The following is a 285,232-nucleotide window of genomic DNA, read 5'->3' on the forward strand; positions in this document are numbered from 1 at the left end:
TTCTACATGCATTCTGTTCTCACAACCTACTGTCCTGTGGTCCTGAGAGCATGCCGGCCAAAATGGTGTTGTAGCATTTTCTTTTCAGGAATGCAGTGGCCTGTGGGGTCTGCTGCACATGACTGGCTTGAGCTTTGGGACCCAGCTTGCTCTGGCACATTGACAGTAGACTCTGAAGTTAGTTGTGGTTTAATTTCTTCTTCTCCCTGGATATAAATTTATGAATAAACTGGAACTCCCCACTTGGAGAGAGGGAGCAGCACTCTAAGGGTATCTATCATGCATACAGAGAACTTCCCAGGCATTCAACTCGACATCAGCAGATAACCGTACAGATGCAGATACCTCTTGGAAACAGTCAAAAGACTACATTTTTTTAACAGAAAGGATTCAGTTAAAATGTTAGCTGAGTAATCTGCTAATAGATAATCACACAATACAAAGAAAACGTTTCAGTAAATACTTTGGATTTCTGTCTTCTGCCATAAGTTCCAAAAATGATGGCAACTCAGAATAAAAAGGATTATTTGAGGCAATGGTATCCCAAGTACCCTGATTTGATCATTACATATCATATGCTTGCATCAAAATATTAAATGTACCCCACAAATGTGTACAACTATTATGTACCATATTTTTTCTTAAAAATGGTGTTTAATCCTAATGCACCAAAATTCTCTGTTTATTCCCAGCACATTGGTATCACTTATGAAGCCTCTCCTCTACACAGGATTCTGTTTGGGTGTGAAAATACTGACCAAAATTGAGGCAATACAGCCATTGCTCTTAAAAAGCCTAAAATCAAGAGGAAGACAATAAACATATGAACATTTTAACTGGGACTGACAGTGAGAAGGGGGATAGCCTTGACACACAGCAACAGAAAACACCACCATGACCAAATACAGAGGATTGCAGCCCCTCGGGGAACTGAAGCAGTAGCATCCCACCCCCTCCACTGCACTGAGACATGAATGCTCCTCCCAAGATGAGTGGAGGAAAAGAATGGAAATAAAGACGAGGGAGGAGGAAAAGCTAAGAGAAGAGAAGCTGAACAAACATAACCAAGCTCCTTATTTGCACATCTTAAATAAAGGGCTAATCTAGGTTCCTCCTGCCAATTAAGGTAAATGCGGAAAAATCTGATTTCTGGAGTTGGATGCCGACCTCCCCCATCTCTCTACTGCTCCGTTTCGGAAAGCACAGCTAACTGAATGATAGATGGTGAAGTCACTTGGGCAGTAGCCAGGAGCTATCTCCTTCTGTTCTGAGACCTGCATCCAAATTTGAGCCTGTGAAATGGCTTGGGTGATCTTAATTTGACAGTTGTCAACATTTCAAAATCATTGCCAAGTTCAACCAAATGGAAGTCTTTGATCAGGCATGGCTTTCTGTGTATGTGTGCATGTGAGTGTGGGTGTGTGCCTGTGTGTGTATATCAGAGAGTTGCCAATCTGAGCCCAGATAATACACCTGTGCACCCTTCTTCCGTCATATCTCATTAGCATCTCTCTACATGATGAATTCTGTGGGAGGGTGAGAAAAAAATGGCACTTCAACTTCAATAAGTTTGGTCCAAGAAGGAACAAAAAATATGCACATAAAAATTTTGGATAATGGATTCATTTAAGCATCACAATCTGAAAATAAGTACATTATTGCACAGAATATAAAGAATATAAATGTACATAAAACAGGATATAATCATGGACAAAACACTTCTTAGTATTATTGACTCCGTGCATACATTTTTCAGCACAAACATCTCAGCATAAGCTAAATTTCAGAACCATTTAACCAATTCAGCATCAGTAGAAAAATCATTAATAAAAGGAGATAATAATCATAAAAACAAGGCCTGGTGTGGTGGCTTACACCTGTAATCCTAGCACTTTGGAAGGCCAAGGGGGGTGGATTGCCTGAGGTCAGGAGTTAAGCCTGGCCCTAACATGGCGAAACCCCATCTCTACTGAAAATACAAAAATTAGCCGGACATGGTGGTGGGTGCCTGTAATCCCAGCTACTCTGGAGATTGAGGCAGGAGAATCACTTGAACCTGGGGGTGCTGAAGTTGCAGTGAGCCAAGATCACACCACTTCACCCCAGAATGGAGTGAAACTCCATCTCGGCGGGGGGAAGAACAATGAGATTTACCACATACAAGATATCTCATTTGAAAATGAAACTTTTGGCACAGTAAATATGGCATCACCTTAGGGAAGTTATTGAAATAAAAATGCAAAAATATCTAAATCCTCCATGTAGGGAATATAGCTGTGGGTTTACGAATCTTTTTTCTTTATTATCTAAGGGGCACTCACAGAATCTAAAGGTCATTTCTATTAGTGCCAAATATCAAGAAAGCATTACTAGAAGATAAAGGATATGTTTTTGAGGCTTTCCCTTTTTTTGGTTTCAATATGTTGAAATGATTGCTTCCCAAAAAATTAAAGTCTTCATAAAAGTTGTGGATGTATAAACACAATGTTTGTTTGATAAAAATAGGTCAGAATGGCCTATTTTTGGAAGTATCTAATAAATGTTTATGGAATAAATAAATGGATGGCCAATGAATATAAACAAATCCATATAGTTCCATAAAGCAATAAAAATGTCTTTAAAAGCTGAAATTTCTGGTTAATTCTATGGTAAAAGTATTTCCAAAACTGTCACCAGTTGAACTGTGCTAAGTTCATAAGTTATGGAGATATTGCCAATGGACTTTGACATCCTATAATCAGCTCACTGGAATAGTAACTAAGCATCAATCTCTGAAAAGGTCTAGAATCTTGTCCAATAATCCTAATCAGAGCCTCTGAATAGCTCAGCCTCTGGAGTCAAATACTCACCTGTGATTCGTCACGAGGTGTTTCTTATGCAGACGTGTTGACCAACATAAGGATCCACCTGTCAAGAGACATCAAAACTTCCTCAACTGCCTTTTCCACCTGGCCTTACATGGGTGAACCTGGAGTGACCAGATGTTTTTTAGAACTGCCCCATGACTCAAGGTAGAGTCATGCACCTCCATCTTGTGATTCTATTGCAGGGCTAATTAAGTTTTGTGAAGGAAAAAGAACTCATAAATTATTGCAATGGTTTAGAGAAAGAAGTTTCTTCATGGCCATGGATCCACGTTTCATATTGATGATGGCTATTCATTGGAGTGCCTGCAATGGTCACAGGGTTCCAAGTTTTCCATCAGCAACCAGATATGACTGCCCCAAATAGTCAATGAACTCCAGAAAGTATAGAGATGATTGTACCCGTGATAAAAGTTTTGCATGTTAGAAATGGAAGGAATTATTAGTAATCCTAAACATTTGTATGCCAATATTTTTGGGAGGGTTGATTAAACTTTTTATTTTGAGATAATTGTAGATTTGCATGCAGTTGTAAGAAATAATACATAAATCCAGCACTTTGGGATGCCAAGGTGGGCAGATTACCTGAGGTTAGGAGTTCAAGACCAGCCTGGCCAACATCATGAAACCCCGTCTCTACTAAAAATACAAAAATTAGCTGGATGTGGTGTTGCATCCCTGTAATCCCAGCTACTTGGGAGGTTGAGGCAGGAGAATCACTTGAATCCAGGAGGCAGAAGTTGCAGTGAGCCGAGATCACGCCACTGCACTCCAGCCCAGGTGACAGAATGAGACTCTGTCTCAAAAAAAAATAAAGGAAAGAAAAGAAAAGCAATAATACAGAGGATCCCTTGCACTCTTTCTCCAGTTTCCCTGAATGGTAACATCTTTCAGAACTAGAGTGCAGCATCCCACCAGGATTAACCTAGCCGGGATGCAGAACATGACCTTCTCCACAACTCTCCCTCCTTTCACCCTTTTACAGACACACCCACGTCCCTCCACACCCACCCCATCTTTACCAGTGGAAACAAGCTGTTCCCCATTCCTATAATCATTTCTAGAATATTATGTCAATAAAATCAAACAGCATTTAACTTTTGAGTCTGGCTCTTGGAAACAATTCTCTGGAGATTTGTCCAGATTGTTGTGTGTATCAATAAGACTTCAGTATATTGCTGGGTAATGACCCAGCAATGGTGTGGCTGCTGCTTCTAGGGTGAGGTTACTATTAACAAAGCTGCTATGAACATCCATGGACAGTGCTGGTGTGAAAATACGTTGCATTTCTTTGAGATACATGCCCAGGAGTGTGACTGCTGGATTGCATGTTAAGTGTGTGTTTCATTTTTTTAAGGAACTGCCCAACTTTTTTCTAGAGTGGCTGTACCATTTTACACTCCAACCAGTAATATATGAATGACTCCATTTCTTTGCATCTTCACCAGAATTTGATGTCGACCCTATTTTTTTATGTTAGCCATTTTGATAAATGTGTAACGATATCTCATTGTGGTTTTAATTTGCATTTCCCCAATGGTTAATGATGTTGAACATATTTTTGGATGCTTATTTTCTATCTGTATATCTTCTGGGGTGAAATAGCTGTTTATGACTTTTGTCTGTTTCTAATTGGCTTGTTTCCTTACTGTTGCATTCACTCCCAACTCACTGACTCCTCCTTCCCCTCGTTCATCCCTTGAGCCTGTCCATTGAAATTTTATTCCACTTATTGTATTTTTCACTTTTAAAATTTCAGTTTGCTTCTTTATACCTTCTACTATTTTGCTGAGGCTTTCTATTTCTTTGCTGGGATTTTCTATTTCTTTTCTCCAACTTTCTGTTTCATTCGTTTGTTTCAAGTGTGTTCATACCAGCTCGTTGACACATTGTTGTAGGGCTTCTTTCAACCCATTTTGAATAATTCTAACACGTGTGACCTTTGGTCTTGGCAGCTTCTGATCATCTTTTCTCATTCCATTTGGGATCTCCCTGATTCTTCGTATGACAAGCGGTTTTCCATTGAAACACAGACATTTTGGGCATTGTCTTATGCGGCTCTGGGTCTTCTCTAAACCTTCCTTTTAGCTGGCTCCCTCTGGCATCCCTCCAGTGGGGAAGGGAGCCACCACCACCTCATGACTGCCAAATGAGAACAGAAGTCCAAGAGCCTCAGCTGCACTCCACTGACACCCAGGGTGGGGCTGGTCATTACTGTGGTGGAGGTGGTTTCTGCCTTCCCACAAGCCTCTGCTGATACTTTCCTGTCCAGAAGGGTCTGGAAAGCCGGGCATCTGCTCCGTTCACAGCCTTGAATGACACCAGCACTCTGACCCCAAACCAGAGGGGCAGCAAGGAGCCTCCTTACCACTCAGACTGCCAAAGACTGGGCATCTTAAACCACAGACAGTAATTTTCTCATAGTTCTGGAGGCCAGAAGTTGAAGATTAAGGTGCCAGCAGAGCCCATGTCTGGTGAGGGCTCTCTTTATGGCTTGCAGACAGCAGCCTTCTTGTTGTGTCTTCACATGGACTTTCATCTCTCTCTTCCTCTTTTTTATAAGGACACTAATCCTGTAGGACCAGGGTCCCACCCTTATGACCACACTTAACATAATTATCTCCTTGTAGAGCCTTTCTCCAAACACAATCATGTTGTGGGTTAAGGCTTCAGCATATGAATTTTGGAGGATACAATTCAGTGCATGGCAGGAGGGGAAGTCCAGGTTCCCAAAGTGGTCTGCACTGACACAGGCATCATTGCCAGCCAGCAAGATGAAACTCCCATCTCCTGGAATGCAGACTTCTCTGACACCACCCTAGTGGGGAATTGGCTGCCTCAGCCCACATGTCTAGGTTCTCCACCAGGCCTTTTCTGGTGGGCAGGGCCACAGTTTTCTTGCAGTGTTTCACTGATGGAGTGGTTATTGACTAAAAGTTATCTGTTGTACTTGGCTGCCTCTTTCCTGCTCCTCTGGCAAGAGAGCAAGTTTTGTAGGGGCTGCTTTCATCTGAGCATGTTGACTTTTCCAGGTTGTCAGCTTCTTTAGCTCTAAGTCTGGGATGTATAAGGCAAAAGGAAAACCCAGAAAACCCAAGGTCACTGGGAAGCCAGCCTCCTCTCTCTTGCCTTTCACAGTCTTTTTTTTTTTTTTTTTTTTTTTGAGACAAGTCTCACACTTTCACCCAGGCTGGAGTGCAGTGGCGCAATCTCGGCTCACTGCAAGCTCTGTCTCCCGGGTTCACACCATTCTCCTGCCTCAGCCTCCCGAGTAGCTGTGACTACAGGCGCCCACCACCACGCCTGGCTAATTTTTTTATATTTTTGGTAGAGATGGGGTTTCACTACATTGGCCAAGATGGTGTCGATCTCTTGACCTTGTGAACCGCCTGCTTCAGCCTCCCTATGTGCTGGGATTACAGGCGTGAGCCACCGCACCTGGCCAGTAGTTTATATTTCTTAAAATAATTTTAGAAACATTTGTTTTTAAGTGTATTGGTATAAATACATTATTCTTTTTTTTTTCTTTTTTTGAGATGGAGTCTCACTCTGTCACCTAGGCTGGAGTGCAGTGGTGCGATCTCAGCTCACTGCAAGCTCCACCTCCCAGGTTCATGCCATTCTCCTGCCTCAGCCTCCCAAGTAGCTGGGACTACAGGTGCCCACCACCACGCCTGGCTAATTTTTTATATTTTTGGTAGAGACAGGGTTTCACTACATTGGCCAAGATGGTCTCGATCTCCTGACCTTGTGATCCGCCCGCCTCAGCCTCCCAAAGTGCTGGGATTACAGGCGTGAGCCACTGCACCCGGCCCACAGTCATCTTATGTGTGTTGTATATATCATGTCCAGAGGGGTTAGTTGTGCTTAATGGGAGGAATAGAGAAAACTATATTTACCCCATCTTTCCAGGCACAGAAGTCTCAACCATTGTTTGTTAAGGAGTTCCAATTAGATGTCAACATTTACAAATTTTCTATAACTCTGTTTCTATGTTTTCTTAAACAATCAGAAACACTATTCCCTGAGAGCAGCAGAGGCAAGACCTACGTCATGTCTGCTCCCTTGAAAAGGTCACAGTTACTCTGGTAGCTTCAGTTCTCACCTGAACGTTCACACACATCGATTACTGGCCCAGCCCTCATGGAGAAGGCTGAGCCAAGCTTGAATGAGGGTCTGGGCTATTGCTGGGTGTGTCAGTCACGGTTCAACCAGAAAAATAGAACCACTGGAAGAGACAGACAGACAGATACAGATAGAGAGAGATGGAGAACTGTGTGTCAAGAATTGCCCTGTGTGATCATGAGACTGAAAACTAAATCTAAAATCTCGTAGGGCAGGCAGTCAGGAAGGGTGTCCCCAGTGCAGGGTGAGCCATGAACACCCTGATGCTATTTGGAGTCCAGGGCAAGGAATACCTGAGCCTTCCTGTGCAGGGCTCTGCTGATCACACCCACCAGCATGCTCCACTTACTTAAGGTCAACTGAGAAGGATTCAATGGCTTCTGCAAAATCCCTTCACAGCAGACCACAATGAGTATTTGGTTGAATAAGCAGGCAAAGTGTGTGCATGCTACACAATGGCAGCTCCTCCTGCCTCCTGTCCTCATCCAGCCTAGCTTAGTTGATGTCAATAAACATCATATGGGTGGAGGAACAGGCACACCAAGGGAGGGCTAGTGTCCTGCACACTCACTTCCACATGCTGTCACTCATTTCTCATTATCACAGACATAACAAGCATCATACCAACCTACGCTCATTTTTAAAATTTTTCAAAAGGTATCACTTGCTCCACTCCTAGGTATATACCTAAAAGAATTAAAAACAGGTATCAAACAAGTACATGGATAGACAGGGTCACAGCAGCATTGTTCACAATCACCAAAAAGTAGAAATGGCCCAAATGCACACTGATGGATGGATGGGTAAACAAATTGTGGTATAGCAATACAACAGAATATTATTCAGCCATAGAAAGGAATGGAGTACTCACACATGGTACAATGTGAATGAACACTGAAAGCATTATGCCAAGTGAAATAAGTCAGACACAAAAGATCATATGTTGTGTATATGATATTTCCACAATAGGTAAACCTGTGGGGACAAAAACCAGACTAATGATTCTAAGACTAGTGGGTAGGAGGCAAGGGAGATGGACTGCTGACTGGGTACGAGGTATACTTTTGGGCAGGTTAAAAGGTTTGGGGACCAAATAGGGGTGGAGCTTACACAACATTGTGAATGTATTGAATGACACCAAAGCGTGGACTTTAAAATTGTTAATTATATGCTAATTAACATAAATGTATATATTCTAAACAGTATCACTTTAGGAAAATGTACTCAGAGGAAGAAAGTTCTCCCTGCTGCCCTCTCTGTGAACCTGAAATACCTAATGCAGGCCCGACCTTTCACATATGAGGATGCTAAATCACCTGCCCCAGGCCAAACGGGTAAGGAGACAGAGACAGGGCAGGGACATCACTCTGAAAAATGACGACTCTTTAAACATTAAAACAGCTTCTCTCTGCTAAATATGGTGAGTGTGTCGTGTTGTTTATATTATTTCTGGGAAAGCACATTTTTTCTTTGTTTGTTGGTTGGTTGGTTTGTGTTTTGTTTTTTTTTTCTTTGAGACGGAGTCTCGCTCTGTCGCCCAGGCTGGAGTGCAGTGGTGCGATCTCAGCTCACTACAAGCTCCGCCTCCCGGGTTCACACCATTCTCCTGCCTCAGCCTCCCAAGTAGCTGGGACTACAGGCACCTGCCACCACACCTGGCTAATTCTTTTTGTATTTTTAGTAGAGACCATGTTAGCCAGGATGGTCTCAATCTCCTGACCTTGTGATGTGCCCGCCTCGGCCTCCCAAAGTGCTGGGATTACAGGCGTGAGCCACCGCGCCCAACCAAGCACACGTTTTTAAGAGAAAATAAATGCCACCACATCAGCCTGCCTAGTCAAATTTCTGCTCATGACAAGTTGAGGCTCAAAGGTAAAGAGAAGAAAGCTAGAGATGGAAAATTTGAGAGAAGCCTCACAATGTAAAGAAAGGAAGACACTCAAGGTAAACCCCACAAGATAGTAAATCCACTACTGCATGTCTCCAAGAGCCCTTTCTCTTGAGCTAAACCTAAACCTCGTGGAGGTGAGCAATGCGCACCTGTGACTTCAGCAATAATCAATGCTGTCTCTGATAAGGAAATCCAGTCAGGGGTCCAGAGAGTAGAAGGAGAAAAGAGCAGTCACTGCAGGGCAAAAAGCAGAGGCCACCCCACTGCACCCACCCAGACTCCCAAGACATCTAGGGAAGAAGCTGGGAGGCTCAGACATGGGCCACAAGTACAGAGCACTGTGTTTTGCTGCTGTTCCCATGACTATGTTTGCCCCCAGCCTGGAGGAAACAGGATTTCATCTCAAACTTGCTGCTTTTGTGAAAGTGTTGACCAGCATGCCACCCTCCACACCCCTCCCTGCAGAAGCACAAAGGGAGGTGGGACCGATTCTCAGAAGCAGAGGTCAGCACAGCATCCTGGGGTGGATCGGGTGGATGTATGAGGCAGAGGAAGTGAAGGGGCTGCAGGGACAGAGAGCGACTGGACTGGAGCTCAGGTTTAGGGGGACCTACTGCTTCTTGGGGGGTTTCAGTTTGAAGACAGACTAAGTGGGGTAAGTTAAATGCTCATGGAATTGGTCAGGCTATGGATTTGGTATTTCCTATCCCTTTCCAAACAGGAACTTACAAGGACGTTTTGTGTTTCACAAAGCTCCTTGGAGAGGGATAGTCTATGCTTTTCTTTGGTAGCACATTCCCAATCTTACTAACACTCAATTTCCACAGTCATTTTCTGGTGTCACCTTTTTTTTTATTAATAATAATGTTTGTTCGCTTGTTTGTTTTTTGCATTTCTCAAGCTCTTTTGTCATTAAGGGGAAGCTTTGTGGCCATCCTAACCAGTTCACACACTAAAGAGACTATCTCGGGTTATGCTCAAAACTACCTACACAATTGTAATTTCATAAAGAATGTTCAGGCCAATGGTCCATGATAAAGAATCCTTTGAAGTAGGTAGAGGGAAAACTACTTTCTTAACTCTGAGAGAGGAAATTTAGGAAACTGGTGTTGTATTAACGAAGGATGGATTTCTTCTTTCTACAATAAGTGTTTATGTACATATCCTTCAAGTAACAGAAGCAGATACGTAAATAATTGAATTTATGAGACATTATTTACAGAAAAATCTCTGTTCTATCTGGGATCAAGATATAGAAGAAAAGTTAATTCACTTTCTAGTGTTTACACATAGCAAATGATACCAATTTGAATACTCTTCTAGGTACTTTACATGCCATCTTTAATTCTCACCATAATCCTACAAATTAGTCTGTATTGATCTCATTTTACAATGAGAAAAACAGGCTGACAACCTGCCCAAGGTCTAACAGCTCACAATTATTTTCTTAGCCTAACCCTGGACTTGGGTGACACAATACTCTTTGATTGAAGGAAAAATGCACCAGTTAGCTATGCCCCAAATAGGACCACACATTGACAATAGTGTGGATTACTGTATTTGAAAACCCAAATTTTACTACTGTCACTGATATATGAGATTTCTCCTTCCACTTCATCACTTCAGCCTTTCCTAGAGAAAGTCTGTGGGTTTCTATTATTTTCTGTAATTTCTCAAACTGAATGTCTGCTCAAGGCCAGAAAAACCAGGCAACCTGAAGATAAGTTGCTATCAAGTTTCATTTTACATCTGTTTCTTTTGGTTTCCAAACTGGCTGTATAGATTTTCTTCATTTCTATAATTTTATGAAGGAAAGAATTCATTAATGAAAATAGAGGGAGAAAATATGTAAATTAGTTAAAACAGAAAATTAATATCCATAAAACACAAGGAGTTTCTTCAAATCAATGAGAAAAATCCAAGCAAAAAGGCAATGGATATAAATAAGCTTTCCACAAGAGAGAAATCAAATGACACAAAATTTATGAAAATATGCTCAATCATACCTCTAATCAAGATGAGATCATGAATTCCTCTTCTGTTAATAAAAGAGTAGCTTGTATTAGACTAACTTCCAACGGATAAAAAATATAAACTTTGAAAAAAATATAAAAATCACCTAATTAGAGATTAATGAAAAGGAGGCACAAAACCCAAGGGAACTTAATATTTTAAAGAGGGGCCTGCACAGGGTGAGATGCAGGATTATGTGGCTTTTTCTGAGAGCACACGCTCACCTGGCTGGAATAAAGCTGCTGAGACTCAAGCGGAAAGCCAGGGATTACCGCCTTAAGAAGTCAGAATACGGCCGGGCGCGGTGGCTCACGCCTGTAATCCCAGCACTTTGGGAGGCCGAGGCGGGTGGATCACGAGGTCAGGAGATCGAGACCATCCTGGCTAACAAGGTGAAACCCCGTCTCTACTAAAAATACAAAAAATTAGCCGGGCGCGGTGGCGGGCGCCTGTAGTCCCAGCTGCTCGGGAGGCTGAGGCAGGAGAATGGCGTGAACCCGGGAGGGGGAGCTTGCAGTGAGCGGAGATGGCGCCACTGCACTCCAGCCTGGGCGACAGAGCAAGACTCCGTCTCAAAAAAAAAAAAAAAAAGAAGTCAGAATACAAAATTTGGGACCACCAGAGTGCTAGAAATTGAAAGAAGAAATCACAGAAAGGATGATATACAAATGAGAAGTTCTACTTCCAAATATAAAGTCTGCCCAAAATTTTAGCTAATTTCTGATTTACATATGCACAGGAGAAACTTCAGGAGGATCAGCAGAAAAGATGAGTAAAAGGGAGAGATTTTAGTGGTGACAGAGAAACAGGGTTTGGAGTTTGAGTTCAGCCAGGGTAATTGACTGCTAGAATGTTCTTCAAAAAACATATAAAAAAATCCAAAGTCTGCAGTGTAATAGCCAGACTCTCAAGTACCCAAAAATTAGTAGACATGCAAAAAAAAAAAATCAACCATAGTCAAGAGAAAAAGCAATCAAAACTGACTCCAGCCGGGCACGGTGGCTCACGCCTGTAATCCTAGCACTTTGGGAGGCCGAGGCGGGCAGATCACGAGGTCAGGAGATCGAGACCATCCTGGCTAACATGGTGAAACCCGTCTCTATTAAAAAAAATACAAAAAGAATTAGCCGGGCATGGTGGCAAGCGCCTGTAGTCCCAGCTACTCGGGAGGCTGACGCAGGAGAATGGTGTGAACCTGGGAGGCACAGGTTGCAGTGAGCTGAGATCATGCCACTGCACTCCAGCCTGGGCGACACAGTGAGACTCCGTCTCAAAAAAAAAAAAAAAAAAAAAAACTGACTCCAAGATATCCTATATATTAAAAATTAGCAGAAAATAACTTAAATCAGATATTATAAATATGTTCAAAAACTTGAAGGAAAATATAGTCATAATCAATGAAAAAATTACAAATACAGCAGAGTAAGAGTAACTATTAAAACAAAAACCAAATGAAAATTATAGAACTGAGAACTCCATTAACTGAAAGAGTGAATATAGTGAAGTAGCACAAGAAAGAATCAGTAAAATTGAAAATGAATGTACACAATAATACAATCTGAAGAATAGAGAGGGTAAAAAAATAAATAAATAAAAGGACAGCATCTCACAGACCTAAAGGAGAATATCCAAGTTATAAATTTATACACAGGCCGGGCGTGGTGGCTCACGCCTGTAATCCCAGCACTTTGGGAGGCCAAGGCAGGTGGATCATGAGGTCAGGAGATCAAGATCTTCCTGGCCAATGTGGTGAAACCCTGTTTCTACTAAAATACAAAATATTAGCCAGGCGTGGTGGTGCGTGCCTGTCGTCTCAGCTACTCAGGAGGCTGAGGCAGGGGAATAGCTTGAACCCCGGAGGCGGAGGCTGCAGTGAGCCGAGATCGTGCCACTCCACTCCAGCCTGGCGACAGAGCAAGACTCCGTCTCAAAAATAAATAAATAAATACATACATACATACATAAATTTGTACACATAATTGGAGTTCCATAAGGGCAAAGCAAAAAAATTAAGAAATAAGGTTGAAATGTTTCCAATTCAGTGAAGAATATAAGCTTACAGATTCAAGGCTCTCAGTGAACTCCCAGTAAAAAAAAAAAATTCAAAGAAAAAAGAAAATCTTGAAAATAGTTGAAGGAAAAGACACATTACATACAAGAAAACAATATCAGTGATATTTATCTTCTCACCAGACACAATGGAGGAAATGGAATTAACATCACCAAAGTGCTGAAAGAAACTGTAAGCCCAGAATTCTTTATCAAGTAAAACTATTATTTAAAAATGAACATTAAAAAAAACACTTATTTCTTGTTCTGTATATCTGCATAACAAGTAAATTTTTGTAGTCTGAAGGCAAATGACACCGGGTAGATCTATAAGAAGGAAAGAAGAATACTAAAAGTGGTAGTTGTGTAGGTTGCTATCAAAAGTTATAATTTTCTCAATTTATTTAAGACATATCACTATTTAAAGCAAATATTACAGCAATGCATTGTAAAAATAATAACATGCATAGCTGTAATATACATATAAGAACAATAGCACAAAGGATGGAGGAACTATGCTGTTATAAATTTCTTCCTAATTATGTGAAATAGTATAATATTAGCCTTAAGCAGAGCATTATTAAAGGTGCAGTGTAATCTCCACAGCAATCACTAACACGTAATGTAAAGTGCTAACACATAATGTAAAGTGTAACACATAATGTAAAGTACTAACACATAATGTAAAGTGCTATAGCCAAAAAGACAATTAAAGAATTATATTAGAAGCCTAAAAGAATATTTGAATAACCAACAATAAGAGAGGAAAGGAAGAATAAAGGAACAATGCAACAAACAAAAAAGATAAATGAAAACAAAAGAGTAAACCACAAATAGACTATATTAATAATTACATTGAGTGTAGGTTAATTTTCATCCAAGAAAAAGGCAGGGATTCTGAGACTGGATAAAAAATGTAAACCTCAATGATGTGCTAACTACTAGATTCCTGTAAATATAAATATCAACGTAAAACATAAATGTACAGGTTGAAAGTAAAAGGTTGAAATATACATTACATATATTTTATAAAAATAAGCTGCTAATAGCTACATTTTATTTTCAATTTCCATGGGTACATAATAGGTGTATGTATTTATGGAGTACATGAGAGATTTTGATACAGACATGCAATGTGTAATAATCACATCAGGGTAAATGGGTATCCATCAACTCAAGCATTTATCCCTTGTGTTACAAACAATCCAATTATACTTTTTTAGTTTTTTTAATGTACAATTAAATTATTTTTTAATCAGATTATTATATTTTCCCTATAGAGTTGCTTGAACTCCATATTCTGTTTATTAATCCTTTCTCAGATGAGTAGTTTGCAAATATTTTCTCCCATTCTGTGAGTTGTCTCTTCACTTTGTTGATTTTTTTCCTTTGCTGTGCAGAAGCTTTTTAACCTGATGTGATCCCATTTGTCCATTTTTGCTTTGGTTGCCTGTGTTTGTGGGGTATTACTCAAGAAATCTTTGCCCACTCCAATGTCCTGGAGAGTTCCTCCAATGTTTTCTTTTAGTAGTTTCATGGTTTGAGGTCTTATGTTTAAGTCTTTAATCCATTATGATTTGATTTATATATGTGGCGAGAGATAGGGGTCTAGTTTCATTCTGCATATGGATATCCAGTTTTCCCAGCATCATTTATTGAAGAGACTTTTCTTTATACAATGTATGTTCTTAGAACCTTTGTCAGAAATGAGTTCACGGTAAGTGTATGGATTTGTTTCTGGGTTCCATTGTTCTATGTGTCTATTTTGTTCCATTGTTCTATGTGTCTGTTTTTATGCCAGTACCATATTGTTTTGGTTACTATAGTTCTGTAGTGTAATTTCAAGTTAGGTATTGTGATTCTTCCAGTTCTTTTCTTTTCACTTAGGATAGCTTTGGCTATTCTGGGTCTTTTGTGGTTCCATATACATTTTAGAATTGTTTTCTCTATTTCTGTGAAGAACATCATTGGTATTTTGACAGAGATTGCACCAAATCTGTAGATTGCTTTGGGTAGCAGGGTCATTTTAACAATGTTGATTCTTCCAATCCATCAACGTGGAACATCTTTCCATGTTTTGGTGTCTATTCAATTTCGTCCATCAGTGTTTTATAGTTTTCATTATAGAGATCTTTCACTTCTTTGTCATTATAGAGATCTTTCACTTCTTTGGTTAAGTTAATTCCTAGCTATTTAATTTTATTCGTGGCTATTCTAAATGGGATTACTTTTTTATTTCTTTTTCAGATTGTTCGCTGTTGGCATATAGAAATGTTACTGGTCTTTGTATGTTGATTTTGTATCCTGCAACTTTACCGAATTTATTTATCGGTTCTAATAGTTGTTTTGTAGAGTCTTTAGACTTTTCAAAACATAAGGTCATATCATCAGCAGACAAGGATAATTTGATTTCTCCCTTTCCAATTTGGATGCCCTTTATTTGCCTCGCTTGTCTAATTCCTCTAGCTAGGACTTCCAGTACTATGTTGGATAACAGTGTTCAAAGGGGAAATTCTTGTCATGTTCTCGGTCTTAGAGGAAAAGTTTTCAGGTTTTTCTCATTCATTATGACACTAGCTGTGGGTCAGTCACATATGGCTTTTATTATGTTCAGGTATGTTCTCTCTATACTGTTTTTTTGAGGGTTTTTTTTATCATGAAGGGATGTTGAATTTTATCAAATGCCTTTTCAGTTTCAATTGAAATGATTATATGGTTTCATCCTTCATTCTGTTGATATAATGTATCATATTGATTGATTTGTGTATGTTGAACCACCCTTGCATCCCTGGGATAAATTCCACTTGGCCATGATAAGTGATCTTTTTAATGTGTTGTTGAATTTTGTTTTCTAGTATTTTGAGAGAAATTTTGCATCAATATTCATCAGAAACATGGGTCCATAGTTTGCTTTTTTTGATATGCCTTTGTTTGGTTTTGGTATGAGAGAAATACTAGCCTCAAGGAATGAGTTTGGAAGTATTCTATCCTCCTCCACTTTTAAGAATAGTTTGAGTAGGATTGGTATTAGTTCTTCTTTAAATGTTTGGTAGAATTCAGCAATGAAGCCAGCAGGTCCCAGGCTGTTGCTTGCTAGGAGACACTTTATTATGGCTTTGATATCATTACTTGTTATTGGTCTTTTCAGGTTTTGGATTTCTTCATGGTTCACTCTTGGTAGGTTGTGTGTGTCTAGGACTTTATTTCTTTTGGATTTTCCAATTTATTGGCATATGGTTGCTCATAATAGCCATTAATCATCCTTTGAATTTCTGCAGTATTGATTGTAATGTCTCGTTTTCCATCTCTGATTTATTTGGGTCTTTTCTCTTTTTTTCCTAGTTTGGTGAAAGGTTTGTCAATTTTGTTTATCTTTTCAGAAAGCCAACTTTTCATTTTGTTAATCTTTTGTATTACTTTATTGATTTCAATTTTATTTATTTCTACTCTGATGTTTATCATTTATTTTCCTCTACTAACATTGAGTTTGGTTTGCTCTTGCTTTTCTAGTTCTTTAAGATGTATTGCTAGGTTTTGAAGTTTCTCTTCCTTTTTGATATGGGGGCTTATAGCTATAAACTTCCCTCTTAGTACTGTTTTCACTGTATCCCACAGGTTTTGATATGTTGTGTTTCAATTATTATTTGTCTCAAAAAAATTTCAATTTTCTTCTTTATTTCTCCATTGACCCACTGGTCATTCAGAGCATATTATTTAATTTCTATATGTTTGTGTAGTTTCCAAAATTCCTGTCTTTATTTATTTCTCATTTTATTCCATTGTAGTCAGAGAAGATATTTTATATTAGTTAAGTTTTAGTGAATGTTTTAAGACTTGTTTCGTAGCCTAACATATGGTCTATCCTTGAGAATGCTCCATGGGCTGAGGAGAAGAATGTGTTCTGCAACCATCAGATGAAACGTTTTGTAAATATTTATTAGATCCATTTTGTCTTTAGTGCAGATTAGGTCCAATGTTTCTTTGTTGATTTTCTGTCTGCATGATCTGTCCAATGCTGAAAGTGGAATGTTGAAATCTCCAGCTTTTATTGTACTGGGGCCTGTCTCTCTTTAGCTCTAATAATATTTGTGCTTACATATCTGGGTGCTCCAGTGTTGAGTGTATATATACTTACAATTGTTATATCCTCTTGCTGAATTGACCCCTTTATCATTTTATAATCACCTTTGTCTCTTTTTACAGTTTTTGTCTTCAAATCTATTTTATCCAATGTAACTATCCTGCCCTTTTTTTGGCTTCTGTTGGCATGGAATATATTTCTCCATCCCTTTATTTTCCGTCTATGTGTGTCCTTATAGGTAAAGTGTGTTTCTTGTAGGCTATAGATGGTTGGCTTTTGCTTTTTTAACCATTCACCCACTCTACATCTTTTGATTGGTGAGTTTAGTCTATTTACATTAAATGTTATTATTAATAAGTTAGGACTTACTCTTGCCATTTTGTTGTTTGTTTTCTCGTTGTTTTGTGGTCTTCTCTTCCTTCTTTCATTCCTTCTGGTCTTCCTTTTAATGAAGGTGATTTTCGCTAGCGGGATGATTTAATCTCTTGCTTTTTATTTTTTGTGTATCTTTTGTATGGTTCTTGATTTGAGGTCACCATGAGGCTAGCAATTCATATCTTATAACTGATGACAACTTAACACTGATTACATGAATAAACAAAGCAAAAAGAACATTAATGAAAACTCTACAATTTAACTTTGTCCCCTTGCTTTTTAACTTTTTGTTGCTTCAGTCTGTATCTTATTGTACTGTCTATGTCTGGAAAAGTTGTAGTTATTATTTTTTACTGGTTCATCCTTCTACTTAAGATAACAGTAGTTTATGTTCCATAATTACTGTGTTACAATATTCTGTGTTTTTCTGGGCATGTACTATTACCAGTGAGTTTTGTACCTTCAGGTGATTTGTTATTATTTGCTAATTAGCGTTCTTTTCTTTCACATTAAATAACTCTCTTTAGCATTTCTTGTGGAACAGGTCTGGTGTTAACGAAATTCCTCAACTTTTGTTTGTCTAGGAAAGTCTTTATTTCTCCTTCCTGTTTGAAGGGTGTTTTCACTGTTTAAACTATTCTAAGGTTAAAGGTTTTTCCTTCAGTACTTTAACTATGTCACGCCAATCTCTCCTGGTCTGTAAGGTTTACACTGAAAAGCCTGCATCAGGCATATTGGTCCTCCATTGTAATTTATTTCTTTACTCTTGCTCCTTTTAGGGTCCTTTCTTTATGTTTGATTTTTGGGAGGTTGATTATTAAATGCCTTGTGCTGGTCTTCTTTGGGTTAAATCTGCTACATTACTATAAGCTTCTTGTACTTGAATATTGATACCTTTCTCTAGGTATGGGAATTTCTCTGTTATTATCCCTTTGAATAAGACTTATACCCCTATCTTTCCCTTCTAATGCCAATAATTTTTGGATTTGCCCTTTTGAGGCTATTTTCTAGATCTTGTAGGCAAGCTTCATTCATTTTTATTGTTTCTTTTGTCTCCTCTGACAGTGTATTTTCAAATAGCCTGTCTTCAAGCTCACTAATTCTTTCTTCTGTTTGATCAATTCTGCTATTAATAGACTCTGATACATTCTTTAACATGTTGATTGCATTTTTCAACTCCAGAATTTCTGCTTGATTCTTTTAAATTATTTCAATTACTTGGTTAAACTTATCTGATAAGATTCTAAATTCCTTCTCTGTGTTATCTTGAATTTCTCTGAGTTTCCTCAAAACAGCTATTTTGAATTCTCTGAAATATCACGTCTCTGTCTCTCCAGGATTGGTCCCTGGTCACTTACTAAGTTCATTTTGTGAGGTGATGTTTTCTGGATGGTCTTGATGCCTGTGGATGTTCATCAGTGTCTAGGCATTAAGGAGTAAGGTATTTATTGTCATCCTTGCAGTCTGTTTTGAGCTGCCTGGAGCTGGGGGAGGGATGACACAAGCACCCCTATGGCAACCACCACTGGGACTGTACTGAGTCAGCTCTACAGCCAGCACAGCGCTGGGTCTCACTTACGGCCTGCAATAATCCAGGCTCCACTCTGACCCAGGGCAGGTCCAGAAATGCTATCCAAGAGCCACAGCCTGGAATTAGGGTCCCCAGGAGCCCACTTTTTGCTTTACCCCCCCATGGCTGAGCTGCTGCATAAGCTGCAAGGTACTCTTCCCTCTGTTTTTCTCAAGCAGAAGCAGTCACTCCTCATAGCAGCCACAGCTGGGAATATTCTGGATCACACCTGAAGCCAGCACGTTTCAGTCTCACCCAAGGCTCACAGCATATACTACCTGGTTACCACAGCTGATTATTTATTGCTAAAGGGCTCTTTAGTCCGCAGGTGATGAATCCTGCCAGGTGTGGGTCCTTCCCTTCAAGGCAGTGGGTTCTCTTCTGGCCCAGGATATGTCTAGAACTGTCATCTGGGAACTAGGACCTGGAATGAGGGTCTCACAACTCTGCCTGGTGCCCTATCCTACTGTGTCTGAGCTGGTATCCAAGTTGCAAAAGAAAGTCTTCTTTTCTCTTCCCTCTCCTCAAGTGGAGGGAAGGAGTCTCTCCAGGAACTGCAAGCTGCACTGCCTGGGGTTGGGAGGAGGTGATGCAAGCACTCTTGTTGATGCCCCATCTGGTGTCTCACTAGGTCGTGTGCCCTACACGTCTATTGGCTTTGAGCCCAGCACAGCACTGGGTGATGCCTAGGAGTTGCAGTCTTTCCAAGTTTATTGAGCACCCAGAGCACTTTAGCTCATGGTGGCAAGGCTTGCTGAAACTCAAGTTCTGATCACATGGATGAGCAATTCCACTCTGGCTAGAGCTGATCTAAATGCTCGCTCTGTGGACATTGGCTGAGTTCTGCCGGGTGTTGGCAGCACTGAGTTCCAGTGCAAACTCCTGCAATTGCCACGTTCTCCCTTCCCCAAACACATAGATTCTCTTTCCACCCCACACAGCCGCCGCCAGAGAGGGGGGAGGGGTGGCATCAAGACTGTTTCAGTGACTCTTTCACTGATATGAAGTTAAAATCAGGTACTGTGTCTGCTCACCTGATTTTTGGTTCTTATGAAGGTGGTTTTTGTGTAGATCATTGTTAAATTTGGAATTCCTGTGGGGAGAACACCACAGGAACACAATTGGTGGAGACTTCTGTTGGGCCATCTTGCCCCACCCCTCTCTAGCCATAGCTATATTAACATCAGAAAAATAGGCCTGGAGGCAAGAAGTATTACCAGACAAAAAATTTCAAAATAATAAAAAGATCAATCACCATAAAAATGCATGCCCCTAATGAAAGCTTTGAAATACCTGAAACAAAAATTTGCAGAACTAAATGGAGAAATAGACATATGTAGGATCATAGTTGGAGATACTAATTCCACTCCATTAGTATTTATTGGACAACTAGATCACATTCTTTACTAACCACTGAGCAACTGTAGACTGCACACTGTTTTCAACTGCACATGGAAGGTTCATCAAAATAGATCATACTCTGGGCCATAAGACAAGTCTTAATATATTTAATGGAATCAAAATAATAACAACACACATTCTCAGACCACAATGTTGCTAAATTAAAAATCAAAGTATCTAAAATGCCCTGATTTTTGGATAGCAAGTGTGATGGTTAATTTTATATATCAATTTGTCTGGGTCACAATGCCCAGATATCTGGTCACATAGAAGTCTGGATGTTTCTGTGAGGGTATCCTTGTATAGTTTGTACATTTAAATTGGTGGATGTGGAATAAAGCAGACTGTCCTCCATAGATGGCTGGACCTCATCCAGTTAGTCCAAGGCCTCGATAGAACAAAAGGTTGACCTCCCCCCAAGCAAGGGGGAGTTCTCCAGCCAACTGCCTTCATACTTCATCGCAACATTGGCTCCTCCTGGTTCTACAGGCCTTTGGACTCAAAATGCAACTCTTTCCTGAGTCTCTACCTACCAGCCTCCCCTATGCGACTTTGGACTTGCCTCACCTCTACAATCATGTGAGCCAATTCCATAAAATAAATCTCTACACACACACACACACACACACACATCCTATTGATTCTGTTTCTCTGGAGAATTCTGACTAATATAGTAAGAAATGTACTCCAATACACTTCTAAATAATCAATAGGACTAAAAATAAATATAAAGGGAAATTTTAAATTATTTTAAACTGAATGATCATAAAAACACAACACATTGTTAAAAGGAAAACTTCAGACAAATTAAATTCAACAAAGTTTAACTGAGCAAAGAACAACTGGAATATCCTGCAGCCCCCTGAACCAGAATAGGTTCAGAATGACTCCAGGGATGCCACCTGGTCAGTTAACATTTGTAGACAGAAAAAGGAAAGTGACTCCAGGGATGCCACCTGGTCAGTTAACATTTATAGACAGAAAAAGGAAAGTGACACACAGAAAACAAAAATGGGATGCAGGAACAGCAGGACTGGTTGCAGTTGGGTGCCCAACTTCTCTGAACCTGGGTGGAACAATAGGCTGCCTGTGGTTGGCTGACATTCACTTCTGTGACTGGCTGGCAGGGCACCCGCCTTCTCTAAACCTGGGTGGAACAGTTGGCTGCCTGTGGTTGGCTGAAGTTCACTTCTGTGATTGGCTGGCACTCAGCTCCTTGTTACAAGAGCAGGTTGCAGTCTGTTTACTCATCAAATTGGGTTACAGCCCACTATGCGTAGAGAAACTCTTATGCTGAACCTCAAATATATACAGAGGAAACATTAAGCCAAACATAATTTAACAATATCAAAAACTATTGGATGAGTTTAAAGCAGTGCTTAGAGGGAAATGTATAGATTTAAGTGCTTCGGTGTGGCGATTCCTCAGGGATCTAGAACTAGAAATACCATTTGACCCAGCCATCCCATTACTGGGTATATACCCAAAGGACTATAAATCATGCTGCTATAAAGACACATGCACACGTATGTTTATTGCGGCACTATTCACAATAGCAAAGACTTGGAACCAACCCAAATGTCCAACAACAATAGACTGGATTAGGAAAATGTGGCACATATACACCATGGAATACTATGCAGCCATAAAAAATGATGAGTTCATGTCCTTTGTAGGGACATGGATGAAGCTGGAAACGATCATTCTCAGCAAACTATCGCAAGGACAAAAAACCAAACACTGCATGTTCTCACTCATAGATGGGAATTGAACAATGAGAACACATGGTCACAGGAAGGGGAACATCACACACCAGAGACTGTTGTGTGGTGGGGGGAGGGGGGAGGGATAGCATTAGGAGATATACCTAATGCTAAATGACGAGTTAATGGGTGTAGCACACCAACATGGCACATGTATACATATGTAACAAACCTGCACATTGTGCACAGGTACCCTAAAACTTAAAGTATAATAATAATAAAATTAAAAAATAATAATAATAATAAATAAAAATAAAAATAAAAAAGAAGAAAGGCTTAAAATAAATGACCTAAGTTTTCACATCAAGGAGCTATAAAAAGAAGAGCATATCAATAATAAAGTAAATAGAAGGAAGGAAATAATAAATATAAAAAAGGAAATTAATGACATTTAAAATCAAGAAATTTAATCAAGCCAAGCATTCGTTCTTTGAAAAGATTAATAAAATTGATCAAGAAAAATGATGGAGAATACAAATTACTAATATAAAAATAATAGAAATGGTATCACTGCAAATCCTACACAACTGAAAGCATAATGAGGAAATATTTTAAAACTTCATGCTCAAAGCCTCTGGAATGTCCATCACCAAGAGTGAAGCCTGATGTGAACTATGGACTTCCAGTGATAATGATGTGTCAATGTATCAATGTAGGTTCATCACCTGTAACAAATGTTACAAATTATAACCAATGATAGTGGGAGAAATCTATGAGTGGGGATGAGCAAGGAATGTATGGGAATTCTCTCTCTACATCCCATTCAATTTGGCTATGAACCTAATACTGCTCTAAAATATAAAGTATATTTTTTTAAGTCTCAAGACTTAAAAAAATTTTTTTGCCAATAAATTCAATAACCTAGATGAAGTGAACAAAATCCTTGACTAGCCATGTATGTATTATAGAAATTTAATTCATTATCAGAAACTACCCATGAAGAAAATTTCAAGCTCAGATCATTTTATAAATGAATCTATCAAACATTTGAGAAAAAAAATTATACCAGTTTTACATAAGCCCTTTCATAAATACAAGAGGAAGAATTATTTTCCAATGCATTTTATGAGGCCAAGCAAATTATATCAAAACTTTACAAAGACATTATTTTAAAATTATAGATCAATATCTCTATGAACATAGACACAAAATTAACAAAATATGAGCAAATTAAATCCAGAAATACATAAAAGTATAGATAAGTAGCATTCATAAATTTGAATACTCAATATTGCTAAGATATCAAGTTCCACAAATTGATATATAGATTCAGTTCATTCCTAGTCATAATCTTAGCATGCTTTTTCACAGAAATTAACAAACTGATCCTAAAATGAACATAGGAATTCTAAGGACCTAGAATAGTCATAAAAATCTTGAAAAAAAGAAGAACAATGTTGGAAGTCTCGCACTGTCTGACCTCAAATATTATTATAAAGCTACAGTAATCAAGAAAATGTGGTATTGACATAAAAAAGAAAGAAAGGTTATTTAAAATAAAGATTGGAGAAATAAACCCATACTTATATGATCAAACAATTTTGGAAAAAGACATCAGTTGAACTAAAGGGGGAAAAGGGAAGTTTTTTTTAACAAACCATTCTTCAAAAATTGAATATACATATGAAAAACTAAAGATCTTTGACCCCTACCTTATACTATACACAAAAAGAAATTTGAGAAGTAGCACATCTAACCATAAAAGATAATACTACAAAGGTTCTACATAAAAACAGAGGAAAATATGTTCAAGATTTGGAAAAAGGAAAAGAATTCTTACAGACGACATTAGAAATTGGTAACTATATAGGAGAATTGAGATAAATTAGCCTTCAGTAATATCAAAAACTTCTGCTCATCAAAGTTACCATTAACAAATGAATAGGTCACAATAGCTAAGACATGGAATCAACCTAAATGCCCATCAATGGTAGACTGAATAAAGAAAATGTGGTACATATACACCGTGGAACACTGTGCAGCCATAAAAACGAACGAGATCATGTCCTTTGCAGGAACACAGATGGAGCTGGAGGCCATCATCCTTAGCAAACTAACACAGAAACATAAAACCAAATACCACGTTTCTCACTTACAAGTGGGAGCTAAATGATAAGAACTCATGAATACAAAGAGAGGAACCATAGACACTAGGACCTGCTTGAGGGTAGAGGGTGGGAGGAGGGAGGGGATCAGAAAAAGTAACTATTGGTTACTAGGCTTAGTATCTGGGTGATGAAATAATCTGTACAACAAACCCCTGACACAAGTTTACACTTGTGTCAAACCTGCACATGTACCCATGAACCTAAAATAAAAGTTAAAAAAAAGAAATGAATAGGCAAGCCACAGACTGGAAGAAAAGGTTTTAAAAACAAATATCTGATGATGTATTTGTCTCCAGAACACACAAATGTCTTGTACAACTGAATAGTAAAAAACAAACAACTCAAGAAAAATGAGCAAAATACTTGAATAAATAAGCCACAAAAGAATATACATGAATGGATAATAAAAAGGTGAAAATTGTTCAAAATCATTAGTGACTACGGAAATACAAATTAAAACTAAAATGTGATACCACTAAACACTCACTATTATGAGTAGCATGAAAAAGTCTGTCAGCACTAAATGTTGGTGAGAATGTGGGAAAATGGGAACTCTCATATATTGTTAGTGAGAGTGTAAAATGGTACTAACACTTTGGAAAGCAGTCTGATAATCTCTCTTAAAACTAAAGATACAATTACCAAAGTAATTGCACCAACCTTAAATATAGTTTATGGTAGTTTCATTCACGTTAGCTAAAAAGTGGAAAACAACACAAATGTTTATCAAGGGAATGGTTAAACGATTGCGGTATATTTCCATGATGGAATATTATTCAGTAATAACAAGAAATGAACTATAAGCACATATAATAACATGGATGAATCTCACATACATTGTGTTAAGCAAAAGGAACTGGATCAAAATCCCGCATCCCCTGTGATTCTCCCAATAGGAAGCTCTAGATTGAGCAACAGTAATTTTTGGTGAAAAAGAAATCAGAAAAGTGGCTGCTACTCATTCAGAGGATATTGAATGGCAGGGGAAGGATATTGAATGGAAAAAGGTTTTCTAGGATCTAGGTTGTGTTTACGTGAGTGTATGCCTTGGTGAATACTTACGCAATTGTACACTTAATTTGTATTTTACACTCTGTAAATTTTATCTCAAAAAAATAACTACATAAATCATTAAACTCAGTCGATTTTTTTTTCTTACAGTGATATTGTTTAGCAACCGTGAAACTACTTTCTGTGCATGCTGGTGTTGAGCTTATGTGTAAACACACTGAGAAGAGCAGGGGCTGGATTCCTCACTGGTGGGGAAGTGAGCCACAGAGACTTAGACTGGAGTTGGGTGTTCAGTATTAACTCACCATTTTCAGTGCCTAGCTGGCTAGCTAAACAATGACACAGAGGCAAGGGGAGGTGATAAGGAAGACAGACATGTGTGGACATACAAGCTTAGCACTATCAGCTGAGAGGCTAAAAGCAATGACACACCCACAGCTCCTAAATACTTAGGTCTTGGCTTCTAAATCCCCTTCTTCACAAAAGGCACCAGGGTTGCTTGAAGAACAAGTTGATTCCAGGGCTGAGACAGGGAAAGTACATCGAGAATCTGGAACTTCCTGTTGCACCAGAAGGAAAGGGGGTTCTCAAAGAATGACAGGGACATACTAGAGACAGAGCTATGAGCTTGAAGAAGCCCCTTCTCAAATTTGCTCCTCAAAAGATATGATGATAGTAATGAAATGAACCCATTGAATAAAAAGGGAATCCATGAGTCCATACAGAAATAAGTAACAGGAAATCTCTACCTACTATAAAATGCAAACCAATAGATATGGGGTTAGAAAATGGTCAATGGATGCTAAACCTTGTGGGTGGATGGATGTCTGATGAAGAACAAGATGTTTACCCAACTCAGAGGAAATTTACAAAAGAAAAATTAGTGCTTTTACAGTGATTAAAGCAGACGGACCTCACATGAAGTGATCAACATCACCAATATCAGGACAAACCGATATTACATGCCCCCTGATATTTGTTACACCGAGGGGAACACACTATTTCTATGGTATTTCTGCCAGAGAAGTACCAAGAGACAGAGAGTAAAACAGAAATCACGACCAAACAAATAGGAGGAGATGGAAACAATTAATTAATTTAAATAACAGATATCTAGAAGTTGCTTAGAAAATTCCTGCAGTTTTTCAGTAAGTTTGAAAATATGTCAAAATTTTAAAATACCTAAAAAATAAATTATAAATTTTAAGACTAGGTAAAATGTGATTCAATTTTTAACCAACCTTTGAAAGAATTTTGAGTTCAAGTTGTGTAAAATGAGCCTTCCCATCACTATGGATTAGAGCATGTGTTAGTCAAGCCCTTTTGGACAATTTATTAATATACTTCCTAGTTAGACCTTGCAATTCTAGCGATTTACGTTTAAAACATGGATAAAGATTGGTAGGTGTGTAAATTCAAGTGTTCACAGAAACAACAATAAAAATTTTAAAGAATAGAAAAAACTACAGGTACTTTAATGCAGAAATGGAGGCTTTTCCATTCCATGCTTTGCTTGCCTCCTTTAGAAATATCCCGCATTCTATATACACAATAATAAGCAAATTCCTAAGGTCCCAAACATTGAGTAATCTCTTAATTAATACTAAAAGTAGTCTCAGGGGAACTGAATGAAATCTCTTTCAACAGAGTAAAGTGTTACAAGAAAGACAGTGACCAACAAATGCAATGATCCCAGCACAGACTGAATGGCAGTGGCCGGGGGGCCGAAGGCAGGGGAGACAATTTCCTCCAAACCAACGCATTTTCAGACTTCTCCTGGAACAGTCACCCTTGCCCTGATCAAACACTCCTCACCTCTACAAATAAATTCTAATACATTTTTGGCCTAGAAAAATTTTCCTTATTGGGAAACTAGATTTGAAATAGCTTTCTCACCCTTAACAGGTAGTTTTTAAACATCAAAATGAATTATTGAAGATAACATTATTTGCTTATTATATTTAAATGTGAAAATTGCCCTTAAATGAAGTGAATAAGGAAAAAAAAATTGTTCCAAAAAAAAAAGAAAAAGAATAGCTAGTATAAGTCAACCAGCACTTCAAAAAATTTTCCTACAAAATCTGAATCCAAACACAGAAGACTAACATATACTAAATTCCCAACATTTCTTCTAGAAATGACTCCTCACCCATTTTTTAAACTTTATTTTTATATATCATAAAATGTATCCATTTCAAGTGTACAGCACAATAATTTTTACTAACTTTGTGGAGTGGTTACAACCATGAGCATGAATTAGTTTTAGAACATTTTTATCCTTCATGCCCATTGACAGTTAATACCCATTCTTTTCCCAGCCTCATGCAAATTATTAATACACTTTCTGGCTCTATAAATTTGACATTTCTAGACATATCACATAAATGGAATTGATTAATATATGGTCTCTTCTGTTTGGCTTCTTTCTTTTAATGTGTTTTTGAGGTTCATCCATGATAGAGTATGTGTCAATCGTTCATTCCTCTTAGTTAACAGATATTTAGGTTGTTTCCAATTTGGGGCCATTAAAAATAATGCTGCCATGAACATTCATGTGCAAGCTTTTCGTGAACACATATTTTTATTTCCCTTGGGTAGATATGTATAATAGTAGAGAATCATATGGTAGTCTTATGTATAAGTTTCGAGGAACTATCAAACCGTTTTCCAAAATGGCTGCTCCATTTCACATTCTTAAGAGCAGTGTCAGAGAGTTCCCATTTTTGCACATTCGTCAATATTTGTTATTATGTGTCTTATTTATTATAGTCACTCTAGCAGGTGTGAAATGGTATGTGTTAAGGTTTTTAATTTACATTTCTTCTATAACTATAGGATGTTGAGCATATTTTCATATACTTCTTAGTCACTTATACAACTTCTTTGGTGAAATGTCTCTTCATATCTTTGAACATTTTGGGATTAAGTTGTCTTTTTCTTACTGAGTTTTAAGAGGGGTGTGTGTGTGTGTTGTTTTGTTTTTGTAAATTATGCATACAAGTCCTATATCAGATATGTGTTCTATAAATATTTTCTTCAAGTCTGTTTCTTGTCTTTATTTTCTTAATTGTATCTTTTGAAGTGAAAAGATTTTAAATGGTGATGAGGCCTAATTTGTCCATTGCTTTTTTAATAAATCATGCTATTGATGTTGTATCTAATAAATCTTTGCTTGTATCAAAGTCTTGAAGATTTTCCCCTGTATTTGCTTTTCAAAGTTTTCTTGTTTTGGCTCCTACAGTTAAGTCCATAATGCATTTTGAGTTCATGTTTGTGTGTGGTGTCAAGTGAGAGTCTAAGTTTATCTGTTGCACATAGTATCAAATTGTTCCAACACCTTTTCCTCAAATAAATGGGTTGGAACCTTTGTCAAAAATCAATTTACCATAAATATAGGAATTTATTTCTGCATTCTAAATTTTGTTCCATTAATCTATAGGTCTATCTGTATGCCACCACCTTATCATCTGGATAATTGTAGCTTTATAGGAAGTTTTGAAGTTGGGAAGTGAAAGTCTTCCACCTTATTTTTCAAAATTGTTTGGATTTTTCTAGGTATTTTGCATTACCATATATTTAAGATTATGTTATCAATTTATGCAAAAAATTGCTGAAATCTTGAATGAAAAGATTAATTGGGGGAGAACTGTCCATTTTAACAATATTGAATCTCCCAATCCATGAACATGGAATGTCTCTTCATTTATTTATAACTTTTTTAATGTCTCTCAACAGTTTCATATTTTTCAGTACAAACCTTGTACTTCTTTCGTTAAATTTATACTAAATATTTTATTACTTTGGATGCTATTGTGAATTAAATTGTATTCTTAATTCCTCTTTTTTTTTTTTTTTTTTTTTTTTGAGACAGAGTCTCGCTCTGTCACCCAGGCTGGAGTGCAGTGGTGCAATCTCAGCTCACTTCCACCTCCAACTTCTGGGTTCAAGTGATCCTCCCACCTCAGCCTCCCGAGTAGCTAGGATTACAGGCATAAGCCACCACACCAGCTATTTTTTTATTGTATTTTTAGTAGAGACGGGGTTTCACCATATTGGCCAGGCTGGTCTTGAACTCCTGACCTTAAGTGATCCACTCATCTCGGCCTCACAAAGTGCTGGGATTACAGGCGTGAGCAACCGCACCTGGCCTTGATTTCATTTTTGAGTCATTCATTGTTTGTATATAGAATACAATTGATTTTTTATACTGACATTATATCCTGTGACTTTGCTGTATTTATCTATTAGTTCTAATAGGATCATGTCATCTGTGAATAGGACAGTTTTACTTCTTCTTTTCAATCAGCATGTCTTTTTTTTTTTCCTTGCCTGATCGTACTTGTTAGAACATCCAGTGCCATGATGAATAAGAGGTACAAATGGACATCCTTGTCTTGTTTCTGAACTTTGGGAAAAAGCATTCATCTTTGACCATTAAGGAAGATGTTAGCAGTAGGTCTTTGCTATAAGATAATACTAGCCTCATAGAATGCATAAATGCCCTCTATCAGGTTGAGAAAGAATTCTCTTTTATTCCAAGTTTGTTAAAGAGTTTTTATCATGAATAAGTGCTGAATTTTTAATGATTTTTCGGCATTTATCATATATTTTTTTGTTTTTGCTCTTTATTCTATTAATATCTTAACTGACTTTTTGATGTTAGAACAACTTTCAATTCCTGGGACAAACCTCACTTGGTCAGGGCATATAATCTTTTTTATGTGTCATTGGACTTGGTTTCCTAATATTTTAGTGAGGATTTTTGCATTTATATTCATGAAGGATATTGGTTTATAGCTTTCTAGGCCATTCAGAGGTGAAATCTGGGGCCCTTTCCGACCTTTGCTAGGCATGCACATGGCCCTGGACATGCTTATGGCGGTGTAGATTACCAAGAATGTATCAGAGCTTTTCAGCGCCCCCTATGGACAGCTCGTTCCCCAGATCTTCCCTTCAGATTTTTGGCCAAGTTCTTTTTGTGCCAAATGGTATCCAGCAACTATGATGTTAAACAATTACAGCTGATTGTTTTCAACAAATGCCCTGGAAACAGAGCTATTTCTGCAGAGTGAGCTGTGAGTCAGGTCAAATAACAACTACCACCTGTTAAGGGAGTTTTCAGAGAGCGGTAAGGCAGGTCAAATAGTGGAGTTGGGGCTTTTTGAGGCATTGCAACTCCTGTCATGCTTCCTTTGGGAGCTTCGAGGCTGCTAGTTTCGACAGCAACTGTGGTTTCAAAAACACTACAGAACTTGAGAGACTTACGGGAGCAGGCCGTATTGAAACACCACAAACTTTGCTATTTTAACTGAGAAGCAGCTGCTTTTCTTTAAGAAATGCTTCTTAGATTGTTGCAAGCCTGTGGTTAATTTCCAGAGTTCTGAAAAAGTAGATTTTTATAATGTTGCTAGAATTTTTCTTGCTTTTATGGAGGAATGGTGTATTAGCTTCCTGTTGCTGCTGTAGCAAATGACTACAGCTGCAGTGGCTTCACACCACACAGATGCATCGTCTCAGAGCCCTGGAGAGCAAAGTCTGAAATGAGTCTTCAGGGATAAATTCAAGATGTCAGCGGGGTGCCTTCCTTCTGGAGGCTCTAGGGGAGATCTGTTGCTTGCCCTGCCCAGCTTCTAGAGGCTGCCTCCATTCCTCAGCTGGGGCCCCATCCTTCCTCCCAGTCAGCAATCTCATTGCTCCAACTTCTCCTTCCATTGTCATATCTGCTTCTCTGCTTCTCATTCTCTGCCTCCCTCTTCCATATATAAATGAGCCTGTGATTACATTAAGCCCACCTGGTATTCCAGGATAGTCTCCCTACCTCAAGATCCTTAACTCCATCTGCAAAGTCCCTTTTGCCATGTAAGGTAACACATTTAAAGCTTCCATGGATCAGGACATGGACAACTTTGGAGAGCCATTATACTGCCTACCACAAGCAAATTTAAGGAGATCCTTACTCTGCCATTCCAGAAGCCTTTCTCCTTCCTTCCCGATTCTTAACCACATAATTCTACAGTGTTGACCTTCCCTTCTGACTGATGAAAAGAGCATGCGACTCAGGCCTGTGCCAACTACTTGTGTCAGTCAGGTTTTGCTAGGTTATTCCTCATAACAAACAATCCCCAAAAATCTAAGTGGATTACAACAGTGACTTATTTATTGGTCATGTTACATACACATCACCATGGATCCACTGCAGTTCTACTGGTCTCTGCTCAACTCTCTTCTTTATTTCAGTATTACAGCTCAAAAGAATGCCTCACCTGAGACAGGTAAGACATGTCATTTTTCCTCAATCTAAAATAGCTGTTCTCAACCAGAGGTTATGTTGCCACCCAGATCCAAATTTGATTAGAGGCATATGTGTGACTTTTGCAGCTCTGAGAATATAGTTTGCTTCTGATTCTGAAGGATAAATTTGGTAAACCACTAACAACGAAGATAAATTTTCCCTCTAATTGGCTAATTGAGCATTTTGTTCATATGATTGAGAACTTTCTGAATAAGTAGATAAATGTATAGAGGAGAAAGAGGCAAAGAAAAAATACCAATCTGAAATATCTATTGTCTCCAGTTAATCTTTAGTTACAAGAAAATAAACAACACTAATGTCTGAATTAAGGAAGAACAGGGGGGAACATAATAAAACAAATCCAAGCAGAGGATAATAGATTATTTCGACAGAATACTCTAAAATTTCTTGTGCAAAAGAATTTACCAAGCCAATATATTCAATCAATTCATAGAATCTTCAAATAGGAAGATTCATATGCACAGTTCCAAAGTATTTGTACTGATATTGTATTACACTGATTTTGTAGCATATTTACCATAGAAATTAAGTTTTCCTCAAGCTAATGGTAAAACTGACTTACATTATTCCAACATAAAGACCCCAAAAATATATGTTAGATGATAAAACCTCAGGCTGGGATAAACATTGTACTGTGTAGAGTCCATAGAAAGTTTATCCATGTAGATTTGAATTTAATTTTCTTTCTCAAAGCAGAGTCTCAGATTAACATTTTTAAGTCTTTAAGTTTAGAATATTATATATTATGATGATCTACCAATAAATTCTAGTAAATTCAAGAAAGTTAAAAATAAATAAATAAATAAAACACAAGGATTAATTCACTATGGAAGACTGAGGTTAAATCAAAGTGTAAATATTTTCTTAGCATGACTTTGATGAAATGACTCTTCTTCTCTACCCATAGTAACAAGTATCAGTGATCTCACTTGACAGGGACAAGAAGTTTGTTCCTAACCCACCTCAGGGTGCCTGATCTGCTGCCAGCCAGGGTACAGTACCTCATAGGGGATACAGTTCAAGACAGGAAGTACTAAAGTAACACCACAGTCTAATTATCCACTTCTTCCTAAGGACACAGATGGTGAATGATTGAAGCCAATCTGGCTACTGAATTTCTATTCAAATGTCTAAAAGAGAAGTCCTACCATGGAAATATGGAAGCAACAACATGAAGATACCTCCTTTCCTCCTAACACAACCAAAGGAAACACCTTTCCTCTCATTCCTCACCTAGGTGTAAATCCATTTGTTTGAAAAGGGAAAAATAAGGTTTGGCTTGGAGCCTTAAAAGGAGTAAAGTTTAGCTAAGTATTTAAACAGCAGTATCTTGTTCTGTGTAAACTGAGATGATGAGAGAGCCTGCAGTGCCCTTTGCGTTTGTTTCAACAGTTACTTTTTGTCCCACTCTATCAGCTTGTGCTGGGAAATGTTTCAGAAGTCTCAGAATCAAAAACTAAAATTCAAACAAGTGGTGGCGGGGGGGTAAGCATGGTTCATTTTTGCTTACATTTTTGGGAACAGCTGATCTAGTTGCTGAGAAAAATGGGCAAAGAAAACCCACCAAAACATGCTTTGAAAGGTGGGACTTCCACAAGCTATCTCCCAGCCAGGAAAATGCAACCTAGTGTCCAAAGCAAAAAGGGAGTTGGGCTAAACCTAAGGAAAAATGAAGCAAAATAGCAATAAATTCGGGTCAGCCCAAAGGAGATGAAATGTCCTCTTCAGTCTTGTAGTTGTCTCACATTTATTTCCACAGTAATCTCTGTTTCTCAAAAACCCTGTGACTTTGGATGTCTTCTTTCAGGACAGAGTTGGGTGGTGCAGTTCACTGACGAGCTCATGGATGAGGGGCAAGGAACATGCCCTCTGGAATGGGCTGGGAGTTGAGGAAAAGGCCCAGTGGTCAGAGCAAGACATCCAAAGGGCAGGGTTGAAGACCCCAGAAGTCATCACAGGCCACCAGAGAGCCATCATGGTGTCCCAGTAGGTATGGATCCCACAGTGATGGAGACTTGGGCAGCAAGTGATCCTCAGAATGTCCAGTCCAGGTGGCATGTGGCTTCTTCCTGTGCACGCCAGGAGCCCTGGATGCTCCACTCAAGTGTGTCCACTCCCTCACAGCTGGAAAAATCATCTTCCAGAATGTCATTCCTTGCTCCACATAAGACTCGACCCCTCTACATTGCAAAGCCACATGCCCTCTCTTGATCTGATCTCTTCAAACCAATATTGAGTTGGCTGTGAGTTTCAGTTCCTTCCAAGACACCGCCGTGAGCCCAATATTTTACCCCTTGGGAAAGATATGTTCCTGGCTCACACATATCACCTGACATACACACCACCCCACTGATACACTGTACACACACACGTGGCCCAGGCTCTTGGCATACTGGCATAGATCTTCAGGGTGCATTATTCCAAAGGAATGACCTGACCCCAGGAAGTGCTTGGTATCCAGAGAGCATTTCCAGAAACTCTATCAGCAGGAAGCAGGGCACAAGCCCTAAAGTGCAGTACAGGGCAGGACAGTGTAGAGTGACTGGTACTGCAGCAATGACACGTGCTTCCAGTATACTGCATGGGCTAGAAGCTAAGAAAAAAGGCCATCTCCTAGATTTCCACGCAGCTAGCAATGCAGTTGCAATTTAGATTCTGCTCCCCTCCCTCAGGAGACCTGAATTTGAGATGCATTAACCAGTAGAGGCTGCTTACAGCATCTGTTTCACTGGTGCAGGTTTTAGCAGGTCCACGTGGCTCCGGAGCCAGTGGTTTCGAGAGTAGTTCTCCCATCATCAGATGGCAGTTAGGATACTGTGTCCTAGTGAAACAGTTGTGGTGGGGACTTTCTGGTCTGCAGACTGTGAGTGTGGAGATGTGGCCCCAAAGAAAGGATTGGGGCAGCAGCTCCCCAGTGGAAGCCGGGGTACCCTTGCCAAGTTCCACTCTACTGGTCAAGGAGCCGAGCTGTGTCTGCTTCTCCAGCCTTCCAACAATTCTGTGAACATCTAAGCCCCTATGTGGAACCAACAACTGCTTGGCACCTAGGAGGCATTTATTGCTGTCAGCTGAACATAATAAATAATAATAAATACTTACTGGCACAGTAGATGATGACAGAAATGATGCGGGTGACTGCACTCAGGGCTTGTCATTGGGTCTCGGTCATCTGAACACACTGCATTGCTGATGTGGGACGCTGGAGCCTATGGCCCTGTGTGGAATGCAGCCAGGCTGGTATCACCTGCCATCACCTGGGATGTGTCTATCTGGTGAAGGACGGCTGTCGCAGCAACACATCAAGGCCCAGGGAACAAGCACTTTGGAGATGCTTGGCTGCTTCTCCCCACACTGAAGAATTGAAAGAAAAGAAATAAAAGGCTCAGAGCTTTACCTCCTTGGCTCACTCGTGGACACAAAGTGGTTTTACGATGGCTCTAAGTTTTCTCCGCAGGCCCTGCATGCTTCAACACAGGCTCACACTCACAGCACGGCCCAATGGCCTCCACAGAAGTCGAATTGTTGGTTGGGAAAGAGTGGGACCCAGTCATGGGGTTGGCGACATTTGGTAGCACTGGTGTAAGTCCAGTTTCACAGAACACCAGGACATCACGGAGCCTCCCACGCCTGGTGATGCTGATGCCGGCACCTGATATGTGATTGACGGAGATCCTGCCTTGTGCCACCATCGTGGGTACAAATACAGATAAAACACCACAGTCTCTGACCCCCCAGACGTATCATCTACAAGGAGAACTGGATGTGCTTGTAGAGAAACAGAAACAACGCGCTGTTGGAAATCATAGCTGTAAACCAATTTGGGCTGGTGTGGGCGTTGGGTTTGGGATTTGGAGACAGTACTACTGAGGAGGGTTTTCATAAAGACAGTAATATTCGTTCCAGCTTTTGAAAGTGAGCAAGGAATTCTCAGGTTAGTAGATGGAAAAACGTCTGAGTACAGAACAGAATGACATTTTTGGAGAATGGCACATAGTTCAATACAGCTGGATCCCAAATTTCCCTGGGAAGGTCAGAAGGAAATTAGTCTAAAAAGCAGGCCAGGCATAGTGGCTCACGCCTGTAATCCCAGCATTCTGGGAGGCCAAGCTGGGTGGATCACCTGAGGTCAGGATTTCGAGACCAGCCTGGCCAACATAGTGAAACCCCAGCTCTACTGAAAATACGAAACTTAGCCAGGCATGGTGATGCACAACTGTAATCCCAGCTACTTGGGAAGCTGAGGCAGGAGAATCACTTGAACCCAGGAGACGGAGGTTGCAGTGAACTAAGATCGTGCCACTGCACTGCAGCCTGGGCAACAGAGCAAGACTCCATCTCAAAAAAAAATTAATTAAAAAAATAAAAATAAAAAGCAGGCTAATGTCTTATTAATGACTTTTTTGCTTTACAAACAAGTCGGGATTCATCCTGTAGTTAACATGGAGCTAGAAAAGTCCTCATTAGGGTAATAAGACAATGAGATTTCAATTGCAGATAAGTTGTTCTCCTATGATGCGGAGGAGACGAGTTGAGCCTGGCTCCAGGCAGGCAGTCAGCAGGCTGTTCACAGAAGAGATGGAATGATGCTGGCCTGAACCCCCAGACTTCTAGGCCAAAGGAAGGGAGCTGCCCAGGTACATGCCTCCACAATGCAGGGGCGGGGGCAGGGGCGGGTAGGGCAAAGGAATCTAACTGCTCAGTTCCTTCTTCCCAGACCCTTCTTCAGCGGCTGAGGTCACCATTTAGATCCAAGGTCTATGTCATTGGCCCAAAGCCCATGGCATCCCCCTGGCTGCCACCATCAATACATTCTCCTTCAAATAGAGTCACAGATCCTATGCCTGGAGGGATGGCTCCGGGCAAGGGAAACCATACATGATGTTTTCCTAAATACATAGAAGAATGGCATTTTATTTCAGACATAACATTTTAACAAGTACAAGGGCAGTTCAAAGAGAGCAGGCAGCACATAAAAATGGACAGCTACATCTCAGCACCTAAAAGAGGGCATAGCTGGGGAATCTCAGCCCTGCAGAAAAGGCAAGCATTCATGGGGGAATGGAAGCATGTATCCATGAGTCTCTAAAGTATTAAATAGCACAATCATTGCATTTGGAGGGAAATCATGAAATAAAATTCAAAGCAACATAATTGGCAGTAGCCAGATTTAAATTTTGTGAAGAAAAATCTAGGGCGGGGCAAAGTGGCTCACACTTGTAATCCCAGCATTTTGGGAGGCTGAGGCAAGCGGATCGCGTGAGCCCAGGAGTTCGAGACCAGCCTGGGCAATATAGCAAGGCGCCATCTCTACAAACAACACACAGATTAGCCAGGCATGGTGGTGTGTGCCTGTGCCAGGCATGGTGGTGTGCACCTGTGGTCCCAGGCACTGGGGAGGCTGCAGTGTGAGCATCGCTTGACCCCAGGAGGTCGAGGCTGCAGTCAGCACTGATCACTCCACTGCCCTCTAGCCTGGGAGAAAAAGCAAGAACCTGTCTTAAAAAAAAAAAAGAAAAAAAAATTAAGCCAAACACCACAAGATATTTCCTCAGAAACCTCTGTACATGATCACAGCCCATGGGAGTGGCACAGCCCTGAATCTTATGAGACTAAACAAAGCGTCGGTCAAATATTTTGAGAAACAAAAGGCAAATAGAAGGGATCTTTTACTAATGCAAGTTGAGATTACTGAGATTTGAAAATATATAATATGGAAAGACATTTTTGTATTGGGGAAGAGGAGGAAGAGAGCTCCATTATTTAAGGGAATATGTGCCTTTTTATTTAAGGCACATATTTAAGGGAATTATTTAAGGGAATATGTGCCTTTTTTTATCCAGCTAAAATCTGAACTAACTAAATAACAACTTTCTGTGCACATCAAAACAGTCCCAGGGAAAACGAGCTCTTGGCAGGGATTCCAAGCTCCTGAAAACACTCACCCACTTGGAGAGACACAGCTCTGACTGGCTAAAGACATGGGCACTCTGAGCAGGGAAGGTTTTATCAGAATTCCAAAAGATTCCATACACACCCTCTACGGAGGGGGCCCTTTAGAAATACCCGTTTTTGCTTATGTTTGTATTTCTTTTACTGTTATTTGAATCTCAATGGGAACCTCAAAATGAAAAAGGAAAGACTGTTTTCTGAAATCAATTCTCTACTCTTCCGCCTTCCTGAATGAAAGCCAGCACTCATCAAAGACTCCCGTCTTTATAGGTGTAAATACACCGGATGGGTAGAAAGCTCCCCTTTCCCATTCATTACTGTCATCGATTTGAAGAGAAAAAAGCAGGGGTCATTTATTAGAGGTTACTTTTCATGCAAAACACCCCATGTTAGCTGTCATTCAAAGGACTTTAGTCTACGCCCTCACTCGTATATTAGCAGGGCTTCAGGTCATAACCTTTTATGGCATTTGGAATTCCAGAACCTCTGATTAGTGCAATATTTACATATCCTCCAGTAGAAACGGTCCTCCATGGAAATGCATGAAGTGTTGTAAATTTGTTTGGCCTTTAGTCTAGACTATACATGAACTCTGAATTCAAAGCAGGGTGCATTAAACGATATTACTTTATCTTGTGATAGTGTTTCCATTAGTGGGACTCCAGTTAACCCTTTAGAGATAAACCAGCCTTTCAAGCCAGGAACATCAATTGAGGGAGGTTTTTTCAGTAAAATTAATAGTTGCCACTTACTTGAACTACCTTGACCATCTGATCCCATTTATATGTTTCCATATGAGAGAAGTATCTGTGTCAAAATCAGCCTTGATTTAATGGCCTCAGTGGGATTTGAAATGGTGAGAATTTACTGGAAGTTTTAAGAACATTAATGAATTATTGCATCATTACCTTAGAGGAAGACATCACTAATCTTTGACTTTCTGATCTACAATAATAAGGGAGCATCTTTTGTTGGCATTTCAAGATCAATATATGCTTTCTGTTTTTAATTTGCCAAATTATATTGTTCCACTAGCTGAGACTACTAAGTCTGCACCTGACTTGTGAATTTAACCAATGGGTAGGCGGTTGAAAATTGCCATACTTCAGTATGAAAAGAGTGGCCCAAAAATCTACCAACTCAATATTACTTTACAGGGTAATTTTTTTAATAAAGTTTATGTAGAAAAGATGTCCACAAGCTATGGCAGAGGTCTGCCAGGAAACAGACGACTGTATGCTTATTAAAATTCCTATGTCACTCAAACTGAGGAATGTGATGTACTTTTTTAGAAACAGTTTACAAATCTCCCTTAATCTGCTACTCCAGCTGCACTGGGGCTTTGAAAAGACACATGTGTTATTGTTATCTTCTTCCAAAACATGGTCTTCCTCCTGTGAAATCGGATGTGTGGATGCCTAGTGTAACATCCAATTTCAAAAAGAATTTCATCTCAGACAGCCTAATTCCCACCTGAAACTTTTGAGCATCATTTAAAATACGTTTGGTTGCAAGGGTTGTCCAATGAAGACATAGCTGCATTTTTTAATTTTATGTTTTGAACTGTCCACTCCGCCCTGAATTGTGAGTGTTGGAATCCATCTTCCACATGCAAAAAAATGACAGGGCTGGTGAGTGGTAAGAGGCAGGAAAGGGTTTGAAGATCGAAGGTGGGTGTGACCTGTGGACACTTACAGCACTCAGTCCCATTTACATCTCCTTCAAAGTACAGAACGATGGACATGTTAAACATCACTCCTTCACTTTAGTCTTGAGACCATGACTCACAAGCTGCTTCTGCTTTTTCATCTGACATTGCTTCTCATTCCCTGTCTTCCAACCCTGTTCTCTTTTCTTGAGAACAGTTTCCATCTTTCTGACTAATCACCCACCCAGAACCTTGTAAACAAATGATACGTATCTAATACAGCTGCATTTTCCAAACACCTGTTAACAGCAGATAACAATATCATATTAGAATTCAATCCATAAAACAGAAAAATATCATATCTGCATTTTATAAGTCAAAAGAATATTAAAATTAGTCATTTCTTCCCAGCCTCTAAAAAGATATGTTAATTTTTAGCTTGGTTTGAGAAACAAGCATGGTTGAAATAACACAAAGTGTCTCAGAAGGAAATCTTCACTTTAGCGTAAGGACATTCAGACTTTTTTTTGGACCCCTGGGTATTTGTTGCAATCAGAAACTTGGTTTGACAAATAAAATTAGCAGCTACCCTTACTGCATGCGGATATTGGAGCTACAGTAAGTTATATATATTATATTACTTAGTACTCACTGCTAATACCCCTGTTGGTGTGGAAATTGTATCTTCAGCTGGGGACCCTGAGGTTCAGAGAGGGAAATTAACTTGTCTAGGGTCACGGCTGGGTTAGCGGTGGCAAGAAAACGATCTGAGCTCTCTCCCCATCTGTTCTCCTGCCCGGCATCTCGGTTGTGCCGCAAGGCACACCAGGAGGGGTTGCACCTTGAAGATGCCCTTGTTGTGAGGTCAACCTGATGCAAAGGAGCTTAAAGCTGCCCCTGGCCTGAAGGAGGCAGTGAGTAGTGACCAGACACGAAAATACAATGAAAAAGGTGATTCTCGTCTCTTTCGGAAACAGACTGGCCATTATCCGTCTTTCTTATGGGATCTGCAGTCTTCTTGGACCTATTAAAAATGCAGGTATAAACAAACACAAATGGTTTGAGGATGACCCAGTGTTTTGGATTTTCCACTCCTTGGTACACTTTTATTACTGCAGGGAGTCACAGCATCTGCCAAAGTAAAAAATTGTCACACAAAGAATAAATATCTGACTAAATGGGTAAAACAAAATCAAGTGAACAGGACATGGTCTCACAAGCCACCTGTAGCTCTCCCAACACACATGAAAGGAGGCTGAGCATTTTATCATCATTATAATCACAATCATTTTATAATCACAACTGAAACCTACAAAATGACAACCAGCCTTCCAGGACAGGCTATGCACACATTGTGTGAGGGAAAAGGGGGGACACCCACAAACTCTACAGCATTATCCTACTAAAGTAGGTCAGAGCAATGAACTTGAGTACTGTGTGAGTAATCCACTCTGTGAAGAGTCTAACATGACTCTGATGGGTAGAAAGGGAAGTTTAACTTCAACTGCGAGTCCCAGCCACCTACTCTCTGTGGAGACATGCATACCATTGTGTTATTTCTCTTTCTTATGCATAAAAGTGAAATTCTAACATTCTGTTTAAAAGAAAATAAACATTTGTTACCACTTCTATAGAATAATTTTACTTCTGTGGTCATAAAGTCATCACTTCTACAGAATAATTTTATGTCTACTGTGGTCATTAAAGTCTACATGAGTGGGGAGGGTGCAGAGGGGCAGAGAAAAGTGGAGGATGTTTGTAAGAGCCCAGGTGGGCTCTTTGGAAGGTGCGAGGTGCGCGAGGGAGGAGCTAGTGATTGACGCGTGTGGTCATCACCTGTCCCTTATTGCAGCCACAATCTGGAGCTGGGCACAGGTACCAGCTTGTTCTCTCTAGCAGCCCTTGCTAGCAGCCCTTGCTCAGGTCCCTCCACAGCCATTTCTACTCAATCTGGGTCATGTCCCTTTTCCTTTTACAGTAAAGAGGGGCCGGGCGTGGTGGCTCACACCTGTAATCCCAACACTTTGGGAGGCGAAGGCAGGTGGATCACTTGAGGTCAAGAGTTCGAGACCAGCCTGGCCAACATGGTGAAACCTCGTCTCTACTAAAAATACAAAAATTAGCTGGGCGTGGTGGCACGCGCCTGTAATCCCAGCTACTCAGGAGACTGAGGTGGGAAAATCGCTTGAACCTGGGAAGCAGATGTTGCAGTGAACCAAGTTCATGCCTCTGCACTCCGGCCTGGCCCACAGAGTGAGACTGTGTCAAAAATAAATAAATAAATAAATAAAAAGCAGTAAAGAGGGAAAATCGGGAACCTGTTCTAAGCGTCTCCTTGTCCAGTGAGTCGCATTCCTGGTTGTCTTGCTCTCAAATTGACAATGGCTCATTCTGCCCAGCATGTGGATTTGATAAAGGTGCCTGTGCATTAACGTGGAAAGAGGGGCAGTTATTTATTTCACTCATCAGTCAGGACCCTAGGTAGGAACAATTCTCAAATACAACTACAGATTCAATTCTGGAACTCAGCTTTAGCTTCAGCAATCGCTTCCACCACAGAGAGAAATGCATCCAGCTCTCTTAGGAACAGGTATTCTTCTCTTCCACGGGAATATTGGCTTGACTGATCCCTGGCAGTTTCAGAAACAGAAACAAATCCATTTGCTTAAGAAGACAAAGCCACACACAATACTTAACTCATTAGAATGATTTAGCCGTGGCTGGGTATTGGCTTTGGCTGAGAGCACTGGAAGAAGTCCTGTGTATACAAACTTTTAGATTTCATCCCAATACTTTGTCTCCCATCCAAAATATTCCAGATCAAAGACCATGCTCCAAGTCCTGTGGGGGGAAAAAAATGGCTACATAAGAATTACCCTGTAATGGAGACATTTGCCAAGCTGGTTTTAAAAATTAAGTGTAAATAAACATGATTTTATGTACGTGGTGGCCGTGAGTTAAACAATCTGGTAGAAAGGCAGGCTCCATCTCGTTTCTTGTGCACGCAGATATTTGCTAAGCAAACGTAACCACAGTGATAACAAACAACCACATTATTGTACCCAAATGCATCCTTTTCCCCAACAGTTATTTTTGTTCCCCTTCTCTAAAAAATGTTCATACACAGAAAGAAAATAATCATGGTGTGGAAGTCCAGAGCTCACAGATCAATACTGCCCATTCTGCAAGTATGTTTCTGTCCCTTCTCTCTTTGGCTTTTTGAGCATAGAAGATATAAAATAGGCCTTTGAGAATTCCATGAAATAACTCTACTTTATGCTCAAATCACCCATAAAATGCACAATGAGAATCATGAATATAATTTTTATACCCAAGTTGAATTCCTAGGCGAGGCAGCAGTTGTTGTACTTTGACTAGTTGACTGGGCTAGTTATCTTCAGCAAAGTGCAAGGATAGGTTGTAGACTCCACTCTGTGCTGGCCAATCAACTCTGCTCTTTTCTGTGGCCACAGACAGCTCACCTAATACCAGGTGGATGTCTTATAATTAAATGTCATCAGTCACAGAGCATTTGGGCAAGAGAATGGGAAGGAAACCACATCATCCTAACTCCAGAAAGCTAACGCTACTGAACACTAGTCAGTCTTACATCTGTGTGTGGTGGACTAAAGGAGTGAGAGCTGAATGAATGTGTGAATAATAAGCTTTGAAAATGGTGAAGTGCCACACAAATACAAGTTTTCACAACAGACCAAATCCAGAAGGTCTGGCAAAAACAGAACTGGAAAGTCATTTTTATGCATACAGTCTGAATCAGGTTTCTTATTGCAAGCGCTTCACTGAAGTTGTAAGTGATTTGTGATTTGATCATGAATTGAAATATGGCACAGATTTAGAAATTCCGAGTTACAAGAAGCTGCGAGCCGATCTAAACCCAATGCCCTCACTTTACTATTAAAAAAATATTCAGCTACTCGGGAGGCTGAGGCGGGAGAATGGCGTGAACCTGGGAGGCGGAGCTTGCAGTGAGCGGAGATCTCACCCCTGCACTCCAGCCTGGGCTACAGAGCGAGACTCTGTGTCAAAAAATAAATAAATAAAATAAAATAAAAATAAAAAAAGATTAAGTTGTTGTGAGGATTTAATGAGCTTATGCACAGGAAAGTCTTCTCACTGTTCCCAATGCAATAGATACCTCCTCAAAGGTTAAATTACATGCACTGCACTACGCCTGAATTTGTAACACCTTGCCAGGTTACCCTATGCTCTTCCATGCAACTTTGCAAATTCCCATTGTCACCTCCCCTGCGGAGTCTTCCTCACTTCTCCCATCCTCAAAGCAAAATTAACCCTTTCTTCAGCATTTCCTTCAGAGATACAGAGAGCACTTATGTTACGCAAACGGTTGTAGTTTCTTTTTCATCTCTGTCTCCCTGTTTCTAACAGTCTGACTTGTACCCAGTATGTGTTCAATAAATTCATGTGAAACCTATTTGTGTCATTAGGGGCTTAATGGCTGGTAACCAGAAGTGTCATTTTCTCCGGAGACGCAGACTTTGTCTTGGCCATGAGTCATTCAAATTAGTAATTCCAACAGAGCTAGTTGGTAAATATCACCACGCAGCTATATGCAACCAGTACTAAAATTTGCTACTGGCTAAGGCTTTTCTTTGGCAACAACAAGAAAAGACCCCTGTTAATAATGGAGGAGAAATCACCAGGCACTCTTACTGCACTGTAGTTAGCATCTCGAGTTCTCTCAGAGAACGGCAAACTTCTAATAAGAAGTTCAAAGACATCCTTAAGAACGTGCCATTCAAGTTACATGAATACATTTAAGATGTGAGGAGAACCCTCAATGTAAAAATTACAATACAGGCCGGGCGCAGTGGCTCACGCCTGTAATCCAAGCACTTTGGGAGGCGGAGGCGGGTGGATCACCTGAGGTCAGGAGTTCGAGACCAGCCTGGCCAACATGGTGAAACCCCCGTCTCTACTAAAAAACAAAAATTAGCCGGGAGTGGTCACAGGCGCCTGTAATCCCAGCTACTCAGGAGGCTGAGGCAGGAGAATCACTTGAACCTGGAAGGTGGAGGTTGCAGTGAGTGAACTGAGATCATGCCATTGCACTCCAGCCTGGGGGAAAAGAGCGAGACTTCATCTCAAAAAAAAAAAAAATTACAATACAGACAGGCTATCTTATTCTGCATAGAGTTCATGTTCACTTTTGCTGCCTGAACACAGCAGATCAAATAGTACGGTACCTACAGTAAATCTAGCCAAGCCTTCCAAAGGGGACCCTCTTCAGTGAGAAGCTAAATGTTACTTGGTGCAAATGATTCAGCAGCTGGTATAGCTGAGTTTATAAGCTGGGCTGAAAAGTTTGATGTGGTGAACTAGGTTATAACATGTGATGCGTCACAAAGTCATTGATAGATATATTATGTGCAAAGAGAGCGCCAGGCCAACTCAACCTGTACAGTTTTTTTTTTAGCTTTATTATGTAATAGTCCTCAATTCATCACAAAGATGTTTAAATCACAAAGATTTTCAGAAGATTCCCCCTGCTTATTGGTAAAACTTAAAAGGCAATTTTTACAGCTCTGTTTTCTTAAGAAATATAATGAGTAAGCATATTGAGACATTTTTAAACACACATAGGAAAATATTTTTGTCATGTAAATTTTCCAGGGTATGGTTCAGAGAGGCAGTCATTTGTGTGAAGCTATATTAAGATGCTTATTTAAAAAATAACTCCAGATTTGACAAGTTACTCTGCCTTTAAGGGAAAATATTCAGAGAGTTCATTAAAAACCACAGAGAGAAAACTAAAACCTTCTAAGAGGTATATCTCCATTTCTTCCAAGCTATGCAATTTAATTCAAGCCTTTTTTTCTAAGTGTCTACATTTATTCAAAAGTGACCTAACACGAAGACTGGATAATTACTGGAACGTCTACACTGATCCAGTACTGATTACTGCCCTGGCTCTTACATCTCAGTCATCTATCTCAAACATTATTAAATATTAGGGATTCCTGTGATTTGTTTTGTCATCTCTCTACTTCCAACTTTCCTGCCACTCACTGCCAAGAGATTGTGAACAAAAGCCTGCTGCTTTAATCTCAATTTGTTACACTAAAAATGCAAAATTAAAGAAAAATGAGGAAAGTTTAATATTACCAGGGAATGTGATTGATAACGTTGTGTCATGTTATGAGTTTTAATATTATAAACTGAGTTTTATGTTACTCTCTTCTAATAGTGACATATTTAACATTTTAAGACTGATATAATAATTTTATGGGGTAAAATGGATATTATTAGATGATTAGACTGTAGTACTTTGTCAAATTCTTGTATATTAAATACAAAAAAAATACAATAAAAATAAGAGACTCTCCTACCGTCTGCTGAGTGAAAGAAGATAATGCATCCATCTGCGTGTCCTCCTTGTGCTCAGCGCCATCCCAAACCCTGCTCAGGGCTCTGAGTCACATCGTTTCTGTGGCACCAGATAAAAACCAAGCATTGTCTCTTATCTTCGTAAACAACTTACAATCGTTTGTGGCTGGCTATCGCGGCTGAATCTTTGTTTTATTCACAGGCGGTGCTCCCCCGAAAATCTCACCCATTCCTTGGAATACATTTCCAAAGCAAATTGGAATCCAAGTCTTGAAGGACAGTTCCTAGGTGACCAGTTAAAGAGGGGTTGATAGGAGAAGGCCAAGGGATGCAAAGCTTCTAGAAGAGTCTGTTCAAGCAATACCACGTAAGCCTCTTCAATAATAGTAAAAAGCAGATCAGATTGCGGTAGTAGAGTAGAAGTTGCTCGCGGGGGCAAAGATTTGACATAGTTCACAATGTGGGCAGGCATGAGACCTAACAGTGGATATCCACGGAGGACAGAAATAAGGAAAGCTGAGAAATCAGGTTTTGAACTCAGTTTCCAAGTGAGCTATGATCTAACACCATGCCACCAGCAGCGAGTGGGAAAGTGAGTATGCAGAGACGTGGGGAGGTTCCAGCTCTCCAAACCAGCTGAAACCAAACAGCAACAGGGCTCGTCAATTACTATCATCAACAACCACATGCCATCTGTGTTAGCTCTTTCCATGTGCTGATACTGAGTTAAGCATTTCATATACATATGAAACGCATATACTCATCCTCACAGTATTTTTAAAGCATACACTACGCGTATTCATTTACAGATTAAACTGTAAATCCTCTACTCTCCTTCCTCTTCTCTTTACACACACTTCTGACTCACAGCCTCCCTTGAGGCAGGAACATCGTGATATTAAAGACTTTCATCTGCTAGGTGAACCTGGACAAGGCATAAAATACTCATCCTTTTCTTGTTCTACCTCTTTTTGAGCAATAAGTTGCTTACAGAGAGGAAGAGAAAATTAAGAAGATAAGGATACCAGGAATAAAAACAAAACAAACCAGCATCTTCAAGCCCCCCATTTCACATTGGCTTAAGATTTGGCATGAGCTGGGGGGTTTGACAGGGGCACACGCAAAGAAAGAACCCAAACTGATTCTAACAGTACAGCTGTCAATCTGGTGTACCTGGATCCAGACCTGAGAAGTCCTGTTAGCCCATCACCTACACCCAGGTGAGAACAGGCAGAGGCTCAAAGCCTGGGCTTCTCAGTACCAGTTCACCTGTTAATGATTCTCCAAAATCCACGGTTTGGATAAACAGAGGCCTCCAATCACCCTTGAATTCACATTGACAATTTTCTGAAAACAGTAAAAGCGAAAAACAAAAATCAAGCTTCACTTTCCAATGCTCAGAATGCAATTTCATCCCAAACATCTCTGTGGCTTTTCTCCTCCCTGCCCTCTTGCATTCTCATGCACATGTATTCTATGTCTATATTGGTATTGACGTGACTATCAATGCAAACATAGACATAGGTATTACTAAAGGTACAGATGTAGGTTTAGATTTAGAGTATATAGATATACATATATCTGGTTATATTTCTGTTACATTTTGCAATCTAAATATCTGTGGTCATATTAGCAAGCCAAGTTTCTTAAAATCTAGTAGAAATATATCAACCAAGAAGAACAGCCACCAGGCCAGTACCCCCAGTTTCTTACGGGCTGCCTGGTTCGTCTTTACCTTTCGCAGGTCATTTGAGAGGTAAAACAGGATCAGTAACGTCCCGTCTTATTTTCCACCCAAAGAACCTGTAAGAAAAGCAGGCCCTGAGGCTGGCAAACATTTAGGTATTCTGACTCACAAAGTAGAAATGCAGCCCAAGGTCAAGCCCAGGTGGAAAAATCCATATCAGTAAATGCAAACGCTGAGCCTCATTTCCGGCACAAATGATGGATTTTGGTGTGATTTATTATTTCAATAATTCAAGTTCCCTGACCCAAAGGGGGCTTGTAGAGCAAAGTGGTAGCCAAAAAGAACAGATAATATGTGGAAACAAGCCTTCATTCACACGACTGCAGCCTAAAAGATGTCAAGACAGCCTCGCGCCAAGCCCAGGACCCCATGGAGATCAGGGTTGGAATTGCAAGAACAGGACTGTGTCATTCAGACAGTCTTCCTGTCACCCTCTGCTTTCAGGAGGTGCGACATCAGTAAAGACTGTTCACCTATCCCTTCCAGACAGGCAGTTTCTCCCTGTTAGGCCAGTGGTAAGAACTGCGGGGCAAGGGGCAGGCATTCATCGGCTGGGAAAGGAAGAGCAGTCCGCAGAGTGAGGCTGAGTTATTGCAGTTGTGCCCAAGCTGGCCCACTGTCTGCAGAGTTGCTGAGTTTGAAGTTATTTGGAAGACTGTGTGGATGTGTATAATTCCAACACATTGTTGGTACAGAACTTGTCTGTCTTCCTATGTGGAGTAAGAGTCTCAGCCTGGGTCCAGCCCCAAGACCTTATATTAACTCCACAGTTTTGACAAAAGCCTCTAAAATGTATTTGGGCTTGGAAAATAGTTTATTTCCAGTTGCTTCTTGTTAAAGAAAAGCAATCTGCTAACCAAACAAATTTTTGAAATATATTATAAGTCAAAACTTTGCTCAAAAATTATTGGTGTTTTCTAAAGACTCAAACTGTTAGACTAGCTTCTTAGTTGTACAGATCTACCCAAAATTTAGCCACCTAAGGCCATCAAATGGATGAATTTAGTCATGATAAGAGTAAACAATTTTATATTTGGTCACTGGCTTAAGATGTTTAAAAACGCTTCATGGAGGCTGAGACTTACCGTCCTGGGGTGATGGGTTTTACAAGGTAGGCCCTGTGGCTTTTGTTAGACGATACAACTAGTTGGAAAGGGCTGCACCCTCTATATGGTGCTTTATCCACTCTGCCTGAATAAACCCTACTCATCCCTCAAGTCTCAGCCAAGTTCCCAACACAGCCCTTCTTTGGAAGTCTCCCCTGATACCCCGGTAGGGTGAGGTGGCTCCAGGAAGACCCTCTAGCCTCCCGTTCGGTTCAGTATCTTTATCACGACAGTTGCTGACTACCGGCTCACTTCTCCTCCTGCACTCTGGGCTCCATGAAGGCAGAAATCACATCTGTCTAGCGTTTGTATACCTGATCACTGAATGAATGGATGTGGGCATCTTTCAATCACCTCCTCGCTCTGACCCCCTGTACCCAACATAATTCCAGGAGCAGGGTCAAGTTATTGCAGTCATCCCATGTGGTAGATGTTCAAAGAACATACCAGTAAAATGAAGCAGAAGGTGGAGAAGGCTTGTGGCCTCTGCACTTATTAACAGTGAATTTTATTGCATAAAAAGTAATATTATTTTCATGTTTGAGATTGTCACGTGTGCCCACACAGGTGCTAGCAGTAAACAAGCTCTACAACACCAGAGAAGACTCCAGTTGTCTAAGTGAATCTGATGTACTGAGAGCACTAGAGCAGCAAAGTGTTACTGGGAAAAAAAAGTCAGACACTGGGGCCAGGCAGAACCAAGTTCAAATCCTTGCTCTGCACTTTTACAAGAGTGACGTTTGATAAGTTAATTAACCTCTCTGAACCTCCAAGTGGCAATATTAATATTTTCACATCCCCAAAGTGCAAATAATAAAATCATCCTTAAAAGATTGTTAGTAGATATAAATAAGATATGTATATGAAGAACATAACAATATGTTTTAGACTAAAATAACTGATTAAAATGCCAGGAGAAGCCAGGGTATGTGGGAAGAGCAGAGAATGAAAAGCCAACTTCGAATTTAGTGAGAGAAAAAAGCTCAGAAGACATTTAGTGATTCAGCTGCACTGTTATTAATGTTATTATTTATAAAGCATGTTGAATGCCTAAGACATTTTACCAAACACAGACAATAACATGGTCTCTATTTTTACTTAACAATCACAAAGACATAAAACAAGCCTGCTAATGTCTGACAGAGTAAGATGTGTTAATGGTGTTTTCAAGAAATGAAGAATCCATGTTGCTGTTCTTACTGCTTCACATTACTTATGTTGGCAAAGTAAGTAGGTTATCACATACGCCCTCCCAAAAACCTGGAGAAGTTAGAAAAAAGAGAGAGAGGGAGACTTGTCATTGGCAATATCATTATCCCATAACTAAAAAAAAAAAATTCTTATCAAAGTTAGAATGGCACCAGAAATGTCAAGAAAGAGAAAAATAATTACTATTCTGGAAGGAATAACTAGAACTACTAGTAACTGTATACTTTAGATCAAAACCCAAGTCTGGGCCAAGATATGAAAGAGGTAAAACTTCAAAGGCATGTTGCACTGATGTGCTCCCTTGGGGTGGATTCTTTCTCTAACTCACAATGGTCAGGTGATGGCACTCGGCACTACCGACAAGGTGGGCTGGGCGCTGTGTCTGACCCCTGCAAGGTGGGTGTTCTATACATTACTGCTTGTAATCTAGGGAGATGGTTGGTTTATCTTGGCTCTTGCCCCTATCAAAGCTAAAGAAACATCCATCTCATAAATGAGGGTGTTTATAGGGAGCACTTTGGTTGAGTTTCAAATTGTCAAAAATTATAAAGCAGCCATTTTCTAAGTCATAGTACCACCGAGCTAATTGCAGGGACTATTTTCTATTATGACATGTTCATGGCACAATACGATGGTAGCACACGGACTTGTCAAAACAAATAAACCTTTTTTTTTAATTTAATGAAATCTATTGCACAAAGAGCTAAATAAATTATGGGGTTGAGGTAAATGTCTACTACACCATCAGCATTTAATACCTGAAGAAAAACAGTGGAAACTTTCAGGAATTGACTGAAAAATTAACCGAGCACAAATGAAAGGCTCTGTTACGATGGAAGGACATACCAGGGGCAGTGCACCAGGGTCTGAAACACAATTTACCACTCAGATTGCAGATGACTGTGTGCAGAATTTCAGAAGAGATGGTAAGGCCATGGTGTGGCTAAGAGAGGAGACAGAGAGATCATTCTCAGGTTATCAGAGAGGATTCATGCACGGCCACTGAAATGCAGAAATTGGTTTAGCACCCAAATTGCTACTTTCTTGTTTTCAATCAGAGAAGAGATAATTGGACCAAAACCAGAAAGGTAAGTAGACAATCACTGAATGGACAATAAAAAAAAAAATAGAAAGAAGCCTCCTTTAAAAGGAAACGAATGGCTGCCTGGTCATCAGCAAGACAGCTGATTAGAAGCCCCTAGTCCTCGTCCGCCCTACCAAAGAAAGCCAGAACAACAAATAAACAAGCACATTTGGTGAAAATAACTGAGGGAGAACACCGGAGTGCATCAGAGAAGTAACAGAAACACTGGTGAGCACAGAAACCCAGGATAGCCATGTAGACAGCAGAAGGAAAAGCCAGGCCTCCACCACCCCATCGCCAACCAGGATCAGCCAGGAACCAGAAGGAGCTTCTGCCTATGGCCAGGAGGCAAACAAGAGGATTCCAGCAACCCCCATCAACACCTTGGACACCTACAAAACACCTCACCACTGGGGTCCCCTGCGGTCCCCACCAGCACCAAGTCCAGCTGAGGGAGCTGCCCAGAGGCCACACAGCTGTGCTTTCCCCAGAAAAGGAGCCAACACTGTCCCCACTCCCTGTGCAGCTACGTTGCGGTGCAGTCTTGGAACTGAATGATGGCTGGAGCACGCCTTGCTTCCGGGGCATGTAGGTATGGCTCCCCTTCATCCCTGAGGCTAAGCCACTAATGAACCAGCCCACCCTGGTGGCCCGACATCCCTAAGCTGAGCTGCAAGCAACTGTTATCTCTCTCCCCAGAAGACCAAGCAGAGGTGGGTCCCTTCCACCTATGCCTCCTGCACCCTCTCCAGCTTGAGCTGAAGCAGTGCCCTACCTCCTGAGAAAATAATATCTTGGCCACTCCGAGGAGTTATGCCTCCTCCATGCCTAACTTGAAGTAGAGCCCTGCATCCCACAGAAATGTCTGAGCCACACAGAACAGTCACATATTCTGCACTTGAGCTGAAGCAGCACATGGACCCCTGGGGAATCAGTGCTCCGGCCAAGCTCAGCAACACAGCAGCTGTGCATACCAGGACTGAGCTAATGTACTATCCTGCATCTCAGGGAAACACAGCAGTGGCTGAGCTGAGACACCCTGCCCTACAGTACAAACAATTCTAATACCCTACTTTCCTGGAGCTGGACTAGCCCTCTAGAGTCGGAGCTGGACTAGCCCTCTAGAGTCTGAGCTTTCGAGACATCCCTCTCTCCAGGGAGTGTAGTCATCACTATGCCATTTTCTGATCCCTCCATGCCCAAATTACAGCTGTGCTCTGGAGTCTTTGCTGCCACTGAACCTGTCCTCACAGAGTCTCAGCTACTGCCCCCCACCCCCACCCTAGAGTCTAGAGTCACTACTACATGGTGTTTCAAACCCTGGGACCCAAGACGCCACTGAGCCCTATTGGCTCACATTCCCAAACTGCAGCCATATCTGCTCTTCTGGCCCAAACCTCCAGAGAATTCCTTCTTCCCCAGAGTCAGGCCAGGGTTGTGCCCTGCCTCCCAAGGGCAAAATCACAGGTACTACTCAGTCCCCAGGCTTGTACTACTAAGAGGTACCTCAGAGGCACAGATCCTGGCTCTGTGAGCAACCTACATTTAACCCTGCTAGAGACAGCAAACCTGTACCCCCAAGATTCCAGTGTCACAATAAGTTTGTGAGACCCTGAGGCTAGAAATCTGGCCCCACCGCTGAGCCAAACACTTGCACCTGGAACACAGCACTCCAGCAGCTGTTTACAGGCAGTCTCAGACCTGAAATCAAGAAGGAATCTTCTCAGCTAAGTTTCCCCAATGTGGAGAAAAAAAGAATAGGAAGACCCCAAAAGCCTTGACACAGAGGTCATTAACAACCTATGCTGCCACTGCCATAAGTGCCTACAGCCTAGATCACTGAGGTGCCCACAGTTTTTGCTGATATTGAAGACAACTGAAGAAGCTGCATGGAGATTGTGCCACGGCACCTATCTGGAAACTGTTACTATACCCTTCTTAATAAGCACGATAAAACCCAACTGCAAGTGAAAAGCCTTTCTCTATGAAAGCCACTGTAGAAAGTTTGGAAGAAGCAACTGTTCCACCAGATGCACAGACATCAATACAGGAACACAAGGAGCATGAAAAAGCAAGAAAATATGATGCCACCAAGAGAACATAACTTGTAGTAACAGAACCCAATGAAAAGGAAATTAATGAAGTGCCAGAAAACGAATTCAAAATAATGCTCTTAAGGAGACTCAACAAGATACCACACATACAGGAAAATAATTCAGTGAAGTGAGAAAAATAATTCATGGATAAGGAGAAAATTAAACAAAGATATAGAAATCATGAAAAAGAACAGAACAGAAATACTGCAGCTGAAGAATGCAATGAATTTAATTTTAAAATGCAATAAGAGCTTCCACAGCAGATTTAATCAAGCAGAAAAAAATGATCTCTGAACTTGAAGATAGGTTACTCGAAATTACCTAGTCAGAGAAAAACAAAAAAATGAAAAAGAGGGAAGAAAGTCTGTAAGACTTATGGGGGACACCATTAAGCAAAAAAATACACATATTATGAGATTTCCAAATGCAGAAGAGAATGAAAAAGGCATCAAAAACCCATTTAATGAAATAATAGCTGAAAATTCCCCAATTCTGGGGAAAGATATGGACATCCAGGTCCAGGAATCTCAAAGATTCACAAATAAATCCAAACCAAAAAAGATCCTCCCTGAGGCACATTATAGTCAAATTGTCAAAATTCAAAGACAGAGAGATTTCCAAAAACAGCAAGAGAAAAGTGTCTAGTCACATATAGGGAATCCGCATTAGACTAACAGCAGATTTCTCCACAGAAACCTTACAGGTCAAGAGAAAATGTGATGATATAGTCAAAATGATGAAAGAAAAAATTGCCAGTCAAAAATATACTCAGCAAAGCTATTTTTCAGAAATGAAGAAGAAATAAAGTCTTTCTTTGACAAGCAAAAACTGAGGGAATTCAATACCACTAAACCAGCCTCACAAGAAATTCTCAAAGTAGTCCTATATCTTAAAGCTAAAAGACAAAAATCACTACCCTGAAAACATGCAAAAGTATACAACTCACTTGTAGAGGAGATATACAAAAGAGAAAGAGAAAATAACCAAACTTTATCACTACAGAAAACCACCAAACCTCAATGATAAGCAATAAGAAAGGAAGAAAGGAACAAAATAACCAGAAAACAATTAACTAAATGACAGGAATAAGTCCTTACCTAACAAAAATAACATAAGTGGAAACAAATTAAATTCTCCATTTAAAAAATATACCTGGCTGAATAAATGAAACAACATGACCCAACTATATGCTGCCTGTAAGAGACTCCCTTCATCTGTAAATACACACACAGACTGAAAGTAAAAAGATAGAAAAAGATATTTTGCACAAACAGAAACCAAAAGCGAGTAGGAGTAGCCAGACTTATATCAGGTAAAACACACTTTAAGTCAAAAATTATGAAAAGAGACAAAGAAGGTTATTATACAATAGTGAAGGTATGAATTCAGAAAGATGATGTAACAATTGTACATAGATATGTGCCCAGCATGGGAGCACCCAGATATGTAAAGCAAATATTATTTGATCTATACGGAAAGATAGACTCCAATATAATAATAGTTGGAAACTTCAAAATCCCATTTTCACCATTGGACCGATCATCAAGACAGAAAGTCAATAAAATAAATATCAGATTTAAACTGACCTCTAGACCAAATGGACCTGACAGACATTTACAAAACATTTCATCCAACTGCTACAAACCACACATTCTTTTTATTAGCACATGAAACATTCTCCAGGATGGACCACATGTTAGGCCATAAAACTATTCTTGACCAATTTAAAAGAATTGAAATCATATCAAGTATCTTTTCTGACCACAATGGAATAAAACTAGAAATCAATAACAAGATAAACTTTCAATATTATACAAATATGTGGAGATTAAGCAATATGTTCCTTAAAGATCAACAAATCAATGAAGAAATTAAAAACAAAATTTAAAACATTTTTGGAACAAAAGAAAATAGAAACACAACAAACCTATGGAATATAGCAAAAGCAGGATGAGGAGAGAGGGTTATAAACACCTACATCAAAAAAGTAAACAGATTTCAAATACACAGGCTATGATACATTGCAAGGAACCAGAAAAACAAAAACAAAACAAACCCCAAACGAGTAGAAGAAAATAAACAATAAAAATAAGAGAACTAAATTAAATTGAGACTTAAAAAAATACCAAACATCAATGAAAGAAAAAGTTGGTCTTTTGAAAAGACGTTTTTAAGTCAACAAACCATTACCTAGACTAACGGAGACAAAAAAAATAAAGACCCAAATAAATTAAATCAAAAAAGAAAAAGAAAACATTACCACTGACATCACCGAAATATGGAAGATTATTAATGAGTATTACAAACAACTATATTCCAAAAACTTAGAAAACAAAAAGGAAATGAATAAATTCCTGGACACATACAACCTAACAAGACTGAAACCCCCAAAAATTTTGAGATAGAAAACCTGAACAGACCAATTACAAGTAACAAGATTGAATATTTAATAAAAAGTCTCCCATTAAAGAAAACCCCAGGACCCAATACTTTCACTGCAAAATTCTACCAATCATTTAAAGAAGAACTAATACCAATTGTCAAACACTTGCAGAAAATTAAAGAGGAGGTAATTCTTCCAAATTCATTCTACAAGGCCAGAATTACTCTGATACCAAAACCAAACAGTGAGAAAGGGAAGGGAAAGGAAGGGGAAGGGGGAGGGGAAGTAGGGCAGAATGGAAGGGAAGGGAAGGGAAGAGAAGGGAAGGGAAAGGAAGAAAGAAAAAGAAAACTATAGGCCAATACCCCTGATTAACATAGATACAAAAATCCTCAACAAAATACTAGCAAACTGAATCCAGCAGCATATTAAAAAGATCATTCATCATGATCAAGTGGGATTTATCCCAGGGGATACAAGGATGGCTCAAAATAGAAAAATCAATAAACATGATATAACATATTAACAGAATGAATGAAAAAATCATATAATCACTAATAGAAAGAAAAAGCATTTGATCACATTAAACATCTCTTCATGATAAAAAAGAAACTCTCAACAAGTTAGGTACAGAAGGAACATATGTCAACATCATAAAGGTTATATATGACATACCCACAGCCAACATCAATCTAAATGAGGAAAAGTTGAAAGCTTTTCCTCTAAGAGTTGGAAGAAAAGAAGGATGCCCATTTTCACCACTTTTATTCAACATAGTACTGGAAGTTCTAGCCAGAGCAATTAGGCAAGAAAAAGAAATAAAGGTCATCTAAACTGGAAAGAAGAAAGTCAAATTATCCCTATTTGCTAATGACATGATCTTATATATTGAAAACCCTAAAACCTCCACCAAAACCTTTTATAGCTGATAAATAATTTAGTAAGGTTGCAGGATACAAAATCAAGGTAAAAAAATTCAGTAGTGTTTCTGTATACCAACAAGAAAATAGCAGAAAAATCAGTAAAGAAAGCAATTCCACTTACCATAGCTATTAAAGAATAAAATACTTAGGAGTAAATTTAACAAATGAGGTGAAAGGTTTCTGTAAGAAAAACTGTAAAACACTGATGAAATAAACTGAATAAGACACACACACGAAAGGGAAAGATATGCAATGTCCATGAACTGGAAGAATTAATATATTTTAAATGACTGTACTACCAAAAGCAATCTACAGATTCAATGCAATTTCTATTAAAATACCAATGACATTCTTCACAGACATAAAAAAAAATCCTAAAATTCATTTGGAACCACAAAAAACCTCGAATAGCCAAAGCAATTTTGAGCAAAAAGCTGGAGTCATAATATAACCAGACTTCAAAATAAATATATTATAAAGCTATAGTAACCAAAATGACATGGTACTAGAAAAAAAAAAAACTAAAAATGTAGAAACAGACACATAGATCAATGGACCAGAATAGAGAAACCAGAAATAAAGCCACATGTTTACAGCCAACTTGTTTTCAACAAAGACATTAAGAACATTAACTGGAGAAGAAATAGTCACTTAAATAAATGGTATTGGGAAAACTAAATATCCATATGTAGAAAAATAAAACTAGACCCTTGTCTCTCACTACATACAAAAATCAACTGAAAATGGTTTATTGACTTAAATGTAAGACCCAAACTATAAAACTACTAAAAGAAAACATAGGTGGTACATTTCAGGACCTTGGTCTGGAGAAAATTTTGTGGAAAAGACCTCAAAAGCACAGGCAAGAAAAAAAGCAAAAATAGACAAATGGGATTATAGCAAACTAAAAACTTCTGCACAGCAAATGAAACAATCAACAGAGTTAAGAGACAACTTGCAGAATGGGAGAAAATATTTGCAAACTATTCACCCTGCAAGGGATTAATATCCGGAATATACAAGGAACTCAACAGCAAAAATAATAACAATAATAATCCAATTTTAAAAATGGGCAAACGAACTAAATAGACCACTCTCAAAAAAGACATGCAAATGTCCAACGGGTATACGAGAAAATGCTCAACAGCGTGAATCATCAGGGAAAATCAAAACAAAACCAAAACCAAAGTGAAATATCATTTCACCCCAGTTAGAATGGCTATTATCAAAAGTATATATATATATACAAATATTGGCAAGGATGTAGAGAAAGGAGAACTCTTATACACTGTTGGTGGGAATGTAAACTAGCTCAACCATTATGAAAAACAATATGGAGTTTCCTCAAAACAACTAAGAATAGAACCACTATATTACCTAGCAATCCTGCTACCTGGTATATATCCAAAGGAAATGAAATCGGTCTGTCGAGGAGATTATCTGCACTCCCATGTTTATGGCAACACTATGCACAATAGACAAAGTATGGAATAAACAGAACTGTTCCTTAAGAAAAGAATGGATAAAGGAAATATGGTATATATACACAATGGAATACTATTCAGCCATTAAAAATAAAGAAATTCTGCCATTTGTGGCAACATAAATGAGCTTGGAGGACATTGCATTAAGTGAAATAAGCCAAGCACAGAAAGATGGACACTGCATGGTTTCACTCATACGTGGAAGCTAAAAACGTTGATCTCATAGAAACAGAGAGTAGAGCAGTGATTAATAGGAGGGCAGGGGATGGGGGATAGCCGGAGGTTGGTTAATGGATACAAAATTACAGCCAGATAGGAGGAATAAGTTCCAGGGTTCTACAGCACTATATAGGGTGACTTACAACAATTTATGTTGTAATTTAACAACAATTTATGGTACATTTTTAACTAGAAGAGCAGATATTGAATGTTCCAAACACAAAGACTTAATGTTTGAGGCGATGGATATGCTAATTACTCTGATTTGATCATTGCACATGTATTGAAATATCACACTGTACCCTATAAATATGTACAATTACTACACATCAATTAAAAATAACAAAAGCAAAAGGAAATGAATTAAAATGTGTAGGGAAACATTTAGCATGGGTCCAGGGAAATAGGCCCTGCCACACTGTGCTGTTGAATCAGCCTTTCTGGGTGGTCATTTGGCAAGCGGTAGCAATTGTCTTTAAAAAGAGCAGCAGTTTCCTATCCAGGGGATGTCCCAAAGAATCAAATAAGAACACGTAGATGGGTGAGCAAAATATACTTCTCAGGGATTTGTTTATATTAATTTTAAATATATATATAAAATAATTGATAAGCCCATCAAAACAGAATTGGTGAAGCAAATAGTATATCCACAAAATGGACAGCTTTGCAACCATTAAAATGGAGCTTATGAGCACAAAAGCTGTTCACGTAGTAAATTAAATAAACCATTTATAAAATAGTATGCAAAACACAATCTCATTTGGGACAACCGTATGTTATATCCAATTTTATTATAGATCATATATAAAATATATTATTTGGAGGCATATATTATTTGGAGGAGTAGTTATCTCTTCACTATGGGGCTTCAGACTAGTTTTTTTGTTTGTTTGTTTGTTTTTTGTTTTGTTTTGTTTTGGCTTACTTGTCTTTTCTAATTTTTTAGAAAATAAACATATTTAACATTAAAGTAAAATAATTTGAAATGAAAAATAAAGGGACATTAGAAGAAAATGTTGACACTAGTGCAAACTAAAAAAGAAAGAGGAGGAGAAAGGAAGGAGGAAGGGGAGGAGAAAAGACATAGAAAAAAGAAAAGCTCCACAAATACGTAGCGGAGAAAGGGAGACACAGCAAGGCAGCTATTGGTGCCACTGACAGGCTTTCTTCCCTCAACCTCTGATCAACCAGGTTCATTTGTTTTTACGCACTGGTCATAGCCTCCCTCTCTGTTTCTGAATGTAATTTTTAAAAATAAAACCCTGCATAACAGGGTGGTGAGGACAGCAAAGGCTGCTTGACTTCGGGAGCCACAGTCCAAGGGTCTAATAGTTCATCATTAGCTGGAGATGCAACACACATCATGTGCTACCCATTGATTTTTTTTCCTACCAATTTATTTAAAAGAATAGTAACACTATTATCTAAATGAGATAACACTAAATCTAAAATGAGGCCAGACTGCCTGGACAATAGTAATTCATTAGACAGGCTGGCATTCACTACCATGACATGTCTTTAAAATAAACATGGGTGCGAGACACACCAACAGCCACACAGATCTATAATCAGACTGCTGCTGGCTGGAGGAGGGTGATATTGGGTAAGATCAGAGGCTCTGTTCACCAGGTAACCCCAGATGGCATCCCCAGCACTTGGAAATGGTGAGGGGCTAGGAGCTGGCAGCCCCTCCCCAATAAACAAGAGGCCCCTCTGCATAAAGATGCAATGCAGCACCCAAGGGAACACAGAGGCTCCCAGCCTGCTTGCCAGGGACAGCAGCTGCGCTCCGGGAAGCACCTGTACACCGCTTCGATGGTGACGTGTCTCAATAGCGTTTCCCCATGTGAAGCTTTCTTTGGTTTACATTATTTGGAGAGTGAAGGCAAGTCCACTGAATGCGGGATGGATATAATATCACTTTCCACATTCCAGATTACTGGAAATTCCCACTTTTTTTTTTTTTTTTTTTTTTTTTTTTGCAATCGCTTGCAGGGTTTGGGTGTTGCTGCCAACACAAACCTGTAAAACAATGGTTTTTCAAAAGGGAAAGCTTTTGAATGAACACCCGAAGGGCACAGGTTTGCTTCCCAGGTCAACTCCCTGTCATGAGAAGCCAGCTGTGGGTTCTTGCCTCTAACCTCTGCATAGGATGAGGCCCTTCTGTACCCCTTTTAACCCCACGTCAGAGACCCTTTCATGCATTAGCAAGAACACTCACAGCTAATGTGGCTCTAAATCATTTTAATGTGGGGAAAAAAATCAAGCAACTTCTGACAATATGTGAAAAGCATGCATAGTTTTCATACAAAGAACAGAGGGGCTGTAACAATCACTTGATCCAAACTTTTATTTTTGGTTATGTTAGGTTGTGTTTAGTTGAATGCCTCCCAAGGACACACTTAGAAGAATCACATACATCATCTGATAGCATTTAGTCAACATCACTTTACAGGGAGCACTGTGTTTACATCTCTGCAAGTGAAGGATTCCAACACGAGCACATTCACATGGGAGAGGTGAACACGAAGAAATGCTAAACAGGACGTGCAACATCAATGTGTGCATTTCCTGTGTATGGGACACCCTGCATCATGCCTCACCACCGAGCCTCGTGTGCTGTGTGGTCCATAAGTATCAACGGGTATTTCCTGTGTATAGGACACCATGCATCATGCCTCACCACCGAACCTCGTGTGCTGTGTAGTCCATAAGTCCCTGGGACATCCACAAGAGCCTGCTGAGTTCATTCTGGAATTCCAGGAGAAATTATGCGTTTGCAGTTTAAAGTAGAAAGAGCAGTGAACTTGGAGGAAGAGAACTTGGGGCCTCACTAGCCCAGCTCCAGCCCATCAAAAGGGCTGTGTCCACAAAGCACAACTTTCTGTGCCTCCGTTTTTCCAAACTATAAAGCAAAGTTAAAAAATATCCCACAGACGTACCCCTAGAGGTCCTGTGACAATGAGGATAAGAGCACAGAACAGAGTGGAGAACGCCATCAATTGTCCATGCTGTTGTTCCAATTTCGGCATGTGCAGAGTAAGGCACATAGTCCCTGACATTGGAAGATGAGAAATTCTAGATATGTTGATTGGCAAAACAATCTGCCTTAATTAATTTGCATTTGCTGGAAGCCTCATCTGCCCTTTAGAAGGTGCCGTGACAGTATATGGATCATTAAGCCAAGGCAGTGTGTTCTCCCTCCATGGGGCTGGAATTTTGGTGTGAAGAGTAAGAGAGATCAAGCTTTCTTCCTTCACTTGATTTTCTTTCTTTTCTCTTCCACTTTAGAGCAGTAAAGTGACACTTATGGAATAGATGAAGAGAGCCTGCAGGCAGCAGAGAGGTTCTTCAAATGAGCCAGTGAAGGGCCAGGAGCAGTGAAGAGGAGCTGCCTAGGTTGGAGATGGATCAGAGGGATGAAGACATGGGTTATAAGATATAAAAGAATATCGGTGAAGTTCACACATGCTTCAGATCAGCTTAACAGGGTGGAAGTCAAAGTTCTAGCCGGGAAAAACAATTGTGTGGCTGAGCTCCCCTGGTCCTGTCTCCGGGGTGCCTTGAGCTGATGGTGGACCAGGATTCAGGATTCAGGATTCAGGCTCCTGACTTGAAAATAAGTAAATCAGTTGGATTCTAACTTTGCACCAGGGTCTATGTAGGGCCATGTAGGGCCCTAGGCACAGATTTGTTTGCATAGAACACATGGTGGGCAGTCAGGAATCACTGGAGGGACTCACTAATCACGTATCTCCCATCTCTAGAACACGTTGCTTGACAGATGAGAGAACCACAAGTCACCTATGTATGTGAGTCGGACCTGAAGCTACACTGAGGTTCGGTTTGTGAGACACACACATTCACGCATCCAAACCCAAAGAATGGACTCGGAGACAGGAAGAACAGCTGAAGCGAGACTTTTAATGGTGGTCTTGCAAGATCGGGTGTCTGGTAGGTGGGCACACCCACGGCAGTAACAGCAGGTAATTTATCTACTAGCAGGCAAATCCCTCCCCCAGTTCCCCACTGGTCAAGTACTGGGGGGTTACAATCTTCCTGGAAGTCGCCTAAGTTCTATTATCCGCTTATAAGATTATACCCCAAAGTTTCAATTTCCCAAAAACAAAACTTTCTTCCCTTTTATGGGCTGACCCCTCCTCTACATTCTGTTCACTTATCATAACCTAGGTGCATGAGCCATGCGGTTTGTTACATTTGCAGGCTGGCTACCAGTACTTAGATTTATCATGCCTTGAAAATGGACCATTTAAAATGTTTTCTTACAAGTATGTCTGGTCATGCATGAAGAATGGGTGGGGAAAGAGTTTCTAGCCAGTGAAACAATGTACCTAATATCATCATGCCCACTGGGCCCCAATGACTCATATCAGGGAAAAGGGGGGCCCTGGGAAGAAGCTGAACAATCTATTCTCACAGCAAACTGTGGGGGACACTGTGGGGACACTGGGACTCTTGTTGGGATGTGCCAATGACAGAGTTGGGGGACATACTCCCTCATTATGGATCACAGCTGGTATGCAGCAAGGGATGCCTCTGGAGCAGCTGAGTCTTGGTGCCTCGGGCACAGAGTCAACACTGTGAGAGTGGACCCCCTGCCCGCCATGTGTGCCCCATGGCCCTTGGCAGGCAAAAGCAGAAAAGAACAAGACTCTGTGACCTGGAGGGGCCCTGGAGATATGAGAGGCTCAGGGACAGTCAAAGCCAAGACGAATGCTCCCACGGAATGCTGTAACTTGTGTTATCTTTTTAATCTCATGGGATGAATACTACAATAATATTGGCAAACATTTATTGGGTACATGCTGTGTGCTGGGAGCTGGATTATACATATATTGTTTTATTTAATGGTAACAACAGCCCTGGGTGGTAAGCACAGTTATTCCCTCATCCTCTAGATGGGGAAGCAGAAGCTTCAGGAAGTTTGGCAACTCCCCAGGGTCATGCAGGAAGTGAGCAGCCAAGCCGATATCAAGCCCAGACAGGCTGATTCCAGGGTCCATGCTCTTGGCTCTGATCATCAAGCAAGCTGTGCCCAGGACTGGCTTCTGGGGCATATAACCAGGGACCTGTGCTTGGGTTCTAATGCTCTGTGAGTGCCATCTCGAAATTCATAATGATTTTATCTTTTAATTTGTGTTTTGTAACTGAAATCCACTGGAATAGTGGAGCATGTGTCAGGGGCTTGGAGCTTTGATGGGGCTTACACACAGTACTAGCGTAAAGGTAGCAATGGCCTTGGAGTCATCCATTCATGTGGGATGGGATCACAACTACATGGGAGAGGAAATGCCAGGCTGAACCTCTTGCCCCACCAAGGCTCCACACACTAGCCCAGGATGGACAGCACTTGTGCCAGGTCATGGGGTGGCCCCCAGTGCCCATGAAGGTCTGTGCCAGCCCCACAGACGTGCCTGGACCTGAAGGAACATGATGCTATATAGTAACTAAAAATCACCATGATAGCAGAGAGAGAGAGACCCAAAAGAGAGGCAAAATCTTTCTATGGCACCTGTACCTCTAATGACATCTTTCATCTTGCTTCTTTAACAAAGAGCCTCCCTCCATTTTCATTTTACACTGGGCCTTACAAATTATGCAGCTGGCCCTGTGTGTACAAATTTCTGTGGAAACACAAAAGACCTGGCAATTAAATCTGCATGAAAAATTTGGGAAGGGGTTCATAGGGAATTTGAACTGGATAGTGATACATTTGTTTGTGTAGGTATTCATAAATATCTTTTGAATTAACAAATAACTCATGTGCAGGCCCTTGCACAATAGGATTGGAAGATAGGCAACTGAAGCAGAGGACACAAAAGAGGCAAAGATATAAAGATTCATGCATATATTTATTTTATTACCATACATCCATTGAGTGTTTTCCTGATGCCAGGCACTGAGCTGGTCACTAAACCCCTCCAGGGAGTGGGAAAAACTCTCCAGGGGAAGCCCATGATTGATTGTGACTGGAAGCTATGATACTGGGGATGAGAGAAATGACAGTATGAAGAGAGTTGAGTTTACAACGATCAGTTTGGGGTCATGTGAAGGGTGACTGCTTCAGGAAAACAGAAGTCAATCTAGGTATTCTCGGTTTAATGCAGGAAATCATTGGAGGCTTCCATAGCCTCCTGGAAGGCTGGAGGGTGAAGGGTGGAATCCAACTGCTCAAGCAGATAATTTACAGGATACTCAATGCCACCAAAGCTTTCAGACATCTCAGCAGGAGCTGTCTCCCAAGCACAGCTGCAGGCAGCACTGAGTAGATGATGCTCAAGAATGCACCTTCCACCTTTGTTTCTGCCATCGAATCTACTGGAGAGTAACAGTTCTCCTTATCTTCCACCTTCCAAACCTCCCTACAGTGCCTCTTGGCAGTCTTTAACCTGGAACCCTGCAGCAGAAGGAATGCTGGTCAGTGTAGCTGCAGGCTTCTCTTCTGCAGGGCACAGGAGACTCTGGAAGAGATTGAGGCACAGTTGACAACAGATAATTCGGCACAGCCAATGCCAACCACAAAACTATCTGAGTTTTAATACTGTCCAAAGAGTTAAATGGTAGTTCAGGATTTCATTTATAAAGCTGATTATAAGCTTTGTAGTGGGTAGATGGAGGTAAGAGAAGATGGATGCAGAAAATTCATTTGGGAGGGTCTTAATTTTCTGAAGGCAATACAGAGCAGGATTAAGTTAACACAGTGGTGGAAGACTTCCTTGAGAGACATTTTAGAAGAAGAATCAACAATAATTGATAACTAGTTGGCTTTTGGAGGGATATAAGAAGTGTGAATTTACATCCTGTTGGTGTCCATGATATCAAAAATGCCATCTAAGAAAAGTCATAGAAATATGGTGTTTTCTTGTTGAATTAAGTGTCACTAGGATCTTTTTCATACCTTTCAGTATTTGTCATCTAAAAATCAGGCTCCCGTGTCCTCATGGCAGTCATTGAGAGGGATGCTAAAGAACATGTGCCCTCTGCAGCCTCATACAAATTAGTCCACTCACCTCCACTGCATTTCACCTCAAACCTGACTTTTCATTGTCATCCAGGTGTCTGCTCCTCCTTTGGTGTTTCTCTTACTCAGGAGATGCCCCTCCCATTATGCCTCCTAGAAATCTGGAAGCTAGCCTTTGCCTTCAGCCCAGTTCCCATCCTGTCTAAGCCATGACAAAATCTAGCCACTTCTGCCTCTTAAATATATATTGATATTGACCACTTTTTGCCTTCTTTCCACCACCCTTTCAGACCAATTCACCATCTTCTTGCCCCCCAAACTATAAGAGACTTCCCCTTCCAATCCACTCTCCACCCAAAAGCCATGATAGGCTTTGAGAAACAGAGTTTAGATAATGTCATAATCTGCTTTGAAAAACCTTCAATGTATTATGTTTTCACTTAGCATTAGGAATAGAAGTCCTGGCCCTAACATAACCCATACATCCTGCATTTCTGGCTGCTACACAGCACTCCAGTACAATTCTGAACCATTCTGAGCCTCACCATTCTTTACCTACACTTCTACTCTCATTTTTTCTACTAAGCCAAGTTCCTTCCTTTGAAATGTCCTTCCCCCTCCATTCCCCTGGCAAGCTTCTACTTTTCCTTCAGACTTCGGCTTCTATATTACTTTAGGTAACAAGTCCCTGACCCCCTTCCTCCAAATCTAAATCAGGACTCTCATTTTTAAAATGTTAACTTGTTGCTATATATCTATTTGTGTTGGTATTCATTAAATATCTTTTGAATTGACACATAACTCATGAAGAGACCTTCTCATTTGTATTAACATCCAGCTCATATTTTTCATTTTTCTGCAAGAACAGCTTGCCAGATACCTTGCTGCCGTCCAGATACATAATCTCTCTCTTAATTTTTTCACTTTCTAAGTTTTTAAATCTTTCAAAGGAGGAAATGCAGTTAGACTAACAATGCTTGTTTTAATAATTTTTATTTATTCGAAGTTCATTTTCAGAATACCAATTCTACATGAGCTTTGGGCTAAGAGATGAAGACATGGCAGGGCACACTGGCATTGTTCTTGGTGAATTGCTTTTCCTTCCAGGTGCTCTCAGACCATTTCTTTAATAATGTCTTCCAGAAGACTGCTCAAACAAACCGGTATATAGCGTGTGAATCCACCATCTTATTACTTTTAAAACAAGAGCAACACATCTGTCTACTTTCTGGCACTTCCTCAGTTTTCCCAATCCCTCAAAGGTCACTGACGTGCTCTCATTTGCCTGTTGTTTCCATGTCTTCAGCTGGAAGTGATGCAGTATAGGACATTAAAATGAACTTCAAACATCCTGGAGACTCCGTTGCAATTCCTTCTGCTACCTTTTCTTTCCCTCCCTCCTTTTTCACCTCGCTTCCCTCCATCCTTCATCAAAATGCCAGACATAGTGTAAGGTATTAGGCACATAAACATGGCCCTGTCCTCAAGAAGCATTTTCAACAAATCAACTCATGGTTATATAATCCAGAATGTATCTAAAGGTAATAAACAGCCCTATCTATGCCAGACATCTTATATTATAATCACTTATTTGCCTTGCAATTATGTTTCTAAGAAAATATTTCAGTGACATTGTAAGTTCATCACAACTGAAGAGTTCACTATTTTTTCTCCTCTGCAATCTTACATTTAACAAGCTTCTTCATCATTTCCTAAAGTAGTACTATTATAAAAGAAATAGTCTGGAAATCCCCAATGACAATTTTCTTCCAAGAAGCCATTTTAAAATTGCATAACTGATTTACAGTGGCTGCTAAATTCTTTCTATTAATAGTGCAAATTTAAATTCTGGTTCTCCATCAGACATTGCAGAAAGGGAATTGCTATTTTGGTTAATCACAAACCCAGCAGGTGTCCAGCAAAGGGCCTGACTTCTGTGGGCTTCCCTGAGGTGCAAGGGCAGCTGAGCGGTAGACATCCTATGATGTCTGGTGCTGTGATAGGTGCACGCTGCAATCTGAATTCTATCCACCACTCCATGGAAACTGCCCTACTACATCAGCAGAGACGGGCTATTTCAAAGCACAATGGACTCATCTAGATTCATGTTTGCTTTAACTTCAGCTTTTAGTGAGGCCTGCCAACTCCATATCTGAACCCATAACTAGCTACATTTCCTCTTCCCTTAGTCCTATAGGAGCATCATCACCTATTGATACTTTGACTTCTTTTTCATCTTTATTTTCTTCTTAGAGAGTTCACACATTTTCATGACGTAAGCATGAGTCTAATCAAACATGAATCTTTATTTTCAATCTCACCTCCTCCATGAATCTTCTGGCCTATATTTCCAATTAATTTTAGCACAGTGTGAATTACATATGAGGATAATGGTAATGATGAGGACGATGGCAATAATGATGGTGAAGATGGTGGTGATGACGATGGTGATGGTGATAATGGTAATGGTAATGATGATAGTGATGATGAAAATGGGATGATAGTGATGATGGTGATGGTAATGATAATTGTGATCATGGCAATAATGGTGATAGTGATGGTGATTGATGGTGATGATGTGATGGTGATGATAATGATGATAGTGATGATGATGGTGATAATGGTGATGGTGATTATGATGATGATGATGGTGGTACAGATAGTGGTGATGCTAACAGTGATGATGATGATAGTGATGGTGGTGATGGTGATGATGATGGTGATTATTATTACGGTAATAACGGTGATGGTGATGGTGATTATTATGGTAATAATGGTGATAGTGATGATGGTGAAGATGGTGGTAATGATGATGCTGATGATGATGATGATGATAATAATGGTGACGGTGATGATGGTGATGATGGTGATGGTGATAATGATGATGGTGATAGTGATGATGGTGATGGTGATGAGGGTGATAATGGTGATACTAATGATGGTGATGGTGATAATGGTGATGATGGTGATGACAATTATTATTATTATTATGGTAATAACAGTGATCATGATGATGATGGTGATGGTGATGATGGTGAAGATGGTGGTAATGGTAATGATGGCAATGGTGATGATGGTGATAATAGTGATGATAGTGATGGTAATGATTATTATGGTAAAACAGTGATGAGGAAGGTGATGGTGATGATGACGAAGGTGGTGGTATGATGCTGCTGCTGATGATTATGATGGTAATAATGGTGATGATGATGTAGGTGATGGTGATAATGGTGATGAAAAAGATAATGATGGTATCATCAGAACCTCAGCCTTGTCCTGGGAAGAATCCCTATCTCAGGAAAATATGGTCATTCAGAAGACAGTTTAGAGAGACAGAAAAGGACAAACCTATTCAAAGTAACCTGCTAATCTCAGAAAAATAAAGATACCACTTTTGAGCCCCAAGTCTAATCAAAATACATGAACTTAGTACATGTCACAGTGATTTAATGTTTTTAGAAAAGGAGGCTGATTCCTCAGGCATTATAGAGATAAAACCTATGAAAAGAGAAGAAATTACAGAAATTCAGAACAAGACTAATCATATAGGTCCAGAGCTCTCCATATGCAAGTCCTCATGTATATCAAAGAGGGAAGATTTTAGTGGAATTTAGTTAGCTTTATTTTGCTCACGAATTGCTTTAGGAGTTCATCTTTTATGTTATAAATTTACATAGATAGACACACATGAGCTTTCCCCAGAAGCCTTCCCTGAACCCTAAGGTTTGGCTAAGTCTGCCTCCTCTGTTCTCCCAGGGTACTGTGCATACTTCTATTGTTGCACTCAGCACATTATTTGTGGTAGACTTATTACAAAAATACCTTCAAATCCTTAGCCTTCCCTGTATTCACATTTTTTGCAATACTGCTTGCAGACCATCCAGTCAAGAGGTGGAATCTATTTCCCCGCTAGGCTGGCTTTGGGAATTACTTTGGCCAACAGAATGGGGTGTGTGGAACCAGATGCTGGTCTCCGTCTTGCATATCTCCACTCTCAGTCTGGCCTCTCTGCCTTCATCACCAGGGTCCTGCTGAAGAGTGAGACCCAAAACGCAACAGTTGCTCCAGCTGAGCCCCAGGCACATGAGAAAGCTCAGCCATGATCAGAAATGCCCCCTCGCTGATCTGCAGCTGACTGCAGATGCATGAGTGATCCCTGGACCTGGCCAGCCCAGGTCAGCAAAACCACTCAGCTCATTGGTGGTGATGGCGATGATGGTGATAATGATGGTGAGCAAACCTCCATGGTCATTGTTGTGTGCCACCAACGTGGTGTGGATATTTGTTTTCTAGGTCATGAAATAAAGCAGTGGCCAAGACAGTCTCTGCCTTTAGGGCATTTATATTCTGGTGTGGGAGACAAATAATAAACTATACCTATGTGTGTTTGTGTGTGTGTGTGTGTGTGTGTGTGTGTGTGTGTGTGTATGAATGACACATAGTGGCAAGTACTAGAAAGAAAAACAGCAGACAAGTGGATAGAGCATGATAAGGGAGCATTCTAGCTTCCACAAGCAGCCAGGGCAGCTGTACCTGCCCTCTGGGAAGGGGCATGGGGGCTGAGACCTGTGAGACCCAGATGAAGTGAGGCAACAAGCTGAGCGAAGGCCCAAGGAAAGTGTTCCAGGAAGCACAGGTGCTTCGCGGAGGACAGTGTTTCATTGATCACATGTGGCCTGCTGCCCAGGACAGAGACAACATTTGGTATTTGTCGATCAAAATATGGAAAAACACAGGGTGTCTATTATTGGGCTTCTGAAATGTTTCCAAATGGTGGCCAAGATTAGAAGATATGCATCTTTCCCAAAACCAGAAATATTTCTAGCTTTAGTTAAATTCACTGTATTTATAGGTGAGCTAACTGTCAAGCTTTCATCTAGAAAAATACTTAAATTTGAAAATCTAGGAATACCTCAGAAGTCTAATCCACCTACACTTGACTCATCGAGGGCTGTTTTCCAGAACTTTCTATCATACTTATTATTTCAAAAGGTGAAGAAAATCCAGTCAGGGAGTCATTCACAAGGGACCAATGAGCCTCCAGTCAGTTCCACACAAGGGCCGGGCACTCGCTGCTGCGTCCTGCCTCCCACCTCCCCACGGGCTCCGGAACTGCGTCCGAAGGGTGGCATCCTTCCTGCCTGGCCTCAGCTGAGCCTGCACTGCCCAAGGTCCCCAGCGGTTGGCTGGAACTGACTAGTCAGGGCCGGGCCGGTGGGGCATGAGCGGCTCTTGTGGCCCACCATTGGCCTGCGAGAGGTAAGCAGGGACTGCCACGTCCTCTCTTAGGAGCCCAGGCCTGGGATAGGGATAAACTCTGCCTGTGAGCTCCCAGCCTGAGCCAAGGGTCGCGTAGATCCAGGGGCTGGTGCAGCCACTGGAGGCCACACGCAGGCAGACAGCTGAGCAGACGAATTCCATCCAGACAGGGGACAGCGGGACAGAACCCGGGGGTAGACTCAGGGCTGGGGCCGTGGGCGGCCAGGACCACACCTGGCTCCCGGGGACACTGGGTCCCTGCGGAGGCCCCACGGCACATCCTCTCCCCAGAGTACCTGAGCCCTCGTTTTAGTCTGAGAATCAAACGTCATTTGTATCGGGCCAGCCTGAGGAGCCGTTGCTCCTTACGGCAGTCCCAGAGGCACAAAGTCCCTCAACCATGACAATGTGGGCTTGACAATTTGGTCAGCCTTGCTCCGCCACCAGTTTCTCTCTGAACAATCAGCTCTCGGCTTCCCGCCTTTCAAACCAGCCATCGGCTCACACACTCTCCACAAAGCACTCCACCAGTAAAGATGACGGGAGGCAGCCCAGCCCCACGCCCCCCACTGTGAGGAGTCACGGCCTGTACCCCTTCTGTTCCCCACCCTACTGCGTCCCTTGAGGCACCGGGGTGCTGGCCTCTGCCTGGTTCTTTACCACACTGCAGCCTCCCCAGGTCATAGAAAGCCCTGAGGCTCGCACCTGCCCGGTCCAGCTTTGTGAGGCTGGTGCTCAGGAGCCAGCCCCAGGCAAGACAGGAAGGAGGCGTGCCTTGCCTCAGTTTCCCCTGCATCATCCTTGAGGCCCATGTCTGAGTGGCCAGCCCCTCCTCCTGCACCTGCTCCTCCCCAGCCTCCTCCCAGGGTGGGGGACCCTGCTCTAGGCTGAGCTCCATCTCCCTGTCACCCGCAGTATGAGACCCTCACCCCCAACCTGATTGGTGTGGAGACAGGGTCTTTTAGGAGGTCATGAAGGTTACGTGAGGTCACTAGGGTGGACACCTGATAGGACATGATGGGTGGAAAAAGACCCGGCTGTGAAGCTGCCCAGGCCTGGCGTCCTGTGTGGCAGCCTGAGCAGGCAAATACACTCCTGTCCCGCTTAGGAAGAAGGAAACTATTCCCCAAAACGGAACATCTGTGTCCTCTGCCTCACACCTCCAGCCGGCCCAGTGAGAGCCGTCCCCAGATGCCCCAGGTGCCCCCTCAGCTGCTGCCCCCCTCGCGCTCCTGGTCCCTGAGCCCGGCTGTCCTCTTCCTGCCCCCTCAGCCACGTGGGCAGCCTCTCCCTGTGCTGCTCAGGGCTCTTCCCCTCATTCTCTGAGCCCAAGATGAAGGGGGGCTCCCACCGCTCCTCCAGCTCACGCCGAGCCCTGCTCCGCCCTCAAGGCACCCACTCTCCAGCCTGGAGACACCTTCCGAGCACTCAGACTTTCCATCCCCAGCCGCTAGTTGCCTTCATAAATGCAGACCCATGTGGGTAGCTGTGGACGATGCTTCCCTGAACCCCCAAGAACTCCAGGTCCTACCCCCAAATCACGCGTTCCTCTCCCATCCTCCCCACGTTGAGTCAATCACACCACTTCACACACCCCGAGGCCCAGGCACCCAGGCCTGAGGCTGCTCCAGGTCTGAGGCTGCTCAGTCAGGCCCAGGAGGCCAGGGGGCATCCACCCAGAACCCTTCTCTTGTCCAGCCATGCAGGTCCTGTAAGCCCCACAGCTCCCGCCCACCTGCTCCAGCCTCCTCCAGGGCCTGTGAACAACGGCTTTCAGCTTTTGTGTCCACTACCAAAGTACATTCCACACAGGCAGGGAGATCCATTCTGCCAACTGCCAACAGCCAAGAGCCAATTTATGTTTGTCTTTGACAAACACAAATCAGATTATGTCACCCACCGGGCAACACGCCTTAGCAGGGTCTGCGCGGCCGGGAGAATGCAGCCACGCGCCCTGCTCTCTGGCCTGCCCTCCCTCCTGCTCCTGTGCGGAGCTCCGGTGTGGAAGGTCTCCCTTCCTTGGGCGCATGCAGCGGTCTCCCTCCAGTCCTTGTCCTCTCCTGCGCCCTGAGTGCTGTTGACTGCTCGGCCTGCATGCAGAGGCCCTGGGATGAGACCAAGTTCTCCGCCTCCAGACCCCCTGCCAGGCTCTGCCTGTCGCACTTGTCTCTTTCTGAGATGTCTGCATGTATCTGCTTGTCTGATTACTGCTTGCAACCCTAGGAGAACACAAAACCCCATGAGAGATGGGCCCTCGACTTCTGAGCTGCTGAATCTCCAGTGCCTGGAAGTCAGCGCGAATGTGGCAGGGGTTCCGTCAAGATCCGCGGGCAAACAGCGCATACCCTCATCACCGTGGGCCTGTGTCACCCTGCCAAGCACCGTGTGGCCCCGGGGGCCAAGCATGTCATCTTCATCTTGGTAGCCCCTTCCGCATGCAGCGGGTGCTTAATTTATGCTGGCTGAAGACAACGAGGTGAATGAATTTGCATTCGGCGTTGCTTTACATTCATGTGTGACGTCCGCCTGCCATCTAGTGGTGGAAGAGGGCAACTTCAGGAAAACGGGCTTTTGAGAAGAAATTAGAGAAGCCCTTCAAAAACGGATAAAGGAAGATCGGGCGCGGAGAGATGGTCCCTTTGACTGTTGGTTTGCAATCACTTCCATCCCTGCTTACTAGAGAAGCGCTGAGAACTCCCCTGAGAACTGATTCTGGCACATTCTGCGGGAGGCGAAAGTACGAAGGCGAAGGCGGGGAAGCCCCAAGGCTAAATGAGTACCTGTCCTGCTGGCCTGCACGCCAAGGGAGGACAGGCCCTTTTGTTCCCGGGGGCACTGCACGGGGCAAACCCAGGAAAAATGTCAGAACACAGGAAGGCCGTCTTTCCCGCTTCTTAGTAAGCAGAGAGAATGTGGGGAAAGTTAAGCTACATTGAGAAGAGTGAAGAATGCAAAACCGAGGGGGACAAGGTGGTGAGAACGCAATGGAGAGAAAAGGTGCTTAACGCAGAAAACCTGAAAGGCAAATGTAATCTTGACGATGTAACAATAACAGAAACGGCCGGGCGCGGTGGCTCACGCCTGTAATCCCAGCACTTTGGGAGGCCGAGGCGGGTGGCTCACGAGGTCAGGAGATAGAGACCATCCTGGCTAACACGGTGAAACCCCGTCTCTACTAAAAATACCAAAAAAAATAAAAAATAAAATAACAGAAACATAGAGTAAAACTGAAGGGGCTCACTAAGGACCTGTGAACGCACAGCCTCTCCAGACCTCAGCCTGACGGAAAATTTTAGACTGCGTGGTCCCTGAAGAGTGTTTCAACCTTCAAGTTTTCTAACTCTCTGATTTTAAAATTAATGTAAGGCAAATCCCTAACAAAAACCTAACTGTGTATTTGTCACGAGACTTTTCTTTGAATAACTGCCTGTCTCGGCGGGGGCTCTTCTCACACTGAAGGGGGCCACTCCTGGATCCAGGGTCGCAGGTTGAAATCACACCTGAGCCTGCGCCACGGGTGTAGGACGCCCAGCAGCAGCTTCTGGAGAGCAGAGAGCCGGGGGAGTGGCCACTTCAGAGTGGGGCCAGGACAGCTGGGGCCACCGCCTTCCCGGCGCAAGGTGGGCCAGGCCCCACAGGTGGCCCCAGAATTGCAAAGCCAATGGCAGCTTCCTAAGTGGTCACCGAAACGCACTTTCAGTGTGGACCCGCCGGCCTGTGTGTATTCAGCAATCCCAGCCATCCAACCTGACCTCGGGCTGCAAAGACGATCGTGGCCGGAGCCGGCTGGCTCTTTGCGAAAGCGGCGGGACCCGGGGACAGCAGGCTGCCTGCGCCGCTTCCCTCCGGGTGGCAGGCCCACTCTCTGCGGGCACCGCGTCCTGCTCACCCGTGTTGTGGTCGGGCCGCAGAGCAGGCCCCTTGACGGGGGGATCCGGAGCCGCCTGGTGCCGGCACAGCCTCAGGGAGCAGCCCCTAAGCTGCCCCGTGACAGTCAATCGCCCGCTTTCCCCCCGTGGGAAGTCTGTGCCGTGACCAGAGCCTCTCACCCTCCCACGGCCCCACGCGGTGTCCTTTGCTCAGCACCTCCCAGAGCACCGGGCAGAGGCACCCAGAAAACCGTCACCACCTGATCCCGCAGAGAATCGCCCGTCCTCTCCGGAATTCTGTCCAACTAGCACCGCCCCAATAAACAGGAAAAGCCTTTTTCTTTTTCCAAGTCCACCTCCATTTCAGAACGGCCAGGGCAGATCTGAGGCAGCTTAGGACACTCACAAGCCCGAGAAAAGAGCCACCCAGATAAGGTAACATGTGAAATGCTGAGAAATCGGCTGAGTTTCCCTTTACCAGCCCAGTAAAAGCCAGTGACGGAACCCATCCTCGCAGGCACTTCATCCCAGCAGGGCTGGAGGCCTGAAACTACAGGTCTAAACATCGCGGGGTGTTCACTGGTTTCTATTAAGTAATTCCTGTCCTCAGAGAGTATGATCAGCTCTTCTTTAATAGTTGTCAAATAATAATAAAACAGTTCTCATTAAGAGCGTCATCAGCGGCTGGGTGCGGTGGCTCATGCCTGTAATCCCAGCACTTTGGGAGGCCGAGGCGGGTGGATCACGAAGTCAGGAGTTCAAGACCAGCCTCACCAACATGGTGAAACCCTGTCTCTACTGAAAATACAAAAATTAACCAGACGTGGTGGTGCACGCCTGTAATCCCAGCTACTCAGGAGGCTGAGGCAGGAGAATCACTTGAACCCGGGAGAGAGAGGTTGCAGTGAGCTGAGATAGTGTCATTGCACTCCAGCCTGGATGACAGAGTGAGACTCTGTCTCAAAAAAAAAAAAAAAGTCATCAGCTTGCTTTTTCAGTCTACCTGAAACCTATACTTTCGTGGATAGGAGAAGAAATCCAACTGTTTACCTAGTTAAAAAAATTTATTGAACAAGGGAAAATGACTTACATCTTGTGTGTCATAGGTAACAGAAATTTCCAGATTCATAAACGCAATATAGTTTAAGAAAGAAAAAAAAATGCTGGTGTCTAGAGACCATGCTTATTTAAAGACAACTTTATGGGACTTGAAAAAACATTGTCACTCAAATTTCTTGGAAGTAATTCCAACTTACATTTACATATCGCATTAAAGTTGACAAAATGCAGCCCATATATCGTTTGCCACAGTAACACCAATACTGGGAGATGGCCATTCCCACTGCACAGCTGTGGAAACTGAGGCACGCACTCATCACCATGTGTTCATTTACGAAACATACACACGGAGAGCCACGGGCCTGGCTTTGGTACAGCCACAGAAATGCAGTGCGGTGTGTCTGCCTCAAGCACTGCCAAGCTCAGCTCAGTGGGAGGAGGCAGAGAGGGTCTGTTTACTTTCAGATGTTGTGACTGGTGCAATAGCACGCCAGGATGTCCAGAGAGCTGGGGGGAGTACAGGGGAGAGGCGGGAACCCAGCCTCCTCTGGCGTGGGAGAGGCAGGAGGAGGAGTCAGAGTCGGCCAAGGCTCCCGGGCCGCTCCCCTCAACCGGAGCCTCTGAGAAGGCAGGAAAAGCGGCGCGCAGGAGCGCAGCACCGTGAACGCACCTCGTTTGGCATCGAGTGCCAGCGGATGACTTGTGGGCGTCAAATCACGAAATGATTTGCATGGCACAGGGAAGCATTTGGGGTGTTTCTGGAGGTAACAGAAAATTACTGAACGATTTCAACCAAGGAAGTTGAATGATCTGTGTTCCAGCAAATTCCTGTGGTAGCAACACAGAGTGAGCTGGGGTGAGCTGGCAGGTGTGTAATCCCAGGAAGAAAGACCCAGGTAGTCCAGGTAGTTCTTCCCCAGGGTCAACACAGAGGACAAGGCCAGAGAGGTGGATGGAAGGGAACGTAGCATTCATAGATAGATACATAACTAGATCTACAGATGATATCTCAATCGCTCAGAGATGCACACTGAATTATTTACAGTCGAAATGACACAATGTCTGAGAATCACTGAAATATTCCAGGACAAATGACAACAAAGGGTAGAAACAAAACTTGGTAAAATATTGCAATTGTTGCATCTGGCGAGTGAAAAATATATAGAAATGTGCGTGTATGTAATGTGTATTTTTTTCCTTTTACTCTGCATTTTATCCTAGCTTTATTTAAGGCAAAATAATTATACTCAATGACTACGAGGATCTTGGTAAGTTTGAGGAGAGACAGTGCAGTGAAGCAGGTGTTGGTGATAAAAGCTAGAACAAGGAGGGTAAAGTGATCACGGACGAGGTTTTAGGAAGGAGGAAAGGTAAGGATACAACAGGTGTAGAGGGTTCTGGGGTCCCAGGAAGGTGTTTCCTTGGTGGTGTTTTTGGGAAGGGAGTGTCTTGAGCATGTCCACATGAGTAAGGGAAACAATTGACAGAGAAGGAGATAGAAATGGGAAGAAAAAGGCTACTGGACATGCCCACTTGGCATGCAACACACCTGGAACTCACACCCAGGTCTGGGGAGATCCCAGCGTTCTTACCCCCATGCACGTTACAGCTGAACTTACAGAAGGTCACCCAAAAGAAGCCTTGATCCCTCTGAGGCAGAAGCTCAGAAATCCAAAACGTCTTGTTTTGATCCACTGAGGACCTCCAATCATCTCGCTGACAGGATCCACACCCTAGGTCGCTGCGGTGATCCATGCGGGTAATGGGTGTCTCAGTGTTTTGAAAAGTGGCAACATGTGCTATAGTTTTGATACGTGTCCCATCCAAACCTCATGTCCAAATTTCGTCCTCAATGTTGGAGGTGGGCCTAAGGGAAGGTGTCTGGGTTATGGAGGCAGATCCTTCATGAGTAGATTAATTCCCTCCTGGGGGTTGGGGGTTTAGGGATTTCTTGCTCTACTAACTCCCAGGAGGCCTGTTGTTTAAAAGCCTGGTACCTCACCCCCTTGCTTCCTCTCTGCCGTGTGATCTCTGCACACACCAGCTCCCCTCCACCTTCCACCATGAGTGGAAGCAGCCTGAAGCCTCACCAGAATCCCAGCAGATGTTGGTGCTGTGCTTCCTACACAGCCTGCAGAACCGTAAGCCAAATAAACCTCTTTTCTGAATAATTACCTAGCCTCAGATATTCCTTTATAGTGATGCTCAACAGACAGGGACATGCCACAGGGATGATCCTTCTTACTAACTGCATGCATCCCTCCAGTCAGTACAACAAAGCAGAAGAGTGCAGAGTGGTAGGTCTGCAAGCACAGCAGACATGGACTCCACTGCTGTTTCCGCAGGTTCCTGGCTGTGTCTCTTTGGGTACGCTACCCTTCTCTGTCAGTTTTCATCTATAAAATTGAGTTAATAGTGCCTATGTTGAAGAGCACTGTGAGACTCGAATAAGATAAATTAGATGAAAACATCAGAGTTCCTGACACACAGGTAGCCCTTTTAAGTATTAACTTCTTGTAAATTTCTCTCTCAAGACTTAAAGCTGTATCACCTACACGTAGGCCAAGAGAGTCACTGTACAAAATGTCTATCTGATCCATGCCCTTCCAGTCACAGACTTCCTCTTAGCCTTACTCTTAACTAATCCATCTCACTTTTTCTACATCTGATGTTGAAGTTTCCCCTCAGCCACTGTGTTGTCCACCTCTGGCTTTTGTCTAGTTCCTTGAATTTTAATAACAGATGCACATATCAACTCAGAAACAGGCACACAGTACCTTTATGGTGCTGGTGGGCCACTGTGCCATTTTCTCCACAGTCTCCTGCCTGCTGATCCCCAGGCTGCCAATTTTGCCGTCTGAAGCCTCACTTTGAATTAGTCATCAAGGAATAGTTGGCAATGATCTCAGTCTCTTTCCTCTGTCAGATTTGACAAAGTATGTTCTAATTGTACTATGGGTTATTTCCAAAAATACACTCCCTTAGCTTTTCCTCACTGAAATTCACATGTCACTTGTCTCTCCCATCTTAAGATCTTACAGATTTTCCAAGTCAACTAAGGTTTACTATCAGAGGCAAGTTTTGTTTTAATGCCACCTAATTACCCCATTATATCACATCCTTCCAAAAGTTTCAGGTGTGTGTCACCTAGTCCTGGTGACACCTGGGTATCTGATTAGATCCTTGACCTCACTCCCCAATGGAAGAGGCTCCATTCCTCTTCCACAGACATTGTGAGCTTGTATGTATTCCCTCTGAATTAGAACTCATTTTTTTTTTTTTTTTTGAGACAGTCTCACTCTGTCATCAGGCTGGAGTGCAGTGGTGCGATCTCGGCTCACTGCAACCTCTGGCTCCCTGGTTCAAGCGATTATCCTGCCTCAGCCTGCCGAGTAGCTGGGACTACAGGTACGTGCCACCATGCCCAGCTAATTTTTCTAATTGTAGTAGAGACGAGGTTTCACCATGTTGGCCAGGATGATCTCGATCTCCTGACCTCGTGATCCGCCCACTTCAGCCTACCAAAGTGCTGGGATTACAGGTGTGAGCTGGGATTACAGGTGCCTGGCCTAGAACTCATCATTTTTAGACCCATGTTCCTCCTCCACTGTGACAGCCCAAACAGCAGGTTCCATTTTGTTCATATTTCTATGCCTGCACCTATTTCAGTGCTTACCACATGGCACAGAATTTGTTAAGCAAATTCATAAGGTTGAAAACTTTCTGTACCATTTCTACAATTTTAAAGAAGCCTAAGATCTTTTGATTAAGTGAAACTTGCATGTTTATCTGGTTCCAATTTACTTCTCTGAGTAAGGACTCTAATATTGTATTCCTTAAAAATGAATGTCGAGCTTCTGCTAAGACACAGGGTCAGGGCGAGTCATCTACTCCTGCACAGCCTAACCTACAGGTGACGTTTTATTTTGAGGCACCATCAGCCTGTTCCTTCCACCACACATCAACAGTTCTACTATGCAAAATACCCATGCCAGACCTCCAAATATTTCACAGCGGTTCATCTAATTTTGCGAAGTCTGTCTTAAACCCTCCCTTTAGACTCGGTAACCCTGTCCTGGGAACATTCCGGTCCACCAATGCCACTCTTATAGAATGGAAGAGCAGGACATAAGGAGATTGATGTACGAAGTCAAGTGGGTCTCATGCTTGTGACCTGAATACTGGTCTTCCATGGACAAATCTGGGCACATAAAAAGGCAAGATGGAGTCCCCTTGTCCTCTTGCCCTTTATAACTTGAAACTGTTGGCAATGAAGAATTTACTCTTGGCAGATGAAATAACCCACCCAAGGGCTTGGAATGGGAATCTCCACATCTCCCTCAGTTGAAAAATGAAAACAGGAGACAGCATTTGCTACGGTTTGAATGTCTGTGTTCCCACCGAATTTCATACGTTGAAACCTGACACCCAATGTGTTGGCATCAACAGGTGGGGTCTTCGGGAGGTGATCAGGGTCATGAGGGCAGAGCTCTCAGGAGCAGGAGCAGGGCCCTCATCAAAGAGGCCCGAGAGGGCTTGTTCACCTCTTACTCCACGAGGACACAGCAAGAAGGCTCCATCTATAAAGTGCAAAGCTCTCCCCAGACACGGAACCTGCTGCCACACTGATCATGAATGTCCCAGCCTCCAGAACTTGAGCAAAAAATACCTTTAAAAATTGCCCAATCTTAGGTATTTTGTGATAGCAGCCTGAAAGGACTAAGACAGCATTCTCATTGTGATTGTTTCACTACATTTTCCCTACCCATAAAGAAATCAGACAGAGGGATGTGGGACTGTCACCTGCTCCAGATTCCTAAGGAAGTTCCCCTTCCTTAAAGCCATCCTAAGCCCCTGTGCCTCAGCAGACAGTGAGGAAATCGGACATCCCAAGAACGTGTCACGCTGGTAAAGACCAGGGCATCTCGCATTTTCTTTCTGTAATTTACAGTAACATCTTTTAAAAACGTAAGATTGAGAACATTAATAACACACATTAGAAATGCACCACTGTTTTCAAACAGCTAAGGAAGGGAAAATAAAAGTGCTGCGATGAATGCAGCCATTCGTGGTAAGGTTTTACATTGTTGGGGGTGGGGGGCGTCATGATACCCAGCTTCCGCACCTAGCACGACATGGGCAAACTGCAGACACGGAGACCCCGCGCCACTGCCTTTCACCCATTTCCCACCCAGCAAGATGCCCAGAGCAGCCAGGGTAGATGTCGCGCCCTCACTGCTGGGTGATCAGGAGGTGGATAAAGGAGGATGTAATACTGCTTTCTGGGGGAAGGAGCTTGGTTACTTGTGGAACCAAAGGGTCTGGGATGTGGCTACAGGAACACCAATAAGCTCCTGTGTTACCAGGGGAACTGACCATTGTCAGGTGACACAGAGAGATGTAGGCCAGGGTTTTGTTTTGTCCTAACACAAGTGTTCTTAGCCCTTCACTTCAATGTCAGCTACCTATTAAGGACTTTGGTGTTGCCACTTCGTTTCGGATGCACGCCCGTCTCAGAAGAACCAGCCATCCAAGAGGAGGGAGGTTCTAAACAGCGAGGCATAAACCTCAGCAGAGTTAGACAAGGTCTGCACTTCATCTAAGGGCCTTTCAGAGTATCAAAGGCCTTCGGGCTTCCACAACAGCATTTTCACCGCAGAGTGGCGCACCCAGCGCAGAGTGGCGTCCCCAGCGCAGAGTGGCGTCCCCAGCGCAGAGTGGCGCACCCAGCGCAGAGTGGCGTACCCAGCGGAGAGTGGCGTACCCAGCGGAGAGTGGCGTACCCAGCGGAGAGTGGCGTACCCAGCGGAGAGTGGTGTACCCAGCGGAGAGTGGCGTACCCAGCGCAGAGTGGCGTACCCAAGGCTAGACGCTCCGGTTGGGGGAAGGACGCCCAGTGCTGTTCAGAGTTCCATTTCCTGCCCAGCACATCTGGAAAGCCACATTCGGGAACTTATCTAGTCTGTTCTTTCCTCAGCCAGTAGAGACACAGTTCTATCTTTTAATTTTAAAACACATTTTATCTTTTTAAATTAGAATCTTTATTGCATCTGATGGTCCTGTCTCATTTTTGCTGTCTCATCAGTAAACCATTGCAAACCACAGTGCCAGCCCTTGTGTCCCCACATTTTTGACACAATAATTTCCTCCAGGTGTGGCTGAGTCAGAATTCCGTCCGCGTCCATCCCTGTGCGTCCTGTATGGGTGACAGTGCAAGGGTAAGAACAGTGGGTGTATTCAGTGGGGAAATAACATGTGTGCTGTGAAAGAAAATGAGAAAAACACAGCGTCTCCATTAAAAAACTGTATGTCCTCGAGTCCACAAAAGAGTTGGAAAAAAACCACTCGGGCCATCTGGGCATCTGTTCAGATGAACGATCTTGTGAATTACCCTAAAACTCTTCCATAAATAAAGAGCATTAACACTTTGGTTTATGTTCAGCCAACAAAAATAAATAACCACAGACCAAAGCGGGCTGTCAAACGATTTACGCCACCCTCTGAAATTGGGGAAAAATGTCTTACAAATCTCAGAACTCCAAGATGTTTTTATTTATTTCAAATTCCAATAGAATGAATATGTTTTATCTAAATATTTTTATCACACAACTAAAACATTGAATTACTTTTTCAGAAATAGTTAAATACATCAATCTAGTTACAAATTCTAATATAAAGAGTACAAAATATAATGTTATAAATTGTATTTTAAAAAAAGAAATACAAATTCTATGGTCTTTTGCATTTTACTGCCTCAAAGCAGAATTAGCAAAGCTGATGAAGAATGAACATTTTCCCTTGGGCGGGTGGCCCTTGGTCACTCCCACAGGCACGTTACCGGGCTCCGGCGTGTGCTCCCACCAACCACGGCAAACAAAGGCGTCCTCCTCACTTGAAGTCCTGGCCTGTGGTTGTTTCATCTGTTTTTTTGCTCAGTGAACAAAACGTTCTGAAATTAGAACTCACCAAAGTTAAAAGCAGTAAAACAACATATGCTACTTAAGACATTTTGAAGCAGAAAGTAAAGCTATGTGAATGCCGTCCTTCCTTCCTTCCTTTTTCTACAGCTTGGAAACCTCTGAGAATTTGCTGGGGGTGGCAGAGGAGGGTTTGTCTAGTTTGAAGGAAGGAATGTTGGTAGACAGTCTCCAGCCACGAAAGCCCAGGAGGTGCCCTCTTCCACACAACAGACTAAGCACTACACCCACTTTCTTTGATCCAGAAAGCATCCCTACTGACCCTGTAACCTACACCCTCTCTGTCCAAAGAACAGAGGCCGACCAGAGTTGCCAGCCTGGAGAGGCACCATGGAGATGAAGCTTGCCCTTTCTGCACTCAACCCCTGCAGCCTGAAGGAGTGTGAGACGATGAAACCCACATGTGCCGGAGCCCCTGCAGAGGTGTTCTCACACCCTCAGCGACCTGTGCACAGTGGCCGGATCAGGGGTGGGGGCCTGTCATACTGGGCGCTCCTTTCTCTGACGAAGTAACTGTATGCAACTCCCAATTGCTACTTCCTGAAGCACCTGCTTTTCAGGGAACCAGTGTCTTTCTTGGTTTAAAAAATAAATAAGTAAATATTGGGGGACCTCTTAAAACACTTAATACTTTTCAGAGCCTCAAAGGCAAAATTCACCTGGCTTTGAAGCCAAATCTGTATGGTGCTGAGAATGAAATCTGTCCGTCTAAGATGACAATAAGACCTTCCAGGGAACCAGGCAGAAAGGTGGGCAGGTACAGTGGCCAATTTCCCAGAGAAGATCCTCAATATCTGACTTTTGAGAGAATTTAAATATTCATTCTTCAAATTAAGGAATACAAGTGAACAACCTGAAAAGATTTTTAGAAGCTCATTAGCTGTGTGTTATTTGAACGCAAAAATGAGGAAGAGATATGAGCAGGAAACAGGAGAGTATAGGAAGGCAGGCCAGGGTGCAGCCAGGCCCCAGCAGGGGCAGAGCGGGAAGCAGCGAGCGGAAAGCAGGGGAGAGACACCGAGAAGCTGCAGTGTAGACAACCAAACCCTTTATTGTCTAAGTTACATTAGACGCAACACTGTAAAAAATCCTGTTAAGAAACAAGGAAACAGCAGATCGGGAGAGGTAGTAGAAAGTCTGTAACAGTCAGAAGACAACGTACAGAAGTGTATCATGCAGAAATTACCATTCGGAAAAAAAAAGGCAATCAAAACGGTGGCTAAATAAATAAGGAAACACAAATCATATTAAATACTATGACCAAATCAACAAATTAACAAACCAACACAATACTGACGATGGGTGGAAGGAAGGGACCACACATCCAGGCCTGCCCACAGCTGGCCTCAAGGGATGGCGTTCTTGGGGGGGCTCCCCAGTCTGTTTAACTGGGTGAAAACCTTCCTCCTGCACTCTGTGCACCCTGCGCGGCCCCGCAAGCTGACTGTCCTCCACGCCTGCTCTCCTGCAAGCCAGGAAGGATCCAGCACGCGGCCGGCAGGGCCCCAGCGCCAGCCCACTCCCCACCAGAGCCTCCAGGATGGAGCCTCACCAGCAAGACACTTCCAGCTCCAAAGGCCAACTGCACTTTTCCATGCCGCTTCTGAAACAGTAAAAATGTAGACTACACTTTCGTGTCACTTTGGGTACAGAATTTCTTTTTAATAACTAAAACACAGAGAAACAGGACTGGGTCACTAGTCCCTGACATTCCTAACAGTCACCATTCACTTTCAGCCAAGAAAACAAAAGCCAGAAAATGCAGAAATGATCACTGTGGGGAAACTACTGAAATGATTAAACATAAATCAACAGAAGAGTCTTCTGATTTCTTAGGTGGACAGAGGAATGTGTCTCCGCAACTTTGCCCAAAATAACTTTACAGAACAGTCAATTACAGTTGTTTAACTGTATCTGCATGGACATTCCTAATTACACCAACAGGACAGATCATTTTCGTACATATCTGGTGTAAGAATATCAGAAAAAAATAAGTAAAAAAAAAAAAAAATATATATATATATATATATATATATATATATAAGCTAGCCAGTTACATTGCATCGTTTGAAAGTGTTGCAAAGTAACCTGAACCGTCAAGTAATTTAAACTCAGTAACAAGTAGAATCCAGAACCAAACATTACTAATAACAATAACAATAATAATAATAATAATAATAATAATATAATAATATTCAACAAATCATTAGAACAGGAAACCCACACTTTAGGGTGTGTGTGTGTGTTTGTGTGTGTGTGTGTCTGTGTTTAAACAAGACTTTGTATCAGAAGCCCACTGTCTACAAAAACTGCACTAGTCCATTACCGTATTAAGTAAACTGTTGCTCTCGCCAGTATTAAAGGTTAGGATAATTTCTGTACATGTAAAATTATTGCTTTTTTGAAAAATATATTTAGCATGCTCGTTTTAATCCATTTCCTGCCTTTACAAAATTTCACAATTAAAAAAAAACCTAGTAAAGCTTTTGCAAAAAATTTCACAGAACATTTTCATTCAAGGCAGCAGTAACTTTTGATAATGCATAAAATCATATGTGCAAAAATCTGAAACTCTCAGAAATATTACCATCACACATAGTGTCACGGCAATGGGAAAAGAAAATATTTATATCTGTGGAATACCATTTCAATTGCGTACACTGCATGGTTTAAGATCCTTTGTTATGGGCCTTAACCCCCACCACAAAAACTCGCATTTGCATTACTGAGGAAGAGGTATATGAAGCCGTCCCCCACCCAAGGGGCTGGTGATCCCCACCCTTTATGAACAAAGTCACTCATCCTGTGGAGGTCACCAGGCCCAGGGAGAAAAGACACCCACTTGCTGGGGTGGCTCAGGGAAGGGGCGGGGAGGCAAAGAGTGGGGACAGAAGGCGCCAGAGCTCAGCACCCTAGTCATCTAGGGCACCTGAACCTGCTCAGGGATTCTTCTGCCATTACTAAAACAGGTCCGAATCGGGAGGACTCAGTGGCTAAATAATTTGTTAAGACGTATAGTCTTCCTTTGTAAGCAGTTTGCAGAATGTAGCCCTGTTACAAAAAGGTCCTGAGAATAAACAAGAAGCCTGCTTTTCTTAGTGTTGCGCTAGCTCTCTTCCGAGGCGGAATCTACGCATTCCCACAGACGTGTCTCCTTTGCCAGATTCGCTCAGTTCGAATGGTGGGAAGAATGGAACAGGCACACGGCCCCAGGGAGGAGTGCGATGGAGCCAGTGAACAATGAGGGTCTCATCATCATACCCCTCCGCCAAGCCTGCTTCCCACAGCACCTGAACGTCACCTCCTTCCTCTCTCTTATTTACTATTTTAAATACCCACTAAGACAAGGAGAGGCAGTAGTATTAATACTCGATCAACCTCAAATCCACCACGTCTTGTTCTGACATCATCCCCACAGTCCCTCTTAACATGGGAGGCCCCTGTGACAGTGCTCAGCCTCGCCACTCTGTCCAACACACACAACAAGTATCTTTTTTTCCAGTGTCTCAAACTTGTCTTGAATAAGACAGATGCCTTGTGCCCCTACTGTGCCTGCCAGTACTACTGTTTATTATAAGAAAATATGGGACTATGGACGATGAGCACGTAAATGCGTATATAGTATCTACATGTATTTCTAGAATATAGCATCTTCATTTATTTCTGAACGTTTAACAAGGAGAGGCATCTGCCTTCAGTTTCCACTCCAGCGCAGCGGCTCGGGATGTGAGGTGTCTGCTCAGGAGTTCCCCGGCTGTTCTTCCATGGAGCGGCCAGGTCACAGGTGGGAGGCTGCTGGGACATCGTGAGGGTACTGCTAATGGCCGTTACGGGGACCTGGGGTGCGTCGGAAACACGCCTTTAGGTTCCCTTTCTCAGAGGCACTGTCTGGACGGTACCTGTGTTAGAATGGTCTCTCCCCTGGGTGAGAAAAAGGAAAGAACAGGAGAAAAGCTCATTTCTGCCTTTTGGTTTCTAAATGCATTTTTCCTATTAATTTTCTAATCAACATCCAAGAACACAAACAATGACCTTCACAAAGCAAGCCAACCAAGTAGGCGAAGACCCCCTGACCTGAGCTGTAACTCATTTCATAAAATGAGCAGCAAGTATTTCAAATGTGCCTTCCTGCCTTAAAGAGAGGCAGCTTGAAAACGAATCATTTCCAGTGTGATTTAGAAAGGATCATTAGGCTTCTCTAATGGTTTCACATGTAAGAATGGCAGATGATAGTGTCTGAACCAGCTCTGGAGAGAAGGTTACAAGTTGGCAAGATGAGGAGGCGGCCAGATTGTAAAACTGTATAGTACAAAGCAGATTTACAAGTGAACGGTAGTTCCAAAACAAGGCTGAATTTGGGGGTCATACAAACAAAAAGAAGAGCACGGCTCTCACGTAGGTCTGTCAGAACTTCAGAGCGTGTTCACCCATTTCCATAAACAATTACCAAGTTGGAAAAAGGGAAGGAGTATTCTAAAGTGAACTGCGAGAGAAAACCAAGCATAAATGGGGGTCCACAGCTTTCAGAGAATGCTCTCCAATGACATTTGAAGCATCCCTGTTTGAACAATAGCATTTACAATCTGAGGACAGAAACAGTATGGCCAGATTAATCTTACTTAACTGCATTAACCTTCAGCTAAAATCTTGATGAAGTGAAACTGACCAGTGGAAATTAACATGCATACATAAACTAAGGGACTCGTGTAAAATTCTGTTTCCAGCTATGCCTATAGGAACCCCAGAAATAATGGCGGAGTGGGGGAAGGTCTGGTTGACATAATGAATTAAGGGCTTTTCTTTAGTTAATAGTTCCAGAAAACTCCTACTTACAGCTGGCTCTGTGTTTGTGACATCTACCAGTTGGCATGTAGTGGAAGTCAGAAAGATACTGGACAAAATTTTACGAGGGGTTAGGGGGTGGGCAAAGTGGTGGAGACAGCAGTTTATTTGAAATGTAGGAAACAGTAATGGAATGAGAGATGTGATAAAACTTCCCTAAGTAGATGGTGAATTTCCTGCAGTAAACGGACAAAGACTGTTTTACATTTTTGTACAGTGACGTCAGGCCGTGAAGACATCTCTGAGGTTCTGATGGGAAATATTCATCATCAACAGGGCTCACTAAGAACCAATTCCAAATACATTCTGGAAGGAAAATGGTCTTCGTGTTTACCAAAGAAAACTGGGAGTTATAGTTAGCTATTGGGTGTTTGGCCTTGACCGTCTCTGCATAGCAAACATAGACGTCAGGGACCGTAAGAGGCGGGCAGGGGATGCCTGTGAACACAGGTGCTGTGTGTGCCTAGATTGCACATGGACAGCACCCCCAGGGCACATCCACCTGGGTAGCTCTTCTTTTGGACCAGAAGTCACAGACTTGCATTGGGTTAGGCATCAATGGACTGTTCCAGAGGCAACAGGAAGACGGCCCTCCGTCCATGAAGGGCTAACGTTTTATATTACAGGGCTCAGAAGGCTTTAAAAATATTTATTTTGGAAGCACTGCAAAGTCGGGATAAGCCAAACAACTAGGTGGTTAAATTGTGTTCACAAATCCAGATGCAGAGACGCCCATTTTCTCTTCATAACTGAAGGGATGTGTTCCAATACCTCATTTTTTTAAGATAGTTGCTTTAAGTTATTGATTCACCGGAGGCCACCATGTTATTATTCAATAAAGCAGCCCTAGAGCATTTTTAAGAAATGAATAAAACAGGGAAGAAAGGAGGCAGAGAAATATTCAAATTAAGTGGACACACTATAATCTTTTGAGCACGCCCACCATCGCCTTGTCTTCCTGGAAGGGAAAGAGTAGTCAAAACATGAGAAGCTTTCGGAAGATTTCGCTTTTCTTTTCTGCAGCTGTGAACTGTGGGCTTTTCAGTAATGCTGAAAGACATACTATCTTTCTTGAAGGTATTTCAGTGTTCTAGGGATGGATATTGACTACTGGGACTTCACGAGGTCCACTTTCTCTCTTTCTTTTAGTAAGGCAAGGGAAATGTGTATGTAGTGGTGGGTGTGGATCGATGCCCCGCACACAAAAAACCTGCCATGCCCCAGGACACACGGGGCACCTCTCGGCCTTCAGAGGGAGGTCAGCCTGTAAACAGGGCTTGTGGTCAGCCACGCAGGCAATGCTAAGTGCCTGAGGACCAATTATGCACAATGCTTTACTGACTAAAACCTTTACCCAACAAACCATAAGTAAACAAAGGCTATGTGACTGGGGGGATTTTGGGTAATTCGCCAAGTCTAATTCATGATTTTTGGTAGCATATTATATTTAGAGAAAATGGAAAATGTGTTTTAAGATGCTTGTTTGGTTTAATAAATAAGAAAAGCTTAAGCAAATGAGCTGAATTTCAAACTCTGATCTGTGATGCTGAGACTCTGAAAGTGATACTGAAAATAGATTATGCATATATTCAAATGTACCAACCTACGTGATTTCTCCATCATTTGCATTATAATAGCCACAGCTAAAAATGAGACAAATTAGGTCGCCATTTGTTTTTTCATTTCCTGTTATTTTGATTAATGGAATTATTTATCCAGCTTAACCATTTTAAAATAACATTTAGAATAATAAGAAATAAACTATTAATCATAGTCTTTAAATTCTGGCAAGGAATCCAAACAAATCAAAACACCAGATTTCATATTTCAGCAGACATTCTGGTCTTTCAATAAATCCCAAAACCACGAGGTTGGGGTGAATAATTTTTCTTGGTTTCAAAAATCATTTTAATTTCTAATGTTTAACAACAATGCAACAAAAAAAATCAATTTCTCTGCAACACTAAAGAAACTTCCTAGTTTTTCCTCTAACATCCACAGGACAAAACACCCAGATTTCAACATATTGTTTTCAGAAAGTGTTCTTTCTAATGATGAATGCTGATGATTACTAGAAATTAAACATTTATTCAGTTGTGCTAAATGGATGACCAAGCATCTTTTAAACGACAACATGCATGAGCTCTTTCCCTCATTTAGAATTTGATTTGGAGGATCAGCGGTCCTTGATATTGGAACCATCTTAATCCAAAACACAGTAAAAGCACCAAGGACAAGCACCGGTGCCACCGCCGGGCTGGAAGAATCACCCACAAGAGCGGATGCCCTCACAGCTGGGCTCCTGAGGCCCAGGGCCCGGACCCTCTCACCATCTTCTAGCTTGTCTACGATCGAGGCAAAAGAGTGAGATGCCTAAAGGGGTGTGCTGTGAGCATCCACAGCCTACGGGAAGCCCTGTTATTTATCCTCCATCTCTGCCTTCCAAGGCTCCAGGCATCCTTTCCACCCTTACCACCTACCAAAGGAAGGTGTTCAGAAAGAAATGGCTGCTTGACTATCTGGTTTTCATAACCTCCTCTACAGTCTTCAAGTATGTGTATATAACATGGAAGAGGCTTAAACAGTGCGTGTGCTGAAAAAGACTGCCACTAGTGTCACCACGAAAGGAAACTACTTTATTTCTCTTCAAGCTTCAGGTGTGTGCTGATCAATTAAACTGACTTTAATTATTTATTCCTGATTCTAACCTATGGTGAATTTAATCAATTTCAGCAGATTTACCTGGCCCTCGTGCCTGTTGAATTGTTTTGCTGAGATAGACGGTATATCACAATTTCTCAGAATTTTCCAGTATAGAATATTCAAATATTAATATGACAAAGTAAGGGCAGTTGTTCTACAAAAACCAACCATGTCTGTCTACCAACCGGAGGGCTTTTGAACAGAATGCAGCAAATGAGGTAACTATGCCTATCTTGACAACACTTTTCTCAAACTCACGGTTTTCCTGCATCCTCTCTTTAATGAATAATTAACGACAAGTCTCTTAAACCAAACAAAACAAAGAGAAGCACGCTGGCAGGTTCCGACAAAGCCACAAGACACCAAGTAAAGAAAACATGCCATCAAACTGAGTTCATAAGCAACATCTACCAACTGGCTTATCAATGACAGCCATCTGTCTACACGGGCGTAAGTATGTGTGTAGATGTGTTCACGTGTGTGCTCACCACAGAAAGGCTCTCCAAGTATGTGAGTTTCCTCCAGTTATTAAGGAAAATTGCTTATTTTTAGACTAAATGACAAGAGGTCACACTGAATGTGTGCTCTGTGGTGTATGTCCTAACTTGATTTCCACAGCAAGTATACAAAATAAGCACCATTATCATTATTTTACAGATAAGGGAACTTAGGTTACATTATATGTCTATGGTAGAGGATCAAAGTTAAAGCCTCTACTCAATAACCCAATAGATTATATTATCTGGGTCTCTCAGAGTAGAACTGGCTGACCTTCAATGAATTTAAATGTTGACAGCTATTAGATACAGTCTCTGCCAGGATCTCTCCTCTCCACTATAAACCCGTATCTTCGCCTGCCTATTAGACATTCCTACCTGGGTTTCCACAAAGCTCTCAAACTTACCTTGAATTCTATCTGGAAATGTTTTATCCTGCTCCTCCTTCCAGCCTCAGGGGAATGGGTCATCCCTGGGGCCAGCTGCCTGAAGCCAGACCTGGGGTCAACACCATTCCCTCCTGTCCCTCACTTTCCAAGCCCAATCCCTCTGTTCTAGTCCCTCAAATCTACCCGCTCTCTCCGGCCCCATGCCAGCTCAGGCCACCTTATCTCTCGCTGGGATCAAGCTAAGCGCCTCCAAAGACCTGCTTCTGCTGCCGGGAACCACTAAGCCCATTCTCAGTAGCGTGTGACCTGCTCATTCTTCTCAAGCTACAACTCTGACGGTGTCAGCCCTGCCTAGGGCTCTCTATCCCCTGTGGGAAGAAATTCAGAGTCTCAACAAGGAGACCTGGTGCTCTCTAGACCCCAGGCCCGAGCCTCTGCCCACCCACTCTGGCTCTCCCTCCGTGAGCTGACCCCCACCCAGTTCCTCCAGTGGAATGTGTTCCTCCACTCCGGGCCTTCCACGTGCTGAGCTCTTTAGGGACGCCCATCCCTCCGCCCCTCCATAGTCTTCCAAGCGCCTCCAGCCTCAATGACAGGGCCCTTCCCATGTCACAGCGCTGCCTTGCTCTGCCCTACTTCCTGTCTAAGCCACCCATGGACCTTTTGAACCAGAGAAGCAGGAAAAATGGTTATCTTGTCGCCCCAGTATCCTGCACAGGCCTGGCACGCAGTGGGTGGTCAATAAATATTGTTAGTAAGTGAATAAATTATTATAAAATGGAATTTCCAAATACTGTTTCAATTACATAATGTAGCATCTATTATGTATATCTATAAAAGTCCATTGACTTTAAGTGTCACATCAAATAATTTCTGCATGAATACACGGTGTTGCATGATCAAAAAAAACCACAGCCATGATCCCTAGCATCTAAAGCCCACAGGAAAAGAATCCGATTTAAATATTAATGAATGTTAGCAAAGCACGCTAAACATGAAAAAGAACATGGCTGGTAAGTATGAATCACATTCTAGACATACATAACTACAGAATGTTTTCTATAATCTATAAGGTATCTTAAATTTAACACAGCTATTGTGGTTTCTGTAAACAATGAGAATTATAGGATAAGAACAAGGAACCCTAGGATTTAAACCTCTACCTATTACTGATGTGTTTTGCAATTATCCTACCCAACAAATCTCTATAGGAATGCTTATAGTTCCAAAGTACGTTAAGGAAAATGGAATTTCCTTAGAGAACTCTGCAGAGCATTCAGTGATAAATCACCAAAAGCTACTTTAAATGTAATGAAAGACAAAAAGTACCATCAGAGGCCATGAGCTCAGATATGGAATTTAACAAACCAACTGCCACAGCAGGAGACGCATACAAATCTAGCTCAGTTTTAATGCCAGGCCTGAACTGCCACTGTCCTATGAATGAAAGGAAAGCTCACCCACCGAGATCTTCACACCAACAGTTAATACACAGGCTAAGTCTGAAAGCCACATTCACTCAGACCACAATATTGAGTTACTGTAAACTTGAAACTAAGAGGATAGTTGGTATGAAGTATAAAATAACAATATTTTAGTCTAGAGAGACAAAGAGAACAATATAAGTACATCTTTTCTATATCAGAATCAAGAATGAGTAACAATTATTATATTGTTACTCATATAATAAAATTATTATAAACAACTGGTTATGCTGGGGCATAACCAATAAGTAACACAGACATTATTTAAAATAGTCTAAATGATTTGCTTTTTGATCTCCTATTTCTCCCTGGGACAAGAGTTTTTCAAAGAGGCTTAGGTAGAATTAATAGGCAGCAAATAAACTGACATGCATTCCTGAAGAATCTCACCAACTTGTTCCTAGATCCACCTGGCCTGGCTTCCCGCCCCTGTCAAACATTCCTACCCAAAAGCCAGGTCTTTGGTGGGTTGAACGGGTCACCTGTGTAAGCAGGAACACTTGGCACTCACTCCAGTTGTAACATCAACTTGTAATTCTCAATTACGGCATGACCTTGCTCTTACTACATCCCACAAACACATCACGGTGACTGTTTGTGGCAAGAGGGTTTTATTTCTGTTAAAAAGGACAATGCTTCCTAACTGCAGTGGAGGTCATACACTTGGAAATCTTTTCATTCCATTTTCAGCAAGATGTTTTACTTACTTATTTCGTAAGTTGTCATAGTATTGGGTAACTATGGGTTTTATTAAGAAAGGCAGAAGCTAATTATTTAAAACCTGTAATAAATGGCAAGGGTTTTTGTCAACAATACATGAAGCAAAGGCCTTTAACAATACACAGAAATTCCAACAAGGCAAAAAAAACAAAAACAAAAACAAAAACCGAAATCCCTCATCAGGTAATGTCAATTCTACATCCAGCCCAGCTCAATCACTAATTAGCAGTGGGTCCTTGGTGAAGCCATTTCATGCCTCTTATCTTTTTCCTCTAGAAATAAACTAGAACGATTCTCGAGTTCCTTTGAGACCTCACTAGATCATAGAGTCTTGAGATCCCTTGGAGGTCTTAACTGCCCTCATCCTCACCAGCAACCAGGAATCCCACAGACAATTAGATATTTCAGCGCAGGGACACAAACTGAATTCCACCACCCAGACACGGCTTGACTCTCACGGCAAAGAAACTCTTTCCTCAATGACAAAGGGGAGAGTTTGTCTTTGGAGAAAGCCAGAATGTTACTTAGAGAATGCTTGTGCAACACAGGTGTGACGTCCTCCAGGAGGGCAAAATGGGAGAGCAATGAAAATACATACTCTCAGCCTGAGAGAATGCAAGAGACCCGCTGCGGGCTGTGGGTGCCTCTCTACTTTAGAGCAGGACTCAGAACCGTGTGCTAGTGCCAGGGTCCCACACACTCAGTGTGTACTGAGTCATGCATGTACACAGGTCACGCCTGGATGGTAAGGTGCATCACAGACACAGGCACACAGCTACTTTCAGGCACTCTGGCCTTGCCAGTCGTGTTCGTAATGCAGAGAAACAAGGCACAAAGCCGCAAGACACCACGCTGGACACGAAACTTTTCTTACGGAATAACACAAAAATAATGTTCTTCAAGGAGGTTAACCACAATTTGTTCTCAAGCAAACTCACATCCAAAACCATCTTGGAAAAACTGAGTTTCTAGTGTTTGCAGTCACCGCCAGTCTATCCCGACTTCCTCCTCCCCAATACAACCAACAACCAGCTGTGTGCACCTAGACCCTGCACCACCCGGCTGGGAGGACCTCTGTGCGGGTACTGCCCACAGACGGCCCCGAAGGGTCAGGTTCCAAGTCAAAGCATATAGGATTATTTACACATCTAGTGAAAAAAACAAAAAGAAGGTCATGCTTCAGTGATGAGCATCATGGTGCACCTTTCCCAGCTACCGCATCGAAACCCAGACATCCAATTCATCATGAGACCTACTTGTTTGGGGGCGTCTGCGGAGGTGGTATGAACTTCAGAACCCCGAGGCCCATCGGACTCAAACACCACTGTGGGAACAAGGGGTTTGTTAACAGATCAGCGTGTGAGCTTCCGGACGTGCACATTAAATGAGTCCATTACAGATTAAGTACTTCCACAAAAAAAGACACCAGCGCCTAGCCTGTGGCTGGAAAATACCAATTTACCGTAACACTTACAGTAAGAGACTGTGATAATGGCTGCCTGGGGCCACTGCCCTTTTTAATTCAGACCTCGCTGCTGAAGAAAGCAATCACTGACAACATTAATTATCGGTGTGTGTGTAAGGGACCCTCTTCTTGCATTACTTACCACTCGGCCTGTGTCATCTTGCATCAGACCAGCTTCTGTGTGCATCCTTCACACTCCTGATAGAGAACCCCGTCTCCCTGTCTCTCTAATGCCCCTGCGCTGTCCTGACAGTTTCCAGCCCGATCGGGTGCAAGCTCTCTACATAAGGGCTGAGGGATTTTGCAGTACATCCTGCATGGTCCAAAGGGGCCCGGGTGTATCCCACAGAGTCCAGTCAGTGCCAGTGAGGACACAAAACCAAGCCTACGCTGTGCTAAAAGGGTGCTTTGATTAAATGTGTGCTGGTGGCAATGCCATTCATTAGCATATTCATTTCTGAGGAGTCAGTTACTCTCTAATTAAAATGGAACATTTGCAAACAGGCTTATCTCAAATTAAACCACATGGCACATGGACACCAAAAAAACCCATTTCAGGTGTGGAGTGGGGGCGGCCTGTATACGATCCCGGAGGCAGATGGCAGGCCCCCCGCCGCCTGGTAGGGGCTGAAATCTCAGTATCTCCCTCGCTGCGGATGGTCAAGCCACTGACAGAAGAGACCCCTCTTCCTCTGCTCCCCTTGGGGATAGCTGGGCGGGAGGGCGATACCTGAGTGTGCCCGCATGTGGGCCCTGAGGTGGCCGGGCTGGTGGAAGCTCTTTCCGCACTCGATGCAGACGAACTCTCCTGGCCGGGCCTGCGTCCGGAGTGTCCCTGCGGTGGCGAGGTGGTGGTGGTGGCAGGGCCGTGGTGGGGTTGGCGTGGAGGTGAGGAGGCAGGAGAGCGAGGGGGAAGCGAGAGGAAAACATCATTAGTCTGTCTAATGTGTCATCATGTGAGGCTCCCTTCAGGCCCTGGTGACAACTGTCAGCCTTCATCTCGGCTCTGCTGACAGGCCAGGCACTCTCAGGACTGCAAGGATGCATAAATTACAGCGAATTAAAAACCACTCCCTGGGACAGGAGGTGCCCGCCAGGCAGCACGTCGGGCTGTGCAGCTCCGAGCAACTGCAGGCTGGGCACAGCCATCACCCGGCTCTGTCAAGCAGCACATCCAGCAAATCAGAGTGACACCGGCGTGACAGAGACGAGGCTCATGGAAAATAGGAAGTGAGCGGGACCAGAGCCCACCGTGACCCGGCCGCGATCCTGGGAGACCCACGCAGAGTGAGTGCGGCCACAGGGTGGCCCCACCTCTGGCCCTCTCTCCTGCCTGCCTGGGCAGCTCTGAGGCCCCGGCCCCCAGAAGGGAGGGGACACCTACAACCACCAGGCAGCAGGCCCCCAAGGTGCGTGCACCTGCTGGCCATCGGCAAGGGGGGAAGTCCCCAAGTCCCACCTTTTCCCCAAAGATCATGCCACATCCCTGCACTCAAAGGCCGGGCTTTGTGTTTCCTTCTGATCCAAAAAGCCACACGACTTTGATTAGAAAGGGATGCAGAGAGCGTTTATTTGTCTGCACAACTTTTCTCTCTGAAGAAAAGGCTTGATTTCCATGTGCTGGCAGCTCCAAAGAAATTTCTCTGGCTGGGAGAGTCACTGTTATGCGCAATAGTAACTCAACTCAGTAGGAAAAACAAAAAAAACAGAAATAATAACTAGAAAAAGTTACACCTGTTGCAGTAATTTTTTAAAACGCTGCTTTATGCAGCTGAGTTTTTATGTATCTAAAGGCTGACACCTGAGTGTGAACAGCAAATGAAGAGAATGACAAAAGGCACCTTAGTCACACTGGTTGAAAACAAACCTTCAATATTGTTTCTCTTACCCTAATTCAGAGTAGCTCAATAGGTAAAAACATAAAATCATGCTTACACTATAGATCATGTTTATGGAAATAAGAAATGCATGAACTGTGAGGCACATCTTGTCAAATTTCTTATATGACAGATCATTAACATGAATCAGAGAAATTCAACAACTTAGCCACCGACTACTCAATATTCCCATTGCCTTACATACACAAAAGGAATAAGAAGAAACATTTCAACCAACACTCAAGTTAACAGGGGCCAGGTGCGGCGGCTCACGCCTGTAATCCCAGCACTTTGAGAGGCCAAAGCGGGAGGATCACTTGAGCCCAGGAGTTCAAGACCAGCCTGGGCAACAGAGTGAGAGCCCTCATCTCTACTAAAAATGTAAAAGCTATCCAGGCGAGTGATGCATGCCTATGCTTCTAGCTACTCAGGAGGCTGAGGTGGGAGGATCACTTGAGCTCAGGAGGTCAAGGCTGCATTGAGTTGAGATCACACCACTGCACTCCAGCCTAGGTGACAGAGTGAGATTCTGTCTTGAATGAAAGAAAGAAAAGAAAGAGGAAAAAGAAAAAGAACAGAAGAGAGAAGAAGCAAAGAGAAGAAGAAAAGAGGAGAGAGGAGGGAAGAGGAGGGGAGCGGAGGGGAGGGGAAAGGAGGGGAGACAGGAGAGGAGAAAAGGGAGGGAGGGAAAGAGAAGGGGAGAAAGAAAAGAAGGAAGTAAAGAAAAGGAAGGAAAGGAAAGAAAGAAAAGAGATTTTTTAAGCTATTTTGTTCCCCCATTCATTTGCATTAGAAACACCACCCAGTGGAGCTCCTACGAAATGAATTTCTGAATACTCCGGTTGTCTGGATTTTCCCAGGTACAATCTAGACTGCTTCTACAGGTGGAATCTGACCACGCCTACACACAATACTGACTAATGATGACGACATGCAATGTCATCTGTGTCTAACATTCACAACTTTCAAAAACTAAGTCATTATTCTTTTTTCAAGTAATTATTGTAGCTATTTCCTATCCAAATGAGCAACAGAGAAAACATGGATAGCCCTCCCACTCATCCGTGCTTATTTCCTTGAAGTAAGGGTGCATGAGCACGCGTGCACACACACACACGCAGGCGTACACGCTCACAAGTGCACACACACATATGAGTTTCCCACACATCTCACCATATCACTTTCTCTTTACTTTTTAAAGACAGGGCACTTGCCCTTATGGCCAATAATATTATGCCCAAGCTACAACATTCCGAGTCAATCACAAAGGTTATAAACTTCATTTGAACTGAAGACCACCTGGTAAGCACGCAGCTCAAATGTTCTCACCTAGAAATTCAAGTTGTGTTTGGAAAGTGGACTTAACGGTCAAAGAAAAAGGCCTGGCCAACTTCAGAGAGGGACACCCAGCCCTGCTACGTTGCGTGTCATTATGTGGTGCTGTGCTATCCATAGAGAAAGAGGAGATGAAAAAGATTCTACAAAGAGAGATCAAACTGCAAGAAAGCACAAAGCTTTCATCACCACAATATGAAGGCCTCCTTGGTATAAATGACTTTTTTAGGTCCCAATAAGAAATACCATCTATTCTATCTGGAATTATTTTATTAGCTTCAAATTTTATTCTAAGATTCATACTATCAGATCATCTAGACTGGCCGTAAGGTCTGAAAACACAGATCATGTATTATTTTATTACTGTTGTAGCAATAAGTCATTTATGTTCTATTCCTGTATGTTTATAGACTTGGTAGTCACACTGTACAATGATTACAGAAAATGCAGTGGGTTTTTCTTCTTAAATGGTCAGGGAGTCCCTAAAGGAGGTAGCAATAGTTCTTTCCTTCCTGTTTGGGTAGAGTTTTTAGACTCTTCATATCTACAGAAACATCACCCGAACACATGTGGGGGCGGGGAAGTCTTTGAGACTTCCGTTTCCTAACTTCTGAATAAAACCTGTCTTAGAAGCATCCTCCAATAGCAACATTCTCTGTATAAATGGAACATGTCCACTGCAAAATCACAGAATCACACTTCTAGCACCCACAACTATTGCATGTACACGTGAGATGACTTCCTATTCTCTGAGACCATTCTCCTCTGCATATTTCTACCTCCCCAAACTACAAAATGATGCTACAGCAATAGGGGTAATCAATGACCACTCACAGGGAAGTTGTGATCTTTACAGCTGCAGACGACACCCACCTAGCAGACACGTAACAAACACATGCGGTGAGAAGAGAAGACCAGAAAGCAGAGATACACTTGTATAATAAGACACGTCAAAAAGATCAATTTGACCAAGGAAGGAATGAAACAAGATTCTAGACTCATGACTCAAAAATCAACTACAGGTACACCACAAAAAAGAAACAGCTGAACAGAAACAAGTGGAAGAAAAAAGCCCTAAGAAAGTGTAGTTACTCCAGTATTCAGCAACACTCAAAAAAGGAAATCCAGGCTGCACAGATTTCCTGGGCTGCGGTAACAGAAATCGAGTCTCTGTAACAGGAAACATGAGTGTTCTGTTCACCTTTCCAATAGTCTGACCACACCAAGGCTGCTGGGTTTCCTTCTGGCTACAACACTTTAAGGGCGTCAAAAACAAACATTCAAGTAAGGAGAAAGGAAATGCGGAAGGTCCCAGAGACCAAATAGAGGATGGATGTGAAGGTCCTGGACACCAGGTAGAGAGTGGACAGGGAAGGCCCCAGAGAACAGGTAGAAGGATGGACACAGAAGGCCCCAGAGACCAGGTAGAGAGTGGACGTGAAGGCCCCAGAGACCAGGTAGACAATGGATGGGGAAGGTCCCAGAGACCAGGCAGAGGATGGATGGGTAGGTCCCGGAGACCAGGTAGAGGATGGACAGGGAAAGCCCTGGATACCAGGTAGAGGATGGACGCAGAAGGTCCTGGAGATCAGGTAGAGGATGGACACACAAGGTCCCGGAGACCAGGGAGAGGATGGACCCAGAAGGTCCTGGGGACCAGGTCTCCTGTCCTGGGAGACCTGGGAAGGCCCAAGATGGGAAGGCCCAAGAGACCAGGTAGAGGATGGATGGGAAGGCCCCGAAGACCAGGTAGAGGATGGATGGGAAGGGCCAAGAGACCAGGTAGAGGATGGATGGGAAGGCCCAAGAGACCAGGTAGAGGATGGATGGGAAGGCCCCAAAGACCAGGTAGAGGATGTATGGGAAGGCCCCGAAGACCAGGTAGAAGATGGACACAGAAGGTCCCAGAGACCAGGTAAAGGATGGACACAGAAGGTCCTGGGGACCAGGTAGAGGATGGATGGGAAGGCCCAAGAGACCAGGTAGAGGATGGATGGGAAGGCCCCGAAGACCAGGTAGAAGATGGACACGGAAGGTCCCGGAGACCAGGCAGAGGATAGATGGGTAGGCCCAAGAGACCAGGTAGAGGATGGATGCAGAACACGGATGCTGGGTCCAGGAAAGGCAAGAGGGAAATGTCTGAAGCCTTAAAGAACTATGACATAGAAGAGTTCTCAACTTGTTCTGACAGCTTCAACACAGAGACCTGTAGGCAAGGGAAGTTCACCAAAGCTAGGGGCCCAGGAGGTGCCGAGCCCCCTCACCGGAGGCGTCCCATCTGGAGATGCTCGGCACTTCTCAGGTGCACTGACCAAGTATCTAAACAGGCTGACCTCAGGTACTCTATACCCGGGAAGCCAGGATCCTAATAATGCACCTACTAACAGGTATATTTTAAGACCAAAAAGGTGAGAGCACTTCCCTTAAGAAACCCAATTTACAGTACACTTAGAAACCCTAAATTTGCTGACTCACACTATGTCTCAATGTGTACATTAGAAGAATAAATAACCCAAGATGAGTGCATGTACTTTGTGACTAGTATTTTTCACATATGAAAGATAAATATTTAACCTCTCTCTTTCAAAAAAAAAAAAAAAAGACCTTAGAACCATTTATTTTTTAAAATGTCTGTAAGAAAAGGGAAAATACTTCAGACTATTTTGGACTTCAAATTCTATCATCTAAAATTTCAAAACCTGACCTTAAAACTCACTTCTACTTTCTTAGAAACAGCAACTACGCCACCCACAGGGCAGCTCAAAAGCCTTTAAAAACGGGGGACGGCACTTTCCAGGTGTGAGCTGGCAGGTTGTTTAGAACCTAGGGTGCACGCAGGCTGGAGGGCATGATTAATTAAAACTATGAGTCCGGTGGATCAAGTGGGCGTCAAACTCCCCTTGCTCTGCTGGGAGGCGGCCACCGGGGGAAGGACACAGCGGGCCAGGTGCAGCTGGGAACACCCAGCATCCACAACAGCACAGACCTCACCACTCAGCCTTCTCTGCTTTGGGTTCCAAGAAACCCCACATCTCCAGAAGTGAGGCTGGCATCACATCAAAAGGCCACCAACCAACTTGTTTTCCACTTAGCAGCAAATAATCTACGTGACTGAGAAACCCTGCTGACGCTGAGGGAACTCGCTCACTGTAACTGAACGTGGAAAAAGTCAAACCATCAATCCACATGGCACTGCGCCGCGCCTCCCACCCACGACAGCCTCCTCAGGTTACACCGTCCACCCAGAGCACATGGGCGGGGAGAAGATGAGGATCTAAGACCACGCCTCAGGGACGCCACTCCTGAGTCACACCTCAAGCCAACGTGAATGACGAGACCCTCGGGTGTCCGGGCCTACGGCCTCATCCTAAAAAGTTCACAAGTGCTCAGCGGGCTCTTCAAAGCAGGAATGTAACAAGGTTGGCTGGAGTAAGGCCTTTGCCAGCAAATCTGTAAGAGGGGCAGCAGGCCTGTGATGTCTCCTACTGGAAAACACCTTGGGTGGGCATCCCTCATGCCAAGACAGCCCTGCCAGGCCATGGATCTAGGCAGGCTCTGAAACCCCGGCCTAAGCCAGGAGCTCAGCAGGTGACCCCAGCACCCACTGGGACACTGTCCCACGGTGGATCTGGGGAGGCTGTCTGCTGATATCTCCCAGACCCAGAACCATGCCCCTGACAGTCCTGCCAGCTGCCTGGAGTTTGCAGCCCTGGATCTCAGATGTTCTAATGGTAACCACTTTAAGAAACCACAGGCTTACAACGTTATTTTTTTTTTTTTTTTTTGAGATGGAGTCTCACTCTGTCACCCAGGCTGGAGTGCAGTGGCACGATCTCTACTCACTGCAACCTCCGCCTCCTGGGTTCAAGCAATTCTCCTGCCTCAGCCTCCCAAGTAGCTGGGATTACAGGTGCACCCCACCATGCCTGGCTAATTTTTGTGTTTTTAGTAGAGATGGTGTCTCTCACTATATTGACCAGGCTGGTCTTGAACTCCTGACGTCGTGATCCGCCCACCTCGGCCTCCCAAAGTGCATGGATTACAGGCGTTGAGCCACCATGCCTGGCCACGACAAACAATTCTATCGAAGAACGGTTAGGACTTCCCAGGCAATGAACTGAGAGACTCTGTTTTGTTTTGATTTTTAACAGAACTTAGGTTTGTGTTCTGGACGTTAAGTGAGAGTGACCTTCAATTATGTTCCAGAACGGGGCACCGCATGCAGTGCGCGTGCCGGAGGAGCAGGAGGAAAGCTAGCAACTGCTTCTCAGTGTTACTATCAGATAGCAATACTAAGGCAGAGGGAGAAGGGAAGATAACCTTTTCCAAGTATTTTTTTCAGGAATTTTTGCACAAATCCCATTCTCCAGACTTTATATGGTACATCGATCCTCTGCAAAGCTTTGCTTACTAATATTAGAGGACTAATTAGGTGTTTTTTTAATTACAGATGAATAAAAATAAAACTTAATACATTAAATGAATATTCTTGTCTTTTGAGAGACAGGACAATGAACATCTACGGATTCTGTTTAAAATGACAAACACGTGAAGTGCAATCACGTCGGCCTGCTCCTGCGGAATGTCGGTGTGGAGGAAACGTCCTCTCAGCAGGAAGGAAGCCGTGCAGGGCTTGCGACCTCCTCCCAGGGCCAACGTGCAGAGGGCCACCAACCCCAGGCAGGCATTCCCCGGCAGGGCAGAATGTGGAGCCTGGGAGAGCTGTTCCCATCTGCTGTGCTCCTCGGCCAGGGCAAGGGAGCAGCTCTCAGCTCAGCAGTGGGATGGGGCCGGCTGGCTCTGTCCTCAGGGACATGGACAGGCAGGTGCGCAGCAGCCCTGGCCCTCCGGGGGTGGTTCTGGGGGTCACATGTGGCCTGGGGAAGAGAGGGCCCGCACATCTTACCTCTGTGCTCCAACCCAGGGCCGCTGACACCCCATCCCTGGTAGAGGGTCGCAAAGTCCTTTGGAATGTACGTCTTAAAGATGTTGAGGATGTCCAGGCGCTTCTCATGCCCCTCGGCCACCGGCTCCTGTTTGATGGAGTGTAGGACGGGGGGCGCCCCAGCCACGCCGGGCTGGGCCTGCAAGGCCGCGTCGCCCCTGGACCCCGCAGCACAGGTGGCCAGAGTCCTCAGCTCCTGGGCTGCCTTCGAGGGGGGCTCGCGGGGAGGTAGAGGAGGAGCGCCCCCTTCGCCCTTTGCAGGAGGTGGACCCTGAGGCTGAGCACTGAATTTGGCTTTCAGGGAGTCCGGGGCACTGTGCTTATTTGTGGGGGCAAAGCCAGCCCCCGCTGGGGGGACCCCAAACTTCTCCACAGGCTTGCTATTGGCCGAGGGCTGCGCGCCAGCCCGGGCGATGACGGTGGGCGTAGGGGTGGCGCTCCTGCTGAAGCCCCCGCCACCCGGGGCAGGCACCGGTTTGGAGCTAGCCTCCTGCCTGGGCTTGGCCAGGGGCCCCTGTGTGGCCGCGCCATGTGGCTCCTGGCCGTGACAAGGTTTGGTCTGTCGATACCCGTCAGGGCCGGGCGCCCACAGAGCGCAGGGACCTCCGGAATGGCTCTCCTTATTCTTAGGCATGCTAGCGGCTTTTGTGACCACTCCCAGGGGAGAAGAGCCACTTTTGGACCCCGGCATCCCCCCTGGCACCTGAGTGCGGGTGAACCGAGCAAGGAGCAAAGGCTGGCATTCTTTGCCACCGAGGGCAGGCGGGGGGCCCGTGCGTCCGCTCCGGGAAAGGAAAACCAAATTGCTTCTGATGCTTTTGTAACCATTGGGCTGAATCCACGGGGGAGCCACGGAGTTGCAGCTGACGCGGTGCCAGATGCGTTTGTGCATCCACAGGACCTCGGGGTAGTAGGTCTTGTGGCTGCAGTAAGGACACGGGTGAACGACTAAAGCCGCCTGCAGGGAGGAGGCCGTCTCCTTATTGCTGGGGTCATCCCGCGTCGACCTCGCACTTAAATCTAGCGGCATGAGGTCTGGGGCCAGCGCCCGCTTCCCTCCCCCAGAGTGTTCCTTGTTGTGCAAATCGGACAGCTTTTCTGCAGGGTGACCCGTCTGGCCCTCCGCTCCCGTACTGGAAGGGAACTCCACACCATCACCAGGGACGGGCACCTCCTGCTTGGGGTGAAATGCTGGCATCTTTAAGTCCATAGAAAATCTGTGCTGCTCTTGCCTTCTAGAAGTCTCTCTGCTACTGTTTTCAAGTATGGACACAGAAGCTGCGATCCCTGCCTTGGACTCGCCGGTGTCTCTTTCCGAGGCGTTATCTCCCATCTTGTGACTCTGGTCTCCACTGGAGAGCTCGGTCGAAGTCACCTCTTCGGAAAAGCAGCAGCGGCGCGGCTGTCCCCCTAGAGGAGGCAAAATATGAAACGGGAAGTTACCATTTCTCATCAGAACACAGCAAGACACACGGTGCGTACAGCTACAGCATGTTCCAAGCCATCTGTCTTCAGCGGGAGAAGCCACCCTTGAGTCTGGGTGGCTCTTAGAAAACCCCTGAGGAGCCACCCAGACAAGAACAAAAGGGGGTGAGTCAGGCAGGACTTCTTTTCTCAATTTAAATGACCTGAAAGATCACAGGGAAAAAATACAATAGCAGTGGTGTATCTAGTTACATGTAACGACGCTGTCCCTAGTTAACAGAGGGTGACTGGTATATTAAAACTTGGGAAAAAAATTAATTATTCACAGCAGTATAAGGTTCGTATGACTTTCGAGGAACTCTACATTTAGGGCTCTTGTGGAATCTTCACAATCATTCATTGCAGGGTAAGAAAACCAGAGAAGTTGGGTGGAGCCCACAGTCACAGAAGCAGGCTTGGGCAACAGCTTACTCTGTCCAAAGGACCCCCCGTGTCTGCCTCCGAAACCACTGGGCTACCGACCACCTTCCGCCTCAGCCATAGGGCTCCCTCCCTACGCATCTCTCCTGTGAGGGCAATTCTCAAGCCCAAAACACTGATGCCCCAAGGTCCCCCAGAGGCGGGTGAGCAAAGGCAGCCACGCTATCCACCTCCATGCCGCCACCTGCCGGCTGCCCAGGAGAACTGAGCCCGGGGTTCCGCCCCTCAAGCTCTGCGCCCCTGATGGTCGGACCTTGACGGAGAGCGTGTCTGAGCCACAGTCTGGGATGAACTCTGCGGTGGGGAGGGATGGTGTGGTCAGAACCCTCCCACTTTACCCAAGGAACGCGTGAGACAGGGAGAAACACAGCCGAGGTGTGGGCTGTGCTCGGAGGTTTTAAGGCTTTTCCAAAGTCAGAAGAGACTGTACTGCAAGTGGACACAACACGGATTAACAAAAATTCGGTTTTATGTTTTGCATTTACGGCCTTGGGTTTCTGTAAATCTAGACATCGAAACAGGGCAGGAGTACAGATGTTTCCGGATATCTTAAAACTCTCTGAACTATAAAACACAGGATTCTTCACCACCCAGCCGCCATCTGCAGTCCCTTACAGCCATGTCTCCGTATAAGGCCCCAAGTTCTTGGTTTTCAAATAAGATTTTCAGAGATTTTTAACATTCAGTAAAATGGAGGGATCTGCTAACTCAGAATGTTCCTTTAAAATGTTCTAAGTGTATATTTGGAGATAACACTTAGGAATCCCAACAAACTGGTAACAAATCCATTCCAAGGGGTTCTTCATCAGGGTGAGACAGCGCCTGTCACTGAAGGCACTTGCCCAGATCTGAGGGACACGGTAACAAATGCTGGTTTTCAATCAGCGGGCAGTTAGTGCGCAATTCATACGCCGTGTTAAAGGACTTGTCCATGTAAAAAACGCCAGCAGTTAAGGGCTGATCAGCAGAACTGGTGCGGAGATGAGACAAAGGAAGAAAAAACTATCCAACTCCTACCGGCTCCTAAAGGCTAATATTTAAATAAAGTCAAGGCTGGACACAGTGGCTTATGCCTGCAATCCCAGCACTATGGGGGGCCGAGGCGGGTGGGTCACCTGAGGTCAGGAGTTCAAGACCAGCCTGGCCAACGTGGTGAAACCCCGTCTCTGCTAAAAATGCAAAAATTAGCCAGGTGTAGTGGCACGCGCCTGAAGTCCCAGCTACTCCGGAGGCTGAGGCAGGAGAATCGCTTGAACCCAGGAGGTGGAGGTTGCAGTGAGCTGACATCACGCCACTGCACTCCAGCCTGGGCAACAGAGCAAGACTCCATCTTAAAAAATAACAGTAATAATGATAATAAAATAAATTTTAAAATAAAAAATAAATCAATGAAGTCAGGTATATGAGTCTGTTATACGCACACAGTGGTATGAGAAAGGAGACTGGGCAGTGCTAGGATGCACCACGGATAAAAACATGGAATTAAGTATATGAAAGAGGAAACGTTAGCCTTTGTTTAAGTCAGAATGGTGCTCAGTACGTTCGACTCATTTCTAAATATTCGAAAAAGGCAACATCCAGCAGGGAGAGATCTAGTTTTCCCTGCAGTAAAGGAATACAGATTTCTGAACACACATGTCCAAGACTACTAGTGGAGTCTGTCAGTGTAAACAATGCGGCTGTGTCATCGGCCCCTGTACATCTGTGGGGTTTTCAAAGCACGACTGTCGAGGCTTCCAAAATGTTCCCCAAAAGGATCATAAAACATCACCTAGAACTTCCAGTACCTCTGACCAAGACACTGAGTAATAAACTAAAAGTGAATAATCTAGCCAGGCACAGTGGCTCAGACCCATAATCCCAGCACTTTGGGAGGCCGAGGCGGGCAGATCACTTGGGGCCAGGAGTTCGAGACCAGCCTGGCCAACATGGCAAAATGCTGTCTCTACTAAAAACACAAAAATTAGCTGGGCATGGTGGCCAGCACCTGTAATACCAGCACTTTGGGAAGCCCAGGAGAGCGGATCATTTGGGATCAGGAGTTTGAGGACAGCCTGGCCAACATGGCAAAACCTCGTCTCTACTAAAAATACAAAAATTAGCCAAGCGTGGTGGCATGCGCCTCTAATCCCGAGGCTGAGGCAGGAGATTCCCTTGAACCCTGGAGGGGGAGGCTGCAGTGAGCCGAGATGGCGCCACTGCACTCCAGCCTGGGCAACAGAGCAAGACTCTGTCTCAAAAAAAAAAAAAAAAAAAAAAAAGCGCATGGTCTAGCCCAAGTTATCGATGTCACCGGTCGAGAGTGAACGGCAAAATGCCTCTGGAACACACAGACCCTGCACAGAGTCCCGAGCCACCCCAGGAGGGCGGGAGAGAAGCATGACCACGAGTGGAGGGGCAGCGGGCAGGAAACTGAAGCTATTCGCAGAAGCAGCTGATGAGCAGAAAGACTGAACAGCTTTCCAAGGACCTACTTCCTTTCCAAGGAAGAAAACACGTGGCTAACTGGAGAGGCGCAGGATCCTCAGCAACAAGGAACCAAGCACCTTCTCAGCCAGGGACCCAGGACCCTCTTCTCCACCAGGCACCTTCTCAGCCAGGGACCCAGGACCCTCTTCTCCACCAGGCACCTTCTCAGCCAGGGACCCAGGACCCTCTTCCCCACACCAGGCACCTTCTCAGCCAGGGACCCAGGACCCTCTTCCCCACCAGGCACCTTCTCAGCCAGGGACCCATGACCCTCTTCCCCACCAGGCACCTTCTCAGCCAGGGACCCAGGACCCTCTTCCCCACCAGGCACCTTCTCGCCAGGGACCCAGGACCCTCTTCCCCACCAGGCACCTTCTCAGCCAGGGACCCAGGACCCTCTTCCCCGGACCCTCTTCTGACCGAGGTTTCTTCATTACAGGATCAGGGCCACTGAAACAGCAAAAGCCTCTAGTGAGCTCCCGATCAGGCCTCAGGCCTTGGTGTACAGAGAGGCGCAGGCCCAAGCGCTCCCCGCATTCATCATCAGTAAGCCACAGAACAGACGGCTTCGCCCCTCGTCCCCGGCTCCTGGACCCAGTGCTGTTGGTTGACAAGGGCCCTCCAGGGGCCTCCAATCATGGGAATAAACTACTGCCAAGTCCAGTGGGCCTCGCAAAGTGCTGCCACATGACACAGCCAAGGTTTCCTTACTGCCAAGGTTTCGTTACAGCCAGGTCAAAACAAAACTAAGACGAGGGGCCTCCCAGGCGGCCCAAGGGGACCACGACACCCATCCACTGTTCTCAGGTTCCTGAGTGCCATTCTGACTTTTTCATTTATCCCTTTTCTACACTTCCCATTCTCGTGTGCACTCCATCTACTGCACACGCGAGGTGAACCTCCCAGAGAAATTAAGCGCCACCACTGGCAATGAGAACTCCTCAGGACACCCCCAACAGGTGGCAGCAGGCACAGGACACACCCGTGCCCCCTCCACGGCCCCCACGCCCCCACCAGGGCCCACACGCCTTCCTCCACAGCCCCCATACCCCCTCCACCACCCCCACCCCTCCCTCCACGGCTCTCACGTCCCCTCCACGGTTCCGACACCCCCACCACGGGCCGCACCCCTTTCTCCTTAGCCCCCACCACTCCCTCCACGGTTCTCACGCCCCGTCCACGCCCCCCACGCCCCCACCACGACCCGCACACCTTTCTCCATGGCCCCCATACCCCCTCCACAGTTCTCACGCCCCCTCCACGAACCCCACGCCCCCTCTGTGGTTCCACACATCCCCTCCATGGCCCCCAAACTCCCTCTCCACAGCTCCCATCCCCCACCCCCCCTACAGTTGGGACCTGGCGTAGGTGGCTTTTGATGTTTCGGTGGCCCTGATCCTGAAACGGAAGAACTCGGCTAGAGAAGTGTCCGGGGAGGGGGCTCCAGCTCCCTGGTTGAGGAAATGCCTGGTTCCGTGGCTCCCATGCCACACAGGGAGAAAGTCTGCAAGAAAAAGCACTTCTGCTCCTCAGTCCCCACCAATCTGACAGCCCCTGGGTGGCAGTGCTCACCGGGCACTTTATTAGAATTGAAGGAAAGAGAACGGTGCTGATTTGAGCATGGCGTGGCCCTGCATAGATGGCTGCCTCTAACCCTGACCGCAGTGCCGAGGGCACACACCAGAGAGGGAAGGCTGGCTCAGAAAGGCCTGGCAGCGGCCCTGTGCAGAGGGAGCAGGATCTCCAACACTCACCCCATGCTCTCCGGGTGCACGGAAGCACGTGCCAGGAGGAGGCAGCCGGGTCCGAGCAGCCCTAGAGAAGGCGCACGTCGCTCCCAACCCCACGAGTGTGCACACGCGTGCCACAGACGGTGACTATGGCTGCTCTGTCCTCGGCTCAAACACACCAGGGGCTCCCGGGTTCCTTTCTAAGCAGGACCTTCCTAGATGTGTCTTGGAAACACAAACATGGATTAGGTCTTGGGTGACTTCACTGCGTCCCAAGCTGGCCCTGGCCTGGCTGGTGCCGCACACCGCCGACAAGCATGTTTCACACGGGGCCCAGGGAGTGGCAGACTTGCACTGTCTGAAGTCCCTGAGGCAACATCTTCAACACACACAACCGCCCTCAAAAGCACAGAAATGCGGTGAGGGCACTTTGTATAAAGTTACTCCCCTTTCACTTAAAATATTTTTTATTACTGTAGTAAAATATACATAACAAAAAAGTCTGCAGCCACGCAGCCACGCTGAGGCGCTCCCCTTCCGCGCTTACGGCTGCTCTGGGGCTGCCTATTCGTCATGTTTTCGGTTTTCCATGGGTGTTTAAAGCACTTCATTCTCAGTGCACATTTGTGCCTCTTTTCTTCTTTGAAAAATAAACAGGACCCCAGGAGCGCCCTGCTGGCTGTCACTCCAGGAGGGGCAATGGGCAGCAAGCATGGGTCTGCGCCCAGCTCTGGTGATGCTGAAGAACCGGGCCCTGCATGTAGGGTGCCACTGCACTGCCCCCCCCCCGGGAGCTGTACCCCCATGGGAGCGGTTGCCTCACTCCTCCTCCCAGGCAGCCCACCTGCAGGAGGTAGCGCCGGCCCCGGTGCCAGGACCCTCGTGGCCCCCTGTGCACTGACAGTGCATCCTCCGGCCAGTTTCCTGAGCTGCTATTCCTACAAAGCGGCCCTTCCAAAAACCAACTTCCTCCTGAAACGCATCCCCATGCTCTCTCTGCAAGACACTTTTCTTGCCTAACTTCGTAAGTGTTTAGAATAAAGATTTTTCTCATTTCTGCCCCTCTATATTGGGCTTCGTAAAAGCCATTATTTCTTTCCACCCATAACGGATACAGTTTAGTTAATTCCGTGAACAGGAAGGGGTGTCTGCCCACCTGGCCTCTCTGGGTTTCTAAGGGAAGGTTGGGGGCCCTTGCTTGGGGATTGGGGGGCTGTGGTGTTTTGCTGGGCTGGGCTTTGTTGAACACACAGGGTGGCTGCAGGCAGGTCCCCACTCTGCACAGTTGCTGGACCCGTCTGCAGTCAAGTTCACGGCACATCCTGAGCTCAACACCGGGGGCTCACCTGCATATTAACAGGGAGTGAGAAGTGAATGAACAGGTAATTGCAAGCATCACATTCGTCAGTGACATCTCTGATTCAACTTTAGGCTGACAAGGAAGGGGGATGGGAGGTGAGGGAGGAGGGAGGAAATGGCACTACTTTTATAAAGGTTAAGAAAAGGTAAAAGTTCCACAATATTAAGATTATACAGGGAAGAAAGCTTGATGCTTTTTTTAGAAGACGAATTCAGTTAAGCGACCATAATTCTAAGGAGCCTCAGGAATAAAACTTCTCACCTCCCAACCTACAAACGGCATCAGAACCACCAGAAAGAGGCCCTTTAATGAACAATTGCATGTACAGAGACTTGTATGAGGACTTTTATCTCGTTCTACATTTTTCAACCTTATCACAATGATTTCCTTTCTAATGGATGAGAGCTGGACTTTTCAAGATTTTCCAGTTCTATGACTGACAATTTTACCCACACATGTCATTTTCATCATGCAGCCAAACATCTTAAATATTTTATTCTATAATTTCGGCAACCATCATGATGGTTCCCACAGGATGTGGTATAATTTCGGCAACCACATCCTTCCCACAGGAAAAAACCTGCCAAGGGCATGGGGAACCCGTTAACACCCCAAATTCTCACTGGACTGATCTCTCGGCGCTGGCTGACCGGACACCTGCTGCCCTGAGACCAGAACCCATCGCTGGAGTCCCTGCCACCTGGGCAGGACCATGCCCCGCCCCTCTGAAGGCTCCGTCATCCATGTGGACTCTGCTCCTGGGACACAGCCACCGTGGGACGAGCCTGCAGCCCCTCTCATTTCAGCCACATCAGCTCAGGTCAGACACGTGCACAAAATTCACACTTCTTCCAGGCACCCCACCACGATCATAGAACAGGAAGAATCTTTGAAGAGACGTGGCATGTCCATGCACCACACCCAGGCCGGTTTAGTAACCCGTGGATGATTCTTACGTGCCTTACACCCGCTTTGCTTTTCCAATACATTGTATGTTTGCAGGAGTGAAGGCACCGAACAGCAAGCAAGGGAGGCAACTTGCAGGTACACCAGCACAGGCCCGCACACGCTCTGCCATTGACCTGCTGCAGACGCAGATGAGATCAATTCTGTGTGTCGTGGTAGGTTTATAAAATACAAATTGTTTTAATATATTTTATCCCAGATTTGCCAAGAAAAAAGAAAAAAAAAGTCACTCAGTCACACAAAAGCACACCAACTATATAACGTGATTTTCTTTTTTCAGAGGATTACTAAGCTGGTAATGTAGGAGACCGAAGCATGCATGGACTTGGTCTCTCCCTGACAGTCTTGGGGACAGGAAGGAGAACACGGCTGGCTTTAGTGCACAGAGGTCAGCTGGGAGCAGGCCCAATGCCTCTGCCCAGGAGTGGCCATTCCTGAATCTGACATGGACAGGAGACAGGGAAATACTGGATAGAACAGGGCAGTTCCCTGGCAAAGGCCCCACCCTCGAGCTTGGAAACCTGCGGCCCTAAATGGGAACAGGTATTCCTGTTTTCAAACTCAAGTGTTGCTTTTGGCCCGCCATGCCTCCCTATCCTGTACCCGTAGAAACCCCAAACCCCAGGCTCCAAGAGCAGAAGAGCAGAAGACTGGCAGAGTGGCAGAACGGCACGGCAGAGAAGAAAAGAGAAGGAGCATCTGAACATCGAGAGGAGTATGGCTGCGGACAGTCAGAGAGGAGGTCGGCCGTGGGACAGCTGAACTCCAGGGGAAGATCATCTTCCCACTCCATCCCCTTTCCAGCTCCTCATGCATCCCCCTGAGAACCACCTCCACCACTCAATGAAATCCCTGCAATCACCATCCTTCAAAGCCTGTATGACCCGATTCTTCCTGGACACCAGACAAGGACCCAGGTACCAAGATGGCAGGGTGTAAAAGGCTGTCACCCTGACTCTCCACTGAGCTGGTTGAACACTTAGCCATCCACAGATAGCAACTGCTAAAACAGCATTAATTGTCTAGACACTACCATGGGGCCAACGCCCAAAAGCACTCACCCAGCTCCTGCACCTGCCAATCTGCTTGCTACCCCTCCTGTAAGGAGTTTGAGCGCAAATAAGCCACGCCCCTGTTGCAAGTCCCGCGAGGGGTCAGGGAACTCTCCTGTTTCAGATCCACAAGGAGGAAGGTCTCAGAGGTTGCTGCAGTGCCCGACCTCCCATGAGCCATCATGTACATTGATGACCCAGATGGAGAAAGGGAACCGGACAAGCTTATTGGAGCAGGGCTGACACTCAGAGATGAGGGAGACCAAAGCAGCACAGAGACTCAGAAGTTTTCGATGAGATGCAACAAAGGCTTGAAACTAACAAGATGAAATCCCGTAAGGAAAAACAAAGTGCAAGAAGAGAAAGTTCTGGCCACGGAAAAGACCCCAAGCTCCTAGGAGACCATGGGCTCAGTGTGAGTTACTCGGCTCAGGGTTGAGATCAAACAGAAGCATCCTCAGCAACAGCCGGGGAAGGAAGGCCCACGACGGGGCTGGCCAAGGGTCCTCTCTTCACACTGGGCGGCAGGAGCCCAGCCTGGGCTCTGAACCATACATGGAAGAGCAGCAAATGAACCATACATGGAAGAGGAGCAAATGAACAAGAGTGAGCGGGTCCAGAACAGGCCCGGGGGAGGCTTCTGGGAACCAAGTAATACGAGAATGACTGCAAGAATGTGGACTGTTCCACCCAAAACAGGCGGCTGGTGGGTTGGGCTGCCACAAACCCCGATGTTACTCGGTGAGCACTGAATGGATGCAGGAAAATCAGTTCATCCATGACAGCCTTGCAGGTGGCATCTGAGAATCATCTGTCAAGGTCACGAGCCACAGCTGGCAACAACTGGTCAAGGCCAGAACCTGGCCTAAAGTCCCGGCTTCTGAGGGAGTGGCCTGCACATTCTCCAAAAAAAAAAAAAAAATCTCTGGGTGATTCTAACTGCAGCCAAGATTGAGGAGGGCTGGGTAAGATAGGACAAATAAACAGAAATCAATGAGAATGAGATTTCAGGGGAGGCCAAGGGAGAAGCCTTCAGCTGAGAAACAGCTGCCTTATAAACAGTGCATCCCTCACCAATGAGAGGGGCAGGCAGAAAGCAGGAGGCAGCTCTCGGGAATTCTGCAGGGACAGACCTTCCATCCGCACGCACATGGAGGCATGATCTCCCCCCGTCAATTCTAAGGTTCTAAGTTTCGTGTACGGAAACGACCCAAAAATTGCTAACTAGACAGGAGTAATTCATTTCTTATGTACTCTTCAATGTCATTTTTTGTTCTGTTCAATTCCTTGTGACTTAGTTGATTTTTGCAGAGTTATTTTTAAGCAGTACAAAGTAGAAACACACTTCTTGAAACAAAAATGCTTTGTCATTTCTTAATCTCTACCTTTAAAAATAGCAAGCAGCTATTTCACTCTGAGGAGCGCTTACACAGCCATCACTGCCCGCAACCCTGGGACCTGAGGGGGAGATGGGTGAGTCTGGAGAAAAGGCTGTTTCCTAAGAGTCTCGTTGCTAGTCCTGCTCGGTCACATGACCTCACCTGTGGTCCCGAGCGATAGTGGGCAGCACGCAGTTTTATTACATGAGGCAGTATGTCTCCCGGTTCACGCTTATTATAGCAATAATTCCAGAGCTTCTCACTCTTGGTTAAAACAGAACAGAAACACAAATGCAATACCAAGCACAAAACCACGAACATCTTTGAGTAACTGGGCTCTTCCTCCTACACAAAACGTCCTGACGGGTCCCTCAGAGTGAATCTATGGTCACGACCCGGACCCCGGAGGCCTGTGCATTGAGTATGCGCTAAGGTTTTTAATACAACTGGCTTCTTTCCATTGTCTCCCAAATATCCCACCCCAGGTAGTTGGGTACTGAACACAAACTGGTCATTTTGATATGAGAATGAGCAAATCTACCAGAAAATTACGAGCCATGTATGTCTGTAATGAAATCCACAAGGAACCATGACTGCAGTTTCTCCAGCCCCATGGCACACCTGTGTCAGGGTTTACACCAGTGGCTTTAACAATACAGCCCAACACACACACCTGTTGCGGGGTGGAGCAGGTCACCCAGGGAGGCCAGTCCCAAGCCAGGAAGCAGCAGTGATGTGCCCAAGACGGCACCTGTCTCAGATGCATCCCAGCTCACCAAGGACCAGGGGATTCCAGGGAAGCACCAGGCAGGCCTTGGGTCGACGGCCAAGCAGCCCAGCTGCCAGCACCACCCACAAGTCTCCAAGTCTCCGAGGAAACGAGGGGCACAGAGCAACCCGGGTCCCGCAGGCAGGAGGCCCATGTGGACGTCGGTCATTATCCTTTGGAGAGGAGAAGCTGGGTTTGCCAACTCAGCCTGAGCACTGCATTCCCCAGCCAGAAGCACCGAGCGGCGGTGTGATAAACACATGACACTTTCCGGGTTCACTGGGTGCCTGGAACCATGCCAGGAACTTCACATCCATGACCTGCCCCTCGGAAAAGGTCTAGGGAGGGAAGGTCACCGTCCCATTTTGTAGATACGAAACCTGAGGCACAAAGCAGCTTATCTAAGGCCATCAGGCTGAGAGCTCAAGCCAGCTTCAAATGCCTCTATCTCAGCTCACACCCCACAGCGCTGAGCTCATTGACACTGGCAGGTGTTCCCAGATCCCAGGAGGGCCACGAGGGAAGGAACCCAGGCACAGCAGGTACGGAAGGTGGGGACACCAGGGGTCCACAGGAGGACAGAGATTGCACAAAGAAATCATTAAGGAGGGCTGCGAGATTTCGAAAAGAAAAGAGAAAATGATATGAAGAGTCTGCACTTTAGGAAACACGCTACAGGGTGAGTAAGTGTGAGCGTAAGGGCTCTGGCCGAGGAGGGTACTACCATAAGCACAAGCCAAACCACAACCCTAATCCCAGCACAAACCCTAGCCATAGCAGTAGCAATACACCTAACCCTAACCTAACAACTAACATGAACACCTGATCCCAATCCTAACCCCCTCAACCCTAACCGTGAACCAACCATAACCCTAAACCTAACCGCTAACCATAACCACTAACTCTAACACTATTAACCCTAATCCAACTCTAACCCTAACCCCTTACCCAACTCTAACCCTACCCCTACACCTAACCCAACTCTAAACCTAACCCAAACACCTAACCCTAACCCAACTCTAACCCTAACCGCTCCCTCTGTCGCTGTGGACTTGCCCGCAGCCAGGTCCTCCTGCAAACCTGCACAGCCCCATCCCAGACACGTGACTAGGACAGGGGTCCCCAAACATGATGTACTGGCATCCTGGTAGCCTGGGCAATCACACCAGCCCTACAGAACCTGTACTAAAATACCAAATTAGAAACAGGGACTTCCACAGGTGCCCAGGCAACCAGGTGGAAAACTGCAGACACAGAGGTCTCAGTCATCCCATGGCCCCAGCCTCATTGTGTGCTTTGGGGATAAGGCTGTTGTCTCAGCCTCGCCCTGAAGGCCGGAGACCCCATCAGACAGAGACAGGCAGAGCCAGCAGGAGGAGGCCGGGCAGGTAGGCCCACAGCAGAGAGGCCACGAGAGCAGGGGAACGTGACACTCAAAGGGAGAGGGACGGCGAGGCAAACAACACCACGGTCCTCTCTGCCGCGGCTCACAACGCCGCCCCTGGCTTCCGGGGAGCACACAGCTGAAGAAGAGCCTCATTTCCGCCACCAGCGACGCCAGTCAAACCAGGAAGCCAGCGCAGACTCGGCCACTGGACCAAAGAAACACAGTACGGCCAAGGGACAGGCCTTACATCCAGGGCTCAGGGTGGCCTTTTCCTCACTGTCCCCATGAAAATGAGAAGACTTCACAGAAAGGGAAAGAAGCATCTTTTGACATAGGGAAAAAGACTCTAGGTTCCTAAATAGATGTAAGACCACAGGGAGTGTCACTAATAACAGGTTATAGTTTTACAATCTTCTGGTCAGCCACAGGCTCTAGGGTTGGCAAACGGGGCTCTTCACCCAGAAGGTGACATTCACAGGGCTCAAAATATGTCCCAGGCAACACAAGTCACCCAGGAAGTAGCGCAGCCTGGGAAGCCCTTTGCATGTTCAAGAGCAGAGACCAGGAAAGCAGGAGGCCAGCTGGGAAGGCAGGTGGGAAGGTAGGTGGCCAGGTGGGGGAAAGGTGGATGGGAAGGCAGGTGGCCACGTGGGGGAAAGGTGGATGGGAAGGCAGGTGGCCGGGTGGGGGAAGGGCAGGTGGGAAGACAAGTGGCCAGGTGGAGGGAGGGCAGGCGGGAAGGCAGGTGACCAGGTGGGGGAAAGGTGGATGGGAAGGCAGGTGACCAGGTGGGGGAAAGGTGGATGGGAAGGCAGGTGACCAGGTGGGGGAAAGGTGGATGGGAAGGCAGGTGACCAGGTGGGGGAAAGGTGGATGGGAAGGCAGGTGGCCAGGTGGGGGAAAGGCAGGTAGTCAGGTGGGAAGCCGGGAAGGCAGGTGGTCAGGTGGGGGGAAGGCAGGTGGTCAGGTGGGGGGAAGGCAGGTGGTCAGGTGGGGGGAAGGCAGGTGGTCAGGTGGGGGGAGGGCAGGTGGTCAGGTGGGGGGAAGGCAGGTGGTCAGGTGGGGGGAAGGCAGGTGGTCAGGTGGGGGGAGGGCAGGTGGTCAGGTGGGGGGAAGGCAGGTGGTCAGGTGGGGGGAAGGCAGGTGGTCAGGTGGGGGGAAGGCAGGTGGTCAGGTGGGGGGAGGGCAGGTGGTCAGGTGGGGGGAGGGCAGGTGGTCAGGTGGGGGGAAGGCAGGTGGTCAGGTGGGGGGAAGGCAGGTGGTCAGGTGGGGGCAGGGCGGGTGGTCAGGTGGGGGGAAGGCAGGTGGTCAGGTGGGGGGAGGGCAGGTAGTCAGGTGGGAAGCCGGGAAGGCAGGTGGTCAGGTGGGGGGAAGGCAGGTGGTCAGGTGGGGGGAAGGCAGGTGGTCAGGTGGGGGGAGGGCAGGTGGTCAGGTGGGGGGAAGGCAGGTGGTCAGGTGGGGGGAGGGCAGGTGGTCAGGTGGGGGGAAGGCAGGTGGTCAGGTGGGGGGAAGGCAGGTGGTCAGGTGGGAAGCCGGGAAGGCAGGTGGTCAGGTGGGGGCAGGGCGGGTGGTCAGGTGGGGGGAGGGCAGGTGGTCAGGTGGGGGGAAGGCAGGTGGTCAGGTGGGGGCAGGGCGGGTGGTCAGGTGGGGGGAAGGCAGGTGGTCAGGTGGGGGCAGGGCGGGTGGTCAGGTGGGGGGAGGGCAGGTGGTCAGGTGGGGGGAAGGCAGGTGGTCAGGTGGGGGCAGGGCGGGTGGTCAGGTGGGGGGAAGGCAGGTGGTCAGGTGGGGGGAAGGCAGGTGGTCAGGTGGGGGGAAGGCAGGTGGTCAGGTGGGGGCAGGGCGGGTGGTCAGGTGGGGGGAAGGCAGGTGGTCAGGTGGGGGGAAGGCAGGTGGTCAGGTGGGGGGAAGGCAGGTGGTCAGGTGGGGGCAGGGCGGGTGGTCAGGTGGGGGGAGGGCAGGTAGTCAGGTGGGAAGCCGGGAAGGCAGGTGGTCAGGTGGGGGGAAGGCAGGTGGTCAGGTGGGGGGAAGGCAGGTGGTCAGGTGGGGGGAGGGCAGGTGGTCAGGTGGGGGGAAGGCAGGTGGGGGGAAGGCAGGTGGTCAGGTGGGGGGAGGGCAGGTGGTCAGGTGGGGGGAAGGCAGGTGGTCAGGTGGGGGGAAGGCAGGTGGTCAGGTGGGAAGCCGGGAAGGCAGGTGGTCAGGTGGGGGCAGGGCGGGTGGTCAGGTGGGGGGAGGGCAGGTGGTCAGGTGGGGGGAAGGCAGGTGGTCAGGTGGGGGCAGGGCGGGTGGTCAGGTGGGGGGAGGGCAGGTAGTCAGGTGGGAAGCCGGGAAGGCAGGTGGTCAGGTGGGGGGAAGGCAGGTGGTCAGGTGGGGGGAAGGCAGGTGGTCAGGTGGGGGGAGGGCAGGTGGTCAGGTGGGGGGAAGGCAGGTGGTCAGGTGGGGGGAGGGCAGGTGGTCAGGTGGGGGGAAGGCAGGTGGTCAGGTGGGGGGAGGGCAGGTGGTCAGGTGGGGGGAAGGCAGGTGGTCAGGTGGGGGGAAGGCAGGTGGTCAGGTGGGAAGCCGGGAAGGCAGGTGGTCAGGTGGGGGCAGGGCGGGTGGTCAGGTGGGGGGAGGGCAGGTGGTCAGGTGGGGGGAAGGCAGGTGGTCAGGTGGGGGCAGGGCGGGTGGTCAGGTGGGGGGAAGGCAGGTGGTCAGGTGGGGGGAAGGCAGGTGGTCAGGTGGGGGCAGGGCGGGTGGTCAGGTGGGGGGAAGGCAGGTGGTCAGGTGGGGGGAAGGCAGGTGGTCAGGTGGGGGGAAGGCAGGTGGTCAGGTGGGGGCAGGGCGGGTGGTCAGGTGGGGGGAGGGCAGGTGGTCAGGTGGGGGGAAGGCAGGTGGTCAGGTGGGGGCAGGGCGGGTGGTCAGGTGGGGGGAAGGCGGGTGGTCAGGTGGGGGGAGGGCAGGTGGGAAGGCAGGTCAGAACACAGCCTCCAGGAGAGTGCTGTCCACACACAGAAACTCATTCATTGCCCAATCACCACACACGCCCTTTCTGACTGAACCACGGTTGACTGGAAGAACCGGATGATATCCCAGGTCTGCATTTTTCAAACTCAGTCCCGATTCCAACTCCTTCTGCTCTAACTAAACACATGAGTGAGCATTTGGTCATCTCAGGCCAGGCAGGAATATTGGAAACGGATGGAGCAAAGTCACAGACAAAGCCTGCATGCCTGCATGCCATGTTTTTAGGTTGTAAGGGAACAAATGTTAAACACAAGAAAGGGAATTTTGGCCCTAACCCAGCAGAGTGGGTTTCCCACACAGGCACTCCTGCTGCCGCAGGGCCTCTGCGCTCGCTGTTTCCCCCGCAATTCACAAGGCTGCACCCCGTCCTAAACGAGCATCTCCCAGACACCAAGAAAGCAAACCTTGTTTCACAGCTTTATCGCCACTATCTAGCGCATCTGGCTCCTGGGAGAGAGACCATCAACAAATATGCATTTATGGGATGAATGAGGTGAGTAGGAGTCATTTAATATCCAAGACTCACATGCAATGAGACAGTGCACAGGAAACTGCTAAAAAGCATGAAGCGCAAGATGAATTCGTTAATTCAGCAGGTATCTCTTAAGGACCTGCAAATAAGAACAGTAACGTTAAGCACAGGCAGCCTCAGGGGCAGGTACGGAATTCTGGCAGCACAGAGCACAGCTCTTAACCCAGTTACCAACCTCGAGTGGGTGCTGAGGTGGACATCCCAGAGCTACAGTCACTGGAGTCAGTGACCACGGACAGGCTGGAGGCCACGCATTCTAGATGAGGGAGTCTCTCTCCAAAACAAGACGCACCAGCACGTGCCGAGGAAATGAAACTCCAAATGACGGTAAGATAAAGCACTTCCCAAATGACGTCACCACCCTGGTCACACTGCAGCCGGCCGTGAGGGTGGGCCAGCCGCCCTGCAGGAGCCAAGTGTTTCAGGGACAGGACCCCGCTCCTCGTCCAGCTCCCCACACCGCGAGCTTCACCGTCCGGAAGTGCGCAAAGCTGCAAGTGAAAGAGGAAGCCCTGCCTTCTTCCCAGCATCCACGCTCCTGACCCAGAAGGTGATCCACGTACAACCTGAAGTATGAGATTTCATTAGCAGCCCATTCTCTTAATTAAAAGCCAGATGGAATATTTGAGGTGATGGCCTCGAATGGTAGATGGTGCTCAGGGCTGACAGCAAATAGGATATTCAGGTCACTGGTTCTCCCATCCCCAGTAGCTGTGATTAGGAGATGGTCACACCCCTCCTTCACTTTCTTCTTCTTAGATGTTCCCTCTTATTTAAAAAGAAAAATCTATGAAACTAGCCCCATACAAGTGTATGGGCATGGGGAACAAATAGGTATTTGTGATATAAAAGCAAACAGCCTCTATCCAAATGACACTGAGGATTTCAACCATATATGGCGCGCAGGGTCACCCTCTTCCCAAGGTGAAAATGCCCAGTGCCAGGAGCCCGACGCTGTCTCAGAACTCAGGGCCACTGCATTCAAAATCATTTCAAGATTTCAGCATTTACTTTTAATATTTGTGAATCTGTAGTAACTTTTATAACAGACATGACTAGTTAACAAAAAACTGGATTTGACAGCAAGAACATCACAGTCATCAACAGTGTTGCTCAGAAGAAGATCCATCTATCACTTTTAACCTGTCCTGAAAGGGGGAAACTTGATGAAATCAGGCGTCCAGATTTCATCACAATTTGAATTTCTAAGACAATCAAAATGCCAGAGACTAAGACAAAACTACATAGACATCTGGGGGGAAAAACAGCCCCTGGAAAGATATTCAAGCTGAAAGGATCTTGGCAGCAGGCAGAGTGGTTCTCCAAACTGTGGAGAAGAGAGGCCATTCCACTGAGAGTGAGAGGCCGGAGCACCGCTGTCAGACGATGTTTTTGGATATGATGTAGAAAATGCACGAGGAAAAGTTGTAGCTATAATATCCACGGGGGCTTTTCCATGAAAAAACAAGACATAAGCTGCCTGTGCAAGGGGAGCCAAAGAAATGCTGAAAACCACTGCCACAGGCTGGTGTGATCTGGAAGTTCTCCTCCTGAAACACAAAAAAATAACCCAGACAGACTCAGTGCTTCAGAGGGACACAAGGAGCACAGAAAAGCCGGGGGACACATAATTGCTTTCAGAGGCTACGCAGTTCAGAAGCAGGTGCAGCCCATCAGGAAGCCACAAGCCCCTCCAGAGGCACCGAGTCGGGGAGACCCAAGCCCCAAACACCAAGGCCATGGAGTAGGAAAGTGACAGCGTGGGTCTTGCCCTCATTCTCATCAAAGGGCAGCCCTGGGCTTTCATACAGAATAATAAACGCTGCTGCCAATCGTCCAGCTCAGTCCTATGGCCAGAAAAGTTTCTTCTAAAGAAATGTCTTCAAGAATGATTCTTATCATGACACATACAATGTGAACTACAAAAAAAAAGAAAAAAAAATCTGAATGACAAGAAAATGCCAGGACTAGAGCAACATGGAACTGAATGGTATTATAAAATTTTGATAAATTATACCCCAAGATGTTTATTCTACTTTTTCTGGATGACTGAGTACACGTTTTCATTTTAAGTGATAATCTACTAACATAAACAACTTGCGAAAGTATGTTATCTGTGTTAACAGAAAATTACATAAATATCTTAGTACTCTGGACACGATATTTTATTTTTGAGACAAGGTCTTGCTCTGTCACCCGGGCTGGAGTGCACTGGTGCAATCACAGCTCACTGCAGCCTCAACCTCCCAGGTTCAAGCCCTCCTCCCACCTCAACCTCCTGAGTAGCTGGCTCTACAGGCGTGTGCTACCATGCTTGGCTACTTTTTTAAAAACTTTTTGTAGAGATGGGTCTCACTCTGTTGCCAGGCTGTTCTGAAATTCCTGGGCTCAAGTGATCCTCCCTGGCATCTCCAAGTGCTAGGATTACAGACATGAGCCACTGCGCCCCCAGCCTTGGAAGCTGTATTTTGATGTCCGAACAAAAACAGTCCCAAATTAAATATAGAATTTCTGACTAGACAAATTATTCGTGTTACTTTTTAAATCAGTGAGTACAGAATCAACAACTTAAAGGTTAATCAAATACCTCTAGCTTCCATGACAGCTTTCGGTTAAACAGCAGTTTATCCGGCATAAAACATAATCAGGTTCCAGAAACCTGGAATTTACTAACTGCTTCCTATTGACTCAACCATAAAGAAGCGTCGCTCAGGTTTGGTTTTTCTGTTGTGAATCAAATGCTGAAGTGAATCGAATTCAAGTTGGCTTTCACGGCTACTCTACACCTTACACACCTTCCTTCGTCCCCAGATCCTAACAGCCAACCAAAACACATCCACTGGAGAAAATACAATCAATATATTCTTTTATTATTTTTTAAAACATGGCAAACCATACTTTAATCAGAGAGCAATGAAGATTTCCACTTACAAATTTATCCAAGTTGGCAAAAAATAATTAGCTAACACGAATCTTTCCTTGTATGACGCAGCTGTCTGAAGCAGATGCCAGCTAGCACAAAGGCCGTACATGAAGTCTTATCAAGAATGGTGGCGGGGACTGTCGGGAAGAAGGTGCTGACGCCGCTGGTAGATGTTAGAATGAAAATAAGGAAGCTTAGAGTAAGGAGGAGAGCAGGAAAGCCAGGCCCATAACACTAGTTATGAAGGAATGGGGGCCTTTCTGAAGGAATGGGGGCCTGGAATCTTCCAACAGGAGTCACAAAGAATACAATTAAACCACTTGTGTGTTTTCTCCTACACAAAGTGTTTTAAGAGGCATAGGAGGGAGTAAGTCTCAGGAAGAGAAATAACACTGTACACTTCTCCGACTTAAAGCCAACTAATATACACACAAACTAGCTAGCACCTGCATGGCTTTCTACAACTTTTTCTATTGCGATGCATAAATGTCCAAAAACACAGAATCCAAATTCCGTGTCTTTTACAAAGAAACTGTAATGAGTCTTTAAAAAAAAAAATCAGGATCACTTATTAGTAGAGTCTTCAGATTTAAAATCAGGCATGTGTCTGACTTACGGAACAAAGGCCATTTCATAACACAAGCGGTCTCTGTCCTCCGTGACAGAGGAAGGCGGATTTCCCCGAGGCATCCTGGCAGCCCGCGCAATGCATGGAAGCTACCACTAGATGGCACCTGCGCCCAAGCTATAGCCCGACTCCCTCCTGGTGCTGGTGCTACGCGTGTGGTCCCCGTACATGGAAGAGCCATCCACTTTTCAACAACAGGCATTTATCTGCAAAAGACTTACACCAAGAGCTTGCCTTAAAAGATCATCAGGACAAATGCAAAATGCACATGTCTTATGAAGCACAGCACTGTCAGTATAGCAATGCATCCTTTTGATCTGCATCTTACATTTCAGTTTGCACCTTCAACAATATTTTCAGAGGCTAAAAATGCAGAGGGCTTTAAATTAATAATATATTTGCATTTTGGCATAGACGGAATTAAGCAAACTATGTCCATGAACATTACATGTGGGGGATTATATATATAGTCAGCATATCCAACTTCAAAAATGTCCAACCTTGCAAAAACTTACTCAAATGTAATGAGTTAGCAATTGACTTAAAGTATGTTAGTCATTTAGTAACTGACTTGAAAATGCTCTCCATGCTGGCTTCAAGGCAGCTCATCTCAGCGAAAGCCTGGGTGCGTTCTAAGCGCTAGAGAGGAGGTTCAGGAAAACAGCACCTAAGTTGTCTTCTGTCACCTCTAGACTCGAGGTCCACAGGTCTGACTTCTAGCCCCAGGGCCCCCCTGATACTGTATAAGTCGGGAAACACTCTCATCCCTTGAACATAGCTCTGGGTGACATCGTCCATTCAATACCGGTCCCAGGTGGTCACCACCTGCAGGAGGAGACCCAGCCACCAGCCCTCACCATGTTTCTGCTTGGAACCAGCAATAATCACTTAAGATTGTGAGTGACATGTGGATGAAATGGAAACTGCTAAGATACCTGGCTCTTTGGCCTAGTTTGGTCTCCCAGTGGGGTGGTTTCAAGGGTAAGGATGTGCCTCTCCCACCGTGGGATGAGCAGACCATCACCGCAGAGCAATCAGCCCTGCCCAAGGGCAGCAGCCCTTCTGAAAGTGGCCCTTCCTGCACACGCCCCCACTTTAGCAAACTCAGGCAGGAGGGTGTGAAAGGGCTGGAAATTCAGAGTGAGCAACTGGAAGGGGAGACAGATGGAGGGACAATTTCCCAAGAGGCCGACTTGGGGCAGAAGCCAGAGAGGGAAAAAGACAACCCCCAGGTCTGAGCCTAGGCCAGAGATGAACACAGGAGCAGGCGAGGCTCACGGTGTTCACGACACAATTTTCTAAGTCCTTTCACAGAGGTTTATGTTACAATTATTGTCATTCTTTGGGTACTGTGATGTGTGTCTTCTGGTAAGACGGACTGAATAATTTGAGAAACAGCTATTTCTGAGCACTTGGTAGGATTTGCTACCTAAACGCCCAGAAAGTTAAAACTTCATTATTTTAGGACACTAAATAAACAAATAAACATCCCAGCTTTCCCCATTAGACATTCTTACTCTTATCGTTCTGATGAATTCACAACCTGGCTGGTACTGACCCCGTACTTGGTTGAGTGTGGATTATAAAGCTATAAGCAGAGAGGGGTGACCAAATGGAATCAAACTACGTAGGCACGGCCTGTCTGGTTAGGAAGCTTGTCCACACAGAAAGCCAGGCAAAACTAAAGCATGTTATGGTTACACATATATAAACAAATGTGAAACATGTAGGTTTTCTACAGCTCCCACATGCAGAGTTCAAACTATTATGTAATATAAATATTGAGTCTCAGAAGTTCCAGTCCACCATGGATACCTAAGGAAAAGATCTGACATTTTACTTAAAAATTTCAGCAACTCTCCCCAAATCACAACACTATATTGTTCCTGAAATATCTCAGGCAGGCTTCCTTAATCACACTGTAAGTTGTAACAAAAGGGTTGTAATTATAGTGTCCATTAAAATGATGTAAACACAATATATATATATATACATTTCTCCTTCAGACTTCATTCCTTCGTTTTCCTCTTCTCTCCTATTTTTAAAAAGAGGAAATAACTGTATTTTCCTTTCCTGTACATCTTAACCCATTTATGCCTAGTGTTCCATTATTGGAACGCTAAGCTCATGGGAGTTATTTATATCCTACTGCTCAAGGTTGTCACCAAGGTCTGATTTTTCACTAAAAAAAGAAATTTGCAACCTCCGGCATAAATGGGTTAAGTTTTGTTCTTATAGTTCACCTTCAATTTATCTTTTTTTTTTTTTTTTTTGTGAACCAAAAAAAAGAATTTCAAGCCCCAATTGAACAATGCCTCAGACAAATCTCTGGAAAGCCCTAATTACTGCATTTATCTTCTCAACCACTCAGTCATATTTCTATTTTGAGAAGGAGTTACAAAATAATATCTCTGCAACTGTTTCGCAGGAGCTCGTTGACCAAGCTGGAGCCCTGGATCTATGAATTCAAAATTTTGAAAGCTAAGTAAGCTGTTTTCCATCAAGTACTACATCAAAAAGCTGGTCACAAGAGGCCAAGCCTAAGTCCGTCCCTCTCCGCCCACGGGCTTCTCCGAGGCCATCTCCGAAACGCCCTGCAGCTGCTGGCAGAGCCCGCATGGGCCCCTATGTGGCCCCTGGACAGACCGACGGCACTCCTGGGGCAAGGTGAGCCCGGAGCACAACCGGCCTCCCAGTCAGTTCCTTCCCGGGGCTCTCAGAGCCAACCACACCCCCGCGCCGCATCTCTCCACCACCAACCACACCCCCGCGCTCCATCTCTCCACCAACCACACCCCCGCGCCGCACCCCTCCACCACCAACCACACCCCCGCGCTCCATCTCTCCACCAACCACACCCCCGCGCCGCACCCCTCCACTACTGTTTATAGGCTCTCAAGAGGGACAGGGAAAACCAGTATTGTTTGAGTGCCAACTCTGCATAAACAATTTCCACAGAATGACTGCACATGCATGTGCGTGCCTATGTGCATGTGTGTACGCGCGTGTGTACACGTTTGTGTGTACACGTGCGCGCATGTGTGCACGTGAACGTGACCAGTGGTCTCTGCATCCCACAGGGAGGGGAGGGCTTCTCTGAAAAGAAATTGTATATGCACAAGCCTTAGCCCCGCGCCTTCTATTTGCTGAAGACATCGCCTCGGTCAACACCAATGAATTCATTTACTCTGTGAATACAAATCCCGCCAGTGGCCACAACAATCCCTCTTGCTGAGTTCAGCAGTGAACGAGGCACACACTGGGCTGTCCCGCGCAGCTGCCTCCAGAGAAGTCGAGAGTAAACCTGAAGAAAGGGTGCCCTCCCGTAACCTCCCAGAGCCACCACCCAGAGGACAGGAAGGGTCCCACAGGCCCCTTCAGCTTTACCATCCTAAGATGCCTAGGTCCGAGGACATTTCCTTTCATCCAAGCTACAGGCGTCCCACAGCTGAGAACCCGGACCTGTGTGACCTGTGACCCCCTCTGCCACCCACGTGACAGGACAGACCATGGACCAAGTGGCCCCTCAGGGACCCAGGCTGTCTGAGGCCCCTGCGGGGGACAGAGGAAGACGTTGCTTCTCCAAGAACACAACTTACACTCGGGCACTCACGGACAGTCGTGATTGCAAAACGGGAAGTGATCTGAAGAGTCGCAACAGATCTGAACGACTAAACTCCGCTCCTTAAACGAACTTCAGATCAGCGATGACTTGACAGGTCTGACTCTCACGTGATTTCTCCTCTCTGAACTAGAAGCGAGCTCCATCGGGCCGCTGCGCTTCTATCAGCTTGAGCTGATGCCCTCCGTGTTCCCACACTGGCAGCTGCCGTCTGCGCTCGCAGGACCACAAGTGATGAACTGATGCCCTCCGTGTTCCCATGCTGGCAGCTGCTGTCTGCGCTCGCAGGACAACAAGTGATCCACTGGTTGTGCCACAGAGTCGAAGCTAGTCGAAGCTACAGGGCTGAGAGCCAGAAGCCACCTGCAAAGGGAGACTGTGCTCACCTGCGCACCTTCCCAGTTGCTGCTGAGCCACCTGCCTGCCACCAGGCCAGAAACCACCAAAGGCGCCTGGCACTACTGTCATTTCCATTATCATCAATGGCTATGACTATTTCTCTGTAATTACCCATGTTTATCTACCCTGCGTTTACTATACATAGGAATAAAACACAACTGCTTAAACTATTCAAATCCACCTGGAAGTCCATACAACAGTACTATACTGGTGCACCCGTTAAGACACTTCCCTTGCCCAGGGCTGCCTGCACCTGTCTGCCTGACCTGGTTCATCTCTTCTCATACACATGCAGTCAGATGAGAAGCCACACACACAGGCACGCTGCAACGCACACCAACACAGGTACACATACAAAGCACAAGCATGTGGTCATGCATTCATGGACATACATACAACTGTACATGCACAGCCACACCTGGGGGGCACACACGGCACAGGCATGTGTGCAGTCACACACGCATTCGCACAACTCACAAGAGAATCGCAGTGTGGTCTGGGTTGGGAATCCAGGACTGCAGGGGTCAGCGACTGTACAATGAGATACAGAGCACCCAGCCCTGACCCTCACGTACCTCCTACAACCAAATACAAGATCTAGAGTTTCACACCCATGAATCCACCATTCTTTAAAGTGAGAAAACAGGCGCATGTTTGGAGGTAATTCTTAAAGCTGAGAGCATCCAATCTATATCCTTAATAACCTGAGTGAGAAATCACACACATACCACGAGCGAAACACATTACAAGGGCCTCACCTTCTCCTATTGACAGATTTCCATCAATTTCATGATCTATATGATGTATTCACATCAAAACTAAAAGATGCAGCTGCCAGTAATGAAATACTTATGATTTTTAAAATCTGGGGAACATGCATACCCCTGCAACAGTCTCGATGTCTACAAAAAGCACAGGTCCAAGGACTAAGCATCCTGCGGACAACGAGCACCGACCACCACTCCCTGTGGCCCCCACGTGGGTACCAGAGCAGCAGCGGACAGGCTGGCAGCCTGGGGCTCCTGTCCACTGGGCAGGGCTGGGGCAGAACTGGCCTCCCCACTCCACTCTGTGGCTCTCCAACACCCCTGGGGACTTAGCAGTCTCCAGTGACAAATGTTGCTGAAAAGTCACCAATCTCAAGCCCTGGGCAAAGGGAAGACCCTCGGAAGCAGGTGGTCCCACATGGTATCGCCCTCTTCCATGAACCCCAGAGCCAGGGGGGTCCCCAAGGACCTCACATGCAGCTCCACACACGCCTGGGGGAGACGACGTGATCCCACTCGCCCCACTCCAGCACTTCGTGCATGTGGACCGTGTGTATGTGTGAGTGCATATACTACGTGTAATGTGCATGTGTGTGAACGGCAGTTTTAGAGTATCTGTGTGAGTGTGGGGGTGAGTGAGCATGTGTGCACGTGTAAGAGTGTGCATGTGTGTGAGCAAGTTTGTGTTTGTGCATGTGAGCATGTAAGCATGTGTGCATGTGTGTGCATGTGACTGCACAAGTAATGTGTGTGAACATGTGTGAACGTGTGCATGTGTTTGTATGTTTGTGAGTATGTAATGAGTAAGCATGTGTGCATACTAGTGTATGTTTGTAAGTATGAGTGCACCTGTGTGAGGATGCATGTGCATGTGTACATGGGTGAGCGTGAGTTTGTGCCTGTGAGCATGAGTGTGAGCATGAGCATATGCACGTGTGCATGTGATCAGCATGTGCGTTGTGTGTGCATGAGCATATGAGCATCTTTGAGCATGAGTACATGTGTGAGCATATGTGTGCATGTTAGCATGTGTGCACGAGTTTGCATGTGTATCACTGTAACTGTGTGCATGTGTGAGCATCTGTCCATGTATGGTGAGCATGACTGTGAGTAGGAGCGTGTGTGTGTGGGGCCGTCCCTGCAGACAGGAGAGTCCTAAGCCACGGTCGATGGTCCCCCTACCCTCCTTGGTCCCCTCCCCACACATGCAGCAACCCAGGTATAAGCAGTACCCTGCCCTTTGCTCCCAGCAAAGACCTCAGGTGCTGGGCCCATTGCAGGCACAAGCTAGGCAGATACTCGCTTTCCTCAGCACCTGATGAACCAGCCTCCCGAGGCCAAGATAAGGACACACCCTGGAGGTCATCGGGAACACGGTTTCCAGGGAACAGGGTCTGCACTGGCACCACAAACCCAAGGGCCCCCCGAACTGTGCAGCCTCCCATCAGACAGACTGTGTCTTTTTTGAGACAGGGGTTTGACTCTTGCCCAGGCTGGAGTGCAGTGGTGCAATCATAGCTCACTGCGGGTGTCCTCGACTTCCTGGGCTCAAGCGATCCTCCCGCCTCAGCCTCCACCCCACACTGCACACACCCACCAGTGCTACCCGCATAGGACAGGACACTCAGGAAGGGCTCAGTGAGGCACCGACAGGGCGTGGGCAACGGCAGGAGACTCCGCAGTGCATCAGCATGAAGCAGCTGAGCACAGCCAGCAGGCAGCAGGCCCCAGCCCGGGAGGGGCGGCGTGGAGCTTGAAGGGCCTCCTTTCCTGGTTCCTGTCTTCCCTTCTACCCCTTTCACTTTCGGGGCACCCGGTTCTGTTGTGTTCTCATTGCGGTTCTGCTTGCGGTTCATTTAAGCACCACGGTGAAACATTCATCCCTTCAGAGACATCCACGGTCATCAGGCCTGCAGTATTTTTACCAAACGCCCCCGGTTGGTGACTCCGCTGACACACGCGTGATGAATGCGTGTGTTGTCCGAGACACAGAGCCACACCGTCACACTCAGCCTGATGACGGCTGCCCCTCCCCATACTTCAGTCAGGGTCAAAGGCGACTCACCTTCCTTTGGAATCCCGCCGCCCCGTCCCATGGGTGATGAGTCCATGCCAACCCCATCCGTCAGGGACCCACCTTGCATGGCGGCTTCTGCACGGACTGATCAGATCCACCTCTGATACACTGAACAACTCAGTCATGCCTGGCCCTCACACCAACATCCACACGGGAGGCGTGCTCAAGCGTCCTCAGCAGGCCCAGCTGTCATCAGACGACAGCGCACGCAGGTGAGGGGCCTCCTTCAGGGCAGATGGCACACGGGACACCCTGCAGCCCCTCCTCCGGAGGCACCGCCCGGCCTGCAACTCGCCCGCGCTGCCCAGACCCCAAACCTCTCTTTTACCCTGACTTCTTCACCACCAGGTGGCGCCTGTGCTGGATTTCTACTCTGAAGCCTCGTCCATCTACTTAGCCAATCTTCCTCTTAACAACAAAAACAAGGCCGGGCGCGGTGGCTCACGCCTGTAATCTCAGAACTCTGGGAGGCCGAGACAGGAGGATCACGAGATCAGGAGTTCAAGACCAGCCTGACCAACATGGTGAAACCCCGTCTCTACTAAAAATACAAAAATTAGCCGAGCATGGTGGTGCACGCCTGTAATCCCAGCTACTCAGGAGGCTGAGGCAGGAGAATCGCTTGAACCCGGGAGACGGAGGTTGCAGTGAGCCAGGATGGCATCACTGCACTCCAGCCTGGGTGACAGAGCGAGACTCTGTCTAAAAAGAAAAACAAAACAAAACAAACAAGAAACCATAAAGCCAGCGACAGCCGCGCTCCACATCTCCCCTAAATCTCCCCTTTCCTAAGCCTTCCTGGCTCTGCTGGCCTGTCTGCACGTTATCATGGGTTCCAGGCTTTCGCCAACACGTTCCTGTAGACCTAAGAGATGTCAAAGTTCCCAATAGTCAATAAAATTACCCTCTTTCTCACCATCACAGCAGGAAGTCCCCACAGAATCCACTGACGGCCCAGGAGTGCAGAGTCTTATCCTTCTCAGAGACAGACCCACACGAGCACCGCCTCTTTGAGAGTGGGAGACAGCAGCCGAGTGGCCGCATCTCAGTGTCCCCTGCCAGGCCGGAGTCCCCGTGCTCCTGCCTGGGGCTATCTTAGATTTGCTAACCCGGGGCACACAGTGCGTCTCCGTCCACTGTTGGGTGAGACCTCGCCCAGACAGAATCCAGGTTCTCTCGTGCACAGGCTGGGTGGACAGGTTAGAACGGCTCTGGATTCCTCCGCTACAAAATGAGTTAATTCTACTTTGTGAGGTGGATTCAAGGACACCCAGGGCAGGCATGGTGGCTGACACCTATCATCTCAACACTCTGGAAGGCCAAGGCAGCCTTCCAAAGGCCAAGGAGGATCACTTGAGTGCAAGAGTTCGAGAACAACCTGGGCAACAGAGACCCCATCTCCACAAAAATAAAATAATTAGCCAGGCATGGTGGTGTGCACCTGTTGTTTCAGCTACTCGAACAGCTGAGGTGAGAGGAACCCTTGAGCCCAGGAGATCAAGGTTGCAGTGAGCCAAGATCGTGCCACTGCACTCCAGCCTGAGCGACAGAGACCCTGTCTCATAACAAAGAAGAGGGGGGGAGTGGAGAGGAGGAAACCCAGTAGCGCAGGTTCAATGTCGGGACAGGGGCTCGGGCGGCAGCATCCATAATTACGAGGAGACGGGGCCATGTGATTGGAACCCCAGCCTTCCTGGCACAGACAACACCGCCCTCTGAACACAAGCCATGCCAATCCACTCGTCCACCACCAAGCATCATTCTAGCAACACTGCCATTTCCCCCTTAACTCTTTCATCCTTTCTGATGGTAAAACATGGATACAGAAAATACCCAACACGACATGCAGTTTAATCAGTTATTCGAAGGTGAACACCCTTATAGCTACAGCCCGCAAGAAACAGTCGTTGCCAGCCACCCAGACACCCCTCATGGGGCCCATGGGCTCAGAGCCCCGCCCAAGTTTCCACAGTGTTCACTTCCCTGCATTCCTCTATGCAGTTCAAACACGCAGCCCTCTGAGCTGCAGCCCAGCCAGGTCCTTCCCTGATGTGTCTGAGGGTCCCCGGTCCACAGGCTGGCCCACTGCCGGCTTCCCACCACCTGGATGATGCCAACTGCACCCTCTTGGTGCAGCCCGCGCTGCTTCTGTCCTCTGTAGTTTTGGCACGCTAGACATGCACCATTTTAAAAGGACCAGAAGGCTTTTTCCCATATGGTTCATGGGATGGCAAGGGAGGCAACAGTCTCCTCAAAAAATGAGATGAGGCTGCTACATTTGGGGAGGTGAGGAAGGACCCAGAGCCTTGGAGGGACAGAACTGGCAGGACCAGGAAAGTAGACCTTGCATGAACGTTTTTAATCGCACGTCACTATGACCTCCCCGCTGTTATTGGAAGGCTGAGTTCCTAGTGACACAATGACTGTTTCCAAGGTGGGTGAACTGATCCTCATCCAAGAGGTGCTGCAGGCTGGTGTGGACAGCAAGCTCCGAGGGGCTGCGGCGTGCGTCTCTCCTGACAGCGACACACTTGAGACCCTCCGGGAGTTCCAGCCGGGGTGAAACCAGTCACAAGGGAAAATAGCAAAAATTAAGAAGAAGTGCATGGCTCTGGTATAGCTCGGAAAGTACACTGTGAGGTTTAAGGGATGGTTTAAAAGGAACCAGGAGGTGAAAAACGTCTAAAGGCGGAAGGTGTCAATGTTTGTCATCCAACTAGGAAACTGAGGGCACATGGCTCCCAAGACTGTGTGAGACACTGGCACCCTAACACCAAGAAGAACATGACCGCTAACGACAGAAAGAGGCGTAAAAAGAGGCCTTTCCAAACTGACCCACGTGAATGTTTGCATAGTGACACGTTTGTGTTCGCTCGCTAATTCACAGAAAACAACTTCCACAAAGCTGTCCTTAGATTTCCAGTAATGTATCACCCTCAGTCGACAAACATTTTCCTATGAAATACTTAGCACCCACTTCTAGTCCTGTCTCCTGACACTGTGAAGTGAAGCTACCATGAAGCTGGGCTCAGGACACTGACGAGAGCGCTGCTAAATTGAGGCTCAGACTGAGGTTCCGCCCCCACTCAGAAGCCAAGCCAAAGATACGAAAAGTTAAATATATTCTTATCTATCTAACCTTCAGAAAACAAAGAAGCTATAAAAAAAATCATAAAAGTTTTACACTTGCAGAGAAACATACAGCAAATAACTAGACATAATCATTTATATATAAAATCTCCCTAATATAAGCAAATAAAAAATATTTACATAGCTAAAGTGGAAGAGCAGCAAGAGAACGATTCCAGGGAAATTGAGACTTTGCTTAAATGTGGTTGTGGATTCCACTTCCTCTGCACAGATATGTTTTGTACATTTATAGAAACTCTATTTTTATACAAATCAGGAACACCAGAGTTCTCTGATGACCAAATTTTCATTATCAAATTTAATCACAAAATATTCATTATTGAAATTAATTAAAATGTATTATCAAAATTAATCAAATTCGATTTCTTAACCTGACCTCCAAGAACACTGCAGGAAATGCTACCATTGTCACAACTAATTTGCCAATGGAAATTAAAAAGAAAAAATTCTAAGAAGCTGATTTTGAAGTTACAGTAAAAATTAGTGTTGCAAAAAAAGAAAACAAGCACTTACATTTCATTGAACTAGAGACTGAAGAACAATCACATGGTGGGCCAGACTGTTCTTCTGGTAGGAACGATATTAAAGTATACCAACTATTACACCAAAAATATGCTCAGTGGCCAGTCTGGATAACTCTTCACATCTGTGCTGGGCTCTCTGGATTTGCTACTTCACCATGAGCCCACCCTCCCTGTAGCTGGAGATGGTGGAAAACCGAGAGAGCTGCATTTCCCAGACTGCCTTGCAGCTAGGCTTTGCTACAAATTACATGTCCCCAAATTGGAGGCACCAGTGAGATCCAGACATTAGAGGTGGTATGGTTTGGCTGTGTCCCCACCCAAATCTCACCTTGAATTGTAGTAATCCCCATGTGTCAAGGGTGGGGCCAGGTGGAGATAACTGAATCATGGGGGCAGTTTCCCCCACACTGTTCTCATGGTAGTAAGTTTCACGAGATCTGATGGTTTTTATGAAGGGGAGTTCCCTTGCACACACTCTCTTGCCCACCGCCATGTAAGATGTGCCTTTGCTCTTCCTTCATCTTCCACCATCATTGTGAGGCCTCCCCAGCCATGGGGAGCTATGAGTCCACTAAGCCTCTTTCCTTTATAAATCACCCAGTCTTGGGTATGTCTTTGTTAGCAGCGTTAAAAACGGACTAATACAGGAGGCTCCCAGCTGCCAGTGCTGGCTGGCAAGGACAGGGAAGTATGAGGGCTCGCCACAGCTGGGTTCCTTCTCCAGGCCCCTGGTTGTCACAAAATAGTGGCAAAAGTGAGAGCTTCTTGATAGAGCTTCCTGATTCTCGGGTCAGGGCTTCAGGTATCCATTCTCTGGCTTCCAAGGTCTCAAGAAGCGGTTTTGACTGTGGCTTCTTCCTTTCAGCACAAAGAAAACAGCTCCTGAGATGGGTTGATTCTGTCATTCTGTCACTTTCTGGAGCCACTGGAGGAGGCCTTGCCTCGAACAGGTCCCGAAGCTCGCGCAGTGGTTCCGCAGTTCCCTACACAGCCTGCATTCCTGCTTCAGGTACCGAGACGCTTTTCTAACTACACTGAACTCTGACAGGTAAAATTTGCTTTTGGGGAGGAAAAACCCTATGATTTTTAAAAATTTCAATTTGTTTTGGTAGAATGGAAATCTTCCCCTTGCAAATTTATTTTGGGAATCAAAGAAAATAAACCATTCACTTGTGGGAGACTTGAGAGTCGGCTGGAGGAGAAAAAGAGAAATTTTACCACAGGATTCTTCCTCACCTCCTAGTGTTCACCATGCAGCCACAACACGCAACACACATCCAATCAGCAGCAATCTCCCGGGGGAGTTTTTCAAGATCTCAGGTTATAGCCAATTAAACACATCAAAGAGCAAACACCTACACACTCAACTTTCTAAATGAATACACAACAGTGTGCTCAGTCTGCCTTTCAATATATCAATGAGAAGAACTTGCATGTCCTAAAAGCAGATAAAACTTTCAGATTAAAGAAATAAAAGACCAGCTAGAATTCTAACACAGCTTTGCTGCTATGAAATGCTTCCATTTTCAGAAGCTGTGTTCTTAAGACAACTGAAAAGCACATGGAATCCCTGAGGTCAGGACTGTCTAACAGGTCCTCCTCCGGGATGGAAACGGTCTCTAAATCTGCCCTGTTCAACACGTAGCCTCTCATGGCCAGGGGCTACTCACGAAGGACTGTGCAGCCTTGAGTGTCACAATCCTGTCATTCTGGATGAAATGGGTGTCGTGTACCTTTCGCAATACCCCAGAGACAAAATGCCTCACTGCACCCCAGCTACACACAGTGCAGATTCTACATCAACAGCCTCCAAAATACACTCAGTTCCACTGAACATCCTGCACTGGAGACAAGAACATTTCCAAGCATTTCAGCAAGTCGCGGCTTCAACAAAAATATTTCTTAACCACAGGTAATTCTAAGGTTGGATTCTTCACTTAGGATCACTGACATCAGAGTTAATAGACAAGACACTATTCCATGGCATTCAGAGGAGAGCAGCAAAGGTGGGGAACAAAGCAAAATTAAAACTATAAAATACTTAAAAGTTACAAAATACGCCAAAAGCATGGAAGGATGTGTTGAAAACACCACAAAAAACTTCTGAAACACAAAAGCCCAAAGCATCAAACTCAACAAGTCCTAAAATTACCGCTTGACTACGGAGAGGGCTCAGAAGGCTCCAAAGACCTGAAACCTCATCTTGACCTTCCTTTTTCATCCACAAAATGAGGAGGTGGATGGGACAGTCTCTGCCAGGAGCCCTCTGCACTCAGGCAGTGGGGAGACAGTGCCTGAAAACGTGTACCACCCCTCCAGCATAAAGCAGTTTTTAAAATATTTAAAATACCACTTTTTATTATCACATACTTAGATAAGAAAACTAGCAAAGCACATAGGTCATCTTAACCTTAAAATACTCTTAAAATAAAAACATCTGAACATTCAAAGGAGTCAACCCGAGATGATCCCAGATCATAAAACGTATCCTCTCCAAGACCGTGTGGGTGTGTATTCCAGATTTTTTAATGACCTCGGCAAAATGCAAGAGCAGCCCAGAGACCACCATGTAGATGGTAAATAGTGGCATTGTTGCAGCTGAATGTCAAAAACTATTTTCAGAGGAAGCGGCACTAATGATTCACAGCTCCCTGATGAGGCTGCATTCCTAAGTCCGGGACCAAGACCAGCGAAGGTCGCCGTGCTGACTGCTGCTGCACTTCCAGGGGAGAACACCCTGGCGATGCTCTCCTTCCTCACTGGGGACAGAGGGGACGTACACGGCACCCAAAGGGACGGCCTGAAACAGGAAAACCTGAAAACAGCCCTGACTCTGGGTGGGCCACTCCAGCCCAAGGCTCTCCTCCCCTCCTGGGAGGGCCATTCCTACTCTTAGCTTAGTCCTACTGCACACAGGCGTGACCCCAAACACTGCCTCCACTCACCTGGGGACCGACGGGAGCCCACACACTCTACGAACCCACCTGGCGATCAGCAGGGCCAGCCTTAGGAAGACAATGGCCATGGAGACTGACCTCATTTCTTCCTCAAGGACTGCAATGCACTGGGTAATAGAGGAAGGGAGGGGAGGCCGGAGGATAAGGACACACCGTGCCTCCTGATGTGGAAGCAGGAAGTCAAGTCGTTGCCAAGATGTGGCCCCACGTGACAAAGTGACCAACAGCAACTGAGGCAGCTCCTGGACTCTTTTCCTCTCAAGATTTTGTCTGGACACAGTTTTGGGCAACCAGGGATTCCATGGTCCCACTGAGTCCTCTCCTCTCCCAAAGAACTCCGGGTCTTCTTTCTAGTCTTTCTTCCCTCAATGTCCCGGGACACCGGGCTGAGTGTGGCATCCTCCCTCCACCTCGCCCACCTCTGAGTCCCGCCATAACCTACCCGGAACCTACCAGAACCTAGCATCACTGCACGCCACCGCGGCCCACAGTGAGCCCTGCTCAGAGGCCCACTTCTCCTTAGACATGAGACACTGCACCTGCCAAGGTAATGCTGAAACCAAGGCCTCTGTGAGGAAGCGGGAAGCGGAGGCAGAAACGAAGTGCTATTATTTGGAAACAGGACGTACTGCTGAAAATGCCATACGGTTTATTCCCATTTTTTAAAAAAGATTTTCTGTGGCTTTAAAGTTGACCACACTCTCTCTCTCCTTAGTGACTAATTCAATCCTGCAAACCTTGCCAAAACAATAAAAATGTAGTGGAAGAACTTTAAGTAGAATTTAGCAGTTAAATTCTACTACTACATGACTTTAAAATTATATATAAATTACACATATCTAAAATCCTTCTCTGGCGGACGCCAGGCTCCTAGGCAGCAGGGAGAGGGTATCGTTCATCTTGCCTAGCAGCACCACACCCAACAGACGTCTGTTCAATCAATCAATCGATAGAAAGATGCTAGGACTAAGGAAGAGAAAAGGATCCAGGTTTCCCATGCAATCCCATTATCAATCAACCAACTACATTCACTTTATATGACTATATTAATAAGATAAAGTACATTTTTTGTTTCAAAAAAAAAATTATGTCATGACTGGTTCAATTTCATCCCCTCGAATACCTCAGCACACCTTAACGCCCACCCCCAAATATCTGGGCTGCCACGGTTTCCTCCCACCGGAACTGATTTTATGCTAAGATATATGTTTTCTTCATCTAACCCACTTTGGGCAGGGGTTCAATGTGACTGTATAAAACTAAAATTGAAACAGGTCTTTAAATGATGACGTAAAAGCCAATAATATTGGTGAACAAGAAAAATCTTCACGAAACCTCATGAACAAAAATGTCCCAAGTCTTCACACAGTTCTTATGTATTCAAGACTAGTGAACATCTGCTTATTTAAAAGGTTTCGTTAAATGTTTTTTCAAACTGATACAATATTTAAGCAGTTTGTCTGATTACTAAACAGTTCAAGAAATTTCATGTCACTTTTTTTAAACAAACATTGGAACAAAAAGTTTTATTCTTGAGAAATTCTTAGGCCATCAAAACATTATCTTTTACCCTTACTCAAAAACTTCACTTTAAAACTGTATTTCTTACAGAATTTTAAAGACTAACATGTACATATATAGATTCCTATGTATTTACATTAAATTAGTGAAATCCTTCATTGTTGTTTGGCTTTCAGCATTACCAATTGTTTACAATCCAGTTGTTTAAAAAAGCCTACTTATTCTGAAACAAGCCATTTTCCTACTTTCTTGAACAGCATACTAGCATATCCTGAAGTACGATTTCACTGAAAAATAATCTTATTTAAAGTTGGGATACCAGTTCCACGTGTTATTTTCCTCAGCTGGGTTTCAGTTTATTTTAAGGGTTTTCATCCCTAAAATGTAATATAATGTCTTACAATTTAGCTGATCACAGAACAAATGCCCTCTGTCACTATGTATACCAGCTGGCAATACAGGCAATGCTGAATGTACACAGTTTTCGTGTCTCTGGTGATTTTCAAGAGTTACACAGTAAACCACAAACTGCTATTTGAATCTACATACTACTGTCGATCAAAATTCTCTTTTCAGGTTTTCTTTAACTTTCTTCACCCGAAGAAGGTTACCTACTTCATTAGCACTGTAGTTGTTTAAAGGCTCAATTAAGAATAATTATGTGAAAGATAAACCAATAAATTCTAAAATTTGGTCTTAAATTTCTTAAAATGACATAAGTCATGAGAAGAATGGGCCAATCATGTTCGCACCAACTATGTGATATTAAACACATAGAGAATCTGGCTTTTAATCTATTTTTCAAATCAAGTGATACGTGTGTGCACACACAGACACCACACATTCTTAAATGTCTCACCACAATGGATCAGCTCTGGGTTCTAATACAAAAAAATAGTAGTTTACACTGGATGCGGTGGCTCACGCCTGTAATCTCAGCACTTTGGGAGGCCGAGGTGGGCAGATCACCTGAGGTCAGGAGTTCAAGAGCAGCCTGGCCAACCTGGTGAAACCCCATTTCTACTAAAAATACAAAAATTAGCCAAGTGTAGTGGTACATGCCTGCAGTCCCAGCCACTGGAGAGGCTGAGGCAGCAGAATTGTACGAACCCAAGAAGTGAAGGTTGCAGTGAGCCAGGATCGCCCCATTGCACTCCAGCAGCGTGGGCAACAGAGCAAGACTCCGTCTCAAAAAAAGAAAAAGAAAAGAGGAAAAAAGAAAAGAAAAAGAAAATAGTAGTTTAGAGCTAGCTGAGAAGAGCTCTTAACAGAACAGAACTGATAAGGCGTGAGTGTTCCCAGAGCACTTATTCTCTGGCCAGCTCATGTGTGTGACAATGGCCTGGCACTGACGGTTGTCACGGCAAGCCCGGCTGTGGCTTTGACACCCATCTAACTTTACTAGATGTGAATTTTCCAACCACTAAGTGCACGCCTCTGAGCCATCGCCTTAGACTGTAAGTAAGTGGATGTATATTCCATGATCAAGGGGGTGCAAAGAGGGCACAGCCAGCTCTCAGCGGTGGCCATGCAGAACCTGCCTCTCCGTTGGATTCTGCGGAGGTGGGTTCTGAAGTGCAACGGCTGCAGTGGAGGAGTCGGGGTTCTCGGGGAAACAGCCGTGGAAAGAGCCTGTTTTGCTGTTTGAACCAAGTTACCTCCTGCCCAGGAAAGAATGCTTCTAAATACAAGCTTACTGCAAATTGCATCTCTCTCACTTCAACTGCATAGAGAAACCGGCTCAAAATGCAGCATGTCCTCAACAGAGTTCAGGGTTTCTGATTCAGGATAAGTCTGCACCACTCAGGTTCCGTGAGGCATAAATGAGGCCCTGGGTCCCTTAACAATGTGTATCTTCGAAAGTTAGCATCTCTCTTACTGTAAAAGCTACAGGTTTAAATACTTGCTTCAGTTCCAACTACCAATTACCTCAGTTTGCAAATGAGTCAATATACTGTTAGCAACTGTTTTCAATAGCTGGAAATGAAGTTCATTAATTTATACTAACAGAGTAAGCTGTTTCTAACAATACATCCTCCTGTACTAAGTGTGCAACTGTTTTGGAATAAAAGGTCAACTTGTAGCACACAGAATCACTAAATCTTACTGAAAGTGAAGGAAAAACTCTCAGGAAACACAAATGTTCACTTAGTAATGAAAACCACTTTGCAGTAAGACATTTTAAGAAAATCATGTTTGGAAACCACACTTTGGTCCTCCTTGGAAGAGGCGGCCGGTTCCCCAGGCAGGACTGCCCCTTTTCGTATCGCACACCAGGAATGAAGCGCCCTGGCCTTCACCACCTTTAGACAAAGCTAGTGATGCTCCCCAAGTCTGTGAGAATGCTGTGATGTTCTTGGGCAGAGCCTACGCTGAAATGTCGCCCATGCTTTACACCATGTCAAAGGTCATGAGATTTTTCCATTAATAACCAAGGAGGTATAAGTTATCCAAACTTACTGTTTGGGGGTTTGGGGATTTTAGTCAAATATTTAATCCTGTTTCAAATAAAACTTTAATCCAAGCACAAATATTAGTTCAGGAAATTGTGATTTGGATTTTCTGCAGGCCTTCAAGAGCCAGAAACCAATAGTTCCTAGTTTAGAATTCATCAGAAACATCTCTGAATAGTCAATGTGAGGACCATCGCCTACACACCTAAGCCTTTACAATAGTTGAAGCTAAGGTTTAAAAGTCTCATATAAAATAAAACCTTGAGAAACTTCAGTAATGGCGAAAAGCAAATTGAAAATACCCATTTAAAACACATTCTCCCCCTTCTTAAATTCTGCCTCCTTCCTCATTGATTTTAGATAAAAGAACATATCCTTCTTTCATTTCTCCATTGTCCCTCCTCAAATTAAAGGGGGGAGGGACTTTAATCTCAAATTACCGCTGTTGTTAATAAGCAAACAAAAAAGAAAAAAAAACGAATGCAGAAATATTTAGCTGTTCTCATGCCTGGGAAACATAACCCAAAGACCTCCATAAATAACTTGGAGAATACAGGGTCAGGGCGATCTGGGATATTGAGAAATAAACAGATTTTCACAATGCTTCTCAGCTTGCAACCATTTGATGGTTGCTGTGAAGTTCTGAAATGAAACTTGGCAAATGGTCTCAGTGAGATGCCTTTGAACTCCGAATGCCTCGATGCCGCAGCGGCTACTGAACGGCTCATCTGGTCCCTTATTCTCAACTTCAAAGAACAGGCTCTCCCTGTCCCAGGCAAGGGCAGAAAGCTGGGTGCACGATTTTAGCTTTAAATGTTTTACTCTACACTCCTCCCGGCTCTTTCAACATTTTATTAACCCATGAAAGCGTGGAAACCAAAGCTGTAAGAACACCGCCAGGAATCTTGAGAAACTTTTAAAATCTCAAAAGTCTTCTGCCTTCAATAACGGGGAAACATCAATGACTTTTGGTTTTTAACCAAAGATATTTACAAGTAATTTACCAATTTTTCTAGCACATGCTTTGTAAACATATTTAAATAGGTATATAATCCAAGCACGGATTTTTACCTTAATGTATCATATTAAGTAATCTTCCATAAAAACCTATTTCAGAATTTACATCTGATACTGCTTTGTTACTGAAAGCCAAGAAGTAATAAAACTTCAAAGGATTTTTCTCCCTTTTTGATGTAATTAACTATATTAACTTGGTAGCTTTCAATTAGAGAAAATACCACACTCAACATTTTCTTACTATTCCTACAAATATATGTATCATTTCCTTTATGGAATTACGACTACCATTGAGTTTCTGCATAAGTTTCAGAAAGCCCTAAGTTAAGAAATATTTAAATCATCTAAACCTCTGAAAAATGATATTTAAATATACAAAATGCAAAAGAGTGTCACTTATTAAATGTGAGATTCCACAATTTTGCTAGTTATCTTACAAAGGATTCTCGGCCAGAGGGTCAAGTATAGCAGTGACGTTTTAAAATTGAATTATAAGTAGCTTTTTCGGTAAAAATAAACGTCAGTTGAATATGAGGATTCTACGTTTCTCCTTCTCACTGCCTGTGGCAGCCCCACAACTGTGTTTCCCCACCACATCCATTCACTGTCAACACACACTGTAACAGACTGTAACATACTGTAACACATGCTACAACATACACAGTAACATACACAGTAACACACTGTAACACACGCTGCAACACATGCTATAACACACTGTAACACACGCTATAACACACTGTAACACACGCTATCACACTATAACACACTAACATACACCGTAACACACTAACATACACTGTAACGCACTATAACACACACGCTGTAACATGCTGTAACACACTAACACACTATAACACGCTGTGACATATGCTGTAACACACTGTAACACTAACACACACTGTAACACTATAACAAACTATAACATACACGGTAACATGCTGTCACACACTAACACTAACACATGCTGTAACATGCTGTAACACGCTACAACATGCTGTAACACACTAACATACGCTGTAACACGCACTGTAACACACTATAACACGCACTGTAACACACACTATGACACGCACTGTAACATACGCTGCATCCTAACTCCCCGGGTCACTGATGCAAACATACAGGCTTAAAATATGAAAAAAAAACCATTAAGAAATAGAAGATTGTGCTTCTGGGTTACCTCTAAATGTGAAAAAAAGAAAGTGGAAACAATCCTTTAACAATAACTTTATTTTAAATGTAATTATAATCTCAATTTCCTTTTTCAAACGCTATAATGCAATGCAAAGCCGGGGAAAATGAATTTAGTTTTAAAGCCAAAATTGAACAAATGATGTTAAATCCCATTTGCTAGTAAGTAGAAATTAAAAAGCCTTGTGACCTAGGATAAGCAAAGGAATGGAAGCCTGAAGGGCAGAGGGTCTGCAGGGCAGATGGGTGCCCACTTCCTCCAGCCCAAACACCTCATTCCGCAGACGAAAAATGTGAGACACAGAGCAAGCTGGTGCCCAGCTGGGGCTGGACCCTGACAGGATAGGGGTCCACTTCCATTTCACACCATCTCACCAATAAAACACATCCGTTAGGCACAGACACTGTGGGTCGCAGCCACTCCTACTCTGGAAACCTGAGCCTCTAAATGCCAGAAATGGGTTACATCCCCACTTTCTGAGACCCTGGGGGAATTCAGGATTGTCCAGGATTATACACGAGGCTGTATACACGTGGACAACAAAAGCTCAAATGTATTAAGTTGAAACAATGGGATAGAGACAAGTATCTTCCAGATGTGTTAGGTGTATGTGTGTACACTCAAGAGAAAAACATACTAAAGGGACACGTGTATCAAATGTGTATACACAAAGGATATTCGTAGGAAGGTGCAGCCAGACCAAAATATCGTTACCTATGAGCAGTGATACCTTCTTTTTCTTTTCCCTTATCTGCATTTTCTACAACGATTAAATTGCACGTAATATAACAATACATAAATAAAATACTTCAATTTCACAACAGTTGGATATGATCCGGCTGCGTCCCCACCCAAATCTCATCTTGAACTGTAGCTCCATAATTCCATCATGTACTGAGAGGGACCTGATGGGAGGTAACTGAATCATTCCTGTGCTGTTCTCGTGACAGCGAATAAGTCTCACAAGACCTGACGGTTTGATAAAGGGCAGTTCCCCTGCACAAGCCCTCTTGCCTGCTGCCATTAAGACATGCCTTTGCTTCTCCTTCACCTTCTACCATGATTGTGAGGCCTCCCCAGACACATGGAACTGTGATCCATTAAACCTCTTTCCTTTATAACTTACCCAATCTCAGGTATGTCTTTATTAGCAGCATGAGAAGAGACTAATACAAGTTCATGAGAACATATACAATAAAAATACTACTTGTCTCATAAACACTGCTCCTTTTATATTCATTCCCAGCCTGGAAGCCAGGAGTCCCCACTGTGTGTGAGGCCCACGCATGTGGAGCGAGAGGCAGCCCTGGTATTTCTACTGACCTCACACAGGTGATCATGAGGGAGCGACTCCAGGTACCTGGGGATCCCATGGCTCCCACAACAGCCCCAGGTGCTGAGGTGCTTTTGTTTAGTAGGCATTTAATACCTGCATTTCTGTAGGTTTTCACTGTTGGTAGTCAATTATCACTGCTCTTACATCTGCAGTAAGCTTAAGATCTAAGTCAGCTGCTGGAGATGGTGTAAATAAGCTTAAGATCTAAGTAAGCAGCTGGAGATGGTGTAAAAGGTGTAGCACTGCAGATGCTCATTGTCCAAATCTATGATGTCTACTTGACCATCCAAACTCCTCCAGTGTCCTTCTCACCCTCTGGCCCAAAATCTGCTCTCTACCCCCGGCCCTCATTGCTGTCTCTATTTTTTGCTTATTTCTGTAAAGGTCATCTTACCATACACTGAATTCCAGGGAGGTCATTTGTCAAACTGCTAAAATCAGTAAAGTACTAGACTATAAGGAGTAAAGTCAACCACGCTGCTCATTTTAGGTATATATACACTATTCTCAGGACTATTTGTATGTGGAAATTGGGGAGTGGGGCATGTTATTTCGTGGAAAACAGTGGATACTTAAAAAAATATTCTAAGTAGGACAGATGATCAAAAAAACTTGCAGGTAAAAGCAATTCCTGTGGCTGTAAAAGTTTATGCTTCCCAAGCCTCTATTTCACCTTGCCATGCTGGGCTGGGGAGGGGTTACACCTCCTGAATGTGTCATATTCTATATATATAAAAAAAAACAAACAGTATTTATAAACTTGCTGTTCAAAAGTAAAAATGTACTTTCATCAGGAAAGTTTATGCTTAGTAGTGAAATTCCCAGATTAGTCCATGAATGGGTACTTCATCCACAATATCAATAAGTGTAACTGAATTTCCTTAGTGATGTCTTTTGAAAACACCAACAGACCAAAAAATGGATTTGCTTTATAAATCATGAATTTTGGTGGTGCCCAAAAGGAGAGAAATGGAAGAGAACAAACAAGGAGATGTCCCATGATGACTGTGATTCTGAGTTGAGCACCTGGGCGTGGACAATTTCTAACAGCTCCTGCCCTAGAATGCAGTGTGCGCCTCCTGCTCAAAGATCAACATGCATCCCAAACACCACTCTTATGCACAATATGTATGTTCAGGGTCAACTACTGACACGTTTACAAAGCAAGATGAATTACACTTAGGAAGTCATTCTGCGTTTAGGCTGGTGCATATTGGAAAAGGGCTCTAGAGACAGGGTGTGAAGTCAAGTTCAGAAGTCATAAACCTCCCAAGAGGAGCAGGGCAGCTGAGGCTCCGAGGCTGCTGTCCTGGCTGCCAGAGGTATGGCGGGCTAGGCCTTAGGTGATGGAGACGCTGTGCTGGCAGTTGCTCCAGGGCTTCGAGCTTTAAGGAACAAGTCCCACGTCCTAACTGGTATCCTGGTCCAGTCCGTGAGGCCAGACTTTGTCTCAGAGCTGGAAAGCAGAGCCCGGGCTGAGCCCCCGTGAGTTCTGTGTTTGCAAAGCTGCCACCGGGTCCCTCCCCCTGCTCTCCACAGAACCTGCTAGACAACTCAAGGGTTTGCTTGAAGGGGAAATGGGGCATAAGAATTCCACACTAAGTTCCTGGAGTCTTTTCAAAACATCCAAGCCACAGGGAGCAGGTCCTATGGGTGAACAACATCCCAAAATAAACCTCATGTTTCACTATTACAGAGGGCACTACTTTACACTAAGTATCACCTATGTTTTGCCAACACCTCACATTTCTTTGATTTTACCTACAGTAAGAAAGTGTACAAAGTGCCACAACATAAGTATTTTCAAAGCAAAGACAAGTTTCTGAAAAAGTTTCCACAGATCTGAATCACACAGCGGGCCGGGTCTGGTGCCCAAGTCATCAGGAATTTCTCTGCCTCACACATGGATCAAACTGTATGACTCTGGCCATTTTAAGGCAAGTGTTTTGTTTTGTTTTGTTTTTTGTTTTTAATCTTAGAAATTAAATAATGCACCAGACTACCAGTGAGTATTATCGTTATTTTAAATATCTCCATGGCTACATGAGCAAGTGAAGGTAAATCCCAGAAAAATTCAGCCAGGGTATCTATGCTAGTATCACCCAATTGGAATTTGGTAGAGTTGCCTAGAATTCAGGAAGACACTACCATCAGCTAGAGATGTGGAGGACAAGCACTAAATAAGACACAGTAAACTGTTCCTGGAAAGGGCCCTGACCCAGCAAACCAGGAGACAGCTCCTGCCACAGCCACGCAGAAGAGCCTGCGGAGAGCGGGCCGGTCCCTCGGCACTCCCTGCACTGCGGCAGTAAGAAGCAGACCACGGTCTCCAGGGGCCTGACGGATGATGACCATGTACTCATACACTCAGGCTATGGAGCAGAGCTGCACCTGCAAACACGTGACTGCCCTAACTTTCCGGAAGCTAAATGTAGGATTCAGAAATATAGGTCAAAAGACAGTTAAAACAACAAGCACAACCTCAGAATTAAATCGACTAATTATGAGGCAGTTCTAAGGCTATAAGAGAAGTAGGACTCTGTATTTATGGAGAGATAGAGAATTAAAAGATACCCAGAAACCACCACTTAAACAGAAAGGGGTTATGAAGCAGACATACCCTAGCACAGAGCAAATAAATGGAGGGCTCCAGCCAAGGGGCAAGAAGCAGGGACGGGATGATGGGGGGCAGACATGGGGCACTGGGGAGGCATGGGAGGAGAAGATATGAATTCCATATATCTGGAGGATAGGACAAGCAGAAACTGCATATATTGTGGGCAGAACAGGTTAGAAAGAAATCTCCAATCGTAAACAATGACAAACTGGAATAGATAAGAAAAACCACCTAAATTAATTCTCCTCCATACAAATCCTTAAGAAAAGCAAAGATAATTTATTTCTGTCACCGGTTCATTTTTACCTGATAAAGGAAGACAAGATGTACTCTCAATATCACACTGAGCTCCGCAACTCTAAATCTTAATGCGTCTGGCCACCTGGAGTTTGCATGGAGACCCTGGGCTGTGCACACCGCAGGACTCTCACCTGGAACACTCGGAGACCCCAGGATTCAAGCACTCTGCAGCTGGCAGCACAATCTAACAGAGACCCATTAAAACGGATGTCCACAACACAATTTACACGCATTCTTTACAAGGGAAGGGATGCATATATGTTCCCAAAAGGAAAACAGCCACAAGTTTTACAAGCTAGGAAAGGAAAAGCTGCACAGATCAAATGCTAGGGTTCATGAAGTTCCTGTGTGGAGAGAAACAACACAAAGCCCTTCTTGCGTGTTCTCGTTAATAAGTCCGCAATGTGAACTGACAGTACCTTGCCTCAAACACCATTTAAGCAACAAGACGTGACAAAACATATGCTGGCAGGAGATAAGGCTCATCCCTGAAACACACGCAGGTGAAAAGGTTCCTCCTGAAACACACACATGCAGGCGAAAAGGTTCCCCCCTGAAACACACACATGCCAGTGAAAAGGTTCCCCCGAAACACACGCAGGTGAAAAGGCTTCCCCGAAACACACGCAGGTGAAAAGGCTCCCCCGAAACACACACAGGTAAAAAGGCTTCACCCCTGAAACACCCACACGCAGGTGAAAGGGTCCCCCCGAAACACACGCAGGTGAAAAGGCTCCCTCCTGAAACATACACACGCAGGTGAAAAGGCTCCCCCGAAACACACGCAGGTGAAAAGGCTCCCTCCTGAAACATACACACGCAGGTGAAAAGGCTCCCCCGAAACACACGCAGGTGAAAAGGTTCCCCCATGAAACACACGCAGGTGAAAAGGTTCCCCCATGAAACACATGCAGGTGAAAAGGCTCCCCCAAAACACACACGCAGGTGAAAAGGTTCCCCCGAAACACACGCAGGTGAAAAGGCTCCCTCCTGAAACACACATGCAGGTGAAAAGGCTCCCCCGAAACACACGCAGGTGAAAAGGCTCCCCCGAAACACACACAGGTAAAAAGGCTTCACCCCTGAAACACCCACACGCAGGTGAAAGGGTCCCCCCCGAAACACACGCAGGTGAAAAGGCTCCCTCCTGAAACATACACACGCAGGTGAAAAGGCTCCCCCGAAACACACGCAGGTGAAAAGTTTCCCCCATGAAACACACGCAGGTGAAAAGGTTACCCCATGAAACACATGCAGGTGAAAAGGCTCCCCCGAAACACACACTCAGGTGAAAAGGTTCCCCCGAAACACACGCACGTGAAAAGGCTCCCTCCTGAAACACACATGCAGGTGAAAAGGCTCCCCCGAAACACATGCAGGTGAAAAGGCTCCCCCGAAACACACACAGGTAAAAAGGCTTCACCCCTGAAACACCCACACGCAGGTGAAAGGGTCCCCCCCGAAACACACGCAGGTGAAAAGGCTCCCTCCTGAAACATACACACGCAGGTGAAAAGGCTCCCTCGAGACACACGCAGGTGAAAAGGTTCCCACATGAAACACACGCAGGTGAAAAGGTTCCCCCATGAAACACATGCAGGTGAAAAGGCTCCCCCCGAAACACACACGCAGGTGAAAAGGTTCCCCCGAAACACACGCAGGTGAAAAGGCTCCCCCGAAACACACGCAGGTGAAAAGGCTCCCCCGAAACACACGCAGGTGAAAAGGTTCCCCCATGAAACACACGCAGGTGAAAAGGCTCCCCCGAAACACACGCAGGTGAAAAGGCTCCCTCCTGAAACACACATGCAGGTGAAAAGGCTCCCCCAAAACACACGCAGGTGAAAAGGTTCCCCCGAAACACACGCAGGTGAAAAGGCTCCCCCGAAACACACGCAGGTGAAAAGGCTCCCCCATGAAACACACGCAGGTGAAAAGGTTCCATGAAACACACATGCAGGTGAAAAGGTTCCCCCATGAAACACACATGCAGGTGAAAAGGTTCCCCCATGAAACACATGCAGGTGAAAAGGCTCCCCCCGAAACACACACGCAGGTGAAAAGGCTCCCCCTGAAACACACACACAGGTGAAAAGGTTCCCCCGAAACACACACACGCAGGTGAAAAGGTTCCCCCTGAAAAACAGGCAGGTGAAGTCACAACCTCCCCTGACTCGGAAGGGCCTTATCTCGGAGCCACACCAGGTTCCAGAACCTTCTACATCAATTATACACCCATCTCTCAAAAAAAAGAAAAAAAAAAAGTGAGAGATCGCTTTGCAAGTGGAGGCATGGGAAGAGCCCACTGTTTTACGCCTTTTCCATTTGCCCCGTGGAATCTACAACTAATACGCCAGTAATTCTTCAACAGTGCAAGCACAGGACACAGAATTCCCAAAAGAATGGTGATTGGCCACGGATTTTTTCCACACATATTCACTTAGCATTTTTTAATCAAAACTAAATAAGGCTAGCTCATGCACAGACAAAATCAAGTTACAGCCAGAGGAAATGTGTTCACCAAAGGAACCACATCACAGTGAGGGCTGATACACTCACACACTGTGCGATCCTGACCACTGATTCCCCATCTCTTGTGAAAATCACAGGCCACAGATCACATGCCACTGACAGGGCTAAACATTTCTCCACATCTGGGAAGCCCATGTCTCAGGAAGACCGAAGGAATTCTTGGGGCTGTTTCGATTTTGAATTCAGGAGGTATGCTCATGCAGATGACCTAATGCCCCGTGGTCGGAGCTGTGTCTTTTGTCAACACCTGAACTCTTACCAGACCTTGTCCTGCATTTTTCAGGGTCCCACAAAGCAAATGAAATGTGATGGACCCATGCGGCACTCAAGTCACTGACAACCCACGAGGGGTCGAGGTCCAGGTAAGAGACACAAGCAGAGCCTCGACACAGAAATTCACGTGCAAAAATACCCAGGCCCAACCAAGCTTCCTGCTCTGACAGCTGACGTCGACACCCAAGCAGGCAAACCCCCCAGCGCTGCTCTTCGCGGCACAGGGAATTTCAGACGTCAAATTAACATAAGACTGCCTTCATGTTGCATAGCAAACTCAAGTACGTTCCTTCATCCTAATTCAAGTAACTTTTAGAGAGCTATGTTAGAAAATGCCAGCAGTCACTTTTTTAATTCAAATGAAACAGAATGAAGGTGATTTCTGTTTTCTGTTAAATCTCTATTTCCACAAGCATTGTTCTGACCCTCGATAGAGCTAATCCACGTGTTTAAAGTATTAACAAATGTAAACTGCAGAAAGAAAGCAAACTCTGAAGGGTCTCCCCTCCTCTCCCTCAGCTAATTATTCTTCTAGCCTTTGCTGATATGAGGTAGCCAACATCTCCCATCTAGTAATAAACAAAAGGAGTGTGCTCAACAGGCTTTAATCAGCCAACAAGACCAGACATTTCCCCCATGCATTAAAAGAACATAACCTACCAGAAAAGGTTTACTCACAAGACACTCACCAGCTCAAATACGGCATGTCCAGTTATCTAAAATACAGATTTTCAGATAAATAACAAATGAATCTTCAGTGTAAGTATATCCCAAATATTGCATGGGACATACATAAACTTTTTTTTTAAAGTATTTATTGTTTATCTAAAATCCACAGTTAACCAGGAATAATGTATTTTTATGTACTAAATTTGGCATCCCTAACTTCTAAAACAAACACATTATTTGAATGAATTAAAGAAAGCCGCAAGAGTCCAAAAAAAACTGTGTAAAGGCCGATGTCAACACATACGCATGGATAAAGGGAACATTATTTCTCATCTATGTGCAGCATCATTAGTTCACTGGAAGGAGTGGAAATTATGCACAGGAAATGAAGAAAAAGCTAGGGAGCACCGGCATCATCTCCCAAAAACCCAATCCTCCAGGGCCTCAGTGGCCCATCATCAGTACAGGACAGGGCCTCTGGATGGACAACACTGACCCCTAGCGGCTCCTCCCAGGCAAGCAAGGATCCTGGAACCGAGGCGGGGTCCTTTCCTTTCCGTATGGACAGGTTATGGAGACATCCCACCTCCAAGTCCCAGCCCATGGGTCCTGCTATCTGGGCCCTGAGTAGGGACTGCAAAGGTGAGGATCAGGGTGGAGACAAGAGCCTGAGAGAGAGAACGGGCACAATGCCGGGAACACAGGGCAAGTTCCTAGCCTTCATTTCTCCATCTTCCTGCCCTTCTTCCCTTCACACTCTGGTGGCATGTCATAATACATTATTATATATTATTGGTTTCAACACTTACGACTGGAACCATCTTGAGAAAGTTTACTTAACCCTCTAAACTTCAGATTTCCTATCTGTGTTTTGAGACAAGTGGTACCTTCACCTCATGGGGCTATGCTGGAGGTTTATATGAAATACAGATAAAGCACACAAAGATTGAGTCTATGACAAAGTTACTACTTCAAATCAGTGGAGAAAACATAACATAACCTACCAGAAAACATTCACTCAACTGACTGTTGAATAAATTTTGTTGGAAAAACCAGATCAATATGGGAAAATGTTTAAAGTACCTCACAGAATATATACGAGGTTTTACATGGGTTAACACAATGTGGAATAAAGCAAATGTAATGAAGCAAACTAGATTGAATCAATGAGAATAGTTTAATGGTAGGGTAGAGAATGTCTAAAGTATATGTAAAATCCAAAAACCATAAAGACAATTCTGATGTTTCAGAACCTCTACAATAAAAGACTTCATAAAGTAAAACACAAATGAGAAACCAACAGAACGTATTCAAAACATGAGAATCAAATCCACGATATATAAACAGTTCCTATAAATTAACAAGAAAAGGACAACACATTTTTTAAATGTGCAAAGTTCATGGACAAGTACATCAGGGAAGAAATACAAATGGCCAGTAAACATGAAAACACTCTTATGCTCACAAAAAAAAATGAGAAAATGGAAATTAAAGCAATAAAAATATACCACTTTTTTTGTTTCATAAAGGCAATTTTAGAAAATTTATAATACTAAGAATTATTGAGGGCATGGAGAAACACACACACTCATAAGCTTTTGGTGGACATGAGGATTATTACATTCAAACAGGCAGCACCTATCAAAATATAAAATGTGCAAATTCCTGAAACTACCAATTTCACTTAAAGAAATCCATCATGGTCCGGGCGCAGTGGCTCAGGCCTGTAATCCCAGCACTTTGGGAGGCCAAGGCGGGGGATCACCTGAGGTCAGGAGTTTGAGACCAGCCTGGTCAACACAGTGAAACCCTGTCTGTACTAAAAATGCAAAAAAAAAAAATTAGCCGGGCATGGTGGCACGCACCTGTAGTCCCAGCTAATTGGGAGGCTGAGGCAGGAGAATCGCTTGAACCTGACAGACAGAGGTTGCAGTGAGCCGAGATCGCACCACTGTACTCCACCCTAGACAACAGAGTGAGATTCTGTCTCAAAAAAAAAAAAAAAAAGAAAGAAATCCATCATGAAATCCTCCTAAGTGTTGTCAGCATGTTTACTGCAGCATGTTTACTGCAGCAGTGTTTGTAATGAAATTTGGAAAGGACCTGAACAATGATCAACAGGCAAATAGAACAAGATCACCCTGAACTCCCAAAGAGTCCAAGAGAGGAGAGTCCTCCGCCCACACAGGGAGATTCCCAAGACATACTGTCACGTGGGGAAGCAGGCTGAGGAACAAGACACATCAAATGCGCTTACTACGTACCAAAACAAGAAAAAAATCTACACATACGCTTACACAAGCAAATACATTTTAAAGACCTAGGAGGGTCAGAAGTAAACTCTCAGGAAGAGGTGAGGCCGGTAAGGACAGTCAACAGAGGAGGATCGCTCCTTTCCAAGCACTTCCTCACCATCGGGATTTCTTTGCAATGTGCAGGTGTTCACAAAAGATGTGTGGATGTTCTAAAGGATGAGCAGAACTCTAAAACCAGGAGCCTAGCATGGGTCTAGCCCAGGAAATGGGAGCTCCTCCTGCCATAGCTAGCCCTGAAGCCCACGCAGAGGCCAGGAGGCCGCTCAGGAGGAGGGCGAGCGGGCAGGGCAGGGAGGTCAGCACGAGATGCAGGCTGACCCCGGGGAAGTTGGGCCTTGCCTCCCCCTCTCCCTCCCGGGGACAAGATCAGCAGCACCTGGTAGGGGATGAGGAGTCCTGAGCCAAGAAGATGGGTCTGGGGTCTCAGGTCTTGTCTTGGAAGCCCCTCCCCCAGCACAGGGCATCAGAAAGAGCTGAGAAGTGAAAGATGCAGATGGCACCCAGGGCCAAGGGCCTGAGGGTCCCAGGAGGAAACAGGTGTGTGGGGAGCAACAATGGCACATGCAGGCACATGGAGACTCCTCCTGGCCTGGGATTTTGTCCATGGCCTTGGGACAGATAAAAGACAACAAGCTCAGGCATCCTCTGAGACTGGACCTAGAGCCGTGGCCTCCAGATGCAGCAATCCACGCTCCCCAGCCTCTGGGCTCACTGAGGTGTTTTGTGCTAAGATGCCCCCTGGGCTCCTGACTCTGCCCATTCTAGTAAGAAGAGGAGTAGGGGGAGGAACAGAGGTGCCCACAGTGAAGGAAGACGATGACCAAGGCCAGCAGTGCACAAAGGAGGGTGTGGGTGACCCTGGACACCCTGTGACCAGGGAAAGGTCAGCTTCTTGTCCCCATTCCAGACACGCCCTGCTGGGCTGACAGCTGCACACTGCCCAGGAAACTTCCACAACCACCAGCAGCAGCATCCCCCAAATCAAGACATCTTTAAACTCAAAGAAAAAGATCTTCCACTCGAGAAAGAATAACCAGGAAATTCTGACCCAGAATGGAAAATGATGCGCCGAGCAGTGGCTACGGAAAAGGTATCAAGGAATCCAATGTCTGCCAGACACCGCACGGCTACCAGGCTGTTCTGCAAAAGCAAACACGGTGCCCTTTTGTTACTGAGGTTTCAAAACAACATCAAGAATTTGTTTCTAAGTGGAGTGTAGGCTATCACCATAGAAACCGCAGAGACTCTGTCTTGCTGGTGTGACGCACAACCTGTCCAGAACCTTCTGTTCAGAGCTTCTGAAAATTCCCGAGCCAGTATCTTCCAATTGCTTTTTTCATACCTGAACTTCAGGAACTTCCTGGGCCACCTTCTGGGGGCACCTTTAACTGCATTTCAAGGTTCTTACCAACACATCCCTATCTGTCCATGATGCTTCCGAAGGTTTAGGCCTTGATTTCAGTCTCATGGCCCTGGACCTACCATCTTCCATCATTTTTGAAAAAGTAGAACCCAGTAATATTTCTTAAAAATGAAAAAATTTCAATCCATTCCACTCCTATCATGTCCTAGTCTAATACCGAAATAATCTATAAAAATCACATTCTCATGAGTCACGTAGTAATCAATTTTTAAAAACCAGTGACATCACAGATTAATTTTAAATCAAAGGAAACACAATTTAACTAGTCAGACTGGAAACCTGGCCATCATTTCAATATCAAAAATGTTCTCTAATTGTCCAGTCCAATGAACAAACTATCCCAATAATGTCTATATTGGAATCAATCACTGGATTATCATAGGTACCAACAACCTAATTTCATGACTTTGAAGGCAGCTGCCATTCTCCATCAGGTTTCAGATATGAGATTCAAGCATGTATGTAAGTTTTCTATAGGATGGCCAGCTCAACAAATGGCACCGTGGAATTATCATTTTAAGTGATACATTTCAGTAACCAAGTAGGTTATTAAATAAAACAGTAATTGTATTAAATTTGGAAGAGAATTTATTCATAGTGCTGAACGTAACTATTCTGGAGTTAAGAGAAAGAACATGAGTAACACTCAGATTTGGCACATCTATACAGGAACATATTTGGCAGCTAACAGTTCGCCCAAATGTCTTACTAATCTGTGAAAATACTTCTTTCAAATCAATGGCTTCCTTTGTAAAGAAAGCAGGAGACAAGGCCTCCTGTAAATGGATATCGCTATGTGAACCATGCATACAGAATCAGGTAAAATCTCAGTAACTGGAGTCTTACTTTCTAACCTTTAATCCAGAGACAAATATCCCTAGCTTTTTAAAATTCTAGTAAAATACAGACCTAAAATGGCAATCCATTTTAATATGCAAAGGCTTATGCAAATTATATATGCAAATACTGGATCCTATCAATAGCCGACAAATCCCTCATGAAAAACTAGCCTCAGATTAGGTCCAGCACACAGAAAATTATCTAAGAACCACAAAAAGAAAAACCACATACACACAAATGAAAAATTACGAACTTGTGCCAGAGACGAGGACACACACACACACACACAAAAACACTTATCAAATAAAACTTAAATGCTTCAAGCATTTAAAAGAAAGTCTAAACTTATGAAATAATTCAGTGTGCCCATGATGAAAATGCAGACTAAGAATGATGCAAATCAAATGGCAAGCCACAGATTCCTTTAAGAACTGACTGAGCCTAAGTCATACCAGGAAGTCAATCCTGAAAGCAGCGAGAGAGGGGCTGCTCTGGAAGGTCCTGTGCCCGGCATGACGGGGCTTGGACATCTGCTGCCTCCAAACCTCATGTTGCGACCGATTCCCTTTGTTGGAGGTGGGGCCCGAGGGGCGGTGTCTGGGCCATGGGGATGGGTCCCTTACGAATGGCTTGGTGCTCATTGCAACGAGTGAGTTCTCGCTGAGTTCACGCGAGATCTGGCGGTTTCAGAGTGCGTGGCACCTTCCCTTCTCTCTCTTGCTCCCGCTCTTGCCATGTGACACATGGGCTCCCCTTGATCTTCCACCATGATCCTAAGCTTCTTAAGGCTTCACTGAAAGCAGATGCTGGCACCATGCTCCCTATACAGTCTGCAGAACCGTGGGCCAAAATCAATCTCTTTTCTTTATACATTGCCCAAGTCTCGGGTATTCCTTTACAGAAACACAAGAATGGACTAACACGCAGTGCACCAGCAGTGCCCCATGCATTCCGCCTCCAGGTGTGTTCAGGCGGCCCCGCCCACCACTGCCCTGGCGGGAACAGGACAGGGTCTGCTATTCTAAGCAGCCACCAATGCCAGGGCCAATGGCAAAGTTCCCGTGGATGAGACGCTTTGGAGATAGTCTCTGCAGATGTCACCAGTTGAACAAGGAAGGACTCCTTAAGGAAAGGACAGGCTTTGGGATCTATCTAGAGATCCTCAAAATGTGGCGCCCACAGCACTCCTCAAGCAATGGGATGGCCAGTCCTCCAGCACCTGCCCTCCTCCGCAGCCTCTGCCTTCGGCACCAACACCGTGCAAAGCACCAGCACCATCGATACCTGCTCACCCCATAGGCCTCTGCCTTGAGTGCTCATGCTGTGGAAAGCCTCAGTACTGTCATTACCTGCTCTCCCCACAGGTCTCTGCCTTCCGTGCCAACACCGTGCAAAGCACCAGCACCACCGCTACGTTCTCACCCCATCGGCCTCTGCCTTCAATGCCAGTGTTGTGCAAAGGGCCAGCACCGTCACTACCTGCTTACCAGGCCCATCACCTCACCTGAGCTGAAACAGAGACCATGCACTCAACTGTGTCCTTGACAGCTCACTCTTCCGTGTCACCTGAGCCCTGTGTGCTGGAGCTCAGTGGAGAGCAGCCCCAGATGGGACTCCAGAGCCTACAGCCCCACTCTCTGGGCCCCAGCGCCAATGAAACTCATGGATCTTCCCACATCCTCTGGCCTCCAAAGGCCATCAGGCCCACGGCCCTCTGTACTGAGGTGGGAAACCATCCAGTGGCCTGACCAACCTCTCTCTAGGAAGCCTGCCGTGACAGTCTGGGGCCCAGGCAGGACCCCATGCCCAGGGTCACTCGATGTTAGCATCACTCTCTACTGGGAAAGGGCTTAGCCAACTTCTGCTCCTCATCCACAGTAACAACAGATCAGTAACAAAGGCCCCAGACACAGCAACTCCAAGCCATGGCTCTAACACGAGGCGTGTAGGGCCAGAAGAAGGGAAGAAGGCGACCTCCCCAAATCCTCACTCCATTGAGTCCAACAACACCAAAAGCGAGACCTGGCCGCACATCCTGAGTCCACACATCCTGAGTGGCAACGACACTGAAATCCACACATGCGGCACTTTCCATTGAAGACTCTGTAGGCTTCTGAGATGCTCCCATTAAATACTAACTGTAAGGCCAGCCTCTGCTGCGACTGCTGTTCATCGCTGTTTCTGTTATCAGACAGGAAGATCTCTAGAGTCTAGACATCCAGTAAAAAGCACCACTGACCGCTGAGTACTCCCGTGCAAAACTACCCACTCCCGAATACAACATTTCTCCATGGAGTTCGCTGTCAACTCTGAAGAACAGAATTCATCAAGGTGCAGCTCCAGCCACTGTTCTCAGCGTGAGTCCTGCGGGGCCCTCAAGAAAAAGCAGGTCTGGCCCCTGTCTTCAATGAGATGGCAATTTGAGGATGCCTGACGCAAGGCGGATGCTGGGGACAGAGAGGGTCATCCTGCCTGAAAAGAATGTGTCCACGCAACAGGGAGGAATGGGGCCAGCCTGAGGCCCAGGTTTGCATTCCACCCTGGGTGCCGTACCGCGGCTGCACGCTCAGGCCTTGTGGAGGAGACATGGGAGCCTTGAGTCTGGGCATAGCATCCGGGTCACAGCAAGGTGGAGAGGGGAGAAGACGGGCAGGTGCCAGAGCTGAAATGCATATGGAGCTGGGAGCCACCTCAGCTTGCAAGGAGGAACACCAAAGGGCTGGGCAGAAGGGTGGGAATCCGTGCGTTAAGCAAACGCCTAGTGAAGAATCGAGAAAGGATGGGCTTAGTCGCAGCACATCACGGATACAGGAGGGCGACAACACAACCAACACAGGCAGGTGCAGAATCATCAGTCGGAATGACTAGAATCTCCCAAAAAGCTCAGCAGCAAGGCATCATCTCACAGTGCCACGTCCCCAGCTCCACAGGGGTGCACACCGCTCCATGGCATCACACCTCTCCTGGCCGGGAAACCCCACCGCGACCGCCAGCACCTTTTCTCACAGGTGCACCAAGCCCTCGGCAACGCCTTACCCAACCCAGCACCTGCTGCTCTGGCCGTTGCTGTCCGTTCTTCCAGCTGGTCAGGAACTGACGGCTCGGAGTGGAATCAGACCTCCCTCTTTACCAGGAGCGATCCTGCCTGGTCCATGAGATGCCCTATCTCACGGGAACGGGGTGCAAGAACCAAATTCAGGCATTTCTGCTCACTATTGATAGATGAAATCTACAAAAAGGAACCCTTCCATTTCAAGCCAGAGAAACAAGTTCAAGTCACACCTGGGAGGACCGAGCGCCACTTCTTCACGACACAGCAACAATGACATTCACCCAACAGGTTCGGGGCTGAAAGTCGTATCCAGCACTACCCCTCCTGCAGACTGGAAAATGCCAAATCTAGCAGGGAAAGGAGAATTAAAGTAAAGAAGTTTAGCATATGAGGCAAAGAGAAAAGGCTGAAAACTGTTCCATCCAATAAGAATCTGTAAACGCATCCACTGGCTCTGGAGTCCGAGAATATCACGAACTTCTCTTTCAGTGAACATCACTGAATGTCTATCCTAAGTAACTTCCTACGTGGCAGGAAGGAAACTCGGCACACCCCACAGGACTTCTGCACAGAGTACCACGGCTGTGGCTGTGGGACATCCCGGCCTGCGTACAACATGGGCACAAGTGCAGATGCAGAATCTGAGCCGTCCTGGGACTACGCATTCCTGCCCCTCGCGGACACACCAGGAAGGGGACCCTTTCCCAGGCTGGAAGCTGGACACTAACAGGAAGAGTGCGTGTGCAGGATACCCACAGTGTGCCAGGAACACACAGGAAACAGAGCAAGGACAGCAGCTTCGGTGGAAATCACAGCCTCCCCACTGCAACGCAGGACACTGCAAATTCCCAGGGGCTGAAGAACTTCTAATACCACACTGTGACTTGGTGACTAAAAGAGAATTAAAATCCACACTTCTGAGTCCAAGCTCATGTGCCCTCCACCAATGATGCCGTGTTTGAGCAATGCACACACCATTCGGCATGGGGCAAAAGCCAACCCTGCCCTGTGCCCTGGTTTCCTTACCAATAAAACGGGAGGATAGAATGGATACCTCTTAGTTCCCTCCCACCTCGAAAATTCTATGATCCTATCTTGAGTTAAAAGAGAGAGAGAAGATAAGTGTTTGAATTTTCCTGGCAAACCAAAATGTCTGCCTGATGTTTGTTTCACGGTACCAAGTACGTACATCCCACATGTATTTCTCAGTGGCGGGAAGAAAGCCCCGGAGTATAATCTCTGAAGTCTAACGCTTTTCACAGTCTAATAAATTCATTCTGGAAGGTCAGAAAATGTAGCACTCTGTTCAAGCAAATATCAGCATGCATGCCATGCATAGATTATCAACGCTGAAAGAATCAGAATACAATAAAACGTATTTAGGAGACACTATTCTCCTCATAATTTAATCTTCCTCTGATAACTCGGAAAGCACATGAGGACACCCAGGGCCCTGTGAACAATCACCGTCGTGTTCATGTGTGCGGGAGCGCGGATTAAGAGTGGGCTCCGGTTGCTAAGATGCTGACTACATCACAAGGCATTCTGCATGTGACTGTCAACTACATCTGAATATTTTTCTGGAAGAACACTGCTGCATTTTTATACTAAACAAGAATTTAATATCAGGGTTTTCCAACTCATACTTTACTCCCAACGAAAGGAACTCCTCAGAACTCCGTACAGGGTAAAGTCACGGAGGATGTCTTCTCTCCAGGTAGAGCCCTGGAGAGCCCTCTGCAGGGCACACCGTGCCAGCTCTTCCAAAGCCTGCAATCGGCCTGCAGCTTCCTGACCTCGGTCTCCGTTCTTCTGAATTTCTGTCTCACCAGATCCCACTCTGGTTTTGTTCTCTGGATGTTCTATGGCTCCTTTTGGTTAGGGAAAACACCCCAGGGAGCCCTGTCAGGCCTGGCATGGGCCACATGGCGGACAGTAGCTCTCACTTTTTGGGGGCACCTGACTTCAGGACAGCCTGTCACCCCTGCACTTCAGGAGCACCAGAGCAGTCTATGTGTGAACATTTATTAGATATTATGCAAGATGAGCCTGGGGCTGTGGCACGACGAAGGAACTGGGCAGAGCCCGGCCGAATGAACCTGTCTGGATACTAAGGGGGGCTGGCCTTCTGCTTTTTACCTTTACCCATTCTGCAAGCTCCTGTTTAATAGAGGGCCCCAATGCCACCAAGACCCCCTCAGAATGAGGACATCCCACAGCTCCAGGCCATGGAGTGGCGTTTGCCATGAAATTGTTCCCAGCCGTGTGTGCTTTCCTTCCCCAGCTGAACTGGATGCTATTTCCTGCCTACACTTGGAACTTCCCTTGATGAACGCACTTCACTCGTTTTCTCTCCTCCTTGGTCCACAACCTCTTTCTTTGAATCGTTTTGAGCCTCTCGTGGGACCCATGATGAACACTGTGTGAGGACAAGCGCTCCTCCCAACCCATGACTTGGCTTCAGAGAGAGCTTTGCCCGTGTTGCGTCCAAGCCAGGACACCGCTGAGTCCCCGAGAGACTCAGCATCGCGAGTGGATTCAGCTGCAAGGTCAGTGCGCGAAGGTATTGTGAGAGCTCCTCCTGCTCTACCTTGAAGAAACGCTTAGAAGAAGTACCATATAAAGGTTGCCCACACCCAGCAGGCTTGGCCGCACAGGCAGACACCCCTCCCAGCTCACCCCCTCATTCCATTCTCCCTTCCGCTGGCCAAATTCACCCTCAATCCTGTTTCAACGGGTAAACACATCCTCCAGGCCAGGTGCAGTGGCTCACACCTGGAATCCCAGCACTCTGGGAGGCTGAGGCGGGTGGATTGCTTGAGACCAGGAGTTCAAGATCACCCTGGACAACATGGCAAAACCCCATGTCTACCAAAAAAATACGAAAATTAGCCACGTGTGGTGACCGCCTGTAGTCCTAGCTGCTCTGGAGGCTGAGGTGAAAGGATGGCTTGAGCCCGGGAGGCGGAGGTTGCAGGGAGCTGAGATTGTGCCACTGCACTCCAGCCTGGGTGACAGAGCAAGACCTGTCTAAAACACACACACACACACACACACACACACACACATACCGTCTCTCACCCTCCCTAAGCTATTCTAATTGCTGTCTGTGTTCTATCAGAAAGAAAGAAGGACAGTTGTTGAACCTCTGTGCCCAGCCGCATGACTGCAGCCTGGCCTTCCTCACAGCCAGCGCACCAGCACGGACAGCCAGCCAGCCTCCAAGCACGTGCTCAGCAAACACCTTACAGCAAAAGCCTCAGTGCGCCTGGTGACAGTGGAAAGAAGATGGGCTCTGAGGACGGGGCTGCTGGGCGGCAGGGAGGCAGCCAGCGAGGGGACGGGAAACGTGAGACACTCTGAAGGTAGAGCCATTTCCTCCTTTAATTACCTTTCCTTCCCTTGACCATATTTTTTTTTTCTTTGAAGACTCTTTCCTTGATTCTTCAAATTGCATATAATACCAAGGCACTTGTTCCAAGCACTTTTTTTATTCTATTGAGTCATACAATTTGCCATTATGTTGATCAAAAACAGTTGAACACAATGGTCCTTTGTGGGACAGGGGTGACTGATTCCAGGACTCCCCGATACCAAAATCCAGGATGCTCAAGTCCCTGGTGTAAATGCCTGCGTGTAACCCACGCACATCCTCCCGTACACTGTAAATCATCTCTAGATTACTTATAATAATGCAATGTAAATGCTCTATAAATTCTGCTGTGTTGTTTAGGGAATAACAAAAAAAAGCCTGTATATGTTCAGTACAGATATAAACATCTATTTTTCTTTAATATTTTCAGGCTGTGGTTGCTTGAATCCAAAGATGTGGAATCCACGGATACACAGGGCCAACTGTACTTGTAACTTCCCACAACATCCTCTAAAACTTGAGGGTGTCCCATCTATTGAGTCGCAGTGAGTATCTAAAAAGTGAGGGTGGGTTCAACAGGATGGAGTATGGATTTTACATGACAGATATTAGCACGACAAGAAATGGTGAAAAGCGGGAGTAGTGAAATTAGTCTTGAATGATATGCAGCTCAACGGGGCACCGCTTGTGCATTATGAGCACCTCAGAGCATCCGCCATGGCCTGGGCACCAGGCATCCCAGTCCAGGCACTTCTCAGGATGGCACGAACTCTGACAGCAAATCTTCCAGAGATGTGCAGCCTCTCTGCATGCTTCTGTTATTCCTAAGTCGCCTAAATGCTTTCTGAGCAGAATTCTATTTTGGCCCATACACTGAAGGTTTGTATGTCTCCTTGCAAAGCAATATTCGTTTTTCCTTAGTGATGGTTTCTAAGCTCCCTGAGCCTACTTGTGTTTGGGAATGTTGGAAATGTTGATTTTTACAAACTCCAATTAGATGCCCTTTCACCCCTCTTTCTTACTAAAAATATTAACTTTTTATGAAGTCCAAAAGTAGACTTTCTGTCCATGCCACGTCTCTTTCTCAGTGGAGGATTTAAATCTAGTAACATATTCCCAATGACTGACTTTTTTTCCATAATTTTGCACTTCTACTATTTTAAGTCAATAACGAGAGCTGCTGTGACCAAGTCTTATGTGGGGATAAAAGTAACATGAATATCAGAACACTTTCCAGAGGAATAGATGGCAACATTCAACTGACGAAACATGTTCCATAAAAAAAAAGGAGAGGAGTTTCTTTCACTTAATCTAATAATGCAAATTATTTCCAGATCCAGAAACAGCATTCAAATCAATTCCCAGATGTCAAAGAAAATGTTCGGGCAAAATTATGGCACAACTGGGTATTACTGGAATGGTCGCATAGATCTGAATTCTAATTTCAACTGTGCTCCCACAGGCAGGCTGGCTGCTGCTTGTAAGAACCACTGTGATCTTTCGTTCCTCAATTCCCACACAGACACTCTAACAGTGTTAACCAATCATCCCATCAGAGTTCCATGAGAATTTAAAATAACCTAACACTTAAAGAACTAAGTAATCTTTTTAGTAACAGGAAAGGCAAGCATTTCCCAAAGTTGCGTGTATTTTTTCAGAAAAAGAAAGGAATGCTGCAGATTTAAATATGAGATTCAAAATACCCAGTTTCTTTTCCAAGCTAGCCCTGTGAAAGACCTGGGCCAAATCCCACAAATCACAGTGTTTTGAGAGTAGTTAAATCAATGGAACACGGTCTCTCTCTCCTTAAAGAATATCCATGAATTAGTAATTTGTTGCTACACTAGACCATTAAAGGCAGCTGTTGTGAGTGAAAAGTTGGTGTTTTTAGATAGAAAGATACTGTCCTTTGGGATTACGGAAAGTGACCCACATACACCTACAGGGCTCTTCCATGTTTCATGCCTCTGTCGAGCCATAAATTTCTGTCCTCTCTCAATAAGCTGAAATATCCTATTTATTCTATCACCAACTGTTTGTTACATTCAACTATGATACATGTCTTGTTATAGAATCAGCTGAGGTCTGTATTAACTTTCTCAAAAAGTTACACATAGAGAAAAATATATATAATGTCTTTAAGACATAAACAGTAGTCTCTAAAATTTAATGAGCCTGAAAAAAGAGTACCTTCCAATTTATGATGGGAATCATTTGATCTTTCCAACTTCTTGATTTCTAAAAGCACTACTGGATTAGCTTACTATGAATCAGGTGACCACCATCATAATCAATGGGGTGAGTGAGGCCCAAGAGCTTTTCCAAATATTAAGAATATTTCTCTTAAAAGTGAAAAGAAAAAAAACCCATAGTCCTAGCCCAATATTTTGTCCAGCATGTGCTCCAAAAAGTAGACAGAGTATTACTGGAACATAACCAGTAAAATCTGTATTTATAAAAATAAAAAAAGAACACCGAGAATTAAACTTAAAAGAAGTCAACCAGGGGTCACGATGGGGTCAACCCGGTTTCACATGACAAATTATTCAAAAAATCCAAAAGTGTTCATTGAATGAGCACAGCATTTTCAGAGAAGACCATGTCCCCCTGCTCCTCCCACGGGGACCAATGACTAAAACGCGAAGTTAAAATACGCATTACTGAAAAGTCATTTATCTATGTATACACTCATAACCTGTGCGTGGATTCAACACAAGTTTTGCTACAGGAGAAAAGACTTGCCTTCTACATCTTTGTTGACTCAATATGCATTTCAGTGTAACAGACCCTCACATAACACACTGTGTAAGACGCTAATAAACTCTGTCCAGGTTTGGCCAAATCTCTAATAAGGAAAAATGACACGGTCTTCTGTTTTGTTGTGAAATAATACAGCACAGCAGTCATCTTCTTCACCACAGAATATAAACAGCCCTGCCCCGGGCTTGGATTTCTATCACTCTTAACAGTCCAGGTAAAAAGCAACAGTCAGTAACGGCGTTGCAGAGAAGGGAAAAACATCTTTGGCTTTGTGGAGAAACATGCAAGTTCTCTAACTGAAACATCACTTTCCACTTAAAACAATTATGCAAAGCAAAAAATAATAAAAGAAATATCAAAATGTTTAAAATTTATAGAAAGTAGGAGAATTATGAAAACAAAGTTGGCCAAGCATCTTTAAATATTTACATGGCTATGTGAAAAGTAATCTGTTCCAATTAACTGTCTCTAAACCCACAGGGTTACTTGAATCCAAGAAGATTAATTATAACTGCACACCAATTTGAAGATAGTCTTCTACCCAGCTGGAGTGGAGGAAAGTGTGTGTGTGTGTGTTTGTGTGTGTGTGTGTGTGTGCGCGCACGCGCGCATGCATCGTATGGTGAGAACTGGGTCTGAAGCAGAAAAAGAAGGGGGTGAATGTCTCAGAAGGGATCCATGATGGTGTTCTTTGCTCAGAAATTAGGATTACAGATGCTCAGGTGAGACCATCAACCCTAGAGGTCAAAGGTGTGAGTATATGCAAACACTGAAAGGGGCTCCAAGGGGAGCTGATGGGTGTCTGTGTCTGCACTCCAAAGTGCCAGTTCCAGATCCATACTGGGGACAGATTCCTGGGTGTGGGGGACCCTGGGCACAGGGACCCTGGGCAAGGGCACAAGGCCACCCGGGTGTGGAGTCCTGAGTCCCAGGGTTACCTGAGCATAGGCCTAGCTGAGTAAAGGGCCACCGGGTAAGGGGCTAATGAGCGAGCCTACTTGAGTATACGTTTACCTGGAAGCAGGAACCCCCTGAGCCTGGGATCCCAGGACCCAGGCCACCTGGGTACACTTGCTCACCTGGTGCAGGTTCAGGGGCGCCCTCCTCACCACTGTCTTCGGCAGCCTCGTCGGCCAGGCCAGAGCCCGGGGAGTCAGCAGCGGCACAGGCGGAGCCAGGGCTGCTGGGCTGGGAGGCCGAGTCACCCTCACTGAGTGATCCGCAGCGGGCCCGCGCCGCCCTGTCCCCGTCACTGTCCCTCTCGCGGCGCGCGCGGCGATGCACGCGTGAGTGCAGCACCATCTGATGATAGGTGCGGAAGATCTTGCCGCACTCGAAGCACTCGGAGGACTTGCCCTGGCCGGTGGTGGCTGCGGCCCTGCGGTTGGGGCGCGCGGCCGAGCGGGGATCGAGGTGGCCGGCGGGCGCGGGGTCCCCAGGCCCGCTCGCGCGCTTCCGCGGGGGCCCCTGCGCGGCTGGTGCATCCTGCTCACGCTTGCGCTTCTCCTGGCTCACCAGGACGTACTCGCGCCTGTCCTTGTCGAAGGCCACGTCCCCGGCCAGCGCCTCGTCCCAGGCCCCGTACTTGAGGTACTCGGCCGGCTCGGCCACCTTACCCCGCGTGGCCAGCTGCCAGGCCTGGTAGCTGTTGACCGGGTCCAGCTCAGCCACCCGCCGTCCGGCCTGCGTGCCAGGGCACGAGTCGCCGGCCGCCGACGGCCTCAGGTTCAGGCACTGGAGGAAGAACTGCTTGGTGTCCGAGGGCCCCTCCGCCCCCTCCTCGGCCGGGGCGCGCGTGCGGCTGGCCTCGACTCTGCGGTGGATGGCATTGTGGGCGTTCAAGCTGTCCAGGTTTGTAAACAGGTTCCCGCACTTGGCGCAGACCTCGTAGAGGCTCAGGCCGGCGACGATCACCTCCTCCTGGACCACGTTGTTGATGGTGGCGATGGGGTCCAGCTCACTCTTGGGCCTGTTCTTGCTGCCCGTCTTGGGGCCGTGCGCCTTCATGTGGTTCTTGAGGAACCAGGGCTCCTTGAACCTACGGCCGCAGATGTGGCAGCCGTGGTCGAAGGAGCCCCGGTGCTTCTTCATGTGCGCCTTCAGGAACCAGGTCTGGCTGAAGGCCTGGCCACACACCTCGCACGGGAACTCCCCGGGGCTCAGCTCGGGCTTGCCGTTCTCCACGCAGGCCTCGCCGCTGCCGGGCCCCTGCGCGGTGATGTGGTCCCTCTCGATGTGGCTCAGCAGCGACTCCTCCCGCAGCGTCGCGTAGCTGCACAGCCTGCACTTGAACGGCTTGTGCGCCTGGTGCACGTGCAGCTCCAGGTCCTTCTTACGCTCGAACTGGCTCTTGCAGAAGGAGCACTGGACCGCTGCCTTGGCCTCCCCCGGGGCGCATGCGGACCCCTCTGCCCCCTTCTTGCTGCTCCGCAGCAGGACTCTGCCGCTGTCGGCCTGCGAGGCCCCGTTCAGGACCCTGGCGCCGTCGGCCTGCGAGGCCCCGTTCAGCAGCCGGTTGCAGGCCGAGGCGCTCTTGGTGGGGCTGGCGCAGGCGTCCAGGCCCTCGGAGGCGCGCATCTCACCCAGCGGCGCCTCGCCCGCCTCCGGCTCGTGTCCCTGAATCAGAGTCCCCGTGCGGTGGCTCCGGATGTGAATCTTCAGGTTGCCCTTCTGGGAAGCCCGGTGGTCGCAGTAGGGACACTTGTAGGGCTTCTCGCCCGTGTGCTTGCGCATGTGCTGCGAAAGCGAGCTCTGGAAGGGGAAGCTCTTGCCGCAGATGCAGCAGGTGTGGCAGGTAGCCTTGTCCCCATCCACCTCGTGGCCCCGGCCGGCCCTGGTGGGGCTGGGGCCTCGCCTCAGCTCCATCTCGGCCTCTCTGTTGCGATCCATCCGAAGGACGGGCGCGGCCGGTGGTGGCGGCACAGCTTTCTGTCGCGCGGGCTGCAGGGACCGTCCTATCTCTCCATGGTCAGAAGAGCCAAAAGACGTGCCTGCTCCCAGGAGGTGCACCTTCTACATGGGGGGCGCAGCAGCTGGCAGCCAGCACCTGAAACAGAGATGGAACATCATCAGCAAAGCTCCTGGCTAAGAGGGCACAGGCATGGCTGCGGGAACCCCCACATGCTCCCCAAAACATACCCATCCAACCCACATTAAGAAAAGCGGCACCAACAACACTTCACACACAGGCGAGAGCAGCTGCTTGCCTTAGTAAAAAATCAGTATCACTTAATTATCAATAATGAACTATGTTAAATGATTAACATAAATGTTAATGATTGTGCACCAAAATAATTTTCTTTTCCCAATAAGGTATCAAATCTTTAGGAGAGACTGTAGTACCAGAGTGTGTAGGAGTGTGAGGAATACCAGCTACTTAGCAAGACCATGTGGGAATTAGGGACAGAGGAAAGCAAGGTTTAGGAAAAGGGCAGGAATAAGAACAGGGGCCAAGTTCCTGGGCTGATGGAAGGTGAGCTGCACAGGTGGTGACAACAGTTGACGGCACTTCACACACACAGTCACGTGCCACTTAGCCAATGGGATACGAGCTGAGAAATGCATTGTTAGGCGATTTCGTCCCTGTGCAGACATCCTACAGTGGACACACACACCCGCAAGATGGCACAGCCCGCAACACACCTAGGCTGTATGGTGAAGCCACAGCATCCTCCTAGTGAGGCTGGGTCTGCTCCTAGAGATTGTGCCCAAGCCTGAAAACAGTGAGCATCAACCACCCTGCATGGCCGCCACCTACATGCCCATCCCACCCACCAGAGGGTGAGGAGGGCAGAGGCCCACTCCCTCCAGGCACACAGGCAAAGGGCAGCCTGCCAGAGAGTAGCTGTGTCCAGCACGGAACAGGCCCCCACCAAGGACGAGGGACGCATGAATCAAAATGCTTGTATCCAACCAAAGAGGCCTACATGGTGCAAGGAGAAAAGCAACTCTTCAGTAAAAACAGGAATCCCACCTGACACAGGGTAAGTAAGGTAAAGCAGCAGAACGATGAGCCAGTTAGAAAGGATGTGAGAGATGTCGAGTCTCTCAGGTCAGCGTCTGAGTGTTCAAGAGGGAGGGGCTGCACAGACAACTCCCCGGGGACAGGCTCTGCTCATCTGCTCATCTCTGCATAGAACAAATCCATTTCCTGCTTCCAAGGGTCCAGAGAGGGTCTCCCTTCTGGGGCCGGCTCCAGACCTGCACAGAGAGGCACCCAGATGGGCCATGTTCTGAAAACCCAAGTGATTTCGCATAGAAAGGAAGCGTGTTTGTATAAGCCTACAATCTCACACACACTAAGAACTCCTGCTTAAACATCTATAAAACCCAAAGCAGCTCCATATTTCCGGCTGGGAAGCACACAACACATTAACACACAGCTTCCATGAAAGATGACAGGGCCACCCACGAAAAGACCTGGGGTGGCAGCTCCCTGTTTGCTCCGAGTTTTGCAGCCTCCCAGGTTTTCATGGAAGCAGATGGGACACAGAAAAGAATACTGATAATAGACCTGAGGGGGTGAAGGGGCATGAGCTAAAAAATCAGTGTCGGTGTCAAGAGTGTCCCCATACCTCCCCCACGGGGGTCGGGGATTCTGAGCATTTTGTATTAATACTTCAACTCCCGAGGGCCCAGATAACAGCAAGACAGGAGCCTTCTGAAAAGACAGACCCCATGCTGTGCCCTCTCACAGGCAAATACAGCGCCAGGTAGAAACCTTATCAAGAATTATAGGCTTCACAATGTCTTTCCAGAAAGCCCCGCTTTGGAGGCGCCTAAGGAAACACGAGCAGCCTCAGCAGCAAATGAAAAGCAGCAACACAGAGGTTCTGCTCCTTCCTCCAGGAACGCACCCAGCAGAGCCATGCAACAGAGCGGGCATGAGAGAGATGCCCACCCAGAGGAGCCAAAACCCACTTGCTCCAATAAAAAACAACAATTAGCCAGGCATGATGGTGTGCACCTGTAGTCCCACCTACTCGGGAGGCTGAGGCAGGAGCATCGCTTGAACCCGGGAGAGGGAGGTTGCAGTGAGCTGAGATCATGCCACTGCACCCCAGCCTGGGTGACAGAGCAAGACTCCATCTCCAAAAAAAAAAAAACAACAACAACATTAAAACTTCCCCCAAAACTGGAGAAGTAAATAAGCTTACCAGGAAGATTTCTTAATGACCTTTTACTCCAAGCTAATTTAAATGATTTTGGTCTTGGCACTCATTGTGGATGGCTGTGTAATGATTTATGATGATTTTACAAGGCAAGTGATTCACAGGAAAGCCTCGTCCTTCCCCAGGCCCCAGTTCACTCCCCCACAAAAATGCTGAATCTGATATTCAAAGTATGAATGAAACACACTATTTATATCTAACTTAGTGACTGGATGTGGTATAAAAACCTTACAAGTGCGAACAATCATATAGAAAATACGTTTACAGGGAAGAAAAGAAAAACAACTAAAATCCTGGAAATTGGTGGCTCTGAAATAATTGTACAGACTCCCCTGGACCTCCAACGTTTGTCTATAAAGGATGTTAAATGTCAAGACACTTCTCCAGTTCGAGAGAATTCAACTGCCAGAAGCCAGCTCCAGAGACAGGATTCACCCAGGAGGAGCCCAGGCCTGGTCAGGGCCGTTAGAGACAGCCCTCGAGTGCAGCATGAAGCAAAAGGAGATTTGTTCTGTGCAAAGACTCACACCAATCACCAAAACCCTGTGCTCTAGGGCTATCAGCTCCTGCCTTCTTTCAGAGCAGCAGCTCCTGGGGTCTGCGCCCAGAGAAGCGGCCTCTGTGCCAGCCAGCTGTGTGCCAGCAGCTGTGCACCCGTCAGCGTGCAGGTCACAGGGTCATGGCCAACACAGGGCATTCAGCACAAAGTGCACACGTGCAGTTGGGAACCCTGGTCCCAGCCCTCATGCTCCCAGTCACCAGCCACATGCCTTTCTAGGCGTGTCCTTCACGCCCTCAACTCGTCCCCTCCTCTGTCAGGCACAGAGAAACAATAAGAAGAAGCCACATGTCACCGAAGCCCCTTGCAAATGCCTCCTTCTATAAAATCCAGTGACCCCCTCAGAGCCCACAGCATCCAGACCCCAGGGACATCCAGGCAAACACACACCTGGCACTTAGGCCCCTCTTCTCATCCCAGGCAGCTTCCTACCCTGCAGGTACCCTTCCAGGAGTGCTGGGGAAATACAGACACTCTCGCTCGTGGATCACCAGAGCCCCCAAATACAGCCCCATCTAGCCCAGCTCAGCAGCACAGCCTCGGCATCCTGGGCCATGACCACGGCTGAGCGGAAGATGGCACAGTATCAAGGAGCATGGCCCTTGTACATCTGAAAGGCCTTTGTGCCAGCATCGGACCCATCCAATCCTTGCACAGCCTTGACTCCCCGGTACCCCCGCCCTAGCTAGAGCCTGAACCCTGGCCCTCAGGCACCCGGTGACTAGAGAATGCAGTCTCCATTTCCTTAAACTCACTTAAAAGCTTTCCCCGAAACTTGCAGAGCCCTGCAATTTACAGGCAGACGTTCAAGGAGCAGCATCCACGATGCTCTGCGATCAACAAAGCAAGCTCTTCCTTCTTTCCTATTTCCTGCTCACTACCTCTCCGCCTGTCCCATCTTTCAAAAATAAGACCTGCTGTAAATCCCTGTGAGAACTGCACAGGATGTGTTTTTAGACTTAAGAACATTGTGAAGGGAAAGATACATAAATGTAGAAATAGAAAAAGTGCTGAGACAGTAACCAAGTTAAGCCCAAACCGCCATTATCTGAAGGACACGTGAGCAAAGCTGCCTCTGCCCAGGGGTTGATTAAGTGATCCCCTCCTGATGTCCACAGTTGACTAGCAAAGTTTCTCAAACCTTAAAGAAACAGTCAAAAATTAATTCCCTGCAACGAACTCTCCTAAGGGGTTACTCAGTGGCCAAATCAAAAGATCTCTGTAATCATTCTTTTTAGCTGCAGGCAAAAATTGCTATTTAAGACAAGGGCATCCCTTCCAAAAAAAGAACAAGAATGCTGTCCTCAGAGCTTCCAACTTCAAAACACGCCATGGGCGGCCGCCCCAATTAGGAGGATTATTGGGACGTCAGCGGCCCTGCTGGCACGACGGGCTGTGCTTTAAATCCCGCCAACCCCTGTAAGCCAGGAGGGTTTCGATGGGATGCCTCCTCCACCTTTATCCTGGTCCCTAGTGGGGCGTGCCTCACGTAGGAGCAGCGCCGTGTGATAAAGTGCTACCTACCTCAGTTCCAGCCGCAGACATTTCCGTCCTGGGCTGCTCTATTCCACTTTCTCAAACGCACGCCAAATACAAGTTGTTCCAACTCTCCCTGTAACACACGGGCCTGGAGATAACCAGCCTTATAAAACTTGTGCATGTGAGCCTGCCACCCAAACCACAGGGAATACGGAAAGGTTCTGCAACAACACAGATGCTCAGAGCCAAGGTGGAGGGTACAGCATGTGTCCAGCTGACATGCAATATGGCGCCCACGCACCTCGGACGGCAGGGACCCATCTGAACACATGGTGTGCCTGTGTGTTCAATCACAGATTTGTTGTTCTGGTAAGATGTATTACAAACTTTTTCCAAGGCTGGAACTGGGAACATGCCAGACAAAACCGTAATTTAATTGTTTAGGCATAAATATGACTTGCTGACTAGGGTTTTAAAGCAGATTTCCAATGGATCTCTTGCTGTATGTGAGTGTGTGTGAGTGTGTGTGTATGTGTGTGTGTTTCTCCAGAGATGTAATCAACAGTTCAAGGCCACTTTTTTTAAATGCCTTATATAATTTTTGAAATAAATTTTTTTATTTCATTTTGAAAAACTTAGGTAACAATCACATTTATTAAAAAACAGGAAGTAAAATGTTTGAAAAAACTGTTTACTCATAACATAAAAATACATTGTAACGGAGAAGGGGAGAGTCTGAAGAAAGGACAAAATATAAAGTAGAAAATATGTAGCTACATTTTAAAACTAACCATGTAAACATCAAAAACATCTAAAGACATATATATTAAGGCTGCTGCCATACCTTTGGATATTTTTCTTTTTCTTTTCCTTGTCTTTCTTTTTTTGCCTATATCATACAATTGAAATTAAATGACTTTCTCCAGATTACTTACATTTGCTAAATTTGGGATACATTTACTCTGTAGGCCAGTATTTCAACTAATCAATCCCTTCTGTAAGTGAGGAAGAACTGCCTTTTTGACCTAATAATACAGAGCAGAAAAGTCACTTCCTGACACACGCCCCGGTAAGCTGCTGAAACACTTCCCGGTGTGAAGAAATGTGTACCCAGGGTTAACCCCACTGACACTACAGAAACTTCTTTAGAAACAAGCACTGCAAAGCCTTGATACAACACATACAGCCAGAAAGAAAACCATGTTCACAAAGCCAGGGGGTATGTACAGCGCAAACATAGCGGAAGCAGTCTCTGTCCACATCCCCGAGGAACTTCAGGTGACGGCAGGCTCCTTAGAGGTGTTCCAGTCCTAGGGCGGTGCGGTCAGGGGCTAACGAGGGTATCCCTGCAACAAGCACTTCCTGAGCACCTACCAAGTGCAAGGCCTCGTATCAGGAGCCAGAGAATCTAAGATGACTCAAAAAAAGCACCCGGCTTCAAGGAACTCAAAGTCAGACAGGGAAGCATACTATTATCAAAGCGTGCTGGCAGCGCACCAGTAAGACAAGGAGAAGTTTCCAGAAGGCCAGGAGGGAAGCGATTCACTATATTTGCAAGGATTGGCCAGGTTTTCCCCTGGGAACCTGAGGCTCACCTGGGAACCACACTGGTGTGGCTTGAATTCTAAGTACTTTTCATGACCCAAGCACAAAACACCAGGTCCTCCCTGGCTCCTCCCTCCCCATCTCAGCAGTGCCCAGTAATAACCCCACATCCTGTCGGCTGCACCTCCCAACTCACTCTTGAATCCATGTGCCCAAGTCAAGCCAAAGCCATCGTTCCAGAGCACAGATGGGGCCGGTCTCCACCAGTCTCCCAGCCCTTCAGAGGCTCCCCAAGTCTGCAAGATGAAGCCAAACTCTTCACCTTGGCTTCTCAGGGTCTGAACCCCATAGCTGCCCTGGACCCCGGTGTCTAGAGCCCTGAGCCCTACTCCGGCCCAACAGCCTCCCAAGTACCCATGCTCATGCTCTCCTCTGGCCCTCAGGCCTGCGTCCCTGCCCCACCTGTCATGAGGCTGACCAACCACCACCCAGGTACAGTACAGCCTTCCTGACCTCCTTCAGCCAATGATAAGAGTCTGGTGACCCAACAAGTTGTGAGAGGCAGCCAGACTACCTGGGATTAAAACCCAGTTCTGCCACTACCTGAGGTCAGCTGTGTGACCCTGAGCAAGTGTCTTAGCCTCTCTATTCCTCAGTCCATTTCTTCATCTTTAAAATGTAAATGATAGCAATGATATCTATTTTATCATACTCCAGTAAAATTTAAATTAATGCATACAAGCCACAATGTTTACTACACTGTAAATCTTCAATCCATCTTAGACGGGATTAATAAGTAATTGTTCAATAAGTGAATGAAATATCAGTGCAAAGGTACTTGGTCACTGGCAATGACAATACATGGTTTAATAAATGCAAAAGGACAAAATAGCAGCTAGAAAGCTGGATTCAAAATAGCTAAATAGGAACACCTCTATATTCACTGGGCCCTTATGGTTTATACAACAACAGGTTATTTAACACAATTAAAAAGTCTTTGACCAACACCTATAATCATCTACAACGAGCACATTCAAACATATTGTAGCTCCAGAACTCTTCGTAGAAATTAAACCTCAATATGGACTGGATATTACAGGATATTTGAGAACTACTGTTACTTGTGTTAAGCTGGTAATATAGGAGAGTGGTCTTATTCTTTGGAGATGTGTAATGAAATATTTAGAGTTGGTTTTTACCAAAGAGAAAGAGAGAGACGGAGAGAAGGCAAATGTACCAGAATGTTAACAACTCATGAAACTAAAGGGGGGGGGGTGTTTATTTCTAACTCTTTCCATTTTTCCAAATTTGGCAAACTTTTCCTAAAAGTTAAAAAAATAAATCCTACTTGCCACTCCAGTAACACAAAAGCAAAGCAGCTCTGAGGGACCTGGTAGGCCTCTTCCCCTATCTGCCCCTCCCCCTCCCCCACTCCCCACCCTCCCCAGGCCCCACAGAAGCTCCAGGGCTGTAATAAATGCAGGTTGGGAAACTACCTTTAGTTAACTCAAGTTTTCCAAAGAAAGTCAAAGAAAAATCGTCTGAATAATAGGAACCTGGTTCAATTGAAAAGCAGTGTTTTATTTTAAAAGATCGCTTTCTGATGTTTTAGAGGCTTGCCCAAAGCCATTAAAGAAACCCACCCACGGGCTCCAGTTGCAAAGCCTTCTGTGGCCAACACGAACTCTCCCGAACATCAGCCAAAATTCAGTGTATTCTGGCATTCTGAGTGTATTCTGGCATTCCTAACTATCCTTCCCAGCACTTGACGAAGTAAAAAATCAGCAACGCGGTGCAGGTTTCCTCTTCCTTATTTTCAACAATAATGTTCTGACCAGTTAAATATGGCGTTATCAGGGAAAAACTGTAAAACATCTTACATTTTAAAATAATAACTATGTCTCTGAATCGACAGGAAATCTTGCCATTTTCTGCCTGTGAATTAAACCAGTACAAAACAAAAGCTGAATGGTTGTGTACTGATTTCCCTACAACTACCGAAGTTGACCTTATTAAAACCTTATCCCGAAAAAGGCACCGGAAGGCTAACCAAATATGCTCTCGTATTTAGAGTCATTTCCTCAACAATCGAACGCTTAAAGTTGCGGAAACCAAGCAAAGCTGACTGGGAGACACCAGGGAGGAACAAAGGAGCGAGAGGAAAACTGAAAGTCCCGTTTCCTGCACCAAGTCCCCACAAGCAGCATGTGTCAGGGGAGGGAAGCAAAGCTGAAGTGGGTGCTGCTTTCCAAATGCCTATCTAGCTTGGCATTTTTTTCAGTTCTGGTTCATGAATTAACCTTATCGCGGTCCCGAAACAGCCCTGGCTCCCCCGACGCCATGTGGCTTTACTTATCCCCGTCTGCGTCCTCTCTGACCACCTTCCGGGGGCGGGGGGGGCACCGATGTCAGCCCGGGATGGATGTCCGCGGGTGCAGGGGGGTGACAGCCCGGTCCTGCGCACATCTCCGCTGACAGGGCATTCCTCAGGAGGGGCTGGAGTGAACGGGAGGAATTGGGGAGGGAGGGAAAACGCCAAAAAGCTCAAAGCAGACAGAATGCTTCCGATATTTACAGGGCTGTCTGCAAAGGCGTATGATGGCTCCAAAAGGCAAATCATAAAATCTAAAAGAGCAACTACGCTGGTGCGTTTCTGAAGGACGACTCTCAGACACGGTTGGTCCCGGCCACAGCTACTACGGGGTCGGCGCAGAAGCCCGTGCGTGTGCTGAGTGGGTGCAAGGCCCAGTTGGTGTTTGAGTATACTGTGTGTGTTTGTTCTCCGGGAAACAATGAGACGGGCTTCACTAGTTACACTGTAGTATTATGAACCATGAATTAAAATACATCATTAACATCCTGGACAAGCTTATCTTACTACTGAGACAAAAAGCCTATTCTCTCAACAAATGGGGGAAAATTCCATCACAACAATGAAGAGTTCCTCTCCCTACAAACCATTCTGTACACCAGTAACAATTACAGGCTTATAGTCCCCAGACTGGGGTCCCGAAGAGCCCCATAAAGTGATGCATTCACTATTGGGAGAGTAAGTACGGCCGATGACAGGCCTGGAGGCGGCTGCTGTTCTCAGACCAATCAATAATCCATTATGAACCAGCTACATTTCCACTCTAAGAAGAAGAAATGAATAAAAGGCGACCAGAATCGGCAGCATTCACAAGAAACTCCACCCACCTCCCCCACTAGGGGAAAAAGGACACAAAACGCCACTATCCCAGGGAGCAGCCGCCAGCAGCAACGCGGCCCCCTGACCACAACAGACCTGATGTGGGGGCAGCCAGAGAACAATGTGCTTAGGTCTTTCTGCTCAAAACATTTATTCTAGAGGTAAGTCTCCAGCCGGCTTTGTTCAGAAAACGAGGTAGAGTGAAGGAGAATGACAAAGCCCCATTTTCTAAAACAAAGGTTGTCTTTACATTACTTAGCACCCCCCAAATAAATCAAAGCAAGTGCCAGCATGCTAGTCCCCAAATGTAAGGAACTGTCCGTAATAAGGCTTTAGTACGCGAACTCTGATCCTTTAAGCACAGCCTTCTCCGGCTCTGCACCTCAGACCACGGGCTGGAGTCATCATGCTATTTATAGCCAAAATGCATATATGACCTAAATGTTATTCTTCCGCAAGTAGGTTACCTTTTATGCAGTTGTTTACCACAAACTGTCAAAAAACCCAAATTAATTCCTGGTCCAAGAGGAAAGAGAGAACTCCATCTTCCACCTAAGTTCAAATAGAAGAACATTTGCTAAGAGTAAAGACAGTATCACAATATATTCTCGAAGTCCCTTGAACATCACCAGTATGAAGCTGCCCGTGTGTCCTTTTACTGAAATATGACCTGGGGGAGGAGGGGCAGCTGAATACACAATCTAATTATGGATTACATTCAGAAAAGTCCAAGAAAAAATGAGGAAGGATACGGAAATTTTCTTTCCACAGTCCTTACCATATCCTGGGAAATTCAAGATAGTTCTAGAGACTTTTTAATAAAGGAGTGTCCGTGTGAAAATGAAGAACAGGGGGTGGCTATTTTTATATCAGAAGGGAAGGAGCCTCGTTCCCTTTCTTTTGCTCTCCAAAATTATTGCATTACTGTTACTTGTCATTTACTATTTACTATTTTCCAAGTCTTAATACTAAGTAGTTGCTTTGCCAATCACTAAAAAAGTAAACTTCACAGAACTAAAAAATAACAGGATCCAGAGCCTGCTCCATAATTTTCTGCAGATAAATGTGCTGTTTAGAGCCCCTTCGTCTGCCACAAAGAGCTGGCGTTAGGGATTTGGAGGTAAATCCAGGCTTCTGGAGCAGCCAGCATTGCTAGTATAGTTAATGATCTTGTCAACATTTCCATTAAGAGCCCCATTTCCAGAAGCTTAGAATTGCATCTCCCCCAAACCCACGGCTCAGATGAAGTCCTGTGGTCACTGAGGGGCCGCTCTCCTTCCCACAAAAACAGAACAGATCACTCGCTATTCATTACAAAAGCCATGGAAGCACTGGGTTTTCACTTTGACTCCGTCTACATCTTACACTACAATAGTTAAAGCTAAAGTTGCGCATAACTCAGAAACACTGAAAACCTAGGGAACACCAGAGAAAATGAAAACTCATCAATTTCTATCTTTAAAACAAATATGGAAAATCAGAAGGCCTTCGATGAACTGCAGCAAGAACCCAATTTAGAAGTGGCTTAAAGATTTTACGGAGCCTAAACTCAAAACTGTGGAAACTGTTAACTAATTCAGTGTCTTAATATAAAATTTCTTAAAATTTTTCTTAGAAATGATCAGCAGTGAAAACAAAACAATGGTGCAGAAACTCGTATTTTTTAACTGGGTGACACTTCCTAGTCATTACTAAACATGCTTTTTCGAAATTTCTATGAGTTATCATAAAATATATTTTAACTGAAATTTGTTTCTACAAATAAGCTGTATATACTATGCCATGTAAACCAGCAGCAAAGAACAATGTTCGCCTCCCAAACACACAGTCCTATTTTCCAACCACTTGATTAAAACCAACATTTCTCTCCCAGTATAAGAATACAGATTGCAATTAATACCTATCTGACATTCTCTTGTCCCTCTGTGCTTTTTGTGAAAGACCCTAGAAGTCCCCACCATCAAATGAAAGAAAGAACTGTGCCCAAGAATACAAAGAGAGATAATTGTATGCAGTAAGCCATAAGGCATTCTGTTAAACATTACCTTCCGATGTAGTGCTGTTTAGCACAGAAGTCAGCGCCCAAAAAAATCCCTTCATTAAGAGCTCATAGAGGAAAAACAAACACGTCAATAATCAATTTTACCAAATTCTAAGCAATTGCTTACGCATTTTTTGTTAAAAGAAAAAAACAGATACGCTGAAACTAAGAAGATTTTGATAGGATAGCTGAAAGGCGTATTGTGCAAGGAATTACTTAAGATTTTGTTTATCATTGTACAAACACCAATCAATACTTTAAGATGATCAAAATTACAAAAGGACAAATCTTTCCCAAATGCTTTACTATATATAGCACATGTACTATAACCAGTTTAAATTTTCCAGCTCCATTACTGCCAATAACGACTGTAACATGACCTAGTTTATCACTAACATACACAGCACCTTTGAAAGCAGTTGGCTATTTCAGCTGCTTAAGGAGAGTGATCTATCAGAGAATGTTTACAAAGAGCAATTCCTGACAAAAACATGATGTCACATTTCCATAGGATTTACCCTGCACTGCCTGTCTAAAAATATTTTTTCAAACACACTTAATGACACATTACTGCAAGTTCCAGGCTTTGAAGATAAAAGAAGATCTATTCTTTCCTTGCAGGAAACAAAAAAGGATAAACAAGCAAAATTCCACTACAACTCCCTGTAACAATGTTGTTACATTATTCAGCTACAAAAGTTAAGAAAACTTTGCACCTGAAGTGATCATAAACAACCTTGCAGAAATGAGGGTGGGCACATTTTTCTAAGCCAAAACATCTTGCCCAGCAACAGCTTCTGGTAAAAATAAATTTAAAACGTAACAAGGCATAATGTTTAACTTCAGAATTGCCAACCCCCGCCCCATCCCCTTGGTCCCCAAAGAGGACAGTTATCTACCCTTTATCCCAGCCTGGGTTATATGGGAATAAACTGTCACACTTTAATGGGGGAAAGCTGTCCTAAGTCAAACAGAAAGACAAACAGCAGTCACACAGTTGCTTTGCGAACATTTTCCAAGAACTCGAAGACCATGACACTAATTCAGTGACTACATCTGGATAGTCCGTTTGGTCACAGAAGGTCCATGTTTGAAATTAAGGTCAGAACAGTCACGGGTTTACGCAGTGGAAGAATGCATTCATTCTACAACCACGGTCATTTTTCCTCTCTCTTTTCCTGCAACTTCTCTCCTACCCCAACCTGGAGGCACACAGCAACACACACAACCCTAGACTCCTTTTCTCTGATTTGTCCAATGCAAATGTTGTGAACAGTTGTGCAAGGCACTGCTCAGGGACAGATGGAGGCTGGAAAGGATCACTGCCGGCACAGGTGGGGGACTTCAAGGACTCAGGCCCACCTAGGCCTCCCTGCTCCCATTCAGCAGGGTGTAAGCACAGCCAAGGGCAGACAGGAGAGCCAGGAGAAGCCCCTGGCAGCCCAGGCTTGTGTTTCCAGATACTATCACATCTGATTCAAGAAAATTACATTCACCTTCATGAAAACAAACCACAGAAACAAGTACCTGGTGAAAGAAGAGACTACTTATAAACTTACTCTCAACAGGCACGTGAGATGCGCCAATGCAAGTCTGTGTCACAAAGAGTCTGCACTTACACACGTGACACGCTACACAGAGCTCTCCATGCACAAACCTCTGTGGGAGAGAAAGAAAATGAGCATGTGTGTGCAGCTTGCCCACCGAACCAAGGTACTGAAAAATGACTCCAAAGTGTGCTTCCACCTCGATTATCTAAATGAGCTGCTATTCCATTATTCTTTAATAAACACAATTGACAGCCAGAGAGACCATTGTTACCTCCCTGTTCCCCTCCCAGAGACTGGGCTCGGCATCCTCAAACAGTCAGGTATCGTCTGTAACTCAAGGAGGATGGTAGGACCCATCAATAATGAGATGCCACCAAACTCACTCCTTCCTTTGTCACTCCAGATAAAGACAGCATCAGTGCTCGCCCCTCTTCTCAGGAGCCCTGGCGAACGTGAAACAATAGATGCTCACTTTAGCTCACGCTCCTGGCCTGACTTCTTTGGCAGCTTAAACTGCTCAAGCAGAACCTTTTTCTGCCTTGCTAACTCTGGGGCGATGAGCAGTAGTGCCTATTCAGGGACCTTGCTGCAAAACAAAATCTGGATGACTAAGAATTGGAGGCAAGAGAGATAAGCACGCTGGAGACCTTGCTCAACTAAAGGCCCCAAAATCTTGCTTCCATTTTATCCATCAATAACTAAGGAGACTGTCATCCACTTAGCTGGTGTTAAGTCACATAAACTAGTGTGTTAAAAGTCGGCTCAGGGATTAGCCTATCCCGGCCAGCCTTCTGGGACCCACAGCTTCAAGCTAAGGAGTCCACCCAAGTCCAGAGCATCAGGACGCCCTCAATGTGCTTTGTAACTTTAGCCTGCCATCCACAGCCCAGGCTTCCTCCCGGGAATGTGTGTGTGGCTCATCCTCACTGGGCCACACAGTCAACCCCGACGGTCAGAATGAAGGCGCAGGTCGAGACTCTGCTGCTGCATCTTTATCTGGGTAACGTAACTCAGAAGGCAAAACTCACTGATTCACATGGGGGCTGGGGGGTGGGGGGGGGCCAGTGGCTCCATCCTAAACACAAATACTTTCTCAGCTTTACACTTAAAATCCTTTTTCCAAGCTATTCATGCAAACATATAATACTGCTTTCAATTTCTTGTTTTACGTTTACTCTGAGTTTTGTTGTTTTCCAAAATCACTTTGCTGCATTAAATATGCATCTGTTATATTGTGCTGTGAGGCTGGGTAAATCACGCACAGGTACCACCTGTTTTATCTGCAACAGTGGAAGCCACAGAAAGGGAAGACCACAGGCTTCAGATTTGTCATCAGGCTAAATTAAGCTGACAGCACAGGAGAAGGGTTATGCAGCCTGCCAGTAAGACAACACGCAGTGAACAAAAAGACATTCCCTTTTAAGCGTGTGTAGGTATATGTTTATTACACCACATGTATGTGGCAAAGAAAATGATCTACAAATGCTCCTTGCATGTAAGATTCCTTTCTGGAAAGTTCTCAACAAGGAGCTTCAGGATTTATAAACAATTTTAAGCTTTCTCTCCTTCTTAAACTGAACATATCTCCACTTTTGATAAGCAGAGCCATATTTGTTTTCTTTGAGAAGGGCAGTTATCTCAAACTAGTTCTTAAATCCCTTAAGGGAAACTACGTTAACTAAATAAGAAATCTTCCAAAACTAAATCCAAATGCAAAATCATGCTTTAAAGAGGGATGTGGGCGGCGTCTGTAATGCCAGCTCTTTGGGAGGCTGAGGCGGAAGGATCACCTGAGCCCAGGAGTTCAAGACCAGCCTGGGCAAAAATAACAAGATCCCATCTCTATATAAAGATTAAAAAATACAAATTAGCCGAGCGTGGCAGCGCATGCCTGTGGTCCCAGCTACTCAAGAGGCTGAGGCGGGAAGATCCCTGACGCCGGGGAGGTCGAGGCTGCAGTGAGCCATGATCATGCCACTGCACTCCATCCTAGGTGACTGACTCACATCCTGTCTCAAAATAAAAATAAAAAAGAGTGATATGGGGGCAACTCCCACCACTGACTTGGGTCTCAGGGACAGAAGGGTGCCAGAAATAATCAACATTTTTTTAAACCCAAGGAGGTTCCCTTTGTAAGAACATGTCGATCCAGTCTTGGAATCTAGCAGGAAAATTCCTTTCCATGCCACTCTCTGAAAGACAGCTCACTAGGACACAAATGGAAAATACTCTTTTACTTCTGCAGAGATAAGCTTCTTCTCACCTTCAAGGCCCAATGTACTTTGCAGCTACTTATTTGCAATGATATCCACCTCGGCTGGATACGTTTGCCTCACACATCAGGCGCACCATGGTTTTAAATACGCAGAGGGCCATTTTTCTCCTGACACTTCAATGCCATCATTTACTTAGCTAATAAGTGCCACGGTAGGTCCTCAGTTAACATCATCTATAGCTTCTTGGAAACTGTAACTTGATGCGAAATGACAAACAGAAATCCTTGATAAAGTCTTTTTGTTTTAAAGCTGATGTGGAAAGGAAACATGAGTTTCATTTTACGTCCTTTCACTTAAAGTTGCAGTTTCCAAAACCCTACAGACAGCACTGTGGACCCGCAGTGCATGGAGCTCCAATTCCTGACGGGCCCAAGTCCTCACAAAAAGGTGCTTTGCAAGGAAAATTATGAAAAAGAAAACGTCAGTGGGGTGGAGTTAAAAGGTTCCTATTTTCAAATACTCTTGCGCTTCTCTCCCAAGCAAGCATCCTGCACAAGGCTCGCTCTCCCTCCCAACACAGATGTTTCGGGGGGCATTTTCTAGACAGGTACGAAGGGAATCCCGTCCCTGAGAGGACCAAGGGCACAGGAGTAGTGCTCGGGACCCTCAGGACGGGGCATGCACTGTGGGCAACGCCAGGCCTCACCGTCGTGCGTGTGCATGCCTCACCGTCGTGCGTGTGCGTGCCTCACCGTCGTGTGTGCGTGCCTCACCGTCGTGTGTGCGTGCCTCACCGTCGTGCGTGTGCATGCCTGTAGGCAATGCCAGGCCTCACCGTCGTGCGTGTGTGTGCCTCGTGTGCGTGCCTCACCGTCGTGCGTGTGCGTGCCTCACCGTCGTGCGTGTGCGTGCCTCACCGTTGTGTGTGTGCATGCCTGTAGGCAATGCCAGGCCTCACCGTCGTGTGTGTGCGTGCCTGTGTGTAAAGGTTAGAGTGTGTGACAGTGAGTGTGGAAGCAGCTGGGTGAACATGAGAGAGACTGAGTGTCATGTGTGAGCATGTGCTAGTGTGCCCGAGGGTGTGTGTGTGTGTCTGAGAGAGCACATGTGTGTGATCTCTTAACCTACATAAAAGCACTCATTCAAATACCCTACCTGGAGGCAAACACGCATGTCCACTTCCAACAATCTACCAGCAACACTCGTGCCCATGTGCCTGGATTACCAGCTTCGCACAGAGCCAGACGCTGCAGCAGTAACGGGGCGCCGGGCCCACCTGCTGCCCCTCTCCTGTGCATAGGGCGCTCTCTCCCTGCCCCGAGCTTCGGCTTCTCCTCCATGCACGGTCACTGCTGGAGGCACACTGGACCCAGTGCCAGCTCGGGAAATCCTGGGCCGGTGACAGCCCTGACCCGTGGCCACCATCCACTCAACATCATTGAGCCCTCCCACAGGCACCCAAGCTCTCTGAGGACAGCCGTCCTAGCTTCCTTCGTGGGAGAAAACTCTGGCCCTCCACTGCCGGCCAGGGAGGCCTCGCGTGCCAAGCTGGCCCTGAGCTCAGCCCAGGATTTGTGCCATTCAGGACGTGGCGGCCGTGTGCACCCCATCGGGCACCGCGTCGCCTCCCTCGGAATGTATTCCAGCACTGTCTGCCATGATGCCAACAGCAACACTTCTCAACACCAAGCCTTTAAATGTCCAGCAGCTCCACAGCCCGAGTCAGAGTGGCCCAGCCTCCCCTGGACCTGATGCGGGGCTTCAGGAAGTGGCAGGGCAGGAGGTAGAACCGGAAGCCTCACGCTACACCAGGCACTGCTCCTGGAGCACAGTGGGTATCCCATCACAACGCGGGAGGATTCAGGGCCAACTGCAGGCCCCCGGAGACGAGGTTAGACGGTGGCAGGCAGGCTAAGAACAGGCGATCCGGCAGGCACAAGAAGGAACATACTGATGATAAGGAAACGCCGGGTGGGGTCTTTACGTAGGCAGCCTCCTTGGCATCGGGCAGGTCTGTCTCACCAGTCCCAAATAATGAATCATGTCCACTGCACTAGAATGCAGTCTTTTAACCACTATCAACATACGCCAAGGAATGCTTCCACTAACAAATGGGAAGAATGCCCAGAAAACACCGCACTGCATTTCTGGACCAGGACTCGTTCTGTTGGAATGTGCCTACCAAACACAGCAAGGGGCGACACTCACCCGAAGGTTGAAACATGCGGAACTCCGATGACTCCTAGTGCTGTTAGCAATCATAAATCCTCATCCTGGCACAGAGCACAGGAGGCACCTCTGCCTGCACTCACCGTCCAGGGCCCTCCTCCGTCTCTGCGATGCCACCCTCATTTCACAGACGAGGACGCTGAGGGTCAAAGCTGTGAGCCACATCCCTCGACAAGGCTGTGAGCCCATTCCCTGTCTTCCTGCCTCCCTGTTACCACCTTCCAGGCCCCCGCTCTCTGGTGCCTGGAATGAGCATTCTGGAGTTGTCAGAACATTCCTTGACCTTCCAATAAAAGGGGTACAATCTAAATACAAAGTAACATCCGGGGCTACAAAAGCGACCACTGTGGCCATCACCTATGAACCTCTAAGACCCCAAATCAACACAAAGCAAGAGGCCACACCATCCTGAGCAGCTGGCAAGTCGGCCACTGACCAGTAAAAAAACTGGGAGGAAGGTGGCTGATCGATCCTGTTTTCCTCCCTTTTTCAACGAGCCCAGTTGCTCATGAAAGACAAGTAGACAGCTCTACTCTGCTTCTGTTCAGGGCTAGAGAGGTTCTGGAATTGTGCAAGTCATGTCAGAGCACACCCCGAGAGAGAGATCACTTGCAAAAAGCTACAGTGAAAATAAGAATCAAAACTCCCAAACCGGAGAAGCCATGCCACATGATCGCCTCGCTTGTTCATGGCGGGTAATTACTTAACCCTTTGTTTTTCCAGAAGTAATAGAAGGGCCTTTTTAAACAACATACTGCCCGCCACGGTGGCTCACGCCTGTAATCCCAGGACTTTAGGAACCCGAGGCAAGTGGATCAATTGAGGTCAGGGAGACCAGCCTGGCCAACACGGTGAAACCTCATCTCTACTAAAACTACAAAAAAAAATTAGCCGGGCGTGGTGGCGCATGCCTGTAATCCCAGCTACTTGGGAGGCTGAGGCAGGACAATCGCTTGAACCCGGGAGCCGGAGGTTGCAGTGAGCTGAGATCATGCCACTGCACTCCAACCTGGGCGACAGAGCCTGACTCCATCTCAAAAAATAAATAAATAAATAAAAATAACAACATACTGAACGGGGCTGACTTATCTGCCTAAACCAAGCTCCTCCTGGACACTCCGTCATCACTGCACACTGACCATGTAATGGTGAGGCCAGTGTCTCGTCTAACAGAACACCGATCACCATGGCCGCAACAGGCACTGTGAAAAACATGTTGGCTTCCTCCGAGCCCTGTGGCACATGCCACTTCCCCACCCTCTGCTGCCTCCCTGACCAAGAGGGCCCAGGGGACCAGCGTCTCCACACACCTGGGACCAACCTGTTGGGCTACACCACTTGAGAAGCCCTGGATCACCCTATTTAATGTGGCCTTTAGAGGAAATTTGGGGGTGGAAGGAGTCATTTGTCACCTATAACTTCTGCAATTGTCAGAAATTCATTTATAGGACACAAACGTTTTGCAATCTTGCCATCCAAACGTAAAATCAGAAAACATACATCGGGTGCTTAAAATGGGCGCCTGGCACACAGTGGGCGCTTGACAAATTCAAGATCCCTTCCTCTTCAGGTCTCCATCCAAGATTCAGCAGTACCGAAAATATGCAGGGACCGCACGGGAACCAGCTTGAGGCTTGTCGCCAACAGGCGAGGGGCCCAGGTCTCATCAGATGGTCAACAGGTATCCCCCGAGTGCCCGCCATGGGCCGGACCAGCTAGCAGGCGAGAAACCCTGGGCAGCCTCACCTGGATGGGAAGGGTGCGGCGTCCAGCCCTGCAGGCGTGTGGTATGTGGGGAAACCGCTCCGCCCTCCTCCTGTGACTCTGTGGGGATGATCTTGCCCAAGCCCGGATATCAAGCGTGCGGGCCCTGGCTCCCACCCTTCCCACATCCGGTTACCTTTTAAATTAATATGACATTTTGTATATTCTTCCAGCATCTACCTTTTTTTCAAAGTGTTTCTGCCACAGAAGCGTGTTTCCAGCCTCCGCCGATGAGCGCTGGTGACCATGCCCACGGGACACACTTCCACGCCAGAGGCCACCCCATCACAGTGGGGAGCGGGCAGGACTTGCACCAGCAGCTCCAGATTTGCAAAACTCAGAGACGGCTTTGTAGGAATCCCAAGAAAACCACTTCACTACTTTAATCAAATGATGACCCAATCGATTACTGAAGAACAACACAAGACAGTTCACACCACATCTTCCTGTTCCCACAAGGGACCTACAGTCCAACACAGGCACTCCTCCAACGCCCCTTTAGTTTAGAAACATCGCCGTCAGGGCAGGTCTCAGCAGAGAGATTAGCGGTCCACCTCATTAAAGACCTGCCTGGTAACAACCGAAACCTGCCCCCGTGCGGACGCAGATGAAGCCTGCACCACACAATTCCATCACTGCGTTAGGCAGCTCTGCTCCGGCACCTCCCAGAAGAGAAGAGAGCTGTCTGCCCAAAAACATCGCCCAACTGTAATAAGCTGTGCAAACTTGGGCAAGAAAAGAAAGTGGGTCTTACTCATATGCAAGCTAATATCCTCGAGCCAATAGTTTTCCAGATCATAAAAAGGAATGGACCCCCCACCCCAGGAGCACCAAGTTCTACGATCAGCTTACACTGGCTGTTTTTCAGCAGAAAACCTCATTCACACTGTGATCCCTATGTCCTCATCAAAGTAGCCCACAGAGGCGGCTTCCCAGTTATGTGCTCTGGTTTAATTATTTTTCTTCTATTTACCATCATTTTACATTTTTCTAGCTATGCCAAGAAAAGCGACCCTACACCATAAAGTAATAACTGTTGTTTTAAGCTTGATTGAAATTCCAGGTTTGTGAAACAGAAGTCAGACGGATTGACAGGAAGGTGATCCAACTGCACCTACCTGGGCTTTCCTGGGAATGTGGAAATGCAATGACAACGCTCCCAGTTGGATGCTGGTACTCTCAGCTAAAAGTGTTCAGAGAAGGACCGAACTCCACTCGGCCTCTCTCAGATTCTGAAATGAGGAAAAGTTTAGTATTCATCTAATTATGTTTTTAAGAACCATTTGCCACTGCTTCTCTTTAAGAAAAATTAAAACAATGCCCAAGGACGTTTTGGGGCTACCGTAGGTATTTTCAGAATGAATTAAATCACCCCAAGTGGGGCTGCTGGGAAAATCCCACACAGTGTGGTTTCTAATAGGACTTCCCACATCTGTGAGGGGCAGCCAGGAGCAGGAGAAGCATTCAACAGTCACAGCACAAACGCAGCAGCGAAGGTAACCAGGACGCCGCCTAACTGTAGCAGCGGAACAATCTGCATTTAGTTGTCAATCCAGCCTATCAAAATGTCACCAGGGAACACCTGCTATGCATATGCCCTGAGCTCCTGGCATGGACTGCGCTTGGTGTGCGCATCACACTGCCGACCGCCAGAAATGCCAGGCCCCTGGGTGGCTCTCGCTCTTCTTGGGGATGGGTCTGTGGGGCGCCACCTACTCACCTCCTCCGCAGCATCTGCGTTTACAAAACACACTAGGGTACTAGGGAGCCAGTCTGTGACCGCAACGCAGACGTGCCCACTGAAATCGGTGTCCCACTTATACCTGGGACCACGGAATCCCCAGATGTTTCAGGGTGTGGCACAGCTCTCACTAGACTTGAAAGTCATTCCAAAGCGATTTGACAGCAAGCTTTAAAACAGACACTAGCAAAGTATTCATAATAAACTATTCCCACTGCCTGAGCAATAAGCAGTGCTCGAAAGCTTATGTTCTCAGTCCTGAACTACACACACTTTTCAAAAGGAAAAAAGACAGAAGAAGATCCACCGAAACAAGATCTCCCCATCACTTCCCGTTCTTTACGGCACCACGCCATGTTTCTCCATCTACAGTCTCAGAAGTGGGACTCAAGGCCGGGCGCGGGTGCTCACACCTGTCATCCCGGCACTTTGGGAGGCTGAGGTGGGTGGATCACTTGAGGTCAGGAGTTCAAGACCAGCCTGGCCAACATGGTAAAACCCCGTCTGTACTAAAAATACAAAAAAAAATTTTAGTACTTTAAAAATTTTTAATGTACTAAAGGTACATTAAAAACGTGGCACGTGGTGGCGTGTGCCTGTAGTCCCAGTCACTCGGGAGGCTGAGGTAGAAGAATCGCTTGAACCCAGGAGGTGCAGGTTGCAGTGAGTCGAGATCATACCACTGCACTCCAGGCTGGGCGACAGAGTGAGACTCAGTCTCAAAAACAGAAAGTGGGACTCACACATAGCTTGGCATGACTGGGGCCTTTGCTGTCTCAAGCTGGCATTCAGAAATCTCAGAACCATCACTGGGAAACCCCAAGAGTCATGGAGACAAAGGTGCAGAGCCCCCAGACCTATGTGGAAAGGCAGGGTGATGCGCAGTGATAGGGGACAGTGGCTCCTGGACTTGCAGGGCCTCCCTGGCACCCCCAGCCTGGCCATTTCAGATGGGGACAGTGGCCTCCTGGACTTGCAGGGCCTCTCTGGCACCCCCAGCCTTGTCATTTCAGACGGGGACAGTGGCCTCCTGGACTTGCAAGGCCTCCCTGGCACCCCCAGCCTGGCCATTTCAGATGGGGACAGTGGCCTCCTGGACTTGCAGGGCCTCTCTGGCACCCCAGCCTGGCCATCTCACTTATGGAAAGGTTAAAAAGTCTCCTTTTTTTCATGATTTAGTCAAGGCATCTTTTGAAGGGTGGGGGATGTATCATGGGAGCCTTACGCAGTTGGAGGAGCCCAAGTGGGAATGGATGCTAGAGCCCCAGTATCTTTAGTGATGCGGAGAAACTACTGGAATGCGACCCCAGGGATACAGCCGTGCATCCGATGAGGGCAGCTGCACCCTCCTCACCTTCAGGCAACCTCGAGGGGAGCCGCCAGAGGAGAGAGGCTCCAGAGGTGCCAGGGCCCAGGGCTCGCCACGCAGCTCAAGGCTGGCATGCATCGTACACCAAAATGGCGTGGTCATCCACACTATCTGCTGGACATCGTGTCTTCAACATGTGTCAGTTTTTTAAACTAAGCACAAGCTATTTTCTGGCTTAGTTTCCCCTCTTCGACAGGCCACAGGGGTTGAGACCAAGGTTTCGGGTTATGCACATCCAGAGATGCTTTCCTGCCCCTGGACACCAGCTTCAGATTTGGCAGTTACAGGTGGAACAGGGCAGAAGAAACAGAAAAGATCTTACTCTTCGACAGCAGAAGAGGAGAGATTCTCTAGTCAAGGAAACTCAAAGGAGAAAGAGGCCTTTTTAAAAATCTATTTCCTTTGGGCCAAGGGGGCCAATCTGTGTCTGAGAAAGGCTGACCCTGCGGCGTCCTTGGACAGCACACGGGAGAAATGCTCCAGGATGGAGGGACAGACAGGGAAGAAACTTTATACCTTTACTTTCAGATGTATTAACCAGTAACAGACAAAGGCAGGGCTGGAAAGAGGCGAAAATACGAGTAAATGTTTACAAGACCAACCCCTGATGTGCTGCGATGAGAAGGGCCTCTCCCTGCGGGAGAAGGTTATCTTCCTCCCGGGAACGATAACCCTGGGCTAAACCAATCAGAAAACACGCAAGAACCCAAACTGAGGGCACAGAAGTCCCTGCACCAGGACGTCACCAGGACCTGGAGCTTATGGGTTCCACAAAACACCCGGCCAGTCCTCCTCAGAAGTGTGATGGTCACGAAAACAGAGATGGACCAAGGAGCCATCAGGGACCAGCAGGGACTTGGGAGAAGGACCCGAGCGCAGCACAGGCTCCCAGATGGGCTCCTGGGACAGCAAAGGCGAAATCCCAGGAACAGCTAGACTGCGCCCAAACCCTTCTGTTCAACACACTTCCCAGTTCAAACTTCTGCTGGGCAAAGACACACCATTTTCAATTTAAAGAGGCCCCAAGCAGTCCTCTCGATGCATTTTCTGATGATCAACTGTTTCTTCCCCCTACTTCTAATGTCCCTGGGTGACGGTCTAAGCCATACTGGAAACCATCACGTTCCCTTAGGAGTGACGTTAATTCAGGCTCCGGGAGAGATTTGATTTACGACACTAATTACTGGGTTTACTCCTAGGGTGCTTCTCACAGACGGACTCCATCCCACCCGGGCGGCCACCTCGCTCTCCACTGCTCCAGGCAGGCAGGGGCACAGGGAGGGCTCTTGCAACAGAGACTCCGTTCCCTTGGGAGTCTCAGGACCTCCTGCCCCTTGAGAACAGCATTCAGGTCTCTCTGTCAGTTCCCCACTCCCATAATGGTGCACCCATGCTGCCACGTGGACGGGATGCTGGCACGGAGGCCGACGCTCTGCACGCTCACCAGGCTACCAGCATCTGTGAGGCCCACAAGGACCAAGCCAGGTGGGATGGCGGGGACACCAAAGAGGCTACTTGGCTGGCACGGCCGGACCCAAGTGCTCTATGCAGGTGCCGGGGCCGCGCATCTCCAGGAGATCTAGTCAAGGAGAAAGGCACTCTGTGGACAGGCTCTCTAGACAGCGTGGCACACAGGACGCAGTGGTGCCTGCCTGCCAAGCCTGGGATGGGTGTGAGGCAAGACACCCAGTGGGGACACGTGCCTACAGTGGGGGCTGGAAAAGTAGAGAAGGGACCCTGGACATGCACAGGGGCCACGAGGGCCATCCCTGCTGGGACACGCACAGCTGATGCAACAGGAGACAGGATGACACAGAAGTCCCTCCACCAGGGTATCACCAGGACCTGGAGTCTATGGTGGTGATGCCACGGGCGGTGAACGTGGGGAGCAAACATGGGAAGGGATGCCCTGGGGCAGGACCCTGGTTCTGCAGCCTCACAGGGAAGGACCACCCAGAGGTGCAGGCAAAGGGCCCTGGGAGGCAGGGGGGCCCCAGAGAGGCAAAACCCAGGAGACGCTGGCCTCTGGGAAGTAAAATCAGGCAGAGGCAGCCGTGGCCTCGCTGAACCTGCAGCTGACAGCCCCTCTGGGCTGGCAGGAAGTCCTGCGTGTCTCTCGGAACCTGCAGCTCACAGCCCTTCTGGGTTGGCAGGAAGTCCTGCGTGTCTCTCGGAACCTGCAGCTCACAGCCCCTCTGGGCTGGCAGGAAGTCCTGCGTGTCTCTCGGAACCTGCAGCTGACAGCCCCTCTGGGTTGGCAGGAAGTCCTGCGTGTCTCTCGGAACCTGCAGCTGACAGCCCCTCTGGGTTGGCAGGAAGTCCTGCGTGTCTCTCGGAACCTGCAGCTCACAGCCCCTCTGGGCTGGCAGGAAGTCCTGCGTGTCTCTTGTCCCAGAGAGGAAATGATTTGGGCAAACGCTCTGCCCTGAGATCTCTCTCGCCCTAACTAGATATTAAGCACACCTCGGGGGCAGTGCTGGAATTACAGCATCCACAGGTGCTGGGCTTTCCTGGAGGCTGCAAGTAAGTGCTCAGTCAAGGAGGGGACAAGGCTTCGGAGGCTGGTGGTGGGGAGGTCCAAACCAGAGGGGAGTCCCTGCTGCTCCTTCCTAACTGGGATCTTGAGAAAGACAACAGCCCCAGCCCACTCAAAGGCTACACCTCAAAAACATGTTGCAATCTACATGGGCTGCCTCATTTTCAAAGCAGAAGTTTAGCAATTTCCTGCATTTGCAGGCATGTTCAAACTGTAAGCCCGTTCGATTCCTGAGTTATTTTTACCAAATAAATTCAAGTCCAGTTATCGAATAACTACATGCATCCCATCCCGCTCAGGGCAGCTACATATAAGTAATAAACGAAGGACAGAAATGAGTGCTTCAACTATCTGCTGACTGCTAACTCCCACTGTCATCCCAGGCAGCCTTGCAAGCAAAGAGTAGCTGCGGCGCATTCCAGACCTCCCTACGGACAGCACGCGACGGACGGCCTTGCGGGACTCCCTGCAGCAGCCAACACACCCCAGCCAGCCCGTGCCTATTCTGTGAACTGACCACTTCAGGCCACTCAAGGCATCCCAGGAGATTCTCTGGCTCTGATGGATCAAAAAGGTTCAGAAATAGAGAACTTCTGCTCTCTATGTATACAGAAATGTGTTTTTTATGTTTATCTGAAATTAGAGATATCAAAATTAGGATTGGCAGTGTCCTACAATACTTGTGATTTGGAGCAGCCCCGTGCTCTTTTAGTAAGAAAAACAATCACACTCGCTCTCTGGACAATTTAAAGTCCAAGCTTGTCCAACCCGCGGCAGCCCAACACAAATTCATAACCTTTCTTAAACATTATGAGGTTTTTTGCTGTTTTTTGTTTTTTGTTTTAGGCTCATCATTAGTGTCTTTTTTTTTTTTTTTTTTTGAGACAGGGTCTCACTGTCGCCCAGGCTGGAGTGCAGTGGTGCAACCTTGGCTCACTGCAACCTCGGCCTTCCGGGCTCAAGCGATCCTCCCACCTTGGCCTCCCTAGTAGCTGGGACTACAGGTGTGCACCACCACACTCAGCTAATTTTTTTTCTATTTTTTGTAGAGACGAGGTTTCGCCATGTCAGCCAGGCTGGTCTCAAACTCCTGAGCTCAAGTGATCTACCCACCTCGGCCTCCCAAAGTGTTGTGATTACAGGTATGAGCCAACGCGCCCGGCCGTGTTAGCATCTTTTATGTGTAGTCCAAGACAGTTCCTCTTCTTCCAATGTGGCCGAGGGAAGCCAAAAAATTGACACCCCTGAAAACTGTCACTTGAGAAGAGTAACTTAAAATGCTGAGCCATCTTCCCCATCAGTTCCTTGTTTAGTCCTCAAAGAGTGTTTGTTGCCAGGACTTTATTTATCACTCCATTGTATATTATATGTCCTTCAACAATGGAAGGTCCTGAACCACTAAACCACACTGCTACAAAGAAGCACTTGGGGAGAGCCTCCAGGTCTGAAGAGTTCTAATGTCTCCAACTTCCCAGCCCGATTTTAAAGGCATTTAATGTTCATTCTTGAATAGTTTTGGATTTTGTAATGAAGTCATGATGTTTCTACATGTTTAGCTCTGTACGCCTGAATATAAATAACCGAGGTAGTCAAATCAGGGTGTGCGAATGTTCCCTTTACTGGAAGAAAGTTTTTGCCTTCTCCCAGCAAAATATAAAATTAGTCAACTGTGCAGTGTGGTGAAATCACCAGTCCAAAATTACACCCCAAACATATGATTATTAAGGATTTGCAGTCCTATTTTTTATATTACTAAAAAAGCCACACTCATTATATCTTTATATTTAGAGGGCTTTTTAAAAATAAGTTTTAATAAATATCTCTGAATGTATACATTCCACAAAATGGACAGTTAAAAGAAGGCACTCATGATTTTAGGTTACATATTTTCCTTTCTACATTGAAATAACCAAAGACCTAATAATAGTTTCCACTACTGCATTCAAGATAAAAGAGCTTTCTTTCAGTGTAAGAAGAAATTAAAAATTACCGGGTTGGGATAAGGGAGGAGACTCACTTTTTAGATTAAAGAAAGTATGGTAACTTTAGTCTTCTGACCAAAAAGTTTAATATTTTTAAAAATATAATTTAATGTTGGGATTAAATCAAAACTTCATTTTCTATTTTTATCTTCTTCCGTTAGAAAGTCCTGGAATCTGAAAGGTTAAACCACTGTACTCAGAAAAGCAGACAGAGCTGCCTCATGTGTCTTTCAACTAATATTCATTAATTATAAAAAACCAATACAGGCACTGAACTGTACACTTAAAAAATAGCTAAAATGGTAAACTTTATGTTACATATATTTTATCACAATAAAAAACACAAAACAAAAAGTATAGGTTTTAAATGCTCAAAATCATTTGAAATGCTTTAAAATTGTACTCAGGAAATCATTACAAAATACAAATGAGATAATATTTATAAGGCATTGTTAAGTAAATAATCTACTGTTAAAACTGCATGAAATATGTTCATCTTTAAATGGTATTATCCCAAATAAGGATGTCAGAGGTCATCACCAGAATCCATAAACTGTTTAAAAACAAAACAAACCAAAACACATTTTTCTAGATGAGAGAGCCAGTTTTCACGTTCTCAGATTTGGAACCGCCCATTGGTGGATTACCCGGCTTTGACAATTCACGTTAACTGCTGAGTTATCTGAGCCAACCAATGTGCAGTTTCCCTTTGCTTGGCGTTTTCCCCCCAACTTTTAACTTAGATCTGGAACAAATCACAAGTGGTCAGGATACAATTCTAATTCATATATATATAGAAAAGTTCCATGAAGGGAACATTTCTACCCAACACAAGTATGCTTTAACAGAGCTACTCTTTCTGCACTAACTGCTTAAGAAATTCCAAGCTGAAGTGATCTTACATGCAACATTTAGCGGACACTGCACTGTTCTGATCCAAGGAGCCCTTATATCAATGAGCTTTGGAATGGTCTGCTTCTTCCTGACTGGAAATTCCATACGAACCCTCTTCTGTGCTCTCTGGTTTATTCTGAGAATTTTACTCCATTTGATTTTTGTTACAAACATTTAACGACCACCCTTGGCCAAAAGCACTGAAGTTCTACCCTAATTCATTAAGGACTTCTTATCTATGATTTTCTATAAATCCCTACATACTGTAAGGCTTGCCCTGCACTTAAAAACAGTGCCACAAGGCTGGGCGCGGTGGCTACCGCCTGTAATCCCAGCACTTTGGGAGGTCGAGGCGGGCGGATCACCAGGTCAGGAGATCAAGACCATCCTGGCTAACACAGGGAAACCCCGTCTCTACTAAAAAATGCAACAAAAGTTAGCCTGGCATGGTGGCAGGCGCCCGTAGTCCCAGCTACTCGGGAGCCTGAGAAAAAGAAAAAAGAAAAACAGTTCCACAAAAACCTGATTTTTTAAATTTCTTTTCTATTCCTTTCTCCTTCCTAGGCAGTTTTCTTTCTTCAAAGATATTTTTGTAAGTGGATTAATTTTTTAAAAACACCTTTCAGATACTTTCTTTTACCTACATCAAAAATATGATTTACAGTATTCCTCACCAATCTGTTGGGCAGAAGAAACAAGAAACACAGATAAAGATGGTATTATGAAAAACTTGTCAGGAATAATTCTAAAAGTATGCATATCTGGCATATCCGTTCAGATGATTACCATACTTACTGAGCAAACCCTCCACATCCTCCACACGGAAAAAAAAAAAAAGACATATTATTTCAGGGACTTTTCTGCCTTACTTTCTTCCCGAAAAAGGTGACAGAATGGATTGCTGCAGCTCTTGAATCACCTCTAACACCTGGCAAGAGAGGGCAGCGACCCCAGACACGGACTGATTCCTGGGCCAACTCTCATTTCTCTGGTCAGACATGTGGCCTTAGATGGGTCATTCTCTTCTTTGGCCCTCGTTTTTCCCATCTGTGAAATGTGTCATTTGTAATGGACAAATTGGGAGGCCTTTTCCAGTTCAGAAGTTCTCTGACCTGCGGTGGGCCCATGTGAACAGCATTTCTGGTGTCCAGAGGCCACCACTGGTGGAAACACTCCACACACGACAGCTGGGCCTCAGCCAGGCACCAGTCGGGGCCTCACTAGATCCCGTCACGCTAGATCCTGTCACATCGCTGAACGGGAGATCCCAGAATTGGAGCCGACTTCCCCCAGGAGCCGGGTCCAGCATGCAGTCATGCTGCCAGTCCGTGGAGGCTAAACACCCTAAGATCCCTATCTTACTGCAGGTGTCCCCAAGACACCCACAGCAGATGGAAGCTGTTCTGGGACTCCGGCCCCACCCAAACTGTCTACCCTGGATGTCTCATTCCAGGACATCACGCCCACTAGGACTGTGTCCCTGCAGGGTCCTACCCAGGATACAACAGCTGCCCTGCACCCTCCCTCCCTCTCAACGCATCCAGTGGATGGACCAAGTCTTACAGACTCTAGACCTTCCAGCATGAACCAAGTCAGAATCACGGCACTCTGCTCCAGTTTCTCAGTCACAAATCTAGCCCAGAGCTCCATCCTCTTCCTGTTCTGAACCATCAAACCATCTTCCCTTCAGAAACCTCCTGCCGGTCCCTTGGTCAGCGTCCCTGGCCTGTGACGCTTCCTCCCTGCTGCAGATTGGCTGAGGGACCCTCCACAACATCTCTTCCCATTGCCCTTGGGACGGAGTCCATATTCCTCAAGACAATTCACAGTCAAGATGATGTGGTCTTTAACGGCTTCTCAAACATCAGCTCTTGGCTACCACCCAGACACCCCTGCCATCCCTGACAGGCATGTGCACAGACACTTGCACATGTGTGTGTGCATTTGCATAGGCTCACTACACGGGCACACTTGCAAACGTGCACCTATACACAGGCGCACTTACACGTGTGTATATTCACATATGCATGTATGTGTGTATATACACGTACACTCAGGCACACTTACACACATATGCACTTGCGACACGTGCGCTCACACGCATGAACACACAGGTGTATGCACCTCTGGCTTCAGCAATATGAAATTTCCTTAGCTCTCCTGGGCTCTGACCCACTTTTCTGCTGCTTGGATTCTCACCTAGCTCAGGCTAGCTCCTCCATAAGGACGAGTGTCCTCACCAGAGTCCTTTAAGAGCAACCTGGAAAGGTCATCCGGTCAAACAGGATGGCTCCAAATGAAGGCCTCACAGGCAGAAAAAGCAATAATAAAATCCGGCAATGATCACTAAATCCAGTAAGCAAGGAAATAAATATAAATAGAATTACATCCAAATAACTGTGATCTACACATAAAATAAACATGCGATCCTTACCTGTCTTGAAATAAAAACTATGTCATGTAAAAATTAAAAATTAACACTAATAGACTAAAAAACAACAGCCAAAAAAGGAATGACAATAGCAATGTGGGGAGAGGGAGGAGATGGGGAAAGAAGAGGAAGGTAATAGAAGTGTTCTAACTTCTTTCCCAAAGGGGAAGTCAAATTGTATTACTACTGATGTTGATACATTAATACAGCTTTAAGAAAACATTATAAATACCGCCACTAGTGGAAGCAAAAGCATTATATGCTTTCTATATGCTTTCTGATTTTAATAATTAAAGGACAAGAAATATAATTCATATTCCAATAAAGAGAAAAGAAGAAAAAGCGAGGAAGCACAAAAGTTTTTTTTTTCTTTAATTAGGAAAGAAGACCAAGTAAGTCAGTTTCAGAAATAAATATTAATGGAATAAACTCACTTATTTAAAAAAAGACTCCATGATAGGGTTAAAAATTAAATTGACTATTTGCTCTCTGCAAAAAAAAAAAAAAAAAAAAAAAACACCTATGACTGAGGAACTCGGAAAAGCTGGACACGTAGAGAAAAATATATCAGAAAAGTACAAACAAAAGCAACATGGAAAAAATATACCATTAAAAGTTTAATGTGTGGTCAAAAAAGGCAATTAAACAAAAGTAGTTGGCTGGGTGCGGTGGCTCACGCCTGTAATCACAGCACTTTGGGAGGCCAAGGTGGGCGGATCACGAGGTCAGGAGATGGAGACCATCCTAGCTAACACGGTGAAACCCTGTCTCTACTAAAAATACAAAAAATTATCCAGGCTTGGTGGTGGGCGCCTGTAGTCCCAGCTACTTGGGAAGCTGAGGCAAGAGGACGGCGTGAACCCAGGAGGCGGAGCTTGCAGTGAGCTGAGATTGCACCACTGCACTCCAGCCTGAGCAACAGGGTGAGACTCCATCTCCAAAAAAAAAAAAAAGTAGCTATCTTATAATCATAAAGGGTAAAGTAGAACTCACAAAGAAGATGTAATTGTCCTAACACTGGGTTGTTGGTTGTTTTTGTGTGGGGGGGGGGGGGGCTTTCTTTTTGAGACAGGGTCTTACTCTGTGTTGCCCAGGCTGGCCTCAAACTCCTGGGCTCAAGCAATCCTCCTGCCTCAGCCTCCCAAGAAGTGGGATTACAGGAAAGCACCCCTCCCCCAGCTGTAGTTATATTACACTTTTAAGTCAAATAACACAGAATAACACAAACACAGAATAAAATGCATTTAGAAACAGCTACAGTGAATACCTGAAAAGACAAACAGAGAAAAATGATCTGGAAGAATTGGCAAATCTCTCGTAAGCATGGCAGATTAAGTAAGCAAAAGTAGTAAGAAACAGACAGCTTGAAAAATAAAGTAAGGCTTATCTAATATATGAGTATCACACTCCACAATTTGCTATTTTGCTAAATTGGCAATAGAACATCAAATGCCTCCATATTAACCACAAGGAAGGCTCTAAAAGTTCCATAAATTCAAAACAGTACAGGTCCCAGGAGCTCCATAATACAGTACCATGACACTAAAAATTAACAAGCAAAAACAAAAACAACACTCATAGAAGTTCAGCCATTTGGAAAATTCTAAACTCTCTGTAACAACTCCTGAAACAAAGAAGAAATCAAAGTGAAACTGCAAACTCTCTTCAAAGTACCAGTGTCAAAATTTATGGTACACAAGAAAGCTAAAATAAAATTCAATTACTTGCTACAATAATTAAAAATATTCAATTCAACCAGTAACAAAAATATAATAAAACCCTTAAATTTGAATTTTAAAGAGTAACAATAAATAAGAAAAACTACAGTAAAACTGATACACAAAATCAGTAATTGGCTCTATGATAACCCCAATGAATGAGATAAATAACTAGCTGGCCTAATCAAGAAGAAAAAAGAGGTTGGGAGGAATTAGGTCTAATAACCACAGACAGAAGGAAAATTTTAAAAAATCATACAATGTTTTTCAAACTCTAGGTTAATACACTTGTTAATATGGATGAAAAATATAATTTTCTAATAAAATCTAACTGTCCAAAATTCACTCAGGGACAAAAAAAGTAAACAGACCAATATTTAAGCAAGAAACCAGAGCTCTCTCCTCCACCTACCCAAATGTGAGAGATGAGTCAAGTCCACACCTGAAATCTTTCACACATTTTAAGAAACAACTCATATATAGGCTACCTGAATGTTTCTGTATCTGGAAAACATATGTGACGGAAGATACAAAACAAGTTACCCAAAGAGATATTTGTAACTCATCAGCAAAAGACTATTATCCCCAATAAACAAAATGTTCTTATAAATCAACAAATCATGAATAACTTCACTGGATAATGTGACGAAGTAACAGGTGATTCACAAGAGAGATAAAATGAGCAATAAACATTAAGAAATCCTCATAATCACTTACGATTTTTAAATGCAATGGTATTTTCCTCTATTAAGTTGGCCAAGACTTAAACGACTGATAATATCAAGCACTGACAAAGAGAAAGCACTGAGTTTTGCAGGGAACGTAAAATGGTACTTTATCTTTGTTGGTAAATTTGGCAGTATCTGTCAATTAAAATGCCCCTCCATCCCCAAAATTCCACCTCGGGGAACTTATCCTAGAGAAATATTCCCACAAGTGCACAAACTCGTATATTAGTAAAGTTCCCTGCACGCTAAGAGAAAGCTGATAGCAGCCCAAATGTCCAACAGGAGACAGGACAAAGAAAGGCGGCTCCACAGGGCAGCAGCCAGCTGGCACACACGGGCACCTCCTGCTGGCTGCTCACAGACCAAATCTGTGCCAGTGGGTCCATGCTCTGGCCACACTGGGCACTGGGCATCTGGAAATCACTGAGGGTGTGTACACACAACAGCACCCTACACATGCCTTAAAGCAAATACACTGAAATGTTACGCAAAATTAAAAAAAAATTAGTTGCAGAAAAACTCACAGAACATTGTACCATTTTAAATTCTTTAAAATGTATATATTTAAAGATCTTACTACATTCACCAAGCGAATGTATTTAAATGCCTAATACAGTGACTGGCATAGAGCAGGCGCTCAATAGTAGCTTCCATAAAATAAACTTACTCTCATGTTGTGAAACGTCTCACACACTTTTTCCTCAAAATGCAATTTCCTCTTTCGACTGTAAATATCTCGATGGCCAAGATGATGAAGACTTTGTCGTGTATAAACTATGCACTTTGTACTATTATCTGAAAAGAAATGGTTTAATTTGGGCAAGGAGAATGTTGCCCTAAGTATTTGGCTCTAACTAAATTACCCACACAAATTTGTGGCTGGAAAACCAAGTAATGAGTTATCTGCAGTGAGTTCCACAACCATCATCTCCTTTTATAGTATGAAAAGAAAGGTGCTAAATGTTCACACCATTTTGTGAAAAATCACCGTATATGTCTTAAAAGCAAAGTGTCTCTGTCTATCTTGATCCCCTTATACAAGATAAACAAAGAGTAAAGCCTTCAGTGCCAGTTGTCAATGTTTTATTCTGGTTCAGTAATTAAAATGGGTAGCTTCATATTAATTCCCTGGAAGAATGACATTCAGATCAATTCACTTCCCAGCAAAAAAAGTGTCCACATCCAGGAGTTGCAGGACAGGGAATAGGATTGGTCTTAGCTACTGGAATTCCTCTCATTTAAAAGTAGGACACAGTGTACATTCTAAGCTCCAACTTCAGACATCTTAAAGCATATTAAACAGTGGTCAAATGAATATGAAAGAAATTCTGCCAAGCGATTAAACGTAAGCTTGTAGTTTTGTGTCAGTTTTCCACTAACCTCCAAAACCAGTCATGGTTTGTCTAAGAAAGGGATGTTTTAATCAGAACACCTTCATTTATTGTAATACTGAGGTCCCACCTGACTAGGTGAACCGTAGGCAACTGAACAACTATAAATTTCACATGACTGGATAGAAACAGCCTAAGCTCTTGAGCCCCCCAGATGTATGCCGGTGCGGGGTGACTTGCTACGGAGGCTTAAATCACTTTCAAGAGAAGAACCCACAGATGAAATTGCACTTGTGGAGACTCAGGTGGATTTGCAAAACTCTGAAAAGAATTTTGGGCTGGTCCACTAACAAACAGTCGTCCTAAAAGTAAAGGTCTACATTTTCCCTTTATGCAGAAATATTCGTTTGCCTACATTTCCGTATGTCCAAAGCACTGTTTTTGCTGAGTCACTGGAACAGAAAAAAGATAAAACAGCACTTTTTATCCCAGCTGAGTCATATCGTTTGGACTTTGTAATTCTACTTGAATGCTAGTCGATCTTACGTTCAAAAGTCTGGTAAGTTTTCTGAACACTGATACTGCAATTCCACAAGTCAGACAGGAAACAGAATTCTAGTTTGTTTCAATATCATCTGACCTATCAAAAGAAGCATTTCAGTGACTAATATAGCAAGCACGAAAACTGACCCTCCGTGAAAGTAATAAACTTGCTGCTCTGAACATCAGATCCATAAGCAGGAGTAACAGGTAACCTGAAGTGTCACCTCCAAGAACGGGACCCAGCCCCACAATGAGGAAGCAATTTAACTCTGCCTTAGCCTTGAAAATGTGACAAAACTGAGTTGGACAGCAGTCTTGAGACACATGGGACAAAAGGCGAGATTCGTTCTGTCCGGGGAAAAACAAGGTCAGGTTTTTGTGCTTTCTTTGTGGCACTTTTAAATACACCAACAAAATGTGATTCTCTTGCAATTTTATACTTTAAATCCCCTACATTTTCCCTTCCACTTGGCTTCCAAACCACCCCACACATTCTCAAGCACTCACAAAATGACCCACTGTAAAGGGTTCCTTTTTATCTCACTGTAATTCCCAATAGCATGGGAATAAGACACAAACAACACAAAAAAACCTGCTGAAACGAAGGAATGCAAACTCATTACACTGCATTTAATTCTCATCTCCTTTAAGAAGATGCTTTAAGAAGCATCTTCTTAAAGGAGTTTGGTTTGCTTTGAGTTACTTCACTCTTCCTTCTGAGAAACAGCTTTTCTGAACCAGTATTGTTATCCATTTTTTAATTATTATATGTAAATGACCTACTTAAAAACAGCTGATGAAATACACTTTGTTCCAGATCTATTCTGAAGGGAAAAGGAGGTTATCTTTCCCACGAATGGATCTCCTAAGTGAAAAGCCCCTAACTTAAAGTGTTTTTGTAAACTCTGGTGGAGAGCAGAAAGTGTACTAACTTCTACTCCAACAACTATATTTCAGATTTTCAGGACAAATGAGAGAGTGACAGATTCATAAAGAGAGTGACAAATTCATCGATGAAGACTGCGGAGAGGAGAGGTATGTAAAACCATCATCTCAATAAAATATTCATTCTTCAACAGGAAGGGCATTTGTTGCTATTCTACCAGTACAATAATGATGTATGAAATAAATCAACTTTGTCTGGGGTTTTCACTCCAGGTATTCCTCAACCCTAAGCAAAGTTAAGAGTTTCTAGGTTTTGTAAACTTGTTTATATTGAGAGGTTGGCAAAACTAAAATGCAGCAAATTATGAAAAAAAAGGTTTAAGGTTTAATATACAATACAAATAACATCTACCTAAATGAATTATATCACAATTATCTCTTTTCTAAAATAAACAATTTTTTAATCTACAAAAAATAGGAATAACAAATCCCTTACAGTTTATAGGCTGAATGTAAAATTATTATTAGATGACATAGAGAATATATATACATTCATGATCCAAAACTTCAAAAGCAGAAAAACTTTTTCTAGCAAAGCAGAAAAATGAGTGCATTTCAAACACACTTTCAGTACACTCTCAGTTCTGTATCAAAGTTTATTAAAATGCTTACATTTGCAGCTTTTCACTTAAGAGATCCACTGTGGGGCTGGGCATGGTGGCTCAGACCTGTAATCCCGGCACTGTAAGAGGCCGAAACAGGCAGATCCCTTGAGGTCAGGAGTTCAAGACCAGCCTGGCCAACATGGCAAAACCCCATCTCCACTAAAAATACAAAAATTAGCTGGGCATGGTTGTGTGCGCCTGTAATCCCAGCTACTCGGGAGACTGAGGCACAAGAATCATTTGAACCTGGGAGGCGAAGGTTGCAGTGAGCCGAGATCATGCCACTGCACTCCAGCCTGGGTGACAAGAGTGAGATTCTGTCCAAAAAAAAAAAAGATCCACTGGGGAAGAGAAAACCTTTTTGTTCCTTCTCAGAACAGACCTGGAACAATCATCATCAGGATACCTCAGTCTGTCCACCAAGTCCATTGGTGCGATCTTAAGAGTCACATGACTTCGGGATGTTTGAATAAAAGGGGCCTTGACTTGGACCTACAGGGCAGGTAAAATGGTCAACAGTCGTTCCAGCTCTTGCTGCTAAAGAACAGAACGTCCCTGTGAACACGGGCCACATTCTCTCAGCAAACCACAACAGAAATTGTTCGGGAAAAGAATAAACTCAATCCATCATGATTTCCTTCTGTTTTCTGAAATTCTCCCGGCAAGTCAGTCTGCATCTGCAATTCTGCCTGCTCTGTGAGTGATCCTTTGCACAGGGTTCCAGCTCCCCATTGTCCAAAGGTGTCCCTGGGGCACGGTCCTCTCCTAACCCCTGGGGCAGGCTGGCTTCCCCTTTCATCCCACAGATGGAGGGAAGACGCACAGGCGTTCGTAACGGGCCAGAAGTCACACCACATGTGGAACTAGATTCACAGCCACACCAAGATTCCTTCCTGCAGACCCACAATGCTGAAGCTAATAAATCTGAGTTATCAAATGCTGCACCAGTGGAGACCTGGGTGCAGGGAACATGGGAAATACCAATACAGGGGCCCTCTGTTGCAAGAGTGTGCAGAGGGGCAGACATTGGCAGGGTCAGGCCCTTGGCCTCCTGGCTGCCCTGTGGTCTCCCGAAGAGACGCCTCCCCTCCACACCCAGGACCCTGACACTTCACCACTGTGGCACTTGGGACAGGGCCTGAGGTTATTAAAAAAGAGCCCTTTCCCCTTAAACTGCTGGGATCCCCCAGAGACAGTTTTAAAGCAATGTACCTTCCCCCTTAGTGTCCTGGTTTGAAAACAAATAGCAGAAATCAGAAACAGAGGAACCTGCCTGGAGATTTCTAACTCAACCCTGGCACCAGGCGGCGGTTTGTGGCGGGGCGCCCCTAGAGCTATGCCATCCTATAAGGCTGCCAAGTGGGGCTGGCCCAAACTGGGATGGGCTGGGAAGGTAAAATGCACATGGGGCACTGAAGATTTTGTGTAAAAAAAAAAAAAAAAAAAAAAAGAACAAAAAAAAACTTAGTAGTAATTCTTGTCATCTACACGTTTAACATTTTGGATTTTGGATATACTGGATTAAATAAAACTATCATTAACATTAATTTTACGTGTTTCCTTTTACCTCTCGATGTGATCACTAGAAAACGTAAAGTGATAGACATAGCGTGCATGGTACTTCTCTTGGGCAAAACTGCCCTTGAATGCTGGGTTAGCGAACTACAGGCCCGCGGGCCAAACTCTTCCCACCACCTGTTTTTGTACAGCCAGTGAGCTAAGGCTGGTTTTTACATATATATACACACACACATATACACATACACACACACACACACACACACACACACACATATATTTTTTTTTTTGAGACGGAGTCTTGCTCTGTCGCCCAGACTGGAGTGCAGTGGTGTGATCTCAGCTCACTACAACCTCCATCTCCCGGATTGAAGCAATTCTCCTGCCTCAGTCTCCCAAGTAGCTGGGATTACAGGCACCCGCCACCACGCTCAGTTAATTTTGTATTTTTAGTAGAGATGGGGTTTTGCCATGTTGGCCAGGCTGGTCTCAAACTCCTGACCTCAAGTGATCCGCCCACCTCGGCCTCCCAAAATGCTGGGATTACAGGTGTGGGCCACCGCACCCGGCTGGTTTTTACATTTTAAAATGGTTGGGATTAAAAACAAAATCAAAAGAAGAGTATTTTGTGACATGTGAATGGCATGGAACTCAAATGTCAAGTGCCCATGAAGTCCATCTCTTCCCTGCCAGGCTGCCTCGGGCTGCTCTCAAGCTGTGAGGCAGGTCTATCAAATACTATCTGGTCCTTTAGGGAAAACGTTTGCTGACCCCTGCCCTGGAGTTTTGCAAATACAGACCCAGGTTTCTGAGCTGAGGAGGGTGTGGCTCAAGCCCCCTCTGGGCTTCATGGGAACTGCACAGGAGCTGACCTAGGATCCAAGGCCACTGAGCCTGGTCAGAGGCAGGACGGGACCAAGTCCCACCAGCTCACTGGGATGGCTACAGCTGACCCAGAAATTTTTTTGGCATCAAATTCTCTTCAGATCACTCTCTTAAGTTTCTCATTTGTGATGGATGACTCAAAATTGTTGCTTATTTTCAGAACAGAGCAGGCCCATAGACAGGCTGGGGACCCCAAAGAGGCAGACAGCCTGTCCCAACCCCCTCTTGGATGATGCTTCAGAAACCCCAGCCATCTAGAAAGAGGAAGGGTGGAGGGACACTGGTCTCCCATAGTGTCATCTCTAAAGCTACATAATCCCAAATGGCTCGGACCAAAATGAAATGAACTCCACACAGGGTAACAAGCATGACCAGGGTCGGACACTCAAGGGAATGGCCCAAAAGGTGAGCTGCTTAATAACCTGGCTGTGGGACTTTGATGAAGTTACTCACCTGTGCAGGCCTCAGTGTCCTCTCGGGTAAAAGGGGATGGGAATTACTGCCTGTTTCCTAAGACCTGTGCATATTAAATAACACATATAAAGAACTCGGAATAATGCTCTGTTCATAGTAGGCACTTGATCAATGTTTGTTGAAAGAAAATGAGTACTGGTGGGCTATTTATTTAGGGAACTAGTTATTGAGGCATTTGCCCAATCTGATTCAAGTTCATAAGTCATTAGTAATGAAAATAAAATTTCTATTAATTTAATGGGAAACAGTAATGTTGATAACTTACATCTTACTGTCATAGTAATTCAAAAAGTAGCTCTCAATACCTTTTATTTTGTTTTTATGCCCTTGGCTTTTTGTATCAAAGTAGCTACAAGGAACTACTTTCCAAAAGCTACAATAGCTTTTGCCTTAAGAATGTTATTGAAGGCACTGTCTATGTAAGAATATACAGCCTGTATTAAAACAACCAGTATTAAAGTCAACGTTTAGAAGTTGACTTTAGCGCTAATGCTAAAAGAAGCTTTTCCTTCATGGGAGAACTGATGCCTTTTTTTCCTGAGAGTCAGTGCAACACATCAACGGCCATGTTTTGCTTTTTGTTTTAGGTGCCAGAAAGCTCACATCCTAAGTTTTGGTTCACATCTACCAACGGGAGGGAATCCTAAGACGTACATATGTGATCCAGCTTTTCCCTTCATCGCGACCTATTATTCCATTGCCCGTTCTTTATTTTTGTTTGTATTTTACTGTAGATGGTCCCCAACTTAGGAAAGTTTGACTTACACTTTTTCAACTTTACCAGGTGAGGAAGCCACAGGCAGTCAGCAGAAAGCAGTGAGCTGCTCCCTCCACAGGCCCGGCAGCGGCAGCCCCGCGATCTCCAGGGTGGACGTCGGTACTTCATGGCAACCTGCACTGCCAGGTGCTCCTGCCCAACTGTCGGCTAACATTTACCCATTCCAAGCGCACTTAAGGTAGGTGAGGCTATGTTACCATGTTCAGTAGACTGAAGGGTATTAAACGCATTTCCGACTTAAAAGTATCTTCAACTTAGGATGGGTTTCTGGGAAGGCAGCCCTGTCGTAAATTAGAGAGTATCTGTCTGTATCAAACGTGTGACCTTACGTGCACACTTCATTCTCTCATGCAATGAAATAGGCAGAAACAAGCAAACTATTATTACCAACATACAAATAGTGAGATTTCAATGACCAGATACTCAAACGAGCCTGCAAAAATCCTCACACCACGGCCTACAGGATGAAGTCCATAAATGACTACACTGATTAAATAAGTCTTTGCATTTCTTCATTTATATTGGTCCTATTTTGAGAAATGTCTAGAAAGGTAGCAAAATCACCTAGTATATAGGTTCGGGTAAATAATGAAGAGTACTCAGTACTATCTTCTTAAGAAAAGAAAAAAAATTCTGAATTTACTAATTTTTTTCCTCTTAAGAAAAGAAATCTAGGGTGTTGGCTACGTTTGCTCATGTTGAGAATGCAAAAGGCCACTGTTTCTTAAGCGGCTCTTGCACAACAAAGAAAAACTACCTGCTCCCTGGCCCAGCTGCCTGCTTTGCTGGAGAAGGCAGGCGGGGTGGAGACTCCTCCAGGAGGTGTTTAATAATCTGCAAAGGTCCAGACAGCAACCCGGGGCAGACACAGCTCAAGCCAGCCAACCTGACCATTGGAAAGAAAGGAGGAGAATGCACACTTTCCTGGGTTCAGCTCTCTGGGGTCCCCAACACCTCCTCTTTGTGGCCATCTTGTCCCCTGGCACCAAAGCTGAGCTCAGAGGAAAGCACCTGCCATGATCCACTCTGTCTCTGCCGCCTCCCTGCCCACTCCTGTGGGAAGCTCCCTCTCGGCATCTGTCCGTCATCAGCATCTGTCCGTCATCGGCATCTGTCTGTCACGGGTCATCTGCCGCACCACACTGAGAACCCATGAGTGCCAAATGTCCCCCGTCAGCTGGCCCACCCGCATTTCATCTTCCTGGCTTAAGAAGGTGAGTCTCAGGGCCCAGCCGTCTATCAGAACTGACCTGGTCTTCTCCGACCCCTTTCCCTATGATTTTTTGGTGGCTTTTTTCTTTTAGGATTTTCTATATCCCACGTTGGTCACTTACACTCTGTATTTACTCTCTTATAAAAATATGTTACTATTGGTGATAACCATTGGGTTTCGCAAGAAAACCTGTATCCTGGCACCCACTGCGGGGCTGGGAATCTGCGCAGATAGCTGCCTGGTCTTTGGTGACCAGATTTTCCACGTTCCTCCTTGAGCGCTGCCATGTGACAGCAGCCTCAGACAGCAACAACTGGTCCAGTGCCCAACTCGCACGACATCCCCGTGGAAAGACGCAAACATTTACTCAACATGTTTCTTCTCTGTGGAGCAAGCTCTAAGCATCCAAGCAAAGCTGAAGGGGGGCTCTCCCTACACTGCCCTAAACACCTGGTTATTTGCCAGGTCCACACTTGGCAGTGCTAACTCAGCATGACAACACGCTTACCAAGTTCCTTTTCAGAGTGGACTTTCACCTCCCCTTATTCTGTGCATTCAGCACAGCGTATGGAGAAAAAGGCTAAGCTGGGAATCAGGACGCCTGGATTTGAGCTCTGCACCATTCCTGTGGCCTTGGCTCAGTTATTAAATCTTTCTGCATTTCAGTACCTGTAAAATGTCAGGATTCACTCAAAAATCACCTCCAAGTTTCCTGCAGTTATAACACATATATGATTGTCTATATTAACCTTCTAAAACAAGCCCAAATACAAATAATGTAAGTTTACAAAGAAACATAAACAATCACGAAAGCAAATGCTTTCCTTCACGGTCATTACACCAAGTCAATGTAACACTCCTAACGATATAACACCGTGCTCTAAAATGGCGGCCGCCCTAACCCCGCTCGGGCCAAGAAGGTGCAGTTTCATCACCTACCACCTTGTAGGAATCTAAATGGAGTTTTCGTGGGTCCAAAACATGTAAAATGCTTTCCAAAATGGTCTACTATTCCCCTGGACGGGATTTAAGGATTGCCTAAAACACACACTCTCGACGGCCCCCTTAATGTTCACAGCTAAGCAAAAAACCTGGTTTGTAAATCATCTCCCACACACATATAAAATCCCAAATTCTAACTGTAATAACTTTCTTTTTAATCAATACCTATACTTTAAAATATGTAAATATTAGGAAAATCAACCTTACTTTCTAAAGTTCAAATTCTTAGCAGCCCATAATCTTTCATCAACCTAGAAAATAACTGATAAGCCAATCTTCCTGTGAAACCATTAACAGATTCTGCTTTTCTGTCACCAGGGTAATTTACCGAGGCTAATTTTAATCCTACCACTAAACCACTAATCGCATGACTCTACAGAATTGTCCCCAAGTTTACGTTGCTACGGCAAGCACTTTTACATTAGGAATTCACTTATTTATTAACACTTTTATTTTTTAAGTTGGTTTTAGGAATGAGATCGTCTTGCTTGCCTCTCATTTTAAAAAGTAAAAAGCCATTTTTGAAAAAAGGAAGCTACTTGAGCACCTGGGGTTGCACTGCACTCAACACAATAACGTTAATTTAAATTATGCTTGGTGTTACTCAAAGGGACAAATTATCATCATTATGCTAATGGTCATGCTAAAGACATGAAAAGCTTTGAAATGATTAATCTAAATCTGGGGGGAATATGATTATCAATGTGAATGATGGTATTTTCTCAAACTGGCATAAAAATGTTCTGTCTGTGTCACTGATAATGTCAATATAAATGATGCATCACCAAAGGCAACGTGCACTCACACGCTCTTCGCTCACGTTCTCGAAGCAAAGCCCCAGCCCACCTTTCAGTCCACATATGCCTTGCTTTGGGGACACACGTGTGGATGAATAGAAATTTGTTTACTTCTTTCGTAAAACAGAGAAAACAGGATGATTAAAGCCAACAAGACTGAGACAACGAGAGAGAGGTGTCTGGAGACACATTTGCTTTGGTGTCGACTCGACAGCCATACAGAATGTTAAAAATGGAGGTGGAATCTTCTGTGGGGTTCCATACTAATAAATTCCTGCAACATGGCATAAGAGCCACCCTGTGAATTCAACACAGGTCTACCCAAAAACCCAAACCAGCATGTGTAAACAAAACACAGCCTAAGTGAAAACATCTCAGTTCTGCCTGTAGATAATTCCAGGGCCGCACCACAGAAGCTCAGGGGAACTATTAAATAGGATTGTCCATTTGTTCATTAACTCATTTCTTTAAAAAAAAAAAAAAAAGATGGGGACAAAAGCTGAGTCTTTTTGACAAAAATAATAATAATAATAAACATACTTTTTTGCTCTAGGTTAAAATCACCAGAATAATCAGGAACTAAACAGTGAATCTTCTCTTTCTGACCTGCCCAACTCTTAGCCTTATTTGTGACCCCCAGAAGTCTTAACTACTTATATTCAAGTCTGTGTTTTCCTGAATTAACAGTCACTCAGCATTGAATGGCAAACTATTTCTCACAAAAATTGTATCGGTGGAAAAAAAGTGAAACTTGTTCACTACACCCTTAAGTATCAACTGAGAAAGAATCTGCTAAAGCCACAAACGACCATTCTGTACAACTTTCAATGCATCATTTACTGTACTAAATTTCAAAGAACATTCTCGAATGCTAAAATAAATCAATGCCCAAACACAGTGTCTTGTCAGCTCATGCAATATAGGTTAAATAGTACCATATGGCAAAGACAGACACATGTTGCCCTTTTCTGAAACAAAAAAATTCCTAAACAAATGTCCTTTACTTTCACATGGGAAGAGTGGGGGATTAGAGAGTTCTTCAAGTGTTAATAGCGCTGAAAAATTTTTAATTCTTAGCCATTAACAAGAAATTATAGTTTTAATAGAGAACCTTGATTTTTTAAGCCTGTCTTTAACTGTGTCCTGAAAACTAACACCACATCTTCCTCTACGCACACCATCTCCTAAAAAAGCAAGAAAATAACAGGACAGCTGTATCCTGGAGGCTGAGCCAGCACCAGCAACTCCCCAGGGCGGTGAGAGACGTTGTCTACCTGGTTTTGAAGGAAAAAAAAAAAAAAACACCAGATTCCCTCTGCCTTGAAGATAACAAAACACACTAAGATTTCATCCCATTTTCACCACTCAGTTGAGGAACTGTCTGGATTTCACAATTACATACGATATACATCTCTTCTCGGCCCAGTAAATTCTGAGATTCTATAGACTTTACTTACTTCCTGACCAAGGTTCGGGGGGAAGGTACAGAAACAGGAATACGAAGTAAATCTACCAGAATTAACACAGAGTTAAAATACAGTATATGGTAAGATGTATCTAAACCTACTATAGTTGTCTTTTAAATAATTTTTCCTACTCTCCTGCTTGTGTTTTAGTCATCACTTAACATATATTTACATGTTTGCTTTCTAAAAATAGTTGCATTTCTAATTACTCCTGCTTTGTAATTTTCAGTACCATTTGAATTAAAGATTAAATGCCAGATCTTTTTTGGAAATGACTTTTAAGGCATGTTGAGAGCCACAAATTACACTGCTTTACAATTCGAATGTATACCATCGGAAAACATCTCAGGCTAGACATAAATACGATGATGGCTCTAGCTTTGGAAAGAGAAGCTTCAGCTGTTCAAGTCACGTGTGGCCAGATGCAGAGCATAAGGAATGCAAAACAGACAGTTGCAACTGCTGGTTTTTACCAGTCCATCTAAAATACACTTCGTACACTGTAGTGGATGCTAGAAATTTCAAATACAAATGATGCATTTATAGCCCCTATAAATATATCCTTCCTTATAGCTATTTAAGTCATTCCCCTAAAATATTCTTCAGTTAGAAAAATTAATTTTAAAATAAAGATACTTTTTAAAGAACAGGAGACATTCTAAAGTCATAGTAAAAGTTGTTCTTTCTTCCTCCTCCTCCCATAAGGTTAATTTTATTAATTATTCATAAATGTAAACATTTGACATGATTCTTTTCTTACAATAGGTTTGTGCCTTTTCAAAATTCCTGAAAATCGAACGATTCTGATAGTTCTCATCCAATGGTGGGTGGGAGGGTGGTCTTAACTGAGGGCAGAGGTCATTCCTCTATCAAAGAGAATGTCCTGCCCCACTCCCAAACTCACTGGTTCCTGGGACCAGAGAAAACTGAGGCCAGAGCTTGAATTTGAAAAATGCTGTCTCCTCTATGGCCCCTAGATACATTCCCGTAATAGGCTGCTGCCACTACACTTTCGGCCAGTCAGGTGGAAGGACTGAGGATGAGAGCCCCCAGGAGGGGAGGGAGAAGAAGGGAACAGCTACACTGTCAGCTCATGCCACCAGTTAGCGACCAGCCCAAGGGGAACCTAACCAAACAGTCGAACAACCAAATAATCACTGCTGCACAAACAGAGGCTTGTCCACAGCCCCCACCTCCATCTGCCTCCGAGAACCTCCACATCCCTCGGTGCCTCTCATACACGGGGAGATGTATTCCAACCATCACCCACTCAGACCCCACAACGGATGCACAGCCTGACACTACAATTCACTTGAAAAATGCAACTCTAAATGAGATGCAGCTCCCAACAACAGAGTAGGGGCCGCTTCCAAGGCCCTGTGAGCTAAATACAGTAATAAAATTAGTTCTTCACGTTTAGCCATTAACAATGCTGGAAGTGAAGCTCCAAGGTGCCAATTCGCAGGCAGCCAGGAAAGGCCTTTTTGCGGGATGCTAGTTAGGCAATAAATGCAAATTCAGGGAAGCAAGGATGTGCAAAGGAAGTCAGAGCGGCACACGTCCAGCTCCCCGAGCAGTGAACAAACCCACGGGTATTCCTTGGACTACGTTCAGTAGATAGACAACTGAACTTTTCCCACAGCTTCTAGAACTTTTGAGGGGGAGGGGGAGGGGGAGGGACAGCAAAGAGATGCATTTTTGAAAGAACTAATTGAGTGTGTCAGAATAGCTTTATCCAAGCACTAAAATGTATAAACATTAACAGCATGAAAGATGTCTGCTTTTGAAGAAGAAATATGACTTCCAAGTTCAAACATTTATAATGCAGATACCTAATCAAATAAATTTAACTTTCTTCCATTACAGTTCTATTACTAATAATTAAATCCATGTCTATCACTGAGAAAGTTACACATCTCCAGTTAAATTTGGCCAGCTGAAAACCAAAGAGAAAGCTGATATGTGTTTCCTGCACATTTAATAGCAATGCCTTCTTCAGTTGGAAATCTAGTAATAAGCGAAATACCACTTTTAATTAGGTAATTAACAGAAGTCCTTTTCCCCTAAATCAAAATAGAGTAAAAAACAAAATAATGCATGTCTTCAACATTTAAACAAGCATATTATACAGGAAAGTGCACACGTTTGGACAAGCTCCCTGCTGCAGAACGCAGTGAGCTTATATTTCAGTCTCTATCTCTACAGCATTAAGGTATAATGCAGCTGAAACTCTAAACACAGTCTCCAGTCAGACTTACAACCACTCCCACCAAATTCTTTTTAAAAGATTCCTTCTCTTAAATTATAAATAAGACCAATACGTATTCTGGAAAATGAACAAATAAAAATCCACAACGACCCAATACACTGAGTACTGGTTTTTCAAGAATAATCCATGACTAAACTCTACGTAAATTGCTAGGTCACATTATCATTTTTCCCCATTTGGTAAGACTGAAAACCATCTGTTGGAGTATACCTCATTTCAAAGTATTCTTTACAGAAGTCTCCTTTCCTTTTTCACATACGTTGCTAAACTTAATCACATCAAATGCTTCACTTATAAAACTCAAATATCTCCTTGCAGGGGGAAGTTAGGTAAATGGAATTAAAAGTTTCATTTATGAAAGTGGAGACAAAGTGCTTTTCACATTGTGACCTGTTTTCAAAGACCTCTCTCATTCCCTTCAGTCAATTTTGGTCTCTGGGACAACATCTTACAAAAAAAAAAAAAAAAAAAAAGTTAGAAATGTAGGACTTCAGGGTTCCAGGAAAAATAAAATCTCTAAATTAGTAGACTCTGAAGGTTGTTTACAGATAACAATGGGAAAACATTGGTGAGGTAAACTATTCTCAGGGTGTCAACAATTCATAGCAGACACATTTCTCAAAGTTAAAGTTCTTGATCTAGTGTATTTCAGGATATTAAGCCATCTGGAAAGATTATTCTAATAAACAAAAGCTTTCAGAAATAAAAATAGGCATAACTCCCATCTCTCTGCATTGTTGAAAGCTGTACCTACTAAACCTGCTATTTTGGTGTTGTGTTTCATTCTAGCGAGGCATCCCCATTCCTCTTGGTTAGTTTTATTACAGATCCACCGGGATTATTATTTTTTTAGAAGGTTAATGCGCTCTGGTGTTTCAGTATATTCAAATTAGCAAATGTTAAGAAAACAAAGCCCTACTAATGAATTAAGAAAAACATTAGACATGCTTGTGCCTTAACACACCAAAATTCAAATTCAATTACCAAAATATTTGTGAGTCTTACACAGAATTCAGTTCATCCCAGAGCCCATTCAAGATGGCCATGGGGGTCACTCCTGTGAAATTAAAGACGTCCTCCTACAAGTAACCCAACTCTCAAACCCCTGACACCACGGCAGGCTCCTACGCAACTTCACTCTCCAATTTTACTAAGGGGGGGCGAGGGGTTCTCAGACCCATGCACAATAGTGGTATGTGGCATATTTAATTCTGGCTGGTCTGTGTAAATATAAATAACAGTTACCTGACGACATAATCAAAGAATGCAAGTGAAAATGAAGCTGGAACAAATGATAAAATGAGCTCTTTTTATTTTACACGGCAGTAGCCAGTATCCTATCAAATAACATGCATGCCTAGCTCTTTTAAGTAACACATCCCTAAACCAAAATACTTCAATCATATTAATAAGGTGGTTTTTAAAATAAGCTGGAAAAGCTCCTTTTGGGAGGCTAGCCACCGTTGCATCTACTCGGGTCATTTTCTTTAATAGTATTTACTCCATAGCCCCATGGTGAACGTACATCACTCAGCTTTTAAATTACCTTCAATCAAGATTCGAAACTGCATGGCAGGCTGACGGGGGCAATGCCTTTCTGCTGTATGTGTAAGTAGGATCCCCACTAAAGTTCCTTTTGTGACTTGCTGGTTAAGTCACACGACGAGCGGACCGGAGGGTCCGAGGGCTCCGTCCTTTGTTACGCAGGGGACACCCCTGGAAGGCCAGCCCAACGCCCACGGGCACATCTGGGCTTTTCCAGGCAGTCCACAGAGCCATCCCCGGCCTCTTTACCGCGGAGACACTGTGAGGTCACACACGCAGAACACAAAACCCCCACGCAGCAGCCCCTCGCGAGGCGCCCCAAGCCCGGGTGCCCACCGCCAACTCCCACCCCAAATCCGCTCGCGGGCGCAGGACCGGTTCAGGTGTGAACACTTATGTAATCGTCCTCGGGGCCACGCCTTTCCCACCGCCCCACCTCCGCCAGAACAAAGTGAAGTTTAAAATAGAAACCAATTACCTGGGCTCCGCCGCGCCTCGGCCCCCGGAGCCCGGTCCACGCCGCCGCGCGGACCCCCGCCTGCCCCGGCCCGGAGCCCCGCGCAGACCCCAGTTCCGGACCGGACCCGCCCCCCTCCCCGGCCCCGGCCCCGGCCCCGGCCCTCCACAGCCCCATCCGCTCGCTCCCCCCAACCCCGCGGCCTGCCCTTCCCCCCGCAGCCCCCTCTCTCCTCCTCCGGGCCTCGCTCCCGCCCCCGCCGGCTCCCCCCGCCCGCCCCGCCCGCCCCCGCCCCCCGGCCCGCACAGACCCCCGCCTTTGTTATGGTGCGAAGTTGGGCTGTGGGTCCGTCTCTTTCACTTCTTGGGTTACAGTGCAGGCGTGTGACGTCCGCTCCACATGACGGGGGCGGGGGGCGGGGGGCGGGCGCCGGGGGGCGGGGGCGGCGGGCCAGGCCCTCCCCGTGCTTCTCCGCCCCTTCCCGCCCCGCCCACGGCCCTCCTCCTGGCAGCCCAGCAACAAGCGGCCACCGCCCCCACCCCGGGGCGGGCAGGTGAGTCCCCCCCCGACCCGCCCCCAGCCCAGAGGGCCGCCCTGCGCTCTCGCCCCCGGCCCCTGGCCGCGCGTGCCCCAGGTCCCCCAGTAGCGCCCCAGCGCCGCTGCTGCTCAGACACACCGAAATAGGAATGATTTAATCCAACGACACCTCCCAGGGCTGCCCAGTCCCGGTTCCGCCGGCTCCTGAGATTGGGGAGGGGCAGAATTGGGTGGAACTCGGGCTGGGGGGCGGAAATGGCCCGAGTGGGAGGGAAGGCGCGGAGTCGGACGCTACCTTGTAACCGAGTTAGATTTCTGCAGAAGAGGAGGACGAAGGTCGCCCACGGACCCTCGGGTGACCTCGGTGCGGCCTGGTGGCCGGGCACACCCGCGCATGGACGAGGTCCCTCCCAGGGGTCTCCCTGCAGGGGTCTCCGGGGAGGTAGTGGGCACGTGGGTCCTTAACCTCTCCATTGCATCATCCCCATCCCGGTGGGTACAGAAGCGCAGCAACCCCGCGGTGCTCCCGGAAGACACCGCGTCTCCAACATTTACACGGAGATGCTGCTCGGCTCAGGTCGGGTCCGTACGCTTCCCGAGGTGCGTACTACGCGAGCCACACACATCACTACCGATATTCCTGAGAAAGTCGGTGCCACAGTAAGTCAGCTGCAAGCGTGGGGTGGCCGGTGACGCGCTGTGCCCGTGAATACGCCCATTGTGCGGGTCAGACGCAGCCAGGGCGCAGCGTTCAGGAGGCGGGTGGGCAGCCGAACTTTCACTGGCCACGAGCGCTTCACCTTCTAGAATTTGCCAGGGACTAGGCATCAACTCCCAGTGAGAAAATCACATGTGAAGTTGGAAGACACATGCTGCCCTTCACTTTTCTACGGAGTTCACATCAGTTTCAGCAATCCGCGTTCTCAGTTCGCTTTGCCCGGGCGAGTGGGTTCCATCATCACCTGAACCAAAAACGCACCAGGGCGCGCGTGCCCAGGCACCAAGGCCAGAGAAACCGCACGTTTCGAGTCCCCAGTTGCTGAGAAACAATCACAGCCCTCCTCTTTTCTCCCCCTTCTGCAGGTTCCGACCTGAATCTGAAAGTGCTTCTAAACCCCATGCTTCACAGAACGTTCGGAGGGGGAGGCGCTCCGTGGGGGCTGCTGCGTGCCCATGTAGCCGAACTGACTCGAATAAAAGCGTGTCCACGTCTACATCACACATCTGTGTAAATGCAGAAGCCTGCGGATGCGCGGGGCTGGCCAGACTTCACAGTGTGCAGACACATGGGCTCATGCACGCGCACGCGCGCGCTCACACACACACCCCAAATTACCTCCGGGATGGAGAAAGCCGCTGCGGATTGGCCAGCAGAGCCGTCACTCACGCCCAGGGGGCAGGGAGACTTCGCAAAGCTGTTTCCTTTTTTTTTTTTCCTCCTCTCCTCCCTACCGTTTCATTTAATGGTAAAACAACAGCAGAGCTCTGAAAGTTAGCCATCTGCGCAGAGTTTGCCTTCTTTAAGGAGGGAGGCGTCAGACGATATCCATTTAAATATATTTTGTACTTCCACAAAGGATGGAAAGGGAAATTCACGAAGGGAGTGGAGGCGGAAAGGGAGCTCCGAGAAAGAAGGAGGGGTCATTCCGCGGGGGGCGGGGGGGGGGGCGGGGGCCGACGCAGGGGAAAGAGTTGCTCTCTACACCGAAAAGGGACTTTGACCTTCCATTGATCTCGAAATTCAAAAACGTTTCTTCACAGGTCAGATTGTAACAAACACTCGTTCCTAATTTATGAACTCGCCGTTTTGATTTTATTATTTAAGCATGCGCCAGCAATCGTGTTTCCTTAAGAAAGAACTGACCTATTTTTGGCTGGAGATAAACGATCATGTTAACAGATGTTAATCTTGTAATCTGTTTTTCCTGTAAGCACTTTACCTAGCCGGGTTTCAGACCTTAAAAATAACATCTTTTCCAAAAAGACCTGACGTCACAATTCACTCCCTGAAAAATCACACTCCCCCTCCAGTTTCTTCCCCTGCAATGATTTCAAAGACATTAAATCTTTTCCACTTTATAAATGCTGATCTGTTCTGCCTCTACTCCCACAGGCTCTTATTTGCATTTCAAATTCCACAGGTTACACCAGTCGCCTTTTCAAAAAATGTAAACCAACAATGCAGCAGCAAATGGCTTTTTGTGCATCTGGATTAAATAAAGCACAGAATGAATATATTTAAAAAGAGGGCTGCGCAAGTTGATCTTTGCACACCCGGAGACCCGGTGACTCTTTATCAGCGGAATGAGTAAGACACACACACAGCCCCCAGAGCTCCCGGTCTGCTGCGGGAAGCTTATTAACGCTGATAATAGATGAGGCTGACTTACAGACCCACATTTTTCGGGTAAAAGGCTGGTTCCCTCTGGTCCCTAATTGCGGGGGTCCACTGGCTTTCCTCACCACACACATAAACTGCTGCTTTTAAATACCCCACTCGGCTGCCATTTAACAAACTTATTCATACAAAGTTTCGTTAAAACTTGAGGCGGTTTAATCTAAATACTGATCGTAACTATTCAGTCTGTTAGTTCTCCCTGGAAATGGCAGCGGAGGCGCCTCCCCCCACCTCCCGCCCAACCACACACACCCCACCGCATTCTTCCTTCATACACCCGGGTTCATCTCGCCACCGAGGCCTCCCCCACCCGCACCCGGCGGGGCGCAGCTCCGAGGAGTCCCTGCCCACCCCTCTCCGAGTCGGTGCCAGACCCTCGCCCCCACCCCCACCCCCGCCCGAACTTCCCTTCCAGGACCTCTCACTTCTTTAACGTTAGGGTCACTTAGAAGCTCCCAGCAGACTGGCAAGCAGCCGGGGAGGGGGCCGTAAAAAACAAGGCCACCCCCACCTCCACGCAAACACGTCCCCTAGGCAGCAGCGCGCGGTGCCCACAGGCATCGATCCCATCCGCCAAACCCTTAATAATTGAAGCGGCTCCTCGGGCCCGCAGCCCCATCACCCACCTTCATTAGCCGGAGCGTTTTACTTTAAAGTAAGGCAATTTGCTCTTTGTCTCCTAATGGATGGAGAGCGCATCCGAGCTCCCCTCCTCCCGCGTCGCCTTTGACAAAGTGTACAAAGCCAGAGCCTCTTCCGCGCTCCCACCCCGGCCCCCACCCCGCCCCTCCACTGCGGTAAAAACCACCTCCCGGGCGCTCGCCCCGCCGCCCGAAGTTGCATCTTCCCCTATCCTGGAATTGACGAGCAGAGCAACTACCCACCGGGAAAGCCAAGTAGCCCTCCCCGCGCCCGGGGGGCCCCTCCCCGGCGCACCCCCCTCCCCAGCGCCTCCCCCCCTACCCCCAGCGGCGCACACCAGAGTACGGGGCACGTCGGGGCTCCGGGCCCCGCGCCCACCGCCCGCCCGCGGCCCCTGCGGCGCAGCCCTCCCCCCGCCCGCGGCCCCTACCTTGGCAGGGAGGCGGCGGGCCTGGGGAGGAGGACGCGCACGCCCCGCGCATCTGAAGGTGAAGCCGAGCGCCCGCGGCGCGGAGCCGAGCGCTGCACTAGACCGACCGCGCCAGCTGCGCCCGGGCGCGGGGGACGCGCGAGGGCGCGCGGGGCCCGCCACGCGCCCGGCCCCCTCCTCGCGCCGCCCGCGCGCGCCCCGGACGCGTCCGCCCCGCGGGGGCCCCGGCGCGAGCCGGGCTCGGGGGGCTGCGCGGCACGGGGAGGGGGCCGGGCGCTCACGGCCCGGCGCAGGCCGGAGGCTTCCCCCAGCCTGGAAATGGTCTGCCCTGTAGGAAACGCACACTCCACTATTGTCTCATCAGCACAAAGTTCTGCCACACTGAGGGGACAGTCTGGAGGCTTGCAGTGACTCAGACACAGCCAATTCCTCCCCTAATAGCACTGAATCACGGTTCCAGCGGCCAGTGGTCGCCCCTCGTCAAGGTCTAAGGCTGCTGCAGCCCCGGCTCCCGGAGGCCGTTTCCGCGCGCACACGCGCATCCATACGTACAGACGTGCTCGGGATGCGGGTCCCGCCGGCGGGTACCTGGGCACTGCGCCCCATCTGGACTGAAATGGGGACACCCCTTCGGGGGTCCCAGGTGCGTGTGCATTACACACGGCGTAGCGTGTGCGTGTCACTCAACTTCCTGGTAAATGCCTCTGGGGGTGTTCAGATGCAGGATCAATACATTAAGTCCTGAATCAAGGGTCACAGAGGTCCCGCTGGAAAGACTTCAAACAGCGGCTCTGCCACCCGGCCATTTAAAAATGAAGGGGTTGTTTACCGGTAGCCTCGAAAGTTCAACTCTTATTTTTCTGTTCTTAAAACTTCATTTCTTCACCTCACCTACTCCCCACGAGCAGTAGTTAGTTGTAATAAGTTGAGTCTGGGACTAGAAATCCTAATTTGACTCCAAAACGCTCTCCTGTTACAGGGCAGGGATGGCCGGGGTGGGGGAGGGGAGGGCGGGCGCGCGGGGGCGGGGGAGGGGCGGGTCGGAGCTAGCGAGGGCGAGCGCCCCTTCACGGCCGGTGACGTAGACCCGGGGAGCTGCGGCCTGCGGAGGGGTAACACTATCTTCTCCCACCAGGCTCCTGGCCGTATTGTTCTCCTTCTCCTCGTGATAACTCCGCAGTGGAGGTGGATTCCGTCCAAGACGCCCAACGTGGCTCCGCGTAGCAATCAGCGCTGCAATCCTGGCGGTTACCTCAGCGGCGGCGTCTCTCTCTGCGCCTCACACTCGCAGCCCGCGGCCCTCCCCAACTTAGGGCGTTTACAAAAGAAACTACTCCAGACGCGCTGCAAAGGGAGGCGCATGTGCCCGAAAGCTGGCGATCAGACGGGGGGGGCATTCTGCATGTGTGATGTTTCTGGGGGCGGTGGGGAGTGTGTGTCGGGGTCGGGGGGCGGGGGGGAGTCAGGCAGAAAGACAGGGACAACCTCCGCTATGAAGGATCCGCGAGTCCTCAAATGTAAGCTCCGTGTGACTAACGACCTGCACTGATTTGGAGAGCGGGCATGTTAAAGGTCACGGACAATTGTTGCTGGCTTCAGCATGAATGCCTAAGTGGGATGTATTCTTCAGCAATCACGTTTAAGTCTGATTCACCGAAAAGTATTGACGTGCCCACCATTCATTTCAGTACACTGTGAAAATGCACAAAGAAAGTATCCCCAAATTCAGTTAATTACAAAGCCGTAAATGTCCTTGTATACACATATTATTACATACATGTAGGTAACAACAAAGATTAAAATTTGAAGACACTTTAATAGCTTTTTGGTAGGATTTTGGAATGAATATCAGTCCTGTAAACCTACGTTCATCTGCATTCTTGGGTCTATTTTAAAGTACAAACTTGCGCTAACAATTTCCATGTGTTGAAAATGGACAAGGTAGATCATTGAATGGTGATCAAGACTTCCAAACCCCTCCACATAAAACTGTTCATGACTTGCTTCCTTTTTCTAGCCGGTTTAGGGCCCTGTCTTAAGTCACCCACATGTGATTTCACTCAGGGCATTGTCTGTCTACAATAATATTGTGCTTTTAAACCATTTCCTTTCTTACACGTTTATCTACAGTGCATGCGAAATCTGAGAGCGTAATTTGATGGATGGGCAAAGAGTTAAGTCCTGGTGTCTGGTGTGGCAGACCTAGAAAATGGCAGCTGGAGGGCCAGCATCATTTTGTTACTGACAATTGAAACGTGTTCACATTGATTGTACACAAGTCACTGGTGGTTGTTCATTTGTCAATGCACTATTCCTAGCTCACTCCACACACACAAAAAAGGTATAAAAATCAAATGTTTAATACAAGTTTCCATACTATTCCTGTAACCATATTTAGCATTGCCAACATTTCAACTGTTTTAATAGCTTCAAACACTTAAAGTAACCATTAGGGATTAAGGGCACCGTTTGCCCCTGGAATGGCCCAGGAGAGCTTCTCCTATTTTGAAAGGTTTACGTAAATTATAGTATTTGGATGGAGCAAAGTCAGCAGTATTAATGGTTGAATATTAATGGTTGATTTTGGCTACTTGTTTTATTTTAGTGATATGTGATATTTTACACATGTATGGGGTACGTGTATTTGTTACAAGCGTAGAATGTGTAATGATCAAGTCGGGGCACTTAGGGTACTCATCAGCTGGGGTATTTATTGTTTCTATGCGTTGGGAACATTTCAAGTTCTGTCTTCTATCTATTTTGAAATACACAATCCATTGTTATTAACTGTAGTCACTGTAGTCTGCTATCAAATATTAGAACTACTCCTTCTATCTAACTGTATGTTTGTACCCATTCACTAACTTCATTCCCCCCCACCCTCTATTTATAATTTTATAACAGACAATAATTTTGGTTAATGAAATAAATGGGGGAAAGAAAGCATTTTCCCTTGCTATTGTCTAACGAATTATCCGTTCAGCCTTTGGGACTCCACCCCTTTCAACGTGTGATGAAATGGTGTTCAATGGTTATGGAGTGATTGAGGACGTTTAGATTAGAAACATTCTCGAGGACTTCCATTAAAAAGATAGCTCAGAGTAAAAACCAAAAAGAACTCCGCCCCCCACAAAAAAAAAGGCCTCCAGTGCCTGAAAGCTAGAAGTGAAACTGTCTATACTATAGCATAAAATTGAAGACAAACTAAAAAATACATATTAAATATTCATGCTCAAAAATTTAAGTGCTCTGATTAGACAGTTGGGTGTGCTACTCATTAGTAAATAATATTAACCCTATCTTTGTGTAAATTTATTAGGATTGTCTATATCTGAAAAAGAAGAATTATATTATGCAATTAAGTCAAGGAGTAATCTTTTGTTTTCTGAACTAACTTAAATTTAGAGATTTCAGAGTGGATTAGGGATAAATTTGATTTAAATTATCAAGTATTCCTAGGTAAAGACTGTTTTAGGAGTACAGCTGTGCATTCCCTTTGTACTGTTTGGAATAGGTAACTATTTTGTGTATAAATGGAAATTGGCTATTTATTTAATCACTGATGGTTTCAAAAATATTACACCAATCCTAACGTGTTGGTTTTTTTTTTTTTCCTAAAATCTTTCCTTTTCATGGAACTAAAAAATTCAGAGAATACACTGTATTTGAATATGGAGGAGGGAAGAAACAGTCCTTCAGCAAGGGTGTATCGATATGGAATTTAACAGGATAATCCCCTTCGTGGATGGTGTGGCAAAATTATGATTATATTTTAAATAGAGTCTTCTATGAAGTGGTTTCAGACTGCTTAAATCTAAAGTTAACAGAATATTTTAAATCTTAATTTAGGAAACTATCTCAGTTATCGTACACATTTCTTACAAACACACACACACACAAAAGAAATCACTTCTAATGTGATCTACACCCAGAGTCTCCCGTGTTTACACTAAGATGGCTTCTTACCGAGCTTTCTCTTGTGGGGTCTTTTATTTGAGGTCAAACTGACAGTGATTTAGGTTTAATCATGGTTGAGACTTGCACGTTGCTTGAAACACTTTTGTGAAAATTTGTTCCTCCCTCTTCTGTATTCAAGTCAAAGGATGCCTTCAACAGGTAGTATGCCTGAATTTTTAGTTTGCTGAATAATCCACAAAGCATCGCCTCAAGATTGGACGCAAAATGCACCCGTGTGTGTGGGACAGAGAACGCCTTACTCATTTTCCCAGTAGCAGAAATCTTAAGAACTTTCCCACGGAACCAGCATTGTTAACAATCTGTCCTTGTTTTCCACACAGAAAAAAGAAAAAAAAAAAAAAAACCTTGCTGACCCATACACTATTGTTATTGCAACACAGATTTTCCTCTTACTGATTTTTGTGCATATATTTTGAATAATGATAAAGACGACATTAACAAATAACAATCTTGGATCACAGAGTTAGGGTATTTTTGCAATGGAGGAGAAAGCATTGTAGAAAACGTACTAGCAGTTCAAGCAACTGCAGTCACATTTTCTCACGATTTGCAGTTTTTGGTAACTCCATCAGGACTTCACAGCAGGTAGACGACCCTCAAATCTGTTCTTAATTTCAACTTAAGTAAAAGACTCTCAGCAACAGCTGGCTTCACAATTGCTGATACAGAATTCCACAGATGTGGTTGAGAACGGTTTGAAGAATAAAAGGAACTAGGCCACAGACCAGAATTCATTTAAGGAAAGACAAATTCAATAAAGATTCCTCTTTTGAAAGATTGCCCGTGTTAAGGAAGAAAGGGACTTGTTTTTCTTATTACCTTTTCTTATAATCCTACAGTATGTTAATTACTTAACAGATAGGTTGTGACCTATTAACACCACACTTTCTTACAACAGCAAAACCATTGACTTTCTCTGCCCCCAAAGCTCATTATGGCTCACCATGCATAACTGATTACATGTGCATGTTTATGCAAACTTTTCTAACGGAACTGAAAATGAAATAAGGGAACCAGCAATATCTCCTTCACTGTGGGTAGGCTAGGTACACTTGTAATGAAACTAAGTAGGGAAGACCTTTGCGTGAGATCTCATTTGACACATACATGATACAGTTCGAAGGAAAGCCGCCTTGGCATTCAGGGGGTTCGCTGGTGTAAGAAACAGAACCGTAAGAAAAGAAGTGGTCAGCATATGAATGAGTTGTCATAATTAAGGAATAAAGACATTTTGTTGATGGAGAGGCCAGCCACAGTTTTGGCGGGGGTGGGTGAGGGACTTTTTAATCATGTAATATAAAATTTACCATTGTAGCCTCTTTTTTTTTTTTTTTTTTTGAGACGGAGTCTCGCTCTGTCGCCAGGTTTTTTGAGATGGAGTCTCGCTCTGTCGCCCAGGCTGGAGTGCAGCGGTGCGATCTCGGCTCACTGCAACCTCCGCCTCCCGGATTCCAGAGATTCTCCTGCCTCGGCTTCCCGAGTAGCTGGGACTACAGGCGTGCGCCTCCACGCCCAGCTAATTTTTAGTATAATGTCCTCAAGCTCATCCATGTTGTAGCATGTAGCTAGGTACAATTTTGCCAGTCTTAAAGACACATAGATTGTACATGCAGGAGAGAACTTTTAGAAAAAACTGATTAATAGAGTGACTATAGGCTGGGCGCGGTGGCTCACACCTGTAATCCCAGCACTTTGGGAGGCCGAGGCGAGCAGATCACAAGGTCAGGAGATCGAGATCACCCTGGCTAACATGGTGAAACCCCGTCTCTACTTAAAATACAAAAATTAGCCGGGCGCGGTGGCGGGCGCCTGTAGTCCCAGCTACTCGGGAGGGTGAGGCGGGAGAATGGCGTGAACCCGGGAGGCGGAGCTTGCAGTGAGCCGAGATCGCGCCACCGCACTCCAGCCTGGGCGACAGAGCGAGACTCCATCTCTAAAAATAAATAAATACATAAATAAATAATAAAAACAGAGTGACTGTAATTTCACCAAAAACAATTCTCAAGAATTTTTCTTCTGTTACCTAAAATGATTGATTTCCTTATTTGGCTGTCTTTGTCTTTTCTCACCTTGTAAGCTTCAAAAGAAATATGACAGAAAGACTTACCTCCTTCCCAAATGGAAACCGTAACAACATGAAGCCACCCTATGGCCAAATTGGTGTTAAATTCTTTCTGGTTAGTATTTTCAGAGCTTATTTACGACTTACAAGCAGATGACTTTAAGAAAAAGAAAGAAAGTGGGGGGCGGGCACAGTGGCTCACGCCCGTAATCCCAGCACTTTGGGAGGCCGAGGTGGGTGGATCACCTAAGGTCAGGAGTTCGAGACCATCCTGGCCAACACTGTGAAACCCCGTCTCTACTAAAAATACAAAAATTAGCCAGGCGTGGTAGCGGGCACCTGTAGTCCCAGCTGCTTGGAAGGCTGAGGCAGGAGAATTGCTTGAACCACGGAGCGGGAGGTTGCAGTGAGCCAAGATCGCGCCACTGCACTCCAGCCTGGGAGACAGAGCGAGACTCTATCTAAAAAATAAAAAAATTAAAAAAATTTTAAAAAAAGAAGGAGAAAAGATGTAACGCCCAGGCATACTAAAAATCAGAAAACTAAACTTGCAGTCAATATAAAGAAACAGAGTGGTTGACACGTCAGGCACTTGAGGTGGGTTCATGAACGTGGCCGAGCACTAAGGCACCCCCAAGCTTCCTGGCCCCAAGGAAAAACCTTCATTAAGAGAATTTATCTTTCTGGGGACTGAACTAGGACAGGTGTGGATCTCTGGGCATGACTGAAGCATTCCATTTTAGAATAGACAGAGGTGTTTTGGTGTGCTCCAAACAGATGTTAAACCAATGGCATTAAGTTAAACTTGGGGAATCAAAATGAAATTTTTGTAAAGAGACAAATAGTTTGATCACGCTAATTGAGTGAGTAAATTGTATAAATTCTCACACTTTTGTGCACTTTTGTTTTTCATGGCAGCCTTATGGTAAATGGCAAAAGGAAAATGTGGGGAAGTGATACGAGATGGCTAAAACATTTTATACACTGAAAATCTAAAAAAAATTTCAGGCAAGGAGTCATCATTTAAAAAATGACAAAAGTTTAAGAAACTTCTAAATCTTAATTTTTCATATCTGTGCATTTACTTATTTATTCCACATTTACTCTGTAAGGCAGGCACTAGATCAAGTGCTCATTTTAAAAGCAGTATGTATTACATGCTTATTATGTAGGGAATCTTCCTAAGAGCTTACATTTTATGTCACTTAATATATCACAATAACCCATGAGGTAGGTGCCACTATTGTCCCATTTGGCAGATGCTGAAGGAGAGACCCAGAGTTCACAGTCCCGCCCGTCTCTCAGAGTTGGCGAATGTCAGCCATGGATTTAGAAATAGCCTCGACCATGACGCCAACCCATACATCCACCTACATTGAGCTGTACGCAGCTGAAACACGACAGCCCTGGCTATTTTAAAGATAATTTTATAGACGGACAGGGCCAAATATGTGTCTTCTCACAATATGTTTAGGAACTTGTCACACACTCTCATGTCCAGTTCTCGTTCTGCTTATTGGTCATTTGCGCTTGTGTAAGCTATGCAGCTTCTGGTTCTGTTTACGTCATCATGCACTTTGGCATTTGCCGCTTATCACAAAGTGTTGTTAGTCTTCCACATACCTAATATGTGCTACATATTTGTGCAAGAATACCTACTAACTAGCTGGTGGAGACAGAATCTCCATGCAAATGTTTCATTTGGTTTCTCAAAGGAGTTGAGCTGGCTTTAAAAAATATATAAAATACAAAGAAAAGCTTCAGCAGTGGGAAGAATGAGGTCAGGAATAATAAGAGTGGAAAAACAGAAAAATCAGGATCAATTTCAGCTCAACCAGTCTTAACACCAGCACACGTGGATACATGTCTAGTCATCCTTTGAACTGTCAGAAGCAGCAGAATGTTCCCCTGAGCTTCCTAGTACCCAAAGCAAAGACAAAAGCACTATGTTTACAAGATTTGTGCTGTCTGTGAAATGAGAGTGTAACGGACTCTGTTCACAATGACACTGTCACCAAATAAATTCTGACAGTGTGCCGCATAAGGATTTGGAGACAAAAACTATCAACCCATAATTGAATGAGAATTTATAGCAATTACTTTATCTGCAAAGTGGGAATCACACAGTTATTTTTAATGAGAAAAATTTAAATGTGAAAATCACTTAAAACTGTTTTCGTACTATACTAGTATGAGCAAATGTAAGTTATTTTCTTAATAGCACAGGCCCCCTCCTCAAATAGCAGTTGATATCATCAATATTATAAAACTATATGTTAATTTAAGATGTTTTAAAATATCTGAAGGCATAAAAAGTTATCTCTAATTGTGCTAATACTCTTGAACTGGAAGTCATTTCTAGAACCATTCCTTTCTCCCGCGGATTTTTAAATTGTGTTTGTTTTCAGAGTGTCCTTGGTATGGCCATGCCTAGCAGAATCTGAGATTCACACCTCAAAGTGTGAATGTTTACAAACTGTTTTCACTCAAGACCCAGTCATGCTCTTCCCCTGTGACTGCAGCCTGCCTCTTCCTCCCAAGGCGCCCTGTCTACTGCGAGGCAGGGCCCTGTAGGGCAGTGCTTGGGTTTCAACAGACAGACATGAGCCCAGAGGCTTCCTGGCAGGGAACTTGTCAGCACTTTGCTTTTCCCCCGTTAAATTCCAAAGCTAACCAGCCCTGCGCCTCTGGAAGAGAGAGGGAGGCCTCCGGACAGGCTCCTTGGTGTGCAGAAACTTCTGGGGTGTGGACTTCAAGGCATCTGAGTGAGATGCAGCGTGTGCAGGACCTGGACGGGCACTCTCGCTTCTTTATTTCCTACAGCTTAAGCCCTTTGGCTTCTAGAAAGCCTTTCTTTAAAATAAATACAGAAAAGATGTGTTACACTGTGAGTTACAATACAATACAATCATCCATTAAGTACCAAACTCTGTTCAAACAAAGTTCATGGATGGACTGACAAATTTACAAAAGCAAGGAAATCCAAAGAGGAGGGGCTGCCACTCGCCCCGGGGTCTCCCTGTAGCGCTGGGCAGGCTGTTTGTGAAAGTGGGCCAACAGAAAGAGCTGCGGGACGGTTGTTTTTCTTCTTCCCTCTCGTTCGCTTCTGAGTTCTATTACCTCAGTAAATTCAGGGTATTAGTAAAAGTGAAAAGGAATCCTTAAGCACAGCCAATTTTCTATATGTTTCTTTATTTCCAGAAAATCAATTACCCCATCCTTACACAGTGGGAAAAGCAATACTCCACCGCCCCACCCCTCCCCCACATCTCAATTTTTTTTTTTTTTGAACTTGCAATTGAGCTTATCCGGTTTTTTATATTGGGGCTTCACCTCAATGGAGCAGAGAAGAAATATTAGGCAAACTAATAATAAACTTCTATAACAAAATTCTAGGTCTTGTATTCTTTAGGAAACCTTCTTTGATAATACGATTTTACTAATATTTCCACTTGTAGAAAACATTTCTTTGGAGTAATACAAAAACGTCTAATAAAAAGGCCATATTTGTGCAGTATTATATAGACAACTGCTAAACTCTTCTCACCTTTTCAATGCTAGGAAATTTCATCTTATTTTTAAATACAATAGTGCGCACACATACTCCTATATTAAAAACTTTGATGAAACTTTGTTTCAAATTACCAATGCCACAAAAAGAATTTCAAAAACTGAAGTTGGTTTTTTAAGGACCTATAACAATATTATTTTCGTTTTATATAATGTCCTTCTCTCCCACCATGAGACGTTATTGTGCAATATTACGTCACCCTTTCTTGTCCAGTTTTGGACAAGAAACTGCAATTTTGCAGAGCAGTTAATAGTGCAAATATCCTATTCATTTCAGTACCTCTTTGCTCTTGATGAACCTAGGCAGAGAATAAAGCTAACACCGCTCATCCATCTAAGGGGATTGGAAAAAGCCTGGTTATCTAGCATGCTAAGCAAAAATATAGAAACCAAGTAAAAAACAAATTCTGATTGAAAATGTTTAAAATACAGCACCAAAAAGTGATTTCCAAAGTGTGATGTCTGTCCACATAAGGACAGTTATACATCTACACAATTGTTTCTCTCTTTCGTGTATGAAGGTGCCCATTTTCAAAGATAACATGTAGACGGTGCCATAAATATGAAGATGGGAACAATAAATTATCCACGATTATTTACAAGACAAAAAAAACAATAAAACTGCATTAATTTTTGAAAGGTCTAATCTTCCAGCGACCGGAGTGGTGGTGTTTGTATGAGTTTATGTGTCCTCATACCCGCTGTGCAGAACAGGTGACCACAATATTCCTTTTGAAATAGGAAAGGAGGGTCTATTTTATGGACTTATAATAATCACATGTGCTATTTTGAAGTGTTTTCTCATTTATTCTCTTTAACTGCTCACAACAGCAAAACAGAGTGGCTCAGAATTTTTCACACCATTTACAAGTTTAAAACTCATGGCAAAGTTGTTCTGTTTCTTACATGTCACAGTCAATTGGTTTTGAATGGTTTTGAATCCATACATGTTTTTAAAAATTATGTGTCTCAGAATATAGTTCTTAAAATCTATCTTCCCCCTCCATGTACTATAAGGAGCTTTCCTGCAGGCTTTATGAGTTTCACCCTGCTGTATGATGAAATCAAGGCAGAACAATGTCTTGAGCAATGATGTATAATTTCTAAATCCCCTGATATAATGGACACTGAGAAATTTTAATAAGAATGATGATTCTCTAACCAAGATTTTCTTGTGAAGCGTATCAGTGATAAACTGCAAATCTGTGACAATTCCTGGATGGACTCAGCTTAATCGACCAATGTCAACTGCATGCATGATTATAACTTTAGCAGTTTCCAAACAATGAATCATGTTAAACAATATTTAAGAGGCTAAAGGAACACAAGGAACATTGTGCGTAGTGCCAGTAAAACCACCAGTCATAGAGCCTAAAGTGTTAATTTTGACATGGTCATGGCACTTGGCATTATCACAATGATAACATTAGACACATAAGATGAGCAGAGGACCAGTCGTTCATTCATTCAACTGATACGAGTATTTGTTGAATTCAGATTCCCTGCGAGTCATGGTGCTAGGCCCGAGGCTTCCTCAGTGCAGACAGTGTCTCAGCCAGCAAGGAGGTTACCAGGCCTGCACAGATTTTGTACTAGGCCAGGGGACTTTGCCAAGCATTGGATTTTGACTGGAACCCCAGGCACAGGTCCCACAGCGCTATGCCTGCCCCTGTCCTATTGGCTGAAATATCTACCATGGACCCTGTGGGTCACTCCTTCCTCCATCCTGCATGGTGTCCACTGTGCATGGCCAATGGCTGCAGGAATGTGGACTAAAGCCCCAGGCCGCAAAAGGAGGCGGCGAGATTGATCTAAGCCAATGCGGTTGTCCCAGCCCCGGACTCCCAGCCCCTGCCCTGCCAGCATTTGGAGTAGATACATCCATATGACGTAATTATGGCAAGGGGACAGCAGGGAAAGTTGGCTGGGGTGGGACAGGGGGCTTCTAGCAAGGAGTCTTCTTGTGGAGAAAAGGAATTCCACGTGGGGAAATGGTGACTGGCTAGTCCTGGGGCCAGTCACCGGGAGCAGCAGTAATGTGGGGGCAGGATGCCAGTGGCTGTGCCACCCCGGGGGAGAGGGGCGCCTAGGGAGCCAGCCAGGAGGCGGAGGGAAAAGAGGGGAGGAAAATGTGGTTGTGAAGCCACCAATGTCACCCAGCTTGGAGCAGAAAACCTCCACTGGACTTTAACGAATTTTCCTTATTGTTTTAGCCATTTTATTCATGGATTTCCATTTCTTTTCATTGAAAACAACCTAAACCTGTGCTGAAATGGTGGTTTGCTTTGCACTCTTCCTCACCAGTCTGTGAGCCCAGTGAGTGGCGGGGACGGTGCAGGCGGAGAGGGCAGTGTGCGATGGTGAGACGGAGCCAAGGTCAGATCACCGAGGGGCTGGGGCTGACATTGAAGAGGCAACACAGCCAGAAGCATGGCCAGCGGCCACAGATGGGCTCTGAACAAGAGAAGACACAGTCAGATGTCTTTTTAAAGATTGCTCTGTCCTTTGAAACAGGTATGTTGTAACAATTGCTTTCTCCTCTCACTGAGGAGAAGGGTATGGTGGCAGAGAGTCAGGAAGTCCCATAATCAACCTGCAGATCAAAATCCTGAGTTGTCTCACGGACAGGTGGAGAAAGGGGTGTCTCTGGAGGAGATTGGGGAGGCACAAGGAAGAGCTGCTGGGAATCGGGGACGTCGGGAGAGACATTCACCGGGACACCTGACTCTCACAGGCTTTTCCTCAAAGACCTTGGAAGACGTGGCCACGAGTGTCAGATGCCACCGAAGCGGCAGTTGGGGAGCTGACGGTGGCGCTTCTGTTCAATTCACCAACAAGGACATGGCAGAGGCTGCAGGCAAGTAGCTTCAAGGGGCAAACAGAGCAGTCACCAGAGCCCTGCCACGGAGAAAGCGGGTGGTGGCGTCAGTGGACTCTCAGAGCTATACTTCCAAGGGTCTTGGGATGATGGACTTCTGTCTTCTATTATGGTTGTTTTAAGATGGGAGAGATGGGAGTATCTTGAACACAGACGCAAAGGCATCAGCAGAGATGAGAAGACATGATTTTAGAGAACGAAGACAGCACCGCAGACGGTAGCGAGACCCCTGGACCCCCACACTCAGCTCTTTCTGCTCCTCCTTGGTGGAGCCACTTGACTGACCACAATGCGCAAAAACACTATCACCCACGGGGCTAGGAGCCGACGTCGCTCCCATGAGTGAGTTTTGAGAAAGAGCACTGGCCAGTGTCTGGGAGAGCGAGGCTCCCCCGCCACGAGCAGGTGTCTCCTCCGTTCATAGGATCCTTCCTTGAAAGGCCCGTTCTGAGCACTGTGGAAGCAGAAGTGAACTTGCCCTTGCTCTGCTGCAGGAACCTGACCTAGCAACCATCCTTCTGTCCTTGCAGGTCTGAGACTGGTCTGCATGCCGTTCCAGACACTAGCGGCCACTCGGTACCTGCGGCCTGGAGGAGGGAAACCCCCTCAATGTGCAGGATTGCAATACTTCCCTTTCCTTTCACCAAGTTTTGTTTGAGCAACCTCAGGGCCTAGAATTCTTCTTCTGAACTCCAGAGTAGAGGAAATTGGGAATAACATATATATATATAATATATATAATATATAATATATACATTATATATGACATAATATATAATATATATCATATATCATATATACATTATATATGGCATATATATTATATATATTATATATTATATATATTATATATTATATATATTATATATTATATATATTATGTCATATATAATGTATATATTATATATTATATGTATATGTCATATATTATATATATTATGTAATATGTCATATATAATATATGTCATATGTCATATATAATATATAATATATAATATTATATGTCATATATAATATATAATATTATATGTCATATATAATATATAATATTATATGTCATATATAATATATAATATTATATGTCATATATAATATATAATATTATATGTCATATATTATATATATTATATTATATGTCATATATTATATTATATTATATATCATGTATTTTATATATTATATTATATATCATATATTTTATATATTATATATTATGTTATAGATAATGTATATATTATAATGATATCATATATAGTATATAGTATATATGATATCATATATAGTACATATATGATATATATAGTATATGATATATATAGTATACATATCATATATAGTATATATGATATATATCATATATAGTATATATGATATATATCATATATACTATATATTATATGTCATATACATATACATATACACTTTTTTTTTTTTTTTTTGAGACAGAGTCTGGCTCTCGCCCAGCCTGGAGTGCAGTGGCGTGATCTCGGCTAACTGCAAGCTCCGCCTCCCGGGTTCACGCCATTCTCCTACTTTAGCCTCCCGAGTAGCTGGGACTACAGGCACCCGCCACCACACCTGGCTAATTTTTTGTATTTTAGTAGAGATGGGGTTTCACTGTGTTAGCCAGGATGATCTCGATCTCCTGACCTCATGATGTGTTCGCCTTGGCCTCCCAAAGTGCTGGGATTACAGACGTGAGCCACCGCGCCTGGCCAATAAAATATATATTTTTAAAAAAGAAAATAGATAGAAAAAACAGTAGTGAGGAAAGAAACCAGGAAAACATATTGCCCCATTTATATAGGTGTTGGTTGTGAAAATATAATCATAGCTATCTAGGATGGCAATCCCCCATAGTCTGAAAACAAGAGAAAGAAAAGGCACAGTAAGATTTTTATTTTTGTTGGATGGAAAACAGGAAAAGTTTGTTAATACTGGACATTGACAGAAAGTCTGAATATATGAGTTTAAAAATTATGAGTAACAACTAGGAAAAATAAGAAGAAAAGTTTGTTAAAAACTTGAGGGAATCATGGCAAATAGAAACACAGTTGCAGAATAAGTTAAAGCACATTGGTGATAAATCAGAAGGCTCTAAGACTAGCTTTAAAATCGAGTTATATGCTCTGCACGCGAGACAACCCTGAAACAAAACAAGAAGGGTGAATACGAAACAAGAGACACCAGGCAATATTAACAAATACAAATAAAACGTGATAGTATAAACCACAGGCAAAACAGAATGCATGATGAAAAGAAGTAAGACAGCTAATGTTGATGAAATTAAAAGAAGATTAAAGTTATGATCATTTATTTAGCTAATACTATAGCTTCAAAGCATATAGAGGCCAGGCACTGTGGCTTATGTCTGTAATCCCAGCACTTCGGGAGGCCGAGGAGGGTGGATCGATTTGAGCCCAGGAGTTCAAGACCAGCCTGGGCAATGTGGCAAAATCTCATCTCTACAAAAAATACAAAACTTAGCCAGGCATGGTGGCACGTGCCTGTGGTCCCAGCTACTTGGGAAGCTGAGGCGGGAGGATCACCTGAGGCTGGGACTTTGAGGCTGCAGTAAGCCATGATCACACTACCACACTCCAGCCTAGGCAACAGAGTGAAACCTGTCTCAAAAAACCCCAAAACAACACCATATAAGGCTAATAAATATCAAGACAAAAGTGGACAAATCATCAATTATATTAATGGACTTTCACATCTAACAGAAATAATGGATTAAGTATGCAAAACTAGCTGGGAATAACAATGAGTAAGCTTCAGCTAATAAAACACAGAATACTATTGCTAATGAAGAGAGAATACAGCCTCCTTGCAAATACACATGAAGCAGTTACTTAAAAGAAGACCCTGAGAACTTACTGACAAATTCCTAAGTGCAGAAACCATGAAGGCATTGTTCTAAACCACAAGACAAATAACTAGGAATTAACAATAAGAAAATAGCAAACCCTTCACTAAAAAAAGAGTAATTAAAAAATTGATGCCCTGAACCTGAAATAAAAAGTGGAAAGAAAAAAATTGAGCAAAAACTTAAAATACCTTACATTTAAGATACCTATTTACCTATAAATTTAAAGATTTTAAGACAAAAAAAGTCAATCAGAAATTAGAAAGTATTTAGAGAAAAAATAAATGAGGGATCTAGGTATCAAATATATGGGATTTGCCCAAGCGAAACCCAGAAAAGTCTTAAACAAAAATTCATTTATTATAAAATACATGAATGAGGGTTTCAACTCAGGAAGTTAATAACAGAAGTTGATGTCAACAGAAGTTATCAACGGTTATCCACATTTATTTTTCAAACACAATTTAATGAAATAAATAGAAATAATAATCATTCAGTTGAACAATAAAATCTAAAGCTATTTATTTTAATAAGTAAATTATCAGATAAACTCTGCCAAGTCTAAACAATAGAACAAAATAGAATAAACATAATAAATCAGTAGGAATAAATAATATGAAAATATTTTTGTATTATAAAAGAATAATGCATTTATACCAATACGCTTAAAAACAAATGTTTCTAAAATTATTTTAAGAAATATAAACTACCAGCTGGGCGTGATGGCTCATGCCTGTAATCCCAGCACTTTGGGAGGCCGAGGCAGACTGATCACGAGGTCAGGAGATGGAGACCATCTTGGCCAACATAGTGAAACCCCGTCTCTACTAAAATACAAAAAATTAGCCGGGTGTGGTGGCACATGCCTGTAATCCCAGCTACTTGGGAGGCTGAGACAGGGCAATCCCTTGAACCTGGGAGGCAGAGGTTGCAGTGAGCTGAGATCGCGCCACTGCACTCTAGCCTGGAGACAAAGTAAGACTCTGTCTCAAAAAAAAAAAAAAAAAAGAAAAGAAACAAAAAAGAAAAAAAAAAGAAAGAAATATAAGCTACCAAAATTGGCTTGAAGAATAAGGCTGGACTCAGTGGCTCACACTTGTCATCCCAACACTTTGGGAGGCTGAGGCGGGTTGATCACTTGAGATCAGGAGTTCAAGACCAGCCTGGCCAACATGCTGAAACCCCGTCTTTACTGAAAATACAAAAATTAGCCAGGCATGGTGGTGAGTGCCTATAATCCCAGCTACTCGGGAGGCTGAGGCCGGGAGAATCACTTGAACCCAGGAGTTGGAGGTTGCAGTGAGCTGAGATAGCGCCACTGCACTCCAGCCTGGGCGACAGAGCAAGACTACATCTAAAAAAAAAAAAAAATGTTATGACCTTAAGTAAACCAATAATTATAGGAAAAAAATTGAAAATCTAGTTAGGTCTGGCCAGGCACGGTGGCTCAAGCCTGTAATCCCAGCACTTTGGGAGGCTGCGGTGGGTGGATCATTTGAGGTCAGGAGTTCGAGACCAGCCTGGCCAACATGGTGAAACCCTGCCTCTACTAAAGATACAAAAATTAGCCCAGAGTGGTGGCGTGCACCTGTAGTCCCAGCTAGTCGGGAGGCTGAGGCAGGAGAATCGTCCGAACCAGGGGGGCAGAGATTGCAGTGAGCAGAGATCCTGACACTGCACTCCAGCCTGGGTGACAGAGTGAGACTCTGTCTCTCAAGAAAAAAAAAAAAAAAAAGAAAATATAGCTAAGTCCTGAATTTTGAAAGACACCAGATTAAATGATTTTATGCAGTTGGGCAAATATCAAAATAAAGTTATGTTTACACTATAGTGTATTAAGTATGCAATAGCATAGTGTCTAAAAAACTAATGTACATACTTCAATTAAAAATGACTTTGTTACTAAAAAGTGCTAACAATCATCTGAACCTTCAGTGAGTTGTAATCTTTTTGCTGGTGGAGGGACTTGCCTGGAGGCTGACGGCCTCTGACTGATCAGGGTGGCAGTTGCCGAAGGTTGGGATGGCTGTGACAATTTCTTAAAATAAGACAACAATGAAGTTTGCCACATAAATTGACTCTTCCTTTCGTGAAGGACTTCTCTGTAGCATGCAAGGCTGTTTGATAGTATTTTACCCACCTAGAACTTCTTTCAAAATTAAGTCATTTTTCTCAAACTCTGACCCAGCTTTATCAACTAAGTTTCTGGAATATTCTAAATCCTTTGTTGTTATTTCAACAATTTCACGGCATCTTCAGCAGAAGTAGATTCCATCTCAAGAAACCATTTTCTGGGCCGGGCGCGGTGGCTCACGCCTGTAATCCCAGCACTTTGGGAGGCCGAGGCGGGCGGATCACGAGGTCAGGAGATCGAGACCATCCTGGCTAACATGGTGAAACCCCCTCTCTACTAAAAACACAAAAAATTAGCCGGGCGTGGTGGTGGGCGCCTGTAGTCCCAGCTACTCGGGAGGCTGAGGCAGGAGAATGGCGTGAACCCGGGAGGCGGAGCTTGCAGTGAGCCGAGATCGCGCCACTGCACTCCAGCCTGGGCGACAGAGCGAGACTCCGTCTCAAAAAAAAAAACCATTTTCTTTTTTCATTCATAAGAAGCAACTCCTTATCTGTTTAATTTATACCGTGAGATGGCAGCAATTCCGTCCCAGCTTCAGGCTCCACTTCTCATTCAAGTTCTCTCGTTATTTCTACCATGTGTGCAGTGACTTCCTCCACTGAAGTCTTGAACTTGAAGTTAATTCCCACCCTCCAAGTCATGCATGAGGGTTGGAATTAACTTCTTCCAAATTTCTGTTAATATTTTGACCTCCTTCCATGAATCACAAGTATTCTAGAATAGGGAATCCTTTCCAGAAGGTTTCCAACTTACCTTGCCCAAATCCATCAGATATATTACTATCTATGGCAGCTATGGCCTTACAGAATGTATTTCTTTTTTTTTTTTTTTGAGACGGAGTCTCGCTTTGTCGCCCAGGGTGGAGTGCAGTGGCGCGATCTCGGCTCACTGCAAGCTCTGCCTCCCGGGTTCACGCCATTCTCCTGCCTCAGCCTCCCAAGTAGCTGGGACTACAGGCGCCCGCCACCACGCCTGGCTAATTTTTTGTATTTTTAGTAGAGACGGGATTTCACTGTGTTAGCCAGGATGGACTCGATCTCCTAACCTCGTGATCTGCCCGCCTCCGCCTCCCAAAGTGCTGGGATTACAGGCATGAGCCACCGCGCCCGGCCCATCTTTTTGCAATATAAGGCTGTTTTGTCTACACTGAAAATCTGCTGTTTAGTGGAGCCACTTTCATAAATTATCTCAGCCAGATCTTCTGGGTAACTTGCTGCAGCTTCTCCATCAGCACTTGCTGCTTCACCTTGCGGAGGTGGCCTCTTTCCTTAAACCTCATGAACCAATCTCTGCTGACTTCCAGCTTTTATTCTGCATCTTCCTCACCTGTCTCAGACTTCACAGAGGTGAAGACAGTTAGGGCCTTGCTCTATAACAGGCTTTAGCTTAAGGGAATGTTCTGGCTGGCTTGATCTTCTATCCAGACCACTCAAGCTTTCTCCATATCAGCAGTGAGGCTGCTTTCCTATCATTCATGTGTTTACTGGAGTCGCACTTTAAATTTGCTGCAAGAACTTTTCCTTTGCATTCACAACTTGTCTAACCATTCAGCACTACAGGCCTACCTTTAGATCTATCTGGGCTTTGGACATGTGTTTCTCACTAAGGTTAATCACTCCTAGCTTTTGATTTAAAAGCAGGGATGCAGCCAGGTGCAGCGGTTCGTGCCTGTAATCCCAGCTTTGGAGGCTGAGGCAGGAGGATCACTTGAACCCAGGAGTTCTAGACCAGCCTGGGCAACATGGCAAGACCCTGTGTCTAGCAAAAAAAAAAAAAAAAAATTTAATTAGCCAGACATGGTGGGTCAACGCCTGTAGTCCCAGCTACTCAGAAGACTGAGGTGGGAGGATTGCTTGAGCCCAGGAGGTTGGAGCTGCAGTGAGCTGTGATCATGCCACTGTACTCCAGCCTGGGAAACACAGTGACACCATGTCTCAAAAAAAATAAATACATAGTCAATAAAAACATTTATGTGATCACTTGAACACTCAGAGGCCATTGCAGGGTTACTAATTGGCCTACGTTCAATATTGTTGTGTTTCAGAGAATAGGGAAGCCAGAGGAGTGGAGGGACGGGCCTGCCAGCGGAGCAGTCGGAACAAACCCGACATCTATCCCTCACGTTTGCGGTCCTATATGGGCGTGGTTTGTGGAGCCCCTAAACAATGACCATAACCACAAACCTCACTGACCACAGGTCACCATAATAACAGACATAATAGAATGCAAACGTTTGCAATATTGTGAGAATTACCAAATTGTGACCCAGAGACACAAAGTGAGCACCTCTGTTAGAAAAATGGCGCTGATAGACTTGCTTAATGCAGGAAAGACTTGCTTAATGCAGTAAAACAAAAACACAAAAACACAGCAAAGCACAATAAAACAAGGTATTACCTGAATGTAGACAACAAACAGAGAATGCCTCAGCCCCTGCTTCATCCTAATCCCAATGCCTGGGACTATGAACTATAGATCTTTTACTATGGGAGTGAAACTATACATATCTACATAAAATTTACAAAAATGGATCTTGTTACATTTTGCTTTGCAACTTTCTTTTTCACTTTAACCACATATAAGGATGTCACGCCATATTAAAATATGATAGATTTGTAGTACTGAATTGTATGAATGTTCTGTCATACACCGTAGAATATTTAGCTTCAGTTTTTCGCTTGCTTCAGTGAAATAACATATATATACAATTTTTTTTTTGAGACGGAGTTTCACTCTTGTTGCCCAGGCTGGAGTACAATGGCGGGATCTCAGCTCACTGCAACCTTCGCCTCCCAGGTTTAAGAGATTCTCCTGCCTCAGCCTCCCGAGTAGCTGGAATTACAGGCGCCCACCACCACGCCCAGCTAGTTTTTTGTATTTTTAGTAGAGACGGGGTTTCACCATGTTGGCTAGGCTGGTCTTGAACTCCTGACCTCAAGTGATCCACCTGCCTCAGCCTCCCAGAGTGTTGGGATTACGGATGTAAGCCACCACACCCGGCCCAGTATCTGCCTAGATATTTCCCAAAGGAAATATGCAAATGGCCAACAAGCTCATAATACATGCTCAAAAGCATTAGCCTTCAGGGAGACTCAAATAAAAACCACAATGAGATACCACTTCACACCCACTGGGCTGGCTGGAGTCAAAAGGCAGATAATAACAATAATTGGCAAGGATGTGGTGAAATGAGAAGCCTTGTATACTGCTGGTGGGACTGGAAAATGATGCAGCCACTTGGAAGACAGTCGGACAGGTCCCCAAAAGGTTCAACATGGAGTTACCAGGTGACCCAGCAATTCTGCTTCTAGGTATACACCTAATATAAATGAAAACATGCATTTACACAAAAACTGGTACACAGATGTTCACGGCAGCATGATTCATAACAGCCAAAAAGTGAAAACAAGCCAAATGTCCATCCACTGATGAACGGATAAAGAAAATGTGGTGTGTGTAATTGATGGAACACGACTCAGCCATGAAAAGGGGAGAAGAACTGACACACGCCATCACATGGATGAGCTTCTCAGAACAGTATGCTGAGTGGAAGAAGCCAGGCACGAAAGAATGCATCATGTCTGAGTCCATTCATATGAAATGTCCTCAACAGGCAGATCCAGAGGGGCCAGAAAGTAGATTCGTGGTTGACTGGAGTTGAGGACCTTTGGCGGGGAAATGAGAGTGACAACTGATGGATATGAGGTTTCTTTTCAGGGTGATGAAAATATTTTGATACTGGAGACGGGCCATGGTTACACAGCATTGTGTATATGCAAAAAGCCATTGAATTGTACACTTCAAATGGGTGCACTGTACGGTAGGTAAGTTATACCTTAAAAAAAGCTGTTACTTGTTTGAAATGACAGGACTGTTAAATACACACACACACAGAGGTCAAGTGGTCTGAAAGACAGGGTATCTTCCTAGATACCCAGGAGGAGAGAGATGGAAGTGTTGGCTTCTTGCCCTGACTTTGCCATTTACTAGCTGTGTGATTTTTCATAAGTTCTTTAACTTCTCTGGGCTTTAGATAGCTCATCTGAAAAATGAGAGGCTGGAACTAAATAAATCCTCCCATAAAAGAGTTCTATGCTCTAGATTTAAAGTGGAGCTGTATCTGCTCATATGGAAATATGAGCATAATTATGAAAACAGTACATATTGTACCTATTTAAGATCTATAACAATATATAAATTGTGGCTGTCTTATATAATGGGTGATTCGGGTTTTGCTTTTATCCTTGTATGCTTCCTAATTCTTTCATAGCAAGCATATTTTATGTTATACTTGGAAAAGCCTTATAAAAACCAAAAAACAGTGTTGTATTGCATAGGTTAAAATATGATAGCTTGATATAAATACAAGCCTGTTAAATCTATAAATACAAATGCAAGACATTTGTAAGTCCCCTGTGATGTGTGGAGATATTTGAAATCCCTCCGTGTATTTAAAATTGGGATTCTTTTTTTTTTTTTTTTTTGGATGGAGTCTCACTCTGTTGCCCAGACTGGAGTGCAGTGGCGCAATCTCAGCTCACTGCAACCTCCACCTCCCTGGTTCAAGGGATTCTCCTGCCTCAGCCTTCCGAGTAGTTGGGGCTATAGGTGCCCGACACCATTCCTGGCTAATTTTTCTATTTTTTAGTAGAGACGGGGTTTCACCATATTGGCCAGGCTGGTCTTGAACCCCTGACCTCGTGATCTGCCCGCTTCGGCCTCCCAAAGTGCTGGGATTACAGGTGTGAGCCACCGCAACCGGCCAAAATTGGGATTCTTCTATACGAATGAAGTTCTTCGTTTAAACGTGTTCTTTGTTTTCAAATTGAATGTGGTCCTTGGCACATAGTTTTGATTTGTATCATGTATGTGCAGGTGCTGAGTTAACTCACATAGACACCAAGGTAGCGAGGGGGCCTCTGGTGCCCCTTTCCCAATAAAGGGGAAATGGAAAAATACTGAATCTCGCAATTTCATATGCGAAACTCCGTTACTTACAATGAGTCTGGACTGAGAACAAGACGAAAGCTATGGTGAGTAAGTTATACCATGCAATCAGTAATTTTTCCATGAAGGAGGTAATAAAACGGTGAAGACCTTCATTTTATTTTAGGATTCCAAACTAGGAAAGTAAGATTTACAAGACCACTTCGATTAAATTAAAAAAAAAAAAAGCCTTTCTTTAACTGAAGTATTTCTAGTGAACACATTTGAAGTGGCATTTTATCTCTATGAGCACGAAACAAAGGTCATGTATGTTAAAAAGTGAATACAAACATAATGGAAGATCTTACGTATGAGGGTGGGTTTTGGGGGGACCTCAAAAATCCATCCCCATGCGTCCCTCCAGGTGTTTGCTTGTTATGTCTGGAAAGGGATCTGGAGGTCATGGTGGACCTTAGAACTCCCTCAGCAAATGTGGCTGCGACTGGCTTTTACTCTGGGAGACAAACTGCCCCTTGCAGTGTGAAGGGACCCACGATAAACACTCGTCCCTTTGCCTGTTACCCTGCACAATTAGAGGCAAGCAACAGGACTCTAAGGATGTTGGTTATTTCTGCAGCTCGAACACATACAGATGGAATTGGAGATGCATATGTTGTGTTAGGAGCACCCCCCCCTTTTTTTTTTTTTTTTTTTTTTTGCCTGGCGTCTTTATTGTATTTGTTATTTAAATATCCTGTTGTGTACGTATAAAGACAGGAAGTGAGTTATACAAAACCTTACAACAACAACAGTATTGAGTGTCAGACAAGCAGATGTGCCTGGTGTTTGGGGAGATGATATATATTTAGTTTTTGAAAATGTTCAATAGTACCACATTTTCTCTGGGAGAAACATTCTCAGTATTTCCAAAGAAGCATGGCAGCGCCGCATAAATATTCTCCGGTTAATCACGGGCGCTTGGGCCTGGAGCAGCAGACTTTCATTATTGAGCTTTTTGCTTTGCTTTATTTGTGTTTCTTTCAGAAAACTAAAATCTTGTCTTGCACGGTCAGAGAAAGAGAGGTGGGATCGATGTCCTCTGTCTATTCCCTGGTGCATTGTTCCTGCCTGGGCTCCGCGGGGCTTGATGCGGATCAGAATCTCTGTGCACACAGGAGAGGGATCCTCTTTCAGGTCCACACCGCCGCCGGTTGTGCGGCCGAAACTGCAGCCCGGGGTGGTGTGGGAGAACGTCCGCCAGGGCTCACGCCCCCGACTCGACAGAGAACTGTGGGGAGCAGCTCCTTCCTCTCTCGGGAAAGGGTCGACACCCCCTGTTCCCATCTGAGCTTTTTTTGTTGTTGTTCGCCCATTCACATTTCCTTGGTTGTATTTTGGATTTAAGATTTTAAAAATCTATACATTTTCCAACGTTGGGTAGTAAAAAAGAATTTTGATTTAGAGTAGAAAACACGTTTGTAAAAACCCAAGGACTTAGCTTGTCAACTCTCGTGTTCATAAAATAAACTGGCTAAGATATAGTAAAATGGCGTTTTAGGAGAGATTACAACAATTATTAATTTTATTAACAACATTGAAAATGAGACTCTCCATTTCTAGCATAGTAAAGCAGCCCTTTTAATGGTCTCACATGAAACGCTGAACCCTGGGATAGGAAATGGAGAGGAGTTTGAAGAAGAGTGTTGACCGTTCCCATTAGTTTCTGAGCTGGCTCTAAACGCCAGATAAAGAATGAGTCCTTCCTGCGGTGTAAGCCCCTCGGCTCTTTCCCCCTCCTTCTGGTGGACGGGAGCAGATAGGTTCCATTTTCTGCCTCTAAAATGATCCGGAGCCTCGTGATGCTTTATCTCTACAACCAACGCCACATAGTAATTGTGAAGCCCCTACTTTTACACAGTGAATGTAGCTTTAGCTTAAACAGCGCGTTCTCTTTAAAGTTTCTCAGAAGGATCTCAAATCTGACAAAATGTAAAAGGACATAAACTCAGATGTTTGGGGGAAAATTTACTGCATTTTGCTTGTATGTTTTTCATGCTGACAATTTGCATATATTCATTCATTAGTTTGTTAACTTTATTTAAGAACTACACATTTTAAAAGTCATGTTAAAATTAGAGAAAGTGATTCAAATGTACCATTTCACAATAAAATCAAGAACAACCTAATTTCTTGTCACTGTTTCAGCTTCATTTTTCCTTTGCTTTTTTTTTGTTAGACTGTAAGAATTGTTATTTTGAAATCAGTGTGCACATTTTTGAGCAAATCTTTCTAAATAGCTATTTGTGTAAAACTTAAACTTTAATAAGCTTCGGGGCAGCATTGTTCGGTGTTTGGATTGCAAGGTGCCCACCCTTTTCAAGTGGCATTAGTGAATCCCAGCTTAAAAAGCTTAATGAACAAGCACATCCCACTCAGGAGGCAGCCTTGTTAGAAACTACAATTTGGTCCAAAGGCAGCCTTTTTATGTATTTGATTTGCTGATTTCTCAGAATTAGGTAAACTATTGCTGGAACTGATTTATGTTAGCATCACTTGAAAACATCATTTGGCCAGCTATGTTTTAAACACCTTAGCTTGATCTCTGTTTCTGGGTTTTTCTCAAACATTGAAAAAACAAATCAATGGTCCTTTGGCCACTTGAAGCCTTATTTTTTATTTCCCTTAAATAACACGAAACTTCAGGCATGCATTGCAGTACCATAATATGTGTGAATGTGTATGTATATATTTATAGATGTTATATTTATAGTTATAGTTGGATTTTAATAACATTCTCTTCCAGTTATGATTCTTCTTTGGTTATCATGTGCTCTAGGATTCCCACCCTTAGTGGTAACGTGATGACAAATGGATTCCTAAAGTAGTATTTAATGGCCTTTGGGTTTGATACAGCAACTGTTCTTATGTTCATTCACAGGCTTTGTCACAAAACACAGTCCAGTTTATTCCTAGCCCTAGGAAATAATAGCTCCTGACATTTGTAGGATTAAAATATAGGATTAATGATCAGCTTTTAATGTGCAAATTAAGTATTCAGTCTGAGAGTATCAGCCTTCCTGTTACCCATCTTATTTATCCCAAATTTCCTGTTGAAATAAGTGCAGGTAGAGAGTTTCCACCTCAGCCAGCAGGAATCACACTGGTACAAAACTTCTAGACTTTTACGATAAAATAAAAAAAAGTAAGGAAGAATACTTTGGAAAGTAGCATATTTATATTTCTACTGAAATGCCATCAAGATTTCAGAGCAGTTAACGATTAACTTTAAAAACTGCAAGGCCTGAATCTCAACCTAAAAAATAAAAAAGCTGACAGCTGAGCAGAGCTTCCTCTTCCCTGTTGAGTCCTATCCACTTAAATGGGGAGAAAAGGGAAATTTATGGCTTTCATGTTCTAGTAAGAAAAAATCATTGTCTTATTCTCAGTAAAACTGGGAAAGGTGCTTTTTTTCTGAAAACTACGGCATAGCTGCCTGCCTTCTTTAAAGGCTTAATAACGTTCTTTGTCAGTCTTCACTCATGGCAACCCATTTAGAGGCTACTTATATGCATCAAATTATATGGTTAAATACCATTGCATATTTTCGTAACTAGAAAAAGCATTTTTAAATACAATGTTTAAAAGACTTTTCTATTGTCTATGCCACAAGGGGGGACATTTAATTTGCAAAGTCATCTGCATGGCAGTAACAAGTTTCAGGACTGACATTTCTCCAGCTAAATGAAGTCCTTTTTTTCTTTTTAAATTTTTTTTTTCATTTTCAAATAACCTCCTTCCTGCCATTTTGGTGGGATTTAGGTTTTAGGAGTCGACTGATTTATTATAGCATACAAGCTTGATTGGCGAGGCTTTATTTTTCATTGGTATCATGTTTGAAATTATTCTTTGGTCTCAGTAACATAGGTTGACTGGACACATGCATCCCAGAACAGCAGCCCTCAAGGAGGCTTTCAAGAGCCACACACAGAAGTAAGAGCGTGCCTCACACTTGCCACGGGTGCGTCCATGAAAGGCACACTGTCATGCACACTCTCCACTTCGGCAACTCACAGCCCTTCTCCCTCCTTCTTTATATCGTAGTATGCAGAGGCTAACAGGATCTTTATACCATAGTATGCAAAGGCTAACAGGATCTTTATACCATAGTATGCAGAGGCTAACAGGAAAAGTCAATTCAACTACTTGAGAACTTTGGTCCTAACAAACTGCTTCTAAATGTCTCCCGGGAGATTTCTTTTGTTATTTCAATAACAATGCCAATTTAAAAGGATACCTCTGATTTCCAACAATCCAAAGCAATATATTGCTAAGACCCTTTGAGAAACTTAAACCACATATAAATGAACCGTACAGATTCTCTTTTCAGTGCATTTAGATAGCCATGGGAAGCAGAGGTTTCAGAGAAGCGGGTTTAAAATGAATAGGGCATCGCCAAAAGTATAGAAGACTATAAACATTATGACGCACACACTGGCTTTCAGACAACAGCCTTGATTTCAACCAGTGAAAATCCTAGGAAACTTTTTAACAAAGACTAAACTCTTTTAAATGAGCATTCAGCCAGAGCTCCATGTGTTTATCACGGGGCAGGGAGATTTGGAGGAGTGGGAGCGTGGGGGAGCTGAGTGAAGGAGGTCAGGGTGAGTCCTGTGCGCACAGAAGGCCGGGCCTCCTCGCCCTGCTGCAGCCACCTCCTTTCATGCTGAATGAGCCGCCTCTTCAGGCACAGAACCGTCTGTGACTAAGGGGGAACTTCGTGCCCCGTACAGCAGCAGTGAGGTGCTCCTGCGCCGGCCTAGGGAGGTCTGTGTGCTTCTGGGCCACTACCTTTTCCCGTTTGTTTTGAAAGCAAGCAAGGCAGCCATTCCTGAAACGCGCGCCTAGGAGCCTGGGAGCGCCGGCGTCACAGGCCACGTCCAAGAGACCACGTCTCTTGGATAAATAAAGCGCTTCAGAGAAATCCTTGCTCATTCGATAGAGACCATTTAAAAACTGTATTATTTATAATAATACAAATTATTATGTTATAACACCCATAATGACAAAAACTGGCAAAGTTATGATGCATTTATTTTCCTTTCTCTTTCTTCTCTTTCTTCCTTACTTCCTTCTTTTTTATCTTTCTCTTTCTTTCTTTCTTTCTTCCTTTTTTCTTTCTCTTTCTCTTCTTTTTCTGTCTTCCTTCTTTTTCTTTCTTTTTTCTTTCTCTTCTTTCTCTTTCTTTCCCTCTCTCTTCTTTCTTTCATTCTTTATTTCTTCCTTTTCTTTTTTTTCTGAGATGAAGCCTCACTCTGTCACCCAGGCTGAAGTGCAGTGGCCTGATTAGGGGTTACTGCAGCCTTGAACTCCTGGGCTCAAGAGATCTTCCCACCTCCGTCTACTGAGTAGCTGGAATTGCAGATACACCGCACCACACCCAGCTAATTAAAAAAACATTTTTTTTGCAGAGATAGAGTCTTGCTATGTTGCCCAGGCTGGTCTCAAACTCTGGACTCAAGTGATCCTCCTACCTTGACCTCCCAAAGTCCTGGGATTATCGGAGTGAACCACTGTGCCAGGCTGGTATTTTTATTTTCTTATTTTCTTTTTTGAGACAGAGTCTCGCTCTATCACCCATGCTGGAGTGCAGTGGCGCGATCTCAGCTCACTGCAAGCTCCACCTCCCTGGTTCCAGCAATTCTCCTGTCTCAGCCTCCTGAGCAGCTGGGACTACAGGCCGCACGCCACCATGCCCCGCTAATTTTTTTTTTTTTTTTTTTTTTGGAGACGGTGTCTAGCTCTGTCCCCCAGGCTGGAGTGCAGTGGCACAATCTCGGCTCACTGCAAGCTCCGCCTCCCGGATTCATGCCATTCTTCTGCCTCAGCCTCCCAAGTAGCTGGGACTACAGGTGCCCACCACCACGCCCAGCTAATTTTTGGTATTTTTAGTAAAGACGAGGTTTCACCATGTTAGCTAGGATGGGCTTGATCTCCCGACCTTGTGATCCACCCACCTCAGCCTCCCAAAGTGCTGGGATTACAGGCGTGAGCCACCATGCCCGGGCCCCCAATTTTTGTATGTTTAATAGAGACGGGTTTGAGCATATTGGTCAGGCTGGTGGTATTCTTATTTTCTATAGTACATATCTTATATAAGAAAACTAAAGTAGTGATAGGATTTACCTAGTCTACCAGGTTGCTAAAAAACAGGTGTTTAAATTGTGCAATGTTGCGTAGAGGACTATTTGGCAAATATTGGTAACTTCAGCAATCTCTTTCACATCTGACTTCCCCCCAAAGCTCCAGCTGATGCCCACCTGCCCTAACATTATGGTATCTCATCACGGCCATGCAGAGCAGTTTCTATTGAAGTTTCTTTTCTAAATACATCTCCAGGGGTGCCAACTTTGCACTATCAAAAGCCCCAAAATGCTTGGGGAGGTTAATATTTTTAAAAGGCCATTTCTTTCCGACAATACCCAGGTTTGAAATCTGGGTTGAGGATCTTGATCAGGACAAACCCACAAAGTCTTCATACTGAGAAGGAAACATTTGCTCTAAAGAATGAACTAAATATGTTAAAATTAGAAAAGGAAAATTAAGTTGACTTTAGCATTTTCTTAACTGATTTTTGTTACCTGGAAACAACTTCTAAGAGAAGTTAAAAACACTTTAAACTTTTCATTTAAAGTTAAGTGGAAAATGGGGGTAGAAAACAATCTTCAGGAATGAGAAAAAATGCTATTTAAACAAAAAAACTCCACTACTTATAACTCTATTGAATAACTATCAAAAACATTCAGAGATTGTCGAGACTAACTGGCAAATTAATATTATTTTTTAAACTAACTGAAAAGCCTGATAAAAGGCACCTGAAACTATTCCACCAGCATGCTCTTGCTGGGAGGTTGTTCGAGACAGCTTTGGGGTTTTCAAACCTTAAATCAAGTAGAATTGAAAAGTTGACAGAAGCAGAGAAATCCACACACACACGGCTGAATTCAATTATGTTTTGCAAGAAAAGTGACTGAGGTATGTCACAAAAAGTAGGCAAGGAAGATAGATACAATTTCACAATTAACGTCATAGTTCACACATTGGACCATGACCAGTTTATATTTACCAAAGTCACAAAATAATGAATGCTTTATATGTTTCCATATGATTTTTGCATTTAGAAAATGTTTGTAAATTGCCTATCTAAGAAAAAAAATCACTGACTTTCTTTAAATGAAAATTTCCATTTACTTCTTCATCAAATAGTTGTGTTTTCTAATTTATCTGTGGTTCTTTAACCAAGAACAAATATATCATTAAAAAGAAAAATAAAAGACATAAATGATACCTACAAAAGCAAAACGTAGAAGCCTATTTATCGGGTACTCAGAGGGTTGGATAGGCAATTTTCTTATTTTAGAAACCATAAAAAGAACGATGTATTAATTAATTTATTAATTCTTGAGTGAAACTGCCCCAGCGAGTAGCTGTGTGCCAGTGCCAGTGAGGGACCAATTATTATTCGCCCCACACAGGACAATATGGAGAGTGCTATCAGAGGGGACGCCGGGGCTTTTCACCGAGTCCTTGCTGCTGTTGGGCTCTCAGTTGTTTGCTCTATTTTCTTTATTTAGCCATAAGACCGTGATCTGGGGTTTAGGACAGCAATATTTTTACAAAAGGCGCACTAAACCTCCCACATCTGCACAGCTCTCGTGACGATCTGTTCTGCACCCAACGCCGTGTTTTCCTGAGAGTAATATGTCCGCTGTGTCTTTAAAAGAACCACTGTGTCAGCTTTCATCTCGCTGTTTGCACTTTTACCTGTAATCTGATTGTGGGGAGAAAAGGAGAACTTGGGTATCCCTCCCTGGCACCCTGTTACCAATAGCATTTGTTTAGTTAGTAATTCTATCTCAGCCGGGACTTTTCCCATTCGCTGGGTTTGTTGCACTCTGTGTACATAGCTGCATCTCCATGGCAATGGAAAAACATGATGCTGGAGATTCAAAAGGGGGCGAGGGAGTGGAGGAAACACTACCCTCAGGTCCCAGCCTCCCGGGAGGGGCTGGGCTAATTTATATGTCAAGTTAAGGGATGCTGGGACTCAGAGATCAAAGAAGGTCAAAACTGGGCTCTTGGAATGGGAGATATTTATTATGTTTAATATAAATACAAATGTGTCCAAGAAGAGAAACTGAAACCTTAAAAGGCATGTAGATTGTGATTGGTAAACATAAATAACACATCTGAAAATGGGTAGATTGCTAAAATTAACAGGCACTTTTAAAAGCTGTCTTAATTTAAATCAGGATAAATTAAGACAGTGACAACCTCAATTGAAATTGAAAATACAAATCACTTGAAAACGTTGATTAAAATTTCTAACAAGACTTTAGAAATGTCTTGTAATACCTTCTGACTATAAATGCACTTTAGACATTTCTGGTTTCACTCCTCAGCTACATGTTTTGTTATTAAGAGCATTTGTTTCATACCGTTAACAATACAGCACTAGTTTGACAAATTGTGGTATGGGGGTGTGAGTGCCTGATGGAGAAAGAGGCTTTGTCTTTTGGGGGGCCCATTAGTGAAACAACTAATAAGCCTATAGCAAAACTGATATGATGGGAAATGACTTCTATTCAGTTAACTCGATTATTAGTGCTAATTGGGGCCAGGTGAAGCATGGATAATTGAAATTCACAGATAATCCAAAAACCTCTATTTAACCAATAACTTCAAACTTCTTCCCCATCAAACCAATTACCGGAGGAGCTAACAAATAGAAAAAATGGATTAAATTGAATTTCACTTCCCCCAAAGATTACCACTATGATGTCTTTTTTATTGATTAATTCAGAGCAAGAGCCAAAGATTAACTATATTTTAGAGACTAAATTACAGATAGTCCCCAACAATTAAAAAGAAAAAGATTATATTCCAACGGTTTGTTTATAAATCAGTTACTTCAGTTACTTGAAGCTCAGAATGCTTTTTCTCATAGAACAAAGCGTCGATTGGGGTAGGGTACCAAGGTAGCACACAGAGGTCAGCCAGTAACCCAATGACACTGGAAATATATTTAAGATTCTCAGCTCCTTAGTCAAGTTCTTTTGAATCCTAAATCCTTACCCTCCCACCCCTAAATCTCTCTGAGCCTTCAATCTATTTTTTTAACTGAAGTAAAACTCACATAGCCTAAAATCAAAAGTGTACAACTCAGTGGCATTTAGTGTAGTCACGGTGTTATGCCACCATCACCTCCAGTTTCAAAACACTGTCCTCATGCAGAAAGGAAAGCCCCCTTGGACCCATTAGCAATCATTCCCCATCCCCGACTCCTTCAGACCCTGGCGACCTCGGATCTGCTTTCTGTCTCTATGGATTTGCCTCTTCTGGACATTTCATACAACTGGGCTCATAACAATCTGTGGTATTTTGTGCCTGACGTCCTCCACTCAGCATAAGGCTTTTAAGGTTCATCCACGTTGTGGCATGTGCCAGTGTTTCACTCCTTCTCATGAGTGAATAATATTCCATCGTGGGGATACAGCACACTTTACTTATCCATTCCCCCTCTTGGAGGGGTGCTTGAGTTGTTTCCATTTTGTGGCTACTGCGAATGCTGCTGCTATTAAACCTGATTTTGACCCTGTGGTGGCATAAGGAGCTCATCAGGGTGAACTGGAAGGGGTGTGCCCCACTGCTGGTGTCTGGTCAAGCAAACCCTCACCCCTTGAGAGAGGAGTCAGTGGGAGACACCACTCAAGTCTCCATAATGAGGGACAATTTCAGGCTGGGACAACATGGTGGAGGAAGGACCTCTTCAGAGAGGAAGTGCACGTAAGGGGCAAGGACCCTAGAAAGACCTGTGGGACCTGTGGAGAGTATGCACGTCCTTCAGATTGAGGCTGGTTTGAGGCCGGGTGCCATGGCTCACGCCTGTAATCCCAGCACTTTGGGAGACCAAGGCAGGCGGATCACCTGAGGTCAGGAGTTCGAGACCAGCCTGGCTGACAAGGTGAAACCCCGTCTCTACTAAAAATACAAAAATTAGCCGGGCGCGGGGGCACACACCAAAAAAAAAAAAAAACAAACCTGGGCTGAGTGCAGAAATCAGTCCAATCCAGGGAGAAATCTGGCAAATACTCTTGGCCAGCTCCTGTTTTTCTGAAAACATAGGTGCCAGAAGAGCATCCGGTAGCAGCTGCCAAGTTCAATACTAGGACTCCACTCCACAGACAATTCTGTCACCCCATTGTGGGTGTCCTGGATGCCCAGAAAACCCACATCTCTTGATAAAGTCCTCCTGTGGTAAGTCTGCAACCCCTCTGCACCCAGCCCCTCTGCTGACACCCCCTCTGCACCCTGCATCTTTGCCAAGTGGGGAGAGATGCATTCCAGAACTCCAGTGGCAGGATCTGCCCTTGCCGGGATCATGCAGACTTGGCATTTTCCAGTACCTACTGTTGCTTGAGGTTTCTTATAATAGAGCAGGATGAGCAACACGACTTCTCGTTTTGTAATTTGGCACATATGTATATGTTTTATACATACATGCTATGTGTCTATATGTACACACGGCAATACATACGTGTATATGTATACGTATATATGTATGTCAACGAATACCTAAATATATAATCATATGAAACAAACTGTTTATCCCTGTTCCATAAACTTCATATCAATTCAATAAATAAAATTTATTCAAAATCCAATCATCCCAACACATTAACATTTAATTTTTCCCTATTTTCTGTCTGTGTTTGTCATTGAATATTAAAAGTTTTGCTTTTTTTTACTATTTCACCTCTTTTCTAGGTAGTCCATAATTTTAAAACAATATATATGGCACCACTTGGTCTTCACAGCTTTCAAGACAGGACTGTCAAGGCAAGGACACTCCTTAGGGGACCCTGTCCCATAAAGTCAAATTATGCGGGATGAGTCAGTGACGCAGGAGCTAAAAACAGTGTCCCTTTAAAAATGTGCATGCCTTTGAAATGGAATAAGTAAAGTACTTGCAGATGCAAATGGTTTCAAGTTTCACTGGAGACCCAGCGAAAGCGGCTGTTCTCAAAGTTGCCAGGCAGTGTGGAAACGCCCACTGAGGGGCACACAGTGAGGCGGCCACTGGCTCTGTGTCCTTGGGGAAGCCCCTTCTGCGGTCCCCTCCATTGTCTGCGTGACAAAGTGGACGTAGAACTCCCCCATTTCCTGCCCAGGGCGGGTGAGGACCCTGCACACACACGGTGTGTTTGTGAGCTGTGCAGAGTGGGGTCTCCCTGGCAATGGCCACAGCCTCCAGGGGCGCTGACACCTCCCGTCTAACTGGTAGACAGTTTCTGCCTCTTCTTGTTTGGGGATTGGAGAGGGAAGTGCGTCTGGATGACTACTAAGGTAAATATGGAATGGGCACCGCGTCTTCCCTTTCTTCTCTCCCTTCCCACGCACCTGCCTGGCTCCCCGGCTCTCCCGCCCTGGCCAGAGTCAATGTGAGCTGCAAAGTCCATATGTGAACAGCTGTGGGCAAGTCGTGCAACAGTGCTCATGGGACTTACTACGCATCTAAGCCGCTGAACTTCAGCTGGACCCCAAATGGCCTTGGTCACGTTTTGTTTCTGTTTTGTCATTTCCGGCTGCATCTCCCACAGTCTCAGCCCTGCGCTCCTTGCTCTGCCTTCTCCTCCCCACAGCTTCTTTGCAGATAACATCCTGGCCGTATTATGCAACTGAACCCATATTATCCGGGGGAAACTTACCCTCCTCTGCTCTCTAAATCTTCCTTTTCCTTCTGGTTTTGGAGAAAGAGGAGCTCCTTTCCATCAATCAGGTCAACCTCTTCCTGTTTCCTTTCTTCATTCTTCGTTATTTTCCACTCCTGAGTTTTGGACTCTTCTCTCGGTCAATAAGTATATCCGAATTCTTCCAGCTGTAAAACCAACAAATGAAAGGCCTCGTGTACCAAGGCTGCCCCCGCGTGCGGCCCCCCGGGCTGTGTGGCCTTGGCCTGGAACACAGCCCCGCTGCCACCTTCCTGCACTCCGTGGGGGAGATGGGCGGTGCACACTACCCAGAAGTGGAATGTGCATTTCACAGAAAATGACCAATTTAAGCAGAAAATTAAAGCAGAAAACGGGGTGAGAACGGCAGACGCGTGTGTGGGCACCGCAGCGTACACGCTTAGGATCCCGAGTTTATTTTTCTAGGGCCCGTGTGTTGGTGCGCATGCGCGTGCGCCCCCACCACCTGAAATCTTGGTAGTGCCTGTTAACCCGGCAGTAGACCCATGGGTGAATTTACTCTCTTCTCTGTGTCTTTCTGTATTTTCCATGCTTTCTGTGACGAACAACATCATACATACCGCTACTTCTTTTTTTGGGGGGACGGAGTCTCGCTCTGTCGCCCAGGCTGGAGTGCAGTGGCGCGATCTCGGCTCACTGCAAGCTCCGCCTCCCGGGTTCACGCCATTCTCCTGCCTCAACCTCCCAAGTAGCTGGGACTACAGGCGTCCGCCACTACGCCTGGGTAATTTTTTGTATTTTTAGTAGAGACGGGGTTTCACCGCGTTACCCAGGATAGTCTCGATCTCCTGACCTCGTGATCCGCCCACCTCGGCCTCCCAAAGTGTTGGGATTACAGGCGTGAGCCACCGCGCCCGGCCACATATCACTTCTTCTATTGTGCATTCACTGCACACCAAGCACTTCTATTGGGCGTTCACTACACACCAAGCCTAAGTAAGGGCTTTCTGTGCACGCTCTCATTTCATGCTTATGACACTCTGAGAATTAAGACCATTTTGGCCCCTGTCTTACAGATGAGGAGGCTGAGGCCTAGTGCTCCTAGCGGGCTTGGTCAAGAGCAGGAGGCGGAGGTGGTGGAAGGCTGTTTCCCTGCGGTGAGTGCTCACACGGTTGGCGGTGATTTCTCCGCAGGGTCTCACAGGCCGGTGCTCTCAGGAGCCACACCTGAAGAATGGCAGGACCCAGGGTGGGCAGAAGAGGAAGGTGAACTGAGGAACAGTTGCAACAGAGGCCTCGGCCAACCCCATGGAGGGCTCTGAATTTGAGAGCCCTGAGAGTCACTCCCCCTGAGGCAGGAGGCCAGGCGTTGCACCCATGCGCTGGCCACTCGCTGGGGACAGGCTGTGTCCAGGGAGGGTACCTGTGTTTGGGTGAGGTGCCCTTCAAGAAGGGCAGTTCCTGGAGAGTCCCCAGATAGAGGTTGTCAATAGTTGACACTTTCTGCAGCTGGCGGGACAGCGCTTGGTTGAGGGGGACTCTGGGTGGCCCACTACAGTGTCTACCACAAATGCCTACCTGCTCTCCAGGATACATTCAAATCTCGCCACCCCCAGGAGGCCTTCTTAGATTCCCATGGATCAGAATGGGCCTGGGATGCTCTCTTCCCATGTCCCTCAGGCTTGCTTGAGCTGTCTCAGGCATGACAGCTGTTGTGGGTTTGAAAGGCTCTGCCACTAGACTGTGATTCCCTGGGGAAGCAATAATCCCCTTTGGGGACATCACTGACTTCAAAACGGTTAAGGGTAAAAGGCAAAAGACCTGCCCGTTTGGGGACATCACTGACTTCAAAACAGTTAAGGGTAGGCCAGGCGCGGTGGCTCAAGCCTGTAATCCCAGCACTTTGGGAAGCCGAGGCGGGCGGATCACGAGGTCAGGAGATCGAGACTATCCTGGCTAACATGGTGAAACCCCGTCTCTACTAAAAATACAAAAAATTAGCCGGGCGTGGTGGCGGGCGCCTGTAGTCCCAGCTACTCGGGAGGCTGAGGCAGGAGAATGGCATGAACCTGGGAAGCGGAGCTTGCAGTGAGCCGAGATTGCGCCACTGCACTCCAGCCTGGGCGACAGAGCGAGACTCCATCTCAAAAAAAAAAAGGGGGGGTAATAGGCAAAAGACCTGCTTCTGTGGCCAGGCAGCGTGCCTTGGGTGTCACTTGTACCTGGCTTGGGAGTTGTCTAGGGATGACTTTGGGCTGCAGTTGGTGTTCCTGGAAGGCCACAAGACATGGCTGCTCTTCCAGATTTGGTGTGGGTGAGTCCGCTGGGAGTGCTGGCTCTTTCACACTGCTTGGAGGGTTCTGCCCGCCAGTGTAACTCACCCAAACTCACTAAAGCAGCAAATGGCAGCTCCAAGACTTAGCCTCAAGGAGGTGGACATCAGAAGGCATTTGATGAGGAAAGGACTCAGGTGCGGCCGCACCTGGCTGTCTGTGGGTGAGGGCCTGGGCATTTGGGTCCTAAGCAGATGGGTCCTGGGTAGGTGGAGTAGGTCTTGGGCAACTGGGTCTTGGGCAGGTGGAGTGGGTCTTAGGCAGGTACATCCTGGGTAGGTGGGTTCTTCTGGGCAGGAGGGGTGGATTCTGGGCAGGTGGATTCTGGCCAGGCAGATTCTGAGAAGATGGGTTCAGGGAAGCTAGATTCTGGACAGGTGGGTCCTGGGCAGCTGGGTCATGGGCAGGTGGATTCTGGGCAGGTAAGTTTTGGACAGATGGGGTCCTGGGCAGGTGGGTCCTGGGTGGGTGGGTCCTGGGTGGGTGGGTACTGGGCAGGTGGGTCCTGGGCGGGTGGGTCATGGGCAGGTGGATTCTGGGCAGGTAAGTTTTGGACAGGTGTGGTCCTGGTCAGGTGAGTCCTGGGTGAGTGGGTCCTGGGCAGGTAGATTCTGGGCAGGTAAGTTTTGGACAGGTGGGGTCCTGGGCATGTGGGTCCTGGGTGGGTGGGTCCTGGGCAGATGAGTTCAGGGCAGATGAATCTTAGGCAGGTGGATTCTGGGAAGGTAGATTCTGGGCAGGTAGATTCCGGGCAGGTGTGTCCTGGGCAGGGGAGTTCTGGGCAGGTGAGTGTTAGACAGGTGGGTCTTGGGCAGGTGGGTCCTGGGCAGCTGGATTCTGGGAAGGAGAGTTTTAGACAGGTGAGTCTTGGCCAGGTGGATTCTGGGCAGGTGGGCCCACAGATGGCAGGCCTTTAGCAGGGCCGAGGGGAAAGGGGAATGGAGAGGCTTACAACTGTCATCCACGTTTCATCCTTTTATGGTTTGAGGGACATTGCTTTTCAAAGCCTGATGTATACAGTTTATTAAAATAAAACCTTTTCCACACAAGACGAAAGAACAAAGCTTGGGAAGTGGATGCTCACGGTTTGTCGGAGGCGGCACCGCGCAGTTGTTGCAACCACGGGCTCTGGGCAGGCTGACTGTGTTTGAACACTGCCTCTACTGCTTCCCAACTACAGGACCAGTGGCCAGGCCACAATTTTCTCATCTGCAAATAGGGAGAGTGGCAGGACCTACTTCATAGGCTGTTTGAGGCTTAAGTGAGTCAATATTTTTAAAGCATGTGGAATAGAGCATGATACAAAATAAGTGCTATATAAAGACTCAATAAATAGATTTGGTTGAAAGACATATGAGAAAGCACTTTGAAAAGAGTCGGAAACTGATCTAATAACTTGATATGTGATGTGGGAAAATCATTGCATCCTGCCATGTCAGCGTATTTAGCTGTGAACTGGGCAGAGAGTTGCAGTTACCGAAAGCATGCCCGTGTATTCGTTGGTGTTCTTTAAAGAATATTATACTGCTCTGATAGTGGAACTTTGTAGTTGCCCAGAGGTCATTTGCTCCCTAAAAACTTAGCAAGGGGCCGGGCGCAGTGGCTCACGCCTGTAATCCCACCACTTTAGGAGGCTGAGGCGGGTGGATCATGAGGTCAGGAGATTGAGAATCTTGGCTAACATGGTGAAACCTCGTCTTTACTAAAAATATTAAAAAAAATTAGCCAGGCATGGTGGTAGGTGCCCGTAGTTCTAGCTACTCAGGAGGCTGAGGCAGGAGAATGGAGTGAACCTGGGAGGCGGAGGTTGCAGTGACCCGAGATCACGCCACTGCACTCAGCCTGGGCGACAGGGCGAGACTCCGTCTAAAAAAAAAAAAAAAAAAGTAGCAAGGAAAGTAAGCAGGCTACAATGGAACTAATACGCAATATTGCAAGTGGGAAAGGACATTCGTATTCAAACCACATCCCTCTGCCCTGGTAAAAGTGAAATGGTTTCAAACGGCTTTGCAGCTACCTTCAGATGGAGGTGGTCTGCAGGTGCAGGCAGTGTCCACAGGCACAGGGATTTAACCCTTTCCAGAATCTCTCTTCTCCCATCCCTTAAACCATGTGCTGCTTTAGAAAGCAGGGCATTTGTATGACATTGAGTAGCTTGCAGAACCTGTTTTTTCCCATCCCAAATGATAGTATTCTAGAATGTACATTGTTTTAATGGCACACAATTGTTGCTGGAGCCACAGAGATTTTACAATGGGATGAACAATGTTGCTCCCATCTTAGTTAAATTTGTGAAACACTATTTGATTGAATGCATTTATAATATTAAAGATTCATAATATCTTGCAGGAGAACACAAATATCTAAGTGAACATTTGTGACCTTTGTAAAATCCACAGAAAAGCAACATTAAAATTTAATGTAAACCATCCCAAATGAAGGGGTTTTTGTTTTGTTTTGTTTTTGTTTCATTTTGTCTTTGTTTTGTTTTGTTTTTGAGATGGAGTCTCGCTGTGTCTCACATGCTGGAGTGCAGTGGTGTGATCTCAGTTCACTGCAACCTCTGTCTCCTGGGTTGCAGTGATTCTCCTACCTCAGCCTTGCGAGTAGCTGGGATTACAGGTGCGTGCCACCACGCCCAGCTAATTTTTTGTATTTTTCGTAGAGATGGGGTTTCACCATGTTGGCCAGGCTGGTCTCGAACTCCTGACCTCAAGTGATCCGCCCGTCTCGGCCTCCCAAAGTGCTGGAATTACAAATGTGAGCCACGGTGCTTGGCCCCCAATTGAAGGTTTTTAGAGCAATATCTGTGTCGTCACATTGGCTACGGATATCCATTTTGATTACTGGTTCACCTGTTAAGGTCCCTGCTATGATGCAATCAATGTGACATTCTAATTGGCATTGTAGATGGAACTGTCTACAATGGTTATACTATAATGTTCAAGAAATATGCCCGAAGGCAGTAAAGATTCAACTACTCACCAAGGACTTAGGCCGCATTTACTCGGTGTTGCGGGTGGGAATGCACAGTCAATGGGAACAGCATCCCCCGTTCAAAAAGCCGGCCATTCAGGAGAGGTGACAGACACACATAGGAGGTTGAGGAACGCCATCCTGTAAGCTCTAGGAAGAGCAGGAGCTCTACAGAAGCAGAGGCAGAAAGACACTCGGGCTGGTCAAGCAGCTGAGTCCCAGTGACTGTAGCTACAGATGCCATTGATGATGATGATGATGGTGATGATGATGATGATGATGGTGATGATGACGTGAAGGCAGGCCTGTGGGGTGCGGGGGCTTGGCTGGCAGGACTTGTTTCCCTGGCTTGGCTGGTTGCTCGGCGGCGGGAAGAGGAGGTGAGGGCTGAGTGGAGATGCAACTGATAATGGGGTTCTGCCAGGAAGAGCCCGAGAAAAGCCCCGGCAGGTGGGTGTCTCAGTTTCTTCTCTTTCATTTCTGTCCCAGGGCGGTTCCCCTCCCCTTCCCATGCCTTCCCTTCTTTAGTCGCTGTGGAGCCCCCATTCATGAATGAAGTTACCAAGTGTCTCTTCCATGCCACACACTGTGTGTTTCATAGGTATACAAACACTGTGTGTTTCATAGGTATACAAAAAATTTCATTTCATCCTCAGATGTGCTGGGCATTCTTGAAATTTCAGGAAACCAGCCAAAAATCACAATATCATCTGTTTAACCTCCTTCCTCCAGCACCCTTGTGCCCATAATGAAATACATGCCCACATGCCTCTGCTCTGCTTCCATGAAATTGTGTGCAACTCCCAAGAAATGACCATATCCTAAAATCAACTTTCATATAGACCAAAAACTCATTGAAACATCGAGATGATTATAATAATGACCAATCTCATATAGGGTTTTTCCAAACAAATTTATTTATCCAAGTGTAGATTTAGAGTATATGAATTAGATACGTGTGCGTTAATCCTACGTCGAGGGAAATTTAGTCACCAATTCCCCCTATTTTCGTCTGACTCCTTTTCTAGGAACTACGATAGCATATAATTTAGGAGTTGAAAAGAAATAATAGTGCATGAAGAATACAGTTCCCAAAATGAATAGACGGATCTGTCATTTTCAGTATAGTGCATTTAGAAGAATAGATGGTTTGACTTTTAACCATTTTGGTATCTTATTGCTCTTACCACTGGCAGAGCAAAGTCAGAGTCTGCATTGGCAGAGGACAGCATTTTACTTGAAAATTCTCTAAAAACAGTGTTCTCTGCTTATGTAGACCTAGTTGCTTCTGTGAAACTCCCTGACGGTGGTATCTGGTCAGAAGATGCCTCACCGGGGTAAGCCGGTGGAATTTCTCGCAGAATGAGGTTGTCCTCATCAGTTGAAGCAAAATCTCCTCTTGCCGAGTGCCTCTGTTTTCTCTGAGTTTGAGTTCAGAGCAATTTTTTAACGCACTGGAGGGAGCCAGGCAGACGGTGAGGCCCAGCAGCAAGGAATGCGATGGAATGCAGCTCCGAGCTGCTAGGGTACTGTTTCTTTTTTACAATTTTAACTTTAACTTTTATAGATTTGCTACCCTTTAGGCTCCCATAACGTATTTTCCTGTTAGTAAAGAAATTATTTCATTGTCTTATGATGGCTAGTTCCTCACACTCCATTGTGCACTGTTGGAAGGTATGATTGTGTCTTCTTCCATATCTGCCAGCCCAGCTGGGTGACGTTCCATGTGGGAGACACCGTCAGTCTGACGGGCGCCGCTCCTCCTCCCTGGTATTTACTCCGATCCCAGTTCCAACCTGAAGACCTTGGTTCCAGGGACACTCCACTGGGATGCATTTTGCTCATTTGTTTTCTTATATTTATTTATTTATTTTATTTATTTTTGAGACAGAGTCTCACTCTGTCACCCAGGCTGGAGTGCACTGGCGCAATCTTGGCTCACTGCAACCTCTGCCTCCAGCGTTCAAGCAATTCTCCTGCCTCAGCCTCCCAAGTAGCTGGGATTACAGGCGCCTACCACCATACCCAGCTAATTTTTCTATTTTTAGTTGAGACAGGGTTTCACCATGTTGACCAGGCTGATCTCAAACTCCTGACCTCAGGTGATCTGCCCATCTTGGCCTCCCAAAGTGCTGAGATTACAAGCATGAGCCACCGCGCCTGGACGGTTTTCTTATATTTAAAATGGAATGGAGTGTGTGTGTGTGTGTGTGTGTGTGTGTGTGTACGTATGTGTGCTTGTTGATTCTGTTTCTCACATTTTATCACCAACTCTTAAAGGCAGGTGTGAAATCTTTTACTTTATATAATTGTGTGCATCTGGACACTCACAAATTATTTTTGTTGTTGTTTTTTAGAGATGGTTGGCAGGGTGGGGCACGGGAGTTTCACGATGCTGCCCAGGCTGGTCTCGAACTCCTGGCCTCAAGTGTTCTTCCCACCTAGGCCTCCCAAAGTGCTGGGATTACAGGCAGGAGCCACTGCACCCGGCCAGGAGTTCTTCACTGGCTAACACCGTCTGGAAGACAACTTACCTGCCAGTGGGTCTTTACAGAGAAATTTTGCGTTTTGTTCATTTTATTTCAAAATAATAAACATTTGGTATTTCTTTAATTAAAGTGAAGTTTTCACAATAGACTTCATTTTTTAAAAGCAAGCAAAATTTCTCAAATCTGCTGTGTATATTTTATGAAACTCTGCACCTTTCTTTCTTTTTTTTTTTTTTTTTTTGAGACGAAGTCTCGCTCTTGTCCCTCAAAGTGGAGTGCGGTGGCGCAATCTCGGCTCACTGCAACCTCTGCCTCCCGGGTTCAGGCAATTCTCCTGCCTCAGCCTCCTGAGGAGCTGGGATTACAGGCGCCTGCCACCACGCCTGGCTAATTTTTGTATTAGTAGAGACGAGGTTTCACCATGTTGGCCAGGCTGGTCTCCAACTCCTGACCTCAGGCAATCTACCTGCCTCGGCCTCCCAAAGTGCTGGGATTACAGGCATGAGCCACTGTGCCCGGCCTCTGCGCCTTTATTTCAATACATATTTACTTTGGTTAAGGCAGGCTGCTAGAAAACGTCCTGAAACCTGAAAGCCAGAATAAAGCCTATTTGGAAACCCGCTGACTCAATACACCATTCTCTTGCCACCAATTCCATAGCATTTCCCTGTCCCCCTGATTGGCCTGACAGGTGTGGTCTCTGTTCGGCCTCCTGGGTCCCATCCCACATGATGTCCGAGCTCTGAGTGCCCGGGCAGCTCATCCACACGAAGCCTTTGCTTCTCCTCTTTCCCCTGTGTTTTCTTTCCCATTAGTCCTTCTAAAGACAGGGTAGGGAGGGAAATTAAAGTGAGGTTGGGGAATATCTATGGATTCACTATTTCCAGACCCTAATTAACAGGTCATTTAGGACTTTTTGTCCACTCTATGCGTACCAGGCTCCAGGACCCTGATGCCGTCTTCCCGTCACGTGAGCCCATCCCTTAAAACAAATCTCCCTCTCTCTGTATATTTTCATTCCGTGGGCTCTATGTCCCTGGAGAACCCTGGCTAGTACGAGGTGGAATTGGACAGTATTTGTCTTTTGTGACCAGCTTTGTTCACGGAACAGAATATTTTCAAGATTCATCCAAGGTGTAGCCTGTATCAATATATCATTACATGTGTATCACATGTTGTTTATAGATTCGTCAGGGTGGACATTTGGGTTCCTTCCACCTTTCGGCTATTATGAATTGTCTCTTCTTTATCTAAGTCAATGTGGTGGTGGAAGGCATAGGTCGCCCAGTCCAGCCTGCTGCTGTCTTTGTTCTACAATTTTCACAAACCTCAATGAATGACTAATACTTTAAAGGGGAGATTTTACATCGAAATCCCACCTCTAGCTTCTCTCAGAGATGAGGCAGTGCCTGGCCAGGCCTGCCCTTCCTCAGGGCCATGCTGGGTCCCCGCTCTTGCCAGTGGTCCCTAGCTGCTTCTCATGGGGACCACACCCCTGAACCAGGAGGATTCGTATTTACCAAACTCAGCTGCCTCCTGCCCCTGGGGACTCAGCCTGGAGTGGAGGTGGGTGCGGGTGCTCACCAGGCAGGCATCTCTTCTGAGAGGTTGGAGGTCATACTCATCATTAAATATCTTTAACGTTATTTGGCTTAGAGCTTAATATAGTATTTTCTTTCTTCCTTTCCTCTTCCTTTTTTTATTACAAAATATTACTTTTCTAAAATTCCCATCATGGTTTAAAAATTCATATATCATTTAAGGACCATAGTTGGGATTGTAAAATGCAGACGAAACCCATGATTCTCCACAGACTTTTGAAACTCCACCACTCCGCGTGGCCTCCTTCCTGTTGCTCCAGCTCTTGGCATCCCTACCCGGCCAAACAGCTGTCCCCTACAAGTCTGAATGTACAGGCCAGGGAGAGTGCCGTGCGTTGGCTGCCCGAAGTGACGCCTTGGGTACAATCGTGCAACTGTGTGAGCTGGTGTAGAGCCCCTCGGCAAAATATCTGCTGCTGAGGACTGGGTGTGTGCGTGAGTGTGTGTGCACACATCTTTCCATGAGAAACTTTCACCAAAGCTTAGAGCCCTGTTTTGGACCAGGGAAGGGGAGGGCTGAGTGGCATGCATTGCTTTCTTGGGGGCCCTCTGGCTGCCTGGATGGCTCTCCACAAAAGAAGTGGGTTTATGAGAGGCAGGAGGCGGAGAGACACTGGTTTCCCTTTATTACTTGAAGAAAAAGGAAAACTCCTCACTGGAAGAATGACAGCTGTTGATATAAACAAGTGTTTTTGATAAAATCTATCCTCGTAGCCCAATAGAACAAAGGTGAGCGTTTTGCTAGGAAATGCCTTTTGGAGAAAAAAAGTTAGCACACACATGTTTGGATTACTTTATAAAAACATTCATTTATTTACTTGCTTGTTTTTAAATTGTGGTACGATGTAAAACCATTCCACCCCAATTCCCCTTCTCTCAGCCCCTCTCATCTACCGTCATCTACTTACCGTGGCTATGAATTTGTCTATTCTAGACGTTTCATCAGTGTGTGTGATGCATAATGTTATGTGTCATTAGCACTTAACTAACCCAACACTTGGTTGGGCCACAGCGTCCAGACATTTGGTTAAACATTATTATTGTGGATGTTTCTGTGAAGGTATTTTTTGGATGAGATTAACATTTCAATTAGTAGACTTGGAGTAAAGCGAATTCATCTCCACAGTGCAGATGAGCCTCGTCCGATCAGTTCACAGCTTGAGAGAAAAAGACTGGTCTCCCCAGAAGGACGTCTGCAGCTCTTCCCAGCGTCCCCAGCCTGTCCACCTGCCCCAGTCAATCATGGCCTTGCCCTCCTCCACAGTCACGTGAGCCCATTCCTTAAGACAAATCTCCCAGCTGGGCGCGGTGGCTGACGCCTGTAGTCCCAGCACTTTGGGAGGCCGAGGCGGGCAGATCACAAGGTCAGGAGATCGAGACCATCCTGGCTAACACGGTGAAACCCCGTCTCTACTAAAAATACAAAAAATTAGCCGGGCGTGGTGGCGGGCGCCTGCAGTCCCAGCTACTCAGGAGGCTGAGGCAGGAGAATGGCGTGAACACGGGAGGCGGAGCTTGCAGTGAGCCGAGATCGCACCACTGCACTCCAGCCTGGGCGACAGAGCGAGACTCCGTCTCAAAAAAACAAACACACACACACACACACACACACACACACACACACACACACACACACACAAATAAAACAAAACAAAAACAAATGTCCCTCTCTCCGTATATTTTCGTTTCGTGGGTTCTGTTTCCCTGGAGAACCCTGGCTAGTACGAGATGGAATTGGACAGTATTTGTCTTTTGTGACCAGCTTCGTTCACAGAACAGAATATTTTCAAGATTCATCCAAGGTGTAGCCTGTATCAGTATGTCATTACCTGGGTATCACATGTTGTTTATGGATTCGTCAGGGAGGACATTTGTGTTCCTTCCACCTTTCAGCTCTTATGAATCTAGTGCTGCTTCCAACATTAGTGCACAGGTTCCTCTCTCAGTCCCTCTTCTCAATTCTCTGGGTGAGGTGCTTCCTAGAGAGACCTGGTTCTTCTGAGTCGTCCCCGCAGCCCCTTGCCCTGGTTTGCATGTCAGGTTCTAATCGGGTAAACAATGGGGCTCTCGCTCAGATGTTCCCTTGACGGTCACCCTGGCCAGCACGTTGGCTTTAATTACATGGATTGATTTGTGAATTGTCATCTCACTGTTTCAGCAACTGTAAATATCGGCAGTGCTGTGTTTCCCTTTACCACGCTCTTTTGTGGGAAATTGACATGATCAATGTGTTCTCAAGGTCTGGTTTTTGCCAAAGCATCACATTTTTTCTGATAGAAATTTACTGTCCCCTTGGCAAGATCCATGTTATTGGAACATTTCCAGGAAGCCCTTTGGTGGCATGTGAGACCTGGCTCCGTGGCACTGGACAAATCTCCTGAAGCAGAAGTTTCAGTGGCTCCTGGAACAGCACCCCCCCTACGGGGAGCCAAGAACTCCCAGGAAGGGGGGGTGGGGGTTGGGATGCACAAGCCACCAGCTCTGTCGGCTCTGGAGTGACACTAAGAGAAGAAAGACGAAGACAGTAGCTCTCGTCTCAATGCGTGTTCATCACATTTGTCACTAGGAGACCCCATTTCAGTGCGTTCGGTGATCAGAAAGATTGTATCTTTGCTAATGTGCTGATATTCACGGGCTGCACATCTGGCAGAAGGGGAGAGAGCAAGACCTCTGGGACGCTGTTATCTTGGCTGGAGTCCAGACCCCATTCTGATGTCTTGAGCAGATGACTTAACTTCTTCAGCCTCAGTTTCCTCTTTGTGACATTGGAATGATGCTGTTACCCACTTCTTAAGGACGTTATAAAATAACAGCACGTAAGAGCTGCTTTAAACTATGAAGAACTTTGTAAATGGTGGTAAGGTTTTATTTAATAGGAAGAGAATATGAGCAGAGAAAACTTTATTCATTTTTAAGATATAAAATGTGTGGAAAATTACAGTGAATAGATTTTATAACACATCCTTTTTCTCTGTGTTCACTGCAGATTTTCACATAATTTTTAAAAAATCACCATATGTCGGCCAGGCGCAGTGGCTCACGCCTGTAATCCTAGCACTTTGGGAGGCCGAGGCGGGCGGATTACAAGGTCAAGAGATGGAGACCATCCTGGCTAACACGGTGAAACCCCGTCTCTACAAAAAACACAAAACTTAGCCAGGCGTGGTGGCGGGTGCCTGTAGTCCCAGCTACTCAGGAGGCAGAGGCAGGAGAATGGCATGAACCTGGGAGGCGGAGCTTGCAGTGAGCCGAGATCGTGCCACTGCACTCCAGCCTGGGCGACAGAGCGAGACTCCTTCTCAAAAAAAAAAAAAAAGAAAATCACCCATATGTCTGGAAATCTTGCCTTAAAGTAGGTCTTTTTAAAAAATACTATTAGGTTGCCTGTAATCCCAGCACTTTGGGAGGCCGAGGCGGGCGGATCACGAGGTCAGGAGATCGAAACCATCCTGGCTAACACGGTGAAACCCCATCTGTACTAAAAATACAAAAAATTAGCCAGGCTTGGTGGCGGGTGCCTGTAGTCCCAGCTACTTGGGAGGCTGAGGCAGGAGAATGACATGAACCCGGGAGGCGGAGCCTGCAGTGAGCCGAGATTGCACCACTGCACTCCAGCCTGGGTGACAGAGTGAGACTGTCTCCAAAAAAAAAAAGATACTATTAGGTTGAACCACATAAAATTACCACTTGTTCAGTCAAAAATGGTCAAATATAAGCAATTTCATGTGGTTTGTCTGGATATTTTTCTCAAAAAAAGTTTTAGTTGGAGATTGCATTCCTTAAAAAAATTGATATCAAATAAATGATATGTTCATGATTGAAACAGTATGTCATAAAAACAAAGCTGCAATAATTATTGATGCCTACACTAATTTTAAATAGTCAAATTATGCTCCATGTCATTGCATGTTAGAGCTGAGAAGCACCTAAGAGATCATTAATCTAACATTGTTTTTAAGATATGGAAATTGAGTCTCAAAGAGGTTAATCACACATACAGGACCAGAACTCATATTTCCTGATTTCTAATTCAGTACTTTCCCCCCCATTCTATACAGCCACGCTATACAACATGCATATGAAATAGCCTGATTGTACAAGAGCCCTAGTGTTCTGTCAGATTTGCATATAAAAAGATTCTAAGAAATCACAGTTCTACTATAGCGTAAATAAGACCTAAATGAAAATATTAGCTGTTGAAATATTAAACATGTACTTAATGCTTTTGCTCACCTCTTTACACTTCAGGGCATATATATGACAAGCGATTTGGACCAACTCTTTCATGGATGGTCTTCAAGTACCTTCCCAGGACTCTGCCTCCCAAGTCCCTGAAGCAACTTAGCCCCATTCACCCCACCACCAAAAATGTGAGGAAAAAAAGATGTGGCCAGGTGCGGGCTCACGCCTATAATCCCAGCACTTTGGGATGCCAAGGTGGCCGGATCACAAGGTCAGGGGTTTGAGACCAGCCTGGCCAACATGGTGAAACCCTGTCTCTACTGAAAATACAAAAATTAGCAGGTATGGTGGCACATGCCTGTAGTCTCAGCTACTCGGGAGGCTGAGGCAGGAGAATCGCTTGAACCTGGGAGGCGGAGGTTGCAGTGAGCCTAGACTGCGCCATTGCACTCCAGCCTAGGCAACAGAGCGAGACTCCATCCCCCCAAAAAAAAGAAGAAAAGATGTATCCTGGTCTTCTGCATAATGTGCACTGTCCATCTGTTGGACATGGACTGATCACGGTCATGTTCCTGCTGGTGAGGAGGTGCCAGAAGGACATGTGTAGGAGAGACAGTGAGCGTGTGCTACTCGGAGCTTAGGAAGGGCTGTTCGTTGAATTGAAATCTGAACATGTTGATCTCATTCTTACGTTTGTAGGGGGAATCCCAAATTGTCAGCAACCCATCACTCCCAGGCAAAATCCAAACTGCTGGGCTGTCCCCTTGGACTGATTTGTGTGCTGGCTTTTGGGGACAGCTATCCTCTGCACAGTGGACACCAGGCTCTGTTAAGCTGACCTCTAATGTGCCTTGAGGTTGGTTACCTTGGTGAGTTCACTGTCCTCCCAGAGTTGGAGAAACCCTCCAAGGCGAGTTAAACTGGGTGGGTGATTGGCCCCAAACCGGAGGGTTAAATAACAGAAGTTATGCTGGAGTCAGGCTTGGAGGATTTGGCTTCATGATGTGCAGATTTTTTTTTTTTTTTTGAGGCGGAGTCTCACTCTTGTCGCCCAGGCTGGAGTTTAGTGGTGCAATTTTGGCTGACTGCAACCTCCACTTCCCGGATTCAAGAAATTCCTGTCTCAGCCTCCCAGGTAGCTGGGATTACAGGCACCTGCCTCAGCACCTGGCTAAATTTTGTATTTTTAGTGGAGACAGGGTTTCACCATGTTGGCCAGGCTGGTCTCGAACTCCTGACTTCAGGTGATCCACCCTCCTGGGCCTCCCAAAGTGCTGGGATTATAGGCGTGAGTCACCGTGCCTGGCCTCCGTGCAGAATTTCAGGTGGCGTCAGGGCTGTGGTCATGACAGAGACACATAGAAGTGGAAAATCAGTCCCTTCGTTACCTGCTACCTCCTCAAGGCACCCACGGCTCTCTTTATGTGTTAGAGCATTTGGCCTATGTTTTGAGTATATAGCTCTGTTTCATTTCTTTGGCTGGGAGCCTCCTTTGGGCAGGCAGAGTGTATTTTTTTCTCTTTGGGTCCCCTGTTCCTATTACATAGGAGACATTCATTGAAACTGTGGAATGAGTGAATGGATGAATGAATGTGTATGTGCTCCGACTAGGACTTTGTTTGATGAATAGGCAGGGTGGACTTATGTAATATGATTTGAGTGGCATCATCTGCCACCAATTTGTGGAATGACGTTATTAATCATTCATCTGGTTGGATGAAAGGCTTCTTCCTGGCTGGCATGGCTTTTGAAATGTAGCACCCTGCAGGGGTAGAGTAGGGCAAACCTCTGAAGTCATTACCACCCATTAGCAGCTGAGTGTGAATTGGTTAATCAGCTCACTTCCCTCCTGGGGGCTCCCTGAGAGCAGGCCTGGAGGGCCCTGTGGGTCTGGGCTGGTGCAGAAGAGGCAGGGGGGTTTCAGGGCTGGGTGGGCTAAGTGTCAGGAAAAGACCTTCGGAGAGAAGAAGCAAGGAACTTAGAGGGGAAGGGGGCTCCAACAAACTCCTCCCAGCTTTTCCAGGAAGGCTGCCCCGGGGCCTCTAATAGGTGAGCTGGGACCTAAGACGCCCACCACCCCCAAGGTCAGGGGGATTCCTTTGTGTGTGTGCATTTGCCTTTCTACTTATTCTTCTTAAAGAAATTACCCATAAGCTGCCTAACAGTGCCTGATCTACAGAACACTCAATAAATGTTGAAAAACAGCAAAATGTGGAAAGCATGGTTTTGCAAACCAACCCTGACTCTCTCAAGAGTCAATAGGATGACGCTGGGCCAGTAGCTTCCTCTCTTGGGTTCTTTCTTCAGCATCAATTGCTGATCAGACCATGGCTCTGATGGGGGCTCGTGTGCGCGCATGCATGTGCATGCAGGAAAGTGTGTGTGTGGGGGGGGGGAGTGCATGTGGTGCGTGGTGGGGGTGTGCATGCATGTGTATCTGTGTGTGTGCACACGGGTGCAAGTGTGTGTAGGGGGAGTCTCTGTGAGTTGGGCTATTTAAATGTTTAAGGAAATGATCAGTATCAGGGCAATGTTTTTGAATAGTTAAATGTGATTCAAGAAAACTGTTTTAAGAAAGAAATAAACGGTGCTATGACAACCCACAAGTTAAAAAGAGACCCGTATCTGGAAACAAGGGATAATGTGCCATGTTTTCCTGCAGGGCAAGCTGTGTCCCAGCCCCTGTGTTGGAAGACCTGAGCCACTGCAAACTGCTTTGGGGGCAGCTCAACCAAGGCACATCCACAGCGCAACATGCCCCACACAAGTCCAACAGCCCAACACTCCTTTCCAACGCATAGGCCTGTTTTCCGCAGAAGGCACACAACTCACACATGCTCCGTTTCCATTTTGCAACCTCACATCCGTAGGTTTTTCTAACATTGTTATTTCCCACAAATTGCATCTTTTGCGGCACATGATAAAACGAACTAGGTTAAGCTGAAATCGTGTAGCCACTTCCCATGGCCTGGTGAGGAAATCAGAGTGTGTTTTGCTTTGTATTCTATTCCCACCTCAAAGGCAGGATTAAAGTAGCACTGCTTGTCACGTCTCATTATGGAAATCGGTGTGGCCCTCACAGGGGCGCAGTCAGTTCGGGACTAGGAGCTGCTCTGAAGGTGTGACCTGCCTGCAGTCCAAGACCACAACCTGTCATTTCAGAGCAGGGAAGACCAGCCAAATCTCCCAGCAGTCTTAATCGTATTCACAAAAAAAAAAAAAAAAAAAAAAGGAGGCAGAGGGTCATGGGTTTCCCCATTCCGTAAACTGCTTGCGAAAATAGAATGGATTTCTCGCTTTGTTTGCTTTCTATTATCACATTGCATGGGCAGAAAGAGGCATGTTTTCTTCTGTTTTAAAATGTGCAAGAACCAGGGACACAGATCCCTGTTTCAAGAACATCTTCCAGATGGAAACGATTAGAATGCCCCCTCCTTACTTTCTTCATGCTCATCTCTTCTAATACGTTGGCTTTTCCTTGCCGGAAGTCAAGGAGCAAGCAGTAAGGAAGTGTATGCCTCTGCATTTGTTCTCTTAATTGTCACAAATAATTGGATTTTGGGAGAGAGACAGGAAGGGTCGAGGTGGGGCTACCTTATGTGAGGAGGCAGGAAGAGTTGTCCCAGGATGTTGCATTGCTCTGTTTTGTTTGTTTCTTTCTTTCTTTTAGAGCTCTGAGGGTGAATTTGATTCTTCTGTATTTTTTTTCCTTTTTTGGTGAGCTTCGTTTGGGGTTTTCCACGCTATCATTATTACGAACAATGAACCAGGGGAAGAAGGGTAGGGAGGAAAAGGTTTACTGGAAATAATTACGAGGCTGCTGCACAAATCAGGAGACAGGATGGTATAGAATTTTATTTCATTCTGTCTCCCTGCACTTGAGTCTCAAGTATGCTTCCCATAACGATGCAATTAATCTTGACATATAAAGACTGACCAGAATTCTAAACCTTAGGAAAACACACCTCAGCAAAATTCTACATGATGTTAACATAAAAAGCATGAGACAAGAAGGGAATTTAAATGATTAAAAATAATTGTAATGTAATTTCACTGCGTTCATCCATACCATTGCATTTCTTGAGCCGTTTTTACCTAATGCTGCTCCGAGAGAGAAGAGCATCTGAAAGCGGAGTCTGCATCGGGGTTGTCTCTCTGTTTATTTCTTCCACTCCCCTGTCTTCAAGGCTCTTCCAAGAATGGACCTCACAGTCTCCTTCAGTCATTCACTCAAAGACGTAACCATCCTCTGGGCTAGGAAATGCATCCTTGCAGCTCTCTCAAGCTGTTTACTCTCCACTCTTCCGACCTCTCTTCAGAATGACATTTCTCAGAGAGCAAAGTCCCTCTCATTTGCCTGGGAAATCTGCGATGCATTATCTAATACAGCTCATCCTCTAATAGATACTGATAGAAATCGATTTAAACCTTTACAACTCCTATTAATTATACACTTGAGATTTCAATAGCTGGTGAACGAAAACTTCACTAATATCCCGTAATCAGGCAGAGCGAGACAGCGTGGTAGAAATTGTAAATGTATATCAAGCCAGTATACGGAAGAAATGATCCAACATGTGTGTACAAAGGGTAAAACCGTGAGTGTGTGTGTGAGCGAGGCCAGCTGTGAAGCTCTGGCCTGCCTCCGTACCACTCCAGCTGCAGCTTAATGTGGTAACTAAGAGAGCAAAGCCCGCGAGGTTTCTCAAAAGACAGGTAGAACCCCAGACTGGGAGTTTCTTAGACATGAAAGGGCATCTTTTATTTTCTTCTTCTTCTTTTTTTGTTTTTTTTGAGATGGAATTTCTCTCTTGTTGCCCAGGCTGGAGTGCAATGGTGCAATCTCGGCTCACCGCAATCTCCGCCTTCCGGATTCAAGCAATTCTCCTGCCTCGGCCTGCCGAGTAGCTGGGATTACAGGGATGCACCACCAAGCCTGGCTAATTTTTTTTTTTTATAGTAGAGACGGGGTTTCTCCATGTTGATCAGGCTGGTCTTGAACTCCCGACCTCAGGTGATCCACCTGCCTCGGCCTCCCAAAGTGCTGAGATTGCACGCGTGAGCCAACGCGCCTGGCCAAGGGCACCTTTACTTAAAGTTTTACTGGAATGCAGTTCATCCTTAGATTTGAGAGAATCCTGTGTGCGCATGTGCTGAGGCTTCCCAGAAAGATGCAAGGTCTGAAGTCACAAAACCTGTACTATCAGTGGTATGGCCGGACGGTTTGTGTCTCTCCACTCTCCCTGAACAGAGGGTCACGTTAGCGGGTCTTTGTCCTCAGGCAGGGGTCGGGTCGGAATGATGTCATCGGTGGGCTGTGCAGGGTCTCCTCCCAGATGAACACATTTCCTGGTTTCCCTTTACCGCCATCCCCTTCTGACACCGGCAGCCGTGCTCCTGAGTGCCTTTTTGTTCCTGTGTTTTCTGGAAAAGTGTATGGTTTTGTGTTGGAGTGTTTTTTATCAGTGTAAATGGTATTGTGTTGCACATTTTATTTTGCTTCCTGTTCATTCACTCCGGATTGTGCCCTTGGGGTCCACCCCTTCTGAACGTGTACACATATGACTTGTCGCTTGCTAGGAGTGCCCCGGTACTGATCCTTTCCAAAATGACCGCTCTGTCCTTCCAGAGTGGACACGCAGGGTGCTTCTAACTCCCTACTACCAAAGGCACTCGGGTAAATACCCTCGCTCCATGAACAGCCTTGTGGAGGCCTCTGTGGAAATGCGTGCTCTGAAATGCACTGCTCTGAAACACGCCTTTGGTCATGGGGTGAGTGTGTGCTTCACATACCTCGGATGGCTGGTGGTGCGTCAGGGTGGAGCCACCAACTGCCCACTCAGAAACAGACCCGGGCCGGTCCAGGATCACGTATCCTACATAAAGGAGGCTTCCTCGGGCAGTGGGAAAACCTCAAGCCATCCCTGAGCCTTCTGTCCTATCCCATTTGACCTTTGGTTCTTGTAGCAATCACAATCACAATCCAAGACTGATTTGGGATTTGATTTGGGATTTTACGTAATATTTGGCAGAGAAAACCCCCTCATGACGTTTCTTTAGGGTTGACTTACTGTTTCATGAACATTGATTTTTTTCATAAGTTCCTTAAGTGAATCCGACTTGAAGGTTGATTGATATTGCACTGAATTTGTAGACTAATTTGAGGACAATTGAAGCCATTGAGAAAACTAAGTTGTCCCATGCAAGATGGGATTTGTTCGGATCATTTACCTCTTTAGTCTTTTTTTACTTTTTAACTTTGCATTTTGAAATAACTTCCAACCTTACTAAAAAGTTGCAAAAGGCTGGGCGCAGTGGCTCAGGCCTGTAATCTCAGCACTTTGGGAAGCCGAGGCGGGTGGATCACAAGGTCAGGAGATCGAGACCATCCTGGCTAACACGGTGAAACCCCGTCTCTACTAAAAATACAAAAAATTAGCCGGGCGCGGTGGCGGGCGCCTGTAGTCCCAGATACTTGGGAGGCTGAGGCAGGAGAATGGCGTGAACCCGGGAGGCGGAGCTTGCAGCGAGCCGAGATCGCGCCACTGCACTCCAGCCTGGGCGACAGAGCGAGACTCCGTCTCAACAACAACAACAAAAAAAGTGCAAAAGTAGAACAAAAAAGTTTCTCATATGCCCTTCACCCAGCTTCCCCAAATGTCACCGGCTTAAATGCAGCTTAGGGATCAAAATCAGGGCATCAGCGCTGATGCGACGCTCTTCACGAATCCGCAGGCAGTGTTCACGTTTCACCAGCTGTCCCCTTCACACCTTCTTCTGGTCCCAGACCCGATCCAGGACCACACATTGCCCTTAGTGATCATGGCTTCTGCATCTGGGATGGTTTCTCGGTGTTTCTGTGCCTTTCATGAGCTTAACACCATGGACGGATATACTAACTGAAGAAACAATGGCTGGCCTGTTATTTTGTAGGATGTCTCCCTTTGGGAGTTTTTCTGATGTTTCTTCATGATTGAATTCAGGTTGTACATTCTTGACAAGATTACCGCATAACTATGCTTGACCAGTAAAATAGTGAATGCCCAGGTATCACATGAGACATACTCATACCAAAAATGTATTCACTGTTCATCTGAAATTCAGATGTAACTGGGCTTTCCCTATTTTTCCTTTGGCAAATCTGGGAGGCCTACATATATGTGATTCTATGTCCTGCTCTGGGCATCATTTAAGGAGAACATAATTTTGACAACTCTCATCTAGTTTGATCAGTTGGTTAGGGTGACGTCTGCCATGTTTCTTTTAAATTGATGCCTATTTTCTCTGGAGAGAGAGTTTGTGTTTAAATAAATATCCAGTATCTCATCATATTTTGCCCACTAATTTAGCACTGGTTGATGATTTCTTGCCTGCAACAATTATTAAAGTAGTGTTTGCAAAATGGGGTCTTGAGGCAGCTATCATGTCCTCCGTATTCATTAATTGTGACACTACTATAAGGAAGAGCTGTGGATTCTCCTCCATTATGTATTCAATTATATTTTATGTTGGTAGGAAGGCATGGATATTAATGTTATTGGATGGGAAATAATCCATTACTGCCATTATTTATTAAATAGCAGTTTCTGAAATTGTTCCAGGTTTGGCCATGTGAGAGGGCTCTGGCATCCTTTGATGTGCCATCGTTATTCTCCGAGCACTTCCCTACTTTCTGGCACTACGACCTGTTCCAGCCCCTCTTGGGCTCCACCTACCCAGCCCTGGAACCAGCCCTGGAATCAGCCCTTTCCCTGTTCCTTTAATCGAAGAATGGTATTTAGAAGCCAAGATCTAGCTTCAAGGATGCACTCTTCCTCGAGAATTGTCATTCTCATTATTAATTTTACTTTTAAACTTTTCATTTTTAGTTGTACATGGCAAGTATAGAGAAATACTATTTTATTTTATATTTCACAACATAATTAAAGCTTCTACCTTGTACCGATATCTAATATACTTGATTTTTAGATGGCCAGTCATACAAGTGCAATTAGGTCTTATTACTTTCCTCCCACTAACATTTATTTTTATTTTCTTTCATTATAGTATTGACCAAGGCTGCTATGACTACATTAAAATGTAGACATGATAGTGGGTATTCTTATATTCTTATATTATGCCAGAAAGTATTCTTATATACCCACAATCATGTCTACATAGGGGGGGGATAGGGGACCTCAACTTAAAGAGAACAAAGCTAAAGTTGTTTGTTTATGTTTAAATGCTTCAGATTTTTTATCTGAAACTTTGCTAAGTAAATTTCTTCTATGATCTAGGTTGCTGAGATGTCTTTCATTTTTAAGTCATAAATGAGCATTGGCCTTCTTAAATAACTTTTCTTGCATTGTTGACTTTTTGAGAAGATCATCTAATTTTTTTGTTACAATCAGTTAATTGGAGAAAGGCATTGATTACTTTTCTGATATTCATCCATCTTTGCACTCCTGGAATAGCCCTTCTTGGTAATGATTTATTCTTTTTAAAATATAATATTGTAATCTCTTGATTAATATTACTCTATATGTAGGATTTTTGAAACTGTACTTTCTGTTTTTACATTGCCTTTATCTTATTTTGAAATCAAGATGACACTAGCTTCATATAAAATAGCTAGGCAATTTTTTATTGTTTATATATTCTAATAAAAATTCTACAGGAGAAGACAACTATTTCTTAAAAGTTTGGCAGACCATGGAAACACAATTAGAACTAATAAACAAATTAAGCAATGTTGTGGGATATAAGATCAATGTACAAAATCATTGTATTTCTATATATAAGCAATAGGCGATCTGAAAATTAAATTTAAAACAATACCATTTACAAAGGCCTCAACAAGAATAACATACTTAGGAATACATTTAAAAATGAAAGTGCAAGACATGTACATTGAAAACTACAAATTATTGTTGAAAATAAATTTTAAAAGACCTAAAAATATGGTAAGACACCCTATGTCCATGGACAGAAAGACTTGATGTTAAAATGGAAATACTCTCAAAAGTCATCCACAGATTTACTGCAATCCCTCTCAGGATACTAGCTGACTTTTTGCAGAAATCGGCAAGCTGATCTTAAAATTTGTATGAAAATGAAAGGGACCCAGAATAGTCAAAACAATCTTGAAAAAGAACAAAGTTGGAAGACTCCTATTTCTGATTTTAAAACTTACTACAAGGCTAAGGTAGTCAATACAGTGTGGTACTGGCATAAGGGAAGACACATGGATAAATGGAATAGAATTGAGAGTCCAAAAACAAAACCTAACATTTACGGTCAATTGATTTTTGACCAAAGAGTTAATATACTTCAATGGGGAAAGAATAATTTTTTCAACAAATGGTGGGGAGACAACTGGATATTCGCAGGGAAAAGAATGAAATTAGACCCCTATCTCACACTATACACAACAGTTAACTCAAAGTGGGTCACAGACCTAAATAAATGTAAAAGCTAAACCTATAAAACTCTTCAGAGAAAACGGAAATAAATCTTTGTGATGTTGGGTTAGGCACTGATTTCTCAGGTATAACACCAATATCACAAGTGACCAAAGAGAGATTGGTAAATTGGACTCTATCAAAATCAAAAAAATTCAGTGCTTCAAAAAAGATGCCATCCTAAAAATGAAAAGACAACACACAGACTGGGAGAACATATTGGTAAATCATATATTTGATAAGTCAATTGTATCCAAAACATATAGCCGGGCCAGGCACAGTGGCTCACGCCTGTAATCCCAGCACTTTGGGAAGCCGAGGCAGGTGGATCACAAGGTCAGGAGATCGAGAACCATCCTAGCTAACACGGTGAAACCCTGTCTCTGCTAAAAATACAAAAAATTAGCCAGGTGTGCTGGTGTGTGCCTGTAGTCCCAGCTAATCAGGAGGCTGAGGCAAGAGAATCGCTTGAACCCAGGAGACGGAGGTTGCAGTGAGCTGAGATTGCGCCACTGCACTCCAGCCTGGGCGACAGAGTGAGACTCCATCTCAGAAACAAACAAACAAAAACATACAGTGAACTCTTACAGCTCAATAATAGAAAGACAACCAATTTAAACATGGACAAAGGATTTACATAGACATTTATTTAAGGTAGATGTATCAACAGCCAACAAGTACATGAAAAGAAACTGACCATTATTAGTCACTAGAGAAATGCAAATAAAAACTATAATGAATTAGCTGGACATGGGGTTTTGCGCCTGTAATCCCAGCTACTTGGGAGACTAAGGAGAGGGGATGGATTGAGCCCAGGAGTTTAAAGCTGCAGTGAGCTCTGAGCCACCGCACTCTAGCCTGGGCAGCAGTGAGACCCTGACTTAAAAACAAAAACAAAAACAAAGCAAGAAAACCCCACCATAATGAAATACTACTTTATACCTACCAGAATGGCTTTGATGAAAGAAATAGACAATAATGAGTGCTGGCAAGGATGTGAAGAAATTGGAACACACATGTGTTTTTGGTAGGGATAAAAATGGTGCAGCCAATTTGGAAAACACATCAGCAGTTCCTCAAAATGTTAAACATAGGGTTATTAGATGACCCAGCAATTGTATTCCTAGGTATATACTAAAGAGAAATTAAAAAAAAAACATGTACACACAAAAATTTATACACAAATATTCATAACGGCATTGTTCATAATAGCCAAAAGGTGAAAAGAATCCAAATGTTCATCACCCAGTGAATGGGCAATATGGATAACATGGTGTATCCACAAGATGGAATGCTACTTGGCCTTGAAGACACTGCGCCAAGTGATGAAGCCAGACACAAAGGACCTACATTGTGCTCAGCGTGGTGGGTCACACTTGTAATCCCAACACTTTGGGACACAGAGGAGGGAGAATTGCTTAAGGCCAGGAGTTTGAAACCAGCCTGGGTAACATAATGACACCTTGTCCATACAAAAAATTTAAAAATTAACCACACACAGTGGCACACACCTGTAGTCCCAGCTACTCAGGAGGCTGAAGTGGGAAGATCGCTTGAGCCTGGGAGTTTGATGTTGCAGTGAGCTATGATTGCACCACTGCACTCCAGCCTGGGTGACAGAGTGAGACCCTGTCTCTTAAACACACACACACACACACACACACACACACACAAAGTATGATACTATTTGTATGAAATGTTCACAATAGACAAATCTGTTGACACAAAAAGTCATTAGTGGTTGTGCAAGGCTAGGGGTGGGGAGGAGAGGTTGGGGAGGGAAATGGGAAGTGACTGCTAACATTGCACAACTCAAAATATACAAAAGCCGTTGAGCGGTATGCATTAAGTGGGCGAACTTTATGGCATGTAAATTACATCGCATAAGAGCTGTACTGTTTGGTAACATTCCCTTGTAAAGCTATCTGTGGCTGAGATGTTTTGAAAAGGGGAGATCTTTAATGCTCATTTCAATTATTTAAACACCTTTTGGTCTATTTATTTCCCATGTTTCTCTCTGTGTGAAATTTGGCATTTTTTCTTTATATGGCTTTTCAAAGTTCTTAGCAGTTGTTCACAGTGGCCTTTTTAATACCTTGGGCCCAAAGACATTCCCCTATTTCCTAGTGCATCTTGAGCTCTGGGTCATCTCTCTTCCTGTCTTCTTCTGTCTGGCTAGAAATCTCTCCCATTAATTTGTTCCAATAACCAGCCTTTGCTTTTTAAATCTCCTTTAGTATTTTTGTTGCCTGTATCGTTGAATTACATCTTCATGTTCATTGTCTTCTCTTTTATTTAGTTTTGCTGTGTTGTTCCCTTTTCAGCTTCTTAAATTGAATAATTGGCTTATTTAAGTGCAATTTCATTTCCTCATAAATGTATTCGAGGCTAGCAATTCCATCCATCCTAAGCACTGCTTTTATGATGTCTCACATTTTTTTATTGTATAGTGGTTTCATTATGACCTAGTTTTAAACATTAATTAACTTTCTTTTTAAGTAGTATGTTTTTGCTGTTTTGTTGTTTCCAAGCAAAGGGACTTTTAAAAAACCATCACTGTTTTAGACATTTCTTTTTGTCGCAGTATTGTTAGAGAGCCTAATCTGAACGGCACCGATCCTTTGTGGCCTAACGCATGGCCTATTTCTGCCAATGTCTCGCATGTGTGTTCACAAACACGTGCACTCTCTTAGGTCTGGAGTTCTTCTTATCTCTAATAGCTCCGGCATATTAATCATATTGTTTGGATCTTTGACATCCATGCTGAGCTTTTGTCTTCTTGCTCTGTCCATTTTTGAAAAAGATGTACTAACGTCTCCAACTACAATTACTGATTTAACTATTTCTCCCTGCCGTACTGTTGCCCGTGGCTCAGTGTGTGTTGAGGCTGTCACTGATGTTCATGAAGGACATCACTTCCAGCTCTCAGGCTGCCTTCATCAGTCTGTAATATCATCCTTTGGCCTCATGGTATTTTTTAGCCTTATATTCTCTTTTGTCCGATATTAAGATTACTACACCAACTTTCTTTAGGTTCATAGTTGCTTAATATAAACTTTCATTCTTTTTCTTTTTAACTTTTTTTTTTCATTTTGTCTTCCATGTGTTTCTTTAATATTCTTGTTTTTAACTCCAGGTTGACGGTATCTGTCTTTTAGTCGGTGGATTTAACCTATTTATGCTTATATTTACTCATATTTAAAAAACTTACTTCTGGTAGCTTATTATATTTTTAACTTACTGAACTTCTCATTTCTTCCTTTTTGTTTTTGTTCCTGATTTTAATTGTATAGATCAAGTTTTCTTCTGCTGGTTTAGAAGTTGTTTTTATACTTGTTATCCTTATCTTAAGATATAGTCTCATGTTTACTTATCCCTACTGACTTCTTGAACTTATTAATATCTGCATTTTTCTCCTAAGAGGAAAAGTACTTTATCATATTGTCATCTGCCTTTAATATTTTGATACTGCCCAGAATTTAAATTCTGGGTTTGCTTGAATAGTGAATATTACCAAAATATTTGGTTTTCATTAATTCTCTATCTCTTATAGCAATTTTCAGGGATCTGTTTCTCTCTTTTTTTTTTTTTTTTTTTTTTTTTTTTTTTTTTTTTTTTTTTTTGAGACAGGGTCTTATTCTACTGCAGCCCAGGCTGGATTGCAGTGGCACAATTAAAGCTCATTGTAGTCTCCACCTCCCAGGCTCGGTTGATCCTCCTGCCTCAGCCTCCCAGGTAGCTGGCACTACAGGTACACACCACCACGCCTAGCTAATTATTTTTTATTTTTTATAGAGATGGTGTTTCATCATGTTGTCCAGGCTGGTCTCAAACTCCTAGGCTCAAGTGATCCACCCACCTCAACTTCCCAAAGTGCTGGGATGACAGCTGTGAGCCACCGCACCTGCTGTGCTTCTCTTATTTTTATTGCTTTCCTCCAAAATGTTTTCTCACAAAAAATGAGTCTTTGTATGGCAAACCATTTGAGAGCTATGTGAGAGAGTACTTTTATTATACCTTCAAATTCGTATGACAGTTTGTCTAGAAATAATATTCTAGGTTCAAATTTCTTTTCCTTCAATTATTTAAAAATATGGCTCTATGGCTGGGCGCGGTGGCTCACACCTGTAACCCAGCACTTTGGGAGGCAGAGGCAGGTGGATCATGAGGTCAGGAGATCGAGACCATCCTGGCTAACACGGTGAAACCCCGTCTCTACTAAAAATACAAGAAAAATTTAGCCAGGCGTGGTGGCAGGCGCCTGTAGTCCCAGCTACTCAGGAGACTGAGGCAGGAGAATGGCATGAACCCGGGAGGCGGAGCTTGCAGTGAGCCGAGATCGCGCCACTGCACTCCAGCTTGGGCAACAGAGCGAGACTCTGTCTCAAAAAAAAAAAAAAAAAAAAAAAAAAAAAATATATATATATATATATATATGGCTGTACTGTTTTGCATTCAGTGTCGCTGTTGGGAAATCGAATGGCAGTCTGGGTCTTGTTCCTTTGCAGGTGAGCTGCTCTTTACTTATGGAAGCTCTTGGAATATTTTCTTTGCAATCGGTTATATTAAATTAACTACAATATGTCTAGGTATGGGTTTTTCCTTACCCCTGTCCTGTCTTTTTTATTCTATCAGCCTTTTTTTCCCCTCAGAAACATATCTTCATTAGTTTAAAAAATTTTCTCCTCTCGGATTTTGTCACTCTTTCTGGGATTCCTATCATCCCGATGTTGGCACTTCTTTGCTTGTTTTTTTTTTTGTCTGTTTGCTTTGTTTTTTGAGACGGAGTCTCACTCTGTTGCTCAGGCTGGAGTGCAGTGGCACAGTCTAGGTTCACTGCAGCCTCCGCCTCCCGGGTTCCGGTGATCCTCCTGCCTCAGCCTCCTGAGTAGCTGGGATTACAGGTGAGTCACCGCACCCAGCCCTGGATGTTGGCATTTCTATCCTCGTTTCCCTTAGCCTTTCTTTTCTATTTTGTATCTCTATCCTTTCCTTTTGCCTTATGGGAGAATTCCTCAATCTGATCTTTGGACTTTTCTGTCCATGCTTCAGCTGTTTCCACCTCACTGCTCAGCCTACTCATGGCTTCACATTGTTATTGTTTGTGGTTTTTGAAAACGTAGTTCTCAATTACAGCAACATTTTTAAGTGTATCAAAATAATAAATGCGGAACATAGTTTCCCAGTACATGAAAGTTTGCTATATTAAAATTTTTGAGCCAGGTGCGGTGGCTCATGCCTGTGATCCCAGCACTTTGGGAGGCCAAGGTGAGTGGATCACTTGAGGTCAGGAGTTCAAGACCAGCCTGACCGACATGGTGAAACCCCGTCTCTACTAAAAATACAAAATTAGCTTGGCGTGGTGGCACACGCCTGTAATCCCAGCTACTTGGGAGGCTGAGGCAGGAGAATCGCTTGAACCTGGGAGGCAGAGGTTGCAGTGAGCCAAGATCACCTCACTGCACTCCAGCCTGGGCTACAGATTCAGACTTTGTCAAAAACAAACAAACAAACAAACAAATAAATAAATAAGTTTTGAAGTCAGAAATTGACAAGCGAGACACCTTGAAGTCCGGTGTTACACTGGCTTTGGAATCGGTCTTTGCCCGTCGTGATACTACCTCTCTCATGACTTTTTGGTTGCAGGTGACAGAAACTCCATTTGCACCAGCTTACATTAAAAAAAGAGGAGGGAGAATATGGTCGAGTGACCCCAGGAGTGATAGGGAGCACTGACGGAGTTTCTCCCTGCTCTGGATAGCAGATCCGCTGGCTCCCAGCTTATGATCCATGAAGAGAACGTCTTCCCCTTGGGCTTCAATTTGAAGAATCCTGAAGACGACCCTGATGGCCTTTCGCGGTCCACGTGCCCCTTCTTGCACTACCGTGATGGTCCTATCCACGGACGCCTTCTCTTGGGTTCTGTGGTTGGATGCGGAGGAATCATCGATCCTCTGTAGTGGAAGGGAAGGGAGGACACACCAAGACCATGTGGCCCCAAGAGCCGTGAGAGGAGCAGAAGCCTGACTGGTGCCTCTTACATGTCACTGCAGCCTCGGGGGGGGCCACCAGGAAAACACCTGACATCCTGTTCTCTAGTAATGGTGTGGCTGGAATCATTCCTGTACCAAATAATTCACCCATTTAAAGTGTGCAATCCAACAATGATTGGTATACTCAGAGTTCTGCAACTCTCACCACAATCAATTTTGGAACATTTCTATCATCCCTAGCAATAAATACTATATCTTTTTTTTGTGTGTGTGAGACAGAGTGTCACTTTGTCACCCAGGCTGGAGTGCAATGGCGTGATCTCTGCTCCCTGCAACCTCCACCTCCCGGGTTCAAGCAATTCTCCTGCCTCAGCCTCCCAAGTAGCTAGCTGGGACTACAGGCACGCACCACCACACCTGGCTAATTTTTGTATTTTTAGTAGAGACAGGGTTTCATCATGTTGGCCAGGATGGTTTTGATCTCCTGACTTCATGATCCACTCGCCTCAGCCTCCCAAAGTGCTGGGACTACAGGCGTGAGCCACCACGCCCGGCCAGCAAATACCGTATCTGACTAGCACTTTCCATTTCCCTCCAACCCCCTAATGGTTTCTTTTCCCACAATAATCTAAATGTTTAAGGAACTGGTTTGCTAACTCATTTCTTAATGACAAGAATTAAGCCAGCACAGCCTCTGGTTTCTGACATTCTTTCCCTACAAAGTCATTCATCATTTATCCTTTTTTAAGGGACTTCCTTCATCTCTGTGCCTTAGGCTCACTTCCTGACTGTGGGGATCAGCTCCTCTCACCAATGGTGAGTAGGGAGTACCTGCCGTTAAACCTCTGTCACCACAGGAGAGAGATGCCATGGATGGATGATTTTCTCTCTGATTCTTGGCATTAGTTCATTGGGCAAAAATTCAGCTTCCAGTTAAGCACCGGCCCATGGACCGGGCTTGGTCCTGTTTCCCCTGGAAGCACTGCTGGGAAACCAAGCCCAGCCCTGCAGGGCTTCCTCCTGCTGCCGCCCACGCCAGGATCAGCCTCCTCTTGCCGCTGCAGCCCCGTCGCTGCACCGGTTTCATCGGTCTGAAGTCCAGCTGCTCCTCCTTGGCCTCTGCACCTCAGCACAGGCTACTGCCTCTGAGGGGCCGCCCAGCCGTCGTCCTCCTCACAACCTCCCATGATCGTGGCCCTGAGGTCACCTTTCCATTGGCGATGAACAATCCCATTGTCACTCCCCATGGGTGTGCCCACCGGAAGCTGCTCATGGGCAGGAGGGGAACTGTTCAAGCTGGTTTTTCCAGCCCCTACCACAGCGCTGGGTGTGTAGGTGGACAAGAAAGTCATTACGTATGTAAATGAGGAAGCGCATGAACACCTGAGCGTGTGAGAATTCGGTGGGGTGAATGCCACTCCAAATGTGTGTCAAATATGATGGGACTGAATGCAAATGAAAGTGGGTCAAGGAGATATTCAGAATAAAATGAGCAACTTTTCCTCATTATGTAGTCATTGCATAATTAAACGAAAAAAACATACTACAAAAGAGTAATAAAATGATAATATAACAACAACAATAATAATAGCTAACATTCATCAGACACTTTCTATGCCCCAGCCCAGCTTTAAACACTTTATATTCATTACTGTTTTTCATCTTCACACGTGCAATTATCATCCCAACTTGACAAGATGAGCTGTTGGAAAGCACGTGGTGTGCACGTGTGTGTGCATTGTGTGTATGAGTGTGACAACATCTAGAAGTGTCATCAGTCATGATAATCTCTATATAGCCCTTAGATAAGCTTGTGCTCAAAATGCCTGTCTCAAAATAAACTAAAAAGGAACTACGGAGTCAGAGAAAATTGAAAAGAAACATGATTTTAAAAATTGCTCCCAAAGGAATATAAATCATTCTACCATAAAGACACATGCAGGTGTATATTCATCACAGCACTTTCCACAATAGCAAAGCCGTGGAACCAACCTAGATGTCCACCTGTGTGTCAAATATGATGGGAACGAATGAAATGAAAGTGGGTCAAGGAGCTATTCAGAATAAAATAAGTAACTTTTCCTCATTATGTAGTCGTTGCATAATTAAACAATGAAAAAAACCATACTACAAAAGAGTAACTTTTATCCAGTACACTGGATAAAGAGAGTGTGGTACATAGACACCCTAGAATACTAGGCAGCCATAAAAAGGAATGAGATCATGTCCTTTGCAGCAACATGGTTGGAGCTGGAGGCCGTTGTCCTAAGTGAACTAATGCAGGAACAGAAAACGAAATACTGCATGTGCTCATTAGTGAGAAGTAAACATCCAGCACATGAACAAAAAGAAGGGAACGACAGACACTGGGACCTCCTTAACGATGGAGGGTGGGAGGAGGGAGAGGATCAGAAACCGACCCACTGGGTCCTGTGCTCATTACCTGGGTGATGAAATCATCTGTTTACCACACCCCCATGAATGCAGTTTACCTACACAACAAACCTGCACGTGTACTCCTGAACCTAAAATACAAGTTAAAAGAGGCCGGGCGCAGTGGCTCACACCTGTAATCCCAGCACTTTGGGAGGCCGAGGCAGGCGGATCACGAGGTCAGGAGATCGAGACCATCCTGGCTAACACAATGAAACCCCGTCTCTACTAAAAATACAAAAAATTAGCCGGGCGTGTTGGTGGGCGCCTGTAGTCCCAGCTACTCGGGAGGCTGAGGCAGGAGAATGGTGTGAACCCCGGGGGCGGAGCCTTGCAGTGAGCCAAGATCTCACCATTGCACTCCAGCCTGGGCAACAACGAGGCTCCGTCTCAAAAACAAACAAACAAACAAACAAACAAAGTTAAAAGAAACCTTCTCTTAGACAGTAGTGATGGCTTCATTTAAATTAGTTGAGGACTAGAAAGAGGCACTGATTTATCTTCGCTGTGAAAGGTCCTGGCCACGTGTAATGAATGGGCCCTGTGAGTGTGTGTGCATGTATGTGTGTGTACGTGCGTGTGGCTCCCTGAGAGTGTGTGTGTCCACACTGCTGGGTTCCTACTCCCGAGCTGCCCTGATAGCATTTGGGGTGGGGAGTACGGAGGGCTCCTATCTGAGCAAGGTACTTCCCTGCCTCAGAGGCAGAGGACTGGATGTCAGGGTCAGAGTCAACAGTTCAGTTGAAAGGGAATTAAACTTTGTGTCACCAAGTCGCATTTTGCTTGTGTGTAACTGGGCGTTTCTGTAACTGCACTTGCCGTGCTGGCTGCCGTGGCCTCACTCCTGGGTCCTAGGACGGATGAGGATGCCTCCATGGGGCCTTGTCTCTCTCCGCAGCCACATCGCCGACTCTCCCTGCATGGACCCAGCATTCATCCTGTCCATTCTGTTGGCCAGAGGGCATTTTTGTTTTGTTGGTTTTTATTTTTGCAAGGACAGGAGGTGACACTCCAGACAGCATTAGTGTTTCCTCCTAAAAAAAAAAAAGTATTTTTAAAAAGGGACGATTGCCGTCTTCAATATCCAGTTCCTTAACCTTTTTCTTAGCATTCTAGCCTGTGAGAAGAAGAAATGTGTGAAAATTCTGGAGCTTTCCTCTCCCAGGGATAACTGGAGGCCTTGAGGATTG

At 45.0% G+C, this 285,232-nt stretch overlaps 1 protein-coding gene and 4 long non-coding RNA genes across 20 annotated transcripts, besides 38 other annotated features; 3 read left to right on the forward strand and 2 right to left on the reverse strand.

Moving 5' to 3' along the window:
• Positions 1–2,066: 2,066 nt before the first annotated feature.
• LOC105372211 (uncharacterized) lies at positions 2,067–48,837 on the reverse strand. The gene is made up of 4 exons (XR_935655.2): positions 45,530–48,837; positions 41,859–42,002; positions 34,664–34,915; positions 2,067–2,907 (listed from the first exon to the last, which is right to left on the reverse strand). It is a non-coding gene; the product is annotated as an uncharacterized LOC105372211 (long non-coding RNA).
• ZNF516 (zinc finger protein 516) lies at positions 80,970–219,707 on the reverse strand. Of its 16 annotated transcripts, none has more exons than NM_014643.4 (7): positions 218,432–218,530; positions 186,316–186,429; positions 164,533–166,499; positions 102,143–103,591; positions 94,755–94,859; positions 93,816–93,883; positions 80,970–85,845 (listed from the first exon to the last, which is right to left on the reverse strand). In NM_014643.4, exons 3-7 carry the CDS (start codon positions 166,340–166,342, stop codon positions 85,786–85,788), a joined length of 3,492 nt encoding a protein of 1,163 aa, NP_055458.1. In that variant the 5' UTR covers positions 166,343–166,499; positions 186,316–186,429; positions 218,432–218,530; the 3' UTR covers positions 80,970–85,785. The 16 variants fall into 16 exon arrangements, 15 of the variants coding, with proteins under 15 accessions (NP_055458.1, XP_016881586.1, XP_047293907.1 ...); XM_017026097.3 differs by lacking the exon at positions 218,432–218,530 and adding an exon at positions 217,986–218,099; XM_047437951.1 differs by lacking the exon at positions 218,432–218,530 and adding an exon at positions 214,735–214,801 and having other exon boundaries at positions 182,360–186,429.
• Positions 85,166–85,667: an enhancer, noted in NCBI's record as "H3K4me1 hESC enhancer chr18:74073833-74074334 (GRCh37/hg19 assembly coordinates)". NCBI's record gives its function as "activates a minimal SCP1, AML or CMV promoter by ChIP-STARR-seq in naive H9 embryonic stem cells {active_cell/tissue: H9 hESC(naive)}" and the evidence as "EXISTENCE:reporter gene assay evidence [ECO:0000049][PMID:30033119]".
• Positions 85,668–86,167: an enhancer, noted in NCBI's record as "H3K4me1 hESC enhancer chr18:74074335-74074834 (GRCh37/hg19 assembly coordinates)". NCBI's record gives its function as "activates a minimal SCP1, AML or CMV promoter by ChIP-STARR-seq in naive H9 embryonic stem cells {active_cell/tissue: H9 hESC(naive)}" and the evidence as "EXISTENCE:reporter gene assay evidence [ECO:0000049][PMID:30033119]".
• Positions 94,572–95,174: an enhancer, noted in NCBI's record as "H3K27ac-H3K4me1 hESC enhancer chr18:74083239-74083841 (GRCh37/hg19 assembly coordinates)". NCBI's record gives its function as "activates a minimal SCP1, AML or CMV promoter by ChIP-STARR-seq in naive and primed H9 embryonic stem cells {active_cell/tissue: H9 hESC(naive and primed)}" and the evidence as "EXISTENCE:reporter gene assay evidence [ECO:0000049][PMID:30033119]".
• Positions 113,959–114,476: an enhancer, noted in NCBI's record as "H3K27ac-H3K4me1 hESC enhancer chr18:74102627-74103144 (GRCh37/hg19 assembly coordinates)". NCBI's record gives its function as "activates a minimal SCP1, AML or CMV promoter by ChIP-STARR-seq in primed H9 embryonic stem cells {active_cell/tissue: H9 hESC(primed)}" and the evidence as "EXISTENCE:reporter gene assay evidence [ECO:0000049][PMID:30033119]".
• Positions 114,114–114,282: a silencer, noted in NCBI's record as "fragment chr18:74102782-74102950 (GRCh37/hg19 assembly coordinates)". NCBI's record gives its function as "represses an EF-1alpha promoter that drives an FKBP-Casp9 reporter gene in an ReSE screen in phorbol 12-myristate 13-acetate-treated (for megakaryocytic differentiation) K562 erythroleukemia cells {active_cell/tissue: K562(+PMA)}" and the evidence as "EXISTENCE:reporter gene assay evidence [ECO:0000049][PMID:32094911]".
• Positions 128,158–128,994: an enhancer, noted in NCBI's record as "H3K4me1 hESC enhancer chr18:74116826-74117662 (GRCh37/hg19 assembly coordinates)". NCBI's record gives its function as "activates a minimal SCP1, AML or CMV promoter by ChIP-STARR-seq in naive H9 embryonic stem cells {active_cell/tissue: H9 hESC(naive)}" and the evidence as "EXISTENCE:reporter gene assay evidence [ECO:0000049][PMID:30033119]".
• Positions 134,035–134,134: a silencer, noted in NCBI's record as "silent region_9550". NCBI's record gives its function as "represses an Ori minimal core promoter by ATAC-STARR-seq in GM12878 lymphoblastoid cells {active_cell/tissue: GM12878}" and the evidence as "EXISTENCE:reporter gene assay evidence [ECO:0000049][PMID:35858748]".
• Positions 134,325–134,404: an enhancer, noted in NCBI's record as "active region_13507". NCBI's record gives its function as "activates an Ori minimal core promoter by ATAC-STARR-seq in GM12878 lymphoblastoid cells {active_cell/tissue: GM12878}" and the evidence as "EXISTENCE:reporter gene assay evidence [ECO:0000049][PMID:35858748]".
• Positions 134,515–134,564: a silencer, noted in NCBI's record as "silent region_9551". NCBI's record gives its function as "represses an Ori minimal core promoter by ATAC-STARR-seq in GM12878 lymphoblastoid cells {active_cell/tissue: GM12878}" and the evidence as "EXISTENCE:reporter gene assay evidence [ECO:0000049][PMID:35858748]".
• Positions 135,269–135,829: an enhancer, noted in NCBI's record as "H3K27ac-H3K4me1 hESC enhancer chr18:74123937-74124497 (GRCh37/hg19 assembly coordinates)". NCBI's record gives its function as "activates a minimal SCP1, AML or CMV promoter by ChIP-STARR-seq in naive H9 embryonic stem cells {active_cell/tissue: H9 hESC(naive)}" and the evidence as "EXISTENCE:reporter gene assay evidence [ECO:0000049][PMID:30033119]".
• Positions 146,533–147,034: an enhancer, noted in NCBI's record as "H3K27ac hESC enhancer chr18:74135201-74135702 (GRCh37/hg19 assembly coordinates)". NCBI's record gives its function as "activates a minimal SCP1, AML or CMV promoter by ChIP-STARR-seq in primed H9 embryonic stem cells {active_cell/tissue: H9 hESC(primed)}" and the evidence as "EXISTENCE:reporter gene assay evidence [ECO:0000049][PMID:30033119]".
• Positions 156,738–156,907: an enhancer, noted in NCBI's record as "experimental_50380 CRE fragment used in MPRA reporter constructs". NCBI's record gives its function as "activates a minimal promoter by MPRAs in K562 erythroleukemia cells, with activity observed for both the introgressed and non-introgressed 18:74145491 variant alleles {active_cell/tissue: K562}" and the evidence as "EXISTENCE:reporter gene assay evidence [ECO:0000049][PMID:34662402]".
• Positions 169,386–169,964: an enhancer, noted in NCBI's record as "H3K4me1 hESC enhancer chr18:74158054-74158632 (GRCh37/hg19 assembly coordinates)". NCBI's record gives its function as "activates a minimal SCP1, AML or CMV promoter by ChIP-STARR-seq in naive H9 embryonic stem cells {active_cell/tissue: H9 hESC(naive)}" and the evidence as "EXISTENCE:reporter gene assay evidence [ECO:0000049][PMID:30033119]".
• Positions 169,965–170,543: an enhancer, noted in NCBI's record as "H3K4me1 hESC enhancer chr18:74158633-74159211 (GRCh37/hg19 assembly coordinates)". NCBI's record gives its function as "activates a minimal SCP1, AML or CMV promoter by ChIP-STARR-seq in naive H9 embryonic stem cells {active_cell/tissue: H9 hESC(naive)}" and the evidence as "EXISTENCE:reporter gene assay evidence [ECO:0000049][PMID:30033119]".
• Positions 170,544–171,121: an enhancer, noted in NCBI's record as "H3K4me1 hESC enhancer chr18:74159212-74159789 (GRCh37/hg19 assembly coordinates)". NCBI's record gives its function as "activates a minimal SCP1, AML or CMV promoter by ChIP-STARR-seq in primed H9 embryonic stem cells {active_cell/tissue: H9 hESC(primed)}" and the evidence as "EXISTENCE:reporter gene assay evidence [ECO:0000049][PMID:30033119]".
• Positions 172,007–172,508: an enhancer, noted in NCBI's record as "H3K4me1 hESC enhancer chr18:74160675-74161176 (GRCh37/hg19 assembly coordinates)". NCBI's record gives its function as "activates a minimal SCP1, AML or CMV promoter by ChIP-STARR-seq in naive H9 embryonic stem cells {active_cell/tissue: H9 hESC(naive)}" and the evidence as "EXISTENCE:reporter gene assay evidence [ECO:0000049][PMID:30033119]".
• Positions 172,509–173,008: an enhancer, noted in NCBI's record as "H3K4me1 hESC enhancer chr18:74161177-74161676 (GRCh37/hg19 assembly coordinates)". NCBI's record gives its function as "activates a minimal SCP1, AML or CMV promoter by ChIP-STARR-seq in naive H9 embryonic stem cells {active_cell/tissue: H9 hESC(naive)}" and the evidence as "EXISTENCE:reporter gene assay evidence [ECO:0000049][PMID:30033119]".
• Positions 179,383–179,462: a silencer, noted in NCBI's record as "silent region_9552". NCBI's record gives its function as "represses an Ori minimal core promoter by ATAC-STARR-seq in GM12878 lymphoblastoid cells {active_cell/tissue: GM12878}" and the evidence as "EXISTENCE:reporter gene assay evidence [ECO:0000049][PMID:35858748]".
• Positions 179,483–179,542: a silencer, noted in NCBI's record as "silent region_9553". NCBI's record gives its function as "represses an Ori minimal core promoter by ATAC-STARR-seq in GM12878 lymphoblastoid cells {active_cell/tissue: GM12878}" and the evidence as "EXISTENCE:reporter gene assay evidence [ECO:0000049][PMID:35858748]".
• Positions 180,379–180,880: an enhancer, noted in NCBI's record as "H3K4me1 hESC enhancer chr18:74169047-74169548 (GRCh37/hg19 assembly coordinates)". NCBI's record gives its function as "activates a minimal SCP1, AML or CMV promoter by ChIP-STARR-seq in naive H9 embryonic stem cells {active_cell/tissue: H9 hESC(naive)}" and the evidence as "EXISTENCE:reporter gene assay evidence [ECO:0000049][PMID:30033119]".
• Positions 180,881–181,380: an enhancer, noted in NCBI's record as "H3K4me1 hESC enhancer chr18:74169549-74170048 (GRCh37/hg19 assembly coordinates)". NCBI's record gives its function as "activates a minimal SCP1, AML or CMV promoter by ChIP-STARR-seq in naive H9 embryonic stem cells {active_cell/tissue: H9 hESC(naive)}" and the evidence as "EXISTENCE:reporter gene assay evidence [ECO:0000049][PMID:30033119]".
• Positions 182,793–183,390: an enhancer, noted in NCBI's record as "H3K4me1 hESC enhancer chr18:74171461-74172058 (GRCh37/hg19 assembly coordinates)". NCBI's record gives its function as "activates a minimal SCP1, AML or CMV promoter by ChIP-STARR-seq in primed H9 embryonic stem cells {active_cell/tissue: H9 hESC(primed)}" and the evidence as "EXISTENCE:reporter gene assay evidence [ECO:0000049][PMID:30033119]".
• Positions 183,391–183,988: an enhancer, noted in NCBI's record as "H3K4me1 hESC enhancer chr18:74172059-74172656 (GRCh37/hg19 assembly coordinates)". NCBI's record gives its function as "activates a minimal SCP1, AML or CMV promoter by ChIP-STARR-seq in primed H9 embryonic stem cells {active_cell/tissue: H9 hESC(primed)}" and the evidence as "EXISTENCE:reporter gene assay evidence [ECO:0000049][PMID:30033119]".
• Positions 200,135–201,334: an enhancer, noted in NCBI's record as "MED14-independent group 3 enhancer chr18:74188803-74190002 (GRCh37/hg19 assembly coordinates)". NCBI's record gives its function as "activates an origin of replication core promoter dependent on BRD2, BRD4, P300/CBP and CDK7 cofactors, and independent of MED14, by STARR-seq in HCT116 cells {active_cell/tissue: HCT116}" and the evidence as "EXISTENCE:reporter gene assay evidence [ECO:0000049][PMID:35650434]".
• Positions 202,459–203,030: an enhancer, noted in NCBI's record as "H3K27ac-H3K4me1 hESC enhancer chr18:74191127-74191698 (GRCh37/hg19 assembly coordinates)". NCBI's record gives its function as "activates a minimal SCP1, AML or CMV promoter by ChIP-STARR-seq in primed H9 embryonic stem cells {active_cell/tissue: H9 hESC(primed)}" and the evidence as "EXISTENCE:reporter gene assay evidence [ECO:0000049][PMID:30033119]".
• Positions 203,031–203,601: an enhancer, noted in NCBI's record as "H3K27ac-H3K4me1 hESC enhancer chr18:74191699-74192269 (GRCh37/hg19 assembly coordinates)". NCBI's record gives its function as "activates a minimal SCP1, AML or CMV promoter by ChIP-STARR-seq in naive and primed H9 embryonic stem cells {active_cell/tissue: H9 hESC(naive and primed)}" and the evidence as "EXISTENCE:reporter gene assay evidence [ECO:0000049][PMID:30033119]".
• Positions 214,842–214,931: a silencer, noted in NCBI's record as "silent region_9554". NCBI's record gives its function as "represses an Ori minimal core promoter by ATAC-STARR-seq in GM12878 lymphoblastoid cells {active_cell/tissue: GM12878}" and the evidence as "EXISTENCE:reporter gene assay evidence [ECO:0000049][PMID:35858748]".
• ZNF516-AS1 (ZNF516 antisense RNA 1) lies at positions 214,940–217,206 on the forward strand. The gene is made up of 2 exons (NR_136504.1): positions 214,940–214,977; positions 216,045–217,206. It is a non-coding gene; the product is annotated as a ZNF516 antisense RNA 1 (long non-coding RNA).
• Positions 215,592–215,641: an enhancer, noted in NCBI's record as "active region_13508". NCBI's record gives its function as "activates an Ori minimal core promoter by ATAC-STARR-seq in GM12878 lymphoblastoid cells {active_cell/tissue: GM12878}" and the evidence as "EXISTENCE:reporter gene assay evidence [ECO:0000049][PMID:35858748]".
• Positions 216,322–216,461: an enhancer, noted in NCBI's record as "active region_13509". NCBI's record gives its function as "activates an Ori minimal core promoter by ATAC-STARR-seq in GM12878 lymphoblastoid cells {active_cell/tissue: GM12878}" and the evidence as "EXISTENCE:reporter gene assay evidence [ECO:0000049][PMID:35858748]".
• Positions 217,560–217,649: a silencer, noted in NCBI's record as "silent region_9555". NCBI's record gives its function as "represses an Ori minimal core promoter by ATAC-STARR-seq in GM12878 lymphoblastoid cells {active_cell/tissue: GM12878}" and the evidence as "EXISTENCE:reporter gene assay evidence [ECO:0000049][PMID:35858748]".
• Positions 218,350–218,449: a silencer, noted in NCBI's record as "silent region_9556". NCBI's record gives its function as "represses an Ori minimal core promoter by ATAC-STARR-seq in GM12878 lymphoblastoid cells {active_cell/tissue: GM12878}" and the evidence as "EXISTENCE:reporter gene assay evidence [ECO:0000049][PMID:35858748]".
• Positions 218,580–218,639: a silencer, noted in NCBI's record as "silent region_9557". NCBI's record gives its function as "represses an Ori minimal core promoter by ATAC-STARR-seq in GM12878 lymphoblastoid cells {active_cell/tissue: GM12878}" and the evidence as "EXISTENCE:reporter gene assay evidence [ECO:0000049][PMID:35858748]".
• Positions 218,627–221,377, forward strand: ZNF516-DT (ZNF516 divergent transcript). Its single transcript, NR_164145.1, has 2 exons — positions 218,627–219,074; positions 219,567–221,377. It is a non-coding gene; the product is annotated as a ZNF516 divergent transcript (long non-coding RNA).
• Positions 223,200–223,249: an enhancer, noted in NCBI's record as "active region_13510". NCBI's record gives its function as "activates an Ori minimal core promoter by ATAC-STARR-seq in GM12878 lymphoblastoid cells {active_cell/tissue: GM12878}" and the evidence as "EXISTENCE:reporter gene assay evidence [ECO:0000049][PMID:35858748]".
• Positions 245,480–245,774: a silencer, noted in NCBI's record as "tiled region #8201; K562 Repressive non-DNase unmatched - State 22:ReprW". NCBI's record gives its function as "represses a minimal TATA promoter and a strong SV40 promoter by Sharpr-MPRA in K562 cells {active_cell/tissue: K562}" and the evidence as "EXISTENCE:reporter gene assay evidence [ECO:0000049][PMID:27701403]".
• Positions 251,685–252,325: an enhancer, noted in NCBI's record as "H3K27ac-H3K4me1 hESC enhancer chr18:74240354-74240994 (GRCh37/hg19 assembly coordinates)". NCBI's record gives its function as "activates a minimal SCP1, AML or CMV promoter by ChIP-STARR-seq in primed H9 embryonic stem cells {active_cell/tissue: H9 hESC(primed)}" and the evidence as "EXISTENCE:reporter gene assay evidence [ECO:0000049][PMID:30033119]".
• LINC00908 (long intergenic non-protein coding RNA 908) lies at positions 251,943–283,115 on the forward strand. The gene is given in 3 exon segments (NR_015417.1): positions 251,943–252,251; positions 253,672–253,752; positions 281,263–283,115. It is a non-coding gene; the product is annotated as a long intergenic non-protein coding RNA 908 (long non-coding RNA).
• Positions 252,326–252,964: an enhancer, noted in NCBI's record as "H3K27ac-H3K4me1 hESC enhancer chr18:74240995-74241633 (GRCh37/hg19 assembly coordinates)". NCBI's record gives its function as "activates a minimal SCP1, AML or CMV promoter by ChIP-STARR-seq in primed H9 embryonic stem cells {active_cell/tissue: H9 hESC(primed)}" and the evidence as "EXISTENCE:reporter gene assay evidence [ECO:0000049][PMID:30033119]".
• Positions 252,462–252,541: an enhancer, noted in NCBI's record as "active region_13511". NCBI's record gives its function as "activates an Ori minimal core promoter by ATAC-STARR-seq in GM12878 lymphoblastoid cells {active_cell/tissue: GM12878}" and the evidence as "EXISTENCE:reporter gene assay evidence [ECO:0000049][PMID:35858748]".
• Positions 252,965–253,604: an enhancer, noted in NCBI's record as "H3K4me1 hESC enhancer chr18:74241634-74242273 (GRCh37/hg19 assembly coordinates)". NCBI's record gives its function as "activates a minimal SCP1, AML or CMV promoter by ChIP-STARR-seq in naive H9 embryonic stem cells {active_cell/tissue: H9 hESC(naive)}" and the evidence as "EXISTENCE:reporter gene assay evidence [ECO:0000049][PMID:30033119]".
• Positions 283,116–285,232: the final 2,117 nt, after the last annotated feature.

The sequence above is a fragment of the Homo sapiens genome, chromosome 18, assembly GCF_000001405.40.
Source record: "Homo sapiens chromosome 18, GRCh38.p14 Primary Assembly".
Taxonomy (NCBI): domain Eukaryota; kingdom Metazoa; phylum Chordata; class Mammalia; order Primates; family Hominidae; genus Homo; species Homo sapiens.

Coding starts and splice junctions, on each gene's coding strand:
- ZNF516 (XM_047437953.1), bottom strand. CDS start 166,342: ATGGATCGCAACAGAGAGGCCGAGATGGAGCTGAGGCGAGGCCCCAGC. Junction 94,860..102,142: donor CCCTGGGTTGGAGCACAGAG/GTAAGATGTGCG, acceptor TCGCCACCGCAG/GGACACTCCGGACGCAGGCC. Junction 85,846..93,815: donor CCGCAGACGCCCCCAAACAA/GTAGGTCTCATG, acceptor TTTCTCACCCAG/GGGAGAGACCATTCTAACAC.